The 276,655-nt window shown below is 47.0% G+C and overlaps 25 protein-coding genes, 1 long non-coding RNA gene and 1 pseudogene across 33 annotated transcripts; 13 read left to right on the forward strand and 14 right to left on the reverse strand.

Moving 5' to 3' along the window:
* Positions 1 to 13,326: 13,326 nt before the first annotated feature.
* Positions 13,327 to 14,432, reverse strand: LOC112891517. 2 transcript variants are annotated; one of them, XM_025958400.1, is made up of 3 exons: positions 13,990 to 14,432; positions 13,598 to 13,841; positions 13,327 to 13,496 (listed from the first exon to the last, which is right to left on the reverse strand). In XM_025958400.1, the coding sequence occupies exons 1-3, from the start codon at positions 14,401 to 14,403 to the stop codon at positions 13,480 to 13,482; spliced, it is 675 nt and encodes a 224-aa protein (XP_025814185.1). In that variant the 5' UTR covers positions 14,404 to 14,432; the 3' UTR covers positions 13,327 to 13,479. The 2 variants fall into 2 exon arrangements, with proteins under 2 accessions (XP_025814185.1, XP_025814184.1); XM_025958399.1 differs by having other exon boundaries at positions 13,327 to 13,841.
* Positions 14,361 to 18,196, reverse strand: LOC112891516 (aldehyde dehydrogenase family 2 member C4-like). The gene is made up of 8 exons (XM_025958397.1): positions 17,976 to 18,196; positions 16,658 to 16,800; positions 15,967 to 16,440; positions 15,693 to 15,866; positions 15,454 to 15,591; positions 15,187 to 15,324; positions 15,007 to 15,068; positions 14,361 to 14,930 (listed from the first exon to the last, which is right to left on the reverse strand). The coding sequence occupies exons 1-8, from the start codon at positions 18,082 to 18,084 to the stop codon at positions 14,657 to 14,659; spliced, it is 1,512 nt and encodes a 503-aa protein (XP_025814182.1). The 5' UTR covers positions 18,085 to 18,196; the 3' UTR covers positions 14,361 to 14,656.
* A 14,519-nt stretch (positions 18,197 to 32,715) lies between these two features.
* LOC112894826 (aldehyde dehydrogenase family 2 member C4-like) lies at positions 32,716 to 38,401 on the reverse strand. 2 transcript variants are annotated; one of them, XM_025962645.1, is made up of 7 exons: positions 38,155 to 38,401; positions 34,613 to 34,755; positions 33,853 to 34,500; positions 33,606 to 33,743; positions 33,388 to 33,525; positions 33,239 to 33,300; positions 32,716 to 33,160 (listed from the first exon to the last, which is right to left on the reverse strand). In XM_025962645.1, exons 1-7 carry the CDS (start codon positions 38,261 to 38,263, stop codon positions 32,887 to 32,889), a joined length of 1,512 nt encoding a protein of 503 aa, XP_025818430.1. In that variant the 5' UTR covers positions 38,264 to 38,401; the 3' UTR covers positions 32,716 to 32,886. The 2 variants fall into 2 exon arrangements, with proteins under 2 accessions (XP_025818430.1, XP_025818431.1); XM_025962646.1 differs by lacking the exon at positions 38,155 to 38,401 and adding an exon at positions 37,781 to 38,036 and having other exon boundaries at positions 32,866 to 33,160.
* Positions 38,402 to 41,980: 3,579 nt separating this feature from the next.
* LOC112893563 (serine/threonine-protein kinase AFC3) lies at positions 41,981 to 46,743 on the reverse strand. Its single transcript, XM_025960964.1, has 12 exons — positions 46,492 to 46,743; positions 46,314 to 46,404; positions 45,854 to 45,880; positions 45,609 to 45,762; positions 45,484 to 45,532; positions 45,100 to 45,214; positions 44,891 to 44,982; positions 44,645 to 44,792; positions 44,159 to 44,223; positions 43,985 to 44,082; positions 43,242 to 43,347; positions 41,981 to 42,563 (listed from the first exon to the last, which is right to left on the reverse strand). The coding sequence occupies exons 1-12, from the start codon at positions 46,567 to 46,569 to the stop codon at positions 42,426 to 42,428; spliced, it is 1,161 nt and encodes a 386-aa protein (XP_025816749.1). The 5' UTR covers positions 46,570 to 46,743; the 3' UTR covers positions 41,981 to 42,425.
* A 24,934-nt stretch (positions 46,744 to 71,677) lies between these two features.
* LOC112894164 (putative pentatricopeptide repeat-containing protein At5g09950) lies at positions 71,678 to 75,030 on the forward strand. The gene has a single exon (XM_025961786.1). It carries the CDS (start codon positions 71,779 to 71,781, stop codon positions 74,965 to 74,967), a length of 3,189 nt encoding a protein of 1,062 aa, XP_025817571.1. The 5' UTR covers positions 71,678 to 71,778; the 3' UTR covers positions 74,968 to 75,030.
* A 1,124-nt stretch (positions 75,031 to 76,154) lies between these two features.
* LOC112895223 (light-harvesting complex-like protein OHP2, chloroplastic) lies at positions 76,155 to 77,332 on the reverse strand. The gene is made up of 2 exons (XM_025963156.1): positions 76,734 to 77,332; positions 76,155 to 76,371 (listed from the first exon to the last, which is right to left on the reverse strand). The coding sequence occupies exons 1-2, from the start codon at positions 77,195 to 77,197 to the stop codon at positions 76,257 to 76,259; spliced, it is 579 nt and encodes a 192-aa protein (XP_025818941.1). The 5' UTR covers positions 77,198 to 77,332; the 3' UTR covers positions 76,155 to 76,256.
* Positions 77,333 to 77,918: 586 nt separating this feature from the next.
* On the reverse strand, positions 77,919 to 80,438 carry LOC112895222. Its single transcript, XM_025963155.1, has 3 exons — positions 80,302 to 80,438; positions 79,403 to 80,032; positions 77,919 to 78,419 (listed from the first exon to the last, which is right to left on the reverse strand). The coding sequence occupies exons 2-3, from the start codon at positions 79,948 to 79,950 to the stop codon at positions 78,350 to 78,352; spliced, it is 618 nt and encodes a 205-aa protein (XP_025818940.1). The 5' UTR covers positions 79,951 to 80,032; positions 80,302 to 80,438; the 3' UTR covers positions 77,919 to 78,349.
* Positions 80,439 to 82,146: 1,708 nt separating this feature from the next.
* LOC112895839 lies at positions 82,147 to 84,527 on the forward strand. Its single transcript, XM_025963838.1, has 3 exons — positions 82,147 to 82,489; positions 83,342 to 83,422; positions 83,888 to 84,527. The coding sequence occupies exons 1-3, from the start codon at positions 82,328 to 82,330 to the stop codon at positions 84,251 to 84,253; spliced, it is 609 nt and encodes a 202-aa protein (XP_025819623.1). The 5' UTR covers positions 82,147 to 82,327; the 3' UTR covers positions 84,254 to 84,527.
* Positions 84,528 to 85,733: 1,206 nt separating this feature from the next.
* On the forward strand, positions 85,734 to 87,344 carry LOC112892513 (pentatricopeptide repeat-containing protein At3g29230-like). Its single transcript, XM_025959657.1, has one exon. It carries the CDS (start codon positions 85,734 to 85,736, stop codon positions 87,342 to 87,344), a length of 1,611 nt encoding a protein of 536 aa, XP_025815442.1.
* A 1,947-nt stretch (positions 87,345 to 89,291) lies between these two features.
* LOC112894645 (single myb histone 1) lies at positions 89,292 to 94,001 on the reverse strand. The gene is made up of 6 exons (XM_025962415.1): positions 93,491 to 94,001; positions 92,732 to 92,961; positions 90,724 to 90,808; positions 90,406 to 90,489; positions 89,916 to 90,245; positions 89,292 to 89,829 (listed from the first exon to the last, which is right to left on the reverse strand). Exons 1-6 carry the CDS (start codon positions 93,638 to 93,640, stop codon positions 89,812 to 89,814), a joined length of 897 nt encoding a protein of 298 aa, XP_025818200.1. The 5' UTR covers positions 93,641 to 94,001; the 3' UTR covers positions 89,292 to 89,811.
* Positions 94,002 to 95,274: 1,273 nt separating this feature from the next.
* Positions 95,275 to 96,498, reverse strand: LOC112893408 (annotated as a pseudogene).
* A 1,410-nt stretch (positions 96,499 to 97,908) lies between these two features.
* Positions 97,909 to 99,954, reverse strand: LOC112893406. Its single transcript, XM_025960716.1, has 2 exons — positions 99,743 to 99,954; positions 97,909 to 98,267 (listed from the first exon to the last, which is right to left on the reverse strand). The coding sequence occupies exons 1-2, from the start codon at positions 99,863 to 99,865 to the stop codon at positions 98,157 to 98,159; spliced, it is 234 nt and encodes a 77-aa protein (XP_025816501.1). The 5' UTR covers positions 99,866 to 99,954; the 3' UTR covers positions 97,909 to 98,156.
* A 92-nt stretch (positions 99,955 to 100,046) lies between these two features.
* Positions 100,047 to 103,088, forward strand: LOC112893405 (30S ribosomal protein S1, chloroplastic-like). 3 transcript variants are annotated; one of them, XM_025960714.1, is made up of 8 exons: positions 100,047 to 100,721; positions 100,872 to 100,950; positions 101,049 to 101,120; positions 101,233 to 101,313; positions 101,799 to 101,896; positions 102,050 to 102,175; positions 102,326 to 102,374; positions 102,480 to 103,088. In XM_025960714.1, exons 1-8 carry the CDS (start codon positions 100,105 to 100,107, stop codon positions 102,681 to 102,683), a joined length of 1,326 nt encoding a protein of 441 aa, XP_025816499.1. In that variant the 5' UTR covers positions 100,047 to 100,104; the 3' UTR covers positions 102,684 to 103,088. The 3 variants fall into 3 exon arrangements, with proteins under 3 accessions (XP_025816499.1, XP_025816498.1, XP_025816500.1); XM_025960713.1 differs by having other exon boundaries at positions 100,048 to 100,725; positions 100,876 to 100,950; XM_025960715.1 differs by having other exon boundaries at positions 100,335 to 100,725.
* An 11,794-nt stretch (positions 103,089 to 114,882) lies between these two features.
* LOC112893788 (cytokinin riboside 5'-monophosphate phosphoribohydrolase LOG) lies at positions 114,883 to 119,003 on the forward strand. Its single transcript, XM_025961281.1, has 7 exons — positions 114,883 to 115,317; positions 115,874 to 115,971; positions 116,555 to 116,585; positions 117,203 to 117,302; positions 117,395 to 117,465; positions 118,283 to 118,426; positions 118,527 to 119,003. The coding sequence occupies exons 1-7, from the start codon at positions 115,120 to 115,122 to the stop codon at positions 118,629 to 118,631; spliced, it is 747 nt and encodes a 248-aa protein (XP_025817066.1). The 5' UTR covers positions 114,883 to 115,119; the 3' UTR covers positions 118,632 to 119,003.
* A 1,601-nt stretch (positions 119,004 to 120,604) lies between these two features.
* Positions 120,605 to 124,436, reverse strand: LOC112895685 (protein arginine methyltransferase NDUFAF7, mitochondrial). Its single transcript, XM_025963671.1, has 10 exons — positions 124,085 to 124,436; positions 123,929 to 123,990; positions 123,697 to 123,840; positions 123,235 to 123,345; positions 122,962 to 123,157; positions 122,252 to 122,310; positions 122,095 to 122,147; positions 121,803 to 122,025; positions 121,243 to 121,351; positions 120,605 to 121,148 (listed from the first exon to the last, which is right to left on the reverse strand). Exons 1-10 carry the CDS (start codon positions 124,371 to 124,373, stop codon positions 120,886 to 120,888), a joined length of 1,509 nt encoding a protein of 502 aa, XP_025819456.1. The 5' UTR covers positions 124,374 to 124,436; the 3' UTR covers positions 120,605 to 120,885.
* A 23,894-nt stretch (positions 124,437 to 148,330) lies between these two features.
* LOC112891593 lies at positions 148,331 to 148,864 on the forward strand. The gene is made up of 2 exons (XR_003228580.1): positions 148,331 to 148,603; positions 148,698 to 148,864. It is a non-coding gene; the product is annotated as an uncharacterized LOC112891593 (long non-coding RNA).
* Positions 148,865 to 154,918: 6,054 nt separating this feature from the next.
* On the reverse strand, positions 154,919 to 156,582 carry LOC112891592. 3 transcript variants are annotated; one of them, XM_025958489.1, is made up of 2 exons: positions 155,830 to 156,582; positions 154,919 to 155,146 (listed from the first exon to the last, which is right to left on the reverse strand). In XM_025958489.1, the coding sequence occupies exon 1, from the start codon at positions 156,492 to 156,494 to the stop codon at positions 155,838 to 155,840; it is 657 nt and encodes a 218-aa protein (XP_025814274.1). In that variant the 5' UTR covers positions 156,495 to 156,582; the 3' UTR covers positions 154,919 to 155,146; positions 155,830 to 155,837. The 3 variants fall into 3 exon arrangements, 2 of the variants coding, with proteins under 2 accessions (XP_025814274.1, XP_025814273.1); XM_025958488.1 differs by having other exon boundaries at positions 154,919 to 155,707; XR_003228579.1 differs by having other exon boundaries at positions 154,945 to 155,146; positions 155,395 to 156,579.
* Positions 156,583 to 158,663: 2,081 nt separating this feature from the next.
* On the reverse strand, positions 158,664 to 164,018 carry LOC112894736 (coatomer subunit zeta-2). Its single transcript, XM_025962538.1, has 7 exons — positions 163,816 to 164,018; positions 163,498 to 163,541; positions 162,128 to 162,287; positions 159,987 to 160,134; positions 159,827 to 159,904; positions 159,036 to 159,120; positions 158,664 to 158,955 (listed from the first exon to the last, which is right to left on the reverse strand). Exons 2-7 carry the CDS (start codon positions 163,513 to 163,515, stop codon positions 158,896 to 158,898), a joined length of 549 nt encoding a protein of 182 aa, XP_025818323.1. The 5' UTR covers positions 163,516 to 163,541; positions 163,816 to 164,018; the 3' UTR covers positions 158,664 to 158,895.
* A 3,815-nt stretch (positions 164,019 to 167,833) lies between these two features.
* LOC112895573 (YJU2 splicing factor homolog) lies at positions 167,834 to 172,508 on the reverse strand. The gene is made up of 8 exons (XM_025963536.1): positions 171,971 to 172,508; positions 170,464 to 170,613; positions 170,234 to 170,368; positions 170,071 to 170,136; positions 169,847 to 169,912; positions 169,603 to 169,695; positions 168,823 to 168,904; positions 167,834 to 168,303 (listed from the first exon to the last, which is right to left on the reverse strand). Exons 1-8 carry the CDS (start codon positions 172,166 to 172,168, stop codon positions 168,107 to 168,109), a joined length of 987 nt encoding a protein of 328 aa, XP_025819321.1. The 5' UTR covers positions 172,169 to 172,508; the 3' UTR covers positions 167,834 to 168,106.
* A 3,865-nt stretch (positions 172,509 to 176,373) lies between these two features.
* LOC112892284 lies at positions 176,374 to 177,214 on the reverse strand. Its single transcript, XM_025959441.1, has one exon. The coding sequence runs from the start codon at positions 176,923 to 176,925 to the stop codon at positions 176,389 to 176,391; it is 537 nt and encodes a 178-aa protein (XP_025815226.1). The 5' UTR covers positions 176,926 to 177,214; the 3' UTR covers positions 176,374 to 176,388.
* Positions 177,215 to 180,576: 3,362 nt separating this feature from the next.
* Positions 180,577 to 186,047, forward strand: LOC112892282 (probable serine/threonine-protein kinase PIX7). Of its 2 annotated transcripts, none has more exons than XM_025959438.1 (6): positions 180,577 to 180,996; positions 182,978 to 183,312; positions 183,410 to 183,545; positions 184,203 to 184,339; positions 184,418 to 184,541; positions 185,139 to 186,047. In XM_025959438.1, the coding sequence occupies exons 1-6, from the start codon at positions 180,792 to 180,794 to the stop codon at positions 185,645 to 185,647; spliced, it is 1,446 nt and encodes a 481-aa protein (XP_025815223.1). In that variant the 5' UTR covers positions 180,577 to 180,791; the 3' UTR covers positions 185,648 to 186,047. The 2 variants fall into 2 exon arrangements, with proteins under 2 accessions (XP_025815223.1, XP_025815224.1); XM_025959439.1 differs by having other exon boundaries at positions 180,577 to 180,993.
* Positions 186,048 to 189,280: 3,233 nt separating this feature from the next.
* On the forward strand, positions 189,281 to 190,512 carry LOC112892283 (hypersensitive-induced response protein 1-like). The gene is made up of 2 exons (XM_025959440.1): positions 189,281 to 189,759; positions 189,846 to 190,512. Exons 1-2 carry the CDS (start codon positions 189,411 to 189,413, stop codon positions 190,382 to 190,384), a joined length of 888 nt encoding a protein of 295 aa, XP_025815225.1. The 5' UTR covers positions 189,281 to 189,410; the 3' UTR covers positions 190,385 to 190,512.
* Positions 190,513 to 223,544: 33,032 nt separating this feature from the next.
* On the forward strand, positions 223,545 to 225,846 carry LOC112893733 (mitochondrial outer membrane protein porin 3). The gene is made up of 6 exons (XM_025961199.1): positions 223,545 to 223,696; positions 223,810 to 223,877; positions 224,468 to 224,578; positions 224,721 to 224,810; positions 224,920 to 225,128; positions 225,246 to 225,846. The coding sequence occupies exons 1-6, from the start codon at positions 223,654 to 223,656 to the stop codon at positions 225,550 to 225,552; spliced, it is 828 nt and encodes a 275-aa protein (XP_025816984.1). The 5' UTR covers positions 223,545 to 223,653; the 3' UTR covers positions 225,553 to 225,846.
* A 476-nt stretch (positions 225,847 to 226,322) lies between these two features.
* LOC112894899 (caldesmon-like) lies at positions 226,323 to 227,577 on the forward strand. Its single transcript, XM_025962744.1, has 2 exons — positions 226,323 to 226,522; positions 226,626 to 227,577. Exons 1-2 carry the CDS (start codon positions 226,420 to 226,422, stop codon positions 227,309 to 227,311), a joined length of 789 nt encoding a protein of 262 aa, XP_025818529.1. The 5' UTR covers positions 226,323 to 226,419; the 3' UTR covers positions 227,312 to 227,577.
* A 1,862-nt stretch (positions 227,578 to 229,439) lies between these two features.
* Positions 229,440 to 230,314, forward strand: LOC112894900 (16.6 kDa heat shock protein-like). Its single transcript, XM_025962745.1, has 2 exons — positions 229,440 to 229,684; positions 229,770 to 230,314. The coding sequence occupies exons 1-2, from the start codon at positions 229,540 to 229,542 to the stop codon at positions 230,135 to 230,137; spliced, it is 513 nt and encodes a 170-aa protein (XP_025818530.1). The 5' UTR covers positions 229,440 to 229,539; the 3' UTR covers positions 230,138 to 230,314.
* Positions 230,315 to 252,571: 22,257 nt separating this feature from the next.
* Positions 252,572 to 256,140, forward strand: LOC112895915 (protein QUIRKY). The gene has a single exon (XM_025963918.1). It carries the CDS (start codon positions 252,730 to 252,732, stop codon positions 255,991 to 255,993), a length of 3,264 nt encoding a protein of 1,087 aa, XP_025819703.1. The 5' UTR covers positions 252,572 to 252,729; the 3' UTR covers positions 255,994 to 256,140.
* Positions 256,141 to 264,038: 7,898 nt separating this feature from the next.
* On the forward strand, positions 264,039 to 268,243 carry LOC112895260 (probable V-type proton ATPase subunit d). The gene is made up of 10 exons (XM_025963206.1): positions 264,039 to 264,444; positions 265,435 to 265,555; positions 265,670 to 265,777; positions 265,868 to 265,970; positions 266,071 to 266,151; positions 266,266 to 266,351; positions 266,446 to 266,505; positions 266,593 to 266,641; positions 267,551 to 267,685; positions 267,818 to 268,243. The coding sequence occupies exons 1-10, from the start codon at positions 264,264 to 264,266 to the stop codon at positions 267,947 to 267,949; spliced, it is 1,056 nt and encodes a 351-aa protein (XP_025818991.1). The 5' UTR covers positions 264,039 to 264,263; the 3' UTR covers positions 267,950 to 268,243.
* The last annotated feature ends 8,412 nt before the right edge of the window (positions 268,244 to 276,655 follow it).

Below are 276,655 nucleotides of genomic sequence, written 5' to 3' on the forward strand. Positions count from 1 at the left end.
AGTTATTTTCTGACAAAAAAACGTATGGAGTGCTTATTATAATGGCCCACAAAACAAGCAAATTTATGTGATGGACAAATAGATTGTCGGCCCTGAAAGTTTTTCCGTACACTGTACTTGGCGGATGTATCTTCTGTTCGTACTGGTTACAATGGCCTTCGTTACACCATACTTGCCTGATATAAGTTCCGTTTACTATGACAGAAATTTACATTTCCATTCACCTTATTAGCATACTGCTTGAGAACCGGTGACCTGGTGCTCAATTTACTGCTCCCTTCATTTTAAAATGTAGAATTTTTTATCATTTTAAATTTATAATTTTTACTGTGCATCAAGATATATATATTATATCTAGGTGCATAGCAAACACTATAAATTTAAAAAAATTAAAATAATATATATTTTTGAACGGAGGGAATACACATATGTGATTGATTTTAAGCGCGGCCATGACTTGAGCTCAGAGCGAAACGCTAGAAACACTAGCTGGGCCGGAAGGCCTGCCCAGGCTTTGCTACACGGGCTTGTAGCCCAGGCCCGTAACGCAAAATGAATGGCGTAGTATAGGTTTGATTTGATGGTGATAATTAAAAGAAAAGACATCTGTATGTTCGTTCCAGGGGCGTTGCTAGGCGTATTCATGTGTATCGCGTCGCGCGTGGTCGGTCAGCATGGTTCTGCAGCTCTCTGGCTCCGTTCCACGCTGATGACAAAGGCAATCTCGAGCCACGCATCTCGTGTGTCATGCGTGCGAAAAGATGCAGAGCAAGTCACAGCTTGATAGCTTGAGGCCGGCGTAAACGACGTTAGATTTTCAAAAGGTCAGGGCGTGTTTGATTTTGGAGGGCTAAACTTTAGCTTTATCATATCAAAGAGAATTTTATTATTTAGAAATATTAAACAAATTATAATTATAAAACTAATTGCAGAATCTAAAGGCTAATTCGCAAGACGAATCTAATGAGATATATTAATTCATAATTAGCGGATAGTTACTATAGCATCACTGTTGCAAAATTATAGATTAATTAGGCTCATTAGATTCGTCTCGCGAATTAACACCCGCATGTTTAAAAAATTTTATAAATATATTTTATTTAATACTCTAAATACTCCCTCCATTTAGTTATGATCGCAATATTTTCACATGGCACAATGACCAAGGGCAGCAAGCATGCTTATGAGTTCATTAATCACATTAACCATCCTTTCCTCGTTTCTGCAATCGTTTTTCGGCCGGACTCCTCGTGTCCCACGAGTTTTCTGTCGCGGCCCACGTCGAAAACCAACATATCTTTTTCTCTCCTCCGCGCGTGATTCTCTCTTCCGCGCCTAATCCTTTTTCTGCGCGCCTCTTTTTTCTTTTCGGCGGGCGCCAATTCCTTTCCTCCGCTGCTTTTTTTTTTGGCATCGCTTGATGAAAACGGCGCGCTCTAATGCCCGGGCTTCCATTTTCAATCCAAAATTCAAAACTGAGCGATGCATCTATATAAATCGCCATGTATGTGAGGGAGTCCGCAACTTTTCTCCTCCCCGCTGCTACCCTCGACCAACTTCAGTAACAATGATGCCCAATGGGTTAGACCTCAATGCTGAGCCTCCCATAGACCGGGAAGAAATTGGCGAGTGGGAAGGGCCTGCACATGAACTCGATTATAACTTGGTGTGGACTGATGAAGGTATTGGTGTTTGTTTGTAGTGCCGTTCATGGTTCGAATGATGTCTGATGATTTTTTGTCCTAGGTGCCTCGCAACAAGAGCAGTCGGCTGCTGATGGAGAAGCAGCTGGACAACGAAGAGCCGACGTAGCTGCTGGTGATGGGTCTGCTGGACAACGACGATCTGACGAAGCTGCTGCTGATGGAGTACCTACTGGACATGATGGGGCTACTGGCGATGGAATAGCTGCAGCGGATAACTTAATTCCAGTGGCGACTCACTGATTCATTAAGATAAGATCGGTTTCATGTTTTGAGCTTCACTTCATTTCCTCTTTATGCTGATGGAGAAGCTGCTGGACAAGGACGATCTGACGGAGCTGCTACTGATGGAACAGCTGCGGCGGGTAAGTACCTGCTGGACATGTAGGAGCTGCTGGACGTTTCATGTTTTTAGCTTGAAAATGTTTCCTCTTTACGCATGAATATGTCTTGCCGACTCACTATTTTTTGATTTTGGTACAGTAGCTAAGATGTTCATGCTATCATGGTTTTTATTTTGTGCAGGTTCCAATGATAAAAAGAGGAGGTACTACTCTGATGAATTAAAAATCGCCATTTATCTAGAATTGTTGGCGAAGACAGATCCTCCTGTCTTGCATCATGGAGTGTCTAGGCAAGTTGCAGAGAAGTTTGGTGTGCCTCGCTGTGTTGTGCAGAGAATATGGCGCTCTGGACACGACTATGGTGGGATAGCAGGTGTTAAAAACAAGCTTGTTAGAAATTGTGGTCGCAAAAGAATAGAAATAGATATGGAATCGATCAAAGACGTGCCTTTGAGCCAGCGCACAATGTTCCAGGATCTTGCCAATGCTCTAGGCGTTAAGAAAACCTCGCTTTATAACCGTTACAAGGAAGGATATTTCCGTAGGCACACTGACGACCTCAAATTTAGCTTGACCGATGAGAACAAGAAGGCTCGTGTTAGGTACACGTACTGCCTGTCCATGCTTCAAGCACTGTACCTAGATAACGATCGTTCCTAGCTTCAAGCCACTGTACAACATCGTGTACATAGATGAGAAATGGTTCTATAGGACTCGATGAAACCAAAAGTATTATCTTGCGAACGATGAGGAAATGCCACATAGGGAAGTTAAGAGCAAAAACTTTATAGAGAAGGTGATGTTCCTTGCTATGGTCACTCGACCAAGATTCGATGAAAATGGAAATTGCATATTTGATGGTAAATTCAGCATATTAGTTAAATCGACTTTGCTAAATTTACTTGGTTTGTGTAGGTACTTTGATCACAAAGGCAATGACATCAGTTAAGAAAGAACATAGCCGTGACTTCCTCATAAACAAGGTGTTGGCTGCGATAAAGGCAAGGTGGCCAGCGGAGGAAAGACATATGCTCATATTCATTCAGCAAGATAATGCTCGGACTCATATTGCCGTTGATGACCCAGCTTTTGTAGCCGCTGCCCAAACTGATGGATGGGACATTAGGCTAACATGCCAGCCACCAAATTCACCAGATCTTAATCGGTTTTTTTTCAGCTATCCAAGCATTGTTTGAGAGAGGAACACCAAACAATATTGATCAAATTGTGGCCAAGGTAGAGAAGGCATTCCGTGAGTACCCGGTGGATCGGGCCAATCGGATTTTTTTAACACAACAAGGATGCATGATGGAGATTATGAAGCATAATGGAGGTCAGCACTACGACATTTCCCCACATGAAGAAGAAATATTTGGAGATGCAAGGTGCTCTGCCCATTAGCTTGAAGTGTCCTATAGACCTTTATAATCAAGCTGTTCAGTTCGTCCATTAGGTTATCATGTGTTTCATGTCTATCTATGTACTGGATGATCGTACTGTCTATCTGCAACTAAAATAGATTTGCTCATTTCTCTTTTGCATGGGACTATAGCACGTCCAAAAACATTCAGTACTTATTGTCCATCACTTCCTACCAGAAGCTAAGTAAAAATCAACAGAACAATGCTTAGTTTTTTTCTCCATACATCAAAGGGTAAGCAATCTTAAAATAGATATAATTCAACATAACAGTGCTACATGTTCCAAGATCGAATTCGTCACTCTTCATCAGCAACCTCGGGTGCTCCAAACCCATGACCATAGCCATGACTGATCCAATGAAGATCAAAGATCAGTCGCTGCATCCTTGACATCCTCGTCGTCCTCTCTGTACAAGCAAGGAACCAGCAGAGGAATCATCAAATTTGCCACGTACCGTGCCTCCTTGTCTGCTTGAAACTGTGTTCACTTCAGTCTTGGCGAGAAGCATTAGGGCATGAGCGACGTCGACCTCGCTCTCGGCTACGGCAACCGTTTCGACGTCCGCGGCGCTGAGGGAATCAGGAACCTGAGTCTCGCCGGCGAAGGTGTCGAGCACGACATGAACTTCGTCGGACTCGTAGATGACCTCTTCAGCACCATGGTGCTCTCTGTCCTCCAAGTTTTCCATGCGCGAGGCGCTGCCGGTGGGTGCGGCGAGCCGAGGAGAGGCGCTGGCGACGGGATAACATGACCCGAGGAGAGGTGAAGGCGGCGTTGGAGATGGGACGGCGCGAGGCACTGGCGAGCAGGCTGCAGCGGCGGTGGCGCATGGATGTGACGAGTCGCTAGTGGATGTGAACTCGTGAATGGATCAGGAGGGATGTGGACAGCCGATTTTAATCTCCAGGAGGCAAAGCCGTTGCCTCTCCATCGTCCCGAGGCGCGCCGGAGTTACTGCGATGATGAAGCTGAACAGACTGCTTCGCGGAAACCCGAGGCGGAGACTAAATACAGCGATTACTGAGGGTCTGTTCGTTTCCTTCTATCTAAACTTTAGACCCATCACATCAAAGAGAATCTTGCTATTTAGAAGTACTAAATAAAATCTGTTTATAAAACTTTTTGCACAGCTAGATGCTAATTCGCGAGACAAATTTAATGAGCCTAATTAATCCATAATTTGCCACAGTGATGCTACAGTAATTGTTCGCTAATCATTGACTAATATACCTCATTAGATTCGTCTCGCGAATTAGCACTAGGGTTCTGCAATTAGTTTTGTAATTAGACTTTATTTAATACTTCTAAATGATAAGATTCTCTTTGATGTGACCCCTCTAAAATTTAGGTACCCGGAAACGAACACCCCCTGAATTTCTCAATTTTGGAAATACAGCGATCATAACTGAATGGAGGGAGATTCTCGTTGGACGTGTTAGGATTAAAGTTTAGCTCTATAGAACCAAACGTACCGTCAGCCCTGCCAAGCCAGACGGACATGTTGACTTTCTGATTCTTCATGCAATTCAGACATTTTTTTTCTACCTCATTCAAGTCCTCGAACAAAGCACACTAACAGAAGTGTTCACCCTTGAACCTTGGTTTGCTCGTTCTGCCAGGCTGACAGAGTGACAGTACCCTCCGAAGGTTAGAGATAGTGGAAGAGATATGTCCTTCGACAGTTAGGTCAAGCACCAGCTCATACATCTAAATAAGCTCACATATCAATCTCACTTTAGGGATGTGTTAAGACTATCTCTTGAATCAGAGATAGCTCTTCTCTCTCTCTTCCATATGGACAGAAAACTGATGTGGCATAGCCTTGAGCTAGCTGACTCACCTCTTTTGGAGGGTGCCTCAGCAATTCCTTCTACATTGCTGCATTGGATTGCACTTCCTGACAAACTAACTAAAAGAACAGTCGTCGGTAGTCCATATCTTACTATCACTAATTGGAGGCTCCTTTTGAAGCCTCCATATGAAGCTACCTAGGATTTTATAGATGGCACTCAAAAAATAGAGAAATTTAGAAATTCTCACATCAGAAACATCTGGCCACCAATCCGACAACTCTAATCATAATAGTCATTGGATCTGTTATATTTTCTAATAAATTACCCACTTCTACTATTATGAAAAAATAGATTAAACATGTATCTAAATTACCCACTTCTGTCGTTATAAAAAAATTAAACTAACTTCCTAATCTTCATATAAATTAACCACCTAAACCATTATAAAAATAATATAAATAATCCTGTAAATTTATATATAAATTATCCAATTATATCATTATTAAAAGTTAAAGTAACCTCTAAATCTAAATCTAATTTATATAATTATAATAAAATATTAAAGTGCACCAATATAATTCTAAATTACTATTTCTATCATTATTAATATATTATTTATGTTAATATTTATATAAAAATACTAGCCATGATATGTGTCACCATGCAGAAGAGATAAGAATACCAATTCACAAACAAATGATTCAATTAAATATATCAAACACACGTGGAGGTGTGATGAAAAATAAAATCTATTGCAACTAGATAATGATAAATATGTATTTTAGAATGTGTGTTAGAATATTTAATGGATGAAAGAAGGTGTGAAATAGATAATTATAATTATTAGTTATAAGCTTTATTTTTATATTAATTTTAATTAGCTCAGGAGCGGGTTGATAGGGTATAATCTTAGTCCAGCAACAACTTTATTATGTTGTATCGAGAGAAGACACATGGCGACTGTGAAGGCGCGCGCACATCCTGCTGCTCACCGGCCGCCTTCTGCTTCTACGGGGTCATGCGGCTGGCTGTTCGTGGCCCAGGGCACGCAGGCACCAGGCCAGCAGCACGGTCCATGGTCCGAGACGTGCTCTGCTGGAGAGCTGATGCGGTGGTGGTAGTGGTAGCAGAAGGCAGTAGAGGCAGTGCTAGGCTCGCGGGGGAAGGCCCAAATGCATCTGACATGGACCGGACTAAGGCAACCCAGTCTCTTCGTCCTGAAACGGGCCTGAATTGGTAGGCTTAGCCCAACCGATCTGTTTGGGATTGGACCGAAAGGGAGCCTAAAGAGACCAAAACACAACTGTAGTGCCGCCCTAGGCAATTCACGATTCACCCCCTCTTCTTATTTCTCCTGTTTACCTTCCATGTCCTCCCCCCCCCCTTTTCTCTCTCTCTCTCTCTCTCTCCAGCCTTTCCTAGCGGCACCGCACGTTGCCAGGTCTTTGTCAGGCCCTTCTCCGGCGACTTGCATCCATCCACCAGGCACGCCCTTCCCTTCTTCTGTGCGAAACCGAGCACTCCAAACCCTAACATGAGCTATCTGTATTCGGATCTGACCCAATCAATAAAGCACACAAATCCACTAACTTCGATTTCTTGCAAAAAATTATCGGTTGTACATGCACATCCGTGCTCTAGATCGGGTCCGTCCCTGCTCAACGTAGATAAAAAACACAAATTTCAGATCTATGGGAGTCTCTCGTACGAGCTAATCTGCACGCTGCTCTCAGTTTTTCTGCTTTCAGATAATACGGTGTGCAGTTTTGTTTAAAGAAAACTATTAAGGCAACAAGCCGTGGATTTGTACATTATGGTTTTGTGTTGAAACAAATAAGTAGTGCAAACATCAGTTCAGAGGACAAACACATCCTGGATAATGTTTCAATCTCTATTATCGTGCCTCACTTCAAATAATTCAGTGAAAGAAAAAACTTCAGATGTGGTATGATTGGAATGAACTTATAATAGGGGATGCTTTAGATAACTGTATTGATTCTTGTGCATGTTTTCCTTGCAGAAGGGGATCAGTGTACACAGATGGCAAAGAGAAAGACATGCTCAAAGAAGCAACTAAATGGACCACGTGTCAAAAAAAAAGAAATCAAGGCTCCAGTTGAGCGACTTACCATCGGTATGAATTGTCAGATATCAATCAAGTAACGTGACTGCTTTACTTCTGCTCCACACAATTCATCATGTGATGCACTCTCCTCATAACATCTGTTGCGCCATGTTGCACTATGGAGCATATTTTCTTGTTGCAATTGAACCATTGCTAGTTATAACACCGTTGCCTTCTGTTCTACAGGATATTTTGCACTATATTATATCACAACTGCCAATAAAGGAGGACAAGCATATTATCAAAGCATTGGAAAGATGTTTGGTGTTCCCGTAGGAACTTGAAGTTTTCTTTTAAATCATTGTTTTACAACAAAAAATGTAGGATTCCTTATTCGTCGATAAAAGAGCAAGTTTTTATTGACAGGGTCAATACGGTCTTAAACCAACACTCTGGTGGAGGGGTTGAGAAATTGGAGTTTGAATTTTCAAGTTTGCACAATGAACATGCAGAGTACATAGATGGGTGGCTCAAGTTTGCTATTGCATCTAAGACAAAACAACTTATTCTTGATTTCACATTTGTTCATCCTCCAATGGAACCATATAGCTTCCCTTTCCAGCTTTTTGATGCCACTACTGGTTCTCAGTTGCAATCTATGAAACTTGGTTCTGTTTCTCTAAAGAAGCCCTCAAACATCAAGGTTCTTCTAAACCTTACAAAACTTGAGCTAGTAGATGTGAACATTACTAGTGAAGAATTTGAGACTACGTTGTTTAACTGCAATGTCTTAGAGTTTCTTGGAATTTCTCGTTGTCTAATGCTAACAAGCCTGTGGACACGTCATCCTCTAAATCACCTTAATCATTTGCATGTCAGTCACTGTCCCTTGCTTCAAGAGCTAGAGTTAAGTTCCGGCCTGATAACACTTGAATGTGAAGGTCCGTTGATGCCATTAGCATCTCATAGTACTTTAAGAAACGTATGCATAAAGTCGCCAGATGTTTGCTCTGCTCTTGCATATATCTTCACTGCGTTTCCCAGTACTCTTCCTCGTCTTGAGATGCTGACCATACGATGCCAAGAAATTGAGGTTTGTTCTATTTCTTATTTTCATTTTATTTTGATTTTTGTTAATTTTACTGCTTTCTGTGTATGTTGAGAGCTGATATGCTGGACAAGCCTCTCAGATTTACCTACCTAAGGCACATGAGACTGGAATTAAATTTTGTCTCCCTGGAAACAAGGACAACTGATGTTCTTGACCTTGCTTGCCTCCTTGAGGCCGCTCCTTACATGGAAAAGCTGGAACTTCATGTAAGTTGGTGATTTTTTTAAGTCTTGAACCCTGGGTGCCTCCTTATTTACTGTTTATCTGTTGAGTTTCGTGTTACTGATATGCTGCTTAGAGAGTAGTATGTTGTTAGATGTCTAACCAACTATTTATCAAAGAAGAAAAATAATAGATATTATGCACTTGAGTTCTTTAGGTCTTCTGATTTACCCTGAACTCCTCATCCACCTGACTTTCACCCTGACCTGAAGTGCTGTGGTGCTAGCATGATGCCGACTGTATCACAGCATCAGCAAAATCCAGGTTGCTATAACTACTGCCCTCAAGTTTGCATTTGCTTGATTTGACAGTTTTGTTCCGTTGAGTGTTCCGGAGTAGATTGTCCTGGGGTCAAATTAGAGCTGAGTAGTTTACTCATGTGTAATATATTGATTTTCCTATATGAATTTATCAGTGTTTGGCCAGTGTGTGTTAGTCTCGTGTAGGTAACTCATATTTATGAGTTTTACAGATGTGGATGGACCGTACTCTGGAACGGTATCGCAAGCGCCATGGTGAGCTAAGGAGCCTTCCTTCACAGCTTCACTCCCATCTGAAGGTTGTTAATATGACTGGGTTTTACGGTCAGAAAGATAAAGTGGATTTGGCGCTCCATATTCTGGGAAATGCTAGTGTGCTGGAGACGATGAAGATAAATCCAAAGCCTATGGTAGCTGCTACGAATGTTCTTCTCACATCGGAAGACGGATTTTGTTTTGTAGATGGCTACAGAGCTGCCAAGAAATATCTTTTCAGAGCAGACCATCGTGGTGTTGTTGATGTGGTAAAAGTTCGTCGTAGGGATGTTGAAAATGTTTGGCCATATAAGCTAGTTGACCCATATTGGATTGCGTTGGAAGCTGAGCAGGACAGATAAGCTTGGTTGTGATGGAGCTGGAACTAACTAGGTTGTATAAGGGGCTAACCGGCTAAGGGCTGGGTTTCAGCTGTATTCAATTCATCCATTACCTGCCTGTAATACCGCTGCTGTTTGGATGACAAGAGAATATGATAAAGTTCCTTAATCACTTTTCTTTTGGTCACTGGAGTTTTAACAATTAGCATGCTAGCAGGTCAACATCGACTGGTATGCATGTGGAAGCTGACGAGGAACCATTCTATTAGAACAAGTGGCATAAACCTAGTACCGTTCACTCACGGAAATTTCCCGCATGCTGACTAGTGATAACCCGTAGCCGAGATGAAAATGGAGAGATCAAAATGCCGATAACCTGAGGAAGGATATCTCCCTTCCCTCTTGTTTACTGAACTGGAATAAGATTGTTCATAGCAGGTTCAGATACAAGCCTATGGCCCACATGACAGTTTAATTAAACTCAACTTTACAAGACAACATGACGTCGAAAACGCCTCTTCACGCGTAAGCCTTCCAACTGATGTTGGCGGACACATCTTCAGTCATGGCTGGGCATGACATTGACCCCCTTGAGACAGCTTGTCCCCAAGCAATGGTATTTGGAAAACGCCTGTTCAAGGAATTTTAGTCCACTTGATCAATACTTGAGGCACTCCTGTATTGCCCTTCTTCACCAAACGTCTTTTAATTTCAAGGATCACCTCACCAACTTGTGAATGTCTGAAACTCTGAATAGGCAGGTGAATGATCAGGTGTGAATGTTAGTATGTTACACACGAAAAACATTGTGGATCCTGCTGTCAGGTGGAAGAGCCAACTTGTAGGCTGCTGATGCGCTCCAGAACTGCATATGGTCCAAAATACTTGTATGCCAACTTGAGGTAAGGTTTATTGACCACTGAAGTCTGTACAGACGGCCGAGGCTTCAACAAAACTCGTTCAATCACCTGAAAGAGTCTGCCCAAAGGTCACTAATCTAGTAATGTAGGCGCCATAATGTACCTTGTCCAGCTAACTTCGATTGTTACCTACGGGTGCAGTGCTCATGGAACTATTGGCAACTAAAAGTTTTTTTTTTAAGAAAAAACTGATACAAGAGTTATGCTTATTCAGTGGCCTGAGTGGAACATCTTTTCCAGTCACTCAGAAAAAGATATACCTACCATAAAAAAGAAAAAGATATACCTAGGTATGAAACAATTAATCAGACAATCTCAGTACTATTATTTCCTTCTGATTTAAGCTTTATATTACCCGACAATCAACCACAGCCTAGATCTGTATTATCACAGTATGTCAAATATAGCAACAAATCCAATTTTCAGTTAACCCCTACATGTCTGCACATCAATAAGCAGAAGCTTAACAAATTAGGAGTGGTCGACTTAGATCCTCAAATAGCAACTGAGATTAGAACAAAATAAAAGAGGTAATTGCTGGGAGCAGAAGCAGACGGGGGCTCCCCCCTGAAAATAGTAAATAGATAACAAATGCTAGTAGTCACCATAGGTTGGAGTAAGAGCGCCGAGCAATCTCACGTTCGCTCCAGAACTCCCCAAACAGCCACACTGGGGCGCCGCCGGAGCCACCCAGCCCTGCCTCCTCCTTGGGCAGGAGGTTGAACCTGAGCACGCGGATGAGCCGGCATCATGGGGCAGACAGAGGCCGTCCTCTACGGGGGCAACCACCAGGAAGAAGGCGGCGAGAAGGCAGAGGACAAGTTGGAGCCCGGCAATTAGTTAAAATGCATCAACAGTAGTTGTTAAACAGCTCTATCAACTAGATCTTCTTTCTTTCCTTTTCCAGTAGATTATTCAGCTAACAAGTTCACTAACTGACATAAAATTGCTAATTACAATGCATGATCCAACAGGCAAATGTTATTGAGTTATCGCATTACCATTCATTCCAGAAACTATTTAAAACAAAATAAATGATATGGCTTCTAATCTAATTACTACTCAGAAATGACATCATAACTATTGTGACTAATCTAAGCAAATTTCCTAGCTAGAGCTGCTTGTTGTGCAGCCCTTTTTAGAAGCAATCTTATAAGTATCTACCTTCAGTTACTACTTGATATAGTAATCATTTCAATTAACACTGAGTTACTCAATTTGACCCAGAACAAACCAGGAGACATATACAAAATGTGAATCACCTTGATTTGCAAGTTTATGAATTTTGTATCCAGTTTACCTTAACACTATATCTAATTATCTTGCAGGCATCCAAGAGAAAAGAATGGCTGTTTAGTGTAAGTGATAGCTACCAATTCTACTTTGACAATGTTTTATTCTTGACTCTTGAGTGAAGTCCCTTATTTTTATTGCCCTTTCTTTCTCTTGAATATAAATAGTCAGTCAAACATGTATTCCCGTAGATCATGTAGAGCTTGGCAGAGGAAAAAGTGGCAACTCAGTCATGGTGATTATCAAAAAGTTATCTTCTACAGAAATAACTTAAATTACAAGGGTTTGGGTTAAGCTGCCAATTTGAATGTATCCTTAAAAATTACAGCAAGGTTTTCTTTTTATTGCTCATAGGTGTCATGTGTAGTCAAATCTGTGAGCAATTGACATCCACTGTGGGCACGCAGCAAATTCTTTGTATAACATAGGCTCTAATTCTAGTTATGCAATGCAAGTAATTGGTTTTTGGATGATAATGCTATGTGCTTTCATGCATTACAGAATCTCATACAATAGAAAGTGACCAGCTATGCTTGTAGGTTTGCAGAGAAAAGATTGGACTTCAGTTCATTTCTGACTGAAGTGTAATTGAAATGGTCTTGAGGGATTCACATAATGCCGCCTGATGACTTCGGACATCGGGATTCCAAGGATATATGGTTCCAAAAATTTCAAATAGAATCATTGACTCGTTATTCTATTTTTTTTCCAAATGCCATTTACATTGTGAGCCTCTTTCTTCTTCATTGATAGTATAGAAAGTGTGCTATGGTTAATTTTGACACATAGGCTCTACAACTTGGTATTGTTTATTCCAAAAGGAAGTCCTCAATGTCTGCCCCTCTAAATAATTTCTGTGACCTATATATTGGAGCTTGATGCTGATGGTGTTGTTGGTATCTCTAATTCTTCACTGATAAATCAGAGTTCTGGTAGGTACTATGGTTTGCATACAGAGAACGAAGAAAATTATATCTTTTATGCATTTTGTACCACTTGTCGTATGTTTCCACTAGCCTTTCGTGCACAACCCCTCTAAACTCACAAGCCTTCTCTGTATCTTTCAGATTTGCAAAGGTATCTCATCTGCACTCTCTGGCATAAAGGTAAATCATATAATTTTATATCCTATATTTTGTGATGTCGCTATCGACATTTGTATGTTCATTGTGCTACATATTCACGCAATCATGGATCAGATTACTTAGCTTCAACTGTAGTCCATATGCAGCATTTAGTGATCTAGATATCCTTCGCTCTGCACCATTTAAAAGCATCACTCTGTTCAGCACCATCATGTTACTAACAATTTCTTTAGACAGCCAATATTCAATACTAATATGTCATGTACTTGATGTTAATAGAAAAACTACTTGATTATTGACCTGAAAAAAAGGTAAAGACTACCTACTGCTATGATCATAACTAGTGCTTATTTTGGATTATCATCAAGTCACGAAAACTCCATAGACAATGCACGGCCACAACAATAGTCACAGAGGGAAATCTAAGGGGTAAACAAACAATAGTAGGCAGGAGGTACTATTTCATTTCATTTCTCAGCAAACCATGGTAACTTGTCTGGGTCACCAGATATGCCTATTTCCATTTCTTGCATGCAAGACAAACAATAGAATGAAACACTGCTAGTTAGACTGAACAACTAGGGGGATTTCGTCATTTCCATTTCTATGGGTGCCGGGATGGGAAATCAGGCGAGTCTGATTCAACAGTCAACAACAGCGAAAAACTACCTGAATGTGTAATCTGAAGGAACAAGGAAAACAGGAACAAGCTGTCAGAAACGAGATGACAATGAGAGGATACATGTCAGACGCCAAAACTAGGAAGACGAATCACGCAATTACCAGAATATCCTGACCCAATGCGGGTGTTGTCGTACAGAGCAGCTTGGAGCTGATCTCTCGATTCGGTGAGGGCCTTAAGGTACTCGATCTGCGCTGCCTCTTTGTTCTTGAGCGCGCGCAGGTTGAGCTCCCAGAAACACATCTGCGAGTACCCGTCAGCTTCTCCTGAGCGCAGTTTAGCCCAGCGGCTCAGCTTCCTCTCGGTAAGATCGGCGTCGAGGTGGTCAGGGATCTCCACATTGGTCTGCACAGCAACCGACGATTCAGCAAACAATGCAAACGACGATTCAGCAAACAATGCAATCGAGTTCAGCAAGGAATGACGCCGAGGATTTCAACAACGCATCTGAACCAATCTCCCTCCACCCAACCAACCGAGGCAGCATACTCACCGGGTACAGGATATGCTGAAAGGGGTTCAATTCCGATTCGCTTGCACATCGATCTTGACGGACGGGTTGAGACCCTTGTTCCCTGTCTACTCCTAGTAACCGTGAAGCCTGCAGAACGCCCCTGACCGTGAGAGGAGGCACGTAGGCATCCGATGGCAAGTGGATGCAGGACGTGGCGAGTGGAGCCACACCGGTATTGCGTGGCAGGGGAAGTGCCTGCGCACACTGCGACAGTGGCACCGCCAGGGACAGGAGGCGGCAGGGGAGCGTTGTGCAGTCAGTCACTCGCGGAAGGAAACGGATTGGAACAACATTTTTACTCTGGATGGTCGGATGAGATGACGGGATTGATCGACCGAGAGAACGCAAAGTTCGAGGCGCGTGATGTGTGGCATCACCCGAATTGTGAAACATTAGAAAGTCTAGGTGGTAAACATATTGACTACTACATGTATCACAGGACGAAAAATACTACCAGTTCATGTTCTGCAGCTGCTGTATAGAAGGATGGACGGGGAGCAGAGCAATTCTCCAACACAAGTCACAAACCAGAGACGAGAACGCAAGCAGCAGCTCCGCCGCGAGCACACATGTACACTGCACAAAGACGGAGACCGAGGAATCGATCGGTCCCGGCCGGCTGGCCGGCCGGTGGCACCCCGACCGATCAGTACCACGGCGAGTCCGGGAGCGCGGTGATGACGCTCTTGACCTGCAGGTACTTGTCCATGGCGGCGAGCCCCTGGTCCCGGCCGAAGCCGCTCATCTTGTATCCGCCGAAGGGCGCGTCCGGGTCGAAGGCGAAGTAGCAGTTCACCCACACGGTGCCCGCGCGCACCGACCGCGACACCCGGTTCGCGACGTCCAGGCTCTTGGTCACGATCCCGGCGGCGAGCCCGTACCTGGTGCAGTTTGCCTTCTCGATCACCTCGTCGACCGTCCTGGAAGAAGAAACCCATCCACATGGTCACTATGTGTCGGTCAGAAACTCAAAATGCGATTCAGAATGCGACGTACTTGAACTTCATGAGGGCCATGACGGGGCCGAAGATCTCTTCCTGCGCGATCTTCATGTCCTCCTGATCAGTCCATCCAAATGAGCATGTGTTAGTGACATCTGACATGGTGAGTGACATTCTTCCTAACTGCAGGGGATGGTAATGTAATTTCGATCTGTTGTGCTGCCTTGGAACTTACCGTGACATCGACAAAGATAGTGGGCTCAATGTAGTACCCCTTGTCGGCGGCGGGCTTGCCGCCGGTGAGCAGAGTCGCGCCCTCGCTCTTGCCGTGCTCAATGTACTTCAGGACCTTCTCGAATTGTTCCTTGTCAACCTAGCACAACAAACAATGCCATTCAGATGCTTCTGCCAATCAACCTGAACAATTTGGCATCCATTGCTCCAAGCGATTCAGGAGAAACCATGAAGAAACAGAGTATGCTATGTTATGCTATGATCATACCTGGGGACCCATGTTGCTGGTGGCATCGAACGGATCTCCGACCTTCCAGCTCTGCGCGGCCTCCACGGCCTTCTTGACGAACTCGTCGTAGATCCCTTCCTGCACGTAGACGCGCGATCCGGCCACGCAGATCTCCCCCTGGATTGCAAGTTCAGGCGTTACTCTGAATCAGAATCAATTCTGTTCTGCACATCATCACTTGTAGTTGTAGTGCAATGTTGCCTGCAATGCAATAATACCTTGTTGAAGAAGATGGCGAGCCTCGACAGGTTGACGGCCATGTCGACGTCGGCGTCGTCGAAGATGATGAGCGGCGACTTGCCGCCGAGCTCCAGCGAGACCGACTTGAGGTTGCTCCTCGCGGCCGACTGCATGATGAGGCGGCCGACCTCCGTGGAGCCGGTGAACGCCACCTGATGAACCATTTGCATTGGATGGTAAACCTTGGTCAGCAACCAGCAGAGAGCGCACGCAGCAACAGCCCAACAGCAGTGATCGGTATGCGATGCTCACGGTATCGACGTCCATGTGGGAGGTGATCGCGGCGCCGGCGGTGTGCCCGAAGCCCGGGACGACGTTGATGACCCCGTCCGGGACGCCGGCGAGCTTGGCGAGGTGCGCGTAGTAGAGCGCGGAGAGCGGCGTCTGCTCGGCGGGCTTGACGACGACGGTGCACCCCGCGGCGAGCGCCGGGCTGACCTTGAGGAAGAACATCATGGTGGGGAAGTTCCAGGGGATGATGACGCCGGCGACGCCGACGGGCTCCCTGAGCGTGTAGCCCTGGTACTTGCCCGAGACGCGCAGCACGTCGCCGTGGATCTTGTCGGCAGCGCCCGCGTAGTAGCGCAGCATCTGCGTGGCGGAGGGGACGTCGATGACCTTGCCCAGCAGCAGCAGCTTGCCGGCGTCGGCGCCGTCCAGCGCCGCCAGCTCCTCCGTGTGCTCGTCCACCAGGTCCGCGAACCTGCTCAGGATGCGGCCCCGCTCCTGCCCGGTGCACACCAATTTTGGTCAGGTAGTGAGCTACAGCGAATTGTAAAATGATGCCTTTTCTTTCGTTTGGCTTTTGAATTAAATACATTTGCATTTTTTTTCTTCCAAATTCCGTGTGTTCATTTCAGAAATTAAACGGCAGGTTCAAATCAAATCGTTAGATGACGTTTGAGGTTTGAGCAGGGTGAGGTGGCTGGTTCTGTTTACTTACATATCCTGACATGCGGGGCCACTTGCCGTGCTCGAAGGCGTCGCGGGCGGCCTTGACGGCGAGGTCGACGTCGGCCTTGTCGGCCTCGGCGACGTGGGCCAGCACGTCGCCGGTCCGCGGGTCCCGGGTCTCGAACGTCTTGCCTGCGAATATGGAGGGAATGCGTTCAGAGACAAGGCACGCATCCTTTTCTTCTCCAGGAAAAAAACTGTTATAAGTAGCGTGTGAAGCATGCAGCAACAAGTCCAGATATGCCGGCGGCGAAAGTCGCTTCGGCGGCGCCGGCAGCGGAAGATCAGATTAGGCGCTGCTTGCTAGCTGTGACGTGAGGCAACGGGCAACCACGGCCCCGTCCATCTCTAGTTAGCACGCGGTGTGGTACAGGAAGGCGGCTGCAAACAGCCGGCCCGCAGCTGCTCACCCTCGTGAATCCCGACGCATCGAGATACAATAGAATTTCGACGATACGCCTAAATAACTTTACATTATTTTGCAGGACAGATGCGTGCGCTACGCTATACTGGAACTGGAAGATGTATATAGATACGCATGGTAGACGTTCTTCTGCTGGAACGATGTACGCCGAGCATCGCGTACTCTCTTCCTTCTAAATTATAAATTGTTTGATAAAATATATATATCTAAATTTGCTAAAATAGGCTATTATTTAAGAGCGAGTAAAATATCTGCAAGTTTTACCGTGACGACCGAGCAAGTTTAACCCAGACTCCGGGCTCGCCGCGTCTCCACCGGCGGCCGTTGCATCGGTCTCCTTCGTCCGGGTCTCCGGGCAGCGGCGGCGAAGACGATGAGAGCGCCACCGGGTCGCACGCATCGCCCGGAACAAATTGACTGACGACCTCGCCCCTGAACAAACGTCGCTGTCCCGTTCTCGGGCGACGCCTGCCATGTGCTGATGTAACTGGACACGCCTACTTTTTTATATCTAGCGCCACCGCGGCATCAGAAGTAACCAGCAGCTAGCTAGCGTCCGTTGACCAAGCCAACAGCGACGATCGCTTCTTTAGTGGTAGCTGTAGCGCTACCACACGATCGATAAAGAGATCCAACAACTAGTAGTACCCAAGTTTATTTCCAGCTGCATGCATGTATTCTTCAACAAAATGGAGCCGCCGAGTTCTATCTGCTAGTACGGTCAAAGCAAACGAAAGCAAAGATACGACGCACGATGAGAACAATGGAAAATTCTGAGCGGCGGATCATCCAGATCGCCGCCGGGTCTGGGAAAGGAAGGCACGGCGACGAGCATGGGCACCGTACGTGATGTATATATATATATACATATATATAGACGTACCGGAGACGGCGTCGACGAACTCGCCGTTGATGAAGAGCTTGGTGAACTTGATCTCCGGCACCACCACGCCCGCCGCCGCGCCGTTGCCGTTGCAGCCGTCGCCCGCCATTGATGACGCTGCCTGCGTGGTCGACCTCTGCTGCTTGTGTGATCTGCTGCCTGTCACCCTATGCAGGCCTCTCCGTCGTCTGTGAGGGAGAAGAGATCGAAGAGTCGTCGCCCTGGAGCCTGGAGGCGGCCCTGCTGCTGGCCTCCCTCCCTATATATAGGGGGACAAGGATGAGGCCGCTCGTTGGGTAACACTCGCTGGAGGCTCGGACTTTGGACAAATCGCTGTCGCCTCGCAGCTGCTTTCTTCTCCACGGATATTTTAATTCCAAATGAAATAGTAATCATGTATATTACATGCACCACCACGGAATATATTATATATCTAAATATATACATACATATAATACTACTCCAACAAAATTACAGAGCGAGACTGTGTTTTATTGTCCTCAACCGGAGGACTTATATGCGTTGCGTATTAATCTTTACTGTAAAAGAACACTTAGTGTCCACGTCTCGTCCCCGTGGCTCTGTCTCCGTATAGTTCTCCCAACATTGCATCCTAACTGCCCGATCCTTCCGTACATCTACACTGCCCACCCTCTCCTCCTCGACCCGCCTTATCTCTCGAGTCCAACTCTGAGCTGTTTCTCTTCTCTCTGCCTGTGGGATCCACCCATCGTCTCCTACCTCCGTGAGGCGTTGTAGATGCCGACGAGCGTGTCGTATGGGGAGGCCAGCACCTGCGCCTGGCCGACGAGACGAAGCAAGAAGCCGCGCCCGTTGCGGCGGCGGCGACCGAGGTGGCCGTGACGGAGGCTGAGAAGAAGGCGGAGGAGAAGCCCGCGCCGACGGCCGAGGAGAAGGCCGCAGTCCTCCGGCAAGGGAGGAGGAGGGGGAGCGGCTGCTACTGCTGCCCGAGCCCAAGCAGCATCGCGCGTGCGTCGCGGCGCTCGACAGCGTCCCTCGGTGGCAGCGGACGCAGAAGGAGCAAGCCTGACCCGGGCGGCGACGCGGCCACCGCGCCGTCCTTCTAGTTCCAGCATGCACGGAGGGTGTTTGTGGCGCCGGAGACCACACCCAAGTTCGAGCTGCTGGGACCAGGGGATGGCGGCGCGGAGGTCGAGGGACCAGACCTCGCGGGTTCTGCGGCGGAGCAGCTCGAGGCCTCCGCCGTGGCGCCGACGAAGCCCTGATCACCGTGAACCGCAAGCCCTCGATCCCTTCGTTTGCGCTCAGATGCATCTCCTCACACCCCTCCTCTCTGCAACTGCAGATGCATTGGTATGCAGCTAGCTAGTGCTAGGTAGCTTGCAAATGGCGTGAAGGTGCAGTGCCGTGCAGCATGTGGTGTGGCTGTCAGAGGCGTGCGGGCGGGGGTGTGGGCGGCGGCGCAGGAGGGTGGGGGAGGATCCGTCGATGCGGGAGTTTAACGCTGGACAGAGGAAGAAGAGATGGAGGTGGAAGAAGATGGGTGGGTCCCACCAGTAATAGAAATACACGGACAAAGAGCACGGCATATTGATCCAATACCGGGGGTACGATGGTATCGTCGCACAGCCCTTCCACACTGGTCAGCTGATTTGGCGTGCCACGTTTGTAAAATTGATAATTTATTAGCTTTGCGTGCTAAGAGTGTTAAAAATATAGGAGTCAAAATAAGGATAGCAAATGAGCAGGTGCCAGTCGTAAGGATGGCAAATAGTTAAATAACCTCTAACCCCACGCCTCCCACCTCGCGTCTATAGACGGTTCCTTCTTCTGAATCCCGCCGTCATCCCCTGCGCTCCACCACGCTCTGCCCTCCACCTCGCGCCATCCTCCCACTCGCTCCGCCCTCCACCTCGCGACTCAATCCCCCACGCCGCAACCGCCGCCGCCACCCTCCCCAACGCGTCACCACCAGCCCTCCCCACGCGATGCCGTCCCCACCGCGGCCTTCCTCGGGTCGACGTCGAGCGTCGCCCTGTGCACCCGGATCCGTCGACCTCCAGTCATGCAGGTCGATGGGCCCGCGCTGCCGCTCTCTGCGCACGGATCTCCGACCTCTCTCCGCCCCAGCCGGCCGCCGCGCCGCACACCCGGATCTGGAGACCCCCATTCGCGCGGGTCGATGGGCCGCCGCGCAACCACTCTTCGATCTCTCTCCGCCCCAGCTGGCCGCTCGCGGAACCGACGCCCTCCGGTCACGTGGAACCGACGGTGGCGGGAAGAAACTGCGCCATGCTCGGTTAGTGCTGCCCCCCCCCCTCCCATATTGTCGTCGTCGCCACATAGCTGCCGTATGTCCTTGTGCCCCGCTGGCCACCAGGCCTCCTCCCCGCGTATGCTAGCCCTTGTTCAGCCATTGGCTCCGCGTGCGCTTTCGAGCGTCCTGAGCCCAAAGCTCCAAACCCCCCAACCTTGCAGCTAATCCCTCTGCCTGCCTCGATGTTGCCGCTGCCGCCTACCTTGATGGATTCCGTCTCCATTGATGGATCTCAAGGTGAGATGACCTGCGCTAACACGCTCGTATGAATGGTTTTCAATTGGTTCTCATATTGACGGTGATGGTGATGGAGATTTATTCCATCAGATGGTAAAGTTGTATTCACAAATCACAAAGAGCGCGGGGAGGGCATGCTGATAGCGGTGCTGACAGACTCTGCGAGCTGCTCTCGTTCTGCACGGAGGATGCCAGCCAGTACTTTGCTCAATATGTTGCTGAGCAGGTAACCAAAAGCTCTTACAACCTGATCGGGCAATGACCTGAATTGCTTACTTTATCTGATCATGATTGCGCATATTCAATGCTTACAAGCACTTGAGAAGATAACACGGAGGCAGCCTATCCATTGTTTGCAAGCAGACATGATCACCACTATGCTGGCATATATTGATTTCGTCTCTACAAGCATTCAGATTATATACTTTAAGAAGTCATTTTTTGTGCTGAGAAATTAGTACAGCTAAAGAAATATGCTTTATTCTATGGTTTAGAGGGTTGCGATGTTACCAGTGGCAAATGCATGCAATAAGATCCCTACAGGTTGTACCCAGTTTGTGGTGGCTTCATTATACATGAATAGGTGATATACTGCAGTGGCAAAAATTATATGTTGTGTAATATACTGCAATCTTCATTATACATGAAAAGGTATTGCTTCTCTTTCAGTTTCTTTCCATTTTTCACTAGCTAGAAAATTTAATTTATCATATTAGCGGTTCTCATCTCTCATAATGATCTGCTCGCTAGCTGTTAATTCTTTATTTCACGATTGTAGAGGTAATGGTACAACACTCAATCACTGATGTTTCAATTTACTTTCTTAGCATGCAAACTATTTTCTGGATTTGTTTTCAATCGGGTGGATCAAGCATCAAGCTTCCGGAATCTTTTTCTATCCATCCAATTTCTATCCATCCAAGTGATATCCAGTTTCTCCAATAAACTGTGTTCCCTTCACAAGGTGGGATTGGATTTTCCTATGATCCTCTTCCTTGTTTTCTATGCTTTTGTTGCAAGGTGGAGTTGCTAGGAGCTTCTAAGGTCATATATTTCCTTTATATTGCTTACCTTTTTGTCATATGTAAATATTTACATTTCTTTCATTTGTCCCCATTATTGTTACCAGTTCAATGGAGGCGATCCAGCAGATCACAATTGTTTGCTTCTTGGTAAATTGAATTTTATTTTACTTTATCTCTAATTTTTTATCCAATATCACAATCTTATTTAGAATATGTTTGGCTAATCTGTTTTGAGAGAAAAATAATTAGTGTTCAAAATAAGGTCATCAAATTTAGATAAATACATCTGCATAATATTTAACTCTGGTTAATGGCTTGGACTATTTTCATTTTATAGACCAAGTTAATTGTTTGAATAATAGGTTTTTGGTTGTGTGAGCTCATGACAATGATTGCCAAGTGTACTACCCATGTAGAGGGCATGGAGGCGAAGCTGATGATTTAGTCACGATTGCTCTATAGTCGACAAGTGAACCACCATAAATAGTTCTGGAAGGAAACGACTGCACCTTATGAAGGAAACAGTTGGCTTTCTCTGCTTCAGTTCCACCAGCAATGTCTGCATTGTGTTAGATGGATTGGCACCAGGGAGTGTTGCTAGCTAGAGCCTGCTTGTTGCGGGGGACATCATCGAGGGAGCATGATGCCCTCCTCTATTACTTCGATGGGTTCAGTGCAGGATGTGTCTCCTTCTCGGATCCGCTGATTGCTAAGGATGAAAGGTTCAAGCTCTTCGTGAAGATAGGATGGATGTCCAGATAGCATATCCCGAGCGCAACAATAGGCATATTTACCAGTAGAAGTTGGTTTACAATGCTCTGTAATTTTTTCTTCAAAGACACCCATCTGCATATTGAACCCATCCTTGCTATTGGCTTCAGTTTTTGTTTTCCTTTATTTTCAAACATTGCATCCTGTATCCTCATTCTCATTGCTAAATTTAATCTAGGTGATTCTGAAGTTAAGGTTAATTTTTATATGATTTTTGTTAATTGGCACAGCAATTTTATATTCAAATTAAATCGGTGCGCAGCAGGGTAAACACCCTATTCCAATTAGCATGTCCTTTGCTCCGCGAGCCTTCAATGGAACAATATAAAAACTATGCAAACACTAATTGATTATTGTGACGCCCCGAAAATTCGCCAAGGAAAGCACACGCTAAAAACGTTTTCAGGACGTTTTCATCGAAGCCCTAATTCCCCGAATCCCCGAACCGACACCGAATCCGGCCGCGGTCCCGCCCCTCGTCCTCCTCGCGCAGCGTGCAAGCGTCGTGCGCGCGTGGCCGACCAGCCGCGGTCACCGCCGCGAATCTCGCCGGCGCGAGCACGCCCGCCGCCCGCTCTCTCTTTCTCTATTTCCTTTTTCTCCTTTCCTCTTTTCCTTTTTCATTTTTCCTTTCCTTTTTCCTTCTTCCTATTTCTTTTTTTCCCTTCTCTTCCTCTCCCTCCTTACTTTTTCCCTTCCCTCCCTTTTCTTTTTCTTCTTCCTTTCCCTTTCCTTTCTTTTTCCCCCTCCTCCCTCTTCTCCTCCCTCCTTTCCCTGCTCCCGAGAACCACCCGGCCTCCGGCTTCCGAGCCACGCCGCCCCCCCTCCCTCGTGCACGCGCGCGCCTGCTCCTGGCCGACCCCACCTGCGTCGCGCACACGCGCGCGCCCGAGCGCCGCCCGCACCCTCACCCCTGGCCGCGCGCCGGCCCTGCCCACGCCGCGCGCGAGCCCTGCCCCGGCCGTGCCGCGACGCACGCGCACGCGCAACGCGTGGCCGTGCGCCGCGCCGTGCCGCCCGCCGCTCGCACCCCCACCCCTGGCCGCGCCTTGCCGCGCCGTGCGCGCACGCGCGCGCCCTCCCCTGCGCGTGGCCGCGCCGCCCGCCGCTGGCGCTCCGCCCTCGCCGCTCGTGCCGTCGTCCCTGTGCCGCACAGCGCCCGGCCCCCCTCCTCCCCCACGTGATCGACGTCGCCCTCGGCGCCCGCGCCTTTGCCGCACGCCACTCCACGACGGCCGCAAGCAGCCGGAGCGCCATTAATGGCGCCCCGCACTGCCCACCAGCCGCCACCACTCGGTCCCCCTCCTTCCCACCGCCTTACTCCCCTATAAATCGGCCCCTCGCGCAGCTCATCTCCCCCACAGCCTCCATCACCGCTCCTAGCTCCCTCTCCGAGCCCCTAGCGCCGCCCCGCCTTACTCCTAAGGCCACCGCCGCCCGCCCTCGTCGACCCACCTCCACACGCCACCCCGACCCAAGGTAAGGCCGGGAACCAATTCCCCTTGCCCCCCTCTCCCCCATCCCCCTGCCCCGGGCCGCCCTTGGGCCCTGGCCAGCCGAAGTGGCCGCCGCCGCCGCCCCTTCCCCCTTCCTCTGCTTCGGTCGGGGGGGGGGGGGGAGAAGGAAGAACAGGGCAAATATGCCCGATAACCCCCTGCCTTGTTCTCATTTCCAAATGAGGACCCCCCCCTATTTACTCCCTTTTGCAAAAGAAACCCTGCTCTTTCTATTATTTCAAACCGAACCTATCCATTACATAAACCTAAATATACCCAACACCCTTTAGCATGCCCTGAGTATTTCTAGGGTTCGCAAATAGGTCCTTACTCCCTCCGGATAATTACGAATAAGCCCCTGGACCCCTGTTTAACCCATGAACCCCCTTTACCTCATCATTTTATGCGCCAAACGATCTCCGATCGACCCGAAACTTTACCACACCCTTTCTAGTATAGTTCTAACCATGCCATTAAGAAACCACCCAAAAATATTACCCCTATCTCCATAACTAAATTATTTCCGATTCAAGCTCAATGATAAAAGCTTTTGGTTCTTTCGCTTGATTGTGTGCCTGTTTGTTTGCGTTATAGGACACGGAGTGAACGAGGAAGGTCCCGAGTGTGATCAAGCAAACGAGGACCAGTTCTGCGACCCGAACCCGAGGGACAGTGCTTCGATCAGGACCTCCCGCAAGGATTTGAGGATGGCAAGTTCAATTCCGCCCCTTTGATGCATGTTTCTGTCCTAGTTTTTATCAACACAACCCATTGGCCTGTTTTACAAAATTGCATGTATTTTGTTTGCTGAAAACATGGTAGGATAGCCACCCCTTGATTTGTTATAACCATTCCTTGACCACCTGGTTTTATAAAGAAAATGTGTGCGTGTGTGGGAGGGACAAATTTGGAATTTTGAAAGATGGGTGTAGACGGAATGGATGGCATTTCTGTGTGATTTGCCGATTGGAGTGCTCGTGCCTGTGTGGCAGGGCAAGGAAGGGAGATATCCATCTTATCACAACTAAGGACCGAGTTGATGTGTCATCTCACCTAACTTCACTATCGTGCGAACCACTTGACCGTTGTATGGGAAACGGCTTAGCATAAATCCCACTAGTTAGTCTGATAGCCATCAGGAGAGCTGAGAGCAACGGGTGATCAAGGAGAAGGGATAAGCTCGGTGTGACTTATGCCCCGGTTAACCCTCGGAGATAGGTCGAATGACCCCTTGATGGATCCCGTGGTGGCTAGTCAGGTCTAGCTAAGGTGGGTAATGGCTTTGTTGGGATCTGCACCGACACCAAGGTGATCGTGCTGCGGTACCCCACCTGTGGGTAAAGTTGCACACCTCTGCAGAGTTATAAATCTATTCGAATAGCCGTGCCCACGGTATTGGGCAAGTTATGGTGTGGTCACATAACTAGTGTTTCTCTCTGGGTGTGGTTGGACTGGTGTGGGTTGTTTGGAAAGTGTTCGGCAGTTGTGCCGTGTGCTACGGCGGACGGGGAGTCCGGTAGCAGCTTAAAACTTGGATCCTGTGTGGATCAACATCATGTGCTCCTTGGTACTAGAAAACTTGTTTTGAAATTATTTTTAAACGAACCTTTGCATACAACCGAGTTTTCCGCAAATGAACCATAACCTTATCCTTGGATTGTCCTGTGCATTGATTTCTATTATACCCCCTCCATGGGTGTGGTTGGACTTGCTGAGTATGTTTGTACTCACCCCATTCTTACTTCTTACAGCAGAGGATCCAGACTACCTCCCCGAAGACGTCGAGTAGGGTTTCGTCCTGCACCCAGTCTTGCCTGTGGTTAAGGCCACCACTGGAGTTCCGCATGGCGCAAGACTCTGATGACCCCCTTTTCGTAGCTAGTGTAGTAGCGTGGGTTTTAGTCATAATCCTCGCGATAGTGGCGCTTCACTGCCCATTACCGCGTAGAATTGTACGGTGATGTACCATCTGATGTAATAAAAGTGTTATCAACCTCCTGGGACTGATAAAGCATCACTTTTAAGTCTTCCCTGATGAGGGGGACGCTTCAATTATTTATATTCATTAGTTGTTGCTCTCAAAGTTAAACATCTACTCCATCAATAACTTTGCTTGTTGGCCCGTTTGGGGTAAACTTCGTGTAGGGTTCTTATTAACTTGATAATACAATTGACATCAGCACTTGTGGGATTACTAAAAGCAAAGCATCAAATTGAATTTACTAAGAAAACAAACTAATGAATGGGCAAAGTCCATGTCCTTTCATGTGTTTCCTTAAAGTATGTAAATTGTTGCACAGTAATGGTTGAGTATAAAGTTTAATTTGCTTGCATATTGGTTCTGACGCACCATCGGTGTCTTGTCCATGTCTTCTAGTCACTTTCCTTTTTTTCCTAATGGATTGCTACATTCATGGGGTTCATGTAGGTTACATTGGTAGATTTACTTGCTTATAAATTTCGAGGGCGAAAGAATTTCCTGCTCCTATGTACCTGAACATTGAGTTCATGTACTGCGGAGGATTAGCCAACACATGGGTCTGACAGTCTGAGCAGTCGTGGTTTAGGGGAGGGAGGCGATTCAAGAGGTCCATGCTGCAGCTACACAAAGATAAGAAATTCTTTTACTGCTCTGTGTAGTGGATTTATGTTGCTGCATGTTAAGTGATTTTGTTGATCTTGTAGAGTAAATTTTGAAAATATATTTTAGAATTTGTGGCATGGTTTGGCTATAAATGTTTTATCTCAGTTTCCTATGAGAAGCGCTTTGCCAACGGTGTTTTCCTTAGGCAGGTTGTTTTGATTTTGTAATCTTTTTCTTTTAGTTTTGCCTGTGGCTCGCTGTGTCAAAATGACTTGTGACTTGTAGAATAGCTGCTTGGGAATTATGGTAATATATATGTCAGGATTGAAGGCTTGCACATACCGTACTAAGGATTTAATTCGCAAGATGTACCTCGCAAATTGTTCATGCTTCCAGCTTCTATTAGTTTGCTACTTTGTTTATCCAGATGATAGATATTTGTGATATGTGTAGATAAGATTTAATTGATGTTTGTTTTCATATGTCTATATATCAACATTGCAACCATTGTCGAATTACATGGTATGGCTTGAACTGAGCAATTTAGGAAGGGGGTATCACGGCAGTCTGTTGCATCCAGGATCTCCATATTCTTGTGAGCATACTTCAAAAGTTACCAACTGTTATGAAATCGATGAACTTTTTTATTGCGACAACTTATCTACTTCTTCATTTTTCTTTGTGCAGAATTTTGGAAAGTAGAACTAAGCAAGTGGGAGTCGCAGCAATAAAATAAGCTCGATCAATAGGTAAACTAGATAACATTTTGCCGTAGCTCTCAAATATGATTGAGAAATGAGCTCACAACTATATGTATTTCATACAGTTGCTGCTCTTAATCTATGTTTCGAAAAATGAGCTCACAACTTAAGGGTAAAGATTTTTCTAAAACTATTATGCAAAACTTCTCTTATAAATGTTAATAAGCCTGATCATATTCTAGCCATTCGTAGCAACGTACGGTATGAATATAAAATTTAACGTGCTGGTCAACTCTCCATCTGTCGCATCAGACAGCTCTGCTCAACTTGCATATGCTTCCTCGCAGACGCGCGCACACGCACGCTGCGTGTCCGAGATATTTACCGGGAGCTCCCCAGCTGACACGGCGCGAACAGGGGCGGCTTGGGAGGCAGCCACATTCTCATGCGTGTCTGTTTCCCTCTCACTCTCGCTCTCGCTCCTGCTTCCTGCGCCTTCGCATTCAGAGGAGTACTACCAGTTTGCTGCTGTCGCTAACAGGAAACAGATTCCGTGAACAGTCAGAAACCGTCACCGAAAATGACGAGAACGCCAAACTGCCAAAGGTTCCAACATGACAAGCAGTGGATTTCCTGACGGTTTAATTTATTTGCTTCCCGCGGGAAATACGGTCACTCGCAAACTTTCTGTCTTCTGCTAGTGTGTGCACTGGAAAATTTTGGAGATGTGGTCTTCTAGACTCAAGGATTTCCTAGAGACACCAGGTTACACGTACGCGAATGGTACTCGTTCGGAAACTAAAATATTTTCTTTCTTTAAGCTTGGACCACTATTGGATACATCTTAATGCAGGGTGACGCTTAGATATATTTTTTTAAATATGGTACGGAGCAGATGCTTACATATATACGCACGCACACTCCTCTAGATACTGCACGTAAGCAACCCTATTATTATCAGCGTTTAAACCGGTAGATTCTTGAGATTTATGAAGTCACCACTAGCGCGTCGCTATCAATGGCCACGTCGTCTACTACTGAAAGAATAGTGCCAGTTAAATTCTGAAATAATCCAAAAAAATATGAGCACCCGTGTTGAAGACTCGAACCCAAATGTACAGGTTAAAAAAACCTAACTAATTGAGCTACGCTCAGTTCGCGACGCTTAGACAAGCATGAAGAACATTTCTGTACTGTCTCGTATACATTATACTGTTAAAAAATGACCACGAATTAAAGCTGCTGGCTGGGTTGATTGTTCTTCATTGTGAAGACAAAAATGCCTTTAACAGAGGGGATGGTCATGTGTTGGGAAGTTGCGCAAGCTGTCATGTTCCAGACGGCCTCAAGGCTTAACCATAGCTTAGCATACGGAGAGTATCTAGATACTCCGTACGTCATTCATGCCACAACCGTAATTTAATCCGTTTGTTAGCGCAAGATCATGAAGCTGGCAAGCTGCTAGCTAGTGTGAGTTCGTCCAGCCAGGGGCTAACAAGAAGTCGCTAGCGGCTTTATTTCCTCCGGTGCGCGAGAGCCCGGGGCAGGCTGCCGACTTGCCGTGTCTTGATCGCTGGCCGCCGGGCCGGCACCGCGGGCTGATGAACCCCAGGTAGCTAGATCACATTAAGGAGGATGGTTTCAGATCGGTTTAAAGTAGCACAGCAGGAATACAAAGACTGCCTCCTCGCTGCACTAGTTCGTGGTCGTGAATGCGAGTCAGTCTCTTCCATTCACGACAGGAAAGTCATTAGAAAACCGGCAGAGAAAACAGTGATGGATGGACGATGGTAATTCTTAGTTTTCGGGCCATTTTCGTGGCCCGGCTGATAAAAGGACCAATAAGTTTCAGACCAAAATATGTGTGTGCTCAAGCTCAAGCCGCAATCGTACTCATCTTTTCTATTACCCAACACAATTTAGAGTGTACGCTGTCAGACGTTATTACAAGTAAACAGCGGTCTTTACGCCAAACAACGGGATTTTTAATGTCTAGGGTAATTTTGTATATCTAATCTATATCTATTTCTAAAGCACGTAACGTTTCCATCTAAATTTTTAGTTTGATCCGCCTTGGGTCGTTGACAGGTGGGTTTTAGTCTATCCCGTGTGCGAGTCGGACCAGCTCTTCATCCATGACTTGATACTCATTGACAGGTGGTCCTTAGTCCATCCCCACAAACTAATGCACGGGCAACTATACGTATTTAATAGTTATACCAACTTTGTCCGTAGCAACGTACGGACATATTTGCCTAGTATATTCGAATATCAAAAGGTAGGTTGGTACTTTGGTCTGAACAGTTCTATATATGCTTCAAAATGCAGCACATGGAACTCTGGATCAGGTAGAGAAGGCGAAGCAAGCTATGGCCAAGTTTGAATTGGTCAGTCAGGCAAGTACAAAAAATGAATAATCTGAACTGAAGCCGCCTGCTACGACCTGTGTTAGGACCGGACCCGTGGTGACGACAAAAGTCCCTCCTGTGCGCCACCTTCGTCTCACTAGCTGATCTAAGGAAATAATTACTTCGTCTCACTAGCTGATCTAATGAATAAACTATTTGATGTAGTCAAAAAGTAATTTTGCCTATGCAAGTTCGTTTTACAATATGAATATCACCAGTCATTCTGACTATGGCATTGTTTGAAAATAGAATAATTCCCTCCAATCCATGTGTATTGGGAGAGATCACAGGAAAATTAGTTCATTTTCCACTCCAATTTGCTTGTATTTGGAGGGAATGGTTTTATTTATACAACCAAGCCCTAAATAAATCACAAATATTCTTCAAGGGGTCCATCCTTTTTAAAAAAATAAATAAATAAAAACTAGGTTATAATTAACTTGAGGCCGGTCACGTTCATCACCACTTATTGGCTGGCAATTGGTTGCTAAACTAGCTGGTCAACGAGAAATGCAGCCAGTAGTCGGGCGCACAGCATAAGCAAATATGAACTGCTGAAAGAAAGCCGTCGGTTGAATGACGTGCTCAATGCATAGACAGGTCGTAGATCGTTGGCTCTGCTTGGGTGTTACTTGGCCATGTTGATCTCGGCATGTCGGTTGTCTCGTTCTACAAAAGCTTCGTGTGTTGTCTCGCCTCCCTCCCTCCCTCTTTCTTCTCCTTGAGAGCAATTGCTGGCCGAATTGAAACACACAACTTGTTCCTGCAACTTTCACCAATGACTTGTGCTGATCACATTTGCAGGACCAAAGTATCACATTGATGCATCACCCTGTTGTTTTCCACTTCCCTTTGGACGTTTTCGAATGCGCAGGAGAGCTGCGACTTACCTCTGGACTTGCAGATCGGAGTGCATTGTTGCATTCATACAGGTAGACTCAAAACAGGCCCCTCCAAAAAAAAACATCTAGGTCACAAATGAAAACATGCACTATACCAAATCTAGAATAATAATGACATGGGAAAAGTTTGTGGAGCCAGAAAACTGGATTAGACATTATTACATTATATTGCCAACCACAGTTTAAGCCAGCTAAAGTTCAGAAGTCAGAGTCCATGTGTGTAAAAATGCCAACCCCTGTTGCTTTGGTACCCGCCTCCAAAGTCACATTCTAACGTGCTTAAGATGCTTCACCAGTCGTCGCAAGTTGGCAACAGCATTTGTCACACCCTCCTACAGTTCTACTGACCTCTCACCCAAAAAAAGGAAAAAAGAAAAAGAAAATAGAAAAAGAAGAGAAGTATGCAGGCTTTAATTTACCATAGGCCATCTTCAGTGTTGCTTATTGGATGGCAATTGGTGCGTTCAATTAGCAGGTCAGCGAGAAACACATAGAACCCATTAGTCGACTACAGAACCCGATCAGATACGAACTGATTGAAGCTAGCCGTCGGTTGAACGCGTCTGCCCGGCGCATAGCATAAACAAACAGGTAGGCCGGCTGGTGTTATTTGGTTGCGTGATCTGACCATTATAGTTGTCTGTTGTCTCCTTCTGAGAAAGCTCTGTCTGTCTCTGCTTCATAGAGTCCAGAGAAAGAGAGATCAGATACCACTTGCTTGGCGGAATGGGAACATGTAGCTTGGTCCCGAAGTTTTGTGTATGACACATCACCCTATTGATTTCTGCTTTCTTTTCGACTACAGAGTGCATTTCTTGTCGCACAAGTTAAGTTAGTAACTCAAAAAAGTAGTCCCTCCAGAGAAAATCTAGTACCTTTTGCGTCAAAAAATTGAAAACACATTCTGCGGTACTCTCGGTCTGAAGAAAAAGCATAAACTTAGAGACAACCTAGAGATTTCATTATGCCCAACAAGCTCAAGCCAGCTGAAGTTCAGAAGTCCACACTGCAAGTCTAAAGTGCAAACCATTTTTCCTATGTACTCTCATAGATCACAACAAAATGTTCTTAAGATACTTCACCAATCGCTGCAAGTTGGCCACAGCATCCCCCAGACCCCCTCCTATTGTCCTCTCACAAAAAAAACAAATAAATAAATAAAATCTCCATCACGGACCGATCATGGCATCATCGAATAAGACGGTCATAATTTTCGTCCTGTCCACCGGTCAAACGAACTGTAGCCTGCTTTTTGGCGCAAAATTTCTACCGAATTCGATTAAATATTGGTCGTTGCAGCCAAGACTGCCTGATTTAAATTAATAAACCCAAGTAGCACCTGTCTGATAAACAGTATTAGAATATTCCAAATTCTTGGATAAGCTCACAAGCAATTATTTTTATCTGATCAAAGCTAGTTGCGCCCTTAAGTAATGCAGATCAGACACTGCATTATGGAGACCATGATTCATGAGATCGAGCTGGGTTGTTTTATTGCTTCGGTTTCGTCCACTCCGGCGCGTAATCAGAGGTTGACTTCGGTGCCATTGGGGCCAGGGAGGCTGATACGATCCTAGCCACGACAATGTGTCAGCAATTGTACGCTGTTGGTCAGTAGAAAGAGCAGTCTATGATATGATAGGTGTATGGTCGAATCTCTGCAACAGGGATCAATGAGAGTTACAGAGACTTTGTTGATTTTCCTCTTGTTATTCTAACTTCCAAGTCTTGGCCAATGACGAAATATGACAAAGGATGTGCCGATATTTTGTAGTTTTAAGCTATCCAAGACTCCTTGCTGTTAAGCATCACATCAGAAAGAATCATCTCCGATGGGACATTCCGATTAAAGATGGCGATTTGCAATATCTATTTAATAGTTGTTGCGTAATGGTGACCTCCATTGTTTCAAGTAAAATGTCCGTGAAAAGACGCTCATTCCGTGTTCATTTTAAGTGACGCCTATGCGTCTTTATCATGTCGTAAATGATCCACAAAACTAAGCAACATAATCCGGTAGTGCGATCAGCAAAAATGAATCCACACAAAGTCAATGGTTGTCAATCATACTGTAACATGTTCTTGAACAGAGGAAACAACAGCTGACGTAGCCAAAACATGTGTTTTCATTGTTCTTGAACATGTCCATGCAGCATTGCTAAATCAAATCAAAGCAGGTGTAGAGAAAAATGTCCCATGGAAACACATGGAACGTGTATTACGATTAACCCAAGAAAAGGTTCCAATGGAAGTCAATGGTTGTCACTTGTCAGTAAAATACTGAAAAATGTCCTTGAACAGATTAGACACCGGCCAATGCAACTGAAAGTCTGAAACATGTCTTTATTGTTCTGAAACAAGTCCATGCTACATTGTACATCATCAATCCATGCGGATGCAGAGCTACAAACAACCCATTCTTTTATCTGTATAAGGCACTTTTCTTCTTTTTTTCCCCCATGTGCTGTTCAATTGTCTTAGGATGAGATCAGAGCCAGGGTGTGTTATATAGGGGTGTGACCACAGTCTTCGTCTGCAGATACTTCTCAAGACCGTCCATGCCCATGTCCTTGCCGAACCCGCTCATTTTGTACCCACCGAATGGCGCATCAGGGTCGAAGGCAAAGTAGCAGTTGATCCAGATGGCGCCTGCACGAATCGATCGAGACACCGTGTTTGCGATGTCAATGTTCTTTGTCACGATGCCAGCGGCCAGGCCATACCGGGTGTTGTTTGCTTTCTGAATGACCTCCTCAACAGTCCTGCAATGTTACAGTTCAGTTGTTTCAGACATTCAGTTTCAGCTGTCAGACTGAAAAATGTTCAGGGAAGAGGCCTACTTGAATTTCATGAGCGCCATCACCGGTCCAAAGATTTCATCTTGCGCGATCGACATGTCATCCTGAATTAGCATTTTTTAAGAAAAATCAGTATTTTTTTTTGTTGATGGTCAGGAAAACAAAATCTGTTGTTCATGTTGAGCCTTGACCTTGACGTCCGTGAAGATGGTGGGCTCAATGTAGTACCCCTTGTCGCCGCAGGGCTTCCCTCCGGTGACCAGCGTGGCGCCTTCGCGCTTTCCGATATCAATGTACTTGAGAACTTTCTCGTACTGGTCCTTGTCAACCTGCATCGCAATCTCACAGTTGGTCGTTGCATCCAGTGTTGTGTATTCTTGTCTGAACACTGAATCTCTGATGTTCATACCTGTGGACCTTGGTTGACACGCGGGTTGAACGGGTCCCCGACCACCGATTTCTTGGCGAGCTCGGCCGCCTTCTTCACGAACGCGTCGTAGATCCCTTCCTGGACATAGATGCGCGTGCCGGCGACACAGATCTCGCCCTGCGACATTGCAGGGTATGTCGTTGCAGAGAGGTGATGAGAAACTACTCTGCTCGAACTGGATGACCCGAAGAACGTAACTGATCACAACATAAGCATAGCAGCATACCTTGTTGGTGTATGTGGCGAAGTTGACCAGGTTCACGGCCATGTCGAGGTCGGCGTCATCGAAGACGACGATCGGGGACTTGCCGCCCAGCTCGAGTGAGACGGACTTGAGATTGCTCTCGGCGGCCGCCTTCATGACGAGCCGCCCGACCTCCGTGGACCCGGTGAAGCTCAGCTTGTCGACGTCCATGTGCGCGGCGAGGGCGGCGCCGGCCGTGGGGCCGAACCCCGGCACGACGTTGAGCACGCCGTCGGGGACGCCAGCCTCCCTGGCGAGGTGCGCGTAGAAGAGCGCGGAGAGCGGCGTCTGCTCGGCGGGCTTGACGACAACGGTGCACCCCGCGGCGAGCGCCGGGCTGACCTTGAAGAAGAACATGGTGCTGGGGTAGTTCCAGGGCACGATGTGGCCGACGACGCCGACGGGCTCCTTGAGCGTGTAGCCGTGCATCCGCTGCGCCATCTTGAGCGTCTCGCCGTGGATCTTGTCGGCGGCGCCGGCGTAGTAGCGCAGCAGGTGCGCGGCGCCGGGGATGTCCCGGACCTTGCCGACGAGGAAGAGCTTGCCGGCGTCCACCGTGTCCAGCATCGCCAGCTCCTCGATGTGCTGGTCGATCAGGTCCGCGAACTTGTGCAGGATCCGGCCCCGCTCCTGCCAATCAATCAAGCGGCACACGCATGGCGCGAAACAAAGACGCACACGTCATTCGATTTGAATTGAAAAGCTGCACCCCAGTTGGGTTGGGCCCAGTTGGGATTCTTACATAGCCCGTCATCCTGGGCCAGGGGCCATTGTCGAAGGCCTCCCGGGCGGCCTTGACGGCGAGGTCGACGTCGGCCTTGTCGCCCTCGGCGATGTTGGCGATGACCTCGCCGGTGCGCGGGTCCCGGGTCTCGAACGTCCTACCTGCGGGAAAGAGTTCACAGTGATCAGTCATATTTTCTTTTCTATTCGCGCAAATTTTCATGTACTTCAGAGTTCAGATGCTTCTGCTTTCACAGATTGGAATGAAAATGCCTGGGAGCCAGACTATCTGAACTTTGGCACCCGGCAGGCATCTGACTATAATAGACACGGCGTATTGCTGTTTCAGTTTTAATCTCTTAATCTGGACAGGGACAACGTTCTCTATCAGTAGTGTTCATGTTCTACGCACTGCTGCTAATATGACACCCTCGCATTTGAATCCCTGATGACATCGTGTGCATTGGATATACTTGAGTGGTGCCGTTCTATTTGTTTGTCGATAGCCGACGGAGATTTTTCAAAAATAATTAATATGCTATCACCTAGCTAAAACCGCTCTATTGTATGTGCCTTATTATTAGATATAGTAGAAGATATCATATAGAATAAATAAATAAATAAGATAGAACAGGCAGATTACTGCAGTACAAAACAAATAAATAAATAAATAAGATAGAGTAGATTATGCATGTGCATTGCGCACATAGACATGCCTGGCGGCCCGGCCTGGTCGTGCCACTAGGATCGAGAACGCTCGCTCTACGTTGCGTCCCCCCCACGAGCACACGGAAAACAAATCAAGCAATGCTTTGCCAGCAAATTTTTTTTTAGGAAAGCTTTGCGCAATTTTGTGACGACCGAAAGCTAAAACGTACACAACACATGGTGAATTGGTGATCGAATAGAGCTTTCCTCGCACTGTAAGATCTACGTCGTCCATGGCGAAACGCTAGCGAGGCAGCATGCATGTCCGAGGGGACCGATGACGAGAGCATGTCCGGGTATCTGACCGAGAGACCCCGAAACCGACGGGCGGCGGACGCGAGCTCGACGCTGCCGGCCGCGCCGCGACACATCGACGTCAGCGGGCAGCGACAACACACCGAGCGGCTGTAGCAGCGCGCGCCTATCCACACGACGATCCAGCCGCAGGCGGCGTCCTGCCTGCCTACGGCGCCCGGCGAGGCCACGACGGCCGCCGAGCTAGCGCGAGCGGAAGCCGCGCGCCAGCCGTCGCAGCGCCATCCACGCCCTGCTGTTCCGGAGCGAGAGCGAAGCTTCTTGTACGACCTGCAAGGGCTCCGGCCGTGTGCGTGGCCGGCGGCGACGGCCGCCAGCAGCCACCACGGACTAGCCCGCCGATTCGACGGTGTGAACAATATTTTCCAAGCGGCATCACCACAAGAGCCATCATCCGGGCCGGGAGGTCCGGTTTGATTTGGAATTTTTGAGGCCGCCGAACCATGCGTTTAGCTAGCAAACGAGCAGTGCGCCAAAGGCCAGCGCCAGAAAATTGCCGGTGTGATTGCTCCTCCTCCGTCGGCGTGCACGTACGCGCCGCTCAGCGGTTGGGCGACTTGTCTCCATCCATCTCATCAAATGGAGACTGCTGCATACTATAGACTGCTGCCTAGCAGTAGTAGACTAGCCAGAAGCTATATGTATAGTAGATAGTACATACGTCATGGCTTAGCTGGTCTACATGATTATTTCTTCATGAATTGGTAAAACTTTTTCCCGGGCTTAATTGTGCTGCTAATTTTCACCAAGGACCATCTATCTATTCACAAAGTGACATACGAGGTGGTTTTCTGTAATTCTTCCGTGTATAAATTACTTATCAGAAGTGGTTGTAGTTGTCAATCTACATCCGAGCTGTAATCCGTCGTTTAATTAGTGCTCATCAGCTTTGTTTCGTTTTGTGGCTGTCGCGACGCCCGTGATGGCGAGATCGGCACCATCTATCCTATCAATCTCGCACTTGCAGGTGGTCCGTTCATTTTAGACCTTCTTGCAAGCCTTGCCGTGGTGCACGTGGCCCCTGCAATAGCAGAGGAAGCATGTAGAAGCAATGCACGGCCCCTGTTCTTGCTACAAGATTGACGAACTTCGTATTCCCTAAAATTCAGTGCCCACGACGAGGGCTGGAAGGTCAGTGATGTGTACTCCTAGCTAGCTAGCAATAGCAGGGACAGAGCGAGCATCAAATGGTGGCCATGTGCCCATGTACCAAATAAACTGGAATAGCAGGTGTCGGCAAGTCCCAGTCATCCGGGTGCCCTGGCTTTCAGTACTGCTAGCTATCATCTATTGGAAAAAGGACGCGTCGCGGCAGTGTGTGGTCGGCGAATTTGCACGAATCCGGAAAGCTAGGGCCTCTCGGCTTCAGTTGCACCAACCATCTGCAACGGGACAAGCCAGGCCTAGCTCATGAAGGATGGATGGTCACTGTCAACTGAAGCGTGCATGGCCGAAACAGTTCGTCGATCCAAGGCTGAATCAGAGACACAAGATGATATTCGTGTCGCTTGCTTGTTACAAAAGAATTTGCTTTTTTTTCAGAGAATTTTACGTGCATACGGTGCAAATTAAAATTCTGTCGATCGATCGGTGCTCTGAAAATAGAGGCCTTTTTTCCTTCGTCGAGACGCAGCTTGTGGTTTGGACAAGCTACCACTAAACGAGAGTACGTCCTCCGTATATCCTTAAAATGCTAGCACTTGGTCATGAGATCGAGTAGTACACCCGTAGTATCCTTAATTACTATTTGCGTTGCGGCATTGACCATCCAAGTACGGTGCCAAGAGTGGTACTGCTACGTACAACCATTCGTCCAGTCGAGTACAGCTCCACATCAAGTGCACGGTGGTTAAGCCTAATGATCAGTTGTATTTAATTATTACAAAGTGCAGACTGGCAGGCAAAGCAATTTCTATCCGAATAAACACTGTTTTTTATTTTTTGTTGCCGTGCGGCTAGCCACCTCACTTCTGCCGTCGCCTCTCGCTTCCCACGATCACACAAGATCAAAGCAAAAGAAAAAACATTGCTTTTTCTGCGACGACTTAAAGCTACAGGCGCCATGCCGGCTATAGCTCCTACTTGGTTACTGCGAGTCTGTGACGGACGGCCTGTCTTCGTCAAGAGTCAAGACATGCACGGTGTCATCCGGCCGAGATCTCACCTGCGAGAAATCCAAGGCCGAAGCTAGCGAGGCAGATTGTCTCGTAGTACCTCCTCGAGGTGGCCACCCGCTGCGCCACTCGCAGTCGCCCACCCGTCCGCCGGTGGATCGAAGACGAATTGTTTGTGCCCAGAAATAAAAAAAAGGAAATACTTTCGAAAATATTTGAACTTTTCAAGAGATTTGTGCTCGATTTGGGGGAAGACCGTAAGAATAGCACTAGCGTGCCATTAGAGACGAACGGCTTAGTTTGGACGAATTTGGAATTGGATTGGAGCACGGTGGTTTTCCCAGTTTTGATTCTGTATAGGTGACCAGTCAGGAAGAGCTAGCGGAGAGCTCGAGTGCGGGAAGTGGGAGGGCGATGGGCGTACCGGAGACGGCGTCGGCGAAGTGGCCGTTGATGAAGAGCTTGGTGAACCTGACCTCCACCTTGGGAACCTCGAACCCCTTGCCGCCGCCGCTCCCGTTCGCAGCCGCCATGGCGCCGCCCTCCCGACGAAGGGCCGGAGTCCGCTGAGAGATGTGTCTTGTGGGCGCGTGGCGTGGGCGCGGGAGAGGAAGCGGATAGATGGAGCAGAGGTGGAGACGATGGATATGCACACGGCGCCTGGCGCCTTGGAGGCAGCAGGCTTTTTAAAGTGGACGGCAGGAGAAGCCAGGACGACGAGCCAAAGCCCAAAGGGCGGCACCGGACGGCGGCAGATTCGGCTACGCTAGCTGCTTCCTTTCTCCTTTTTTTCCTTTTTTCTTCTTTTTTTTTTTGCTTTGCTTATACCTCTTCTAGCTAGCTCGTGTCCAAAGTCGTTCCCGACTTACGGCGGGCCCGTGTGTGTGGAACTTCACTTAAACAAACCAACCTTTTGCAAATAGCAGTTAATAACAAATAAAACTTAGAAAGGGACCTGAGGTTTTAGCAGTCCCGTAGACGTGCTCCCTCCGTTTGAATTACAAATCTGAAAAGGAATAAACTTTATAAATTTTAACCGTCCACTAATCAAATTATGTGTATACTTAGTATATAAAACTTATTTAATCGGGTTCTTATATCGTAGGTTTTTACGGTACTGATTTTGTAGGTATCGGTGATGGTTTATTAGGCACACTGCTTCTAGATACTTTCCCAAAGTGTAGTATACCTCAGATAAATAGTGGGAGTATTACTATTTGTTTTATTTGTTTTATGATCAGTAAAAATCTGAGATGCTATTAAGGCTCTCGTAAAGAGGAGGTTAGGCTACAAACCCTTTCACAGGTGTGGCCTTTATTATCTACACATCTAGTAGCAAAACACATGTAAAGTTCAAGTTGACCTCAGCTCGTGTTACCGTCATGATGGACTACTACCCTAAATTCTTCTACTCTTAAGTCAGGTCTCCCATGGCCAGTCAGTATGTAACGTTATCGCAGCTCTACAACGGCGACCTCAATATTTTAATTTCTAAAGGCCATGCGTGTGAGAGATACAGTAATCCCTTTCTTTTCATCTGCAGGGTGGCTTTTTATCCGTCTCATCGTCATTAAGATTTCATAGAATGAATAGGTGCGCATGGGTCTCAAAGTCAAGAGGATCTGTTGAATTAGAGCAAATATTATGGTAGGCTGCAAGCAGCCTGAATGCTGAGGTGGAGAAGAGAGAGGAGAAACGGGCTGTAAGTTTACAGCCGGCTTTGACGCAAGAACCAAAAAAAATTTGTGAGAGAGACAAATGGACCATGTATTAATGGTAAAAAGCTAACCATTGTACAGTGGGCTGAGAGACTAAGAGATAGACTATAAAGATCCTTACAACCAGTAGTCAGTTGTATTATTAATTTGCTCCTAAACGGACGCAGTCTCGCTCTCTGTCACTGTTGTACCCTCACAAGTTACAAGTGGCGCACACGGAGCGTACCATGACATAAACTATCGGGAGAACGACACGGGAGATGGAGCCACGAATCCGGAGTAGATAAGACGTCAAGCTTTCATTTGGGGTATTTATATGCATATAATATAAATATATCTTCGCTGCATGATATCATATTCTTTAAATGCCGCTACACCATACCCATTTGTATTTAGAAATGGAAACGAACCCAAACAACGGTTCCAAGCTTTTACACGACGACTGTCAAACTCTCAAATCTCACCTTACAAGCTCGATTATCGGTTTGCCACGATAATATGAAAATATCTTTTCTACGCGTGCGTGTAGCTAACCTCAGTTTGTATGATATAGGACATACCTGATCTAACAACCTAACAAAAAGCACGTACGTGAAGTTTGCTATCATACTAGACCGTCTTGGATGGTATATACATTGAATATACGACCATTCGAGTATACAAATATACTTATTATCATATAGAAGTATCAATGTATAACATGATAAAAATAGGGATGCTTTTGAAACTTTTTATATAATTTCTTTTAAAGTATCTTAGTCCTGTACACCAAAGTGATAAATGAATATCTTCACCGCATGATATCATATCGTTGAAATGCTACTCCAATCGCTAGAGAGTTCCATTCCAAAACTGAAATTGATAATCCCGCAACAAGGGGGTTCCGGGCTTCCACACGATCGAATGTCAGGCTCTGAGACCTCGCCTAACAACAAGCTCGGCTTGGCACACGTGCTGTGTATGAGAGTCTCGATGCTGACGGCTACTTCTCAAATCAGCCTGCCGGCGCCCGGCAGCAACCCACCGACGTCGCCAGCTACCGATAGCACACATGGAGCAGCACGCGTCCATGCACATCCAGTACCCGCTCGACCAGCTAGGTAGCGAGTGGCAGGCACACGAACGGCCGAACCAAGCACCCCGGAGAGCGCGTGTGCATGGCGCCCGGCGAGGCCACGACGGCCACCAGACATGGAAGCTCCCACAGCCCACAGGCGTCCTCGCCGCGCCGGCCGCCGGACGGTGCGTGGCGCGTCGGCGTCGCCAGCAGCAACAGCGGCACGGCCAATGCAACCCGTCGGAAAAAGAAACCGAGGATGGCGACGGTTCATGGACGGCGCGTGTGGTTATTGGCCGGGCACCGGCAGCATCAGCTGGTGTCGCCGGGGCGCGTGGCGTGGCATGCCAAGGCGTCGACGACGTGCCCCTCTCCTGGCCAGGGAACTGATGAACAAGAGCAAGGCTGCAGGGCAATGCCCGGGCCTCGGCGACCGATGGAAGCGTGACGGCCCGACTGACGGAGGCGCGGGCACGGCCGGACGCGTCCGGATCTGGATCTGACAGCCCGGATCCGGAAGGAGGTGTGGGTAGAACAAGAGGACGATGAGGCGTGAGGCGGAGGAAGGACCCGGGCTTTTGGAAGAGTACTAGATTAAATTCCAATCGTTGTCGCGAGGATCCGGGGTGTGAAACGGATTCGCAGCGACATCCCAACTAACGTATGCGTATGACGGCAAGCATCGAAGCTTCTTCGTGATGCCAGCCGTGTCCGTCCGTGCCGCCGGTCGCCGGACGGCGCGTGTGCTGGGTCGCGACTCGCGAGCGGAGGGGGAGGCACGACGAGGACAGCGGCGGCGACGCCGGCCGTGGCAGCACGCGTGGCCCCGTAACCGGCGGAAAAGGGAGAGCACGGGAGCCGTCGCTGGCCGGGGTGGACCGGGCGCAACCAAGCTACACGACGCCGGCACTCGGCAGGGCCACCAACATCGCGGGGTAGGGACCGTAGCGTAGGGGCTGTGTTGCCTCTTTCCTGATGTGTCCAACTCACGACCGGAGAAGATAGAACACGAGCAAAGAAACAAGGCCAGGGTCTGATCACGACTCACGAGTACGACAGATGGACGGGTCCGAGAAGACCGTACAGTCAGTGTTGTGACCAGGTTTTGATGTGGTGTGGTGAAGAAATGCTTGAAAAGTAGAAGCTTCGGCCAACAATCAGACCTGACCTTTGGTCCCGGGCAAGGCATCATATACGTAGTAAAAACCCTCCCTGGCTGTGACCTTAACGGCCAAACCAACTTTTTATGGCACCAAAATGCAAGCACGTTCTTCAGCAAAACCTCACCTGCTATCTCCTTCGGGAATCACATGGCGCAGGCACGCTGCTCGGCACGCCAGAAATTCAGGCAATCCAGCTCTTCAGCAGCTCAACGGCTACAGTAAGTTTCAGGAACAAGACGCGACATTCCATGTCATGATAACTTTCTCCACGCCTCGGCCTCACACCACGCAGTTGGGATGCAACAAATCATAGACTCATGACATCCATTCTGCAGAACATTCAGGTCACAGGTATATCATACTTGTTTTCAAATGTGTGTGCACAGGCTCCACCGCGGGAGCACAGCTGCACGGGCACCGAAGGCGCAGCACAGAACCGATACCCTTTATACTCGTTTTTCCAACACTGTGGTGCCATTACAGCATGAGGATATTGGGACGCACCTGTTAACAACGTGCAAGCGCCATCTGGCACGCTAAAGCTCCCTAGGAAAAAATGCTAGTGTACATTACATTGGCCGACTGAAACATCAGCTTTTTCACCAAGAAAAAGGCTTATCGACAGGCTTACATCAATTTCATGGTACAGAGGAGCAAGATGCCTTCAGCTTTGTAACGGATGGCTTTGCCTGCTTTCTCCTGACCACCTTCTTGGCGTACAATGTTACATGGGGCGGAGTCAAGCCTCTTCAAAAAGTCATGTTGGGTTTCTGAAGAATGGATGGTCCAGAGCTTCTTGGGCACTGAGACGCTCCGACGGCTCGAATCGTAATAGACCGTATAGCAAGTCCACCAGTGCTGCCCTCGAATGGTCAGCACTCCTCGATACCAAGTCCTGAAGTTGCGGTCCATAAGTTCAGGATTCGAGAGTTTAATCCCCCCCCCCCCTCTTCATATTTTCATAGCTTTTTACTCATGTTGAGTTACATTTGACATTCTCTTAGTCCAGATGAAATATCAATAGCAGCTATACTAGTTTTCACCTATTATTCAGTATGAAAGAATATCAAGCAACTCACTGAACGAGACAGCAAAACTGCACACTTTGTCTCCTAGTTGAATTCCAATAAACCAAACTGATTTTTATGTTTGACATGGTAGCAGATTGTCCTCGTCAAGCCTGTTTTATGATGTGTTATTAAGTAAATTTGGTGTCTTCCAAAAGAGAAGGTCCATATCTGCTAACGCTTTCTGAAGGACGGTATTTTTGTCCATGTGCAGTTACATATTGACTCAATTTTGTGCCTTGCAAAAGAAAGTTCGTAGATGCCATTCTTACATATTTTTATTATATGTCCAAAAAACTACTAGCAGGAATAGCAAACAGTATATCTAATAACTATAAGTGCAAACCCTAACTTCTAACCTTAACCAAACCCACAGTTACCCTTGAAATCTAGGAAAAAAGATAACCAGACCAATGACAAGAACGTATTAAAGTTTCTAAATAAAAAGTTATGATTAGTTGATAGATAAGCATAGCCAAAACAGCAAACTTGAGGGAAACGGGAACCTTTAGTCGATCCAGCTTTCTCACAGCTCTGATGCTTTCTCTTGAAACAGCACCTTCAGGCCAATTTAAACGTGACACTCTCCTAAAATACTTCTGGGCAGATGAACTGCACATTCCAGGTGACATATGTAAGCACAATAAATGAATATTTAAAAAACAAAAGAAAAAAACAAATAGATTGCAAGCTAACACCATAAAAATATCATATAGCTGCATCCTCTGTATACAAGAGTTTCCATGAAGTTCCAGCATCGACAAATTCAGCATAACATGCAGGCAAGACACATAACAGAGATACATGCACATGCAGAAGTACCTTAATGAAATTCAAGGAGCAACAAATAAAAGAGGGGTGCAAGCTAGTATTACTAGTGTCCATAAAAGCAGCTATTAGCTTCGAAAATCAAGTAGAAAAAACAAAATAGAATAAATCATGTAAATTAAGTACAGCTGATACTCTGCTATTGAAGAAATACTATGAATTGTAACATATTAGAAACAAGTAAACTTGGTTTGACTCTACAGTAAGAATCAAATGCGCCACTTTCTCAAAAGGTTCAAATAAATGAAGGTAAAATATAGAAGAAAACGGGGTAAAATATGAAGTGTAACAGATTAGAAACAAATAATATAGAAGAAAGCATGGTAAAACCTAAAATCTCACCCCTGCAAAAAAAAACGTATCCATTCAATTCAAAAGCTGAAAATGACTTTAAGATCAACAAATTAAGATTGCAAGGCACCTTGCATTCCGTATCATATGCTCCGGTATAGGTCCCAGAACCCTCTCCATCATTGCTAGGTGTTCCAGATTCTCGTGTGTTTGAAACAATGCTTCCCCCTAAAAGACTTGCTAATGTTAGGAAAATATCCATCAACAAATGCTAGAAAAATACAAGTGTGAGAAGTGATCTAACGGAGCATAGCTCAACAAGAATACAGCCAACACTCCAAATATCACATGGAAAACTCCAGCCTAGGCCTGCAATAGAAATATTCAACATCAGAATTAATGATTGGCATAACTGGAGAAGAACAACTGGCAACTATTATGATAGCTAGCATAACAACTATGGAGCATGATAACAAGTCTTATTCTTATTTTGCACATAAGCAGAGACCTCAGTCCAATCAATTTCGTTGATCAGTGACACTCAACCATCAACTCAAACTAAATATGCTCAGAAAACATTGAAAAGGAAAAAAAACAACTTTTCTTTTCAAACTGCTGTCAGTTGCGCCATTAAACATAAACAAGAGTATGAACTAGGATGCAGACTTTGGTAAGATTTTGAAATCTGTTTTACCATTTGGAGAAGAGCAAAGAATATTCACTTTTGAGTGATAGTTCATACCTCAAACATGATAAAATAGAATCAAACCTTTAAGAATAACCAAATTACCTAAGATTATTTCAGGTGCCCTGTAATGCCTCGTGGATACAATCGAGTTATGTTCCTGATTATCAAAGGCGGTACTACCAAAATCTATCAGCTTTATGGCACTGGACTTTGGCAAGCACTTGAAATGCATCTCATCTTGCGAACTCTTCTGTACAACCCCAAGCAATCATTCAAGAAAACTGCTAATACAGTATGCCTATTAATGAAATAGCAGATGATCACTAAAAAATGGGTGAGATTAAGTACCTTTGAACTTGGAACCTTTATATACTCGGAAGACACAAGAAGTATGTTTTCTGGCTTCAGATCAGTGTGGATAAGCCGCAACTCATGCATATCTGTTTCAAAAATAAAGAAAGATGGTCAATACTGCCCCTTTGGAGCAATAAAATAATGAAGCTGCAGCTGCCAAATTAGCTAATAATTGACGCAAAATCAAGCAATAACTAACACACATGCTACAGATTCCAACAGTTGCCGTCCAAACTCCCGCACAAGTTCCACAGGGAAAGGTTGGTATCTATTTCGCTTTAGAAAATCGTACAAGCTTGGTCCAAGCTTCTCAAAAACCTGACAAAACCATTGATATCCATTGAATAAACAGTATTTTTAATTTGTAACGATATCAGGGAACCTTCATGAGCAAAGAACAAAAAGATTTTGCAGTCAAGCAAATCTTGCTACAGGTGAATAATCACAATTTGTATAGATGAGTCTCTCATCCCAACAAGGGGTATTGGGTGGGCCAATAACACAAATAATATCAACAAACAATATATGGACAGAAATTGCTAACTAATTTTAAAAACTAGTATAATTGACAAAAAGCTAGTACTTACAATGCATATATGATTACGATAGTCAAACCATCTCTGAATTTGGACACAGCTGGCAATTGAAGAGGAACAGTCAAGTCAGAAATCGGAATAGGGTTATACTTTAATACGTTTTCTGAGACACTCACAGTGATCTGTACTTCTCATTTTCTGCGAGGCGATTAAGCACATCTATCTCAATCATTGCAGCATCACGGTACTTGCGGATGCTCCGAACAACTTTTATGGCAACATATTCACGTGTTTCACGGTCCCAGCATTCCAAAACACGCCCAAAAGTACCTACGAAAATCCAACTCGCAGCGCTCTTCATTAGAATAATAGCGAAGATACCCAGCAGAAGTGGAGACGACAGATTGCAGAAAACCCGAACCTTCTCCCATTTTGCTCAAAATTTTATCTGCATATGCATAAAGCAGAATATCAATAAATATAGCCAAACTCTACATAGTACCAACTAATTCCAGGTCCAGAAATATACTGAGAACTAAGCAAACTGCTACATGCATAAAATTTACTACTAAATTCACAAAAACTTAAAAGATCAGAATTAGAACCCTGCTTCGTTCAACTCCTTCACTTAATGTAAGTAAAAATTTAATATATGCAGTCTAACAGCGAAAAAAAGTTCATGCAATGCGACAACAGAAAGCCAAAAAGTAGACTACCAGTTTCCATGCAGAATCAGAGGCCAATCGAAAAGCACATAAAACCAAAATAACAAATCGATGTCACCACCAATCACATATTATTACACACAAACAAACGTTATCCGCGCACAAGGGCTAAAGTCTAAAGGATCTCAAATAGAAAGCTACGAGTCGGGTGCTCACATCGGCGGGTCAAGTTCTCGCCGAGATCGAAGACGTAGTGGCCGTCGCGGTCGTCCTCTCTCCACGGCGGCGACGCGCCGCCCCTTAGTACCTGCGTCCACAGCGTGGCCTAATCCGCATCAGCACACCCCCCAAACCCCGAAAATCCGTGAGCACACACGAGCAAAGCGGGCCCTACCACTTCCCGCTCAGGCGGCGGCGCGGCGGGGTCGTCATACGCTTGGCGCGTTCGCTTCCGAGACCGCGATGACTCCATGACAAGCTGCGAATCGATGGGGATGAGAGGGAGGGGGCAAGGGGGCAGAGAGAAACCCTAGATGGGGAGAGGCGAGGTCGGGGCGCGCTAATGGCCGCGAGGAGGTGCAGGTGGGGGGCGGCGAGGAGGCGTGGCGGGCTGGGGCCCAGATGGAAGTGAGCGGCGGCCGTGGACGGGCCTGGGCTCGAGCGTTCTATTTTGAGGGCCGTCGGGCTCGGGCCATTTTTTGTTTCTACTGTGTCAGAGAGCACCGGGCCCTTGCAGTGTTGGTGCTCTGTGGGCGAAGTTATCGAATTGCCCTTTGCTTCTACTAGATGCCTATACCATGCCATCTTAGGGTAACAGCTGGCATCATGTTCCATCTTGATACACACAAACTTGTAATTACAAAGATAATTGAGATTGATAATAGAAGGGTCCAGTCGTCCGGAAGACATTTTCTCTCTACATCTTCTCACATTGATCGTTTAAGAACGGAAATGTTTCTTAACCTCAACAGAGGCTGCCATTTGTTTGGACGATTGTTTATGTTCTACTAAAACATGTGATTTTTCTCATTAAACTCAATTAGTTTTCTGTCATAACAAAAAATTATAAAATTGGAAATCTTATCTACACAATCCCATTTACTAGTTTTTTCTGGCCACGGCAAGTGGTCATTATTTCCCTCGTTCGGTAAAACTGAAGCGATATGTTTTGAGTGCAGCGTTGGATAGTGGCAAGGGAGAAGCAGGGATAATACTCATTCCAGAATGGAAATTTTGATATATTTTTTCGTATGGGGGAAAACTGTAGTCAGTGATCATCCATTTTAAATGGTTGTCCAGTCAAAATATTATATTTGTAGGACCCCTTTATTATCTGTTGCGTTATTTGAGTAGTATTATGATATGTGTCACTATAGAAATTTGACTCCAATTCAGCTCCATAGATAATGATTTTTTTTTAAAAAAAAGAATATGTCAAATTTTCTAGGTATCTTACCCCTTGGTACCTAAAGTAGATAATCTGATAATAATCATGTGTTATTTAACCCAAGCACCAACGTACAACAAAAAGGCAATATTCATGACAGAAAAAATAGTAGCTGACAGTAAAACAAAAAAGTATGAATGCAGATGAGTAGATGACACAAAGAAAAAGGTGTAATGAAATCTTAGAACATCAAAAATCACAAAGAAAAAGTTCATCATTTTAATGCCGTTCAAGTAGACTTAAGTAATGGAGTTTGGTATAAAAATCATACGAATTGCAATACATTAAATGAATAACTTAGACACCACGAAAGTCAAAGCAAAATAGTAGGAAAAGACGAGATATGAATTGAAAGACCATGCGGCGCGCAAACATCACAAAATAGTGCAGACCCGAAGATGTAGAAGTATCAAAAAGTTCACTTTGATCATGATGACATTGTTTGCCTATCAGAATGGAATTTATATCGTTATTATTATTCCTTATTGACATAAACACTACTTAATACTGAACTTTTCACAGTACATGATTCCACGGGGTGGCGGTGGGTGGCCGGGGCCAGATCGAGCGCGCGCACGTCAAACTTGGCGGGAGCCGGCCGGGAGGCGATGACTTTGCGTGGTTTAATTTCCACGTATATACTTCAGTTGGATGATGGCCCGCCCACGACGCGGTACGCCGTGTAGATGCAAATGGTCTATGGCAGCACGAGCGCACTACTACTACTACTACTATGTAATATGCTACGGTGCATGCATGCGCATCTTCTGCATATAATCAAGACTGCACACATCTTTCCTCTGGTGGCCATCAAGTTCAGATTGTACCGTACGACTGATTAGATTGCGCCTCGAGATATACCCTCTTTATTATTTTTTTTGGAGGGAAGGGAGCTAATTGGCTCGTACAGGCAAACGTTTGAGCGTGGGATAAGGTGATGAATTCTCAATCCCTTGAAGGCATCGCTATATTGGGTAATAGAAGTCTTTACTGGTATTGCAACAACCTTTTTCTCGCATTAACAAGGAAACTAATTTTAAACACTTCTGTTGGGCGTGCCCTGGTAACATCAGATGTTGCTATTGTCAAACATTTCACTAGTGATCAGTTACTATATTTATATTTAGTTAATGATGTCATCAATCACCCAAGGGGCCAAATCCAAGGGGCCAACTTCAAACGACATCATGCCTTTAGGCTTATATATATATATATATATATATATATATATATATATATATATATATATATATATATGTATATATATATATATATGTATATATATATATGTAAACAATCCTATCAATGAGAATCACTTGAGAACTCTTATAACTCTTAGTCATTTTTCATCTCTCTTCTACTTTTACTCTTCAACATGTTATTAGACATGTTGTTCTCTACTGAGCGCAAGGCAGAATCAGAGGCCGGAAGGCCTCTCCCTTAAAGATGGCAACGGGTACAAAATATCCGCGTGCCCGCGGATAGCAAACCTGATGGGCACGGATACGGGTTTGCATTTATGCCCGCGGGCGCGGGTACAACCTTAAACCCGACGGATATCTGCTAACGAGTTTGAAAAAATAATATCCGCATCCGCAAACCTGCCAAACCCGATTTAGCGGCTGACATGTGGGTCCTAAACCGACTTCATTTAAGGTTTCACGGTTCACCTCATCTCCTCATGCTCATTCCTTTCCTTCTCCAGCTGAGTCCTGCACCTAGCCGCCTCACGCCCTCACCCAGTCACCCAAGCGCCCGCAGCCCGCTCTTCCTCGTGTGCGCCGCCGCCGCCCCTCTCCTCCTCCTCCGGCCTGTGCGCCGCCTAAGCGCCGCCGCCGCCGCGCCTCTCCTCTTCACCGCCGGCACCCCTCTCCTCGTCAACGCCGCAGCACTCGAAGGTGCCAGTGTCGCCTATCTTCCCATCACCTGCACCGCCGCCTGCTACCCTGCCTCCACCTCCGCCTCCACCGTCAAACCCTAAGTGGGCTGTCGAGTTCATCGGCGAGGTCAGTCTTTCAGATTCATTATCTTGTCCGCATAGTTGGTCGGTTTATGAGTTGATCTGTGGCTCCATGTGCTAGATTTCTTGATCTGAATTGTATGTGTTAATTGAATTTTGTGGTTGCCGCGGCGATTTTGTTTTCTTTTTCTTTTTTTTTGCTGCATTCTTGAGCGGCAGCTCTCCTTATCTGCGATGTACGTCACTGGGTAGTGATAGGATCTCGTAGTAGTATCAGCATTAGTACAAGGTCCTTATCTAGTAATCCGTCAGGTACTTCAGCTTTAGCTGGGTGTGTTTGTGATTTTGTTGCTAGCATGGAATAGCTAGCTAGGTTGCTCGGTGTAGGGTGTTGTTGAAGTGTGCTTGTTTCGATATACTCGCTTATTTGTCTGGTCTTCTGTCTTGGATGATGGTCTCTGAAAAAGTAGAACTGTAAGTAGTTTAGCTGAGCTTATTTAGTACTTGGCTATATATGCAGACTTGCTATGAAATGTATGAGGTGTTTATGTTTAATACATGGCACCTGATTTAGTGTATTGTGTAAGTGAGATCACATTAATCCTCCTGATCTGCTCCCATTTTCTTTGTTCTGCTCCCACTTTTTCTTTACAGGTGTATATGTATATGTATTTTATACATTAATCCTCGTAGCCACTAAAATAATAACAATATTGACTATAATAATTTGTATATGTATTTTATATAGCATTCCATAAGATGGATAGGCTTTAAAATTTGCAGATCAAGACATTTACATACCAAGGAGCAAGTATATAAATCTTTGTTGGCCTAGCCTAGTTCCTTTTTATTAAATGAAGCTAGCATGCTGCCAAAATAATATATTAACACAGAATGGATAAGAAATCATGAACTCACCATGTAGATGCACAGTATGCTTGATTTGCATGAGAATGTTACTGCTATGCTAGATATGCTTGGTCTTTTAGCTAGATATGCTTGGTCTTTTAGCTGCAGTGCATTGAATCACTAATGTACTGATCTGAACATGTTAATTGTTCTACAGTTGCAATGGCTAGTAGCTCCCAAGTTCTAGATTCCCAATCATCAGGTGCTTTAGTGGCTGCGGCTGACACAACAGAAGATAATGTTATGCATATTTCGGATAGGAAGGAAGAAGCTCCTGCTGCTCCTGGTAAAAGGAGGAAACTTTATTCTAAAGTATGGAATGACTTCGTCCAAATGTGTGTTGATGGAAAATGGAAGGCCAAATGCAATTATTGTGGCAAGAAACTTTCAGCCGTCTCAAGGAATGGTACAACCCATCTGAAAACCCATTTGAAATCTTGTCCTTTAAATAATAAGAAGCTAGGAGATAAAATTCAAAGTAATTTGCAGTTTGGAACCACTGAAAAAGGGGCAATGACTGTAGAAAACTATATGTTTGATCAAAAAGTAGTTAGGAAAGCTCTTTATTCCATGATCATATTGCATGAGTACCCACTGTCCATTGTTGACCACTATGGTTTTCGTAAATTTGTTAGTGCCCTGCAACCTTTGTTTAAAATGGGTACTAGAAACTATTAGAAGGGATACAATGCATTTCTATGAGGGTGAGAAAAGAAAAGCTAGGATATTCTTGCAAAGGACCATTTGCCGTGTTGCTATTACAACTGACCTTTGGACAACTGATAATAAAAAAAGAGGCTATATGGCTGTGACTGGACATTTTATTGATGACTCGTGAACGCTTAAAAGCTACATTTTGAGGTGATTATCTTTTTTTTCATGAATTGTTGCTTGCTTTTCAGATTTCAAATTTTTATAAATTATGAACTTTACAATTGAACTATTGCTTTGCTATGTGTAGGTTTATGTATGTGCCATGCCCCCATACCGATGAAGTTATTTGTGATGCATTGCACAAGTGCCTCCAGAGCTGGGATACTGATTGGAGGGTATCAACTGTGACTCTTGACAATTGCAGCACCAATGATAGTATGATTGGCTTAATGGAGACAAGGCTTGGTGCAGCTAATAGGCTTTTGACAGGTAAATGGCTGCATATGCGGTGATGCGCACACATTCTCAACCTCATCGTCAAAGATGGTATGGACGTCATTGGAAGTGCCGTTTCAAACATCCGAGACAGTATTGCTTATTGGGTTGCTACACCAAAGAGGTATGAAAAGTTTGAGAAAACAGCTTTAGATGAAAATGTTGAATTGGTCAACAAGTTGCAACTAGATTGCAAAACTAGATGGAACTCAACCTATATCATGCTTAGAATTGCTATACACTATAGGAAGATTTTTGAACGCTTGGATGAGCTTGATAGGAACTATGTTTGTCCACCACCAAATGATTGGATATTTGCTAGTGCAGTTTGTGAGAAATTAGGATTATTCTGTGACCTCACTGATTTATTTTCTGAGACTAAATATGTGACAGCCAACCTTTTTTCCCTAAAGTATGTGAGATTAAACTTAAGATCAAATCTTGGGAGAATGATGAGTATGAAACAATTAGGGAAATGTCTGCTGCCATGATAGAAAAGTATGACAAGTATTGGACTGATACACAGGGTCTTATGGCTGTTGCTATCATTCTTGATCCACGTCTTAAGATGACAATATTACATGCTTGCTATATTGCCCTTTTTGGTGAAGAACATGCTGAAATTTATGTGACAGAGGCCCATGAATTGCTATTTGATTTGATAAAACAATACCATGTTAAAGAACAAGACTTTGTTAGTACATCATCTAGTGGTGCTAGTTCTTCAGTTGATGCAGCTGATGTGTTGTCTATTTTTAAAATCCTTGCTGCAAATAAGAAGACTACTAGCTTTATTAGAAGTAAGAATGAGCTAGATTGCTATTTGGATGAAGAAACTATTCCTCATGATGATAATGAATATTTTGATATCCTTGGTTGGTGGAAGTTGGAGGGAACTCGGTACCCCACTGTGAGGCAAATTGCTCGTGATATCTTAGCTATTCCAATCACAACAGTAACTTCTGAATCAGCTTTTAGCACCAGTGGAAGGGTTTTGAGTGAGCATCGCAGTTGTCTTACTCCTAAAATGTTGGAAGCTTTGATGTGTGGCCAAAGTTGGCTTCGTCATACTCTCAAAGGTACTATTGTACTGTACTAGAATATATTTTGATATAAGACCTATAAACTGTAGCTACTAATGTATATGAAGATGATGGAAGGGTCAATAGCTTCTGGTCGTGTCTTGAAGACATTCAAGAAGAAATGAAGGCAGATTCTTGCATCACTACTGCCGATTCCGACTAATCAATTATAATATTTGCTTGGCTCAATTTGACTTTTTATGTAATAATAGTTTTGAACACTGACTCTTGTATGGTTGTACGATTTTATTTATGTTAATGTGTGATGTATCATGTATTCATGTATAAGACTAGTTCATTTGTTTGCTCAGATTTATTTGTTTGCTTAAATAAATGGTGTTTATCTGCTGATGAAATGTAATGTGTGCTTGACTTCCTAAAGCTTACGGGTACACGGGCGTGCCCGCGGGTATGCGGATATCCGTGGATAGCAGTTACGGGCGTCGTTTCGTGCCCGTGGCGGGTTGCGGACTCGGGTGCGGGCACGGATTTTAGCACGCGGATACGGATTTACAAAGTACCCGTTGCCATCTATACTCTTCCTCTGTGGGTAAGCATGGACCCTTCTGACCTTCGTTACTTTGCCATGGATGATGGCTTCCTCGTTCTCCCACTTCCCCTTTTTATACGGGTCAGGGCTGGCCTATGGGGCACAAAGGCCTGTAGGCTGGATCCGCCGGTACGAGCCAAGGCGGAGCCGCGCCACCGCCAGCAGGCCGGCTCGCCCACCTGCAGGCCAAGCCGGCCGCCCGCAGGCCGGCGCGCAGGCTGAGCCGGATAACAAGAGACGGCTGCACAGCCCCAACCCCATTGCAATCTTACAATAAGGCCCTGATAATACTATCTATTTACAAATTTAAACTATCAAGTTTTGCATGTTTATTGTTGAGGCCCTAGATTGTTCTATTTTAGTTCTCAGACTATTCTGGATTTGCATGAATGTTGTAAATAGCTATCTAGACCATAAGGTTTGGAAGTTAGCGCCAATATAATATGGGTGCTATGATTACCGCAGTAATTGTACATTATGTGATCCGCAGATCTCACATTGGTTATGCAAATATTATTCTAGAACAATCTTTTTCATGTGCTATTTATTTGTTTGTATCTTTATAAATATGACACTTGATTTATATTCTACATTATGTAGTAATACGCAAAATCAAAACTAAGGTATATAAATTTGAATTTTTGGAAAAACACAAGGTGATGAAGACCTAGGCATCGGTTGCAATGAATTGTTTAAGAATTTATTTGCCCTGTGACCATGCTTTTAGACAGCAACTTACTTGCCCATTACTGAGAGATCTACATCTTATGATGATTACCTACAAAGTGTATATCTAAAATATTCTATATAATAAATTTGTATATAATATGACTACCAAGTCATTAATTCCGGCAGGAATACAAATAAAAAGTTACACTATTCAATTCTATATACCTTAAATTATATTGCAAGAATCATCTTAACTTCATTATTTTGCATAAATTTACACACCACATATTATTTAATTTACCGCAGTAAATTAATCCCATACATGATCTCTCATGTAAGAATATGACTCATTTATTCAATAAAATTTCACTAAACTTGCAGCAGATGGTAGCAACTATCTGACTTGGGCTATGGATGTAAAAATCATGCTATCAACAAAACATTTTATTAATGCAATTAATAAACCTAATCCAGAAGCTCCTGTTTCAGAAGCAGCAAGTTTACGACCATGCATTTTCTAAGGCACCATCTTCATTCTGATTTTAAGAATAAATATACGATGGAAGAAGACCCTAGAAATTTTTGAATTTCACTCAAAAAGCGCTATAATCAGCAGCTGGCTATTATTCTGCCACAAGCAAGATGTGAGTGGTTTATGCTCCGCCTTATGGATCTAGTGCAAAATATAATTCTGCAGTACATAAGATTTGTTCCAAGCTTCAATTCTACAATCAACCTATGGATGATGCAAAAAATATTAAAAGACTTTGTCTACCTTTTTTCCTAAAAATAGGCTATTGCAACAGCAATACCGCCGCTACAACTATGATAAAAATTTTGACTTGAAATACGATTTACTCCAAGTAGAAAATATGATGAACTCTTAACAAAGAATCATCAATTGTGCTCCGTGGGTATATCACCTTTGCCTGAAGTTCACTACAATAGTCAAAACACTCAAAAGAAATTTGGTAGCAAGAAATTTAAACATAATTTTAAGAGAAAATGGAACAATATCAGGCAGAATTACAAGGCAAGCAAAGGTCATAATAAAGGAAAATCACTCAAAAAGACAGCTCTCAAGTTTGTCAAAGGTGTGGTTGTCACTACCACAACACCAGGAGGTGCCACATTCCCAGGCATTTGGTTAAATTATACTATAAATCTATTGGTAAGTAAGTTCAAGGGGACAAGTTTGAATATCACTTCACTACTCGACCTACTAATGCCAGTTGCTCCAAAGATGTTCCTACGGAACACAATGAAGGTGTTCTTACGGAACACGACAATTATAAGATCCCACCGCAGTTGGACAGCTTATCCAACACTGACGATATGCTCGTGAAATTCCAATCCAACGACATATTTGGAGACACCAGCTGGTCTCTATTACCCCAAAACTTGATTACCTAGCCATATTCATATAATATTATGTTGTAATTGTTGTCGCAAGTATCATAAGACATATGAAACTAGATCAATAAAGTATGTATATATATAATCTATGAGTTAAATCTTTCATCTTATTATGATTTACTCACTATAGATTATACTGCGGGAACAATCCTAATGAAGAAAGAAACTTTTAGTGGACAATTGCACCATTAATGCAATACTTAGGGAAATTAAATATTTCCAAAATCTCACTAAGAGTAAAGGAAATGTCACAATCATCATTTGCCGCGATATTATGATTGTGGGTTCAGATTGAGCCACATTAATTCTCCCTATGGGTACTCAACTAATAATCTTGGATGCACTCTTGTATCCCGATTCAACTTGTACCCTGTTGAGTTATAAAGATATCCGTCGTAATGGTTTCCATGTTGAAACTACATAACGACAACAAGGATAAATATCTATTCATCACTAAAAACGACGGATACATCAAGCAAGTGCTCAAGAAAATTCCTTCAATATCATCAGGGTTGTATTATACATACATCAAACCCGTACAACATTGTTGCATATAAGATAATTTTTCAAAATTTTTATGTCTTTAAGACTTGGCATGATCGCCTAGGTCATCCTAGAATTGGGATGATGCGAAAAATTATCATCAATTCACTTGGTCATCGTATACATACTTCAAAATTTTCTAATCCTTCATAATTTTATATGCACCGCATGTGCCACGGGGAAATTAATCTTAAGACCCTCTTATCTTAAGATAAAGGCTGAACCACTATCATTTCTTGAACGCATTCAAGGCGATTGTCGGTACATACAGACAGGGGTACCTCCTGCTAGGGTGTCCAGGCCCTTGGCGTCTCGCAATTCGTAATCTCCCCTTTTGCCTTCTGGGGGACGTAGGGAGCAAAGCCCAAATTCTCAGGAAGGTCCCGATGCATGGATCTATAAGGTTCGGGACTACCTGAAAGATAATTTCCTTCCTGAAGACCAAGCATCTGCTGAGCGTATTATCTGGATGGCTAAGCGGTACACAGTGGTAGAAGGGGATCTCTACCGCCGTGGCATCAACGGAGTCCTCATGCGGTGCATCACCCAGGAAGAGGGCCGCGACTTGCTGGCGGAGATCCATGGAGGTGAGTGCGGAAGTCATTCTTCATCCCGCACGCTGGTTGGTAAAGCCTTTCGGCATGGCTTTTACTGGCTGACAACGCTTCAGGATGCAGCTGAGTTGGTAAGGACCTGCAAAGCGTGTCAATTCCATGCAAAGCAGATACACACTCCAGCTCAGGCACTGCAGATGATTCCTCCCTCTTGGCCTTTTGCCGTATGGGGGTTGGATATCTTGGGACCTTTCCCTAGGGCCGTCGGCGGGTACTGGTACCTCTATGTCGCTATTGACAAGTTCACCAAGTGGACGGAGGCAACCCCAGTGGTTAATATCACCAAGGCGTCAGCAACTGCTTTCCTCAGATCAATTGTGTGCCGGTTCGGGGTCCCAAACCGGGTCATTACTGACAATGGGACTCAGTTCACGAGTCAATACTTCCAGAAGTACTGTGAGGACATGGGCATCCAGCTCTGTTTCGCCTCAGTGGCGCACCCTAGGAACAACGGCCAGGTTGAGCGGGCCAACGCTGAAATCCTTAGAGGGCTCAAGATCCGGACCTACTGTGATCTTGAGAAGCACGGCGCAAGGTGGATTGATGAGCTTCCGAGCGTGTTATGGGGGAACCGGACCACACCCAGCCGGGCAACAGGGGAAACCCCTTTCTTCTTGGTCTACGGGGCCGAAGCGTGCCTTCCCCCGAAGATCACCATGGGCTCTCTACGAGTCCGGTCTTTTGATGAGAATTTGCAGGAACAGCAGCGTCGCCAAGACGTGGACCTCGTCGATGAACGGAGATGGCGAGCAGCAGTCCGAAACGCACGGTACAACCAAGCGCTCCGGCGCTACCACCAACGGTTCGTGTGTAGTAGAGGGCTCCGGGTCGGGGATCTAGTCCTAAGGCGAATCCTGAACCGAGAGGGCATGCACAAGCTCTCCCCCAGTTGGGAGGGGCCCTTTAAGGTAACAAAGGTGTGCCGACCCGGGTCTGTTCGTCTGGCTGCGGAGGATGGTATGCAACTACCCAATCCATGGAACATTGAGCACCTCCGTAAGTTCTATCCCTAGGACCTAGATGAGAGGAAATTTTTCCTTTGTAATTGGTAGTATCACAAGTGCGGACCAGTGCGGTGGAGGTCCGTCCTCGTAAATCCGGCCCCTGGCGTACATCGCACAATCCTTCTATACCAATTCATTAAGGAAAAATTTACTTCTCAGTATGTCCTTGAAGTCCATGCGATTCTATCTTTCTTTGCTCCTTGTTACGCTAACCCCCCACGTGTTTTTCGCGTCTGTGTCGTGCCCAAGGCCCTTCTTAAGTTGCTACGCTACGTCTCTGCCCGGGGCCTCTGTTTCACAGGAGCAAAGGAACCGGCTCCTGGGAACTGGCTTCAGGGAGACGTACTCGCCCTTTGCTGGGGTCCAGGGTTGTGTAGTCGCTTAGCCTGGTTCCATACCCTAAGCCTACATGCCCTGCCCTCCTAGGGTGAGTACCGTTATACCTCAAACCATGGACCCGGGGGCCGGGACCCCTTTTAATCCCTGAACATAGGTCCTAGTGCTCCGACTCGCTACGCAACTTAGGAGGTTTTCGCTGGCCAGATCGGGAACCCGTGGGGACGTCTACTAAGCGTCGATCCTAAGTCATGTGCAGGACCTTGGTTCTATGGCAGCTAGCCCCGACCTATCGCGACTACCTCCCAGGGGGCCACGGGACCTCGGTGTGCTCAGGAACACTTTACAGATCGACAATCAAGAAAACAGCTAAGTTTTTCATCGCAGAAAAATAGACGCACGAAATACTTAAATGCATAACTGATAATATACACAACATTACGAAGTTATTTTTACAATAACAAAAGTTATGTTACAAAAATTGATAACAAAGCAGATGGCTCTATTGTCCTAGCTGGCTGGAGGTGTCCCCGCTCTCTGCAGGTTCGGGACGACGCCGGAGGCGGGCCGCGACTATGTCCACCGCCTCCTGGACCCCTTCTCGTGCGGCGGCTGCGGTCGCCCGGAGGGGTCCGACCAGGACGGGAGTCAGCTGGATGGTGGGGTCATGGCTCCGGAAGCTGGTGAGGATGTACTCAGCCATTCCCCGAGCAACTACTCGCCCCTCTGCCTCCAGGAGGTCCTGTATGCCGGCCTCCACGTCCTGTAGCCGCCTGGCGGTGGAGTCCAGCAGCTAGAGTGCGGTGCCAAATGGCGAAGGAGCCTCCGGCACCCAGATGGGGTTGGCTCCCAGTGCTTCCAGCAGAGGATTCACCGCACCAACCCATCTTGTTAGCCGGTCGATGCCGGCGCTCCGCTCCGCCAGGAGCCCCTCCACCTTAGCCTCCCTCTTCTGGAGGGCTGCCTCGCGCTCCTGGAGCCTCTAGGTCCCAGCTGCCAGCTCCTCCTCCACGGCCTCTTTCCGCTTCTGGAGCTCCTGGAGCCGGGCCACCTCCTCTGCCTCGCGGGCGGCCTGCCCTTCTTCTCTCTTTGCTACCGCCGCTGCCAAATCTGCGAGGGCGGACTTTTCCGCCTCGACAATTGCCGAAGCCCTCCTGACTTCAACCGCCAGCTCTCGGGCGGTCCGCTCCCTGTCCGCTGCCGCCTGCATCCTCTCCTCCACGGTGATCAGCCCCTTAAGGGCTTCCGCTTCCCGCCGCGTGGCCTCTTTCTCCCGTTGGAGCGCCGCCGCCTCCCGGACGCGAGCTTGCTCCAGCTCCTCCTGTAGAAGCTCGCGCCCCAGCACGAGCTTGGCACGCTCCTCGGCGTAGCGGGCGGTGACGGAGTTGATGCGGTCGCCCAGGCGGACCTCCCAGTCGGAGAGTCGGTGGCGCTCTGCCTCCAGCTTCTCCCACTCCCGGCGCATGCCAGCCTCCAGCTCCTGCTGAGCTTGGTGGCATTTGGCTATGAGCCGGGGGAGAGGGATCTCCGCCGTGCTTGGGAGGAGGCGCCTTCCCAGCACCACCTCTGTTTCCTCCTCCTCCGTCGGTGGGGCGGCGCTGTTGGCAACTTCAGCGGCCCCCGGCGCCGCCGCCTCTGCCCCCTCCGGTGCCGCCGCCCCCGCGGCCTCCGGAGCCGTGATCTCCGCCACCCTTGCTGCCCCTGGCGCTGCAGCCTCTGCCATGGCAGCAGCCCCCTCAGCTGCTGGCTCAGCTAGGGAGGGCTCGGCTTCGGCGTCCGGAGTTGCTGTCGCTGCCTCCGCCGCTGCAGCAGGTTTGGCGGCCTCCTTCTGGGGGGCAGCTTCGGGTCGTGGCGGAGTGGAAGCCTCCGGCTCCGGACCCATGGGTCCGGAGGCTTCTGGAGCTGCTTCGGGCGGGGGTCCTGCTGGGGTCGGCGCAGAGGGTCCCGGCGCTGGCTGGGGGCCGGGTCCCCCAGTTGGAGCATCTGAAGATTGGGGCCTGCCGCACCACCAATATAGTTGAGGACCAGAAATCAAGAGGGATAACGAAAAATCCTGACAAGACTACTTACGGGAAGTCGCACCATTCCCACCTGCCCCGGGCAGCCGGGGGGACCTTCTTCCCTGACGAGGACCCCTCGGACCTCTGGTGTTGGTCTCCGACTGCTGGTGCTTCCGGTGGCAGGGGTGGGGCTTGCGACCTCTGCTCTCTCGGCGACGGCGGCGGTGTCGCCGGCCGCCGTGTTGGCGGTGGTGGTGGAGGAGTCTGCTGCCTCGGAGGAGGCTGTCGCGTCTCCTCCGGTCTCCTCTCTAGTTGCTGCTGTCGAGGCGGGGGTGATGGAGCTCTGCCCTGCTCCTCTGCCCCCGCCGTCTTCTGGCGTTTGGGCGCCGGCTCCCCGACCAGGGAACCGTCGCCGCGCTGGAGCCTCCGGGATTTGCTCCCTTTGGCTTGGCTGCTCTGTGCAGGTGCTACCCCCTGAGTTTCGTCGCTCCTTTGGGCCGAGGCAGCACTCGCACTGTCCTTGTGCCGGTGCTCCGGCACCGGCACCTTCTCCTTCCCTTTCCTGCCGGGGGCCGGACCTCCGGGTCCCGGTTCCCCGACACCTTCGCTGGTACGTTGCTGGCGATCCGGTGAGGCGCCAGGGATCTGGAGCCCGCGGTTGGGGTCCCCTCCCAGTTGCCAGACCGCCAGGCCGCCCTCGTCCAGAGTCGGCATCGATGCCAGGACTGATGACCGCAATGCTTGGTCCTCGCACAGGGCCTTGACCCTGCTCGGGAGGACCAGGGACTCCGGGATGAACACCTCGCCGGTCATCGCCCGCACTGCCGCCTCTAGCTCCGTCCTAGTGAAGTCGCCGCCTGGCCCGCGCGCGATCTTGCAGCAGTAATTTAGCCCCGTGTACACGTAGGCCATCCGGGACCGCTGCTGCAGGGGGCGATTCGCCGCTTCAGGAAGTCCCCCAGCACCATCATGGAAGTCAGGCCGCTCCTTGCCAGCTTCTTGATCCGGTACAGCACCGGGTCGAGCTCCGCTGGTATTGTTGGCCTGGCCTTCCACGTGCTCCGGTCACTTTGGGGACCTTCCGTTGGCAGCTCCAGACGGTCGTGGGGGTCGACTGCCACGATGACCTAGCCTTCACGCCAGTCCTCCCACTTGGAGCTGGAAAAGGCGGCGATGTAGGAGCCCACCATCCCGTGCCGGAGCTGGAAGTAATAAGCGCCGATCTCGCCACGCTTAGACTTCCCGGTCCCGACCAGGGTGTAGAAGTGTTTGAAGATGGTGGTACAGGGGCGCACCCCCACGAACATCTCCATAAAATGGGCGAAGACCGCCACGAGGAGGATGGAGTGGGGGGTGAGATGGTGAAGTTGGAGGCCGAACTCCTCTAGGAGCAGGAGGAAGAAGGAGGAGATCGGAAGAACCAACCCGCACATAATGTACGAGTTGAAAAGGATGAACTCCCCCGTGGCAAGGTCGCAGAGGGGAATTTTGCCGGCCCTGACCTTCCCGGCTTGCGCCGGCGAGGTCCATCCCAGAAGGCTGCGCACCGAGTCCAACTGGACCTAGCTCTGGAAGCGGCGTGGGAAAGGAAGCGAAGACATGGTGATGGTGGTGAGTTCGCTGGGGATGGATTGCAAGGGGCTGGGAAGAGAAAGAAGCCGAGTGCAAGGAAGATGATCGTGAGAAGGGATGCAGAGACGAAGGGGCGCTGCGGCGTCTGTTGGTGGCAAGAGCGAAAAGGTAGCCGTTCCCTTTGGCGCCTACCTTTTATGCAAAAAGCTGTTCCCTCCCTGCGCTCCGCGGCGACCGGGAAGAAGTCAAACGGTTGCCTGCACTTGCCTCCCCTCCTCTCACACCCTATGACCGGTGGGCCCGGGCCCGCTAGTCAGCGGCGTGGGTGCTGGAGAATTGAGGGAGAGGCGGAATCCGAACCGCCCGAGCCACGCGACGGGCTCGAATAAGACAAGAATATGAACCGCCTGACGCGCGCGGCGTGGGCGGGGGACGGGCCCATTGGGTTCCCACTCTGGCGGAAAAAGACTTACATGCCCTTTCCCGGCGGGAACAAGCTGTCCACCCGACTCGGTGCTGGGATCTGGCCCCACCTGCGGGTTCGTCCCTCTCCCGAGGTGGGCCCGGGGGCCTCTGTCGGTACATACAGACAGGGGTACCTCCTGCTAGGGTGTCCAGGCCCTTGGCGTCTCGCAATTCGTAGTCTCCCCTTTTGCCTTCTGGGGACGTGGCATACGGCCCGGGTCTGACAGCTGGGACCGTGGTCTCCGGACCCTCCCCGTGCTATTCCGGAACCGGGGCCCCCACGTCCCCAGGAAGGCTGGAGAGATCTCGGGTAGCCCCTGACCAGGGAGATCCGGGGCCGCTATGTGTGATGGCCGGACTGTCACAGGCCAGACCGCTCCGACCGGCCCCGGGGGACCAGACACCCCTCCCCTCGGGAAGGGGTCCGACGCCGCCGCGTGCCGTCCTACGGTGGGAGCGGGGCCGGCCCTGCCACGTGCCTGCGGCTAGAGGCCCTTCGCGGGTCTCCAGCCCACCTACCAGCATTTAATGCGGTAGCTGGGCCGGGCGCGCCCAAGTCAAAAAAGGCGGCCTGCCACTGACACACGGGGCAGGTAGGCTGACACCGCGGTAAGCCGCCTGTTTCCAAGGCGGCGCGTCGTAACACCGTGCACAGTACGCGGACTGTGTACAGTCCCGTCACGGTGCTGCGTATGTGATGATGGCCTGTAATAGGCAAGCCAAGGCGTGCACTGCAACAGTGCGCACGCAACGGGTCAGCGCTGTTTCACCGCCTGACTGAAGGTTACATCCTAATAGTGACAGCACGGCTTCGCTGTTGGGCAACACTGACACCGGACACTGTGCAAGATAAGGCTGTGCACGGCCATATCCTGGCCATGGATACGCACATCAACTTCCCGATAGAGAAGACTACGGAGAGGAGCTGGAGATGAAGATCTCCACATCTCTCATTGAGCAGGCTCCTGATGGCCGGGCCCACCTGTCGGGGCTCCGCACAGTGTAAGCACTCCCCTTGGACTATAAAAGGGAGAGTGCACTCGTTAGAGGACTCATCCAGGGTCAGATACACAAGCACAAGTCCAGGCTAAGTTCCAGGCAGGCTTACGCAATCAATACTACACCAAAGTGGACGTAGGGTATTACGCTCCGGCGGCCCGAACCACTCTAAATCTTTGTGTCCTTCCTGCGCTCATTGGTCCACCGATCGAGCGCTCCTAAGTCTCCTCCAAACCCATCCTTAACTAGGATTAGGCGGGTGCTTTCCGCCACCCGGCTGGAGAATTCCTCCGACAACGATATTTGTGGTTCTATTCATCCATTAACTGGGCTATTTAGGTACTTCATGGTACTTATTGATGCACCAACAAGATGGTCCCATGTATATTTATTATACATAAGAAACCATGCTTTCGCAAGGTTCATTGCTCAAATTATCAAATTAAGAGCATATTATCCGAAAAAATCCAATAAAATCCATCAGGATGGATAATGCCGCCGAGTTTTCCTCGAAAGCCTTCAATGATTATTGTATGGCTCTAGGCATTAATGTGGAACATTCTATACCTTATGTACATACATAAAATGGATTAGCCGAATCTCTATCAAGAGAGTAAAATTAATTGCAAGACCATTACTACAGAATTGCAAATTATCAACATCTTGTTGGGGTCACACGGTCTTACACGATGTAGACTTGATTCAAATAAGATCTACTGCATATCATACGGCTTTTCTGTTGCATTTAGTACATGGGAATCAACCAAGTATTTCCTATTTGCAAAAATTCGGTTGCGCTGTATACGTACCGATTTCACCACCGCAACATACATCAATGGGCCCCATAAAATATTGGGGATATATGTGGGGGTATAATCACCGTCAATCATAAAATACCTCGGACCTCTTATAGGGACTTATTCACTACCTGTTACGCTGATTGCATCTTCGATGAGGATAATTTCCTGGCATTAAGGGGAGACAATATGTACCATAACAAATGCCAGGAAATAAATTGGAATGTCTCAGGCATTCAGTCCTATGATCTACGTACTATAAAATTTGAACATGAAGTTCAAAAGTTTATCAATTTGCAAAATATTGCAAATAACCTGCCAGAAGCATTTACTGACTATAAAGGTGTCACAATATCACACAATCCTGTTGTTAATATGCCAAAAAAATAGAGATTCCTACTCAAAATATCCAAAAAAAATAAGAGGGGGCGAAGTATGGTAACAAAGGATAAACTTCAAAACAGCATCCGCGGAAACAAAGGAAGGCTACTTCCAAAATGGTAAATGCAAATCAACATCAAATTGATAGACACCAATTGGATATTGAAAATCCAAACAATATGGATGTTCACCAGATATACCATATACCTAGCACAAATGTGTCCACAAATATAAGTGCTAGGACATCGGGAAACCTTGACTCGAATATTTTGGAAAATATAGAAGAGTCACAAAGGGTAAATGAAATTTCCACCAATTATATTGATTCTGGAGAATTATTCAATAGAAAGACTACAATTATCCATATTAATTTCTGCTCTAAGATTGCAATTGGCCTTCAACCTGATGTCCATAGTAGAGTACATCAAGCACCCTAGCTGCATCAAATGAAAGGAAGCAATCGAGACAGAATAGCACTCACTTATAAAAATGAGAGGTATTCCCATCGGTTATACCTACTCCTTGTAATATTTTTCACATGGGATCAAAATGGGTTTTCATCCTTAAAAGAAATGAAAACAATAAGGTGGTGAGATATAAAGCAAGGCTTGTAACACAAGGGTTCACGCAAAGATCCGGCATCAATTTCGATGAAATATATTCTCCAGTTATGAGTGGTATAACATTCCTGTACTTAATATTATTGGCAGCTCAGAAAGGTCTATTCATACATCTCATGGATGTAGTGACAGCATTTCTTTATAGGTCACTAGATTCGGATATTTATATGAAAGTTCCTGAAGGGCTTGATATTCCGAACAAGAATAATTCTTGCAACATGTACTGTGTAAAGCTTCAAAAGTTATTATGCAGCTTGAAGTAGTCTGGAAGAATGTGGTACAACTGACTAACGGAATTCCTTCTGCAGAAAGGTTTTTTCACTAATGATGATTGGCCATATGTGTTCATCAAGAAATTCTTAAGTGGATTTTCTATCATATCTATGGCAGAACCAACCTGAATTACACCGGCTCAAGTACGCGAGTCCTTTCTTGAGGACTACCTCGTGCTTCAAACGGTATAATCCGTTGGCCTGTCGGGTAACGTCCCGATAAACCACCGAACGCAGGATCCAACAAGGTACCTCACACGATGGTGAGTCCAGAGATATAAATGCCATTACATTTTACACCACAAGCAAATATATTACAAAAATATACAAAGCGTCATTAACTCCCACTGAGAGGAGATTATTACAAAACAGGTTTAAGTCTTAAGATAAAACAGCGGAGTTTGAAAAGCGTAAACATTGTACATGTCGTTATTACAGATACATTCTAGCCCTGGCATGATATCACTCGGCGGAATCGGTGTTGGCCGGGGACGGATCCCACTCCACGGACCAACCATCAGGCAATGGGTAGGGCCATGGTGTAATGAAAGCTGGCTCATCAGGGAGATTACCTGGATTAAATCAACAAAAGCAAGGCTGAGTATACTAATACTCAGCAAGACTTACCCGGAATTGGGTATACCTTAGCCCATATCTAGACTCGTGAAGGCTTTTAGCTTTAGGTAGAGTTTTTAGCTGAAAAGCAATAAAGAGTAGATTCTTATTTTCAACTTTTAGCTTTCAGGTTCTAGTGGATTAACCATTCTAGGTAAGCATCTATAACTAGTCAAACATGGTAGAATCTTTAATCAAACATCATCTTTGATAAGCACAAAGTTGTTCTTGTTACTCTATGTGGCAAAGGGGGTAAGCAGTCTCAATCATCGTGAGAGGCGGACGATTCCTGAATCGAGATTCAAACCTTGCAAGGGTAAACCTAACACACACGCTTGGAACACCAAAGGGTCGTTCCGAAGCAACCGTTTGCCTTTCATTCCGACTCGTGGATCAGATCCACCACAAGCGACTGCAGGACATACGCACTTCCAAAGTGCAGAACGTATGTCTGTAGCGCGACTACAAAACCCGTACTCCTGGTTGCCCAGTAACACGTATACCTACACGTCGAACAAAGTAACCAAAAGAAGCAAATACATGTGGTGGGGGGTATGTCCACTCCTCGGGCCGATTGGTTACTAGGCTTACCGCTTACCATATTTCACGGCATGTGGCTAGTACTTTCAAACGCTTAACCACCGCTACCACACACTGCGGCCTTATCCAGTTCAACAACACAGACGGGGTATCACCTCAACCATGATACCGAATAAAACTCCCGTCCGTCATCCTTATAGTGATAACATGAAAGTAAACATCACAATTCCTATATCGCGCGAGTGACAGGAAATCACTCGACTACTACCGGTCCTATTAGCATAGCAGCTACTCGGACTCAAATACTATTATTCAATACATTGGTTCCTAGGATTTCATGCATCTAGGGTTTCAAACAATTCCTATAAACTTAATGCATAGAATACATAAATAAATATAGAGTGCAGTGTAATAAAAATAGTAGGTTATGTCCGGGGCTTGCCTTCGCTAGTGGGGTTGGGGTTAGTCAAATTAATATCCTCCGAATCTTGGTTCGGGGCTTCAGAAAAATCCGCGACGAGATTCCCGGGGTCTTCAGAATAACCTCCTTCTTGTTCCGGAATCAGCTGATAATCCCCGTCAGCGAGAGTGGTCGAGTCTACATGATATGCAAGATGAAGTTTAATGGGTGCATACATTTTCATTTTAATTCACGATAAAGTTGCAATCCAATTAAAGGAATATTACATTTCGACAAACAACTTAACTACCCTGTACTGGGCAGTCATTTATCGGGTATTATATGTTTTATCTAAACCCATTAAACAACAGGGTTAGCTACATTAATTATCTAACTAGTGGCATGGAGCAACAGGTGGGGTGGTTCCTAATAGTTATATTTAAAAGCTTTATTCATTGACTATACTAATTATTTACATGATCTTTATATTACTATAATATTATGGACTAATTTAAATTGTGTCCAATTTGTTTGACACCTAATCCTTGGTTGGAAATCTATAACAGATTATATTATTAAAGAATAGTTCCCTAAAATATTTCCATGATTTTTTGAACATTTAAATATATAATTATCAATTATACAAAATAAACTACACCTTATTTCTGATTAAACTTGCACATTAAGAAAATAATAATTAATTACTAGGATAATTATTTTTCTTAAATTCTACATGTTAAAAGAAAACTAACACAACTGATTTTACCATTTTATCATTTTTCTATGCATTACTATGCATTTCTTAAGCCCATAAGTAACTAAACTTAATATTTAAATTAGATCATCAAGCATTTAGAAACTGAAGTTCATTCCTTAAGTAAAGTTGTAGATCTTTAACTAAGGATTCCAACAAAATTTAATTTGCATTTTTATGATTTTTCCCTGAATAGATATAGAATTTCTAAGTTGACAGCTTTATTTACACAAGGAGGTCCTTTGAAACTATTCATCTGAGTCTATGGTTGTGCACATAACCCCCTGAACTTTTGATTCTTCTAACCCGAGGTCCTTGGCTGTGAACCAGAGCAGAGCAAGGCAGGGGCGGCCGTGTTCCGGCGACGGTGGTCACCGGCGGCGAGGTCCAAGGGCAGGGAAAGGCTCAGGGACTCACAGTGGTCTTGTTGCGCTACTTGTCGAGGACTGGGATGGCCGGAGAGAGAGGTCTCGACGAGGACCCGAGGCGGCGGCAGAGAGGTCTCCGTCGACGGCAGTGCTCCGGCGATGAACGTCGGCAGCAAACCTGCGCACGAGCTTCAGTGAGACACAGGGAACGTGTAGGTACCATCAATTGGAAGAAAACACATCGGGTCACAGGTAATCGACGAGGACAGTGGCGGCGGCGGCGGAGGTGAATACCGGCGATCGTCGGGAGGGAGATGTGCTGGACTAGAGGGTCAATGGATGGGTCGGGAAGCTTCACAGGGGTGATGTAGTGCTGGCTAGGGTATCGTGGTGGCGTGGAAAGGCTCGGAGCGAGCTGCCCACGGTGAGGCCGAAGGTGGCGGCGGCGGCACTTCGTCGGAGACGAAGTTCCAGTTGCAATTGGATGGCAACGAGTGGTCGAGGAGCACCAGTGAGCTACGGGGAAGCTTGCACAAGGGTGGATTGGGACGGAGGAGGCCTGGTGCTTGCTGTCCACGGTGATGCTGTGCGCGGCCGGAGCAAAAGGAGATGGCGGCGGTGGAATGTGGGTCGAGCGCTCGGAATTGTGCACTGGAACTGGAGGAATAGAGCGTAGGCATCACAGGAAAGCTGATGCGCGCGAGAGACAAGAAGTTAAGGCTCTATGGTGAGCACTCCACGACGACAAGGAGGTGGCGGCCGGAGGAAGCTCGGGGTCGTCGTGGCGCGCGCGCGAGAGGCCACCAGGGAAGAGGAAAAAGGTCGGGATCGAGAGGAGATGACGCGTGGGCATGTGTAGCAGCTGGAGGTGGAGCTCGGGGTCCTGTGCCGGCGGTCAGCAGCGGAGGCAGAGCGGAGCAGAGGGAGGGAAGCGGCGGTGCCAGAGGAAGACGAAGCAGGCAGGAGTCAGAAGGACTTGTTCATGATTTCCAAAGAGTTTAGGGACTTCTCTGTAAACTAAAATTTCCCACTGCTACAAAGGTCAAATGAAAAAGTGCTCAACATGAAAGTTGTAGAGTTTTTCAAACTCTACAACATTGCTGTAGGGCTTGGGTTCAGAAAATCAAGGTTTACAACTATTTGGATTACATTTTGAAACAAGATGGAATTTAAGTTAAATTTATCTTTGCCCACCTAAATTTGATCAAATTTTGGGCATATTTATAAATTTTCTGACCTGTCATGATTACTTGTATTTTTTACATATTAACCCTTAAGTAAATTTGAATGTGACTTTTATATTCCAACCATTTCATATGTAACCTTTATATTTGCTTTAATTACACATAAGCCCTTAGTTTCATACAAAGTCTATTTCTTTTAGGTTTTAACCTAATATTTGTACTTTTCTTTTCTATAGTCATTTGAATTTAACATTTAAGAGCATTTTACACACACTTGCACATATGAACTTATAAAATCTATAATTTACAAATACACCCCTAGTTCTCTATACAAACCTTAATATACATACAACACACTAGTAACTAGTGTCTATATTCTAATTACAGGAATGTTACAATATCCATGTATATGGATGATCTCAATATCGTTGGAAATACATGAGATATAGATGAAACCCGCAACCATCTAAAGATGGAATTTGAAATGAAAGATTTGGGTAAAACCAAATTTTGTTTAGGCTTTCAGCTTGAACATCTCCCATCAGGGATATTAGTACATCAGTCTTCGTACATCCAGAAAATTCTTCAGAAATTAAATCTGGATAAATCATATCCATCAAAGATAAGTATAGTTGTTCGATCTCTTGATATGAATAAGGATCAATTCAGACCAAAGGGTGAAGACGAAGAATCATTGGGACCTCAAGTTCCATATCTAAGTGCAATTGGAGCGCTAATGTATGTCAAAAATTGCACCAGGCCTAAGTGGGTTTTGGTGTTTAGATGATAAAACACATGTACGTTTAATCTCGTTATCTAGCATATGTCTAGGTGTTAAAGTTGAACAAGCAAAACATATGATGAAGTACCACCCCTCAAAAGGAAATGAAAAGGCGGTGGTTGAAATTTACTTGAAGAGTAGACTTTTGTTTTATTTTTTTGAGTATAGGAACTCTGTACTATCAAAAATGACTTCGATCTGTAGGTTTTGACTTAGAACTAGTGCTCAAGAGAATCCATGCAGATACTTGTGAGCCACAAAAATCACTTTAAAATGGTATTTTGAGAGTGTCTCTGCCAAAATTGGAGTCTCCGGGTGTCTGTCCGGAATGTCCGGGAAGAGTGTACAGAGTATCCGGACATATACCCGGAGTATCGGAGTACTCTTTCACCAACACACCAACAGCTAGTTTTGCCTAGTTTTTGTGAGTGAGGGGTATAAATACAACCCATACCCCTTCAGCCAACTCTCTCTTGCCTATTTTTCGAGCTGAACAGCCTCACTAGCCTTTCAAGAGCTCTCTCACTCTCTCTTCCTTTCTTGAGAGATTTCGTTGAGGGATTCCAGCAAGAGTGTTGCAAGAGAAGAAATCCGTGCTACTGAGCTGCCATTCCATCCTTTTGAGCACTTAGTCTTCGTCAAGCCGGTGGATTCAAGTTTATTACTCTTGGAGCTTTGAGCTCCTAAACGACTAGTCGTGCTCACGAATGCTCAGCTGAAGTTGTGAGCATCACGGGATGTTTGTAATCATCTTTCGTCTTGGAGGAATTTATAGTAACTGACCTTGGGCTTGAGTGTTGGTATGTTCTTGGGTGAGGAGAATAGGAGTTCTTAGCACCGTTTTTTGAACTCTTTCTCAACGAAGACGTAGCTTCTTTGGGAGTGAGATTCGGGAAACAAATCTCTATCTCTCCGTATGCTCTTTACTTAAGCTTTTGTCTATTTGGTTGTGAGACTAACTTTTTAGTTTTTCAGGTTGATCTACTTATTTACTAGCTTCTAGCTTGAACCAGCTTGTGACAAACGTTTAGAAGGAATCTCTGGTACTTGCAAATTTTCTCGATTTAAATTTTCTGCACCTGCACTTTAGTGTTTGTCTTTGAACTTTCATACCCGAACATTCCGGATATAATATCCGGAAACTCCGAACCCCAAGTCCAGAGTATCCGGACATATATTCGGAGTATCCGGATATTTGGGTTACTGATTGTTTGAAAAGTGTACTAAAATTGTAGATTAGTCTATTCACCTTCACCTGTTGGATCCAAATATATTCTGGCAACCATATCTTCAAATTTAATTGGTTTGTTGAGCTTGTTATGGACGGATTCATGGATCATGGATGGAGTTAGGTGGAAGGAAGGTGAAGGAAACGTGGGCAGGCTGTGGATATACTTTTCTGCTCTTTTGCAGCCACCGACAGTGGCACCCAGTAGGGGGTGCTGGGGTACTGGCTGCCTCCTTCATAGGAACAAGGGGAGCTAAAGGAGGAGGAGAAATAAGGTGGGAGAAGAGGAAGAAGAAGAAGGCTTCAGCCTCCCCTTAAATGGCTATGAGTCACCTCTGGTCACCGAGGAAGGGGGAGATGGAAGCTTTAGAATTCTTGTATCCGGTGACGTGCTCGTGGAGGTCAAGACCGTTTAATATCTGCTTTTTAATTTGTTCATTGTATGTAAAGTCGATATATGCGTTTGTAGCAATAGTGTGTCTTGTATTTGGAAGAACGGTTGAGGATCTCTCATATTCATCATACGAAATCTAACTATTTACTTCAGTTAGCCACATTAATCCACATCTTCAATTTAGTTTATTAATAATGTTTGCTTCAGAGATAGATGGTTGGATAATTTGGTTCTAGCCATTGTAATTAATAATTAGTTCTGGTAGATTTATATGGTTAAAATAATTGGTTTCTAATTACCCATAGTTTTTCTTCAAGCTTAAGGAAAAGAAAAGAATGGCAGCATGCAGCTGCCATGGAGACGAGCCGGATCCAATAATATAATTTAATTATTTTATATGAAAAATAAGTAGGAATGTTGAGTCTTATTTTACTATGTATATTCTATAAACATAAGTAGATATTTTCTAAATATATATATATATGCCGCATGTGCACTTTGCTGGTTCCGAATGATAAAAAATAGGTTCAATCAGAAAGGGGAGGATAACCACAGCCTGTGCATGCTTTTACATATTTCATCCAATACGCCTTCCGACTCATCATGCACTTCTCTTTCGTTTCCTGACACCCATGCACCGCAAGCTCCCGCCATTACCTCACCTCACACACCTCTCCGCCTCCTCCTCAGCCGCCGCCGCCGCCACCGCCACCGCCACCGCCGCTTCGTCGCCACCACCTAGCCGCCTCCCTCCTCCCGTCCCACTCCGAGACCTCCTCGCCCACCGGCTCCCGCATCCTCGTCCGCCCTTGCCTCCGGCCCCGCACCCTCACGCCGACATCCTCCTGCTGCTCCGCCGCCGCGGCGACGCCATCTCCCCGGAGCGCCTCCACGTCGAGCTCTTCAAGCGGGGGCTCGACGATGACCTCTTCCTCGCCAACCACCTCGTCAACTCCTACGCCAAGGGCGCGCGCCTGGCCCCGGCGCGCCGGGTGTTCGACGAAATGCCCGAGCGTAACGCCGTCTCCTGGACCTGCCTCGTCTCCGGGTACGTGCTGCAGGGTCTTGCCGAAGAGGCCTTCCGGATGTTCCGTTCCATGCTGCGGGAGGTGGAGCCCGGGTGCAGGCCCACGTCCTTCACCTTTGGGACAGTGCTCCGGGCGTGCCAGGACGGGGGACCTGACCTGCTGGGCTTCGCAACACAGGTCCATGGATTGGTGTCGAAGACAGAGTATGCGTCCAACACCACTGTGTGCAATGCCCTGATCTCGATGTATGGTAGCTGTGCTGTTGGTCCGCCGATCCTAGCGCAGCGGGTCTTTGCTGGCACGCTAGTCAGGGACTTGATCACGTGGAATGCCTTGATGTCTGTATATGCTAAGAAAGGGGATGTGATTTCAACATTCACGCTGTTCATGGATATGCAGCGAGATGATTCCAGTATTCAGCTGCGGCCAACGGAGCATACCTTTGGCAGTTTAATCACTGCGACATCTCTGTCGTCATGCAGCTCTGGTGTGCTTGACCAAGTATTCGTGAGGGTACTCAAATCTGGTTGTTCTAGTGACCTCTACGTGGGTAGTGCTCTGGTTAGTGCATTTGCAAGACATGGCTTGCTTGATGACGCTAAGGATATTTTCCTCAGTTTGAAAGAGAGAAATGCAGTTACTTTGAATGGTTTAATGGTAGGTTTGGTGAAGCAACACTGTGGTGAAGAATCAGTAGCTATTTTCATGGGCACGAGGGATTCAGTTGCTGTTAATGCAGATACATATGTTGTGCTACTCAGTGCCATAGCTGAATATTCTGTATCAGAGGAAGGGTTGAGGAAAGGTAGGGAAGTCCATGGGCATATGCTTAGAACTGGAATTACTGATATGAAAATCGCTGTTAGTAATGGTTTGGTTAATATGTATGCCAAATGTGGTGCCATAGATGATGCCTCAAAAGTGTTTCAGCTAATGGAAACGAGTGATAGGATTTCATGGAACACCATCATCTCAGCTCTTGATCAGAACGATAATTGTGAAGAAGCAATAATGCATTACTGTCTGATGAGACGAGGTCGCATAGGCCCATCAAACTTTGCAGCCATTAGTGGCTTGAGTTCCTGTGCAAGTTTGAGACTTTTAGCTGCAGGCCAGCAAGTGCATTGTGATGCTGTTAAGTGGGGCCTAGATTTAGATACTTCTGTTTCAAATGCACTGGTTAAAATGTATGGAGAATGTGGAGCTATGTCAGAGTGCTGGAAGATTTTCAACTCTATGACTGAACAAGATGAAGTTTCTTGGAACTCCATGTTGGGGGTAAAGGCAAGTTCACAAGCACCTGTTTCTGAAACTGTGGAAGTTTTCTCCAATATGATGAGGGGTGGTTTGATCCCAAATAAAGTAACATTTGTAAACTTACTGGCTGCTTTGTCTCCGTTGTCTGTTCTTGAAATGGGGAAGCAGGTTCATGCTTTAGTGCTGAAGCATGGAGTTACAGAAGATAATGCCGTAGATAATGCACTCATATCATGCTATGCGAAATCAGGAGAGATGGATTCCTGTGAGCATCTGTTCTCTAAGATGTCTAGCAGAAGGGATGCCGTCTCATGGAATTCTATGATTTCAGGGTACATTTACAATGGCCATCTACATGAGGCTATGGACTGTGTTTGGCTTATGGTACACACTGGTCAAATGATGGATTGCTGCACTTTCTCCATTATACTAAATGCATGTGCCTCTGTGGCGGCATTGGAGCGTGGAATGGAGATGCATGCTTTTGGCATTAAGTCACACTTGGAATCAGATGTTGTGGTTGAGAGTGGTCTTGTGGATATGTACTCCAAGTGTGGAAGGGTGGATTATGCCTCAAAGGTTTTCAATTCCATGACTCTGAGAAATGAGTTCTCATGGAACTCTATGATTTCTGGTTATGCAAGACATGGTCTTGGAAGGAAAGCCCTTGAGATATTTGAGGAAATGCAGCGCAGCAGAGAAATTCCAGACCATGTCACCTTTGTTAGCGTACTATCTGCATGTAGTCATGCTGGATTAGTGGAAAGAGGTTTAGAATACTTTGAAATGATGAGGAATCTTGGTATACTGCCTCAGATTGAACATTATTCTTGTGTTATAGACCTTCTCGGCCGAGCTGGTAAGCTTGACAAGATAAAAGAGTACATACAAAGAATGCCAATGAAACCAAATGCTCTCATATGGAGGACTGTTTTAGTTGCTTGTCGACAGTCAAAAGATGGGGCTAAGATTGATTTGGGGAGAGAAGCTTCAAGGAAGCTTTTGGAAATAGAGCCTCAAAATCCTGTAAACTATGTTCTTGCATCCAACTTTCATGCAGCTACAGGAATGTGGGAAGATACAGCCAAAGCCCGAGCTGCAATGAGGCAAGCAGCAGTGAAAAAAGAGGCTGGTCGCAGTTGGGTAACGCTAAACGATGGAGTCCATACTTTCGTTGCTGGAGATAGATCACATCCAAACACCAAAGAAATATATGAAAAGCTGAATTTTTTGATACAAAATATAAGGAATGCTGGTTATGTTCCCCTGACAGAGTATGCCTTGTATGATCTCGAAGAAGAAAACAAAGAGGAGTTGTTGAGCTATCATAGTGAAAAGCTAGCTGTTGCCTTTGTTCTAACTCGCTCCTCCTCAGGTGGTCCAATAAGAATAATGAAGAACCTTCGGGTTTGCGGAGATTGTCACACAGCCTTTAGATACATTTCTCAGATCGTTGGCCGGCAAATCATTTTAAGGGATTCTATCCGATTTCATCATTTTGATGATGGGAAGTGTTCTTGTGGGGATTACTGGTAACCGATTTGCAAGGCTGGTTCCTGTACCAGTTTTTAATTTCTCATCAGGTCATAGTACCACACTGCCAGGTACAGATTTCTTAACTTTCTCAGATTTGGGTCAAATATTTCTGTTCGAATATACAGGTACAGTTAGCATTAAACAAGAGAGAGTAAAGTTAGTGTTTCTCTTCAGATGCATGAATTTACCATTTCATACCAAACTCTTGGGAAATATTATTCCATTTCCCCTATCCTAAGGAATTTGTTAAGCAATCGCAGCATCAGTCAAATGCTCAAAGCTTACCATTCTAACTTCTAACATGAAAGTTGAATTCATTGACGCACTTTGCTGTGATGTGTAGACTAATATGGAACTTTAGAGGTATTTAGTAATGATGAGCTGGAAGCCTAGAACTTGTGCTTATTTACAAGTGTTATCTTTTCATGACAGTCCATGGATTGCACACACTGCATTAGGTAAAATAATATTTGCGATGCACCCATAATCTTCCGAATAGCTACTTTTCCCCATGAACAAGTGCAGTATGTTTAATATTATTCCCAAGCCACCACTTTGCATGCCTGATATGTGTTCAGGACATTATGATGTGTGTTAGAAATAATCTCATGTGAATTATTGTCATCAGTAATTAGCTATATTTCAGCAAGCAGTTAAAGAAGATTATGAGCTGATCACATGGAGGAAAATCCTGCATTGATTAGGAGCCCATCACTTCCACACTTTAGTCCTTTATCAGCTATATATAGTGGAAGAAAAACCTGAAAAGCTGCAAGCATTATAGCTGCAAAAGTCTACTGTCTTCTAGTGTTCTTAGGTGAGTCCCTGATGCTCACCTCGCAGGGGACGAGGCTGATAATGTGCATATGTTACTGTACTATCCTGGTTCATCTAGCTTATTAACATATATAGTGGACTTATGTGAGTTTGAACTCAAGCTACATGAGCTGTTAGCCTGTTACCAGCTGAAAACATATACTTTGATTGGAATTTGGCACCTTGTAAATCGTACATTAGCATTAGAGAAGTTTTACCCTTTTGCATGCATCGTAACCCAGTTAATCCTAATTGAACCACCATGTTGCCTTTCTCCATGAGTAAATCCAGGTTTCTAAGCAAAGAAGAAATCTGGAAATTGGCTTTATGTTCATCCAAATCCACAGGACAGCACAAATGAAACCAAGTTATAGTTAAACAACGTGCAATATTGAACTTTCTATATGCCATATCAAGTAAGGTACATTACATTTAAAAGACTTATACAGAACGACAACACCAAACATCCACCTTTAATCCAAGTCCACAATTCCAAAATTCGAGAGAAGGATCTTCATTTGCTGGACAAAATCCGAGCCTGTCGCATACTCTGTTAGCATCCCTACTGCAAACCCAAACATAGCCCATCTGCAGGATTTGTAACAAGCTTAATTAGTGCATGAGATAAGCTAACCTATTCAAAAACATGGTGAATCTGAAAATGATGGTTTGTAGTAACTTCTCTAGGTCTTATTCCTAATTGACTTTGAAATATGTCATTCCTCAATGAGAATAAGCGATCTAGAGTTCGATGTTTGTCTGATTCATTGATTGTTAAGGAGCATGCTGTTTGTTACACGCTTAGGCCAGATCATTTCCATTTCGCTCATAAATTTGCAGTTCCTTCAAAAGAATCAAAGCTAATAAGGAAAATAGCACTGATCATGCTTTGATAGTTCAAATAACCTTCTGGCTCATAATTTTATGCGTCTTGCAGGGGGCAAACTTACCTCCCATTGGAAATCTCATTCTTCGGCAAGAACCCAAAGAAGGGCCCCTGGTCGGCCTCCTCCAGCTTCTTCTGCTTGAAATATTCCTGCAGGTCCTTGGCCACCTTCCTCTGGTACTCCAGCGTGACAGCCCCAGCCACCGGCTTCTGCACAGCTGCCGCCGGTGCTGCGGCCTCAACCGGCTTCTGCTCAGGAGGTGGCCGTGGCTGCTCCGACGACGTAGGAGCAGCCGGCTTCACGGGCGTCGGGGGCTGCGACAGGGTTGGAGGTGTGGACAGAGCCGGCGTCTTGGGCGGCATCGGCGGCGGTGGCGAGAGCGGAGGCGCCGCAGGTCTCCGGATGGGCCCCTCCGCCTTGGAGCTTCTGATCACCGCGAACGATGCCCGGTATGCGCGGTGCGAGGGCGCCACCGAGACGCCCCCCACCTTCACCTTGATGGAAGGGATGGACGGAGCCAAAGACATTGCTGCGTCGCTTGAGCTCTGCAAGAGCCGGCCGGCTGGTTCTTTTGTTTCTTGGGAGAGGGAAGGAGAAGAGGGAAGGAACGCGTGGAGAAGCTCGGGACACACACCCACGCTCTCGCTGTGGATAAGAGTGTGTGGTGCCAAGTTTCCGTCTGCGAACAGAGGGCCCGAGACCTTAATCGGGCGTGCTGTCTCCTAACAGTTTGTGAGGTTTGCAGGGACTCAACATGGGCGCAGCGCATTCAGACATTCTGCTGAACTGCCGCAATTGTCCCTGTCACTCGGGCCGTTTGTAGCTGGTGGTTTATAGTACGTACTACATCACAGAAGATGTGCTGCAGAAATTAAATCACAAGCCCATAGCCCACCAGCACAAGTTTTTGGATGAATGCTTATCCATGAATGAAAGAGTTCGTTCTTGCTATCGTGAAAACACAAACTGTCTATGAATTCTTGTTGATTACTTATTAGATTCTGTAGATACATTTTCAAGTATGACGTAATAATCAAAGGCATACGATTCAAAATTGATCCATTGCAGTACTAATTTAGCAACAGATATAGTGCACTTTCTCCCCTAAGATGTTGGAGAATAGATCTTATTGAACTGTCGAAAAGCAATATCTCATCACCACAACTGTTAGGGGCAGGAAAACAAACCCAAGTCAAAACACAGGACGACTTAAGAGTTAAAACAACACAAATGGCCCCCTCTAATGGATTCACTGCAACAAAGACATGAACTTTACCAACTTCAACGAAAATGTCAACAAGGCCTCACTCAACACGTCAGGAGCAAAACAAAATCAGGAACAGGGGGTAGCAACAGGACAGCGTCATATGGTACAACGGGCATAAAAACATAATGGAATGCCAGGAAAATAAAATATGAAGAAAAAGGAAACAATAGAGTCAAATCTTGATATTGTACAGGTGGGCATCAAAACTGTAAACCTGCTGCACAGGCTAGCTAAGCATAGAACCAAAAAATAATTTAGCATGATAACGAGTCGTCCCTGTTTGTTTTGTTTCGACTATGATCGATCATTCCGGTTGCTGAGAAGTCACGAGTGCAGCACACACCCTGCCCAGCAGCACTTCGGCTTCCCATGAACAAATGTTTCTGTCAAGCTTGTTCTGAAGACATGAAATCTACTGAATCACACACTCGCATTTCCTAAAACCTTCATTTTCAGCATCATCATCTGACAACCCTTCATCACTGCCAAATCGCAAACCCCAGTAATCAGACTATATTACAGTACAACAGAGTGCTAGTAGAACACAGGAACACAGAAGACATGTATGCATTCGCTGCACCCATGTTAAGATAAAGGCTCAAGCTTAAAACTAACAAGGTTTGTGGCCTTATAGTTTGGAAAAAGCAGAAGCAACCAAACACTTTCAACATACGAATAAAGAATCAGTGCTAATAAGCAAGGAGGGAGCTGTCTTATGATTAATGAGTGCAGATCAAACAAAGATGCAGTTATTTCTTAACACGTAACAGTAACAAGTATTAAACCCCATTCTTTCAAAAAAAAACAAGTATTAAACCCCACCGGACAGACACATATATACTTACATCATTTGACGGTGAAACTGCTTCTTCAACAAGCTAAAACTGGAGTAAGCTGCATGCTTTATAACATGTTTGCAATATAGAACAACTGACAAATATGTGTTCTACATAATAAAGACACTGCCATCTACATATTTATAGCTAGTTCTAAAAATTAAACTTAACTGATATAAGTATATGTGTTGTCTGCCATGGGCACATATATTTAACTTCAATTTCACTACGTAGAAATGTCTTTGCCTTTTAAAGAATATGTAGATGTCATTACTGGATATTTGACTCTATAACCAAGAATCTACTGAGTTCTAGGTTAATAGTAGAGACCACTCCTTAAAACGAGAATGATATGGTGCTTTTTTCACTGCAAACTTTGACGATGTATTTTACCAAGCACAAGCAGGATGGTTTCTAGATGGCACAAAAATACAGAACATATGAATGATATGGTGGTTTTTTAGCTCTTCTATTGAGGTTTGGATTCAACATTACTAGAAGACAGATTTGTTTTCATTTAAATGTATGATAATTGACAATGGACCATTCCGACATTAATAAACATGAAGACGATACATATTCTGGGAGGCACAGTAATGTATAAGGAAAATTGAACTTTTGGACCATACCTCGTTTCAAACTCCCTTATCTCAAAGAGATCCTTTCCACATGTATCTGTCCACTGAACCTTCCTCCGCTCCATGCTAGCTCTCAAGGTCTGCACCTCTTCCAGTGACTCACGCGGTTCTTCACCCTCACTCACAACTATAATATGCTCCAAAGAATCCCTTTTGGAGTTGCTCTTAAGACAGCCTCGTCTCTCATTCCCAATGATGGAATCACTAGTGCATTTCTTGTTCGCTGAGCAAGATGCTTCTTCCTGTGTGCTATCCAATGCATTGCTCGATACCACTTTTGGAGGCGACGCCACCTCGAGGCCATTGGCAGTGCAACCGAAGCAGACAAAGGGAGCACATTTCCCAGGCGCCTGATCCTTGCCGGAGGCCAGATGGTACACCTGATCACCTCCCCGGTCGACTAGCCGGTACTGGTTCCACGGCGAGACCTTGACGGGCTTCTCTTCCGCTTTCCTTCCAAGCAGCAAGAGGGCGAGGCCATGGCTGTACCCTGAAGCTGAAGACGAGAAGAACCCTCCTCCTTCCACGGCCAGTAGCATCTCCACTGCTCATCCAGGCACCATGAACTAAGATCTTGTGCCCAGCCAGACAAATTACCTCCCCATTGGCTCGCTAAGAATCCTGCAATGGAAACTCGCATCATATTCACTATTCCAAATTCTTACAAAAAATAGTGCGCAGCAAACAAATGCGCAACCGCATTTGACGGATCCAGGGGCGGGTAGTATAGGACGCCCACTAATTTTGCCAAAAATCGAAGCTAGTGGGCATGATACAAGTATATACTAGTAATTGGGTCAGATACTCAGATCCGAATGCACACAGCTTGGGCTGCTCGATTCCGCAGCCTGAAGGGAAGAGAATGGTAGGGAAGGGAAAGAGCAGCGTACCTAGTGGACGATCGTCGCCGGTGAAGCCACTCGCCCAGCGCCGCTGCCGCCGGTGAGGAAACGGCACGTAAGCAACCACGGATCGGATCGAGAGCGAGAGCGGGAGCAAGACGAGAGAGAGAGAGAGAGAGAGAGAGAGAGAGAGAGACGGAGAGGCTAGTTCGGTTGCTCCCCGATGTTTTAATTAAGGGGGCAAATTGCATATCAGCCAAGTACTTTGACCATTTGACGGTTTGACCTTAAACTAAAACTCACCATCAGAGAACCCCCAACACATCGTTTGGATGTACATATTGAAGCATAAAATTCGAAATAGGTATGGGAGGAACTAAATATCATTTATTTGGATGATTCAAAAATTAATATTGCAAATTTGCTCCTTATTGAGCATAATGCCGTAGATATTTTCGTAATATCAAGCCCTCTCCCTCTGTATTATCTCAAATCACCCTCCTCCCCTCCCCATATCTCTCTACTCCACGCTCCCTCTTTCTCCCTGCCCCTCCCCTACAGAACAGGGCAGACCCTCCGCCGGTCTGGGCCGGCGGCAGTGGCGCCCACCAGCTCTCCACCGGGTCCAGCCGCCTCTCGCTCTCCCTCCCTCTTGCATCATCGCACACATCTTGTAGGGGCGCCGCCACTCCTCCCCTGCAGAACAGGGGCAGGCTCTCCGCAAGCCCGAGCGGCGCCCCACATCCTTCTGCTAGGTCCAGCCGCCTCTCCCTCTCGCCGCGTGCATCTTGCTGGGGCGCCGCCACTTCTCCCTGCAGAATAGGGGTGGGCTCTCTGCAAGCCCGAGCGGCGCCCACCAGCCCTCCGCCGGGACCGCCCTCGAGACCGTTGTTGCCTCTCCCTCTTCCCCTCTCTCGCGCCGGAGAAGCGGCGAACCTCTGTAGGAAGCACGTCTGCTGAGATGGAGGCCACAGCAGCGCAGAGACAGTGACATTGGACTGAAGTTTGCGCTGGTCGAAGTCGACCGTGGGATGCAACTGCTCCTGGAGGAAGGCGAGTTGCTGCATTGGGTCGCTATCATTGGTGGAGCAGTGCAAGAGTTTGACAAACGTGCTGCCGCCTCCAAAGTTGCCGTTGTAGGCGTGGTTGGCTACGTGAGTGGTGGTGGCATTCAATGGCTTGCTGTCAATTCTAATTTTATTTGCATGCATATCCAAACACAAATTGGATTTGCCACTTTGTTGGATTCTGTGTAGCAATTTCATCTATATCCAAACAATGAATTTGTTATTGTGATCCATTTTCAAAGCTAGTTTGATTTGGTATCATATCGGACTCAATCTAATACCAAACCCTCCAATATCGACATCCAAACGGAGCCTAACTCTCCTTTTGTTCATCCCTCTTGCCACTAGCTCTAACTTTTACTAAATACTCTATTCATTCTAAATTATAGACTGTATTTGCTTTTATCAATACATAGCATTTCTTATGCATTAGATGTATGATAAGAACTACATATTTATAAAAAAAATACCATTTGCAAGTCGAAACGGAGTAATTAGCGTATAATAAAATCTATGTGTAAAAAAATAGATAAAAAGTAATACAAATGAGAAATGACAAAATTACCCATATTAATATTTGTATAATGTCACTATTCTTCCTTCATCTTCATGATTTTTGCCTTTTCTTTTTGATAATGATGGTTTTTGCTTTGGCCAGTATACCAGCAGTACTATTTTAAGGCCGGTCTTGGACAGAGAGACCCAAAAATAAACCTTTATTTTTTTTAATCCTGGCGTGGCCCTGCCCGGCCCGTTTCTCCTGCTGATCTGGTCGGCGTGCTGTGCTTTGCGTCATCGCGTGAACAAAAAAACACGAGACCGAGACGGGATTTGATTTGATTTGAAGGCGCACCGAATCGAACCCAACCCAAACCACGAGTAGATACTAGAGAGGCCAGAGGGGGAAAAGGGGAAACAAATTGGAAGCGCAAGCAATCCGCGCAAACCCTCTTCCCCAGCTCCCCTCCTCGATTCGCCCGGCTCCATCCCCGGCGGCGGCGGCGGCGATGGCCCGGAAGAGGAAGACGGATGCCGCGCCGCGGCTGGACGAGGCCGACCGCACGCTCTACTCCACCTTCTGCGGCGCCGCCAACTCCCTCTCCCAGCTCTACACCCAGGCCATGGCCCAGCAGAAGCTCTCCTTCCAGGCCGGCGAGCGCCACGCCTACGTGCGTACACCCTCCCCGCGTCCTGTGCCCCATCTTTCTCTGCTAAGTTCTACCGTGCGCCCTGCCTGCTTCCTGTCTGTCGGTCTGTCGGTTGGGGGGATAGGGAAATTCGATTGCTTTTCCGTCTGCTGGGATTGACGGAGGAGGCGACCCAAGTCTTGAATTCGAAACTTATATATGCTAAGATCTGAGAAAACTTCCTATCCAATTGTCCCCAAGGGACACTCTTTCTCCAATCTTTTGATTGGAGGAGCGAAGAGTTAAGATTTTAGCCATCCATCAGTATACGTGTAGGATTCTGCAGGCCCAGGCTTAGAAGAAGAAATGCTGGTTGGGACAGTCTCAAATCTCAGTTCGGTGTTTATTGTGTAGTGCCACACTGTCGGCCTGTTGTGTCATTGTAGGTAAACCATTAGGTAATTCACAGCAATTCAATAAGTAATTGTGCAGTGTAGGACTCTGTAGGTGCTCGTGCACCTATTTAGTATGCCTGCAATGGATGTAACCATGTTGCAACAGTATAGTATCCACTGAGAACTTGAAACAGTTTAGTAAGAAGATTTATTCCATTAGTCTTTGGAGAAACAATTATGAGGCATGACTACAAGTCTACAGTTATACAGAAACGTACAGGATTTGCTACCTCAATTAATTCCTGCCTGTGGGCATTTGTCTTTCTTAGAGAATGATAAATTTCTTGTCGGGGAGGAATCTTAATTTTAGTTCGTGATGACCTTACCATTTATAATTTAAAACTTGGTCTTGTGGTCACGTGGTGTCTTACCTGCCAAGTACAAGACCTTCCAGTTCTTATGCTATTCTTCTTTGCTAAATTCAAGCTTAATGATGCAGGAAAAGCTCTACCAGTGGATCTTGAGGAAGCATGAGGAAGAGTCAAGGCTCACTGTAGCTGATATAATTTCTCATATTCAGGTCCAGCCTTGAAACCTCGTAGACCATGGTGCCGCCTTCTTTCCTGAGAACATGCTTTGACTATGACTTGCATTACTTTTTTGTGGAGAAGAAAAACTTGATTTAGTTTATATAATCATATCTTTCCTGTGCATCTGCATAGGTAGCTATTTAGTTCCATATTTGTTTCCTTCTCTGTTTGTGTTCGATAAATCTATATGGATCTCCTTCATGAGGACCAGGTTTTCCAAACATACAAGATACACCTCATACTGTACAGGAGTTATGTTCAACAATGGATTGTGAGAATTGCTTGAGTGGGATCTTAAGTTGTGTTTGGTAAATGCTATGAAGTATGACTTTAGGAAGAACTACAGATGGATATCTTGTTACTATCATACCTGTTCCATTGGGTAGTAAGATTTATTGCGCGCATTAAATTTGTGAAGCAGGCGTAGTGTTGACATACTCTTGTTTCTTTTGCAGCATGAGATGGACTACGGAGGTACTGATGCACATGTCTCACCAAGAGTGCATCAGCATCCTCAGATTGCAAATCCATTCACAAATTCAGTTGTTACATCTGGAACTGGTTTATATGGGCAAACGGCAGCTGGGTTAGCTCCTAGACCCAGCCTCAGTGACCAATCAAAGAATATGATATTCTCTAATGCACTATCAAGCCCGGTGCGCAGGAGTCTCCAGAACCATTTGGCTCAAGGTGCTGGCAATGGAGGCCGGAACACAGAACCAAACTCAGCAGGGGCAAATAGGGAGACCAACTCTGCAAGCTCCAATGACACTTCTATGGACATGGTTTCAGATAGCGCTGGGAATGAACTCTACCAGTGATTTGTGGTGAGATGTGTCCGCAATCAGGCAGCATTGCATACCAGTAACCACTGTTGTCTGTGTTTTTTTTTCTGCCTTCACTTCTTTGATATTTTCCCCAAAGCTCACCTTCTATGTGGCGATGTACCTGCACATCAAGTTTCTTTAAGTTATTATTGGTAACTTTGTTGCTTTATTCCTCCCACACTGTTTCCGTGAGTTTGAGACTATGAATGTAAATGAAAATCACATTGTGATATGTTCTTAAAGAGGAAGACGACTAAACTTCCTGAAACTCGGATTAAACTTCTTTGCTAACTGCAATGAAACATTTCGAGGACTTGATGAGACCTCAATTTAACTTGAGGCTTATTCTGTGCAAACTTCTAAAACTTTGAGAGGTTTGCTGTGTGAAATCTCTGAAACTCGGGTTTTCCTGAATGACACGTGTGTGAAGCTTGAGCTGAGTCGATGAGAGATGTCTGTTACTATCGGGTTCGTGTTCTTTATTCATACACCTTTGGTCCACGTGTAAAGTCCGGTCTTGTTTTTTTATAAAAATGTTGCTGTAATCCCATTTTAAACGTTGTGCTTCGATTTGTATCTCTTGATGGCTCCGCTCATCCCACATGAGATGTACTCCCTTTGATCACAAAAATTAAGGCTTTAGACATTGTATAATATTCAAAACACACTTTGAGTCTTTAACTAGGGGTATGTATTTGCATAATACAATAAAATTATAGTGCCATGTGATATTTTTTTTCAAAATAAATCTGTTGGTGCGAACTTCAAATGTTCAAACTCACACTACTACAATGCGGTGTTCTTACCTGCGCAACGTCTCAATCAGGTGACTGGAAGTTTCAATTGTTTCATCACGAAAGATATATTGTTCTTCATTGTTGCCAAAAAAAATGTTCTATGATGTTACTGAATTGTTCTTCAATGTTGTAGATGAATGGAGCATGACACATAATGCTGCAACTTCCACGTTAATATTGCAGATGTTGTTTTCTTGATGTTTCAAATGTTGATCTTTTTTATGTGGCAACCCATCATCATATTGTAAAAGTTGTAAACTTCTGTTTGATGAAGACGATGGATGATGACGGATGAGGTTGAAATGTTTGATTTTTTATGTTTCCAAGAGGAAGAGGATGCTGGATGATGAGATAGAAAATGCTACAAATATATTTAATGCTTCTGACTGACTGCTTATTCTCCACCTTCACATTGTTCGCCCTTTGATGGTGGCCTTGTCATTGGCTGACACCATGCTCCAATTCCTCTGACGCCGGCGTAACCCCGGATTTGCCTGAGCGCAGCGCCTTCCCCGCCACGTGCGAGGTCGCCGTCTGGAAAGGGCAAAACGTAGAGACCACAATTATCTTGACAGTATACTCCTAGGTTGCCGTTGTTCGCGCTCATCCTGCGGGAGAGCATTTAGGAGACACGGCAACCGATCTGCCTAGGAAGTCGCGCGCCTCCGGCGCCGGAAATGGCGTCGCGGACGCTTGTTAAGGCAGTACAAGATCTGCCGCAACGTTCTCGCCTGGCCTTGAGGACAATCGAGGTTACGGAGGCGGGCAGAGCTGGACAGGCCGAGAGGGCCCTCGACCTGTTCGAGGCAATGCCCGTGAAGAATCAGGTGGCCTGGAACGCGGCCCTGGCCGCGCTCGTCGACGCAGGCCGCACCAACTGGGCGCTCTCCTTCTTCCGGGAGATGCCCAGGAGGAACGCCACCTCGTACACCACCATGATCGGGGGCCTCTCCCGCGCCGGTGGAGCTGCCGCTGCCGGGGCTCGGGTTCTCTTCGAGGAGCTCCCGCTTGATCAGCAAAACGTCTTCACCTGGACGGCCATGATGTCGTGCCACGAACGGAACGGCGAGCCTGGTAAGGCGGTGGAGCTCTTCGTGGCTCTCTACGGCGAGTTCTTTGCGCGCGGGATGCTGCCCAACGCGCACACATTCAGCTCACTGCTCAAGGCCTGTGTGGGTGTCCGGTCGCTGGCCATGGCGCTGCAGCTCCATGCTGTCATCGTCAAGCTGATGGGCGAGGGGAGTAGACATTGTTTCGTGTGGAATGCCTTGATTGATGCGCACGCGAAGCTGGGCGCAATGTCGGATGCCGAGAAGGTGTTCTATGGGATGCAATACAGGGACATCTGCTCTTGGAACATCATGATGGATGGATATTCCCGGCATAAGCTCGTCGACAAGGCTCTTGATCTCTTCAGGATGACAAGGAAAAAGGATGCCTTCACATGGAACATCATAATATCCTGCTTGGGGGAGAACCGCCTTGGAGAAGGTGCGCTCCTCCTCTTCATCGATCTGGTCAGATTGGATGGCCACTGCGGTGGCAATGCCAAGCTGAACGCGTCAACATACACGACAGTTCTGCACGTTTGCTCAGTGCTGGTGCTGCTTGCGTTTGGTAGGCAAGTCCATGCACGCACCATCAAGGACGGGATTGGTCAGAGCAACGTCTCCGTCAGCAATTCTCTGCTCAGCATGTACAGAAGCTGTGGCGCCATGCTTGATCTGGAGCAGGTGTTTGAAGAAATGACGGTCAGGGACATCATATCATATAACTCTGTGATACAGGGGCTTGGCCAGAACGGTCTTGGGAGGCAAGCGCTGGCGATTGCGGAGCGTGCACTGGAACTCAAGATGTACAACAGCAACACCTTCATCGCCATCCTGACATCCTGCAGCCACTCAGGTCTAGTCACTGAGGGGCTGGGATACTTTGACGGCATGGCCGAGAAACATGGGGTGGAACCAACGCTTGACCACTACATCAGTGTCATCGATCTCCTCGGCCGTGCAGGAAGGCTTCAAGAGGCGTACGACCTGCTCCGGAAGATGCCGTTCGCACCAAATGCGGTGGCGTGGCGTACTCTTCTGCATTCTTGTCTAGCCCACAAGAACAGCATCATGGGGAGCACTGCGGTACAGGAGCTGAGAGCGCTGCAGCCCGGAGGCGGCAGGGGGAACTATGAGAGGCTGGTGCAGGGCTGTGGAGGCAGCAGCATGGCTGGTGAAACACTGATCGCAAACGAGAAGAGTGCTGATCACACGCCAGGGTGTACCTGGCTCACCTGAATTTCTGAACATCCAAGGTCCTTTCAGTTGATGCCTGAACAAAGCTGCATCAGTATTCAGTAACTTCAGCTATGGCCCACCAATACTCAACAAGGCTTGCAAAGGACCTCACACGTGCTTGCCGGGGGGGGGGGGGGGGGGGGGGGGGGGGGGGGGGCGGCTACCTCGTGTGGACCTGGGCAGCGGTGGCTCCTCGCAGGCAGCGTAGGCCTCAACCGCGCCGCCGCCTGGGCTCACCCTCTACTGCCGGAGCTGGGGGGCGCTAGCCAGGTCCCCGCCGCCGTCTCCTCTCGTCCCCAACTCGATTGCTAGCTCTTGGAGGAGGTGGTTGTTCCGGCGGCGGCCTCTTGCCGACGGTGCCCCCTGGCCGGAGCCGGGGGAGCGTCGACGCCGTGGCGTCCAGCCGCTTCACGTGGCGGCCGCGCCGGACACGGCCCTTTCCCAGCGCCGGTTCGGCCGCGCCGCCGCTCCCTCCCGGCGCTACCATGCCGGGGCGGCCGCGCGACCGCTACGCATGGTGCCGGCGTGACGGCGGGATTGGGAGGCGGTAATGGCATCAACAACCCGTTGGTGGAGAGTCGGCCTCGGAGGCTGGCCGCGGCAGGTGCTCCTGGTGGGCGCTGGCGTGCGGAGGTGGCTTCACAGAGCGCAGGGAGAAATCCCAGTCCGGCCTCACGCCGGCCGGCAATGACTACGTTTCTTCTTCCGCCGATGTTTTTCTCGGAGGCATTGCCGATACGCTATCTATACAAATTTTGATGGATCTCCGGGTGAAAAATCCAATTCTGGTTTGCTGGATGAGGCGGCGACGGCGCTTTGATGTCGGTTTTTCCTTGAGCGTCGTCGTAGAGGTCCTTCGATCGGACTTAGTTACCTCGGTAGCATCGGACGTTCAAACATCAAGTTTCTAAGAAGTCGAGTGATGTGATTTGTTTGGTGTTGCATAAAGATTTTGCAAGGATGAAACATGGATGAAGAGAAGGATTGAAGCTTAGTCTTCTTAATTTTTTAAGTTTTTTTTCTTATTTTTGATCCTCGTTTAACATCTAGAGTCCAAGAACTCCTGTGACGCTTGGCTGCAGACATTTATACGCGAATGTTCAAGGCTAGAATTTTTCTTTATCTAAAAAAGAGATACACCACAAGAAGGCTGGAAACAGTAATACTAGTATTCTGGCATGGTGAGTGAATGCAGAACGAGCTTGAATTCTATGTACGAGTTCAGGACACGCCAGAGATGAAGGAATTAGAGCTATGGTGACAGAGCTCACGGATGCATGATGCTGTCAAGTTAACTCTTTTAATGTGCCAAAAATTTCTCTATGTAACATCGAATTACACTTACCAAATCGGCAGTGCAGCGGCTAATGGTAATCAGTTCTGTATTAGACGTCTAGATTTATTTTCTTTACTTTTGAGACCATATATTTACATAAAACGGGATGCCTGAAGGAATGGACACGGGCGAAACTATATAGAATAAATTAACCTTGGAAATCATTCTTCAGATATGTGAGTTTTTTTAAAAAATATTGATGGTGCGTAGCATATGAAGAATTAATCTTGAAAGTTTTTCTTGCTAATGTTTTTAAAAATTTCTTTCCAAATGTCCTCTCTGTTTTTATTCATTTTGTTTCTTTAATACAAAACCTTTGACCAACACTTCTATGACACAAACACGATGTTAGATTCAAATTCAATTTTTTTTTTGTGGTTATAGTTCTGTACTACACAAATAAAAAACGGAGTAACAATTGTTCAATGCCTTGTATGCCCCTATAATTTCTGTTGTGCAGTGCAATTACATTGTAAAAGTGCTTTTCAAAGCAAATAATAAATATGATTATGCAAATTTTAAAGCTGATGGGAAAACACATTGATAATCAAAATTCTGAAAGTTCGATTGCACACGGGTAATAAAAGGTATATCCCTAAGCACAATTAAGCTGAACCAGAGTACCATGGCAGGAGTAAAGATATGTACCAAGGATATACCTACAGGAATTAGATACGAAGCAGCGGCCAATAATCCACTGCAACTGTGAATCAGCTATAAAAGCCTATAATGTTAGATGCTGTCATCAAATAATCTTATCTAGAAACATCTTATCACAGCAACTTGCATTAACTAAGCGGCTTTCTGACATTTTCTTTCCACTACAGTTGTTCTATTTGACGACATCACTTCATCAACTACAAAAGGGAAAAGGCTAGAGTTTAATTACAAAGCAACACAATGGGGGAAAAACAAAACAAAAAATGAAGACTACTTTCCCGATCATTCTTGTCATCATATTTGTCCATTGGCCGCACAGCAGTCAGGACCAGCAGCGAGATGTTGAAAACCCCTCCCGTTGAAGCATCATGATCTACAAGGCTATACAAGAAACCCATCTATCCGGAAAATCTTTGCAGCAGAACACCGATGTTCTGCTGACCAAAACAATATGTTGGCATGGGTAAAGGATCAGCAAGCTCGAAGCATCTGCATGCATCAAAATGTTATCAGTTGTTGTACTGCTAAAAGCACTCATCACATGGATATCATGACAAAGGATGGATTCGCAGTACCATGGAAGCAGCATTTCTGTCCCTCATAGACAAAGTGACAGCTTCAAGAAAAGCTTTGGCAGTTTCAGCATCATTTTCTGCAGCCTCCGCAATCCTTGCTGCTTCCTCAGCTTCTGCTATTGCTACTTCTGCCTCAGCAACTGCCTTGGCAGCAAAGGCAGCTGCCTCTTCCTTAGTCATGCCTTTCATCTTCTCCAGTTCAGCATCCACTTGAGGCTTAGTTAGCTGTTTAGCATTATTCTCTCCATTCATCTCTTCAGCAGCGTACACCTTGGTGCTTATTCCGCCCAAGGAAGGTGAACTTGGTGCAATTCTGTACTTTTGGTTGACCTACAATCATGATTAAAATAGTATCCAGCTTGAAGTCTGGCCACTTTTTATTCCTAAAAAACATCTCCCCATTTGTGTGTGTGTGAGAGAGAGAGGGAGGGAGGGAGGGAGGGAGGGAGAGGGAGAGGGAGGGAGAGAGGGAGGGAGGAGGGAGAGAGACCTTCATCAATTTTCCAGAATTAACCAATGCCTTCAATTTCGTAGACAGCAGCCGTTGAAAATCAGCGGGTGGCCAGTATTGCTCCTAATTATATAGACAATTTAGGTTGAAATCATGCGGAAAAGAAAAGATAGAAAAGGATTATCTCAGTTTGCAAAAGATCAGCAGGGATGCTCCATATTCTTAAAATGGATGAGACAAACATTTCCAATACAGACTGTAGTCAGGAAAAAAAAGAAATAGCAAGCAGCTGATGTACAGTTAAACAAAACACAATGTAAAACAAGCGACAATTTAAAAAAAATGTTCTCCACTAACCTCAATATATGCAGCAATGGCTGCCTTATTGGACCCAGAAGGCTCCTTAAGCTTCTTTATAGCTTCTAATATGAGGTCATCAAGCCTAAATCACATACATAAAAGTTCACATTAGATGACCAAGCATCAAGAAAGCAGCGTGCTGAATAAATTGAGTTGGACAATAAACAGTTGAAGTAAAATGAAATAAGCAATGTGGATGCCAACTGCTGAATAGATATGTTCTCTCAGTTAAATAAAAAAAAGCGATATACAATTATGTACTAATAAACATGTTAAACCAAACTATCAACATTCATGGAAAGACATGTAGAAGTCTAAAACTCTGTAAGGAATTGAACATTGGGAGGAGCACAACATCTGCAGAACTCTGGGGATGTAGTGTGCAAACTTTATATTCCAATTGACAACAAACAGTTTCCTTTTTTGTTGACTAACAGAAAGGTTGTGCTCCTGAGTCCAGAGGTATGGCATACACCATAGCGACAAATTATGATACTACCAGAACATATCAATAGAGCAGATCATAGAGAGGCAAAAATATTAAAGAGGTTATGCAGCACCAGTACCACATGAGCATACATCTGATAATGTCATAATCAACTGACATGAATTGCAGACTACACATAGCAAAGAAGATACATATGTTGCTTATTTGATCTTTGTTAACATGGTGTTTAAACATAGAAAGCCCGTACAAGATATCGGTCAGGTCAACATTTATTAATCTGTTTTCTGTATGGATTTAATGGCTGTGTGCCCATAACCCACCATTGTCGTGCTGACCACAAGGGTTTAACGTGTGCATGCGCAAAGTTTCCTTTTTCTATCATGATGACCATATACTTTATATCTTCTCAAGCTAGGTCCTTCATATATAATTTTATAATTGTGATGACCACATAATTGTATGATTCAATAGCAAGGTCACTTTAGGTCAATAACCATTTATCTTTCTTTTCCTAGAAAAATGTAACTGAACCAGTGAGGCAGTGACAAGAAGGTTAAACTGAGTATCAAAGGAAATGTATGAATGCTTATAGATACGATAGAATAGGCATGCATTTGATTTTCTGCAAGATAACTTTTTATATGATTCTTTTATGTTTGCCCTTTAAGGGCAGCCCCAACGGGACGTCTAGGATGGTTTCTATAGCATTAATTAGTGCTCCATGTAAGCAAAATGATGATGTGGCAGTAGAGTTAAAGGAGAGAGAAGGAAACCGTTTCTCATGAAAGAAACCAGGTCAGCTCAAGAACCTAGGAAGGGAGATGGTGGATGGAAGGGGAAAGGAGAGAGAGCAGGAGATTATCCATGGGGAATAATGTCCCCTGGTGACATGGCAAGTATGGAAACTACCTAGGTTGAGATTGCCATAACGACCTTTTTAGTTGCAAAATTAGTGTAAATAATCATGAACCCCAGTCCAAAATACAATGGCAAACAAATCCCAAGACTAATTGTCACAATGACAGTTCAGTACCCTCCTACGGTATAAAATGAATTTCCATGATGCTCAACTTCTGAAGCCGCAGCCAAATCACGGAGGACTCGCGGTGGCATAATTGCAGCTAAATCATGAAGGGACAGAACTCGGATAGGTCATTGATGGCAAGGCACAAGCTACAAAATCATGGAGCAGCGAGGCTCCAGAGACCATTGCCGGTGAGGTGTAAAGCGGTGACTGAACGACGGATGTGACATGCTCGTGGTGGCCAGTTTACAGTCCGCCCAAACCAAACAAAAAACAAACATAATCACATCACATCATTATCTGATTACAGAGTAAAGTGACTCAACCAAACAGCACCTTATGTCTAACCAGGCCTGAATGACTATAGAAGCCGAAACCAATCAATTAATATTAACATTTCTATCTAGTAGCACCCCCACATATCCTCATAAAACATATTCACCAAAATGAAACCAGGTGATCTGAAAACGTAGATTACTTGTAAAGAGAATAAGAAGCCGTTTTGGTAAAATATATGCATCAAGTCTACTAACCTAGCAACTGATTTTTCCGGACTTTCCTCGAGTGCCAAGGGCTCCACAGACATTGCTAATGGTTCAGCATCGATGACCACATCTTGAACATTGTCCAAACCATTCACATCAACATCCATTGGCTCAGCAGTAAGCTTAGGCACCACACGCCTGCCTTTCTTCAACGCCATTCTCGCCTTCTCCCTAGACCCATAACCTCCAGCGGTGACACTCAAGTTGCGCCACTTGTCCTGCACAACCAGGCATACCAAAGGATGGTCAGTACATGTCAATACACAGAAACAATCAAGACAAAAATTGAAGACTCAATACAGGTGGTGTAGGGAAAAACAGGTTATAAAAAGAATCCTAGTCTATGCGAACAAGATCTCTACACGGAAATGGACTCCCAAACAATCATCAATACTTAACACGGTGAACTAGATCTCTACATGGAATGAAACAAAGGGGTGTGATGGTAGCTTTTGGGGCATCATAACGGCAAGAAGTTCCCATCATCGTAGCCCCAGATCACTCTCGCCTGTCCGCCCAAAATAGTAACAAGGTTGTGCCATGAACAAATCTTTCCAGGCAATCGCCTAGCACAACCACCTGAAATCCCGATCTAGAACCAGGCTAGACGGGCCGTCCAGAGCCACAATTTAGTTTATCCCAGAAGAGCCCCGAGATTTCTTTCGTATTCCCCCCGGCCGATCGCCAGAGAACCCACCGCCGCAAATTCATGAAACCGCCCACCCTCCCCGGCGATCCGAGCGTCACCTTGAGGTCAACATTGGAGCGGAGGCGCAGGAGCACGCTGAAGTCCGGGTCCCTGAGGATGGTGCGCCACTTGCCGGGCCCATGCTTGGCGACGCCGGCCTTGAGCGCGGCCTCCTCCTCCGGCGTCCAGCGCTGCTTCGGCGCCCCCATCGCGGCACGGGGGAGAAGAAACCGAAATCAACAGACTCCCACACCGACCCCCGCCCGGGGATCCAACCACCTCAGGCGTGCGTTATTTGATCGAGAGGAGGCAGGCAGGCAGTTCGATTTCTATCCGGCCCGGAATTCCGAGCGGAATTCCGGGGTAGGGATCCGGCGCGGGCGTGTCAGGGGGACCGATTGGAGTGAGAGGGGAATTCGAGGAGGAGCGGCGGGGGGGCCGAGGGTTCTAGGGCAACGCGGCGGCATGAGAGGAGGAGGAAGCCATTAGGCTTTGGTGGAGGAGCAAGTTATGAAGGGAAGGGGATTAATTGGCTTCGGCGTAGCGTTGGAAGGAAGCCCCTTCTCTGTCCTCAGCTCCCTCGCTCTCTCTCTCTCCCCAGATGTAAAATCGAGGAGGAGGAGGTGGGCCGGGCCCACTGGCAGTGTGGGCTCCCCTTGGTTTCTGCAGGAGTGTGGGACCTGTTTTTTCTTTTTCATCTTGCGGCATTTTTTTAAAAAAAAAGGAAAACCTTCTGGCGTTTCCATAAATTCTATTTTCCTATTTTGGTGGGTCGGGGTCAGGATAAGTTTTGGGTCCATTGACGAAAATGCGATGTGATTAGTGAGATCTGCCATACTCCCATGTGTGGACAACTCAAGGTCGTGTTGGTTATTTCTTGTTTGGCCAATTTCGACATCCCTAACATTATCACATTACGTGTTGAATTCTTGTAGCGGAATGAATGCTCCGCGGGCAACCCTACATATTTGATTGTAATTTAAGTTCAATCCGTATTTAAACCAATAATACGTTTATTAATCCTTTTTGCATTGAAGTGATTTCAATCCGTGAATCTTTGTTCTACTTAAGTTACATCCAAATGCACACACAATGCTTGTTGCTGAAACCTTGGCAAAAAAGAAAAGTCTGGCCATCGAACTGCACCATATTAGTGTTCGTAAGATACGTGAAATGATTTTGTTCAGCACATGTTTCTTGCCACCATCTGGTTGTGGATGGAAATATAGGATCATACGTCCTGGCAGCAATTAAATCCACTGAAAAGGGAGCAACTACTTCGTGTATGCCCCATGTCATTTGCTTGCCGCGGTGGCCGATTTTGATCGTCGTCGGCCCACAGCTACCGCCATTTATTGATCTCCACTAGGGACACACCACACCCTCCATATCCTGCCACTGAATCGTAGCCAACCTTTGCTGCCACACTACGCGCCAGTAAAACGTTCCAGCTCCTTATCCCTTGCAGAAAATTTTGAAAAGAAAATAAAAAGAAGAGGAATCTTTCATCTTATCCTCCATGCGTCTCTCATTGTGGCTCACCTTGCCGCCTTCCACTGAGAGACGACACAAGTGCCCATTTTTGCAGGTCATGTTGGAGCTCTATTTCTTTTTGTTTTTCTTTATTGCGTCATTGCAGTTGAAAGTCCACGTACACCACCGTTGAAACATTCTAAGCATTCCCTTTGGTTAAATGCCTAAATTAGAGGGGGGGTTCAAGTTTTTTCCTTTGAATTTTCAGCTGAGAGGGCTTTCTTTTTCATTCGAGCATTTGAAATTTATTCAGACCACCGAAATCGTCATTAAACAAGTAGAGCGGCGGTTCAACAAGGAGAAAGAGTCATAAAGATGGGAACATTATTAGCATTGCTACAAGAACAAATTGCAACGCAAACACAAGTGCTTCGTTATTCATGGCATACAAGTAGAGTAACTCCCCAATCCAATCCCAGCCTCCCAGGGAGAGAGCCACATCACTCATCAATCATCGGCCCTGGGGATGTGTTGGGGGGGGGGGGGGGGGGGTGCCTGCCAGCCGGAAGGCCTTGAAGGTCACCTTTCGCACCAGCGACGCCCCTCCCCACTCCTCCTCCAGCTCCTTCACCACGCGCTCCCCCAACAGGTCCACGCCCCGCTGCTTCGCCGTCGCCACCGCCGACCACGAACGCAGCATGCCTATCAGGCCCTCGAACGGCATCTCGTGCTCCATGTCAAGGCTCGCCGGCTCACCTTCCCTACCGTGGCCGATGTCGTCCAAGGGGAACGGCAGGTCCCGGTATCCTTCAGTGCAATACCTACATATTACCACGCGCAAACACAGCATGGACGATGGGTCATGCATCTGATCGAGATTTTTCTTTTCTGGCCCTCTTGCAAGGCATGTAGTGGTCAGTGTTCAGAGTGTTGTACCGAGCTCGGGGGTCCCAGTAAGGCAGGGTGGTGTTGAAGAAGCGCGCCATCATAGCGCGCCATCATGTCCTCCACGGGGCTGATGCGGTAGTTGTAGCCCCAGACCGCGATGACCCCGCTGGGCCTCCGCAGGACAACGCCGTAGAACGCCGGGAGGTCGAACCAGTGCACGGCCTCAGCCACCGTGATGAGGTCAACACTGCCCTCACCGCCGACGTTGCGACGAGATCCTCCCCGGGCATGGCATCGGGGGTGTGGAGGTACCGAACCTTTGGGTGTGGTACAGCACGTAGTAGCTGTTCTGCTCTCACATCCGTGGCCAGCACGCCGTCCTAGTGCTCAGCGACCTGCACGACACATGATCCATATGTCACTATATGTATGAACATGCTATCTGGAGAGCAGGGTCGAAGGGAGTTGAGATGCTTACACCGATGGCTGCCTGGCCATTTCCAGTGCCGACATCCCAGGCAAGGCGATGGTGAGCAGTGAGGGCCGCAAGCTTGGTGAAAAGATCCTTCGGGTAGGCTGGCCGCGCTGCAGCATACACAGCAGCCTGCTTGGTGAACAGCCCAGCCATCCGGTCAGGTCCCCGGTGGAACAGACCACTGTCCAACCTCCGTTCTTCTGTGCTCTGGATGCTGCTTATGCAGATCTTTTAGATCTGAAAAAAAGGTAGCAGAGCTGGTGAAGGAAGTGACGTGAACAAGATAGCAACCACAACACGGTGTCCCATTAACTACACAACCGTCTAGGAATGATAGACCATGTTGTGTGTTGAAAACTTGAAATGACGACATTGCTGACTTCATTCTGCTTGTCATACTCAGTTTCCTGCTTCTTAAGTCTAATAACAGCCTGTGCAGTATGAACTAATTTCATACCTCCAAGTGCTATTGTTGAATATTATGCCTTGCGATTATGAAAAAGTAATCACTAATCAAACACTATCCAAATCAGATAAGGCAGGAAAGAAGAGTTCTATTCAAAAAGGGTGAAAAGTCAGAATAGAGACTTACAGTTAGGCAAGGACATTTAGTGGAATTTAGCTGACTGGCAAGTTGTTTACATGGGAGGGCGTACCTGTGCCTTGAGCATAATGCCTCTACCATCCTCCAAAAGGATCTGCCAATGCCTCTGATGCTGCAGGCATGTTCTCTTGACGCCTACAGAAACCAAGCTTCATCACAATCCAATGAGATTACAGATCATTCCTGCACCATCTTTTCACCCATGTGTAGCGATTGGTAAGAGATTACAGTAAGTTCAAAGGATGATACAGCACAGCACATGGTGTGAGCTTACAGTGGCCCTAAATTTGCATTAGTCGCCAAAAAAGCTAGATACTGTGAGGTTCGCCAAAAAGCCATGAATGACCACTAGGCCACTAGCATCCTCCAGAATGGCCTGCCAATGCCCCAGGCATGTTCTCACCATGCCTTCAGAAACTAAGTTCCCTCACCAGTGCAGTAGCAAACTAGCAATCATGGCTGACCATTTCCTCACCACCCTATTGGAGATAATATCATTCCGATGATCATTTCCTTATGATTTTGTCACCCATGTGTTGCAGTTGGTAAGATAACACTTGGTCCCCAGGATGACACCAGAATGTGAATAGTGTGAACTTATAATGCCCTTGAATTTGCAGCTGCAACCGAAAAAAACTGGGCATCAAGACAGGTTTAAATAATTGTGACAAATAATAGCAGGATACGGTTTCCTCTATAACCTATAAACAGGACACATACGAAAATGTGAAACTCAGCAAAAAAAAAGTGCTTATGAAGATATAGTCTCACCAGTCAAATTGAATACCAATTGCGCAAAAGCTCATGATATATGTAATCATCTAAATACTGCTCTGGTCACCAATGTTAGAATAATATTCACTAGGAAATTACCGAAACGTTCAAAATCAATGCAATGTACAGAGTAACAAGCGCCCAGAGTCTTGCTATAGCAAATGGTAACATATAAATAGTAGATAGTCGCAACATCTGAGAACAAATTGTAATGAAAAATAGTAGATAGTCGCAACATATAAATAGTAGATAGTCGCAACATCTGAGAACAAATTGTAATGAAAAATGTATTTATTTGATCTTTGTCCATCTCAAGAAGATGGCACTGACATGGCCATGCAGAATTGTAGCACAACTCAAATTCAGGGTTCATACTGTCCGAGAAAAATTCAGGGTTCATCAAAATTCCAACAATACAATAGTATAGCTTTAAATGCTGCAGCTTAAACCACATGCAGCAATCAAAAACACCTGGGCAGATGTAACCATTACATGAGCCCAACTCATTGAACTAATCTGATGCCTCTTTAATAGCTCCTGGTTCTTTTCTGCTTTCCAGTGCTGATATCCTCTTATTTAGGGCTTCATAATGCTTTTCAGAAGTTTCCTTAATTTCCTCCACCTGGAAGTAAAGACACCAACCCTTAGCCACTAGTCAAACACGATCCAAATTTAAAATAGTCCAGTCCAAAATGTTATGTTGAACTACTAGCCTCAGGAGCCAAAACAGACAAAAACTCCCATCATGAGATTGCGATAGGGGCGATAGGGGGGAATTAAACTGGTCACACTTAAGGCAGAACCAGAGGTCCAAGGCATGTTAAATGCTTGGCTGAGTAATTTTTTACATGTACTCTGCTTTTCTGTTTTGGACCTAGTGTTCATGTAATCCACCTGTACGTATATTCCCCTTTTATACAAAAAAGGGTAGGGGCCTCCCCTGCCGTTCGCCTAAAAAATCCTAACAGAATTTAACTCCACAAAATCAAGAATATATAGTTACTTTACTATTTATATACAGATGCATATGCCAAAGTTAAGAGTTAAAGTAAGTTGAGGTGCAACTGCTGTTTCTGAAACTGAAACATAGGAGCCCAGTTACATAATCATCTACTTTTGATAATTAATAGCACGCCACAAATAAAGTTAGAAAAACAAGCAATGCAATTCACCAGTGCATATAACACATAAGAAGCTTGATCAACCTTAATAGCTAGTGCAATGGGCAGATGTAAGATAGTAAGATACGCGGTGTATAGTCAGCATGATATTATGTTTATGCTATCATGATATCACCAGCATGATGAGTGCCAAATTCCTTTCACCAATGTGCCCCTGAAGATTCATAGCTTGACCACAAACATGTGACCCAACAGCAAGGTATAATTTGAAATGACATGCACAATTCCTTGATGAGATTTGACTAAGGAAGCGGCAAGTATCAGCACCATACATACATGTGTATAATGCATGGAGTAGCTACATCTTTTTTGTGACTGTGTCGGAGCACATTTTTCATTAAGAGGAAACAGGAGTCGTTACCAGTACAACTGAGCCAAGGAACAGGGGTCCAAAGCTCAACACACACCACGAAAAAGGAAGAATATACTACATCGCAAACAATTGGCAACCCTGCGCTCGGCCAAGGGAAGTAGTGAAAGGTCAGAATATGATTCATGTTATATAAATTGATCTCTAATTCAGACAGTATCTTAATGTGTCGTGGAAAACTCTGGATAAAGTTCTGGCTTCTGGAATAAACACGTACAAGGATCAATTATAACCTACAGGCTACATTTCCCATGAGTCTTGACCAGGCCGTGGTCTGAATTTAGTCTGCCTCAATCCCAGGAACAAGCCGATGTGGCCTTTCCATCAAGAGCAACACGAAAAAAATGGTGAAAGGCTTGACCACCTATTTGGTCGAACCAGATCACGGTATGTGGGCATCGAGAAGGAAACCAGAGGCGCCTAATTTTGCGAGAAGGGTCAAGTGCGCAAAGAAATGGGGATGAACGGGCGATTAACCAGATTAGCCCCCGAGAATCAGTGCGGAGACAAAGTGGCTCGATGGGTTCTTGGGGGTGGAGGACTCACCTGCCGGGCGATTGTGGCGCGGGCGAGGAGATGGTCTTTGTAGAGGAGGAAGAAACCCGCCCCCGACGCCGCCGCGGCGCCAGCCGCGAACGACGACAGCCGCACCCGCCAGAGGTACCCCATCCCTCTCTTTCCGCCGCCGCTTTGCTCGCCGGAGACGAAGACGACAGGCAGGGAGGTCACAGCCCACGATTCGCAATCTGCATTCTCAATGAATGGGCTGGGTATAAAGAGGATATTCAGTGGGCCTCCAAACATTCGGCCTAGCCCAAACTGTTTTCAGTTTTTGAGATAAACTACACCGAAAAAAATTACAAGCGGATAAAGTAACTCGCCTCCACGCGACGCTCGCCACTGCCGAGATGCCGACGCCGTCGCCGGCGCCGGCGCCGCCGTGTCGCGGCCTCCTCCCGCCCCTCTCTAAGCCGCAGCCCATGCTAGCCGTTGCCGCCAAATCCTTAGCCTCGAGGCAGGCCAAGGTCAAGGCCCGAGCGCGAGCTCAGCCGGTTGCGCTCGCCAGGTCCACGAGCATCGACGACGCGCTCTCCGCCGGCTTCGTCCGCCTCCTAAATGCCAACCCCGGGCAGGACTCGGATGCCACCGGCGCAACATCCGGGCTGTACGACCCCAAGCCGGGGGATTTCGCGGTCGGGGTCGTGGTCTCCGGCACCGAGGCGCGCCTCGACGTCGCGGTCGGCGCCGACCACCTCGCCACGCTGCTCGCCAAAGAGCTCCTCCCGCTCGACCGCGATGGCGGTGACTTTGCGGCACGAGAGGCCTCGCCTCGGCCAGGGAGCGTGGGGGTCCTGGCGAGCCCCGCCGTGGACGAGGAGGCGACCAGGAAGCATAATCGCGGGAGCAGGGCACTGGTGGCGCCCGGCACGGTGGTATTCGCGGAGGTGCTCGGCCGGACGCTCAGTGGGCGGCCGCTGCTGTCGGCGCGACGGCTCTTCCGGCGCCTCGCGTGGCACCGCGCCAGGCAGGTTTAGTCCTCCTCGCGTTTCCTTATGCTCTCCCATCTGACATTGCCGAGGCCTGAGGGCTGACGCCGAGCAGATAGCTCTCTATTCATGATACTGCGAGCGATTCCAGGCGTTATGCATCAATCGTGTGTGTTTAATTTTGTCAGACAGATTATGCAACTCGATGAGCCAATTGAGGTTAAAATTTACGAGTGGAACACCGGGGGTCTACTGACAAGAATCGAGGCAAGGGATCTTTCCCCCTTTATCTGTTGTTGATGCATCTGATCATTAAGTTGTATTATTTCTGCTCAAGGCTAAGATTTAGGCCAACTTAATTTCAGGGGCTGAGAGCATTCCTTCCTAAAGTTGAGCTTATGGACAGGATAGGTACATTTACAGACTTGAAAAACAAAGTAAGGACCATTTGGAATTGGTACTGTTAATGCCTAAATCATCGTTCAGTTAGTGAGGCATATGGCGTTTTATGAAATTAAGCTACATGGCTTGTTACTTCTTGGCATACAGGTTGGCTGCAGCATTCGTGTGTGCATTGCAAGGCTCGATGAAGAAACTAATGACCTGATAATTAGTGAGAAGAAAGCATGGGTTAGTACACTGACTCGTCTCCATAAATTACAACTATGGTTAAGTAAAAAATCAGATTACATGTGTTTGTAAGTTGTGATGATCAAGTACCAAAAATACCAATTGAAATTTAGCACAATCAGATTTTGGTGAGACGCACTGAATTGTGTACATGGAGAGTGTGTCATTTATTTCTGGGGCTTTATCTGTTGAGGCTGTGTACTGAATGCCATCACACTTACTCTAATCATCAATCATAAGTCAGCTTCTTGACATTGCATGTTTGCACTACAAAATCAATGGCCGAAGCTAATACCCCTTCTTTCCCTCGGTGATATTGGTTACTTCTGTTATAAGGTGATTGCATGACACTGGACATAGCAAATTAACTTATGTTTTACTCCTTTCTCAAAAGAAGTCCCCATTTATCTGCAAGCTATTAACACTGCCAAGTGCCAATGGTATCATGACAATTAATGTACTGATACACTGAATTTCTGAATCAGGAAATGACTTATCTTAGAGAAGGAACTCTCCTACAAGGAAGTGTTCGCAAAATTTTTCCATATGGTGCACAGGTTAGGATTGCTGGCACAAACAGAAGGTACGAGATGGAACTCACAAGACTAAATGCGCTTTATGCTTTTACTTGGTTCTTTCTTTTTTGAATTTGCGTTCAAGCATAAGCTAAAAAAGTGTGTGTTTCCCTTATAAGCTAAAGGGTGCAGCTAACATATACGCATTTAATTATTTGCAGTGGATTATTGCACATATCAAACATTACTAGAGGTCGTGTTTTGTCAGTAAACGACATCCTAAAGATAGATGATGAGATAAAAGTTCTCGTGATCAAGTCAAATGTCCCAGACAAAATCGCACTGAGGTAAACCTGACCTCACACTGGCATTGTCTCTATTTAGTTGTGAACTAACTGTTGTATTGGTTTCAATTTTACTGAATACTTTTTTTGTGATAAGATTTGGTCACCATATGTGTTAGAGTACTGAAACTTATTTTGCTGCTTAATCAACAGCATAGCGGACCTCGAGAGCGCACCTGGTTTATTTCTTTCAGACAGAGAGGTGAGATACTGAGTTGCACTCTAGTCTAGTTATACATTCAATCTCTTTGATGAATCTCCCTCCTGTGTATGCTTTCTTATTATCATTCGTCTTGTGCCGATACAGAAAGTGTTCTCAGAAGCTGAGGAAATGGCGAAGAGATACAGGGAGCAACTTCCAGTTATATCTCAGAACACCATGTTAGATGATAGCCTTCCAGGAGAAACGCGACCATTTGATGACGAAGCTAAACTGTACGCGAACTGGAAATGGTTCAAATTTCTGCATCATAACAAACCTGGTGACAACAGCAGCAGGGATCTGCCATAGTTTTCAGGAAATCATGGGTCATGTCCAAAAGTATGGCACCTAAGGTTGCAAAACAAATATCTGGTAAAGCGTTGATCATGCAAAAGCTGAACCATAACTAGAGAACCTGGTGAAGTCAAATACGACCACTGATGCTAACGCTCTGCCTCCGTAACCCAGCATCAATCTTGGAGAAGTATACTGAACAGCAACAGACAATGTCATCCGGCAGCCAGAGGGGGAGAAATGACCGAAAAAAGGAGGGTTCCTGCTCTCACTACGGGTGTGAAATGTTCGTCTTTCAAATTGCGTTCACTCCTAGCCCCCCCGGAGTGACATGTTGTACTATAACTTTACCTGTTTGTATAAAACGCTTCGTTGCATTCATATTATGTCAAAACGAGTCAGAGCTCTCTTTGCCAAGCACACGGATCTGTCCATGAAATGGATTCTGGAATTTTGGCAAAACATGTTGGGTAGTATCATCGATAATCTGCAGGGGCGGAGCCATGAATCAAATTTGGGGGGCGAGCCGAGCCATATCAAATCAATAAATAATAAATTCATCTATAACGGTGTCTAGAATATTAGCGTCAGTAAAAATTATGGCGGACATATTTTTCCACACTGAACAACGATAAGGACTCGAGCTCCAAAAAACTAACACGAGAAGCAGGTCTACGCACTCATATAGAATGCGCTGCCGCGTGACACAGTTCCAAACAAATCTAATAATAATTGTGGTTGTAGAATATATAGAATGATAGAATACTTATTTATATTGTAATATAGCATGGATAATTATATTTCATCGATGTCAACAAATGGCCATAGCGTTTTTACAGTTTTAGCATAATGTATAGCTTATCTATAGAAAAGATAACTTGTGTGTCTGATTAATAGTATAGTAGAACATGATATAAAAATCTTAGTTCTAATAAAGTTCTAATTATTAAAAAAGATACTTAAATAATTAATAATTAGTCTAAATCAGTAACCTCTTATTTATCTGGATCATTAGGGGGCCATGCCCCCCCCCCCCCCCCCCAACTGATGATCTCTGGAAGTGGTGCGTGCGCGCGGCGCACAATGGAGCTACGTGATTATAAACGGTCCAAAATAGAGCACTGCATATGTTCTGTGAAGTACTCCCTTCATCCTCAAAATGCAACTCTCGTTTCCTGATAAGCCAAATATTTTATTAAATTTATACAAAATAGTATTAATATATTTATATTACAAAATAAGTATCATTAGATTAATCATGTAATATATTTTCATGCTAAATCTATTTCGAGATATAAATTGTTGGTGTTTCGATCACCGGTTATTAAATTTAGCGTCGCGCTCCTCCGTGGCTCGATGGCTAACAAACGAAGATGAGGATTTAGACTGGTTTGGGTTTGGGCAACAGCCCTACGTCCAGTGTGCGGTGGTGTTCTTCGCGTTCCTCACATTAGAATGCAGGGTGCTTACAATAGGGTGCTTGCAAGCGGTGTATCCGTATGTCTCGTTTTGAGAGAGAGAGAGACAGATAAGAAGGCCAAGCTCCATCTTATATTCTTGGCGGGCTGGGCTACATTGCATGAGAAAAACGGTTCCTCGCCTCCCGGGAACAGTGTCCTAGGGCAAGGTTGGCTGCCCTACACGTGTCCTATCTGGAGCCTTCCGATCGATCGTGCTCCCCAAACCAAATGATGTTCGCCCGGATCACGGCGCCGCCTAACATATCCTCGAGCCTACGCTCCACCCCGAGGCAGAGGATGGCGCTGTTGTACTTGCGGCAGGATCCCATCCTGATGTGGCGGGGGTGGGCCTCGCGTTTAGTCGGCACGCCAAGCCTCCCTCGCGGGGCTTGGGGAGTCGGGCACCTTGTTCTCCTCTTGCCACTCGGTCCAAGGTGGGGCCCGCTAGCACGGCGCACCCCCCTACCCTACGCCTGACGGCGGAGGGTGATTCGGTATGGGGTGTCTAATCGGTCCTGTGGAGGGAGCGCGGCCGACATGAGCGCCGGTCGCGGCGCCATGATGGCTCGACTGATCGGGGACGTCCCTCCACAAGGCCGGGCGTCCCTACCCTGACTATCAGGCGAGGGGCGCGCATGCACGTCTTGTCGGGGTTAGTGCAGCTAGTTAATGCCGCCACGCGCCTTCCCCAAGTCGCCTTGGGGTTGACCCCGCCTTCCGGGGTTGGCTCGGGCCTCCCAGTCCCTCTCGCGACATCATGGGTTGGGAAGGCGCCGCATGCCCCGAGCCCAGACTGCTGCTGGGCCGCCGGGGCTTCCTCAGGCTTTCTCGGCTAGCGGACCGGTCATGACTGCGCGTCTGCCTGATTGGGCCAGGCTATCCAGTCGAGGCGGGTTAATCCCGTGGGTAGGCCTCCAAGGACCGTACTTTGGGGTACCCGTGGTATTTAACCCCATCATAAATATTTATAATTTTTTTTATAAATTTAATCAAACTTGAAAATATTTGACTCATCGGGAAGCGAGGGTTGCAATCTTTTATGGACGGATGGAGCAGCGTCAAGGTGGATCTAAATTTTGATGATACTTGGAACGCATTGCATTATGTGAATGTGTACGGTGGCATCTGGCATCTTCGCGCATCCGAATTCAGAAGAGGTGTGAAGACTGATGAGCACAAGCTGTTACAGCAGCAACCAGCTCGCGGTGAACTTGTGCTGCGGTCCCAGTACAACCCGTACAGTGCTGCGGTATCACCGAGTTGCAGTTGGAGGAGTTGAAGACGGACTCAAGAGAGTACAGAGTACTGATCGCTGTGCCGTGCGAGGACAGCCACCAATTTTTCAGGATTGGTCGAAGCATGGACTGAGTGAAGTCTGACGTTGTGGTGCAGTGCGTAGCGTATCTTTTGTGAGATTACAGTTTCTTCTTTTAGAGTACAGTGAATTGGTGACTATTTTGAATCTTCCTGTTCCGTGGGGGAACGGAATGTCTCCAGGTGCGTTGGCGCTACTCGCTGCCCCCTTCGCTGCGCGAGGAAGCTCCGAAGCTACCTTTGCTGCCTTGAGCCTACCAGGCCTGAGCGAGTGGACTGCCACTGCACTGCGCCCTGCTTCAGCTTCTGCCTTCTGCTTGCGCCCAGAGCGGCAAGAGCAGTCAACTCGAAGGCGGGAAATCAATCATGGCGAGGCAGACTGCGACTGCGTTCGGTCAAGTCGCCAGCATTTAATCCCCTGCACGCGCTCGGGAGCTCGGCTACGGCTATCCACCTGGGACTGGGAGCTGGGCTACGCCTACGCTACGCCGCCCGGGTCATCGGCGATTGGCTCGCCGGCCCGTACGTCCGCCAGCCGTCCGGTCCGCCGCCGCCCTCGGCCTCCAACAAGTACGGAGATGGAGTAGCAGTAGCCCACTAGCCTAGCCGCGCAAGCACAACAGCTTTCCACGGCATCGCATCGCAACTCGCAAACCTGTACCACGGCATCAGAAGGAAACGTTGGAAAATGCAGAGGCCTCCGCCAATTCAAAGCAGCATTTTTCTTTTCATTCGCCCGAGCTTATCGAATTTTACGTATGACGATGACGGGACCGGAGTTTCCTATGGCGCGTTTGGTTCGTTGCTGAGGTGAGCTTGCTCGTATCTACGAGCCAGGCTAAGCTGGAAGAGACTCAAGACATGCAATATATTGATGTTTGATTGACTGAACCAACGTATATAAGATGAACATTGCAGCTGTTAGGTTGGTTGTACTAGTATATTTTGTATTAATTTGAATTAAAAAATAAATACTAATATCATATCTATTTTATTTGAATCCACGGTATATTACTTATTATTATCTTATTAAGCCTTAATCTACTTTAGAATCACTAATATTCATTAAAATATGCTAATTATTAGCTAGTACCGTCGTTAATATACTAATAGACTGCATCCCGTGAGCCTAGCTCGCTGGCCGCTTTTGCATGCCGCCAGCCAGGCTCACGCCTTCACCCTGCCAACCAAAATGTTCAGCTGTTGCATCCCCGGAGCCTGGACATGCAGGAAAGCAAACGCGCCCTTGTTGTCTCTCATGAACACGAAGGTGCGTTCATTTTTTAGTTTCGCCTTATATCATAAAAGTACGTGTTTTCAATGTTGCAAAGCTGATCGGTGACCAAGCAACCCCTAGGTCTTTGAAGCTAGACTAGACTGCTTGCCACAATCTTTCTTTCTTTCCTGTGCTCATACTAGATTTTAGGTGGCGCCATCAAGCACAATTCACAATTGTTCTGGACTTGTAACATTATTAAACATGTTCTACGCCTCTCGGACCGGTCAAATTCCAACGTTCTCTTCTTAAATCAGACCTTACCAGTAGTACTTGAATGCCCTGCTCTTGGTATTGGTCTCCTGGTTCCAACGAGCACGACGGCCTATTCCTGCGCGAGGCTACTCTACCTTGGAGGCTGGAGCTGGACCACGCAGGGCCATCTACCTTCCTCTCGGCTCCAACCAGTAGTACAAGAGTGCACGCACGGAGCAGGTAGCTAGGCCTGGCGCCGCAAAGCCAGTGAAGCGACCCGCGCGTCGCGTCGGACCGTCGGAGTACAAGAGGAAATGGATCGCCCGTATCCGAAATTCAGACGCCCCGGCCGGTTCACGAAAAATGGAGCAGCAATACTCTACTCCATACAGGACTCGAGCTCTCGTCTCATCCCTGAGGTCACGGTTTTCACTTCCCTGTCAGTCACCGAGATTCGCTTCCTACGAGCACTGTTGCTGAGAGGATTCGGATCGAGCATTCAAGCAGAAGCAGGCCTTTCCAGCCAGGTCAACAAGATCTGCAACTTGCAACAGGCAAGCAGAGCCTAGCTAGCGGCACTGTTACTGCACGACACGAGAACGCTGCTTCCGGCGGTTCCCAAAGGAAATCTAATGATTACCACTACCGCCACTGCAGCTTTGGCCGGGATCTTGCGCTTGTCCCGCGTGCTGCCGCTCCCGGGAACACCATGCGCCAATATGGCGGCAGCTCCTCGCCGCGACAGGATCAGGCACCACCGTACACTGCACTACCGGTGCTGGAGCAGTGCTACGCCCTCGACCCATTCGCTGTAGTGGGCACTCGATGGAGCGTCAGCGCCCGTTCTTTCGGGGGAGCACGGCTAGGCAAGGAGGCAAGAGCTCAAGGAGCTTGCCGCAGCTAGCCTACGGCGTGCTGCTATACCAGCTTGCCTGCAGTCAAATCGGCCGCGGCAAGTGGAAGGAACCCGTCTTTACTGGAGTACTACTACCTACCACTGCGCAGGTACGGTGGTCGACGGCTTTCCGGATCGGACGCGATCTTTCAGCATGGCTGCTCGCCTGATCTGCTCGATCTGGCAGGGTTTGTGCGACAGGGCATGGCAGTACGAGGCCAACAGCCCAGCCCTCACACGGTCACACCTCCTTCCTCTTTGCGGTGAATGTGAATCTCCGATCTGCAGGGATGCTGGAGAAACTACATACATTTCCAAGGAATACTGGAGGAAGATTCATAGTGAAGTCCGAATGGGATCATGCGTACATTTTTAAAACTGAAAAAGGCGAAGGCGGTGATTCCGCATGATCTTCTTTTTTTTTCTTTACAATCTAGGCTAACGTTTAATCTCATACGTCCGTGTGTGTTTTTAGGCTCGTGACAGGAATTGCATCCCAGCTCATCTGGCTCGCACGTGTCAGTGGCACCGAAGATATGGCACGGCAATACAACTTCGTGCTTGCCAGTTGCCAAACACTGAAGAAGGCACCGGCACCGGCACCGGCACCGGCACCGGCGGCGCACTCCGTGCAGCTTCTGGCGGGTCCGTCGGGCGGACAGTTGGGCGAAGGAAATGGAGGTGAGTGGCGTCGATCGCGACGCGACGCCTACGGCCGGTCCGACCGGCCGACGCGGCGCGCCAAACCGAGCGAACGCTCGTCTCGGCGCAGAGAGATCGCGCGCGATCCCACCGCTGCTTCCGCCTCCTGCGCGTCGCCTCTCGGGCCGGCCGGTGCCGCGGCGTCGGCGTCGGCGTCGCCTGTCACGGTCCCGATCAGTTCGAATTGAGAGGAGAATTAAAAAGCGCGCGAGGCGCGGCGGCGTTGGGCTCACGTCCCGGGGTCCCGCCGGCGGACACGTGCCCCCCGGAGCATGACGTCGCGGCGACCGGCCAACGGGGCAGGACGTGTGTGAAACGAACCGTGGGGGCGCGGGGGCCGGGGGAGTTGACGCGCCGCCGCCGCCTGTCCAAACCCCTCCCGGCCCTCCCCGACGGCGTCCGGTCGGGTCACGGACCACGGTGACGCCAGCCACGGCCCCCGCCTCTGTAGTCTGTAGTCTGTACCCTCCTCTCTGCCCTCCGGACCGATCGGACAAGTATCCAACGCGCTCTGCCTGTTGCTTTCACCGCCGAATGTGACCCTGATGATCCGGTAATTAAACTGCTAATGGCAAGCGAGGCACCTGTAACAAAAAATTTGTTACTGCTCCTTACTACTGGCAAGCATGCCACGTCATTGCCCCCGTCACAACCAACACCACACACCCCCCGGGGACGGTGGCCGCGTAGAGCGGGGAGGCCGCGAGTTGGCCGCCTTCCAGTAGTCTACGGCTAGGCTTAGTTTAACCTCTTCCTCTCTTTTTTTAAATCGTAAACGTGACTGATCACGTATTTAACTTAAAAAAAACAATACTATCATTACAAATTAAGCAGAGTCTATTAAGATGGATAAACACCACTAAACAAATGGTGGACGACCTCAACATCAAACGAGAATACTAAGAACATCAGAGTAGCAGGCTCACCCGAACCCACCAACCTAGCTACTGAATTTGTTAAAGTATACTGCAGCTTTAAGGTGCAAAGGCTTATAATGCAATAAAGATGGTAAAATATCCACTCGACCAACCAACCACGACGGCAAAGCAACCGCCCGAGAGCATTTGAGAGAGGCGAAGACAGATCCGGCCCGAGAAAATCCGAATCCGGCGAGGAGGGAGGAGGGAGGGAAGAAAGAGGAAAGAGGGGAGACTGCGAACAGATCTGATTTCTGCTCGGCCGCGTGCCGCCACCGCCGCCGCCCGGACGGTCGCCGGCGGTGGCGGCCACCGGAGGCAGCCCGGGGTGCCTGCGCCCCGAGTCGTCTGGAGAGCGGCGGGGGCGGGGGGTGTCCCACGTCGCTCTCGCTCCCGCTGTGTCCGTAAGGAGCGCCGAGAAGGACGTCGTGCCCGGGCGACTCAAGCAGCAGCGGCAGGCAGCTGTCGAGATCCGAGAAGGGGGTTTTCTTTTTCCTAGTCCTACGTGGCATGCGGATCGTGCGTGTCGACACTGTATCCACCTCGACAGCGACACGCGAAGGCAGGCGCAGCTCCGTCCGGCAACACGTTCCGGTCTCCGGCTCCGGCATGTGCGCGACGGCGGAGGGAGGAGGAGGAGTATACTCTAGATTTCTAGTGGCCGGTCGAGGAAGATCCATCCTGGCGCCAGGGTCGCCAAGTAGCAAGCAGCTCCGGGAGCCAGTGGCTGGGTACTCCATCCACCAAGGCACCCAACTTGCCAAGCAGCGCAGGTTGCCTACTTGCCTATGAGCATGCCATTATATGAGTTTTGTTTTTTCTTTTTGGTTTTGCAGAAAATATTATATACGGATCAAATTGCCGTCCAAATCATTTGCACATTTCAAAAGGCGATGCGCCTTTTTAATCTCCTCGCGCCGATTCGTTCCCTCCCGGGCCGGGTCGTCGAAGAAATACGAGCTCGTGCGGCTTGGACTTTGGAGCTGCGGCCACGCGTAGGAGCCGTCGTCATGGTAGAAATGAGATCACAGGGATAGTTAACTGGCAAGCTCAGCTCAGCGCCAACTAAGCTTAGCTGCCGTATCTTGTCTTGTTTTTCCACACCGATCCGATTCTCGGTTTTTCCTGGAGGATTTGCTAGCTTCTTTCTTGTTTCTGACTTGGCGAATGGTTCTTCTGCGTGTTCTCTTTCCGCCTGTTTTGTACACGCAAAAGCAAGTAATCTGAAAAATATATATATAGGGTGTGTTCGTTTTCGGGTACCTAAAGTTTAGAGGGGTCACATCAAAGAGAATCTTATCATTTAGAAGTATTAAATAAAGTTTAATTACAAAACTAATTGCAGAACCCTAGTGCTAATTCGCGAGACGAATCTAATGAGATATATTAGTCCATGATTAGCGAATAATTACTGTAGCATCACTGTGGCAAATTATGGATTAATTAGGCTCATTAAATTTGTCTCGCGAATTAGCACACAGCTGTGCAAAAAATTTTATAAACAGATTTTATTTAATACTTCTAAATAGCAAAATTCTCTTTGATGTGATGGGTCTAAAGTTTAGAGGGTGGGAAACAAACAGACCCATAATCTCAAAAGATCCAGAAGACAATTCCCAAGATCCAGGGATGACTAAATTTCATTTGAAACATCTCCGACCAAAATCTGGCTAGGAAAGCTCTTTGTAGTACAGAACTAGCATTTAATCTCAGATGAACTCCACCTCCCTCAGCCCGTTAGACATGGGTGCAGCAACGACAACTGTTAACTCTTGAACTAGCAAGTTCCACCCATCAGCATTAACCAATAGCTAACTAAACAACGAGTTCATCAACCGGAGGGCCGAGGATTAGTTTAGTTGCACGGACCGGTTCCAAGCAAGATTTGCTCTTGTCCACACGTCGCCCCTCAATTAGCCAGCCACGGAATCATCCTCCGACCGGCACTGCGCCGATCTTTTGACCGGCGACGGGGGAAGAGGAGAAGCATGTAGCCGATCCGCCCCGTATCTCCCCCGCGGATTTAGTCGGTGGAGTTGGAAGCCTCCGAACAACGAACAAAGGCAGCGTCGCCGCTGTTGGGGCAGCCAAGGAATCTTTGCCTCAAATGGGCAAGCAAACGATTCGGCGGGACTAAACTACAACGAGTCGAAAAGGGCCCCTCCCCTCCCCCGGTTGCTAGCGCAACATGGCTCTCTGTCTAGTGTGCGCATGCTTGGGGCGCGAGGCCTGGTCAACCGCCTCATGGTCATGGACACGCAGTTGGCACGGCAGGGTTGTTGCGTCGCCATGGTCGGTCAGGGAATGAGTGCCTGAACCCTCCAGAATCCCAACTCCAGCATCCGTTCTAGCTTGGCCTCACTGAGCTCGATCTGACCGGTCCTAACCGTAACGGGTGGGGACGCCGTCGTGTGCGTGCCCCCAACTTGCTCGCCCAATTAGACAATGATAACGTACTACGAGAAAGATTCACAGGTGGGTGTTCTAATAGATTTCTAATGGAACAACGACGGCCAGTCGCCTTTCGTGTTGCTGATCCCCTCAACCAACAGGCGGGCGGTAGCTCGTGAGCATCGATCTAATGGCACGGACCTTGCGCCACCGGCGACGATCTCGCCGCGAGGCCGCCGCCGATAAACCTGAGCGCCACTAAAAAAGGCTGGATCGGAGGAGTATCTAATGGCATGTTGGATAGATTAGACTTTCTCCGGTGACGACGGATCGGAGGCCGGAGCAGCGGCAGAATATTTGCGCGGGCGATCCTCGAGGAGGCTTAACAATTTGGCAAGTAAACCGGAGGAATTCGTCAGGGACGACGACGACCTGGCGGAGCAAGCGCGTGGCGCGCGACACGTCGGCCGCTTGTTTTCTTTTAGTCGCAACGAGCCCGCGCTGTCTGGTGACAACTGAGCTGGGCTTGCTAGTAAACAGGATAGCATACGCAAGTTGCCTTATCAAAACTCTTTTCAGTCCGGAGTCCACCGCTGAGAGCAGCGCGGAACAGGGTCTTTCTAGAAACTTTCAAGGGTTTCAAATTGCTGGGTGCGGAGAAAATCGCGAGGTTCCAAGCGAAATCTAGGGCATCTTCTGCCTCGGGATTTCAAAAGGGATTCGTATTTTGGATGCAACACCTCATGTTTAATTTCCAATTGGAGAGCCCGTCACAAAGGAATTCCAAAACAACTTTTGAATGCCGTTTCTATGCTCCGAATGTGTTTCGCGGAATGATTTCCATCTTCCAGAAAGGACAGAGTAAAGAGAAACGATGCCGTTTTAAAAGGCTTAAATTGCTAGCCTTTGTCCCGCCGAGTCCTTTAATTTGTAGAGAATTTGGTGGATCGAAGGTGCTGAGCAAATGAGAGAGTACCTGAATGGATGATCCTCGAGGAAACTTAACAAATTGCCACCCGGCGGATTATAATTTTCACAACCGGTCTAAGAGAGATTTGTTAGGGGCCGTGGAAGGAGCTAGTCTAATTAGCTAGTGTACATAAGGCTGCCTGGCGACAGCTCGACTGAATAGCTAGCTTAAAATGTGACCAAACAAAATCCAGCGTGTCATGGGAAAAATGAAAATCAGCTGCGCGTTCCAACAAGATGTCTATCGCAAAAAAAAAAAAAAGTTTTAAAAGAGCTGCGAATGCCTCTCGAAAGTTTTAGAAAAGGGCAACGTAAATGGCGGCACGATTTGACCATGCGCGACTCGACGCAAACAACAGGAGGAAGGAGAGAGAGAGGGAGGGAGCGAGGGGTACCGAATGAGAGAGAGAGAGAAAAGCCGGGTGAATCCTATTTTTTTTTTGAAAGGGGGTGAACCCTATTAGGGAGAGAGATCGAGAGATAATCTCCTACGGGTGGCGTCGAAGCGTCGTCGTCGTGACGAGTGAATGCTGTGCGCAGCAGGCACGGCAAGCGCGCCATTAAATGGCGCCAGCAAACAGCCGGCCGGCAGCGCGGGCGTGGCCGCGCGCGCGAGAAGATGGGAGCGGAGCAGCCAAGCGCGGCCGCACCGGCCGGCCCACGACATGCTCCGCGCCTCCCAGTCCCACACGCAGGTGGGGTGGACTCGCCACTGTGGCACGCGCGCGATACACATGGATGGCATGCTCGCTCTTTGGGGAGGACCCAACACCCAATAGCCCTCCAATACTCTGGCTCAAGAAAAAATGAACTTGCAAGTGCAAGATTGACCAGAAGCGCATCTGTCTCCGGAACAACCCTGTCATTCCTACATCCTCCGCCATCTTGATCCCCTCCAGAACCGCTGACCTCTAGTCTTTTTTCATCATTTGGAAAGGTGTGTGCGCGCTCCCCTGTGTGCATGTAAAGTGTATGTTTAAAAAAAATAATTTATTTAAAATGCGGTGGCAATAGGTAAAATCTATAAGGCTAATCACGGTAGGGGTTACATATCGCTGTTTTCAAGAATGACACATCAGTTTGGGGGATGAACGAAACACTATACCCTAATAATGAGTTTTATTTCACGGTTTCCAAAGCTAACCAGTGTAATTAAATGCTAGTTGATCTAGTGTGACATGTATATTTGTAACTAGTGTAATTAAGTGTAATTAAATGCGCACGGGATCTCCCATGAAACAATGGCGGTCACAGTGGTCGTTTCACGCCATTTCCAATATCTTGGAAACGAGTTAGCAGAGTGTCGTGAGGATGAAACGGGTTCCTTCTCTTTCCTCGTTAAATCAGTGCCACATCATCAAAAATACTGATGTGTCATGATAATTAATGCAATAAAACTTACTATGAAACCCTCATTGTGATTAGGCTAAAGGATTCAAAATTCCCTGTTCCTACATTCTATATAACTTGACTGACAAAAAAATTACGTTTTACCCACATGTAAACAAAAGACCGGATGGTCAAGGCAAAGGTATCTAAAGAGAGAAACTTGACAGCGAGTCCATGACAAAGAGTTACATTTTTACACATGGGTAAATAGGTACCACATGCACAACACAAGAACCCAGAATATTTGTGCTTTGATATTTTTCACGTGTAACAACTTTTCCATACCCCATTACTGAGACGCAATAATTCCTTTCAACCAATATAGCACGCGTCGGAATTTAGAATGCACTATCACCTCGTCCAACAAAACTCCAAACTTGACCAAGACCAAAAAAAGATTTCACTTTACACGCAGGTAAAAGAAGGCATGAATACAGGATCCCCTCAAAGGAAAAGGGGTAAATCAATAAAAAAGAGAGAAAAAAACACCGCTGGTGGTAGCAGCAGAAAGTAGAAACCACGTCCTCTCTCAGAAAAGGAGAAAGTAAAAAAACAAGAAAGGCCCCTAGCACCACAGGTGGGCCCAAGCAGCCCCCAGCAATGTTGGACCCACCAACCCAGGCCAGGCCCCCTCCCGTTCAACTTCCCAGGCTTCACTATAAATTGACGCGTTCCCCCACGCCATCCGGCTCAGCTCAGGCAACGGCAGCAGCAGCAGCAGCAACAAAGCCTTCCCAGTCCCAGTCGTCGGAGCACTCGCGATTTCCCGTGTCCACCTCCAACCCAGCTGCCTACTCTCCTTCCCTCCCGCTACGCCCACGCGCCCACCTACCCAAAACAACCGCGCGGCCCTCCGCCCTCGACTCCCTCGGTGCCACCTCTTTGGAGTTCGGACATCGATCGGCAGCTACAGGCTCCCACCTCCAGCACGGCGGCGGCGGCGATGGCAATGGACGCGGTTGTAGCCGAGAAGAGCGGCGGCGGCGCCGGAGCTGCCGTGGCTGCCGCAGCCGCAGCCGCGCAGGCGGGGAACGGCGGCGAGACGAGGTCCCGGTTCCAGCGAATCTGCGTGTACTGCGGCAGCGCCAAGGGCCGCAAGCCCAGTTACCAGGACGCCGCCGTCGAGCTCGGCAAGGAGCTGGTACGTGGCCGCGCCTCCTCACCCCCCGAAAAATCCCGCCTTTACGCGCCGGAACCCCAGCAAAAATCCAATCTTTGCGGGGGAATCGCCCCCCGCTCTGGTCCCCCAGACCCAGATCAATCTCGCGCCGCCTCTCTTGCTCCTCTCGCTCCACACGATTGCGCCTTTGCGGTGGCGTGTGCCGCCGCCTGCTGCTGCGCCGAGAGCTGCTGCCGTGGCGCACGCCGCGTCCTAGTGTCATCATGTATCCGCGCGCGCGCGGCTCACCGGCTGGGACGCGGCAAACCTTGCTCGGCTGCTCGCCATCGGGGAGCCGAAAGGCGCCGCGATCCTTTGCCGTTTCGGGCGGTGGTCTCGTAGTTGAATGGTCGCCGCGGACCATGGTGGATGGCTGCCGCGCGCGGTGACCTCACTTGCCTCCCCAAATGAACAATCTTTGCCTCTTTCCCTGGCGCATCGAAATCACAATTTTATCAGCAGTAAACATCGCCGTTTGTTTTTCTGCATTTGTCGAGGTAATTGTTGATGATGAGTGGATGGATTTTTCCTTGTGCAGGTGGAGAGGGGCATAGACCTGGTCTACGGGGGCGGATCCATCGGCCTCATGGGGCTGGTCTCTCATGCAGTTCATGATGGAGGGCGCCATGTGATTGGGTGAGCATCCTAACCTCCCTCTCTCTGTGGACAAGTTGTGCTGTGTGCATGCCAGGCGCCTCTCCTCCTTGATGAGTGCTCCTGCTGTGGGTGCACGCTTCCTGCGCCTTCGTGTATCAAAATGGCAGCTTTTGATCGCCACAGCCATGGCGCTGCCCCCTGGGTATGCCGTTGAGACGTTTGAGTCTCTTGCTGCATCATTTCAGCAGGAGCCAGTTTGAATGCAACTGGGTTGGGCTTCATCACTCACAGGAGTGGAAGCACCTTTTGGCCTGGCCTCCGAAAGGCTACTCGGTTGCACGCTCCAAATGTCCATCGAGTTGCAACTTGCAAGGGGGGCAGAGGCAGTGCTCTCCTCTCCTCTCTTCTTTGCCTTAATAATTGTGCAGCGTTTATTTGCTCCAGTCCACAGTCTGCTTCTCTCTAGACTGTCTCTAGCTGTGCCGTGCCTAGCATGAGCTAGCTCCTGGCTTGCCAGTCTTCCTGCAATGGGAAAGGCCATGGCCTGGTGCTTCGACCTGCTTGACTGCTTCATGCTGGAAACTGATGTGCCTTTCTGTTTCCCCTCTTTTCTTGATTGCAGGGTCATCCCAAGATCCTTGATGCCCAGAGAGGTGAGCTTCTTATTGTACATCCAGGAGACTTGCATTTGACTGCTGCTGCGTACTGCTGCTGTTTTGGAATGCATGTTTGGCTCCTTTCGTGATGCCTGTGGTCACACTGCGTGCATCTGAGTGAACAATAGTAGACAACAAGTACCAATAAATAACAAGGGACCTTTTGTGTAGGGGGACATGATGCATTTATGTCCATCACATGAATCTAATGCTCCTGACCTAAAACATTGCACGCTGCACTTCAATAGATATTCAGGCTTTAAGATTTTACTGCACTACTGCACTTGCTTGCTCTGAAGTTTTTTTTTACTGGATTTACATGTAGTACCTGCTTGTGTTCTTATTTCTTGCACTGCACCTGTACTTTCTTATGTTGAAAGTAGAGTTGGTCCCTGTGTGAAGCCTCTTGGTCGGCGTCCTTGACGAGGGCATTATGTGGAACTAGTCTTATGTTTTCTAATAAGGATGAGCTCACGTATAAACATTATTGCCATGCATTGACATACCTGAAACATACATTCATATCTGTCCAGGGATTAGCGCCACATTTCTAATTTCAGCGGAATATTTAAAAGAGTGCCAGATGCTTAGATTCCAGGTTTCTTCTTTTGCAGGTAACTGGTGAACCTGTTGGGGAAGTAAGGGCAGTCTCCGGTATGCACGAGAGGAAAGCTGAGATGGCTCGATTTGCTGACGCTTTCATAGCATTACCTGGTATAGTTGTTTAGTCAAATCACAACATTTTTCTTGTGAACTGATGGTCCTGGGTTGCCAAACTTGACACACTCCCTTGCGTTACATTGCAGGCGGCTACGGGACTCTGGAGGAGTTGCTTGAGGTCATCACCTGGGCGCAACTAGGAATCCATAAGAAGCCGGTAACAACTGATTCTGATACCTTGTTGCATCCAAACCAAAACTTACTCATGGGCACTCAATAATTTAGGGTCATGTGCAGAGCCTCCAAGTTTCATGATTCTTTTTGTCCTATCAAATTCCGTATCCCACTATTTTATCACAAAGTCATTTGATTAGAGATACTGTGATCTTTTGTGAACATCTCAGCCTTGATCATGGCTTCGTGGCGCATGGTGCACCCATGTGGACGGCTGGGGTTTTTGGATGTCCAGAGACAAACCGTTGAATTATTAGTTTAGTTTAGTTAGCCTAACATCCGCAGATGTTAATTAGAACTTAGTTGGGAGAGCATGCGATCTGCGCTCTCTGTTGTTTATACGCTTTGTCCACTCAATTCCTTATGAATATTTCGGCACAGCTAATTGGGTGATTCCGGCTGATCTTGTACCAGTCAAACTTGGCATTTGAAAAGGAATGTGTAGTTGGCAACTTCTCTAAACAATTGCTCAGCGCTAGTGAGCCACAAATGATAGATAGATGAAAAGATTTGAACAATCAATCCAATTGTTATCGGCTCTGATTTGTCAGCCGTTACTATTATTGGAGCCTGCTGGGCCCCACCAAATTGATGAAATGGTGCAGTATTGTATCAACTGGGATTATTGGCCCTACATGATCTTTCCTGTCAGGAATAGGCTACCACCAGTTTAAAGCTTCATGCCCTCAAAAAAAAAAAGTTTAAAGCTTCATAGCCTTCTGATTTTTTCCCCGTAGCCATAACTAATAACCATTCACCTCTGGGAATTTTGTATTTAACTGACTGTAAATATTCACCAGGTTGGCCTTCTGAACGTGGACGGGTTCTACGATCCGCTGCTATCCTTCATCGACATGGCTGTGAACGAAGGGTTCATAAAGGAGGACGCACGGCGCATCATCATCTCGGCTCCTACCGCGAAGGAGCTTGTTCTCAAGCTTGAGGTGAAACTCCAGATTCCAGTTCCGATCCATTGCTCCCGAAGCAGGGGATGCCTATTTTTGACCGACCGTTTCTCACACCTTCCGCACGTGTGATTCGCAGGAGTATGTTCCCGAGTACGAGGTCGGTTTGGTGTGGGAGGATCAGATGCCGGCGGCGGCGCACGGCTTCGCCCCGGAGCTGGAGCCCGGGATCGCCTCCTCCTGATCCGGACGCCGGCGCGCCCACACCTAACCAGATTCTGACCGGCAGCCGGCCCCCCAAGCAAGTAGTAGCATCTCTAACAAAGAAGAACGCGACGTTCTAGCTCTAGCTCTCTCTCTCTCTCTCGCCGCCTGCAATTGTTCTCTTTTGGGACGGATAGCGGTGTTGATCCTTAGCATCTTATTAGTAGCTGCGCTGCAGCGCCTGCTCTCGCTGTCATGGCTGCTCCCCCTTTTGCTCCTAGAAGTAGGAAGGAACGCATGTAAATTCCTCCCGGTATGTCGCTATTCCGATTGCTCGCACGTGTGACGGATGGATGGAAACATGGATCAATGGATGTATTTTGTCCGGAACCCGTGCAAATGATTCGTTCATGCTCATTCCTAATCTGCAATGTCTCTGGGCCTTCTCTGGTGCCTGTGCGTGAGTGGACTTGCTCATGTGATCTTTCTTTCCTCCGGGTCCCTCCCGGTGGTGGGCGCTGCGGTTCCGGCGTCGCTGTCGGGGGCGGGCGACGGATGGGATCGGAATCTGTCCGTCGGCCGGCCGGCCGGGGGGTGCCGGCGTGTCGGCAGCGGGGGGCAGGAGGACACCGGTGGGGTCGCGCGGCGGCGACCCGCGGTGGCGCCTGTCGCGCGCTTTCGGTTGGTGCCCTCCGACCGCCGCCTCCGTTTTTCCTCCCGAGGAGAGAGGCGGGCTTGACATTGGCGCCCAGGTTGTTCCCCGACACGCGGGGAAGGAAGGATGAGAGCGGAGAGCAGAGCAGCGACGCCATTGGGAAAGGAATGCCACGGCTCCCGGATCGACGTGGGCCCCGCGGCCGGGACGGCCGTGGCAAATCAGCGGAGTTAGTTAGGGGCGGGTACTTTAGGCGGGTGATGGCCGGATCAGATCCCCATGAGATGATCTCAGAACACAGGAAGCGTACGGCTCCCTGGTCCCTACGCCACAGTTGACCGGTGCCTTAATGACACTCACAAGGTAAAATAAAAATACAGTAGAAGTTATTAGGAAGCTAAAACGATCTGTAATTCAGAACGCATGGAGTATTATTTTGTCCATGTACAGTGGTGTCGTTAGCGTTGCTCGTCGGATGAACTACTGTACATATGTAGTCATGGTGGGGCCTGAGCGGTAACATCATCAATTATCATTAGTCTTAGTCCGGTGATTGCGAATGAAACGAAAGGAAAGGATGGAGCAGTTTCCTTTCACGCACGGGGTGGTGACGCGGACGTCGTTTAGGCGAGGGAAGGATGCTTCACCCGAGTCATGACGTTCCGCATAGAATAGCATTCCGGCGGCGACGGTTCGGTTGGTGCTCTTTACGCCCGTGGACGGTTTCAGGCCCCTTTTCGCCTCGGGCTCTCGTCCGATTTGTCAAACGATTGCCGTGCGGTCTCTCCGTCTTGCCGACGGCAAGGGCTCCGTGCAGACGGACTCCGACAGCTGCGTGTACGACTACCGGCCAGCGATCCGTTCCGTCGGTAATAGACGGCCAATAGTCTAATGCAGCGGCCGATCAGAGTCTACGTGTAATTTTTTATTTTATTTTACTTACGGTGGCTCGGTTTCACGATGTCAAAGAGTATGCGGAGTTGGTACAACCGGATAAAACTAAATTGACCGGAAATTTGCAGGCTTTGAAGTGGATTTAGTGTGCGGTTTTGACCGGACAGCTTGAACTGGTAGCACGGTAGATAGAAAACTAGACGTGCATTGACGCATGCCGGGTGCTTTTTGCTCGTACGCAAGCGAAGCAGCCGCGTTGCACGGGGTAAAATGGTCAATGCTAATCTATGGCCCGGCGGGAAAAGGGCAACAGCAAAGTTCCGAAACAGAAGCCACCGAGCCAACTGAACAGGCTGACCCTGGAGGCCAGCAATGCCCAGCACGCTGCCTCCTCAAGGGTGCGCAGCCTGGAATGATCGCAGGCGCTGACAAACAGTGCACAACATTTTGACAAGAGGAAAACATTATAATGGCAAGAGGTCATCAGGTCAGCACAATTATGAATTGGCTCAATCGAGTAGGTACAGTACAACACATCTTTACTGCAGAAAAGAAAAAAAAAGGAAGAACAAAGCAGCATACATCATGATGACGTGATGTCTCGTGTGGTTGGAGGAAGTTGAGCTAAATTGTCCTTTGTCTGGACTGATCTTCAAAATCCCTCGGCAGGGCAATGGGAATTACAGCACAGTCCAGTTATTTGTCGCTAGTGGATACACTAAACAAGGAAAGCTATGCCTGTTTTTCACTCAAATGGAACGGGCGTGCCCTGCTTCTTGTTGACAATGGCCATGGCCAGGTACCTAGTGCCCATTCCGATAGGCGCCTGGTCCTCGGGGCCTTCCCAGAATGGGGCTTCCCCATCTCCAACTAGACGCCAGTACCCCGTTCGCAATGATTCGGCCTGCTCCTCAGTGCAATTTTGCAGGAGAGCTTCTACCCTGAAGTTGATACCAAGAGAACCCAGGAACTGGGATTGAGTCATCGGCCCATGGACTGAGACATCATCTGCAGAAATTGTGAAAAAAAAAAATCCCGTGTAAGAAAATTTAGTCTGAACATGAACAGTATAAGTAGAAAAGTTAACAACCATAGAGCGCACCTGAAGCTTCCAGAGCAGAGTGCCTGATTGAAGCAAAGTCGACATAGGCACTAAGGTCAGCAGAGCCAGGGTCATCCAATATGTGGACAAACTTGTGTTTACGGATTGCCTGCATTTATTTTAGTTAGTGACCAAACCATTATTCCAGTACATTATGTTATTGCTATCACTCAAAGATATGACAAAATAAAAGCTCAATAAGAATAACTATTTGTGTATCAAATAATGCAGAAGTTCAGGGCCTGAATTTATGTATTTCCCCTTCCAGTCTCAAACACACAGCCTAATAGCATCACTATTGTGGAAGTATGTCTCAACACAAACATTCAAGCATCATTTTCCATGTATCCAATCCAAATATTCAGAAACATCAATAACAACAGCATGTTTGACTGCAATATACCAAAACACCGCTTTTTGTGACTGTAGAGAATATTGTGTTTATAAAATCAACATAGACTAGCTACTAGGGTTCAAGAGTTTATGTTACAGTTGTACTAAACAGTCAACAACACATTGAGTTTAAGTCAGGTATAGTGAAATGGTATTAAAATCCACACCTGGAGACTATCAGATACTATTCCGTCTTTGCCATAGTCAATAATGAGAGCACCTCCGCCATCTGAACTAATTCTGTCTGCAATTTGTTCAGTAAGCTCCATTGCCTTGGGGCAGACTTCAATATGCTCAACCTTCTCAAGCTCCTCAGAGCTAGCCCATCCACAGCGCTTGGAGAGGTAAAGTAAAGAAGCTGTAGGATGGGGAGACAGAACAAAGCGAAACCTGCTGCAAAGTTAGCATTACACAATTCCTTAAGATTAAGAACACATAAACACATTTGGTAAAACTCACGAAGAGTCTTCTGCAAGATCCACCATCTTTTCGGACCAGCCACGTGATGCTTTCTGCCAAAAAAAAAAGATTATTCAGTCCAGGGACTACAAAATACTCGGTCAGTGAGTGGATAAGAGCCATAAGAACTCAATTATAACTAACTACAGAAACAAACCTGAAATTGATGGATTGGTAAGGCATCATAGAATTCATGTGCAATAATTATGGTTGGCGCTGCATATATGACAGTTACAGATAAGGGAAATATAAGAAAACCCCATCAAGAAGTGTAAAAGAAATAAACTGGAAGAAAGCCAAATACATGACGGTGAGCAGTTGCAAAGGAAAAAGTGTCTGATACAGTGATACTTGAAACAAAACAGCAGGTTAAATATTATGCATATTCCATGCATAAAGTAACTAAACTAGTAGATCAGCAACGGTGAGATATATGCTTTGAGATCAAGTTATGTGCTGTACCAACACTTGGGCTCGAGCATCAACTCTACCTTAGCTACAAGAGGGGGGTTAAGTCCTATTCCCTCTGAAACTCAAATATTTTACAGTAAGTTGATGCCAATAGCTGTGTTATCGTTGCTATTCCACGGAGAAGTAAAATGCAGTTTCATAAACCCATACTGTTGCTCCATGACATATATGAAGGCACACTCTGTACCACAATAAAATTATAAAACTGTACAATTTTTCCTAATGTCAGGTGGTAAATTGCCTCATAGCTTTCACAAAAATACCTTTAGATGAATGGCATTATAAAAGTTGATGATAAAAATGTTTATGATAATATCAACATTCTACTATAGAGATCAATAATTTTTAAAAAGCTATTAATTAAACAGCCAGTTCTAAATGAAAAGAACCTCGTACATCCTGAAGGAACCTGTTCGAGGGAGGCATGCCAACAAACAGGGGCTCCACAAAGCTTGCTAACTGTTCTTTTGCCATCATCAACAGGTTCATCTTCACATTTCAAAGTATTATACTGAATTTTTTGCAATGCAGGGCTGCACTCAACCAAGTTAATGTTGAGTGCCTTGGTGAAATTAACAAACTTTGCTGAACCCTGTTGAAATGGAGACATCCACTTAGAACAGGACAATAGAAATTCAATAGCTGATAGAAGCAAGATAGAAAACATACACGAAGTAAATCAGCCAAGAGGGTTCCTCGTCCTGGGCCAAGCTCAATCAGATTCACCTTCTCTGGCCGTCCCATTTGCTCCCAGAGGCATATTGCCCATACGCCAATCATCTGAGGCAATGAACGCCATTAGGTTCTCTCATAAACTTTGTAGCACAAAAACAATAATTCAGCAGTTTTAGAACATCCACTGTAGAAGTATACCATACTTATACTATCAATGTCTGATAAGTAATACTGTGTGCAACACAGAAATGGAATAGCAGCACAATTAGTTTTTAGGAATCTCATCAGCGCCTTCTTGACTTCAAGAAATAGCATGCCATTTATGGTTGCCAATGTTTTTACTTGAAACACATAATTCATTACTGCATTGTGATTAAGTAGTTATACAGCATACTGATGCTCTTCATATTAGTGTTGTCAAAGCAATCAATTAATGAGCACCACTGCACCAGTTACCTCTCCAAACATCTGGCTGACCTCTGGCGAGGTAATGAAGTCTCCCCGCTCCCCAAACACATCGCGGTTGATATAGAATCCAGATTGCGGGTTCGTCAGCACCTCCTCCATGTATTCAGCTACGCTGATCGGACCACTTCGAAACTAACACCATCACAGTCACATCAAAATGGGCGATTCACATTTCCGCATCGCGAGCAACAGAGACTAACAGAGAAACAAATCGAGGCACCTTTATGATGCTCTTGAGGTGCTTGACGAGCTCGGAGTCCGACGACGGCTCGTGCGAGTGCTCTGCCACATTGACAAAGCAGCTACCATTAGGAACCCTAAACCCACACACTTGGGCGCGTGGCACGGGACTGAAAGAAACAGAGGCGGAGCGGACCTGGTGGGTTGTAGAGGCCGGAGCGGTCGACAGCGATGCTGAGCGGGGCACCGCCATCACCATTGGAGATCTCGGGTGGTTCTTCTTCATCCGCCGCCTCATCGCGGCCGGCGGCTGAGGACGAAGAAGGCGGTGAGGACGAGAAGGTGGTCGGGGCAGACGAGAAGCGGGCCAGGAGGGAGGAGGCGATTGGGGGAGGGACGCGCCGGTGAGTGGCGCCGCCGCAGCCACCGCCCGAGACCTGAGGGGCGAGGCGGCGGAGGAGGGCGGCGGCGGGGCCCCGAAGCATCTCGACGCCGACGCGGGAGGAGACAGAGAGGCAGGTGGTGTGCGAGCGGATTGGGCCGGCGCGGTAGGCGAGGGAGACAGAAAAAAAAAAGCAGGTTGCGGTTTCGCTCGGCCTAGTGAACGGTCCAGTTGGCCTGGCCCAGAAAGAATTGCTTATGGATGTCTAAATATTCACACCTTATTAATCAAAGCTTGAAGTTTCAGTATTCGATTGACTGTTTCCTTCATCATAACATACTTTAAACATATTGATTAGAAAATGAAGGCAAATATAACAAGCCTTCACCGAATATGAATCAGGTGGGCCGAAGAGTAATCGAACAACAAGACTGCGATCATTCAATTTGGATCGAGGCATCTATTCAGGAAATGTAGAATTTAATTCAGACTCGTACTAAACACAACAGTTTAAAAAAAGTAATTCAAATAGTACATTCATATAGTCATAAGAAAATCAAGAATGCAGGTGTGTGCCGCGCTCGTTAGTTTTCTCCAATATCTCATTTTCTTGAGTAGACATGATTGGTAATTGGCACTGGGCACGCGTGGAATTCACTCTCGGAGAGCAAGCAACAAACAGCTCGTCGCGATTGATTTACCTTTGTATATGCACCACCATCCTATTTATGGTCACGGCTCTGTCCGGAATATGGAGCAAACGACCATACAACTTACAACGATCCGTTGAAGCTGCAGACTTTTGGGCTCACGCCAGTGTTGTGTTTGCTTCATGCTTTCGTTGCTTGCGCTCACAATTTCTTCCATGGGAATTGGAATAGCATCCTGGTTGTTATGAGCCACGATGCTTACTAACCAATCAATTTTATGAGGGGAAATTAAATTAGGAAGGAGAACTAGTTTTGCAATAACTTTGTCTACCTCTTGATTGATTGTTTATGTGCACGGTCAGGTTAATGCGCCATGTATGTATACGTTTTTTATGTTGGAATCTCAACGAATAATTGTATATTTGCCACTCCTTCGACCCACCAGCTTGAATTTGACATTGTAAGAGCAAATTGCCTTACAAAATTGGCAGAAAAAGGACTATGAGTCTATGACCCAAATGCTTGTCATCAGTCTGTTCTCCTCTTAAGAATCTTTACATTGGAGGAAAAATGAAATACAAAACACCAAATCACAAATTTACCAAAAAGAGTAGACTATATCCCAAGCTATAATTCTGCCCTCCTGTTATGAGGATGAGTTAGGGTAGAATAGAAACATGCGGTGAGGGAGGAGGGAGGTGCCGGTGAGTGGCATCGCTGCAACCACCACCCGAGCTGGAACCTGGAAGGGACGAGATGGCCGAGAAGGGAGTTGGTGGGACCCGAGCGGTTTATGTGGAAGCTGAAGGGGGAGGCACAGAAGGATGTGTGTGTTTTGCTTAGGCCAGTTGATGGTTCCGCAGTTGGCCTGGTGCAGTAAGAATTTGCGTATCGACATTCTACATTTTCAGCTATAAAAAGTTTGGAAATTGTAAACAAAATTGTATGGAACAATTAAATATCTGTTCATCAATAAAAAATAATGTTGAATATCAAGTAGGAAAACAAGAACGATAAAATAATGTACAACATCGAATCTTTTATGACTGCTTTGTACCTTATATTGGAGTGCAACAAACGCTGAAGTGTCCGCTGAGGAAAAAGTTGATCATTCCATTATGTTTGTATGGATACAAGTCTACAATCTAATTTAAACTTATACAAGTTATAGAACTTCTCAAATGTAGACATACATTTATCTATTCATAAACAAAATAAGAAAGTGGGTACGATCTCGCTCTTAGCCAGTTGAAGTTTTTAGTTTTCTCTAATATATAATCTCAGCTAATTTTGGTCCTTCTTATAAGTAGCTAATTTGGTTGGCGTTTTGATGGCATTGAGAAGTCATTGCAATAGAAAGGAAAGCATGCAACGGTGATTGTCGATGGATTTGTGTTCAAATGTGGACCGCAATGTCCTATTTATAGTCACCGTTCTCAGGTATGGAGCTAACAACCATGCATATCTGCAATGTTCAGATGAAGCTACCGGCTTCTTCTGGCTCAGGACACACTTGTTTTGGTCATACTTTCGTGGTTTCTTTCACAGTTTTGTCACGACAGAGTTATTTTTTTCATGCTTTCATTGCTTCTCTCACAGTTTTATCACTGGGCTTGGAAGATCAACCTGACTGTTGTGAGGTAGTCGCTACTATGCTTACTAGTCAATCAACTTTATTAGAAAAGGTACCTGATTTGTGTCATAAGTTCTTAACAACTGTTTTTACACTTGTATATGTGTAGAATCAGGTTAACTGGCCCATGTACATATGAGTCTAGGGTCTTGGTGATAACTCCATTTGAAACTTAAACGGAGAATTTCATATATATTTGTCACTCGCTTTAATTAAACACAAATTGCAAATTTCGGACTAAACACTGGCTAGGTCTCTAATGTTTGGCATCACTCAGTCCTCCTGTTGAGAATCGTTATCTTGGTGGCAAAAAGTAACTGATAATAATGAAATGGAAAATCATTGTGACGTCCAAGGACAAAACTGCCCATATCCATGTCTATCCTTCCTAACTTCTTAGTCTGAATAATACCATCCCCTCTTCATCGAACTCGATCGCCATCAAGCACACACCCAAGATCCCCAACTCACCCCCTTCCCTCTCAAATCCACAAAATCAGTCATAGTGGGGCGTGATTTGTGGTAGGAAGTCACACTGATGGTGTCCATGCGAGCCTAGTGATGGAAGGTGCCAGAGGTGGATTGCTTGGTTGTAGCTGCTCTAGGCTTGGATTGACTCATTGTGTCTGTACAGACCATCAGCTTTTTTTTTATAGAAGTCCGTTAGTATTCAACATTATAGCTTGATGTTGGGTTGCTAATTTGTGATGAGGACACAAGGTACTTGCACCTGCCTTTTTGATATATGTATTGGAAGGACTAATTGCTATGAAGATTTGGACTCTACTAAAACACATAATATATGACATGGTGTATTGTGTTGTCGATGTATAACCATTATTTGGTTGATGTTCCAAATGAGCTAAGTTAAAACTTTCGCATAAGCAAATCCTGGCCAAACAGTGGTCAAATTCTGTTGTTATCGATAGTTTGCTTAATTCACATTATTAGATGTAGCAAACAAAAGAATCCAATTGTGCAAATATTGGTTCAATCCTGATGGAAATGCTTCAATTAACATGAAGTTTAGGTTAGTGGGCAAGGTTGTACCTTACCGTACGGCAATTAACTTGACTACCTCTCTTTCACTCGGTCATGAAGAAGAGAGATGTGCACACGGAGTGGCACTTTCTGGTCAGTAAAAGGCTGCTGCTTACCAGGATATGTTCTTTCCTTCCACCTACGAGAAAATATGGACACTATTAAATAAAATGAGAGAACATGAGAACACGACTGGCAACCTGGGCACTATTAGATTGGAAAATTTCCTATTTGGTACCACTAAAATTATTAATTCCTTTCTTGACCCTCTAAAAATTATCGTTCCCTGTATGACCACGATTTCAACTTTCATCCCCAATTTGACAAGGGATGAAAATGGTACGGATACTTTCCGACCGCTCGTCCGACCGAGAGGGTCGGATATCAATTCAGATAGTTTTTTGGATATCCAATACAGTTTTGGATATCGGATATTTAAAACGGATATCAAATTCGCCGGATACCGGATATCCGGTATTTTTCTCGTATATATCCGAATATTATCCGAATGTGTATGCGACAAAAGAACAGCCCAGGCAGCCCATGGCCCGACAGGCCCGACTGCGCCCCCCCATCGGCCCACTTGCACGGTCGCACGCACACCCCTCCGCGACCTTTCCCCTTCTTCAGTTCTTCCTTCTTCGCGACTCTTCACCCCTTCTCGCGAGACGCCGCAGGCCGCCGGCCGCCGGCCGGAGCGCGAGTTGGCGAGCTGAGGGGAAGCTGCGCGTGGCCGCGAGAGATCCCATGGCAAGCTTCTATGCGACGAGTGCTGTCCTGGTGGGTCGATTTGGGGGAAGAAGCAGCTAGTACGGGGGACCTCGGATGAGGATGGAGGAGGAGGAGTGGGCCCCATGTAAATAGAAAATGATTTTCTAAAGAGTGACAGCGACTGATGGAGTAGTTGCCATTTTTACTGTCTACAAGAAGCTGAGGTGGCAGTGTTATAGAGAGCAACTGTCGCTAACTGTTACAGGTGCGGCAGCTGCCGTGGGGCTCCCATCTTTCAAACGATAAAACGGTTTTTTCCATTGTATTTAATGGTGGATGAATAGAAAAATAAACGGAGTATTAAATTAGGGATGAAAGTTGAAATCGTGATCATAGAGAACGGAAATTTTCAGAGGATCAAGAAAAAAATCAGTAATTTTAGTGGTATCAATAGAGAATTTTCCGTAGATAAAATGAGATCCAGGAGAACACGATCACGATCAGTGACAACCACTAGTAATATCAGTTGATGGCGGCAAGGAATCAATTTTGTTTCCCAGTCTTACTTATGAACACCATGGTAAGTGGAAGGATTTTGTTACGGTCCTCTAAAGTGACTATGGACCGTTCATTCAGTTACATTTGCAGATTTATTCTCGTAGTAATATGATAAATATATATTTACATAATTTTTTATTTCAGAAAACAGAAAAAATAGGCAAAATATCTTCCGGTTAGATTTACCTACCTTCCGTGATGCCATTAGATGTAACATCACACGCCATGACAATTAAACTAGCGTACATGATCTGCATTCGTACTTAGTTGTAACATTACGTGGCATGGTGCATATCACGTGGATTTTTTTGTAACGTGAGGCATTTGATTTTCTTCCATGACATGTCTAAATTTGTTGAAATGAAAATTATGGGTGTCAGATGTGAAAGAGTACATTGGGTAGATGGAATACGCGATGACTTTCATGAGCTTTGATCATGTAGATATAGGATCGATTGGTGACAAACAGAATTAGTTTAACAGGCTATGCAGGAGAGCATTCAGTCCGCTGCCGCTAGTTTCACAGATCCTAAAAAGAAGGAAAGTAGGCGCCACTCTCATGAGGAACGGCCCGAGATGGCCGGAATTTTTTAATTTCCTGATTATTTAACTATTTTATCTATTCTAAAAGTCAATGGTCGTGATACCTTCTAGGGAGTAATTGGAGTACCGTAGTAAACCCCTAAATGGGATTCGTATTTGTTCCTTTCTGTAATTTTCAATGAGCAAAAATCAATCCAGCATGATTTCTCAGAAGAATTTCTAACAAAGTTTCTAAGGAACTTGAAGAAGAAAAAACATATAGTTGCACCGTGAAGGACGAAATGGAGTATTGAGAAAATGTGTGAGATGGCTGGCAGCTATTTTTCATTAGTCTTGCTTGCTGCGGTCTACACCTTCAAAAGAAAGCAGTTAAATTAAGCGCACGAGCCTGCAGTGTTCGCTGGCGGGGTGTGGTATGGTGGATCACAGAAGAGATCCACACGCATGATCTAGATCGAATGGAGCAAAATCTGGTAAAACCATTGAACAAATCCTTATAACTGATCACCTAAGATCCCAAGACTTCATTATACAATATTTGCCACAACTTACTCAGGTGAAATTTAAATTTTTAGCCAGCTAGTTTATTTTTTGGAGAAACACGACATGATGCTACCTCCAAATTTTGCTATATATGGGCACGTTTCTTTTGACAAGTTTGTTAACACTTTCAAAAAGGAACCTCTCCCAGGATAGTTATGATATTGTGAAAGCAAAATATGAAATTCCGGGCCAAGGAAGCTAAAAGTTACTTAATTCATCCTTTCCTTTGCTCATTTCATATGGACAACAGAGAATGGCCAACGGCGGTAACAGAATATTAGAGGACAACAAATACTTACATGCCTCACAAGTCCATTTCATCTCTTAAACATAAAAATTTGGTTGCATCGTTAACATATCTGTCCTAGATAAATCAGAATGTAAAGCCGATTTAATGATTAATCCATGTTTCGCAAAAGCACCGCGCATACAGATCATAACAACCCTTATGGAACCCAGAAAAAAAAACAACCATTATCTAGCTGCTTTGGATTTGCGTGCCATGTTGACCACATGCTCAAAACGCTGTTCGTCACAGGGAACCCTTAGCACCCCTTGTTGGCTGTAACCAAACTGTTCCTCGGCCATCTCCAGCAACGCAGCCATGCATGGCTCCTGGAGATCCTTGATACGCACCAACACCCTCGTCTCCGCGCCACCTTCGTCGTCGCGAACCAGCACTATGGGGAGGTACCCTTTCGGGATCCTCTGGTCATCACGAATAATAACACCGGGCACACAACTTGGCAAGGCCTTGGCACTCAGCTTTGTTGTCCAAGGGGCCATTTGTTTCTTTGGTATGTGTGTTGTGACTTGTGGATTTGCTTGGTGGATAGGCTCTTTTTTTTTGTTTTTGTTTTTGTTTTTGTGGGGGATGATAGGCTATGAACTTATGACTTGATGATGCTCAAACTTGCTGATGCACAAGAGATGCAATGCACTGGCGGTTTATATAGCGAGGGATCGGAGGTTCAAAGCCAAATTGGACGTTTTCCAGATCAGTTGACAGACGTGACTTGTGTGATAGGCCATGGTGATAGTGACCTGTGCAAACTGACGTCTTGGTCTGTATGTTGTCTACATCTACATCATTAATCAAATCTAGTAATAACAGGCTCCTATATTATAGTGAAAACTCCGTGTTTAGACTAGTAAATGAACTATAGCAATTGCTAGTAAGTTTGTCAAGGGACTAGTCGTCCCGTCCAATTGGCCTGGTCTAGCTAGAATGATATAGCATTGGATTATCTATAATAACAATATCAAATTTTATGAAAAAAATTAAGTGTCTGCTTCATCAAGAAAAACTGTTAAATGCATCGAGTACGAAATAAAAAAAAGAAGACATAAATGGATACTGATCGATTTTTATTGTTTAATTCAGCTTTCATTCTATACTAAATTACATAAAGAAACTCTTAAGCATACATTGAAAACAATAGACCATATTCTATGTTTGGATGGAGGGAGACAAGTTTATAATCTAATTTAGACTTGCAAACTAGAAAGCACTTCTTAACAAAAGATGCCACTGATATAAACAATGAAAATTGGTGGAATCTCAGCCATGCGTGTCCACTTGTTCGTTTCCTCGTCTATTCCTAAACAAAATAAGAAAGCGGGTAGGTTAGTTCTTGCCCTTGTGTGACCTGTGTTAGTTTCCTGCAATAGTTCATTTTAGCTAATTTGGTTGGTGTTTTGATGGCAGTGGGCAAACACTGCAATAGAATGGCCTGGAGAGGTTGCAGCTATTTATAGTCTCCCCCGTCAGAAATGGAGCTAAACCATATGCATCTGAACATTAGGAATGGAGCTGACAACTATTATGATGTATCTTCACAATGTTCAGGTGGAGTTGCCGAGTTTGGGCACACATAGAGTTGTTTCCATTCGTGTATTCGTTGCTTCTTGCACATTTTTTTTTCACTGGAATTGGAAACACGTACCGTACCATCCTGGCTGTTGAGAGGTGGTAGCAGCAAGCTAGCCAATGAACTTTATTAGAAATGATTGGAATTCAAGCACATGGCGAGAGGTAAGGGGTAGAGACCAATGCACCATGTGAGTCTGTCCTGAACGGTTGCCTAGGCTAGTTACGATATCATAGAATCAAAATATAATTTCCTGGCCATAAAGCTAAGAGTTATTCTTTTTGTACAACCTTTGCTTGCTCATTTCATATATATGCATAGCAAAGAATGGCCAATGGCAAGAACAAAGCATTAGAGGACAAACACTTATGTTACATGTCTCATATATATGTCAATTTCATCTCTTAAACATAAAATTTGTGGTAGAATTTAATTAGAATATGATGTACAGATAACACCATTTATCTAGCTACTTTGGATTTGCGTGCCATGTTAACCACATGCTCAAAACGCTGTGCGTCGCAGGGGACCCTCAGCACCCCTTGTTGGCTGTACCCAAACTGTTGCTCGGCCACCTCCAGCAACACGGCCATGCATGGCTCCTGGAGATCCTTGATACGCACCAAAACCCTCGTCTCCGTGCCGCCTTCGTCGTCGCGAACCAGCAGTATGGGGAGGTACCCTTTGGGGATCCTCTTGTCATCACGAGCAACAACACTGGATACACAGCTCCGTGAAACCGTGACACTCGCCTTCTTTGTCCAGGGAGCCATTGCTTATGTACTGTGCTGTAGATTTCCTACTAAGTGGATATAGGTTATGATGACTGTTTCTTTTTGCTGGGGATATAGGCTATGAACTTATGATTTGATGCTCAAACCTGATGATGCACAAGAGATGCCATGCAGATGTTTATATAGTGGTGGAGGTTCAAAGCCAAACGAGACTTTTTCATCAGTAGACAGAAGTGACTTGTGTGATAGGCCAAGGTGATAGTGACCCTGACCCGTGCAATGCATCCTGACAAGTCTCGGTCTGTATATTGTCTGCATCAGTATCATTAATCAAATCTAGTAATTATAGGCTCCTATATTATAGTGAAAACTACGCATTTAGACTTAAAGTACATGTGCTACAACAATTACCAGTAGTCAGTCTGTCAAGGGACCAGTCGTCTGACCATGCACGCGTACGGTGTGTTCTGCTCGGACCAGTTGACGGTCCAATTGGCCTGGTCCAGAAAGAGTTTGCACATCAGTGGTATAAACAATTTTAAAAAAACTGTAGCTTGGATTATCTGTAGTAACAACAACAAATTTTTATATATGAAACAATTAAGTGTCTGCTTCATGAAGAAAAAACTGTTGAATGCATTGAGTAGGAGAAGAAGTCATAATATGCATAGGTGATCGTTCTTTATTGTTTTATTTATCTTTCATTATATATTAAATTATACAAAGAAACTCTGAAGTATACAAGTATACATTGAAAAAATAGACCATCATTCTCTGTTTTGGATTGAGACAAGTTTATAGTTTAATTAAACTTGCACTAGATTAGCACTTCTCAACAAAGATACCAATAATATAAAGAAAAAAAATCTATTAATCTATTCACCCTTTGTCCACCCATGCGTGTCCAACTTGTTGAGTTGCTCATCTATTCCTAATAAACAAAATAATAAAGCGGGAAGGATCTCACCCTCGCGTGTCGAACCTGTTAGTTTCCTGCAATAATATCTCATTTTAGGTAATTTGGTTGCTGTTTTGATGGCAATAATGGCCTGTCATACAAACGTTCTCAATAGCACGGATAGGATGCAGTTATTTATAGTCGCCGCCGTCTGAAATGGAGTTAACAACCATGTACGATCTATGTTCACAATGTACAGGCAGAGCTGCCGACTTTGGGCTCGCAGCGCAGTTGTTTTGAATTCTTCATGGATTCGTTGCTTCTTTCACAAATTGTCACTGGAATTGGAACATCATCCTGGCTGTTGTTGGTAGTAGATAGCTACGATGCTTACTAGCCAATGAACTTTATTAGAAATGATTGGAGCTCAGCGCATGGCGAAAGGTAATTAAGGGGAAGATACTTATCTATACTCCATGTGAGTCTGTCCTGAACAGTTGGCTAGAAGAAGGGAGTTCGTTATTGGACCTCTCTGCTCAAATTCTAGTTGCTTCTGGCTTTTCGTAGTTAGCGTATGAAGATGCTCTCGCAGGCTGATCAATGGAAAATAAATGGTTGGCTTACTGGATGGATGACAAGGTAGGAATGAAAAACGAATAAGTAATAAAATGTTTCTTAAGCTTTTAACAAATTTATTTAATCTTGTATACGTGTACGAGCAGGTTAATTGGCCCATGTATACATGGGCTTCGGTGAGAACTTCAATTGAAACTTTAAGGGAAATTTTCATATTCGTCCTCCTGTTACTAAGAATAGTTATGCTGGATCTGAAAGAGTAACTGATAAAATTAAAAAGAAAACTCATATATTTACCATAACTGAATTAGAAAAAAATAATTTCTTAAGCTCTAGCGGAAATTTTATTGTTATACATGGTCATATTTTTGTCAAACAGCTTCAAAATGGAGTCTCTCCCAGGCCAGTTACAATATATCATAGAAGTAAATATAACTTCCTGGCCAAGAAGCTAAAGAGTTATTCTTTTTGTCAACCTTTACTTGCAAATTTCAAATGCACAACAGGGAACGGCCAATGGCAAGAACAAAACATTGGAGGACAACACTTACGTTACATGTCTCATGTATGTCCATTTCATTTCTTAAAGGTAAAATTTTGTAATAGAGTTTAATGATACTGCTGTACAGATAAGCCATCTATCTAGCTACTTTGGATTTGCGTGCCATGTTAACCACATGGTCAAAACGCTGTGCGTCACAAGGAACCCTCAGCACCCCCCTGTTGGCCGTACCCAAACTGTTCCTCTGCCATCTCCGGCAACGCAGCCATGCATGGCTCCTGGAGATCCTTGATACGCACCAACACCCTAGTCTCCGCACCACCTTCGTCGTCGCGAACCAGCACTATGGGCAGGTACCCTTTCGGGATCCTCTTGTCATCACGAACAACACCGGCACACAACTTGGCAAGGCCTTGGCACTCACCTTCGTTGTCCAAGGGGCCATTGTTTCTTTAGTATGTGTGTCTTGGGATTTGCTTGGTGGATAGGCTATGTTTCTTTTTTTTTTGCGGAGGATAATAGGCTGTGAACTTATGACTTGATGATGCACAGGAGATGCAATGCAGGGGTTCATACAGTGGTGGAGGTTCAAAGCTAAGTGGGACTTTTTCCAGATCAGTAGACAGACGTGACTTGTGTGATAGGCCATGGCGATGGTGACCTGGGCAAATTGACGAGTCTCGGTTGTACATTGTCTTCTTCAACATCATTAATTAAATATTGGTTCCATCTTGATGGAGGTGCTTTAATTAACAGAAAGTTTACGTTAACTGGCAAAGTTGTACCTTAACGCACGGCAATTAACTCGACCATCTATCTCTTCCACTCAAATGGAGAAGAGACAAATGTACACAGGACCTAGCACTTCAATTTTATTAAGTAGAAGGCTGCTGCTACAGGATGGTCACTAGACGTTAAGTTTTGGATTGTTCTATGGACGAATTTGTCAGGAAGTCAATTTTCTTTTGATTCCATCCACTTAAAAGAGAGAACATGCATGAGAGAGAACATGCATGAGAACATAATAATCAGTGGCGCCATTATTATTATTAATAATCATCATCGTCGTCGTCATCATCATCATTGTTTTTGCACTGCCCATTTGCTCAAGCATGCTGGGAAACTGTCAATTTATTCGTTATGCCATCCTGGTCACCAACGTTGCCTTTGAGCAATTAAAACAGCAGGTTACAGCCCTTTTCTTCATGGAAGTCATCAACCTTTTCTCATGGAGTATCTGGACAAAAGGAACAACTTCATTTTCAATGGAATTCAGCCGTCCACCGAGAATATGAAGGCATCTTTCATTCATGAGTTTGCCATGGTTATCCATATGGCAAAACAGAAGTACTTCTCTGACACCAAGATATGGCTGGAGAGTGTATCTTAGCTCTTTTTTCCTTTTGTTCTTCTATGTAACATAAGCGTTGCGAACTTGTTTTCAATATATAACCAGTAGGAGAGCTCCCCCTCTTGTTTCATAAAAAAGAATAATAATATATGTTGATGCACTATATTAGATCATTACAAATGGCCCATCACTGTCGGTTTGAATCGAACCGGCGGTGATAGTCTATCACCGCCGGATCGGTTCGTATTACGAACCGATGGTAATAGGTATCACAGGCATCACCGCTGTTTTGTATTACAGCTCGACAGTGATGCCTGTGATACCCATTATTACACTCACCCTCCTATCTCCCTCTCATTTCTCTGCCCCCGTAACCCTCCCATCTGTTCCCCTCCCCTCCCACACCGTTCCTCTCCCCCACCCCTCTCCTCTCTCCCCGGCACCTCTCCTCTCCCCCGCCGCCCAGCAGCTCCCCTCTGTCCCTCCCTTGGTTAGGGCAGGTTAGGGCGCCGTGCGCATCTACCTCTGCGAGGTGTGACGGCCCTCCCCTCTCCTCCTCTCATTTCCCCTGCCGCCCCTCCCCTTGCCTCCCGTCGCTTTCCCCGCCGCCTCTCCCCTGCCACAGCGGCGCACGGGGACGCATCCGCGGTGGCATATGGGCCCCTCCCTTCCACCCTCTCTCTTGCTTGCTCGCTCGGCCGGCGGATGTGCCGCTCCCCTCGTCCGCTCGCCTCCCCCTCAGCGCCGTGGCGCAGAGCCGCTCATCCCCCATCCACTCACCCCCCCTCCGGTGCAGAGCTGCGGCGCAGAGCCGCTCACCCCCCTCCGGCGTAGAGCCATGACGCAGATCTGCGCGCCACTCTCCGGTGTGGAGCCGCGGCACAGATCAGCGCTCGGGGCAAGGCGGCGGCGCGAGCGCGGAGCAGCACATGGGATAGGGTGGCGGCGCAGAGCGCGGGGTGGCAGCGTGGAGAAGCGGGAAGCGGTGCGAAGCGGCAGCAGACGGCGGCCTGTTTTTTTTTAAAAAAATAGGTATCACCGCCGGTTCGGTCTTGAACCGGCGGTGATGGTCCAACCCATCAGCGTTGACTTAAGTCAACTTAAATTTAATGGGGATCCAAACCGGTGGTGATGAAGCTTAGGAACCAGCGGTGATAGGGCTGTGTGCAGTAGTGATGGTAGTAGGGAAATCAATTTCGTTTTCCCTCTTTAGCAATGAACACAACCACAACAACTGAGTTTTGTATTTATTTTTTATAGTTTTAAATGACAAAATTTATTCAGAATGACTTTACAGAAGAACTTCTGATAAAACTCTAAGGTGCTTCTTCAAAAAATCATATATATGCACCGAGAAGGGAAGAAAAAAAGGAAATACAAAATCTTGGGATAACGTGGGCTTGCAGGTATTTTTCATTAATCCAGCTTGCTGCACCTTCAGAATTGAAAAAATACAGTTGGCTCTATCGTAGGAGTTGGCAATGTTTGCTGGCTAAGGTGTAGTATGGTGGATCACATAAGAGATCCACATGATCTAGATCCAATGGTGCAAAATCTGATAAATCTTTGAAGAAATCCCTATTTCATTTCACTGAGATTCCAAGATGTTTCATTATATATACAAATACATATTTGCCCTAACTGAATCAGAACGAAGAAACTTATTTATTAAGCTCTAGAAGAAATTCCTTGGGCAACTTAGATTCCGGTGGCAAAAGTTCAAGGATTAATTCCAAATTAGCTTCAAAGTGTGCAATCGACATGTTGTACTGAGATTTTAGAGCTAACAGATGTGCTATTGCAGAAAGAGATGAGTGTGTTGTGTTCTCATGGACTGACTGATCAGCACTCTCAACCATCCTATAAAAAGCTCGGGCATACGCTGCTGGCTCCTCATCAATTGGCGGTGGGTGCTCACCAGCTAGTTCAACTAACGTTTCATCCATACGGTTAGTTTCTCCAAATCCCTCACCATGTCCACCTTCAATTGAACTATCAATAAGTCCCTCACCATGTGCTGTCCATGTTCTATAGTCATCGTTAAAACCAAATCTACACAAGTGTATCTCTACTATCAGCCTTTTATTCCTAACATAGTTCCGACATTTAGTGCAAGGACACTTAACTAGATTAGGCATAGAGAAGGCATGATGCAAGAATCTGTTAGTATTTTCAATCCAGTCATTAGAGGGAGCTTGCGTCCGAGACCAACTAGTGTACATCCACTCACGATCTTGCATTATTTTATTCTGATTTAAAAAGATAATATATTTAGAATCATAATAATTTGACCCAAGTATCAACCTATTACAAACAGTATTCAAAGAAATATTCAATTTCCACGATATGCATTCAATGATAGAGCACAACATACAACAATTTCTGAAGAAAATGAATAGGGATTACCTCAGCAGATTGAAGGAAGCTGATGGCTATAGTGTTGGTGTGGTAGAGGGATCGCTGCAGCAGCAAGTCCTCCTCCGCTCTAGCGTCAGCGTCGCGCACTCCTCTCATCCAGCGTCGGCGTCACGCGCTCCTCCGGTCCGGTGTCGGCGTCACGGCTGCTCCGGTGCATCCGGTGGCGCGAGGAACGACGGCGCAGGCAGCTGCAGGTAGTCGCTGGCGGTGGCCTTGGGCGCGGGGTGGGAGCGACGAAGGGGAGCGCAGGCGCGGGTGCTCCGAGGAGAGGCGCAGGAGCGGGGGTGAGGAAGATGAGCACCGCCGGCGGCGGCCGCAGACATGAGTAGGTCAGGCGCGGTGGCCGTGAGCGCGAGGACCCCAGCGTCGTTGAAGGCGGCGGCCGCGAGCGAGATGAGATGCAGAAGGGGGCGGCAGCGGTTTTTTTTATAAAGCGGATGCCTGGTTTGGGAAGTGCGGGGGTGGCTAGAGTTTGGAAAGTGCGGGGGTGGCTAGAGTTTGGATAGTGCACTGGGGAGGTTGAGGCTTTTACCGTCCTTATGGGCCAGCCCACATATTGCTACAGTAGGACTTTTTTTTAGGGAATCGATAGTGGGACCTTGGCCTGCTGGGTGAACACGCGTATGAATGAAGAGGAGCGCAAACCAAAATAACATGGTGCCAAGAATAAAATTCTGGCGCGTAAAAAGATTTGGGGTGCCTAAAACTTTTTTCATGACGGGAACATCTAATTTTCATGATGGTTTGCACAACTACATCACGAAAACAGTAAATTTTCGTGGTGGTGTATGTCGCACCTTCACGAAAATACGATTTCATGACGGGTTTTGAATCACCTAAACGAAAATAATTAATTTTGCGATGGTTTGGTCATGCCTCTCACGAAAATAGGGCACCGTCATGAAATTTCAATTTTCTGGTAGCGTGTTGTTATACATGGTCATATTTCTTTAACAGTTTCAAAATGGAGTCTCTCCCAGGCTAGTTACAATATATCATAGAAGCCAAATATAATGAGGAGGTCTTTTTATGGTGCACTATTAATCTATATTAGTGTTTGCTAGGGACTAGTATATAAACAACATCTGATGGTTTAGACTACTGAAAAGTTCAACAGTAGTATAGGTAGTACATGTGAGTAGTGTAGATAGTACTAGAGTACTACATATGAAAAGAAAAGAACGATGCTCGGGAGGAGCCGAGGGTGGGCTGCAACACGCGAAAGAAACTTGCTCTCAATTATAACTAGATATTAATTACTAAATTACCCTTATTATGAAGGGCTAGGTCTTCTCTATGCTATATACCGCTAAGTGATAGCATTGTGCACCCCAACAAGCCTCAATATAGTTTCCTGGCCAAGAAGCTAAAGAGTTATTCTTTTTGTCAACCTTTACTTGCTCATTTCATATGCACGACAGATCAGAATGGCCAATGGCAAGAATACAAAACATCCGAGGACAACACTTACGTTACATGTCTCATATATGTCCATTTCATCTCGTAAACATAAAATTTGTGGTAGAGTTTAATAATAAGAATTGTGTACAGATACCGCCATTTATCTAGCTACTTTGGATTTGCGTGCCATGTTAACCACATGGTCAAAACGCTGTGCGTCACAGGGGACCCTCAGCACCCCCTGTTGGCCGTACCCAAACTGTTCCTCGGCCATCTCCAGCAACGCAGCCATGCATGGCTCCTGGAGATCCTTGATACGCACCAACACCCTCGTCTCCGCGCCACCTTCGTCGTCGCGAACCAGCACTATGGGGAGGTAGCCTTTCGGGATCCTCTGGTCATCACGAATAATAACACCGGGCACACAACTTGGCAAGGCCTTGGAACTCACCTTCGTTGTCCAAGGGGCCATTTGTTTCTTTGGTATGTGTATTTTGGGATTTGCTTGGTGGATAGGCTATGTGTTTTTTTTTGGCGAATAACAGGCTATGAACTTATGACTTGATGATGCTCAAACTTGATGATGCAGAAGAGATGCAATGCAGGGGTTCATATAGTGGTGGAGGTTCAAAGCTAAGTGGGACTTTTTCCAGATCAGTAGACAGACGTGACTTGTGTGATAGGCCATGGTGATGGTGACCTGTGGAAACTAACGAGTCTCGGCTGTATATTGTCTTCGTCAACATCATTAATTAAGTTTAGTAATGAAAGGCTCCTATATTATAGTAAAAACTAGGGTTTTGTGCCGTGAGGGTTATTTGCGTTTAGACTTGTACATGGGCTAGCAATTGCTAGTCAAGCCTGTCAAGGGACTCAGATTGTCTGACCATGATGGTGTTCTATTTTTTTCACAGAGATATGCTCAATGATCATGTAGCCTTGAATCGAACCAGTACAGTGCACAAACATAAAAATTCTGTTAATTAATAGCTTCATGAGAAAAGGTACTAATTCACACATTGTATTTTAACATTTGGATGTTCGATACATGCTCTTTAGAGAATCTTTCAGACCTTGGTGTGTTTTTTCCCATTTACCGCGTATAATCAAAGGAGGGACTGTGCATAATTATCTCCGGTGAGCTGTGAGCATACTCGCTAGAGAAGCTCAATCTTGAAAAAAAAAAGGAGCATACAAGAATGATTCTCGCTAAGAGTTGTGTCAAAGCGTCTCCATAATTACAAGATTATCATTTTACAGATCAGTTATTAGGATCTAATTTTCCACGTGTTCTACTTACGAAATAATTGTCGAGCGTAGGATCGATCATACAATTTATTTGTGGTATAACATAAGGCAGGTCTATATGTGGTCCAAGATTAGCATGTCGCAGGTTTGAGTATGGACAAAGGTTTCAATCGGGATCAACAGAGACCAATTGAGATTATTTAAGTTGAACATTCCAAAACACAGAGACAACCTGCTGGTCTGATACGTCTGCGTGCTTTCTTTTGGATTGCATTTGTAGAGCTGGGAACTCTCCAGCAATCTTTACCCTGCTTTTTTCCCCTTTACAATAAAAAAAACAGCCAAGCCTTTGGTCTACAAACATTCCCACACACCCTTGGCGTTCTGCCGTGTTGGTCGCTTTGATGAACGTGTACGACGGAAAAAAGGACATACGTACGGTACGCACGTTCTTTGGCATGTTGATGAGTACGTATCGGTCCAGGGCGGATCTAGAAAAACTATACATTGGTGTCATCATGCAATAACTTTGCTACATCCACAGGGTTATCACTCGGCAAAACAGTGCTTGCAAAAGGTATTTGTTCATGGTCATTAGTGTCATGGGACACCAATGGTTGCACTGTGGATCCGCCATGTATGGATCAGTAAAGCGACGCTGCGTAGCAGCTCCAATCACAAATCATTCGTATTGGTGCATTGTACAAACATACCTGGATAGACACAATCCTCCTTGTTTTCTCCCCAACTTAACCCGAGAATTTCAATGCAGGATTTTGCTTTACAGTTTAGTTTTCAAGAGTGACACATCATCTAAAAAATTTAGGTTGATGAATGAAACTGCGGCGGAACCGACCAATGTACACTATTACAAAAATAATTTATAGCAACGCCTTGTTTTTCCAGAGGCGGGTCAAATGGAGTGAGGTTACTGTACCATCCGACCCGCTTCTAGAAAAATACTTTAGGGGCGGATGATGCTACCACCCATCCCTAGAAATGGTGGGTATTTGTAGGGGCGAGTGATAGCATGACCCGCCCCTACAAATGGTTTCATGCAAAAGAATTTACAACTTTTTCATATGATTTCGGATGAAGTTGAACTTTGTATCAAAATTATAGAGGTTGACGTGATCTAAAGTTTTATAATTGATAACATTTTTATTTAAGATCATTTAATAGTCTAAAATATTATTATGAGCTCTCATGTGGCTTTGACTATATAGTATATCATATAACTCAAGTCATACTTTGAGTTTTCCATAATCTTAATCTTTTTATACAGTGAAATATACTTGATATATTTTTTATCTATAGTTCAAAATAATCGTAGTGTAGAAGTTTCACCTTTTTTGATTTGTTTTACTATATGTAAAGATTTAAATGAATTTTTGGAATAAAATAGAAAAATATTTTTAGGGGCGCGGTGGCGTCACCGCCTCTAAAAATGAATTTCTAGGGGCGGATGATGGCATCACCCACCCCTGGAAATTAATTTCAGAGTTAATATAAAAGAATAACGTATACCTGGTTTACGCAAGTATGCATATTTTATCAAAAAAATTGTACCTCTCAGGTGGTGGTGGTGGCTGGTTGGAGAGGATATATTTTTTTCTTTTTTATTTTGCTGTTTCTGATTTTTTTCTGATTTTTTTCCATATTCTGGATATTGATTTGTAGGGGCGGATCATACCCTAACCCGCCCCTACAAATAGCTATTTTTAGCTAGGAGAAACAGGGACGGCTAAGTTGGCCCAGATCCTGATCCTGAAGGACCTTGCCCCCCATCCAGCCGAGTGCCTGTGCGCCGGATGTTTCGCGAAATCGTTCCCTAAAGAATTGGATCCCACTTGGCAGGAAGGTATTTGGGTCTACCTCCGTACTGAGGATGAAATGTGTCAAGTCATATGGTTAGTGTTGTGCTCTATGGTTTGATATATTTATTATTTTTTAAAATATTATTTTGATGGGTTTTGATCATTACCGATGTGTTTTCATTTTCAAAATTACCGTAATACCGATGCTATTTTTATTTCTGATAATATCGTATTGTTTTCATCTCCGATGAAAAAAATATAAAAGTGAAAGTGAAGGAGCCAAGATCTACGAGATACGTTACCATTAGTGGAGGAGGGTCAGGGCGTCAAGTCATTCAGGCACCATGTCGAGAGTAGGGCAGAGCTAGCCAAATTTTTTTGATAAGGAAACTTTATTTAATTTAAGATTTTTACATCGAGTTGATACAAAATTCTCAAACATTCCTGACCTCTACATTACGAGGATACACATAGCCTCTAAAGAAAGCGAAAAAAAATAAACCGAGACCCTAATGACTGTCAATCCGTAGAAATGACCACCACCCATGTGCCTGGGTGAAAAATTCTTTGGCCACCTGAGCCAATTGTTGCGATGCCACTGCAATAAAGTCCTATAAAGCTGGTTTTTATAGTATAATTCATGAATGGAGCCAATAAATAACTGAGAAAATAACCTGCAAAGGAGAAAGGTTAAATTTTCTTTAAAAACAAAATCATTCCTGCAAAACCATAACAACAACAAGTAGTACCCGCTCCTGGCATGACTAGTGATTTCATTTCTTTGCTTATACCCCATAGCCAGTTACCAAACATACGTAATATACTACGAGGCTGTAGAAGAACTGAAGCCACATGTGTGATAGACCATACTGCACGTGCAAAAGATAATAAAAAAAGATGCTGAATCGTCTCGTCCCTAGAGCAAAAGCAACATTTCTTATCACCTTTCCAGTTGTGCTTAATTAGATTTTATTTTGTCAACACCATACCCCTCCGTAAATACCAAAGAAAAATCTTGACTTTTAGGGGAGCTTTTAATTTCCATAGATGTTGATTCAAGTTGGGGACATCACCATGAATCATGGCTAAATAATAAGATTTCACAGAAAACTGCCCAGAAGGGTGGAGATTCCAGTAAAATTCATCTTGTTCTTGGCTCAGCACTATGTTAGCAATACACGAAACTAAATCATTCCATGCTGCTAACTTATTGCCAATAAGATCTCTGCGCCATGATATATTGATAAATAGGGTGCTAAAATTTTTTGCCATTGTGATTTGTTTATGGCGAGCAATGTTATACAAACAAGAATACTGCTTACGCAGCATTGCATTGACCAGCCATTGTCTTCACAGAATCTAATTTGTGATCCATCTTTAACTATAAATGTCCCAAAATGAAAGAAATCTCATTTCACCTTCATCAGACTAGCCCAAAAATGAGAGTCCCCACTTTTAGATTGAACTTGCGATAAAGGTTTACTGTTTATTTATTTATTGCGCAATATCTGCTGCCATGTCTCATCTGTTGTGAGCAGTCTAAACAGCCATTTACTGAGCAAAGCGGTGTTTTTTTATATCAAGATCATGAATTCCTAATCCCCCTTAATTTTTAGGTTGGCACAAAATACTCCATTTAGTAAGACGGTACTTTTGTTTTATGATTGTCACTTTGCCAAAAAAATCTTTTCCAAAAATAATCTAATTTTTTAAGAACACCTCTCAGCATTGCAAAAATGGACATCATATACATGAGTAAGCTACTGAGAACTGTGTTAATCAGTGTCAGCCGCACACCTGTAGATAAATGTTTGCCTTTCCAACTACTCAGACATCTTTCAAAATACTCTTCAACTTGTTTCTAGTCGGCATTTGATAATTTTCTAAAATAAATAGGAATCCCTAAATACTTGAGAGGAAACTCACACTGGCTACATCCAAAGAGCTCTGTATAGCGAGTGGTTGATCTTTTGCCTCACCGAAACAGAATATTTCACTCTTATGAAAATTAATCTTAAGACCCGAGAGTTGCTTAAATGCACAAAGTAATAACTTCATGTTAGACACTTTCTCTAGATCATTTTCCATAAAAAGTATTGTGTCATCTGCATATTGTAGACTAGATAAACCACCATCGACCAAATGTGGTACCACTCCATTTATCTGACCATCATCCCTCGATCTTTTTATGAGGATCGCTAACATATCAGCAACAACGTCAAAAAGTAATGGAGATAAAGGATCCCCTTGTCGAAGGCCTTTTTTCGTTTGGAAATAAGACCCGACATCATCATTTACATTAATTGCAACACTTCCGCCCGAAATGATGGATTCAACACAAGATATTCACTTAGGTGCAAATCCTTTCACTCGTAGTGTCTGCATTAGGAATGGCCATATTATTTTATCATAAGCTTTCTCAAAATCTATCTTCAATATAACCCCGCTTTGCTTCTTCCTATGTAATTCATGCATAGTTTCATGTAAGATGACGACATGCTCTATGATGTTACGTCCTCGCATGAAGGTTATCTGAGTTGGACTTATTAAATGATCCGGTATGGAGTTCATTCTTATGGTGGCCACTTTAGTAAAGATTTTGAAGCTGACATTTGGCAAGCAAATGTTGAATGCGATTTGCTTCTTGGACTTTTGGAAGTAAGATTATGACACCAAAATTCAGGCTAAAGAGTGGTAATACTCCAGCATGAAGATCGTGGAACATTTGCATCAGATCCCCTTTGACGACTTCCCAAAATTTTGATAAACTCAGCAGGGAAGCCATCCGGCCCAGGCGCCTTGTTGTGTTCCATGTCAAAAACTACGTTTCGAACTTCCTCTTCTGTAAAAGGGGCAATCAGGAAATCATTTTCCAGAGTTGTGACCTGAGAAATATCATCCCTTATTGTCTTATCTCGAGTGAAGGAATTTTCCTCAGGTGGTTATGTATGCTTTGAGATTTTCTTGACCCTCAATTTTGTCTTTATCATGATCAAGGGAAAAAATTCTTTTTTCTTATGTTTGCCACATGCCATGCTGTTATATTGCAGCAATGAAATTCTTTCACCTCTATTACAAATTACAAGTCATATTATAGGAGGTGATTGATTGTGTTATGCAAGAGATGTCTAGCTAGTGTTTTATACCGATGAATGAACACTAGCCATATTTAGTATACTGACGCAACCCTAAACCCTAAATCCAATTTCTCTCCCATACCGACGAATGGACATACTCACGATTTGCTCCTATAGGTTGTTAGTTTTGAAACTTTATGTACACTTGCATCAGTATAGCTATTGTTCTATTGTTGTGTCTTCCAAAAATTAGGTTAGAAAATATAATTATGACCATAAAAAGGTAAAAACAAAAGGTTAATAAAAGAGTCAACCAAATCTTAACAATAATGTAATACTAATACTATATTGTGTATATTGATATTTTTCACTTCTGTTTAGGGTCCCGTTTCTTGAAATTTTTTGGGTGGCCCCGTCATCCGCAATCTACTATCCACAATCTATCCAAGAAAGATAAAGTAAAAATAATTTAAAATAAACTAGTCCATCAACCCATGCTCCACCATGGGCTAATAACTTATGTACCATTGGTTCGAATCCTATTTCCTCCTGTAGGCAAAATTTAGGAGAGAAGAACCCTTAGATTGATGGAGTCTGCCATCAGACAGAATAACACTACTTAGTGATTAGGAGCGGAGCACTCTCTTGGTGGCGTCTATAACGAAAAAGACCTTTCCGAACAAGGATCGTCTAGTTCTTGGTCGGTTCTTAGTTTTTGAGCAAGCTCCTCCACTCCAGGTAGGATGCTTATAGATGAAGAAAATAGAGGTCTAAGTGTCAAAATCTATAAATAAATATAGCACATAGCTTTGTTTCCCTGATGATAGCATGATTTATCAAATAACTAAAATTTAAAAGTTCAATTTATTTGTCATTGTATCAGCTTGATTAAAATCCACTGCCTACTACCCTTCTCCCCGCATTCGACGCGCAAAGATGGACGTGTGTTGCGCAGCGCGCATCCGGCAGCGGCGCAGTGATTCCTTTGGCTAGCGCTCCACGTCCGGCAGCGGAGCAATTGGTCACTACCCGGTGGAGCGATGCCCGCCATCGGTCCGTGGTGTCAGCGGCGGACCTCGGTCTGGAGAGGAGAGAGGGTCCGCAGTGTCAGCAGCGGAGCTCGGTTAGGAGAGGTGGAGAGCCACACCCGCCCGACCCCGCAAGCGGCAGCAGCACCTAACCACCGGGCGGGCGGCACCCCATGCGGCTAAGAGGCAGGCCACCGCGCAGCTGGGCCCGCTTGACAGTGGGCGGTGTCAAACCTGGGCATACGGGACTGCACACATGGTCTACAGCTCACAGGAGAAGAGGTGGGATATGGCCTACGCCCTACACTGGTTGTAACTACTCGTAGCCTAATAGAACTACTCATATAGTAGTAAAACTAGTCGGATACAATAGAAAACTATCCGAAAAGTACTCGGGTAGGACTCTGGAGCTCGTATCCGACTAGAATTTCTATGTAACCCTGTCCCCCCACACCATATAAGGGCGGACAGAGACCCTCCTCAAGGGGAGAGCGTGAGGGACAACTCGTGCCTCATGCAGGAGATCATTCGATCACCACCTAAGGAAATACAAACCACACAAGACGTAGGTTATTATGCTCCCGACGGCTCGAACCCATTTAAACTTTCTGTTCCTTGCACCTTTGAATTCTCGATCTCGGCGACACCCTACCTACAAACTCACCATCTCGAGAGTATCTTTTTCGATGGGCGTGACAGTAAAGCACCGACAGGCGGCCTCGGCCTCTGGGTGCTGCCGGCAAGGAGCAGGGGCGGAGCTAGGGGTGGTCCGGGTGGGTCGTGGATCACCCTAAGAATCCAGCCCAAGGCACGTTACCCCCCGTTTAGCAAATTCAGATCGATCGATTCCAAAAAAGAAGACATCGCCCTTGGTGTGCGTCGCCTCCTTTCGCTGTGGCACTATTCCGCATTCAGTTTTTCGCTCGAGGCAACCGTGCGGCACTGACTGAGATCAGAGCACGGAATGTCAGAGCCACAGCCCCAGCCGTTAGCAAGAACAGCGACAGCAGCTAGCGTCGGCAGGTACATTGGTACTAGGCAGCTAGGCCTTGCTTGTGGCCAGCACAACACCACAGCATGGACTGCCGGAGGCCTGTGAACCATGATGCCATTGCACACGCTTGCACATGTGTGGTTGCGTCGACTACATTAAGCAAATTGCAAAAATATTTATTTTAGAATATTGGTTTCTATAAGTTTTTTATTTATATATTGTTATTAAAAAATTATATTAAGTTGGACCACCTGAGACTGAAATCCTAGCGACGCCACGCAAGGAGGCGAGGGGGCGAGGCGCACCAGGCCGTGCAGGCGTGTCGCCTGATCCGTCCAGACCCCCGTCATAACAAATCCCCAGGCGGGGACGCGTGGCGTTCTTCGTACGCGCGTGCGCTGTTCGCGAGGACGGCCCCCGTCGGAGCAGTTGGTGAAGACGGCCAGTCCTATCGGCGCGTGCTCCCGGGATTCGATGTCGAGATAAGTTCCCCCTCCTGGCACCATCTGCATATCTTTCCCCACTTTCTTCTCCTCTCGCCCCGGATACGAACCCTACCTTTTGATTCCCCATCTCCCTTCCTCCTCCTGTTTTCCCGTCGCAAACCTCACACTCCTCTTTGTGCTGCTTTGAATCTGCCGTGCCAGGACCTGATCCATCAGTTCTTGCTCTTCCGGTGCAAGTGTAGAGGCGGCCATGGATTCGGTGACCTAGGCCTAGGAACGCCCATTGCAGGAAGGTGGCCCAACTGATTTTGATTTGGATCCTTCCTTTGCTTGATCTCATGCCGTGGATATTGAGTGCGCATCTAATTCTCCTATATGTACCTGCAGTGAGCTTTCTTGAATTACATCAGCAGGGTCTCAGGGCGAGTTTTACCCTTCTCTAGGCCTTTTCGATTGTTTATGTTCACTGCATGTTGTGCCTTGCATCAGTAGAAAGACATAGTGATCACATCTTGTGCTTTTTCTTATGCCTGCAGCAGCCTTCTTTGTTCTGATGGAATACAAGTGCATGCTTAGAGTTTCTACATTCCCAACTAATGCACATACGTGAAAATATATTAAGTCAAATTACAAAAAACTATGAAGTCTACATGATTTGTCTTATACAGAACAAAGAATTAGTAGTGACTCTATACTAATGCCAATATCATTCCATCAGCTAATTACTGTGTTCATTTTTCATAATCCTCAACTATCTACGAGTAATATAAAATAGTAAAAAAGCCATGGTAATTTTGGTAGGCGTCGAGATAATCGTACATGCCAAAATTAATGGAATCGGTACAAGCAAGAATAGGTAAGGCCTTAGTTGTGCAGCATCCATACATGAGCGAAATGAAAAGTGACTGGACTAAATCATAAACAAAATGACTAGACTAATGTTGCATGCTCATAGTCAAAAGTTGAATGGCACGGTACATCTGTACCTAAGATCACTTCACTTCAATAATTTTCTAGGGAACTAGTAATGTTAGTTGTGTATAGTGTGATTTCTATGCGACGCAAGTATGGACGGAGTGACACTGCTATTTATTGTTGGGTTAGAGTGTTCTACACATAGTACTGGAGGAATATCCTACCACGCAGTAGTGATATGTAGTTGAACTAGCTAGAATTTGGAGCTCATTGGTCAATCTAAAAGTTGAATATGGATTTCTAATCGGCCAAGAATCAAAAGATAGATTCAACCCTCATTGAACTGGATGGATGGAGAGAAAAACCTGTTGATAGCTCATATGTTTAGGAGCAATAAATTAAGGTTGTGATTAATGACGACATCATGAGTTGATTTAGATCAAAAGAATGAGCATTGTGAGTTATTACCAAAAAGAAAATAGTGTGAAACTAAAAAATAGTGTGAAATTGAAAAGTTCAAATTGGCAATCAAAATGATAAATAGAAGATATTAAAGATTTGAGGCACAAAGTGGTTGTACATGGCAAGATGGTTACATGTAACCAAGACTCGACTGTGATGAACCACACAGGTGAAGGATTAATGTAAAGGGCTTTGCTCCGAAGGATCAAAGCCTTAGTCAAGGGTGAGGACCATGAAGGGCACAAACCATAATTCGTTGAAAAAGGGCCATATGAGGCTATATGTGATCTGCATTAACTAAATGAAGAATACAAGATGATATAGAGTAGAATAATGTACCTTATGTGTGGTGATGCTCACTAATGACACATTTTCAAATCCGTTCAATGGTGTTTTTGCTTGATCATTATACTAACCTTTCGGATTCACTTTTACACTAACTGCCAATTGTCATCTGAAATAGCACCATATTTGCATCTGTATTGTTTTGGAATATATTGCAAAATGATTGCAAATATGAAATAAACGGAGGGTTTTGTTACCAGCTTAATATTGGCAAAGATTTCAGTCATTGCAAGAGCCCACGTATGAAAGATGGGAATCTTGGAAGCCACAAAGGACCCAGGTGGACCTAGACCCATCCCCCGTAGGTAGAAGACCGTTCCTGTAGATGGCCAAACAGGTCGTGCCTCATGTGTAGATGGCCAAATGGGTCATGCCTAATAGGTTGCATGAGATACAACATAAAAAATACTATATGAATATGGCCCGACATGATGGACATAGTGTCAAGTGCTAGCATGGTACGGCGTAGTATCGTGCGTGGCCGAAACTCTGGCACGCAGTGCCAGCACGTACACGACTAATGAGCTAGCATGGTTCGGCCCGTTAGGCCGGTAAACCACTCATATAAATATTCTCCTTAAACCCTAATCCATGTCACTCCTGCCTCCAACCAGCCGCCGCCCTTCTCCTCCCCTCGGTCTTTCTCCTTCTCTCGCACGCGAGTCTGACCTCCGAGCAGCGACCGACGCCCTTGCCTCCCCGAACCCCGGCCACCGATGGCTCCCCAATCGCCTGAGCTCCGACAGCCTCCCCCGCACGAAACCGTCTCCGCCATCGGCTCGCTCGGCCTCCTGCATCCATGCCGCCGCTGGCAGCTTCCCCCTCACCTGAGCTCCGACGACCTCCCCTGCGCCTACCCGTTGCTGTTGCCACCTCGTCCGTCCTCTACACATCCATGTCGCCGCTGCCACCACCTCGCCCAGCCTCCACGTATTGCTGGCGTCAGGCTCGGGCCAGCACGGAAACGCCGGGCTGCCGTGGCCACCGTGCCGGCACGGCACGACAGTACCGTGCCTAGGGCGGCATGCCAGCATGGCACAGCACGACTAGCTAGCCGTGCCTCGCCGTGCCATGCCGGCGTCGGGCCGTGCCGCCCATCTAGCCCAGATTGTGTGCCCATGCCCACAGATCAAAACCCACGGTGAACCTAGGTTCCTGAGTCCAACGAACTTGGAGTTGTAGTATAAATACCTCGTGATCATCTACGGAAAGGAGGTTTGCATCAGGCTGCATTCTCTCCATTCCATCACTTCCATTAGATAATGACACTTCCATTAGATAATAAATAGGAATTTCACCATATCACTGTGAAGATCCGTAACGCCCGCATTTTTATCTTATTTAAATTGCATTACCAATCACTCGTTTAAAAATCTTTTAAACCTTTTCTGCCGCTCGAGCTTCCGAAGCCCACCCCCCGATTTTCCACCGTCCCGACATCGCGCAGTCCTCTTTTTCCACGGAGCCGCCCGTCCCTTTTCCTTTTCCACCGGTCCCGCCGTCCCGTCGCATCACCATCGTATCGCGATCGGCCGCGTGCGCCTGCTCGGCCGCGATTGTTGGTGCCCCGCGCGTGTCCACTCTTTTCTTTTCTCATATTTTGTTCAAATCTATTTTATTTCTCTCTTCTAACTCTTTTTTTCCCAGAATTTTTTTTCTCTCCTCCTTTCTCCTTTTCTCCCGGCGCTGGCTTCCTCTTTCTTTTTCTCCCCTGTGCTGCCGCTGCCTGCTCGAGCTGTAGCCCGCTCCTTGCGCGCACGCACGGGCCAGCGCACAACCCGCCGCTGCCCCCGTTGCTGGCTGTGCACGCGCGCTCGCATCACGCCGCCCGCGTCACGCCACGGCCGCCACGGCCGCTGCTGCTCGCTGTGCCGCTGTGTGCTTGCTGCCCGTGCACGCCAAGCCGGCGTGCGAACCGCTGCTACGCCGGCCTGTCTACGTCCCGTCCCCTCATCCTCACAGCTTGCATCTTGTCCCCGAGCATCACAGCAGCCATTAATGGTGAGGTTCCTGTACTGCCCTGACCCTACCATGCCGGCCATATCCCCTTTCCCTCTCGGCCTATAAATCAGCCCCCGAGCCGCCCCTCACTCCGCCCACACCGCCCCAGCACCTCCCCTCCTCTACCTCGCGCTACAGCTCGCCGCCGTCGCTCACCATTGCCGGCCACCACCCATCTCCGTGGACAGCCCTCCATAGACCGTCTCCGCACGAGGTGAGGGCCGGAATCGGACCCCCTCGGCCTCCTCTCCGTTTTCCCCTCGTCCCCGGGCGTTGCCATTCACCAGGGGGTCGACGCCCATGGACTGGCTGCCCCCCTCCCATCCTACCGTTCCCCTCCCCCTCCTGTTCTGTCTCGAGGACGAAGAAAGGCAGACTTGTGCATAACCCCCTCCACTTTTCCTCCTTATGCAGTCCGCAGCCCTCCACCTCCCTCTCTCAAATATTTAACCAGAACTCTTTCTATCTCTTTAGTTCATTACAAATAGGTCCTCGCCCTTTTAAACTACTCCCTAAATGACCTTTAACTCATCAGTTCATGCGATATTTTGTTCTGAATCGATTTCAAACTCCACCACGCATCAAATATTTTCTCCAAGTCTCAGGATCCACATCCGACAAATATAATAGTCTTCTCTATTTTTTTTAATCGAAGCTCTCTATTTCCCTCTCTTATTTAAGCTCGTCGGCGAACTTTGTTTTTATTGTGTGATTATTTGTGTGTCGTAGCCGACGGTGTGACCGAGGAGGAGCTTCCAGAAGGTTTTGAGGACGGCAAGTCCAATCCCATCTTTTGATGCATATTTATCCTAGTTTTATAAACACAACCTATTGGCCTGTTTTATAAAATGCATTGTTGCAAGATATGGTTGGATAGCCACCCCTTGATTGCTATGACTATTCCTTGATGATCTAGGTTAATGTCTATATAGGGTTTGCTCTGCTGGACGTTAACTACTGCTAGATATGCTTAGGATCTTTTATTCCCTTTATTATATTTTAATCATGACCACAACACGTTTTATCGAAAATAAAGGTGTGAGTGTTTTAAAAGATAAAATGGGATTTCGGGAAAATAAAAGAAGGATATAACCTGATGAGATGGACGGTGTTTCCTGTGTGAAATGCCACTGGTGAGCTTGTACCTTTGTGGTTGAGCATGGTTGGGAGATGTCCGTCTTGTCAATGTAAGGATGAACTGAGGTGTCATCTTGCCTAACCCACTTATCGTACAACTACTTGACCGTTGTGTGGGCAACGGCTTAGCATAAATCCCACTAGTTGTTCTGCTAGCCAAAAAGAGAGCTGGTGAGCAATGGAAGATCATGGAGAAGGAATACGATCTGTGTGAGTTATGTCCCGGTTATGACTTTGTTGATAGGTCATTAACCCCATGGTTGCTTCCGTATTGGCTAGTTAGATTCAGCTAAGGTGGGTAATGGCTTTGTTAGGATCCGCAGCGACACTAAGGTGTCCGTAGTGCGGTACCCTACTTGTGGGTAAAGTGTATAACCTCTGCACAGTGTAAAATCTATTCGAATAGCCGTGTTCACGGTATTGAACGAGTTACGGCATGGTCACTTCAATAGACATTTTGGGATGGTTGGTTTTGTGGCATGAGTTGTTTTGAAAGTGTCCGGCGGTTGTGCCGTGAGCTACTGTGGATGTGGAGTCCGGTAGCATTAAAACTTGGATCATTTGTGTAGGATCAACCCCACTTATTATTCGATTACTACAGAAATATTTTGAGAAAACTCTTTTATTAAATGAACCCTTGCATGTGTAAAACCTTACTTTATCGCAAACAAACTCTAGCCTTATCCTTGATATATCATGTGCATGATTTTTATCTAGCCTTATCCTTGATATATCATGTGCATGATTTTTATTATCCCCCTCCGTGGGTGTGGTTGGACTTGTTGAGTACGTATGTACTCACTCTTGCCTAGTTTTTACAGAGGAGGATCCGAACTTCGTTCCTGAAGACGTCGAGTAGGTCGCCGTCCTGCACCCAACCTTGCCCGTGGTTCGGGGTCTCCACAGGAAGCTTACCATGGCGCAAGACTTTGATGTTATCTTAGATTTCGTTGGCACTTTAGTTTGGCTTGTAGTTCTTATATTATCCCTCTTGATAGTGGCACTTCAGTGCCCGCTACCTCGACGATTTGTACGGTAAAGAACTATCTGATGTAATAAATGTGTTATCAGCCTCTTGGAACTGATATTTATATCATATTTAGTCACCTCTGATGAGGGGACGCTTCAAGATCATTGTCCATGACCTTGGCGACATAGATGGTGTGGTGCTGCTGTGATCCAGTGATCTTCTCAAGAGAAGTTTGTGAGAAGATCCGGATGATATGCTTGTGAGAGGCATTGTGCTAATCTTACCAGAGGGATGAAGAGCAACTTTAGTAGAATTAAGGTGTGGAGTATTTTTTTTATCCAAACCAGCTCAAGATAAAGTGCTGCCTTGAGTGATTGGAAAATTAAGCCCACCTTAATAACATAGATAAGGGGTGACCGGCAGGTCATCGAGAGCAAAAAAAATTGGCATCTCCATTGTTGTTTGTTTATTTGAGCTTATCTACTTTGTGCAATTTATATTTAAGCAATCTAACTTGCCATAATAATTATAATTTATCACATGCCACTCTAGAATTGCAGATTTTGACATATCCACATCCACCATAGAGTGTGTGCATATGTTTGTAACATTGTTTCAGGGTTAGATGTAGTCGGCCGACCGTTTTAATTCCACATTTTTATAGTTTTATGATTTAAGTCTTACAAGAAGTTTTAGAACCGAATATTGGACCTAATACCCCTCTAGTTGGCCTCTTCGAATCTACACCCATAAGTGTGGACACTTATTGAAATGGGGATAGGCACAAAGGTACATTATTGTTAGTACTACAAGAATTAGCCTCATATATATTGCTCATAAAGTAAAAGTGGCCAGGGTTAATTGGCTCGCAAGCAGAAGCGAAGCCAGAATAGTAGTTCATCGGTCCTCTGTACATAATGCTATCGTACTATTTAGAGAAAACAATTGCCATTCATAAAGAGGAATTCGACTAGAGTTTGCTGAAGCCGCTGGAATCATCTCGCCCCTGCTCCCAAGTTGTACATGTCAATAATGAATACGTAATTAAATCAGTCTCTTATCAGGTGCTTCTTTTGGTATTTGAATATTGTTCAAAGCGTAGTGCAGCACTTTACATTCTGTAATAATCCCAATGAGATATCAGTACTCCGTACATCCAATTATCGAGTTCTAGAGTATACTAGCAAATATGCTCGTAGGTTGCCACAGACGAATATATACCCGTATATTATTATTATTATTATATGGTCGTACCTCTAGCCAGCCTTGATGCTATTATGTCGCCAAAGTGTGATCGAGCTCACGTCCTGACTGAAAATCCAGCGGCGCCATGTAGCATCATAGCCGCGCTATGCGCGTGGTGTGATCGGAAACGGATCGTAAAGGATATGGGCACAACAACGTTACCGTAGGGTAGGCATATAGGTTGTGGCTGATTTTTTTCTGCCATAGAATTTTTTCAACATAGATTTTATTGTGTTTTCACGTTCTCAGTATATTTGTTGAGTATGTTTAGATTACAATACAGTATTACTTTTTGTTCTTACCGTATACGCTTCAGCTCCACCTGTTGGTGATACATATTGGATCAAATTAAAATTTTGACCGAAGCATTGCGTGCTTTGGAAACAGCTAAAGATAAAAGCCGCGGAATTGGAAACATGTAAAGATAAAAGATAGACTTGATACCGATCGAGTCAATCGTTTGACTCGAGCATGTTGATGAGAGTAGATGCTCCAGCTTCCACGATAGATCCCACGAGCGCCCCACCCTGCGACGCCCCGGTGGCCTGTCCTCCCGTGCCACCACCAGCGTCGCCCATCCCGCGGCTGGACGGTCTGGGGCCGTGGAGGCAGCCGATGTGGAGGTCCACGTTGCACAGCCCGCAGCGGTAGACCCAGACGTAGCAGGGCTTGCCGCACGCCGCGCACGTCCCCATCCCGGACACGGCGGCGAGGCCGTGCTCCGGGTGCAGCTCGCTGCGCACAGTCCGCGGCAGCCGCGAGCACCGCGGGTGCATGGCGAACCCGCACGGCGCGCACCGGTAGAGGAAGGCGCCGTCGGGGACGTCCTCGCGGCAGACGTGGCACATCTGCGGCGAATCGCCGTCGCTGCCGTCGGCGGCGCGGGAGAGGGTGAGGTCGTGCCACGGGTGCACGAAGAAGGAGGTCAGGACCTCGGGGTACGTAGCGCACTTCTGGTGCAGGTTGAAGCCGCAGCGAAGCCGGTGGCAGCTGTAGCCGCTGCCGGCGATCGTCTCCCCGCACAGGTCGCAGCTGTGTGTCGAGTGGTAGTGGTCCCTGAGCTTGAGCTCGTGGTCGGGATGGGAGAAGTGGGTGATCGGCCCTGCCATGGCGTGGCGCTGCTTGCTTGCTTGCTAGCGATGCTGCATGGGACGATGGAGCAGCTAAGAGCATTTTAATAGGAGTTCTAAATTAGGAATACAGGGCTTAAAAGAAAAAAAATAGTCTCCAACAGGAGTTCTATTTTAAAAAACTGGCAAATCAATTTAGGACTCAATTGGTTGGGTCCTATCTCCCTTTTGCCACGAAATCTAACTGACAGAGACTTCTTTCCCCAATGCCTCCGCTCCAATCTTTCCCCAATTAGTTCTAAATGACATGATTTGAGACCCCGCTGTTGGAGTCTAAGGTTTTTTTACCCTAAACACATCAAATATGTCCCTAATATAAATTATAGGACTCAAATAGAACTTATCGGAGATGCTCTAAGCTAGATATTTTATAGCTGCTTTGATTTTTTCGTGATGTGTGGTGGATGTTAGCGATGCTGCTTGGGACGATGGAGCAGCTAAGCTAGATATTTTATAGCTGCTTTGATTTTTTTCTGTGATGTGTGGTGGATGTTACATACATATATAGCATGAGGAGCCTCTGCCGGTTTTGGATGAATTTCAATACCCACTGATCACCGGGGAACAAAACCGAGTGCTGTGTAATGCTAGTTCGCCACGGCTCTGCAATTTTAATTAATGTAGAATCGATCAAAAGAGGCATGTTTCTCTATGGACTTAGTAGTGATTAGAAAACGATATTACATGTTCATTATGAATTTGTTGACCACTAATAATAGCAAGAAGAATGCGTCGAGATTGATGTCACACGGCAAGGAAACCACGGCTGCACGCGGATTGTATTGATGATTAGATCCTCTCGTGTTCGGCTTCGGCTTCGGACTGACCAGGCGCATGACAGTAACGGCGGCGACCATGCATCAAATGGAGTCTAAAACTTGGTTGATGTAGCGCGCCTGTTTTGGTCGGCGTCTCTCCCTCCGGCTGCGAGTAAGAAACTGAACTTCTTTTGAGTGGAATATCATCGCAGCTCCTACTTTCATCCCAAATTATAGGTCGTTTTAATTTTTCTATACATATATTCACCTAGAAAAACTAAAACGACTAATAATTTGGGATAGAAAGAGTACATTTTACTAACCAATATTGAGGTGAAGCTCTGATTGTGTATGAAGGCAGATAAAAAGGCAGTTGAACCTTCAAGGTCAATTACCGGCTAAAAGCAGAGCACACAACGGTCGAAAGTAAAAATATAGCGCTGTCCCTTGCTGGAAATATTTTTTATTATCCGCTGAAGTGATCTTTAGTTAATTTTTTTCTGATGAATAGCTTTTGACCTCTAACAAATAGTTCTCAGTTGAATGTCTTTTTATCTCTATTAAATACATGTAAAAGATGCATTCTATCCTTTTTCGGTCAATGTCGTTCGCTAAGGGAGTATCTAGTTTGAGGATTACCAGTATGAATATATCGTTATGATTTTTTTATGGGATGGCCCATCCCTAATGCTTATAGTAATCATGTGCTTGAGGGGGATGAGTAGTGATAGATCAACCCATTCCATTTCTCAAAACAAGCAAAAATCTTAAGGACCAAAACAATGGTGGACCGTTTCATTCCTCAAACCAAACACCATGTAACTTGCAAGTGGATTAAACCAAACACCATGTAACTTGCAAGTGGATCAACCGTTGCACTATAAACCGCAATACATGTTGGAACTAACCTTTTTTTAGAAAAAAAAACAAGTGGGCTTTCAGAGAGGGAATGTCCAGTGTTGTGTATTTCATTGACTTGTGGCAAATTTTGCCTTGATTGAACCAAGTGGTCCAACCCTTAGAGATGTCGTCATTGCATTTCTGTAAAGCAATCATAGGATTCTCACAAATACTAGAGAACTTGCCGATGTAGAATTAGCTTGCGTTTTGCAAATAGCATCACTACGTTTTCAGAGAGATGACTTTGAGTTCTAAATCATTCCCTGATACCAGATACGCACCTCGAAACGACCTCAAGCTAACTAGGCGGAAGATAACCGTGAACTGACTTAACGTTGGACTAAATCTTAAAGAATACTCAGAACCGACTAAAGTGAGAATATATTTGGTCTGAGTACTTGGAAGAGCAAAACCATACTTTTCAATGGCAAGAGGGTCCATTCCCCGATCTGCAGGGAAAATCAGAGACAACCTTGAACCTTTTCCATGGTTTGACATTTGAAACGAACATTTTTTTTTGTCTGAAAAGTATATTACACTCAATTACACAACTCTTTATTTATGTTTTCTTCAAAATAGGTACAGAATCACTGGTTCGAAGTTACAAGCAACGCATGACACAACTCGCGGTACCAAAGCTGGAACATTCGACTAGGTTATGTCACTGTAGCACTTTAGAATGTGTCATAATAATTCGTAAAAGAATTCTGGCTGTAGGTTGTTCATTTCAGCAGAGATCTTGCAAGGTGCTCCCTAGCTGTGGCTAAGGCCTGAGATATCGTCTGCGCAGAACAGGTCACAGGGATCATGAGATGTATGCAACCTGTGAAATGAAATGCGATAGAATGGAATGAGTAATTACCTGCTCAGAAAATGGGACAGAACCGTCAACAGCATTGGTTGCGACCTTCCCAGCAATGGTATTCGCATCTGTTTCCAGGATGATGCTGCAAAAGTACATAAGACATAATTGTTTCAGTACATGCCCAATAGACAATAGTCTGTGGCTGGGTAACTACTGATGGCAACTTCTACTCCATGGAGCAATCTGTGACACATAACTGAAAGTAACCATGCTATCTTCCTAAAATCTACTGATTAGCTGTTGTATTGTGTTTGCCATAAAAAAATAAAGCAAACACCGTCATCAAGGCAACCATTTTGCTTCCATCAGTAGCGCACTTTTGTGGAAATAAATCACTAGCACTAGCACCTATATTTCTTTCATCCCTATATGCACAATGGCATAAATTTGCCAATGGTACAGTTTTGTGCGGTCACCCTGAGTATCTTAACTGAGATGCAAAATTTGTGGTACATGCCATTCGACTTACAATAGGAATATTTAAGCTAAAGACTCAGCAGATGATGTGGATGAACACAGATACATGCATTGGAATAAGCAGTTCAACTAGCTTAAATCATTTCTTCTCCATGTTAAGTAATAATTATTTATAATAACAGATACCATAAAACAGGCAGTATTGAGACCATGCCAATGTGGCCACACGGATGGTCAAAAAAGTAATGCAAACATAATAGCCATGGCAAAATCATAGAACCATCTAACATAATGCAGCATCATATTTGAAACAGCACAATGTCAAAACATAACTGATAACCAAAACTTAGCACAAGTAGCAAGATTATTACCCGCCATCTATAATTTCATCAATGCAGAGAAGTATCAAGTCCAAGTTCTCAAGTGCAGTCCGCTTCTCAACATCACCCCTAAAGCATATTAAGTGGACTTCAAAACAACTGCATACAAAAACAACTGCTCGTACAGTAATAATAACTGAAAATAGGCTACCTGAGTAGAAGACCAACAGAATCCGAAAAACCATTTAGTACACTTGCTAAGATGAGTTCATTCTCATCATCTCCAGCGGTGATGAAAAAGTGAAGGTCATGTACGAACTTGTAGACGACAATATAACCATCAAACAATGTTATCTCAGCTGCAAAGAATCAAATATATGCATCAGCGGAGAATTTACTTGTGGACAGCAGGCACTCTCTGGTGCCCAATGTTAGCGAGATGTATAGGCAGGCCCTATGGGCTGTTGGTTAGCCGGCCTTGTTGGCCTTTAGGGCTGGGCGCCGCACCCTAGTGGTGCGCCCTTCCCCAGTATCTCCTCTGATTTGGTTAGGGTAGGCAAGGATCACCCTGATAGGATATTTCCATATACCTAGGTCATCCTTGCCTATATGTATCTTACCTGTGCTTTGCACCCTAATCAATATAGTATTATCCCGAGCCATTATTGTTTACATGGTATCACGAGTCCGGGTAATCCACCCGATTCATCTTCCGCTGCCCTAGCAATGGCTGGCTCCATCCCTGCCGCCGACGCCACCCTCGACGCTGAGCGCGAGGCACACGCGCAGAAGGCCAAGAAGACGCATGACGCCGCCCTTCTTGAGGCTGAGGCCGCCGAGAAGGAGGCCACCAAGGCCAGCACCGCACACGACGCCGCCTCTCAGAGCGCCCGTGTCGCCCTGGCGCGCGCCGCCACCGTTCCTGACCAGGACGGCCACAGCGCCCCCTCCGTCACGCCATCCCACATCTCAGACCCCAACCGTGGTGCCCGCGATGATCTTCAGCAGGCCATGGTTCTGCACGAAGCGACAATGGCCCCTCTGAACGCTGGCACCGACACCTCCGCAGGCAACGGCGGCGGGTCAGGCGGACCTGCACGCGCGCCCAGCGGCTCCGGCGCTCCCTCAACGCCCTGGCCGACATTCCACAACCCGTGGGCTGGGTCCATTCAAATGTGGCCCGGCCCACCATTCCCTAGGCCACAGCCTGGCCTGCCTCAGCCACAGCAAGCACTGTTGGCCCAGCACGCGCAGGCTCAGGCGCTGCAGCAGGCCCAGCGCGCGCAGCTTGCGCAGGTCCAGGCTGCCTACATGGCCCAAGCACAACAGGCGCTGGTGCACGGCACCGGCCGTGGCCCCTCAGGCGGGCGTGTGGGCCCCACCCGGGTTCTACAACCCTATCGCCGGACTTCCCACCTGGGATCAGCAGTCTCTTCCTCCACCTTCAGCACCATGACGCTGAACCCTCCACAGAACAACGAGTGGTACTTCGATACAGGTGCCTCCTCTCACATGACTTCTGATTCCAGCACCCTGTTGCATACGACGAGATGTATAGGCAGGCCCTATGGGCTGTTGGTTAGCCAGCCTTGTTGGCCTTTAGGGCTGGGCGCCGCACCCTAGTGGTGCGCCCTTCCCTGGGATCTCCTCTGATTTGGTTAGGGTAGGCAAGGATCACCCTGATAGGATATTTCCACATACCTAGGTCATCCTTGCCTATATGTATCTTACCTGTGCTTTGCACCCTAATCAATATAGTATTATCCCAAGCCACTATTGTTTACACCCAAGTATATCAGAGGAGAGCCTAAATTCAGTTTAACCATCAACCTAGCGTATAAAGTCTGAATACCTGGAAAGGTACATGGATAATAAGGCTGCCTTAATGCAACTGATGACACGATTACCAACAATATAATAGCATGCATTTATGCAGCGTACACTGCTTAGATATTGCTCAAATTCTGTTACCCTAAAATGTCAATTGGATAGCCCAAACCAGTGAAGTGATTGAACAATTGTTAACAAAATCAAATAACTGATTTCAGACAAGAAAATTTGGAAGTGGTTAAAGGTACACCTGTAGTTAATTGAGAATAAAAGAACATCAACATAGTGTGAAACAGAGTACATGAAATTAAGTGAATAGAACTTAGGACTGGCCAGTCATATGCATGATTACGATTAAATTGAGAAAGATAAATAGTTGAATATGCCGACATATTGGAAAATTTTGGGGTCAAAATATACACCAAGTTGTTGAGTAAAAAAATAGCATAGCTAAACTCTTAAATCTTGCTGCCATGATAGTGATGTTTGGTTCTGCATGGAACAACTAAGAATGAAAAATACCTTCTGCCCGTGCATTTGTCTTCAGAGTTTTAGTGAAAACAGATTTTTCATAGGCCAACTTTGATGCATTAGTTGTCCAATCATCTGCGAAATACTTCACAGCAACACGCTTCCCTTCAGAATCCAGAAGCAAAATATTCTTTACAGAAGGGCAAGACTCCTGTGTAATAGACAAATCATTGCATTACTTCCTGATAGGATTAAGCCATCCAGGACAACTGACAGCCTAAGTTTCATGATAAACGAAGTTGGTCATTAGAAAAGAAACATGGTAAACTATGTCAATAATTTTATGAAAGTGGAATAAATAAAGGATGTTTTGGATAACTACGGAAATCATGCAACATCATCACTCATCTACAAGATGGAAACACATTTGGCAAGTGCACCGGCATCAAGAACTCAAGATTATACTTCTGTTATGGACTTATGGCCCTGGGTCACCCATTGGGCCTGAACTACTGGGAGGGAGGAAGAGGTGGCCAGCGGCCATGGTGAGGGCGCAGGAGGAAGAAGAGGGGTGCAGAGCATGAGAAAGAGAAATTTTGAGAGCTAGCGCGTGGGGCCCAGTGGGCCCAGCTTGGCCCTCTGGGTCTGTAACATTTTCTTACAAAACTAACAAAGTAAGCAATGATTTTACCCCCAGAATAGAGCAACAATCCTAACAAATAAATGACTTGGATGCATTTTTAAATTATAAATATTATGACAAATGGACCAAGATGGATTACCCCACCCTACCATAAATTATAGTGCAGAGCAGAACACTTAATATAGAAACATCATATACTATACTAACATATATCATCTTTGATTTCCTTACTCAATGGTATACTGTTTCAGAGTAAGCAATATTGTAATAAACTATTATTATGTCATAACGTTGTTATGAACTTTGCAATACAGGTTGGCACTACTAAAAAAGATCCTCAAACGAAAAAATCATTAGAAGGTACAGACAGCCAATTCGCACTATTTAGGTAAATCATGATTACATGCACAATCAAATGACATAACTGGATTAATACAGCAGCACAAGTTTCAAGGCCCCTTGGCAAAGGTGCGCATCCTGTGCTAGACAAGTTTACCATCCCTGAAGGTTATACAAGAAAATGTAACGATCCAGTCTAGGAGTTCCCAAAGAAATTTCTTCACAACTGATCAATCAGATCTAGAATAGACATCAGCTTGAACTCCACATAGCTCATCGTCTGTGCATAAAAATATAATTCTATAGCAACAGCAGAAACAACAGGCATGTACATTGCCTGCAAATGCATTCTCAGGTAAAGTAGTAAGCACAAACAAAAGGAAATGGTAATGGCAGTAAACAGCAACAACAGAAAGCAGAAGAGGAATCTGCCTCGCACCTTGGAGAAATCCGCCATGGTGTATCGTCCTCCCCAATTCCACCCTTCACACAAAAACATGAGAGTAAAGATCACCAGCTAAGGCTCACGAGCCGCAGCGAACCACACAGTAAGCAGATCCGCAACAAAATGAACTTATATAGGGACCCAGCATAGGACATGGGTGTACACATGTACACCCGATAATTCTTACAAACGAGATCGAAGTTAGTAGGTAATATATCGTAACTGGATTCAGATCCGAATACAAATAGTTTTTGTTAGGGTTTGGGGTGCTCCGTCTCGCACAGCAGAAGGAAAGAGAAGGGGCGGGCATACCTGGAGGATGCGCTCGTCGCCGGCAAAGGGCTGGGCGAAGACAGGACAAATGGCGCCGCCGCTCGCCCAGTCGTCGCCGCCAGGGAAGGAAGAGCAACGGAGGAGAGAGTCCGAGAGATGGGAAATGTTTAAGAAACAGAGGAGATGAGCCCGAGGCCCTGAGCGGCTGAGCCCTGAGCGGGAGGGCTGTCAATGAGCCGAGCTCGAGCGAGCCTGCCACCTAAATCTGGAGGATCCCGAGCCGAGATCGATTGAGCCCAAGATGTTTTTACAGATATCACGGAACATCTCACGATACCATACAACACGCATGGCCTAGTCTCAGCAGAAGTTTTATAGGCATGTTACATCATATCAACAAATTTACTAATATAGCAGAATTATTATAAGGAGAGAAGGAGGAGTTTTATAAAATATAAGAGAAATTTTATTCCAGTGACACTTATCCGGTTCGGTTACTAATTTTACGGTCTTCGTAACAGTACAATAAAACTATACACTAAGATTTAGTTGCATTTAATTCGATAAATAAATGGAAAGAGAAGCATATCTGGACATTTAGTTTTATTGCCTTTGTTTTCTTTTCTGAAAGTTCTATTTTCAAAATTGAATTATTCTCTTTTGATAGTTCTATTTCTAAAATTGAATTGTTCTTCAACAATTCCATTTAAGTTGCCATCTTATAAATAGTATGGATGGCCATTCGATTTCCGTACAGAGTAGTTCTTTTGAGAAAATATTAGTGGATTTATATGATAACATCGAAAATGAGAAGTCGTGATTAATAAGATGATAAGTAAGGTTCTTCTTCTTGATCATTTTACTAAAATGAAACAGAACTGTCAAAAGAGAATAGCGGGAGTATTATTTTGTACGTATTTTAGCTTGTACAACACAGTAGCTCGCTAGCTAATGCAAAGTTCCTCCAGCTATATTATTTTAACTTTCGATGTTTAGAAATTTAATTAATAGAGATAGCAGGGTGCATGCATATGCCACACAAAACTGAAATACTTGAGCTTTACCAAGTGCCTCTATCTTTTATCGTTGGAGCTCCCAAGCTCCATGTTAGGTCCAAGCTTGCTTGATTCCAAGTGTGGCTTAGCTTGAATTGAGTTTTTAGCAAGTTAAATATAAACAGCTCATGAGTCTTGAGCTTTTCTAGTAACTACTTAGGGATAGGGGTAAACCACGAATGCTCAGTAGATCAGCATGTGTAAATCAACATATCATCAGACTATGGTATCGGGATGAGCACTAGGATGAGCACGCATGCTAATATAATGGGCAACCTCCTTGTCGTTAAAGTCAAGGTCACGTCAGCCAGCATCATGAAGGATGGTAGGGAGATTTTTTAAGGAAGGGGGATGGGTGGCATGTATGAAAATGCTAAGAAGTGTTAGAGATCAAAATTTTATTTTAAAGAATTTTGAACGAGAAGTTGTCATGTGAAATTTAATTATATCGTGATGATATTTAAAGGATAAAGTTAATAAATGCTTTGTAGTATCACCCGTAGCAACGCACAAGCATATTTGCTATGATTATAACAAATTATTCTAGCTAAAAAGAATCTTATTCTACCTAAGTATTAGAAACCTGCAACACTTCAAATCATCTAGTGGAGCAAAATATCACGTTGATAGATATTTTATGTGCTAGCTATATAACAACTAACATAAGCTATAAATAAAATACTAGACGATCATACACAAAACATGCGAAATCTTTATTATTTAATTTTAAGGAACTATTGTCTAAAGAGGTATGATAGAAGACAGAACGCTTGGATCTCAGAGTAACAGTAGAGAGAGAAGAAAAATAAATCCAAAAAAACTACAGCATCCTTAGGGCGGATCAAAGTATAGGACATGTGTGCACATATGTACACCCGATAATTGTTGCAAAAAAACATCAAAGTTGTGGCATATGCATGTATTTGGACCGGATCCAAACACAAATAGCGTAAGTTAGGGTTAGCGGTGCTCGATTTCGCACAGCGGGGAGAAAAGGGCGTAGTTGGTAATACTTGTCACCAGCAAAGGGGCCGACTAAGATCTGGGGAGGAGCAGCGTCGCTCGCTAAGCCGTCGACATCAGGAAAGGAGATCACAAGAGAGAAGGTGGGCACCGGCAGGTGAACGGAAGAAAGAAGTACGCCTGCTCTGCTAGAGGTTTGGAAAGTGAAAACCAATATTTACGAGGGGAAACTATTTCTATAAAAAAAATACTCTTTTCAGAAAATATATATGAATGAGACAGGGACATAACAAACTTTTTTTATATACTTTTGACGCTATGTTGGCAAGTATATTTATTTTTGAAAAATTTCAAATTATCTTATTTTTTTTTCAAATTACCCTGCAACTATATCAATTAGTCCAATTTACCTTTTAACAAAATTTGTGTATTTCATCTATCTGTGCATGATTGGAGTAAGTTTCAATTTTGTAGGGAGACTAGTAAACATCATAAAAATTATCTTTTAAAACATATATTATAAATTTTGGATCACCACTTTTACATATTACATGTTCTAAAGATTAATTTACTATTAGATATATTAGTCATCAAAATAATGAAACATAATTTTAAACATATGTTATTATATCTTATATCACCGTGCAATTTTAACTTAAACCCCCATTAGCGCTTGGAAAGTAAAAAAGATAAATCCTACTAAAGGATAAATTAAACTGATTGATATAATTGTGGGAGTAAATTGAGCTAAAAGAAGTGTAGAGGTCACCTGAACTTTGGCCACACTTAAGGGGATTAATTGAACTTTTCTAATTTTATATATTCTTTTGACGTCACTCTATAGTTTCATGGAGTTGGTTAAGTGTTTAACTTTAAAACTCAAGTGCCACCAATCGCCCTTATTTGAGTGTTGTAATATTTTTTAAAACTTTATTCAACAACGAATCAATCCTATATCAACATTTCTAATAGACCAATTCAACATTTTACGTGAAATCAAATTATAGCATCATCATGCGGTTATTATTCACCCTAAATTCCCTCCACTTAATATATGTTTCCACCTTTACTTTCACTTGATAATTCAATACACAAGTTTGACTCAATATTTCATATACACTAATTCAACATATTATGTGATTCGATTTGACTCCAATGTCACTAAAGATGATAGCTAGCGTGTTAAATGTGTTGCCCAGGCGTCCGGCGAACCTACCTCGTCTTAGCGAATAGTAACGCCATGTCGTCTAGACGCTGCCTAGGCATTCGGGTGTACCAAACTCACGCATGACGCCTTTTAAAACACTGATGCTAGGTGGTTGGCATGCTCTCCAACCTATTCTAAATCATACATCCACTATATTAGGAAGGAATCTCGAACACTGAAAGTTACATGAGATTAATAAAACTCACAAAATATGCACAGAGTTTCCCCCTTGTGCCATTGTGCTCATAAAATGGGGGAAAAACTAGAATTCATTTTATCATGCTGCTCATAGCGCATTTTGCGGAGGGCTTTGATTTGACCTCCCAGTTGTACCATGAGGAACCACAAATCTTGAGATTCAACCACAACATGCTTCCTGTCCCTGGGCACGTCATCTAGCCTCAAAATAATAGCCCCGTTAAATTCTGGAAGGAGAATACCATCAGTGTCGAGTCGATAAAATTTGCTCTTTGGGTGGCATCTCAAATAATTGATATCCTTTCGGTAGTATTTTCCCAAAAAAAAAAGGTATTCTTTCGGTAAGATAACTATTTTTTACAATTTACGAATGCTTACCTACAAAGCTGACCAACTTCTTGGAGTAATTGCTAAAATTTACCAGGTTTTTGAAGAAAACATTGCACAAATCTAGGATGGGAAACCACACAATCACTTTCTGCATTTTGACGTTTCATTCAATTTTCACAAGCAAAGGCAAATGAATATTTTCAGAAACAAAGGTAAGCAAGCAAGTTTGCAGATCATTGTTTAATTCACAAACGGTAAATGGGTAACGATGGCCAAACAGCTGCAACAGGAAACAGGTTAAGGATTGGCTATGAACCCCTGAGTTAATTTTGAACTTTTTTGCAACCATCAATTTTACAAATACTGTAATGTTTCAGATATCCAAAAACAACACAACCCTATCTGGAGTTCTGGACACAGTCCAGATTTGTAGCAGCCAATACTCGCAGTTGAGCTGTTGACTGCCAGAGATTTGTGAGGCTTACATAAGCTATACAATGATAGCATAATGCTTTTGTGAACTACATGTCAATTATCGTGACAACCAGTACTATCATGGCTTCAAGAGAGGTTGTCCTCACTCACTATCACCGCTATCGTAGTTCTGGCAGAGGGACTGGAGAACATTGGTTTGTATTGCAGGTTCACTCTTTTGTTCTGCTACTGGTGCTTTGCCGTTGTCTTGGACAGCCGAGGATTCAGTCTTCTGTCTCTTAGGATGTGCACTGATAGACTTTGGTTTCACTATAAGTTTGGGCATCCAGCTCTTGCTCCCTACAATGCATGCCCAACGGTAAGTTTACACATCAAAATATCTCACTTAGCTATATATAGAGGATGTGAGTGCAAGAATATGTCATTTGCTTTTAAAAATCAAAATATGCCTACTTTTATAACAAGGTAAAGGAAAAAAATGCAGGTAAATTCGACATGGAATATAAAACAAGCAGGTTTTATAGACAATTTGGAATGATGATTGTCAGTCATGGCCAAAACAAGTTGCCCAAGTGCATAATACGACACTACAGGTTAGGGCACGTAAAATGGTAAGACACGTTACAGTTCCCCAGAAAAACCTTTAGAATCATGTACCAAAAGCTCTCATGTTAATTGTAATTAGTCAGTAGAATGATCTAATGAGGTGTCAGAGTGATTAATGGAAATATCCCAGTTTTAATTCTGCATTCAATAGGAAGACCAAACAAGAATACTGAAATCTGGGACTGTATGTGCTTCATGTAGACTGATGTAACTATACAGAAAATATTAATCATAAATCTGCTTATTGCTTACCTTCTTTATTGGCACCCTCCGATCCATTAGATTTGCTTAAAACATCTGTTGGCTTTGTCACTGATTCAGAAGATCCGTTGATCTGCAAAAAATTTACAACATTAGCCAACCAAGCAAACAAATTCAAGATATTTCTATCAAAACAATATATAAAAACTAACATTTATGGCAAGACATAGAAGTGACCAGAACACTCTTGACAACTGAAGTGCGCAATATTTTTCAAAGAAGAATGCTACACTGATAGGCTACTCCAAAACACCATTAGTTTACTTGTATGCCAATGTTCGCTACGATTTGCATATCGGCATTGCTCGCAAACAAAACTTTACTCTTATCACTGTCTCTATCTTCAAAGGATCCTCCCTTTTATAGCTCCAGCAGTTACCTTCACCTAAAGCAAATTCTAGAAACCTTATACAGGACAATGTTTCAGTTTTTAAGCCAGTATTTCACTTCCGCCTTTCCACTGCCATGCCTTTCTTGGTCGGTGACCAAAAGTGGCGACAAGATGGAAATCTTTAACATGATAATCTGCTAGTATGTTTTAAAAAAGTATGTGAAAAACTGCAAGGGTAACACATCATTGATTATAATAGAACGTATATAGCCATATAGGGAATGATAAAACGACAATTTTTTAGGTTAAAAGTATTAAGTATAAATTAATGTACATAATATAGATTTTCACGAAATGAAATTACTCTAATTGATAAGTAGGGATATAGAACCACAAGAAAATAGCAATGAAAACAAAAAAAGGGGAAAAAGAATAAATACCTTTGTTGTTATGCTCGATTGGCCTGGGACCAAATTGTCATCGTCATCATCATCATCATCATCTTCTATCCGCTTTACATAAAATCCAGAGTTCTACATTAAGCAATAGGATCACAAGTCAAAAAGCGATGTCATCATTGAAAACACTTCAAAAAATACTGTACTTTCGAAAGGTAACATCCTCCATGAATAAGTTGTATGTGAAGGCATTAATGGGCGATGTGATATAGAGATAGAGGATTACTCGAAAAGTGATTGACTTGATAAGTTCTTCATCTTCTTCATCAAGCTCTGCAATTGCTTTTTCCTCCTATCATTTCACAATGAATACCAATGTTAAGAGAGAGAATTATAAAGAAAAATGACATTGTGGCCATACCAAGTTATTCTAAATAACCAAAAGATGGAATGTTCTATTTCAAACATTCTTAAAACATGATAAAGCAAACAATGTTTCTAAGGTCTTACCTTCTCATGAGCTGAACGCTTCAAAATTTCAAGCATCTGGTCAACAGAGACGCCAGCATGTCTAGACTGTAGACAGCATAAGAAAACAATATCAGCACAATCAGCAAATCCCATGAAATAAGCTCTCCTAAACACCAGATAGTGGCCTAGAACTAGATCCAACCTTCATGGAGCGCATCTCTTCTAATGCAGCAAGTATGTCCATATCCTGCTTTGAGTCCATTGCTCTATTCTCCAGAGCTTTCATTGCATCACCCATCTCTTCAGCATCTCGCTTCCTCTTTTCTTTGTCTTCTGCCTGAACAAAAGAATATACATCATGGTGATCAAATTGAAGATCATAATGCTTGAAACATAGAAGTTGACCTTATAATATGCCACGAAATCACTTACCTCATCCTGTTCACGCCAAGGTTCAAAATTTCGACTAGCCCCTGATTCCACTGTGTAGTCAGAATTCTGAGGGTCTGTTTTGAAAGTGATCTCAGCAGAACACTTAGTGCACTTGAAGTAAAACCTAAATATTTGTATTCCCAAGTATGTCTGCACCCAAAATAGAGGAATAGCATTAGCATGAGTTAGCATATAACCAGTAACCCAAATACACACTAGTTGATATGAACATGAAATTCTGCAGTTCCAAGACAACGGATAACCAAATAAAGATTATGCCGGGCCATATAATGATGACCATAAATTGGTCATTAATTCAAAAGCACAAATATGACAATGTAAAGGCTATTATGTTTAGCCAAATGAAATGAAGCATGCGCTAAACACAAAGAAGAACTGCTGTCTATATGGAACAAGGCAGGTTTAATTCCATGATAGTAGAATCTCCCTCTCTATGGAGTCATAGCATGTAAAACAGTAAACCTATCAACATTACACAACCTAGAAGGGCAGGCAGTGCACTTTTAAAGATAAGGTCTAACATGAAAATTATGATATAAACCGGCATGCATAAACTTTTCGAACTACAGGAGACCTAAATCTTGAAGATAGGACTCGGAACTTGGAGATCAATGGGAGCTTGAAATGGATGCCAGCTTTTGATATTTCAGATTTCATGTAAGCATGTACACTGTGGGTGTCTGTGAATAGTACAAGCAGAAGGATTTTTACTCTAGGACTAGAGAATATATGTTCTAACTTTTCTTGCAATTTCCTAGAGCACTTATACAACTAGGATCACTCATTCTAGGCTACATCTTTATAGTACTGCCCTACTGCTACCAATTCTACCCCTTTTCTTTCTGCCGTAGTTAGTTCAGAGATAGAAGATATGGTGTTTCAATAGCTCGTAGCACTAAATTTTGTGAAGTCAGGAAGTGTATTACTGGCACTCAGAATGCCTCGTTTGCTCTACTTGCTTGTACTGCTGAAGCAAGCAACAACATCTAGAGAGTAACATGCATCAAATCACTCTAATAGTGCTAGTCCATAACCCATGTATGTAGAGTACTCAATACCCTGTTGACGTGACTGAATCATCCATGGTACCAAAACCAAATTTTTGTCATCAATTTCATAATTATGCCTAGTTTTTAGGCAGCCATTTCGTTTTCACAACTAGATCATATATGTGGCAAGATAATATTAACAAACATAAAGTGGATCAACAGCTACCACAATGGCTTCGTTCAGGAAAAATAATGTGGGTGGGCGGAAAAACATTTGCTTAGCAGACAGCATGAAACTATGAGCAACAGAGACCTATCACCCAAACGTGACAAATATTAGCATTGCTGCCTGGACCTAGTCGTGACAAATAGCAGGGATCCAACAATCAGCACCTAACGAGAGCACCAACAAGATATCAGAGCGATTCCAATTAGCGACTGTGCCTGAAACTAGGTAACAGGGAAAGAAAACAGCTAGGTCTGGGTGAGTCGCCTACCTCTCCGACGACATCCTCCTTTCTGGAGTTGAACTTGGTGCCCTTGTAGATGTATGTCCCGCAGGTGGCGCATTGGATGCTCATGGGGAGCATCATGCGCACCTTGATCTGCTGGTTCTTGGGCTGCCGCCGCCGCGGGATCTTCGACGGGTCGAAGTCCGGCGGGTAGTACTTGTTCAGCACTTTACGCTCACCCATCTTGCCGGAACCCTGACTCCCCTAGGTCGGCCGCGCCGGAGACGGGAGGGGAGGGGTGAGAGCTGCGCGTGCGCGTGCTGGTGTGGGAAGACGACCACCGGGGATCGCGTTGGGTCGTTACGACGGCGTGGCGCCTAGGGTTAGGGTCGGCGGGCAGCGGCTGGCCGGCTGATGCCTGCTTGCGTTGGTGGCGGCTGGGGCGCGGCCGCGCGGGGCTAGGCGGCGGCCGGCGGGGGGCGCGAGCAGCGGGGACGAGGACGATGCGACGCGCGCGGCGCCTCCAGGGGGCTGGGGCGCGCTGGCCGCTGGGCGGCTGGGTCGGGGGGGGATGCGAGGGGGACGGGGGCGCCCGGCTGGCCGGGTCGGGTGGGGCTAAAGTTTTTTTTTTTTACACTCCTTGCCTTGGTGTGTTTCCTGGCGTCTAAATTAAATTTTAGAGGGGTCACATCAAAGAGAATCTTATCATTTAGAAGTATTAAATAAAGTCTAATTACAAAACTAATTGCAGAATCCCAGTGCTAATTCGCGAGACGAATCTAATGAGGTATATTAGTCCATGATTAGCGGATGATTACTGTAGCATCACTGTGGCAGATTATGGATTAATTAGGCTCATTAAATTTGTCTCGCGAATTAGCACCCAGCTGTGCAAAAAGTTTTATAAACAGATTTTATTTAATACTTCTAAATAGCAAGATTCTCTTTGATGTGATGGGTCTAAAGTTTAGAGGGTAGGAAACGATCAGAGCCTTAGCAGGTTTAGTACAGCTGTAGTATTGCACGTACTCACACCGCAACACGCACGCACGCACACTCACACGGCCACACCCACATCCGAGACCTACGGTACACCAGCGAAAGGATCGAGTCCTTGATGCCGACGGCGAAACCAAACTGGCTCCATAGATGACGAGCACGTCAGAAATTCCATTGTGATTATTCCACGCGCTAGGAGCTTCAGCGTATTATTTGGGAACAAAGTTCCGGTGAGCACCAGCATTTTCAACCCGTGGTTCGAGCGCCAGTGGGCGAGTTGCACACCTGCACACGGCGAGCCGTTGCCATTCTAGCTAACGCTCGGTCTCGGCGGGGTAAACATGATAGCAGTTTGGTCTCAAACCGGTTCCAGTATTATAAAAACACCGGTTCTGTGGTTTGGTTTCTCATTTGGTATAGCTGGTTTCAGTAAGAAACTAGGGAATAGCCGGAACTGTGTGCTGGACTATTAGTGTGATAAGTTCTGTCTATAGCAATCAAAATAAATTGGATTGGTTTGAAACCGTCTGTATTTGATTCGATCTATTTGAGTTTATGTACATTTTTTTTAAACGGAAGTTTGTGTACAACTCAACCATAGATGAAATTGTAGGTATGTGTTTTCTGCAGGCAACCGCTTACCAATATTGGTGTAGGTACCGTTGTAGCCAATTGTCGAGTGGGCATCTTATTGGCGCAAGTGAAACTGCCATTACGTGCTATTGTTAGGATAGTCGCTTGCTATGATCGCATCCATTGCTGAGTGCTGACGCTGTCGTACCACTACACTTTTATAGTTGGGATCGATAGGCTGGTAGAAGCGAGATTGGTGCAAGTGAGACCGACGCAAGTGAGGCTGCCGCAAGCAAGTGAACATCTACCGTCACCAACTATTTTAAGACTTCTTGTCATGTTCATCGCTGCTGGCCGTGTTCACTGATGGCGAGTATCCTTCAAAACCAATGCTGATCTTTGTTGCCTGAGCAACAACCACAACGGTGACGAGTCAAATAAGTGGTTATAAAATGTGATTGGTTTGATTTGGTTACACGCTGTATTGTATTCAGATTAGTGTGATTTGGGTTCTAGCATCTGGACTAATGTGATTAATTGAAATGGTTTTGGGTGGATTTAGCCTGGTTCTTAATCCATTTGCAGTTTTAGGTGGGGCGTGTGCGGAGGAGTGAGTCCAGTCTATATATGTTTTCGGCCTGCTGCGTTCCACAACGGTGATTTTAGCCCATTTGTGTTTCCGGACAGCTAGAACGGTGGTGCGTGTGGTGGGGTTATTGAGCTGGACTTTTGGTTTATATGGACTTTAGCCCAGTAAACTTTGATGGTCTATGCGCCTCTACGCAAATGATTTTTCTTTTTTTTCCCAAACATAGAGCCCACGTTGACACACCTATCTTTTCATTCTCTTCTCTTTTCTTTTCTTTTCTTCTCCTCTTTTCTTTTCCTTTTTGAAATATTTTTTTCTTTTTTATTTTTCTTTCTCTTTTTCATTCTTCTGTTTTTTAGCCTTTTCTTTTTTTTCTCCGTGACTAACTTGTTTGCCGTGTGTGTATATATATGGAGTGTCTATTCTGCGCATATGCGCACAGCTCATTCACAGTGCGCACAACCAGTGACGCACTTGGCAGCTTGTCTCCCACCAAACGGGACGTCAGTTGCAAACAGAATTCTCCAACCGTCGTTCTCTATATACTTCTCTATATCCTTCATTTACAGAATTCTCTACAAGATTCTCTCCTCTATATCTCATTTCTCTCCAACAACGTTCTCTAAATCTCGTTCTCTATACATTAAACCCTATATTAGAAACGTATTTTGTTCTAAATTTTTGTACGTACATATTTATCATACCTCAAATGCTATGGACATATTTTATTTTTATTTAATTCAGTGTTTAAAACGTAAAGAAAAAATAGAGAAGAGGAGAGAGAATCTCTATATATAGATGAAACCTGTAGCGTTCTCTATTTTAGAGGACCATTTAGAGAACGCTGCTGGAGCAATAGAGAACGGAATCTTCTCTATATATAGAATACAGAACGGTTTAGAAGGCACCGTTGTAAACAGCCTACGGCTCCAGCTCAGTTACGTTCCCATCCGACGCATCTGACAGCACCGAATCTTTTCATGATTCAAACTTCAAAATGCAATGTCTCTCAAACCGCAAGTCCGATTTCCGAACCATTTGAAGCTTGTTGTTGGAAAAAAGAAGCTGAACAAAATGAGATCCATGAGGACTATCTTTTGATAATCTTTTTTCAACAATGTATTAAATCTTGTTGTTGCAATTATATGCAAAGTAAGTTGCAACAATCACGATACGCAATTACAATCAGTTTAATACGACTTGAAATCATAGGTGCAACGGGGATTACTACTCAGTTACAACTTAGTTTAGTATGTAGTTGCTACCCTAAATTATTACTACATAGAAGCTAGTTTTGGTGCAGGAAAATAATTGCAACTCATAGTAGATAGCAATTGCAATCCATAACTTGTTCGCGGTGTTTAATTATTTTTTCACCTGTAAAAATACGTTGTTTGTAACGTGACATGTTTGTTCTCCGTATAGGACAATTTGTTCGCATGTGGATATATTTTGTTCATATTTAGACTATTTCCTTCGCAATGTTAAATATTTGTTCGCTTTTGTAACTAAATTATTCAACGTCATGAATTTATTTGTCCCTGAATATGGACTCATGTATTTTAGTCCATTATTTTGTACTACAGAACTACTCAAAAGAATAAAAAATCCTCAACCTTCTGCTGATTATTATCAGTCTAGTGGGAGAAAAAATATACAATAACATATAAAATTACCTATTGTTAGCACCTACTAATTTGGAGACTTAAGACTTGTTATGGATGAAAAATTGTTGTTGTCATATTTTAGACACGTACATGTATTGGTTGACGTTGATCAATGGTATATGATACAACACTATACGGCATGTAAGGTCCCTATTTTTTTATCCCTGTATTTTAGATTATAGTTAACGTTAGGCTTTAACTTTGGCCTAAATTAAGTTTCTCTAACTCTTTAACTTCTCAAAATTGGAGCAATTTGACTTGCGACCAATGCAAGCTAAAACAAAAAAAAGTACATAGAATGAGCTAATATACTCTGAACTCACTATATCCTTTTTTTTCCCGATACTTTATTCGCTACTATAAGTGACACATTAGAGATGCTACGCGGAACTGACCTAAATATGGTCGGTGTGCACGAACAGCATCCCACGTAGAGCAAGTAATACCGACGGCATCGTAGAAAATCTATGGATGTATGATGTACCTGTTGAAGTACAACTGAATTGCCTATCTTGCATCAGCTTAACTTTTTGGTTGAATTGGTTGGTGCATGCAACTCAATATGGTATTTTAATATGGTATTAAAGCTAGAAATCTCGAGCCTAACTTCCGGTGAGCGCGATTAAATAAAATAATTACCTCCGAGTCCTAATTTCTATATTTGAGAGAGCAGGAGTGTTGAAGTATAAATAAATTGTGCACCGCCGGTGTTCGGCATCCACGGTCCTCGTCAGCTTCCTGCTCCAGCTCTCGCAGCACCTCGCGGCCATCGGCGGCCCGGCAGCGGTTGTGCAGGGACTCGAGCGCGACCCTGGCGCGACGGGCGCTAAGCGAGCGCGCCTCCTCCAGCGCCGCGTCCGCGTCCATCTCGCGCCTGCGGGCATGCGCCCGGGCCTCCAGCGCCGCCATGGCCTCCCCGAAGCCCTCCCGCGCGGCGGCACCGTCGTCGCCCGAGGCGCCGCGCCGGACTCGACCGCGTAGTCCGAGTTCCTGGGGTCCGTTTTGGAGGCGATCTCGGCGGAGCAGCGGGGGCACCTGATGTAGAACCAGAAGACCTGGATGCCGCCCAGGTAGCGCTCGCCGGCGGCGTCCTCCTTGCGGGCGTTGAACTTGGTGCCCCGGCCGAGGTACTCGCCGCAGGATGCGCAGGGGAGGGTCATGTGCAGCATCATGCGCGCCTTGGTCTGCCTGTTCTTGGGCCGCCGCCGCCGCGCGCCAGCGACGGAGTGGATCGCGCTAGGCAGCGGCGCGGCGCGGGCGATTGGTCGGTGGAACAGGGGAGATTATTTTGATCGGGAGCGCTAGGCCCTAGCCGCTTCTAACTGTAGGGTGTAGGCGTACATATGGAGTACATGGAGCGCTACAAGTCTGTATACGTACGTATAGAAACCGAACGTTAATCAAATCACCTACCGTAAAGCCTACTGATCATCCGCATCGTATACACGGAACGTATTGGGATTTCTTTTGGGTAGAGCGACATTAATTAAACCAAACTACATAGTTTGTAAATTTTAGCTAGCAATTAGGAAAATTATATAGGTATATAGAAATCCTATCAATAGATTTCTTTTTCCCAAATCTTTAAATATCTTATGTAGAGTTTAAAATATTTGAAAGTGAAAAAAAACATTTATAACTGAAGAAAAACTGAATTCTAACTTGCTCCGTGTTTCTGTCACTGTGAGGCACCTCGTGCAGGAGGACTTTTGCACACATTTGATGGCATATAAGATTGTCGAATACTAATGGCTGCTCATGTAGATTTCTTAGCTTAGATATTTAACATTTCCTTCTTTTTTTCTAGCTGTGGGTCCCACATTTTATATCTGTCGACGCTGCTGTCAGGGCCATGTTCACAATATTCTTTCATAATTTTATGAGTCACAGATTCTCCGCGATAAAAGGCCACCGCACTACATTATTCGATACCGAACTTTGAACTTCGTTACCCGTCATTGACAATCTCCAAAAGAATGATAAGAGCAACTCTAAGTTGCCATCTTAAATTGGTGAAATAAAAAAAACCACACTTCAGCAGATATTCTACAAAGTCTCCATTTTAAGGAGGACTCCAAATCTCTTCTTCACCCTCCGTTCCTGGAGTGTTTTTAGGAGCCCCTATCCACTGACAAATAGATCCCATCTTTTATATAAAAAAGAGGGTGAGATTTAGAGGTTACTACTGGAGATGAGGTTAAAAAACTAGCCCTTAAGAATAGAGAAAGCTCTCGCTCAAGAAGTAGAGGGTCTGATTTGAGGATCATTGTTGGAGATGCTCTAAGAAAACGAGATCATTTTTCGACCATTCTAACGCTCTGCAGCCAGCAATTATTTAGTCACAAACCACGGTACAAAAAGCTTACGCATCCATATTTTCCCCCCTCCAAAGTTAGGGTATGTTTGGATTACGGTGATTAACTTTAGTCTCGTCACGTCGGATATTTGAATACTAATTAAGTGTATTAAATATAGGCTAATTATAAAACCAATTGCATAAATGAAGGCTAATTCACCTGAAGAATCAATTAAGACTGATAAATTCATTATTAGCACGGCACAACACGATCAAATCATGGACTAATTAGGTTTAATGGATTCGTCTCGCGAATTAGCCTTCATCTGTGCAATTAGTTTTGTAATTAATCTATATTTAATACTTCTAATTAGTATCAAAATATCTGATATGATAGAAACTAAAGTTTAGTCGGGATGATCCAAATAAACCCTTAGCCCCCAGCTCGACATTCTAAAGGGAGTTTACATTAAGAAGAATTCCAATGCTATATGTGTCATCTTTTATCTATGATTATCATATTTCAACCATTATGATTGTGGATCCTTTAGATAGAATTTGCATCAGAATATTTTATTATAAAAAGGTATCATCTGTTATACAATCATTAGTTACTTGTCATTTCCAGCAGTCTCCCTTTCCTCAGTAAACTGATAATATTAGGAAGAAAATATACTCCACCAGCTCTCCAAAATCTCTCCCTCTCCTCAATAATTATAATTATTGGGTTATCCCAACTTTTCTCAAATAAAGGGAGAATTTTAGCTCTTCTAAAATATTAGTTGTATTAGGATAAGATTATTGAGGAACTGCAAAAGCATCTCTCGTGTGGTATTGAGATATCCTATAAATATCTTATTAGGAGATGTTTATGAGTAACTACTGAAGATACTATTAGAAAGAGGGATCAATAAGTGATCTAGATATCACAACACTCCAGCAAAATCCCGAGAGGCTGAACTCGAATACCTCAAAAATTGTATATCACATAATTTTTGCCTTTGCCGGTGGAAGTTTACATATTTTTTTTTGGCTTAAAGAAAGAGAATGCATACGAGTGTGGTTCTTGCTTACTTTTACACATTCTACCTCTCAATTACACATGCCATGATCAATCCTTTCTTCTTCCGCATTGTTATATACTTATATGCAATTTCATTGACCACAAGGATGGACACTGGAGTCACAAAATTAGGTAGCAGCTAACCACCCGTGCCTAACTCAAACCCTAGACCCTATCCAAACCCCGACACAAGAAGCAGCAAAGCCTCCGCTTTGACTGCTCCAAGGTCCAAGTGCTCCTTTTCAGACAAGGACCAGTAGCCGCACAGTATCTCCTTTTCCTGCGCGCCTCCCTTTTGTTACGGCTACCTGCACGTACCCAGCCGCTGGGGCCCCACACGGGAGGGCACGCGGGCTCCCTAACGGGGCCCAAGTTCATGGCCCCACTTGTCGGTGGGGACGACGCGATTGCGGCGCCGTCGTTTGGGACCTCGTGAGAAGCTCACTCCGTCCGTAGACAAAATTTATCCTAAACTAATAAATTGAGGATTCAAAATTTATCCCAAAATAAAATAAATGTAGTTCTTATTTTCCAATACAACTCTATCTCTATTTTTATCTCTCCTTCTCTATCCCTTCTCGTTTCATATGCACTCTCTACTTTTTTATCTTTTATCAATTCACATGCCTAACTTCTAAAACTATATTTATTTTAAGACAGAGGGAGTATAATTTTTTTAGAGTAGGGGAGACAAGGACGCACAAGCACAGTGGCGCGAGCGTGAACGGGCAGCGTGGGTACTTGTCTGACGGCCGCACGGGGGACAGGGTTCCCGCGCGGGCGCGGTCGGGTCCATCGGATATGAGTTGAACGGTGATCTAAGGATTCTTGCAGCTTTAAAGTGCAAATATTGACACCTTCATGTTTGGAACATGTCAACATACTACTTCCAACTTCGCCTTCTTATATAAATGCCTCCATTTTAGCATAAGTTGCTAAAAAAAATTCACATCTTAACAAATGACAAGAAAAGAAAGGCCGCTTATTCCAAAAAAAAAAATGAGGTCTCTCTCTCTCGACGCATTCTAATTCTAAATTCTACGGCTTACGAAACCTACAATTCCATCCTTAATTCTCGATCCTTATACGCCTAAATGCCTTCTTCATTCATACATCAGCAACCATCGTGGAAGAGGCCCATATTGGCTGAAAAAGATAAGCACAACCCTAAATATCCATCTTATGAAATCAGATCCTCTCTGTGCCTTCCTCAAACTAGTTGTTTGCAAAAACGGCGCAGTCATTTTGCAGGGAAAAAAATGGAGACTCCAGAGGGGGGCCGTTCTGCAAAAGCGGCCGCTCTCCGGACGGGACGGCGCCCGATAGGAAGAAGCTATGCGTCCTTCCCGCAGTCGGTCCTTCTCTACTCCCGTGGCCGTCCCGTTCCGTCCTTGCCAAATTCCCACGCCCCCTGCCCGGCCTGCCCGAATCCTCCCCACTTTACCTTGCCTGGCCTGCACCCCCCCCCCTTCCCCCTTTCACACTCGCTTCCATTCCATTTCCATCCCCGCTACGCGCTGCGCCCCGCTCCGCGCCGCGCAATGCCCGCCCACGCGCTCGCCGGGGGCCGCGCGCTGCGGCTTCCCATCCCGCCGCGCTGACGAGGGGGCCTCTCGGTTGGGTGGACGCCGCTGCGGGTGTTTGTTTGGGTTCGGGGAAGGGGAGTGGCTGGTGAGGCGATGGGGGAGCGGCAGGAGGGGAAGCGGCGCGGGGTGGAGGACGGGAAGTGGAAGGGGACGGGGAAGGCTAAGCCCAAGGCTAAGGCGGTGGTGGCGGAGGACGCGGCGCCGGCGACCGGGTGCTGGATCCGCTTCCCGCGCCTCCGCGGCTGCATGTCGTCGCGCGCCAAGGTCGACTCCTCCACCAGTGGCGGCGGCGGCGGCGGTAAGAAAATGCTCGTTTCCCGACCAGCTTCCTCGTGCTCGCTCGGGTGCTTAGCTCTCCTGCTTAGCGCTGCTCCCGCTTGCGGAAGGCACCGCGGCAGGCCGGCATGTTTGACTGCCTGCCTGTGTGCGCGGTGGTGGCCACGGAATTCCGCACGAGCGCTTCAGAGTATCCAGAAAGATGGTGGAAGCATGGCTTGTCTTTGCCAATTTCCTTCTGGGTTGGGCTGATGTTGACGGGACAGTGGGCGGATTGCATGATTGGAATTGGATGTGTGTTGGTGTGCACTAACGTCTCTGGTGGGTGGTACAACTTAACCGTCCGTGACGCTGGGAGCTGGACAGAGTGGTTGGTGTCGGGTGGGGTTGCCCGGATGATGTATCGTTCCGTTTTACTTTTGCTCCTTGGTAGATAAGCTAACGTGATGTGTGCTGCCTGCTGTGTGCTCTCTTGTCTATGAGCTGTAATGCTGCCATTGATGGGCATGGGTCGATAGGCGTGAGGTGGCTCCTGTTGGAGTAGGCCTTGTGTATGATTGGGTAAAACGCAGGGTGGTGGTTTGGTTGCTGCAAACTGGGTGGATGCTGGCGGAAGGAATGCTCAAATTGATTTGTTTCAATTTGACATCGGTTGAGATGGTTTGGACATGTACAACGGAGGCCTCCTGAGGCGCCGGTGCGTAGTGGAGTTTTAAAGCGGGGTGATAATGTAAGGAGAGGTAGAGGTAGACCTAGACTAACTTGGACGAGACGGTCAAGAGAGACCTTAAAGAGTGGAATATCGCTAAGGAATTAGCTATGGATAGGAGCGCTTGGAGACCAGCAATTAACGTACCTGAACCGTGACCTTTGTTACTTTTTGTTTAACCCCTAACTTTTCCTTTGGCTTGTACCCTTTTTGTGTTTCTTATTCTTGTTTTCTGTGGGTTTCATCTCTAGCCTACCCCAACTTGGGACAAAAGGCTAAGTTGTTGTTGTTGTTTGTTTGTAGATATGTGCAATTGGTTGTGCTTGTGGGAACACGTTTGGCCATAAATGTAATAAAGTAGATAGGACCCCTTTTCTGACAGAACTGAACGATTTCCATTACATGTTGAACACATTAGGAATGAGGACAAACGAATACCTTTGACTGGAGTGACAAGTGAAACTCTCAAGTGCACTGGTTGGTTCGTTAGGCCATAACCTTAGTAGTTAGTAGTACTGAGAGACATCAAATAGTTTATGTTAGACTAACTTAAAATGTCAGATGTAACAACATTAAATTATTCTTCAGCAAGCGGGAATATTCAAATTGGGTTGAATTTGACATTTATCCTTTTTTGGTTTGTTTGTTCGTAGTTGTGTGCAATTGGTTGTGCTTGCGGGCACGTGTTTGGCCGTAAATGTAATCAAATAGAAGGACCCCTTTTCTGACAGGACTGAACGATTTCCGTTACAGTTGATCAAATTTGGAATGGGGACAAACAAATACCTTCAACTGGAGTGACAAGTGAAACTCACAAGGGTCGTTAGGACATAACCTTAATAGTTAGTACTGAGACACATCAAATTGTTTATGTTAGACTAACTTAAAATATCAGATATAACATCATTAAATTATTCTTCAGCAAGCGTTATTGGTAGCTACGCATATGGAATCAATCAAGTCCAAGCTGAGGATAGAAAACTTAAAACATGCCATGGTGTACAGTGCAAAACTTAAATGCAGAATCTTACTCTTGAATCACACATGAGGTTAACTCATTCCAGATTTGCTTGTTTGTTGGTTAAAAAATGTGATGTTCATTTTGTTACTATTTACTATTTGAGGTCAATTTAGACTTTGTGCCTGCTGATTTGCATTCAAATCCTCAGGATTATGAGATTTAGTTTGAACTAAATTCTAAAAATTTCCAGACCAACCGTTCTCTTACTCATCATTCATTTTTGAATTATGTCAAGGGCTTATTACCTAATGAGCACTTTATCTACATGTGCAGAAAGCAAACTAGCTACTGACGGCTGCCAAGACCAATCAATCCCACCAGCCTCTGGTTCCACCACAACCAGTAACACCGGAAGTCTCTCACCTTCTTCCATAGTTGGAGAGGAGCTTAAACTAGCTTTCCAACTGCGTAGATTTACTTTTAATGAACTGAAGTGTGCCACGAGAAACTTCCGACCTGAGAGTCTTCTTGGTGAGGGAGGTTTTGGCTGTGTCTTTAAAGGATGGATTGAGGAGAATGGAACTGCTCCTGTTAAGCCAGGCACTGGATTAACTGTTGCTGTCAAGACACTCAACCATGATGGGCTGCAGGGGCATAAAGAGTGGGTGGTATGTTTTGTCTTTCCTTGGTATACAGTGTTGATGAAAATATTGTTCAATTATCTGCTAATGCATGACTAAGCAAAGTATCATTGTCTATTCGCAGGCAGAAGTTGATTTTCTTGGAAACCTTCAGCATCCACACCTAGTGAAATTGGTCGGTTACTGCATTGAAGATGACCAGAGGCTGCTTGTATATGAATTTATGCCCCGTGGAAGTTTGGAGAATCATCTTTTTAGAAGTAAGTATCTTTTAATCTGACCTTTATCAGTTTTATGTAACATATTTGCTACTGTTATCTATTTGTCCTTTCTATTGGTTAAGCCATGCTAGGATTTCTGTTCTTGTGGCGATAGCTACACTGCAATACTTTAACTCACATGGCACAAGCACTTTTGTTTTGCTTAACACATGTGGCATGAGCATTTTGGTTTTGGTTAAAACAAGTGGCACGGGCCCTTTAAGTGACCAGTAACGAACTTTTCACACTATTTCTGAGTTATTTTGTTGACCAACAGATTATATGTAATAGTGTCTGGATCTGGTAGGTTGATATATAAAAATTTACGAGGAAGTGACTGAGGTGTTATGTTGCTTGTCACCTTATGCTTTGTTTTTACACTTTGACCATCAATGAGGGCTGTACGTGGTCTTACATGTTTCCCATTTTCCATTATCTTTCGTAGAAGTATTATTATTTTTCTTAATTGCATGACTTAAGTGCACTTGGTTGGGTTTGGCTTTCTAATAGTTCCCTTGTATGGATGAATTTGATTTGCTGCCATTGCTAAGAAGGTCTGTTTATGTGCCAAATTTGAGCAGAGTTGTTCTGTTTTGTCATAATTCAATCTTGAACCACCCATTTAATAACATCTTTATGTAATTTTGTATTGAATAGAGTCATTGCCTCTCCCATGGGCCATTAGAATGAAAATTGCTCTTGGTGCTGCCAAAGGCCTTGCTTTTCTTCATGAAGAAGCCGAAAGACCAGTAATATATCGGGATTTCAAAACATCCAATATTCTTTTAGATGCGGTAAGCAATTGTATTTAAATGTTGGCTATATTCGTTCATACAATTGCATTAGCCTATTTATTAAACATATTCTTTCAGGACTATAATGCGAAACTCTCTGATTTTGGACTTGCTAAAGATGGTCCTGAGGGTGATAAGACTCATGTGTCAACTAGAGTCATGGGAACATATGGATATGCTGCGCCTGAATATGTAATGACAGGTGAGTTGACCGATTGCGATATTGCTTAATCTATCTTCAAAGTTGCAGTAAATTTTCCATGCGATGTTAGCTTTCTCTATATATTTTGTTGAAATAATGTGCTAAACTGCTGTGAACTTCAATGCATTCTACTCCGTAGGTCTGAATTGTGTGTGTGACACACAACACAGACATGGACACGTGTGCGTACGCACACAAAGCTTCAGTAAACCTAAACACTCATGCACATGTGCTTGCGTGTGTGCGTGTGTGCAAGGTAGACTAAAGGTGCGTATGGCACATACAGGCAAGCATGGTAGACTGAAGTTGTTTATGCACACAAGTCAAGCATGTGTGCATGTGTGAGTGGTAGGCTGCAGTTGTTGTGTGTTTGTTTGTGTCTGTATGTATTATAAGCTTGAATGCATTATAGTACACTATAATAAAGGTGTGTGTGACACTGGAAATTTGTGTGTGACACACAAACACATATGTTAGCGCTAGACGGAAGTTATTTATTTGTCCTTTCAGATGCTATGTAGGCTACATTCTATTGTTTTAGGTGCCTATAATTTTTCTTTGTATTTCCTACTGCTTATAAGTTTGTTTCTCATCCAGGTCACCTGACATCGAAAAGCGACGTATATAGCTTTGGTGTGGTGCTACTAGAGATGATGACCGGTAGAAGGTCAATGGACAAGAACAGGCCAAATGGGGAACACAACCTGGTTGAATGGGCTCGCCCCTATCTTGGAGAACGGCGCCGATTCTATAAGCTTGTAGATCCCCGTTTGGATGGGAACTTCTCGATAAAAGGAGCTCAGAAGACAGCTCAGCTGGCTCACGCCTGCCTCAGCCGTGATCCCAAGGCTAGGCCTCTGATGAGCCAAGTGGTAGAGGTCCTGAAGCCTCTCCAGAACCTCAAGGACATGGCCAGCTCTTCCTACTTCTTCCAGTCCATGCAACATGAGCGGCGCACAGCCCTTGCCAGCCCACATGGCAGTCAAAGCATGAAGGCGCAGAGCACCTTTGCACGGAACGGGCAGCAGCCGCTGAGGAGCCTCTCATATGGTCCTCATGCTTCCCCGTATCGCCAGTCCCCAAGGCCTGATGGCAAGCGGCAGTGAGACTCATGGTGATCATCTGCCTACAGTGATCAATTTCAGACCTGCGTTCCATCCTGAATCGGTGGATCGATAGGACCTGCCATGCATTACGTCCGTGGCATCTTAGCTCCCTATGCCGTGGACGATAAAGCAACAAGGATGATTGAAAATTTCGCAGATATCATCTGCGGTGTGAAAATTATTTCTTGTTATTGCTTAGATGTTAGCTGTCCTATGTTTACAACTCTTGATTCCTTGACTCGAAAGGTGGGATCAAACAGGGTTTTGGTCGTCTTTCAAACAATGCTCTTAAGGCAGCAGTAGGAATTGTTCCATCCAGAGAAACCATCAATAGGTAAGTCTGTTATATCCGTGTATGACTCTGATCTGTTATTCAAACTGTCGGTGGCTTTGTACTTAATTGTCATGTGGAGAAAAAGGCAAAAAAGGGGCAATGGGTGAAAGACCGTCGGCGTCGTCGGTCGTCGCCATGATAGTTCCATAATGCATGCTCGATGGCAGCAGCTCATCAGCTCATGCTCAGTTAAGGCACATGCATGTGCCATTGATGGGGTGACAGAGCTCGCTTTCAGGTGGCGGTACACATTTGCCGGATCGTAATCATGCATGGTTATGGCTGCCATCACTTCTGGCGTTTACGGTTCGTTCGGTCGATGCTGGTGATGTTATGCGGTGCGACAGGTCGTGTTTGTTACACTCGGTCAGGGGCTGGCAGTGCCGGCAACTTACAGTAGTAAGCAACCGAGTGTGGCTAGTGTCTTGGTGACACATGCGCGGTCGGCAAAGAGAGGCAGGCTACCCAAGAGAGAGAGGCTACCCATATCACGACGCTGGGTCACCGTGGCTTGACATAGGTGTTGATGGATCGTAGCTCTAGAGCGCTCTAGTGATATCTTCACAATCCAACTTGATTTTTACATATTTTTAATTTAAAATTGAATAAAATTGGAGCTGGCCTATATAGGATCTTACCCTTAGTTTAAGATCTTTTACTACCTCGCACTTGGCTGCCCAAGAAACTCATCCCCTCCACCCGAGCTTCCTAGGGGCAAACTGACAAAAGCCTCTACCACGCACGCGATGCGACAGGTCGTGTTTATTACACTCCGTGAGGGGCTGGCAGTGCCAGCAACTTAGCAATCAACTGAGAGTGGCAAGTGCCTTGGTGACACATGGCAAGTGTCTTGGATTTATGCCATTGTTTTATGTATTTCCCTGCATATATTCAATTTGTTGCTAAATTAGTATCTTCTTTTTTTGGATATGTTCAATATTCGGAGGCTCTATAGGGTATGATTGTGTGCATGTATTCATAGAGGTGAGTGTGCGTGCGTATCTATGAGTGTCCGCCTCTGTACCATGTTTTGCAAAAAGAAAAATAAAAAGAAAACTGTGCACCTAAAACTCATTTTGACTACCTTAGCAGCCCACATGAACCCTTTGAAAAACTGGAAGGCCCTAGCCTCCTCATTACAGTAGAAGATATTGGGGGTATTTATGCCATACTTTTTTTTTTGAAATACCATTTATGCCATACTTAAAGTCTATAATTTGTCTCCATAGCTTACCATCGTCAGCTTGGTATCTTTTCAACCAGGAGCTTAGGAGGCAAATGTTAAAATCTCTTATGTTAGGAATTATACAGGCAAATCTTTTAGCCGTGATAAAGGTAAGGGCTTTGTTACGGTACTCCAAGGTACTCCAAAGTAACTGTGAATCGTTGATCTGATATCATATTACCTCCTAGGAGGTAATAGTTTTAATATTTATTTTAAAATAGAAAATAGAGAATTAGTTGTAACTCCTATGGGATTAGTTGAGATCTAATTTTTCTATTTTTCCCTCATCTCCTGGCCGATCATCTCCCTAGCTCAAATCACATCACACAACCAGATTGCATGTTTGCTTTTTTCCCCCTCTATCATCATGTGACATATGCCAACCATATCTCATGATATGGATTTGTTAAGGAAAAAAGTGACATGGCACATGATCTAATAGTATGATCTTATAATAGGTGTGAGATGGGTGAGTTGTAACTTTTTTATCTTAACGTGACACGGGCAAGTTGTAACATTTTTTTTCGTAAGATGACATATATAAGTTGTAATATTTATTTTGTAATGTGACATATGTGAGTTGTATTATTTTTTTTCAGAACATGATATAGGTGACTTGTAATATTTATTTCGTAACGTGATATAGGCGTTCGTAATGTGACATAGATAAGTTGTAACATTTTTTTACCTAAGACAAGTGTGTATTAGAATGTGTTATTTTTCATAACGTGACATAATGACACATGACAAATCCAATTTATGAATGTGATTCATATGATGTTGTTTAGATAACTAGAGAAAAATTGAGCTATTAGATCTAACAGTCCTAATATGGTGTAACGCGATAAATATGTCGCAAGATTTGGAAAAATATAAAGATATATGTAACCCTTACATTGTGTACCGTGACAAGTTTGAAAAAAAATAGATATATGCAATACTGATGTGATATAATTCACTAGCATGATCTAACATTGCACGTGCGAACTTGAGAAAAATATTTTCAAACAAAGAACGTGAAGTTTCCAACTCCCCTAAAATATTGTATGGCTGCATGTCTGCATATGCTCGCCTGTCGTGTGTTTTTTTTCCAAACAATTCACACGTTCTCATATTTTCTCATGCACGATCCTGCCAATAACCATGCATTTTTGCAGTGGTAAGAAACTAATCCTAACAAAATGGGAGAGAAAGAGAGGGGTTGTTATGCACGTATACATGCAAACATGCATGTTCCTCTGTGAGCATGCGGTGAAGCCCGGTTGTTTCTTTTTTCCTTTGTAGTTAATTATTTTATCTTTCCTAATATTTAAGGGTCCAGATTTATTTGAAGTCTCACCTCCTAGCAGGTAATTGGAGTACCGTAGCAAGACCTTAAAGGCAAAGACGTTACTCAGCGGTACTGTTATTAGAACCGGGTTGTGAGTCAGGTAGATAGCGTCAGTGGACGAGGACGACGACAGCGCATTGGAGCCCGTGCGTGGCGATAATGGACGTGTGTAAAGGTACATATTCGGACAACGAGGAAATTCTCATCATAAGCCACTAGAGGTCGATTAAGGACACCATTGTCATATTCCGAGGTGTCACCAACTCACCATCAGCGTCAGCGAACGAACGAAACGCGGTCACGGGACGGCGAATTCGCCGGTCAGCCACTATTTACATGCATTCTCTATGAGCTGAATGGCTTGATGCCTGCCTGTTTCAACTCTGACGGCACTGCCGGTTCTCATCATCCGGGCGGCGACCGAGGCGCTGCTGGCGGCTCGGCAGGGGAGACGACTTTGAAACTGCCTGCCACGGCACCATCCTGTGTGCTGCATCTTAGTTCCAACCCAAACGGCCAAACCTTTTGATTATTAGTCGGATAAGTCTGAAGACAATCAAGCAAATCATATCACTTGCGTTTGTTAATATAAACTGAACTTCAGTTCGGAAAAAAAAACTGTACTAGAATTCAGACAGGAGGCACTGTCTATAGGTGCCACCTCAGCGTTGCGGCCTACACCGGGCAGTTGCGTGATCTAGTATATGTCCATTGATTTCCTGAATTTTTAGTGCACTTGGTTGCTTCTTGTCTCTCCTCCACTCATCAGTGGATAGTGAGATTGCACAAGTCTTCTTCCCCTTCGCTGAGCTCCATCAGGAGCCAATCCATCCATCGTTCGCTCGTCCGATCGAGCTAGCATCAATCAACTCAGATGGGCGCGGGGTCGTCGTCGATCCAGTCGTCGGTGGACTTGCCGCAGCTGCTGTGCTTCGTGTGCGTGGAGCAGTCGACGGTGGCCATGGAGGAGACGTGCGGGCGCTACGACACGGTGCTGGAGCCGGGCTGCCACTTCATGCCCTGGTGCGTCGGCCGGAGGGTCGCCGGCTACCTCTCCCTCCGCGTGCAGCAGCTCGACGTCCGCTGCGAGACCAAGAGCAAGGACAACGTCTTCGTCACCGTCGTGGCGTCCGTGCAGTACCGCGCCCTGGCCGACAGGGCCTACGACGCCTTCTACCGCCTCAGCAACACCCGCGAGCAGATCCAGTCCTACGTCTTTGACGGTAACTAACTGTTCAATTGATCGAGCACGGATTCCTCTTTCGATTCTGACTCATGGATGATGTGCCGAGCAATCAAATGATTTCAGTGATCCGCGCGAGCGTGCCGAACATGAACCTGGACCAGGTGTTCGAGCAGAAGAACGAGGTGGCGCGGGCGGTGGAGGAGGAGCTCGCCAAGGCGATGGCCATGTACGGGTACGAGATCGTGCAGACGCTGATCGTGGACATCGAGCCCGACGAGGTGGTGAAGCGCGCCATGAACGACATCAACGCGGCGGCGCGGCTGCGCGTGGCGGCGGCGGAGCGCGCCGAGGCCGAGAAGATCCAGCAGGTGAAGCGCGCCGAGGGGGAGGCCGAGTCCAAGTACCTGGCGGGCGTCGGCGTCGCGCGCCAGCGCCAGGCCATCGTCGAGGGCCTCCGCCGCTTCGTGCCCGACGAGAAGTCCGTCATGGACATGGTCCTCGCCACGCAGTACTTCGACACCATCAGGGACATCGGCGCCACGTCGCGCGCCGCCACCGTCTTCATCCCGCACGGCCCCGGCGCGGTGCACGACCTCGCCACGCAGGTCCGCGACGGCGTGCTCCAGGCCGCCGCGCACGCACCCGCCGCCGGAGCCAGGTGACCGTCCACCGCAGCCCTTGGTTCGTGTACATACGTACGTGCATCGTACATGCCTGTATTGGACATGTGTGTATTCTTTGAGGTATGGATATGTATCATTGTAGAATTCGATGTTCGTTCATACGAAAAGTGTACACAATTGCAACCTTACGTGAATTTAAAGCACACAAAACTTTCCAGTAGTTTGAACACAGCAAATTAGTGTAGAGAGAGAAGAAGCACGTTCTTAGAAATTGCGAGTCGTACAGTTTCCAGACCTAACAAAACCCTTGCCGGAGATCCACATATGGGCGAGGCAACCGCCGACAATCCTATATATCTTCCTCCGGAAGGTAGGAAGCTATATACAATCCACTTTGAGATTTGTGCCCATGTATGTATTCAGCATCTATAAAAACGAATAGGACCGGAGCCGGACATCCAGCCTGGCCGCAAAAGGACAGAGCGTATCTAACGGATTACTCATGCCTCTTTCTAAATTGATTTCTAAATTGATATTTTGGTGACCGAGGTGCTCCAACAGATTACCAATCCAATTTCCATTACCTAAATTTTTTTAATCGGGGATTCATCCTTGTACCCTATCCTTGGTGATTGGATTTTGATAGTCTGCTGCAGCAATTATTAAAAAAATTCAAAGTTAATTATTGGTAACGGAGAGTGTGTGTGATTTGGATACGAGAGTATCTCCAGCAGATTATCCATCTCTCGTATCCTATATATTTTCTCTCTCCATCACCAATTAGCGATTAAATTGGTAATACGCTAGAGCACCTCCCATTATCAAAAAATAGTTTTTTATATTAGGGAAAGATATAAGTAATTTGTTGAAGATGCTCTGAGATATGAATAATCTGTTGAAAATGCTCTAACACAGCGAACCGGAGGTCTGATGGATTCCCTTTTGGATTTGAAACTTTGCTTTCAATTTTATTTCAAACGGTAAATAAGTTTTAGATTTCGTTTGGACCATTGTGTTATCTAGAATTTATGCAACAAAGCAAGATCCAATAAATATATTTCGACTTCTCAAGTACTTGTTTCTAAAAAATCAACCTTCAAAATACTTCGGCATTTAAAAGTGTATTTTTAACATTTTGGATATACCGCTTCAACACTTACATATAAAATGTTGAAATAGTTTATTAGAATTATTGAGCTAAGTTTTAGTAAATATTGATTCTAGTGGCTCGAAATGTTGACTTTATCAGTTAATTATGTTGAAGATGCTAGGTCATAATGTCAGATCCGGGACTACGGGACTGTGTACATAACGTAGTTCATACAGGAAAGGAGGACATGTCCTATACCTTGTCTGCGTTGTACTCTACTCGCATGCGAAGTTGGACTAGCCAATACAGAAAGAAGCTACTCGAGTTGTATTCGAATATGATTCCTAGGCTAGTGTCGGACTAGGATTCATGTAACCCTATCCTCCCGGATATATAAGGGCGGGCAGGGACCCCCTCAAAACACATCAACACCCAAGGCAATACAAACCACCAAACAGGTCGTAGGGTATTACGCACATCGCGGCCCGAACCTGTCTAAACCTTGTGTTGCTTGCACCTTCGAGTTCCTGATCTCGGCGTCACCCTACCTAAAACTTACCACCTCGGGTATACCCCTCGGTGGGTAGGCGGTAAAACACCGACAACTGGCGTGCCAGGTAGGGGTGCGCATCGAAGATCCACAGGTGAACTCGATGGCATCATTCAAGTTCACCAGTGCCGTGCCCCCCAGGGCACGACATTTGTTTTCGGCTCGTGGGTCTATGTTGCAGACGGCGCGGGCGATTTCCGTTGATTCACCATCGGCATCATGAAGCCGAAAACTCTCGCAGCAAGTTTTCATAGCGAGCTCGACGAGTTCGTTGACAATCTCGAGGACTTGTCGGCCCATGGCTCCGCCAGGAAGATCGCGGAGGAGTCCGTTTTCAACGCGACTCCACCTCGTGATGCAATGACCACGCTCGGATCGGACTCGCTCCAATCTGAGGACTTGCGTAGCCGATCACGACTCGGTGTATGCAATTCGGCCACTGAATTTCAGGAGGCCAACAATTCTGAGTCCCTCTCCGCATTGGAACAGGACTTAGACCTTTTACTCCAAATCGGAAAACCCGAAGCCACCGCACGTTGGGGGGCTGTGGGTTGCCTTGGTGACAATGGTCTGATGATCACCTCCACTCCAGAAGGTCGTTTCGTGCATTGGAAGGGCATGAAACTCTCTGATCTACTCGAAGACGAAGACCGACTCGTGGCACACCTCGAGCCCTTGCCTTTTTAGGAGGGCAAGCCATTAGCCACCATGGCAGAAGAATCGACCGAGCTAGTTGAAGCGAGCTCCGACGAGCTCATATCACGCCAAGTCTTGATGGGGGAAGAGGGCGAGGACGACGACATCTCACCCAACGAAGCACTTGATATCATATCCGAAGACGAGGCCACAGCCAACACCGGCGACGAAAACGACACCGAGCGTGAGGCACGAAGGGCCAGGAACAGAGCCCGCGTAGCCCGATGAAGGAGGGTCAACGAGCGCATGCGATCTATGCATCGTGAGTTAGATGCCGAATTCGCCGCCGTGAGCGAGCGGGGTTTTAGAACCCCTGTGGCTAACATCGCCAGGGTAACTGCCATACTCGAATGCAGCAACGATCCAAACCTGTGCCAAGCACTTCGCTATGCGCAGAGGGCATGGATTCAGCTCGATCAACAAAACCCGGCGTCCGCCATGGGAGAAGAACACGTGGGCGAAAACCGCAGCCAACCTAACAGTCGAACGGTAGGCGGCCGTCCTCGACCTCAGCGAAGCAATAACAACGACAACGCTCGCGCGAGTCAGGCCTACTAGCGGGAGGCAGCAGCCACCTCCAGGAGGCAACCTGCGACAGCCCAATCATCGGAATCCTCCAGAAGACCTGCGCCAGAGAATCAATGAAGGACGTGATGCACAATCCGTAATTGATTCTAGACGCAGAGAGCGTGAAGTAACTGATCCAGAGGGTACTGACTGCAGTGATCGCTTTCTAGCGTTCACAGCGCGGTTCAGCAGTTACAAGTACCCTGAGGGCTTCAAGCCTATTCGGATCACCAAGTACGACGGCAAACAAGCTCCTCAGCAATGGCTACGATGTTACTCCACCACCATAGAAGTCGCAGGAGGCTCCAACATCACCAAGGTCATCTACTTCCTGATGGCTTTGGACCCTGCGCCGCTCACATGGCTGGAGAGCCTTAGCAACAACTCGATCGACTCCTGGGAGCGGCTCAAGAATGTCTTCATCAACAACTTCCAGGGGGCGATCACCCACGCAGGTACTCGTCATGACCTTGCTCAGTGTAAACAGGAACGCAACAAGCTCCTATGATCATACACACGCCGTTTCTTCAACGTGCGAGCCACCATTGCGAACATCTCGGAAGAGGACATCATCAACTGCTTCTACAATGACCTCACCAACCCAGGCATCTATAGAGACTTTGGGCGGAACAGACCAAAAACTGTTGCAGGACTTCATGACATGATGCACGATTGGTCCGAGCAAGAGGAAAAGATGCGTGAGCGGTTCTCGAGGCACAATGACAACAACCTGAGGCGCACAAATGACAATCGTACCGACAAGAGCCAGTGGGACTACTCGGGTTCATCTCGAAAGCGCAAGCCAGATGACCTCGTCGTGGCTGTGGATCATCCTTCGTGAGGCAGGAAGACAACAACGCAGGAGGAGTTCGAAAAACTCTTGCAGAAGAAATGCCCATGGCATCCATGTTCCAATTATGCAGCAATTGATTGCTACCACCTCGGGAGGACATTCAGCAATCTCAGTAGCAACAAGAAGAACAAGCCAGCTGATAAAGAGCCCGAAGAGTATGACCAAGGGGACAAATCGCACAACACGAAGTTCCAAGATGCCTCGAAAACCATCAATATCATCTTCTGATGTGATGGAGAGTTCAATTCCAGGAGGGAACAGAAACTGCTACTCTGAGAAATCATGTCCGTCGAGTCAGCGGTACCACGACCACTCCGGTGGTTGGAGGTCCCCATCTTGTTCTCACGAGATGATCAATGGACCAACTTTTCGGAGCTTGGCAAATTCCCCTTGGTCCTGGACCCGGTGGTGGTAGAGGTCAAGCTGTGACGCCCTGAAAATCCACCAAATTAAATCACGCGCTAGAATGCTTTGTTTAAAAGCCGTTCGTCGTCAAAACCCTAGCCCTAAACCTTTCTGACCGACACCGCCTGCCGCCAACGCTCCGCCCCGCCGCGCGTGCCGTTGCTTCCTTGCTCCTGTGCCGGCACAGCCCCACGTACGGCACCTCGGCGTCCTCGCTGCACGCCTTGTCGCGACGTAAGCAAACGGCCGAGCGCCATTAATGGCGCTCCGCGCCGCTCGCCGGCCTCCATCTACCTCCGGCCTCCCCACCGCCTCAACCCGCCTATAAATTGGCCCCCGCCCCGCTTCTCGTTCCCCCACAGCCTCCACCGCAACCACCCGCCGCCTCCCGAGCTTCTTGCGCCGCCACGCCGAGCCTCCGCGCCCGCCGCCGCCGGCCTCCGTCGCCCCGCCTCCACACGCCGTTCCGGCCCGAGGTGAGGCCGGGGACCGGTTCCCCTCGCTCCCCCCCTCCCTTTTCCCCCACCCCCAGGCCGTCACCGAGCCCCGGACCGCCGGATTGGGCCGCCGCCGGCACCCCCACCCCCTCCTCTGTTCTGTGCGGGGGAGAGGAGGAAGAAAGGGGCTTTTTGCCCAGAGCCCACTCCCTTTCCCTGTTTTCCCCAAAGAAACCCCCCATTTACTCCCTTTTGCAAAAGAAACCCCGCTCTTTTCGTTATTTCAAACCAAACCCCCCCGATACATAAATCTAGATATACTTGACACCTTTTAGCATGCCCAGGGTATTTCTAAGATTCACAAATAAGTCCTCACTCTTTCCGGATAGTTACGAATAAGCCCCTGGACCCTTGTTTAGCCCCTGAAACCCCCTTCGCCTCGTTATTTTGTGCGCCAAACGACTTCCGAGCGACCCGAAACTTTACCACACCCTTTCTAGTATAGTTCTAGCCATGCCATTACGAAACCACCCAAGAATATTAACCCTATCTCCGTAACTAAATTATTTCCGATACAAGCTCAACGATAAAAGCTTTTAGTTCTTTCGATTGATTGTGTGCTTGTTTGGTTGCGCCGTAGGACCCGAAGTGAACGAGGAAGGTCCCGACTGTGACCAAGAGAACGAGGACCAGTTCTGCGACCCCGAACCCGAGGGACAGTGCTTCGATCAGGACCTCCCGCAAGGGTTTGATGATGGCAAGTTCAATTCCGCCCTTTGATGCATGTTTCTGTCCTAGTTTTTATAAACACAACCCAGTGGCCTGTTTTATAAAATTGCATGGTTTTGCGTGCTGTAAACATGGTAGGATAGCCACCCTTGTTGTGATAACCATACCTTGACCACCTAATTTTATAAAGAAAAGGCGTGTGTGTGGGAAGGGATAAAATGTGGTTTCGAAAGACGAGTCAGACGGGATGGATGGCATTTCTGTGTGAATTGCCGTTGGTGTGCTCGTACCTGTGTGGTAGGGCAAGGAAGGGAGATATCCATCCTATCACCCCTAAGGATCGAGTTGATGTGTCATCTCACCTAGCTTCCTGTCGTGCAAACCACTTGACCGTTGTATGGGCAACGGTTTAGCATAAACTCCACTAGTTAGCCTGATAGCCATCAGGAGAGCTGAGAGCAACGGGTGATCAAGGAGAAGGGATAAGCTCTGTGTGACTTATGCCCCAGTTAAACCTCGGAAATAGGTCGAATGACCCCTTGATGGATCCCGTGGTGGTTAGTCAGGTCTAGCTAAGGTGGGTAATGGCTTTGTTGGGATCTGCATCGACACTAAGGTGATCGTGCTGCGGTACCCCACCTGTGGGTAAAGTTGCACACCTCTGCAGAGTTAAAATCTATTCGAATAGCCGTGCCCACGGTATTGGGCAAGTTATGGTGTGGTCACATAACTAGTGTTTCTCTCCGGGAATGGTTGGGTTGGTGTGAGATGTTTGGAAAGTGTCCGGCAGTTGTGCCGTGTGCTACGGCGGACGGGAAGTCCGGTAGCAAATTAAAACTTGCATCCTGTGTGGATCGACATCGTGTGCTCCTTGGTACTAGAAAACTTGTTTTGGAAATGTTTTTAAACAAACCTTTGCATACAACCCAGTTTTCCGCAAATGAACCATAACCTTATCCTTGAATTGTCCCGTGCATTGATTTCTGTTATACCCCCTCCATGGGTGCGATTGGACTTGCTGAGTACGTGTGTACTCACCCCATTCTTAATTTTACAGTGGAAGACCCAGACTACGTCCCCGAAGACATCGAGTAGGGTTTCGTCCTGCACCCAGTCTTGCCTGTGGTTAAGGCTACCGTTGGAGTTCCGCATGGCGCAAGACTCTGATGATCCTCTTTTCGTAGCTAGTGTAGTAGTGTGGGTTTTAGTTGTAATCCTCACGATAGTGGCGCTTCACTGCCCATTACCGCGTAGAGTTGTACGGTGATGTACCATCTGATGTAATAAAAGTGTTATCAGCCTCCTGGGACTGATAAAGCAATACTTTTAAGTCTCCCCTGATGGGGGGGACGCTTCAGGTGGTATCGGAGCCGTAGGCTGGCCGTAGGACGTGACCTTAGAAGCGAGACCCATTTTCAGGCCCCAGGACTTGTTCTGACTTAACCCCTTTCCTGCACAAACACTCACCACTGGTTTTTGCCTTGTTCCAGATGGCTGAGGAAGGATGGACCCAGGGCAATTGCCAAGCTGCACCTGGCTTTCCCAGCCTTTTGATCAACGCCCTGGAAAGCCTTGGCGTTACGGAACGCCCAAGGTACTACAGCAGAGAGTACGAACACCATGGTACCCTCCGCTGCAGGGTGATCCTGGTCATCGCCAGGAGCAACCGCTACCCCGACATCCAGCCATGGCGAATGACTGCCACAGGGTTTAGGCACCAAGACACCTACCCCTTGACCGTTAGAAAAGCACTCCGTTATTTATGCCGGATTTTTGAAGGGCACCTCGCCGCCACACCAGTAAGGTTCTTCCCGCCGGCCATGAGAACCCCAGTTTGGGAAGCACACATGAGAAGCCTGGAACGTCGTCGCCAGGAAGAAGGCCCTCTGTACCAAGTGGCTACTTATCTAGCCGCCTTGGATCAACTCTTCGACGAGCAAGCCAACCTTCTGAGGGAGCAGACCCATCGGGCCGAGCAAGCAGAGCTCGCAGTAAGACTGCAGCAGATCCGAGCAGCCCAAGCCGAGGCAAGAGCCGCAGCCGCGGTCAGCAGCGAAGCGGTCGCCCAAGAGAGCCTCAGGCAGGCCCGAGACCGGCGTATGCAAGAATGGACCCGAAGTGGAACACCAGTCCCGGCAATTGGGGAAGACCATGTTTTACTCGGGACGCCCGTCATAGGATGGGGACCACTCTTTGGAAACTCGCCAGCCCCATCCGAGAACCCTGAAGGTTCTGCTACCGCCGTGGAAAGAGATGGTGTTGCACAACCTTTGGCAAATGGGAATCCGGAGGACGGCGAGTAAGGATTACTCACACTCCCCGCCCCAGAGGAAGGCATGCCCCGCGAGTAAAATAACCGACGCCACCCTAGCGATGTGTCCCCAGCCGCTTTTGTTTAAGTGTCGCCCTTAGGCCTGACCCCGGACGAGTAGTACGAGACCCAGTCTTACCCCCAAGCTGTACCCCCTTGCAGTAATGAAGTTGTTTGTGCTTGTTGTTTGTGATGTTGTGTGCTGGTTTGTTGTGTGCTGCTTATTTATATGACTACTGGCAGGAGATAGATTCTGCCTTATATACGAATTAAACAACTCAAACATCACATAATCGTAACCCCACTCTACCCAATCAACAGATGGCTCCCCGAAGCGTCGCAAGGGCCTCCCGTAGCCGGAACCCCGCAGCCACTGGTGCCGAAGCACAGCCTGTTGGACAAAATCTTCCTCACGGAGAACAGGAGGTAAGCCAGAACCGAGGAGAAAATCAAGGAGGAGAGCAACTACCACCACCCCCACCCCTCGGAGACCTGGCACAGATAATCCACAACCAGACCCTCATACTGGAAACACTGGCCAACGCCCTCGTTAACCGGCAACCACGAGGGCAGAACATGAATGACAAGCTGACAGCTTTTCTGAGGACCAAGCCGCCCACCTTTGCCGGATCCTGCAACCCTTTGGATGCAGACGACTGGTTACGGGTAATTCAGAGGAAACTCGAACCGTTTGAATGCTAGGACCAAGACAAAGTCCTTATGGCAGCCCACCAACTCACCGGGACAGCATTATCCTGGTGGGAAAATTATTGTGCCGCGGCCGAGGATGCCTCTACCATCACTTGGGAGGAATTCGTGAAGGAGTTTCGCCGTTATCACATCCCTTCGGCCACCATGAAGCGTAAGGCAGATGAATTCTGTGCACTGCAGCAGGGAAGCATGACGGTGGAAGAGTACACCCACCGGTTCATTGAGTTGGCCCGATATGCACCGGAGGAAGTGAACGACGATGACAAGAAGCAAGACATGTTCAAGAAGGGGCTAAACCCAGAACTCCGGACCTTGCTTACCCCTCAGATCTACCCCGACTTCAATACCCTGATGAACAAGGCTATCCTTACGGAAAGGGCCAAAGCCGAAGAGAGGAAGGACAACAAACGCAAATTTCTGGAAAGTAAGGCCCGCCAAAAGGACCGTTTCCAAAAGCCGAAGAACTTCAGCTACACTGCACCGAGATCTCAGGCCCCAATGCAGTATAGGACTCAGTCCCAAGTGACAGGACTACGGGCCCCAGACACACAGCCTAGGAGCCAGAGTACCATGAAGGCCTCGCAGAGTAATGCCAGCCTAGTCGCATCCGACAACACCAATGTTAGGGCCTGTTTCAACTGCCGTGAGACAGGGCATTTCATTGCCAATTGCCCTTACGCCAAGAATAAGCCGGCTACGTCAGCCTTCTCCAACACGGTGAATGGACCCAGACCAGCCCTGACCAGCGCCAACCGAGTGCCCATCCGCAACAATGACAACAGTCAGCAGACGAAGCAGTCCCAGCAGTCATTTGGACGAGCCCGCGTCAATCACATCGACGCGCATGAAGCTCAAGGAGCTCAGGGCGTAGTACTCGGTGAGTACCTAGTCAACTCCGCTTTGGCAACAGTATTATTTGATTCTGGAGCATCGCACTCATTCATATCCTCAAATTTTGTGGAACAACACCGAATACCTACAGTGCTACTGAAAACGCCCCTATTAACCCGGACGCCTGGAGGCGACATCAAATGTCAACTAGGTTGTCTACGGGTAAGGATCAAATTAAGTGGGGTAGAATTTCTAGCGGACTTGGTAGTACTTAAGTCTAAGGGGATAGACGTGATCCTTGGAATGGACTGGTTAAGCCGACACAATGGCCTCATAGGTTGTGCTGACAAAGTGGTACACTTAACAAACCCCGAGGGAGTACGAGTAACCTGCCATACCCAGGAAAGTGGGTCTAGCCCAATGGTGTTTAGCATGGAAGCCAAGTCCCTAGAAGAAGTCCCGGTAGTAAATGAATACCCAGATGTCTTCCCTGAAGAACTTCCCAGTATGCCACCGGACAGGGATATAGAGTTTGTCATTGACCTCATCCCTGGAACCTCCCCCATAGCCAAGAGATCCTATAGGATGGCAGCCTCTGAGTTGACAGAATTAAAGAAGCAACTAGAAGAACTGCAACGGATTGGCTTCATCAGACCAAGCTCGTCGCCTTGGGGAGCCCCAGTTCTGTTTGTCAAGAAGAAAGATGGGAGTATGAGGTTGTGTGTAGATTACCGAGCACTGAACGAGGTTACCATTAAGAATAAGTACCCCCTCCCCAGGATTGATGACCTTTTCGATCAGCTAAAAGGAGCCAAGTATTTTTCCAAGATCGATCTAAGGTCAGGATATTTTCAGCTCAAGATTAGGGAAAGTGACATCCCTAAGATAGCTTTTGTCACCCGCTACGGGCAGTTTGAGTTCACCGTAATGTCCTTCGGACTAACCAATGCCCCTGCCTATTTTATGAATCTCATGAACAAAGTATTTATGGACGAGCTGGATAAATTTGTCGTAGTCTTTATCAACGACATACTTATCTACTCCAAGAGTATTCAGGAACATGAGCAACATCTGCGGGTAGTATTGGAAAAACTGAGGACACATAGACTATATGCCAAGTTTAGCAAGTGTGAATTCTGGCTGGAGAGAGTAGCTTTCCTTGGTCACATTCTGACCGCGGAAGGCGTAGCAGTGGACCCAGAGAAGGTCGAAGCAGTTTCCAACTGGCAGCGACCGACTAATGTTAGTGAAATCAGAAGTTTTCTTGGATTAGCTGGGTACTATCGAAGATTTATTGAGGGATTCTCTAAGATAGCCCGACCCATGACGGAACTTCTTAAGAAGGAGAAGAAGTTCGCCTGGACAGAATCTTGTGAAAGAAGTTTTCAAAAATTGAAGCAAAGGTTGACAACCGCCCCAGTGCTGACCCTACCGGACATTCATCGGGACTTTGTCATTTATTGTGACGCATCCCGACAAGGATTAGGGTGTGTGCTGATGCAAGACGGGAAGGTCGTTGCATATGCTTCCTGCCAACTCAGGACTCATGAGCAGAATTATCCGACCCATGATTTGAAATTGGCAGCCGTAGTGCATGCCCTTAAGATTTGGAGACACTACTTGATTGGAAATAAGTGTGAGATTTACACCGACCACAAGAGTCTGAAGTATATCTTTACCCAGCCGGATTTAAACTTAAGGCAAAGAAGATGGTTGGAGTTGGTCAAGGACTACAATTTGGAAATTCATTATCACCCCGGGAAAGCAAACGTAGTAGCTGATGCCTTGAGTCGGAAATCCTATGGGCCCAAAGATGATCATCTGCGTGAGGAGATGGCACGATTAAATGTGCACATTATCCTGCGAGGTTCCAGCCATGTGCTAAATGTCCAATCGACACTAGAGAATAGAATTAGAGAGGCCCAAAGCTCGGATCAGGAGTTAATGAAGATCTGCAAACAAACCGGAGAAAAGAAAGCACCAGGCTTCAGAGTAGACGATAAGGGAACGTTATGGTACGAGGATAGGATTTGTGTACCCCAGAATGGAGACTTCCGGCAGATAATCATGGATGAAGCCCATAATTCAGCCTACTCCATCCACCCAGGATCCACCAAAATGTATATGGACATAAGGCAAAAATATTGGTGGAATGGAATGAAAGTGGATATTGCACGATTCGTGGCACATTGTGATACGTGTCAAAGGATCAAGGCCGAACATCAAAAGCCAGCAGGGTTATTGCAACCCTTACCCATTCCAGTTTGGAAATGGGATGAGATAGGGATGGACTTTGTAGTGGGTCTACCTAGAACGCAGAAGGGACACGATTCCATATGGGTAATAGTAGACCGACTCACTAAATCGGCTCATTTCATACCCGTACGAACCACTTATGGTGGAGAAAAGCTGGCAAAGATTTATGTGGAGAACATAGTAAAGTTACATGGAGTGCCTAGCAGAATTGTCTCAGATAGAGGAACCCAATTCACCTCTAGGTTTTGGAAAAGCCTGCATAAAGCCATGGGCACTAAGTTAGATTTCAGCTCCGCATACCACCCACAGACGGATGGTCAAACCGAAAGGGTAAACCAGGTCATGGAAGATATGCTGAGAGCATGCGTCCTGACCTATGGGAATGATTGGGAGCAAAGCCTACCTTACGCAGAATTCTCATACAACAATAACTACCAAGGCAGCTTGGGCATGTCGCCGTTCGAAGCCCTCTATGGAAGAAAGTGCAAAACTCTCCTGATGTGGTCAGAAGTTGGAGAACGTGCACTAGTAGGACCCGCGCTCATAAAAGAAGCGGAAGAAAAAGTAGCAGAGATCCGCGAGAAATTGAAAGCAGCTCAGTCGCGACAAAAGAGCTACGCAGACAAGAAGAGGCGGGAAATAAGTTTCAACTTAGGAGATTTTGTTTACCTCAAGGTCTCACCTATTCGCGGGACCCGAAGGTTTCAGGTACAAGGAAAATTGGCCCCTCGATACATTGGACCATATCGGGTTCTGAAGAGAGTCGGAGCTGTGGCATACCAACTGGAGCTACCAGAAGAAATGTCAGATATACACCCAGTGTTTCATGTCTCGCAATTAAGAAGGTGTTTAAGAGTACCCGAGGGAGAACACGTGCCGGTGGAAATAATAGACCTGCAACCGGACCTGCGATACCAGGAAATACCGGTCAAAATTTTGGACACTGTCACTAGGAGGACAAGAAACTCTGAAGTACGGATATGCATGGTTCAATGGAGCAGACATGGGGTAGAAGAAGCGACATGGGAACGCGAAGAGGCTTTAAAGAAGGAATTTCCCCATCTGTTTAGGAGCCAACCGAATCTCGAGGACGAGATTCATTTAAGTGGGGTAGGTTTGTGACGCCCTGAAAATCCACCAAATTAAATCACGCGCTAGAATGCTTTGTTTAAAAGCCGTTCGTCGTCAAAACCCTAGCCCTAACCCTTTTTGACCGACACCGAACTTGACCGCTGTACCATCCCGCACCGCTCGGCGGCCGACGACCACGCGCGACCGCTTTTCCGCGATCAGCGCCGGCGCAATTCCTTTCGTCTCGCGCAGCGCGCGGATGACGAACGCGCGTGGCCGATGCGACCCCCCCTTTTTTTTCATTTCTTTTCTCTCTTGCTCTCTCCTTTTCCCTTTCTTTTTCTCTCCCATTTCTTCTCTCTTCTTTCTTCCCTTTTTCCTCCCTTTCTTTTCTCTCTGTTTCTCTTTTCCTCCTCTCTTCTCCTCCCTTCTCTTCTCCCCTCCTCTGCTCCTGAGCGCCGCTCAGCCCGCGCCGCCCCCTCCTGCTTGGCTCCCGAGCCACGGCCCCCTCCTTCCCTCACGCACGCGCGCGCCTGCCCCCGGCCAACCGCACCCGCGCCGCGCACGCGCGCACGCCCGAGCACTCCCGCGCGCTCACCCCGGCCGCGCGCCAGTCCCTGGCCGCGCCGCGCGCGAGCCCCTGCCGCGCCACGCACGAGCCCCTGCCCGGCCGCGACGCACGCGCACGCGCAATGCGTGGCCATGCGCCGCGCCGTGCCGACCGTCGCTCGCACTCCGCCCCCGGCCCGCACCTCGCCGCGCCGCACGCGCACGCGCACGAGCGTTTCCCCGTGCGTGCTGCGCCGCCCGCCGCCAACGCTCCGCCCCGCCGCGCGCGCCGTTGCTTCCTTGCTCCTGTACCGGCACAGCCCCACGTACGGCACCTCGGCGCCCTCGCCGCACGCCGCGTCGCGACGTAAGCAAACGGCCGAGTGCCATTAATGGCGCTTCGCGCCGCTCGCCGGCCTCCATCTACCTCCGGCCTCCCCACCGCCTCAACCCGCCTATAAATTGGCCCCCGCCCCGCTTCTCGTTCCCCCACAGCCTCCACCGCAACCACCCGCCGCCTCCCGAGCTTCTTGCGCCGCCACGCCGAGCCCCCGCGCCCGCCGCCGCCGGCCTCCGTCGCCCCGCCTCCACACGCCGTTCCGGCCCGAGGTGAGGCCGGGGACCGGTTCCCCTCGCTCCCCCCTCCCTTTTCCCCCACCCCCAGGCCGTCACCGAGCCCCGAACCGCCGGATTGGGACGCCGCCGGCACCCCCCACCCCCTCCTCTGTTCTGTGCGGGGGAGAGGAGGAAGAAAGGGGCTTTTTGCTCAGAGCCCCCTCCCCTTCCCTGTTTTCCCCAAAGAAACCCCCCCATTTACTCCCTTTTGCAAAAGAAACCTCGCTCTTTTCGTTATTTCAAACCAAACCCCCCCGATACATAAATCTAGATATACTTGACACCTTTTAGCATGCCTAGGGTATTTCTAAGATTCACAAATAAGTCCTCACTCTTTCCGGATAGTTACGAATAAGCCCCTAGAACCCTATTTAGCCCCTGAAACCCCCTTCGCCTCGTTATTTTGTGCGCCAAACGACCTCCGAGTCCACCGGCAGGTCGAACTTGCTCGCCGCCGCGGCATCCTCCGTCGAGAAGGCGAACGTCGGCTCGCGCCCCGAAACTTTACCACACCCTTTCTAGTATAGTTCTAGCCATGCCATTATGAAACCACCCAAGAATATTAACCCTATCTCCGTAACTAAATTATTTCCGATACAAGCTCAACGATAAAAGCTTTTAGTTCTTTCGATTGATTGTGTGCTTGTTTGGTTGCGCCGTAGGACCCGAAGTGAACGAGGAAGGTCCCGACTGTGACCAAGCGAATGAGGACCAGTTCTGCGACCCCGAACCCGAGGGACAGTGCTTCGATCAGGACCTCCAGCAAGGGTTTGATGATGGCAAGTTCAATTCCGCCCTTTGATGCATGTTTCTGTCCTAGTTTTTATAAACACAACCCAGTGGCCTGTTTTATAAAATTGCATGGTTTTGCGTGCTGTAAACATGGTAGGATAGCCACCCTTGTTGTGATAACCATACCTTGACCACCTAATTTTATAAAGAAAAGGCGTGTGTGTGGGAAGGGATAAAATGTGGTTTCGAAAGACGAGTCAGACGGGATGGATGGCATTTCTGTGTGAATTGCCGTTGGTGTGCTCGTACCTGTGTGGTAGGGCAAGGAAGGGAGATATCCATCCTATCACCCCTAAGGATCGAGTTGATGTGTCATCTCACCTAGCTTCCTGTCGTGCAAACCACTTGACCGTTGTATGGGCAACGGTTTAGCATAAACTCCACTAGTTAGCCTGATAGCCATCAGGAGAGCTGAGAGCAACGGGTGATCAAGGAGAAGGGATAAGCTCTGTGTGACTTATGCCCCAGTTAAACCTCGGAAATAGGTCGAATGACCCCTTGATGGATCCCGTGGTGGTTAGTCAGGTCTAGCTAAGGTGGGTAATGGCTTTGTTGGGATCTGCATCGACACTAAGGTGATCGTGCTGCGGTACCCCACCTGTGGGTAAAGTTGCACACCTCTGCAGAGTTAAAATCTATTCGAATAGCCGTGCCACGGTATTGGGCAAGTTATGGTGTGGTCACATAACTAGTGTTTCTCTCCGGGAATGGTTGGGTTGGTGTGAGATGTTTGGAAAGTGTCCGGCAGTTGTGCCGTGTGCTACGGCGGACGGGAAGTCCGGTAGCAAATTAAAACTTGCATCCTGTGTGGATCGACATCATGTGCTCCTTGGTACTAGAAAACTTGTTTTGGAAATGTTTTTAAACAAACCTTTGCATACAACCCAGTTTTCCGCAAATGAACCATAACCTTATCCTTGAATTGTCCCGTGCATTGATTTCTGTTATACCCCCTCCATGGGTGCGATTGGACTTGCTGAGTACGTGTGTACTCACCCCATTCTTACTTTTACAGTGGAAGACCCAGACTACGTCCCCGAAGACATCGAGTAGGGTTTCGTCCTGCACCCAGTCTTGCCTGTGGTTAAGGCCACCGTTGGAGTTCCGCATGGCGCAAGACTCTGATGATCCTCTTTTCGTAGCTAGTGTAGTAGTGTGGGTTTTAGTTGTAATCCTCACGATAGTGGCGCTTCACTGCCCATTACCGCGTAGAGTTGTACGGTGATGTACCATCTGATGTAATAAAAGTGTTATCAGCCTCCTGGGACTGATAAAGCAATACTTTTAAGTCTCCCCTGATGGGGGGGACGCTTCACAAGCTCACCAGAGTACTCATCAACGGCGGAAGCGGTCTCAACCTCATCTTCGCCAAGACGTTGAGAAAGATGGGCTTGGACTTAATGGACATGCTCGACCCAAGCAAGTCTCCCTTCTACGTCATTGTCCCAGGCAACACAGCGCATCCACTTGGCACGGTGGTCCTTCCAGTCACCTTCGGTACGAGGGAGAACTATCGTACCGAGTTCATCAAATTCGAAGTTGCCAACTTCGAATCTTCATATCATGCCATACTGGGCAGGCCGACACTAGCCAAATTCATGGCAGTTCCACATTATATTTATTTACTTCTCAAGATGCCAGGATGAAGTGGGGTACTCACTCTCCGAGGCGACTTGAAGAAGTCGTATGATTGCAACCAGGAAGCCATCTAGTACGCTTCGACTATGCGTGTGCCAGATGCTTCAGGAGAAGTACTCGCAGCCGCGCAACAACTCTCCCAAGCCGGGCTGGAAATCCCAATGAGGAAGGCAAGCAAGTCGAGCATCCAGTCGACCGGCGATGTGGCCCTCAAGATGATCCAGCTCCAGGAGGTCGAATGGCATGATAATCGAGGGCCTCAAGAAAAGACTCTATGATGAAAACAACAAGAAAGGTGGAAAGTAGATTCACAAGTTGCCACATACCGTCTGGGGCTCAGGACTCAGCCGTCCAAAGCCACAGGACAAACACCGTTCTTTCTTGTCTACGGCTCCGAGGCAGTCTTACCGGCTGACATCATGTGGAAATCCCCAAGGGTTGAAATATACAATGAAGGCGAGGCGGATGAAGCAAGTAAGCTAGAGCTTGACTCTGTCGAAGAGGCTCGCTGCACTGCTCTTATTCAGTCAGCACGATACCTAAAGGGGATCCGATGATATCATGACCGCAATGTCAAAGAACGGTCATTTAGTATAGGCGACTTGGTCCTACGCCGCATCCAAGACGAGTCAGAATTACACAAGGTCAATTCGAGGTGGGAAGGAGCATTCATCGTCAAGCAGATTACAAGACTGGGGTCTTATCAACTTCAATACCCCAAGGACCAAGACGTCCCAAACTCCTAGAACGTACAGAACCTACGCAAGTTTTACCCATAAGAAGACACGTCGTAATAGCTGTTCTTCGAGCGCCAAGGCGTTTTCTTTCCGATTCAATTTGGAGGCCACTTGCCACAGAATCAGGAATGTAAATTTTCTGTTAAAATTCGGAGGATATGGCCACGTTCAAGTTTATCTAAATCGACTTCTTGCCATGAGCATAGCTGTCGTTGCGATGATGATCGCGTTTTTCCAAACAGGTTAGATACGCTCGATCGGATTCAATCTAACTTGTTTGATGGGCTCACTTGAGGAGCTATATCGACTACTCCCAGGGGTCATTGCACTCGGGGTAGTATCGACTACTTGCTACAAGCATGATAGTCGCTACTATGACGATCGCGTTTTTTCGAAACAAGTTAGATCCGCTCGATCGGTTTCTATCTAACTTGTTGGACGAGCTCACTTGAGGAGCTTTATCGACTACTCCCAGGGTCGTTGCACCCGGGGTAATATCTACTACTTGGCCTATGAACATGGATGGCAATCCAGAAATCATACGACAATGATAGTATGGACAACATTGACACATATATTACAAGGAGAAGAGTACTTTTACAGCTCAATCCTGTTCTATACTCTCTATTATTTTTTCAGCTACAGACCTGGCCTCTAGCACGTACTCGCTGAACTGCTCTTCAGAGCAGTCCGCAGCCACACCCTGTGCGAGTACTTCTAGTCGAGCCTTGGGCCAAAATGACTTCACAAGACCTAAGGCGTGGCTAACATATTGTTGTCGGTCAAAACCCACCGGCGAGTAGCGACAGGCAACACGAGGAGCCGGGAGGCTTCCGGGACTGCTGGTGGGCCCCGGTCCCTCGGTCAACGGCCCAGAAGTCCGGCACACGCCCTGGCTTGTTGAAGTGCTAGGCGTGCCACCTGACCTATACTTGATCAGGAAGGTGTAGAAACAGTTCGTCAGCTATTTTCCTGCGTACACAGCCAAATTAAACATTAGTCTGAGCCGTGATCGGCTCTTACAACAACTCCCAAGACCAGCCGAAGAAGCCGATAGAGTCGTTGTACTGGATTGGTCCTTCGAGTACTTCTCAGAATCAGCTAAAAGAAGCTGATTGCAATATTTAACAGATCGGATCTACCGATATATAAAAACGCCTTGCATAAATCCGATAAAGAAAGATAAAAGCATGCTCTGTAATTACCAAGTTAATCCAATCCACGATGGTAAAGATTTTCACCGTACAACCGGAACATCCTACGCGTGATTAAGCCTAACTAACATGAAAGATAATGATACGCTAACCCAAAAAGAGGCCTAAAAACCGACTAACAAGTCAATTCCCCGAACGATCCCTCGTTAGATCAACGTAAGGCACCAAACGTGCAGCCGGAACATTCAACCCGTTTGAAGGGCCTAATCATACGGATATCAAACCAATTCCTTGTGGAACAAAGAATTACCATAACGAATTAGATCTACTAAGTGAAAACAGAGCAAGGTGCTGCCCCTGCGCCTGGGATCACGCACAAGGACAGCTAAATGATTATGAACAGCAAGCAACATAGATCTATTATACGAAACCGATGCAGCATCATAATCATTCGAGATAACTAGTGTTACTCGCCATCAAAAACGCTTCAGTACGAGTAACACAAAGGTAAACAGATAAGCGCAATGCTGCCCCGACCATGCGGAACATGGAAGGAGTAGCATGTCAATTACCTGGAGAAAAACCCTTGGAAAAGGGGTGGCGATGCGCTGAGAGTTTGTTGTGAATGTTTTCGATTGATTTTATTGAATCTCACGATGTATATTTATAGTCCGGAGACTTGATCTTTTCTAACTAACCCTAGCTGATTACAACACAATCTTTAACTTACTGTATTTAAACTATCCTTATTAGATACACGGCCATCCTGACCCTTGACGTGTTCGTACAGAAGCCGATTCCCAGACCATTACGATGATTTCCTTCAGCCCATGTTGCTCTCGGCCCATCTCTTAGCCCAGTCAAATTATGGCGATAACACATGCCCCTGGTTTCGGCAATGATAATTCCGAAACCATCGCCTCTTCGACTTCTCAGACTGGTGCGCACACGCCACTCCCAATGCTACTGGGCACGGCCCTTCGACTTCCAAGGCCTGTTCATGCGCGCTGCCTTCCAATCCCCTTGGACGCGACCCTTCGACTTCTCCCTCGGGAATCGCGATAATGCCGCTTCCCCTTCCATCTCTGCCTTTATAAACCGGCATCCGCGGATTTATTTCCATTCATCTTCTTCTTCTATACATTAGCCGCACCAACACATTCCGCGTCCCCTGACAATGTATTCCTCTTCCTCTGTTTCATCCAATTCCCCTTCGTCTTCTTCCATAATCTCCATCACTTCTCCTAACTCCGAAACCTCCAGGGAAGTGACGCCGGAGTTCGATCTGATAGCGTCATACGAAGCTGTCGCTCCTCCGCATTGGGACGCAGAGGAGTGGGACTTCAACACTTGGTCAGAGGATGACGAACCCCTGACCGATGATGAGGACCTCCAGATTCTCCTTCATGGGGATCTAGACGCAAGCGATGATGAAGATTTCTGGGATGATGATGTCTCCTCTTTCTCAAAAGAAGATGCCGAGGGCACCTCTACCGACGACGACTCATCAGTAGGAGGGTTCCTGCGCGGTGGATTGTGGACTTCAGAAGCCGACGGGGACACCAGCGACGACACCAGCGACGATGGCTGCAACAGCAGCAGCACCGGCGGTGGTGATGGCAGCAGCGACGATGACACCAGCGCGCCTCCTCCGTACAAGCGCCGCAAGACCTTAGGGACTTACTGGTGGTAGTTCCAGGATCTTCCGCCATTGCGCGCAGAGCCGTTAGATCGGCTTCTTTTGTAATCACCTTTGTAAATAAATCCTTTTATTTCGGCAAGCCAATATCTGACATCTAATCTTAAAGTCCGATGGCATCGCATCGGCCCTTTCCCTTGAATTATCCGATCCAATCTCAAGCTTTTCTTTTATCCCGGGTTGAAGAATCCCAAGAACTCGAGTACCTTTCAAATGATCTTGCCAATAATAAAAATACTCTACAGTCGACTTCTTTGCTTGTTGTTGGATCCCATTTCCCAACTGGGTCAAATAATATGAGTACCAGGAAAACCCCGCGAAGAAGTCGAACCTATTCTCTTAAGATCAAAGGATTCCTGCAACCATCCTCTCTTCTTTTATCAAAATCCAGGATTTGCAGGGCCCAATTAATGCTTCTAAAGTCGATGGCTCAACATCGGCTGTTCAATCTCTTAGCTCTGTGCATGGACCGGCACTGCCTTTTCCTTACAAATCTAGCTTGCTCGTCCCATTCCGCCTTATAGCCTGATGTATTGCATCGGCTTCCAAAGTACCGGATAGATATTGTCCTGCAGCTTAATATACTATGGGGTACCCAGCCAGATCAACTCGATATACCGCAATGCACTCGATTATATCTCATAGCCCAATGTACCACATTGGCTTCCCTCATCAATACCCTAATTGGGTTAATCCACAGCCGGATGCCTTACATCGGCTTCATTACTCATCTTCCCACATGCTCGGGAAATATTTCTTGAGATGCTGACCATTGACCGCCATCGGGAATTTCAGCCCATCCAATTCTTCGAGCATGTATGCATTCCCTGGCAGAGCTTGATCAACTCTATAAGGCCCGTGCCAATTCGGAGACCATTTACCATATGCCGCATCCTTGGTCCCCAATGGTAGCACCGCTTCCCACACTAAATCCCCAACTTGAAATTCCTTCGGTTTAACCTTCTTGTTGTACGCGCGGGCTACCTTGGCCTTATTTTCTTTGATCTTTTCCAGCGACCAAAGCCTGAGTTCTGTAATGTCTTCCATATTGTTTCTCATTAGTGCTGCATATTCTTCAGTAGTTAACTCATTCTGAAACTCTATCCATCTTGAACCGGCCGTAATTTCCCATGGCAATACGGCCTCCTGCCCATATACTAAATGATATGGTGAAGTTTTTGTTGCACCATGGCATGAAACGCGATAAGCCCATAACGCTTCCGATAATACTTAATGCCAACGCTGTGGATATTCATCAATCTTCCTTTTGATCAGTTTGATCAAGCTCTGATTGGACATTTCGGCTTGTCCATTTGCTTGGGCATAGTATGGAGACGACCTGATCAATTTAATCCCCATGTTGGCAGCGAACTTTTTGAATCCATCAGATATAAACACCGACCCTCCATCTGTTGTAATGGTCTGAGGAATCCCAAACCTATGAATAACATGTTCTTTGACGAAATTGATGACGTCTCTCGACGTTACTGACTTCATAGGAACAGCCTCTACCCATTTGGTAAAATAATCTGTGATGGCCAAAATAAACTGATGGCTCTTACTTGATGGAGGATTAATCTTACCGATCATGTCCATGCCCCAGCCCCTGAATGGCCAAGGTTTGATGATAGGGTTCATTACTGATGGTACTATTTGTATTTTTCCAAACCTCTGACAGGCCTGGCATCCTTTATAATACTTGAAGCAATCTTCCAGCATATTAGGCCAATAATATCCCGAGCGCCTGACCAACCATTTCATCTTGTGGGCTGATTGATGAGTACCACACGTTCCTTCATGGACTTCATGTAGAAGCCGATTGGATTCAATCCGCCCTAAGCACTTGAGCAGTAATCCTTCCAGAGTCCTGTAGAACAAGTCGTCCCCTATCAGGACGTACTTCATGGCTCTGTAGCGTATCTTCTTAGGTGCCCCCCAAGCCAGATCCTTCAAGTAATTGAAGATATCGGCTCTCCAATCCCCCTGATCCAGCAGGTTTATTGGAAAATCAGCTCCATCCGCCGTGTCCTTGTAACCGGAAGCCATCTGGGCAAGATCCTTGGCCTCATAATTTTGCACCCTTGGTATCCAGTAGAAGTTTATATATCTGAACTGGGCCATTAGCTCCTGGCATTGTCTCCACAAGGGAAACAACAACTCGCTCTCACATCGGTATGCCTCCGTGAGCTGAGAGATGACCAGCTTTGAATCCCTAAAAACTTCTACTGCTTCTACTCCAGCTTCGAGAAGTAGCTCCATACCTTTGTGCACTGCTTCATACTCGGCTAGATTATTGGTACACGATGTTGGCAATCTGATTGAAAAGGAATATGTTGCCCTCCGAGGCGAGATGAGCAAGATACCTATGCCGGAACCATCTCCACAGACCGACCCATCAAAAAACATTGCCCATGAGCGGATGGAAAGCGCCGATATGTCTGAGCTGGTCCTTTCTGCAACGAGGTCAGCCAACGCCTGCCCTTTGACTGCCTTTGCAGGCTGGTAATGGATATCGAATTCTGACAGGGCAAACATCCACTTACCAAGTCGGCCTTTCAATACTGGGGCAGACAGCATATGCTTGATGACATCTGATTTGCAGATGACAATTGTCTCGGCAGAAAGCAGGATATGACGGAGCTTTATGCAGGTAAAGAATAGACAAAGGCATAATTTCTCAATTTCGGGGTACCTTGTCTCTGCATCTAGCATCCTTCTGCTGAGATAAAAAATAACTCTCTCCTTGCCATCCTGCACTTGTACGATGACTGAAGCAATGGAAGTGTCACCTACTGACAGATAAACATAGAATGGCTTACCCTGCTCGGGTGGGATTAACACAGGTGGTTTGGATAAATATTCTTTGATATCTTCAAACGCCTGTTGTTACTCTACCCCCCAGCGGAACTCATCATTGGCTTTAATTTTCACTAACTCCATGAATGGCTCAATTCTCCCTGAGAGATTGGAAATAAATCTCCTGACGAAATTGATCTTACCAATGAGTTGTTGGAGTTCCTTTTTTGTAGCAGATGGCACCATTGCCTTCACAGCTTCTTGACTTTTTAGGCCGATCTCAATTCCCCGTTCGTGAACCAGAAAACCCAGGAACTGACCGGCTGATACACCAAAGGCACACTTCTTTGGGTTCATTTTAAGCCCGAACTTCCTAGTTCATTCCAAAACTCGCTGCAGATCTCCTAAATGCCCCTCAGCCGATGCAGACTTTACCACCACGTCATCAATATAAATCTCCACCAGCTTACCGATCATGTCGTGAAACATATAGTTCATGGCCCGTTGATATGTAGCACCAGCATTTTTGAGCCCGAAAGTCATGACCACGTACTCGAATAATCCCACTGCACCTGGTACTCTGAATGCAGTCTTATGAATATCCTCTGGGGCCATAAAGATCTGGTTATAGCCATCGTTACCATCCATAAAACTCAACATCTTATGACCAGCAGCTGCATTAATCAGTGTTTCCGCAACCTGCATCGGGTACTCATCTTTTGGTGTAGCTCTGTTAAGATCTCTGAAATCTACACAGACCCTCCACCGGCCATCCTTCTTCTGTACAGGCACAACACTAGAAATTCATTCAGCATACCTGCATATCCTGATGAAGCCTGCTTCTATCATATTTTCGACTTCTTTCTCGACTTCTTCTAAGACTTCGGCCTTCATTTGCCGTGCTCGTTGCTGGAACGGCTGAAATCCTGGTTTAAGAGGGAGCCGATGCTCGACGATACTCCTGTCCAACCCGGGCATCTCTGTGTAATGCCAGGCAAAACAATCCGCATATTCTTTCAACAACACTATCATCGGCTTTCGCAACTCTGGATTTAACTTCTTGCTGATAAATGTTGGTCGTGGCTTATCCCCAGGACCAATATCGACTTCTTCCAGCTCGTCAGCAGATATAAACCTGTATCCTAGTTTCCCTTCATCCATCAAGTCAACACTGCAAATAAACAATGAATGTGATGAAAAAGGATTTGGCCGATCGCAAGGATCGGCCGACTTGTTCTTTTCATCAACTTGTGCTACTTTACAATCAACACTTGGCCGGCTGCTTGAGCGGGCCTCTTTGTGAACTGTATAATAATGTGAAAACAACTCGAGTTCTATCTTTTGGGGCCGATCGCAGGGATCGGCTTCTCGTGTTTCTTTGGTGCAAACTGACTTTGGCACCTCATCTAATCTGTAAGGCTAGTGGATAAGACCAGCCTCACCCTGTTTTTTATAGCCTCTACACGGTCGCAGCCCTTCAAGCTAATCCCTGAGATCGGCTCCTGGTCCTCTGCATCCCAGACACTCATGGCAGCATGTGAAACTTCGGCAGAGTCGTCCGCGTGGACTACTTCTACTTCATCTCCATCCCATCGAATCAGACATTGGTGCATTGTTGAAGGGATACAGCAATTGGCATGAATCCAATCTCTCCCAAGCAGAACGGTGTACGAGCCTTTGCTATTGACCACAAAAAATGACGTAGGAATAGTTTTACCTCCCACCGTCAGATCCACGCTGAGGACTCCTTGTGCTTCTGATGTTTGTCCGTTGAAGTCACTTAGCGTGATGTTGGTTTTGATTAAGTCCCCAATAGAATGCCCCAACTTGCGCAGTACCGAGTACGGCATTATATTGACCGCTGCTCCTGTATCGACTAGCATCCTGCTGACAACAGGTTGACCGTTTATGTACCCTTTGAGATATAAAGCCTTCAGGTGCCTGTAATTCTTCTCCCGGGGCTTCTCGAATATGACTGATCGTGGCCCCAGGTCAAGCTGAGCCACGGGCACCTCTTCGTGTCTTGGTGCATGAAATTCTGCATGAAGAACAAATACCATATGTGCATCAGCCGATGTCTTTACATCAGCTTTCGACTTCTTTGGGCGCCACACCTTCTTAGAAGAGTCCTCTGCTTTCCAAGGGTTATGGACTTTTTCTGCCAAATCCGGCCGCGCCTTCCTTAGTGTTTCCAAGTATTGGGCCTCGGCTTCTTCCAAACTGCGCAGCCGCTGTACCCTCCGTTTTTGAGACCGGTTGAGCCCATCAGGACACCAGCATGGTCGGTGATACTTGTCCTCTTCAACTTCTGAATTGCCCCCTGCGCGTGACGTCTCGACTTGTTAATGACGAGGCTGCTCTGGTCCTAAACGCTGAAAAACTGAAGTATTCCTTGCATCATGCCTCCGAGACTTGCATTTTGGACAATCTTCAAGGGTGGTAGTCGTTTCATACCAGAATCCCAACAGTATCTGAAGAATGGGCAATGCCAATCATCTCGCGTATCTTCCCGCTTCCTGAGGCGTTTCCCTGTGCGCCGCTCATATTCTTCTTCTTCAGTCTCCCAGTGGAGACGCTGCTGATATTGATACTGGTATTTTCTCAGAAGGTGAGAGGAAACTGGTCGTTGATTCCTGACATGCCTGACCTGTTCCTCGGTGATATAGCTCCTTTCTTCTTTTTGGGGCCGATCGCGGGAATCGGCCTCTTGCCTCCTTGGATGCTGACGTGATGCATGTCCTGTCATGTTACTTCCAAGCGTAAAGTCCAGCTGCTGACGCGTTGATCGGTCGTATCCTTCCACCATATTTACGTTTGGAAACGGTTGAGTATCAACCTTCATGGCGTATTGCCCCAAGATTAATCGGCCTTGCTCTATAGCTGATTGTATTTGGCGTCGGAGTTCCTTGCAGTCGCCAGTGCCATGAGTGAAAGAATTATGCCACTTGCAGTATGATCTCCCCTGGAGTTCCTGAGCTGTTGGGATCTTAACACCTTCAGGGAATTTCAGCTGCTTTTCCTTCAAGAGCAAGTCGAATATCTGTTCGACTTTGCTGACATCGAAATCAAATCCTTTCACAGGACCTTGTTGTTTCACCCACTTGCAAGGTACGGGCTTTGCCCCCCGTGCCCACTTCACAACTGCAATCTCTTTATCATCCTCAGAGTCTTCGGAGTCTTCAACATCAACCATTGCTACTTGACGCTTGAACTTGTCTTGATATAATTCTGGGTGACGTTGCTCGTATGCCGTCATCTTCTGTACCAGATGAGCCAAAGAGTTGAATTCCAACTGGAAAACTAGGTCTTTAACTGGTTTTACCAATCCCAAAATTGCCAATTCAACCGCCTCTTTCTCTGAAATTTGAATCGAGTAGCATCGATTCTTGACTTCTCTGAAATGATGGATGTACTCCGCCACTGTTTCTCCTCGCTTCTAGCGGACCTGTGCCAAATCAGCAATTCCAGCTTCTGCAGCTTTTGAATAATATTGCATATGGAACTGTTCTTCTAGTTGCTTCCAAGTGTGGATAGAATCAGGACCCAATGACGTGTACCATCCGAAAGCCGGTCCTGTGAGAAACTGCGAGAAAAACCTTACCCGCAATGGATCTGATACAGAAATCATCCCAAGCTGCACTAGATATCGGCTCACATGCTCTATGGAGCTGGACCCTTCTACTCCGTTGAACTTGGTGAACTCAGGTAGCCGATACTTGGGCGGCAGGGGAATTAAGTCGTAATCACTTGGATACGGCTTGGTGTAGCCGATCGCTCACCTTCTTGGGAGAATGCCAAATTGGTCTCTCAGAATGGCAGTAATTTGATCCACCATGTTTTAACTCCTGGGGCCGAGTGCGTACCTTCATGACTCGGCCTCGTCGCATAAGTAGCTAGCCATGCCTGTTTGTCGGCATCGACTATAGATGTTCCTCCAGTTACCCTTTGCGTAAGATGCGCCGGGCTACCACCATCTGGTATATACGCACAAACATATCCGTGCGGCACCTCCTTGGGGGGTTCACTGAAGAATTGGTGATCGGCAGGGTCACCTCCCGCCTTATATGCGACATATGCTGGAGAATTCTGTTGCTCTGGGGCGGCAAATGCATAAGACACTGGTGGTCTGGAATGAGAAGGCAACTCCCCTCTGTGACTCCCTAAAGCAGGTCCTGTTGGAGAGTACTGGTGTTTCATGATTTCCTGCTCCACGCGTAGCGCAACGTGCTCAAGAGTGTTCACCAAACTCTTAGAATGTCGATGTAACGAGTGGGCCACCATGTAGTTGACCTCCTGGCGGAGAGCTCTCGTACGTTCCTCCGATGGAGTAGATAGATCCACTTCATCTAGTGCCCCTTCAGATGAGAATCCTTTCCATCTGATGCCGTGGTGTCAAGTTCTTTCAAACGAGCCGATGAGATCGGCTTCAAAAGCAGCTTTTATTTCATTATACCTTTGCTTGTGCTCATCAGACAACTCATCGAAGGTAATCGGGTTCTTGTCCGGCATCTTGACAACGGAAGTCGATGAAGCCGAGAGAGATGATGCAGCCGATTGTAGTCGATGTAGTCGAAGATGGTAGTCGATGTAGTCGATGAAGTAGTCGATGCTGATGACGTCAATGAGGTCCCACCGGGCATGCCAAAATGTGTTATCGGTTAAAACCCACCGGCGAGTAGCGACAGGCAACACGAGGAGCCGGGAGGCTTCCGGGACTGCTGGTGGGCCCCGGTCCCTCGGTCAACGGCCTAGAAGTCCGGCACACGCCCTGGCTTGGTGAAGTGCTAGGCGTGCCACCTGACCTATACCTGATCAGAAAGGTGTAGAAACCGTTCGTCAGCTATTTTCCTGCGTACACAGCCAAATTAAACATTAGTCCGAGCTGTGATCGGCTCTTACAACGACTCCCAAGACCAGCCGAAGAAGCCGATAGAGTCGTTGTACTGGATTGGTCCTTCGAGTACTTCTCAGAATCGGCTAAAAGAAGCCGATTGCAATATTTAACAGATCGGATCTACCGATATATAAAAACACCTTGCATAAATCCGATAAAGAAAGATAAAAGCATGCTCTGTAATTACCAAGTTAATCCAATCCATGACGGTAAAGATTTTTACCGTACAACCGGAACATCCTACGCGTGATTAAGCCTAACTAACATGAAAGATAACGATACGCTAACCCAAAAAGAGGCCTAAAAACCGACTAACAAGTCGATTCCCGGAACGATCCCTCGTTAGATCAACGTAAGGCACCAAACGTGCAGCCGGAACATTCAACCCGTTTGAAGGGCCTAATTATACGGATATCAAACCAATTCCTTGTGGAACAAAGAATTACCATAACAAATTAGATCTACTAAGCGAAAACAGAGCAAAGTGCTGCCCCTGCGCCTGGGATCACGCACAAGGACAGCTAAACGATTATGAACAGCAAGCAACATAGATCTATTATACAAAACCGATGCAGCATCATAATCGTTCGAGATAACTAGTGTTACTCGCCATCAAAAACGCTTCAGTACGAGTAACACAAAGGTAAACAGATAAGCACAATGCTGCCCCGACCATGCGGAACATGGCAGGAGCAGCATGTCAATTACCTGGAGAAAAACCCTTGGAAAAGGGGTGGCGATGCGCCGAGAGTTTGCTGTGAATGTTTTCGATTGATTTTATTGAATCTCACGATGCATATTTATAGTCCGAAGACTTGATCTTTTCTAACTAACCCTAGCTGATTACGACACAATCTCTAACTTACTGTATTTAAACTATCCTTATTAGATACACGGCCATCCTAGCCCTTGACGTGCTCGTACAGAAGCCGATTCGCAGACCATTACGATGATTTCCTTCAGCCCATGTTGCTCTTGGCCCATCTCTTAGCCCAATCAAATTATGGCGATAACACATATGTGGTTGGGGCCTCGGCGATGAAGCTCAGGACTTTCTGCGGAGCTCCGCGGAGTCGGTCCAGCAAGGATCGCCCGTATGCTGCGCCGTCATCCTGCGGATCCACCACTTCAACCAGCTGTAGGGCGGCCACCCTTAGGTCCTCCAGCTCTTTTTGGCACTGCTCTTTCTCTTCGCCTAGCGTCTTGATCTGCTGAAGGCACCCGATGAACTGCTATTCAGTGTCAGCGATCACCTTCTGCAGCTTCTCGATGTCATCTGTACAATGATACAATATATTCTTCACGTCAGTAAGTAACTCTTCTTTATAAATTAAGAGTTTCTTAACCTCTACGGTGACGACAATGTTTCAAAACACAAGATCAAATGCTAGAGAAAAATACTCGATCATGGAAGGGACTTGCCTTGATGCGCTTTTTTCTGTTCCTTGAGTTGTTCTTGGAGCTCGGAGTTGGACTTCTCAAGATTATGGATGTCATTCTTGAGTAGCCATGTTTCCCGTGTCCGCTCCTGTTTCAGCTTGTCGAGCTCCTTGCGAAGATAGATGTTCTTTTGGAGTTCTTCCTAGATGTGTCTATCTTTCGCTTGGAGCTCCTATAGGCCACTCTCGACTGCTTTTAGCTTCTCAGATTTTTCTTGAGAGCGTTTGGCCACATCCTATACAAGGGGGAAGACTGAGAAGACGAAACAAGTTGACAAAACATAATGGCAGAAGAGCAGTCATGCCTTACCAGGGTAAATTTGTACATCTCCTTGGAGATCTTCTGGAAATATCGCATGTTGTCGATCGTGAGGAGAGGATCATCCAACAGATCTTTGGTGATGATGTTCTTGTACCCTCTCCCGGACACCAGCAGAGCTCCAGGGCTGCCAGAAGTATCCGCAGCTTCTTCAATTGATGGTTGCGGGGCACCTACAAGTCGCAAGAAGCATTCAAGACACGAAGCCTGCGATCTAAGCGGTTACCCGCAGGGGGTTAGACACTTACCTATGCCATCCGCAGGAGTGGCATTGGTGGCCTCGACTTGTTCATCACCACCAGCGCTCGCTTCGAGTTGCTGGGGCTCGGGAGGTGGTGGGTCGGGCAGCATCGCGTCCTCCTTGGGGGCTGGCGGCTCGGAGGCTAGAGTAGCCAATATAGGCTCTGGCTCGTCCAACCCCAAAGCAGACGAAGTCCTAACAAAGCAGAGTCAGATATAACATCAAATAAGTTGAAAGAACAAACGATACATTATGACGAAGGAGCTGCACTTACAGTTTGGATTTCTTTATGCCGGACTTCTTCAGTTTCAGTGCCCGTGGTTTTACAACCACGGTACTCATTGTCGGTGTTTAACCGGCTGCCCAGCGAGGGATATACCCAAGATGGTAAGTTTTGGGTTAAGTAACGCCGAGATCAGGAACTCGAAGGTGCAAGGAACACAAAGCTTAGACAGGTTCGGGCCGCAAGATGCGTAACACCCTACGTCCTGTATGGTGGTTTGTATTGCCTTTGGTATAGAATGACCTAATGATCTCCTATTTTGAGGGGGGTCCCTGACCTCCCTTATATATCCGAGAGGCCAGAGTTACAAAGATGCTAACCAACCCCCATCGAGGAATCATACCAGAACATATCTCGAGTAGATCCTCTCCGTGTTGGTTAACTCTATCTCCTATTTAAATGGGATAAATAAGAGATAAACAAAATGAATAAGAGATAAGACGGGCTTAATCTCTTAGACTACGTAACATGCCCAGCCCGGTGGCCCCGGGTCTGACACTCATTGCCGGTGGCGGGGTCACACCAGCCGAGGGCGCTGGATGCCCCGGCGAGGTACCCGCCACGGCAATGGTTATGACTCCTGCAGATGTAGTCGACGGGTCCGTCCCAGCAGTTTCTGCAGAGTCTCCTGCTGGAACATCATCCCTAGCAAACGCGGTCCCGACCATCTTTCGGCACTTGGGGTCGGGAGAAGAAGAAGAAGGACTACAACACAGACAAAGTTAGCATCCAACAAACACAAGACTTGATAATTCTACAAGACGACGGCCCCATACCTGGTGGGTTCGACTACGTTGGCTTTACGCTTGCGCACCACCTGATGACCCCGAGGGACTGATGGCAAAGCTTCCACCAACTCCACGGATGATCCGGGGGAGTTGTTCTTGTTCGCCTTCCCTTCGGTTGCCCTCTCCGCCGGGGGGATCTCGCTTTCAGTTGTCTCGCCGCTGGGCTGATCGTCAGACGATTGAGCCTTTTTTGCTTCAGCTGAGGCACTGGGAAGAAGGTGGTGTGGTTGGGGGATGTTGGCTTGTGGCGGATAACTCCGGTACAATGCCATGTGTCCCTACAGAGGATTTTAAATCAGTAGAAGTTCCAGAACAACGAAAATTTTGCCAAGAAGTCAAAACCTTACCGGCTCTAGAGGATTTTGCGCTGAGAACAGCTCCGGGACGTAGGGCACCGTGTTGATATCCAGCAGCACCCGCTTGACTCGGATGAGCGCAGCATCGTCGATTAATTCCTCTGCGCACATCCGAGATGGGTCTTCAGTACCCATGTACTCGAAGCCTAGCGTATGGCGCTGCTGGATTGGCTGGGTTCGGCGTCTGAAGAATGAAAATATTACTGACGCGCCGGTCACTCCTATTTTCTTATGGGCTGCTATTTGAGCAAGCAGCTCATCGACTTGGTCCATGTCCTCCTTGGCGAGCTCGGTGTTCCACTCCGGCCGCAGAATAGGGGGCTTACCCGACCTTTTAGGGAGTTGGGGGACATGGTTTACAATGCAGAACCAATGGTTTTTACATCCAGAGATGTTGGAGGGGAATTTGTAGGAAAGATATCTATCACCAGCCTGTTGCCTAAGCTGGACGCCGACGCCCCCCACAATGGATGGATTTTTGGAGGTGGGTTGTGGTTTTACCCAGAAAAGATAGCGGAAAAGATCCCAATGGGTTCAATTACGAGGAAAGCTTCACAAAAATGGATGAAAATAGCAATGTGGCAGATAGAGTTCGGGTTGAGATGATGGAGCTCAAGCCCGTAGAAGTAAAGAAGGCCACGGAAGAAGGAATAGGTGGGGAGTGCCAAACCCCTTTCAGAGAAATGGTAGAATGAGACGATTTGGTCTAGATTCTCCATGGGAAGAGTTTGGCGAAATGAAGGGCGCTAGTTAACGAGATTTTTCTCCTGAAGCAAACCCTCAGAAACAAGACGCAGAAGGTCATTATTGGAGCACTTACTATAAGTCCACTCCCCAGAAGGCAGCTCCGATTCCTTCCCCTTCCCATCTTTCTCGTTGGATCTCTTGGGCGCCATTCTAGATCTATTTGCCACGAGCTGCTTTACTCGCGTGCGCTCAGGGGCTGCAGTGAAGGGGCGGTGAGCTTTGGCTACATTGGGGCTTGTTCAAGGGGGTGAAGGCGGAGCACGGATTTGATTGGGGATTCAGAAATTTCTCGGCGGATTGAAGATTGGAAGCATAGGTTTTTACCTTAAGTTACCGCGGGGTTAAATAACCAGCGGCCAAAGTTGAAGAGTCGTCACAGGGAATATTCGGAAAATAAGGGGTCATTTGGTGGATTTTTAGATAAATTATTCGATTAACCATTTTTTCAGGGTTAATTGTCCCGAAAAAGGGGTCTTTCGAATTCCAAATCTAACTTCCATCATCTGTACCATCACACCAATTATTTCCCAAGGAAACATTTTTTTCACTGCATACCATGACCATTGGATCCTTTTTTTTTCTAAATCTGAGAGATTTGGATTCAAGACTCGGAGGCTGTGGGATACGTGGCATCAACTACTTATTTTTCGAATATATTCGAAGAGTAAGAAAGGAAGATTCAAGAGTAATGTGACTCTCAGCCTGATTCTTCGATTCAACCTAAGGCTCTAGGGTTACTCCATATGGAGTGCGATTTTTCATCGCACATCATACCAAAGAAGTAATTCGGGGCATGAGCACCTCATGGCTTCGATGCAGACAAGCTTCGATGCAGATAAGGAAGTACTCGAAGAAGAACTTCAAGACGGATCTTTAAAAGAAGCCGAAGACTACTTCGGAAGTACTCGAGGAGCCTGCATTACTCAGCTATAAAGAGCTCGGGGGCTTGTCAGACCCGGGACTACGGGACTGTGTACATAACGTAGTTCATATAGGAATAGGGGATAGGACATGTCCTATACCTTATCTGTGTTGTACCCTTATCTGTGTTGTACTCTGCTCGCATGCAAAGTAGGACTAGCCGATACAGAAAGAAGCTACTCGAGTTGTACTCGAGTACGATTTCTAGGCTAGTGTCGGACTAGGATTAATGTAACCCTGTCCTTCCGGATATATAAGGGCGGGCAGGGACCCCCTCAAAACACATCAACACCCAAGGCAATACAAACCACCAAACAGGACGTAGGGTATTACGCACATCGCGGTCCGAACCTGTCTAAAACTTGTGTTGCTTGAACCTTCGATTTCCTAATCTCGGCTTCACCCTACGTAAAACTTACCACCTCAGGTATACCACTCGGTGGGCAGACGGTAAAACACCGACACATAAATATTTATAGAAAAATAATGAATCATGGACACGTATAAGAAACAAAATAAAAGGAAGCTTACCTGCTAGTCTGTTACCGGCCTGTCCTCCTGCGCGCTGTCTGCTTGTAATTGGGCCGCGGTGGGCTGTGCGATTCCAGCTTTCCCATCAGGACCGCGACTCCGCCCGCCGCGACTGGACCTGGAGGTGGGTCCCGGAGGCAGCCTGGCCCAGCTGCCCGCCTCCGCCGTTTGCTCCCCACGGGAAACCAGAAGAAGATCTGTAGCGCCGTCTCCGTTTTAACTGGTCGCCGCCTCCGCCGCTGCCACCTCTCCCCCTCTCCCACCTCCGCCCTCTCCTTATCGCCGCCGCCCCCGCCGCCGCCATGGCACCAGGCCTCTACGCCGACATCGGCAAGAAGTCCAGAGGTCCCGCACGCCTCCTCCTCCCCTTCCTCTGCCCTCGATTCTGTTCCTGGTCGTGTTCTTCGTCGCCCGAGGACCGCCTGATCCTGACGCGTGTGGTTTCCCTTTGCCCGCAGATCTGCTGTACAAGGACTACAACACGCACCAGAAATTCTCCGTCACCACCTGCTCCCCCCACGGCGTCGTGAGTGCTCCTGCTCCCTCCTTCCCTCCCTCCGAAATCCTAATCAACCACCCCCTCTTCTCGCGTCTCCCCGCAACGATACCGCGATTTCGTGAGGTAGCGCTTGGTGGAGTGAATCGCTGCCCGATTCCATTCGGGACTGCCCAAATTGTTTGGAACGTCCACGCCCATTTCCAATTGGGCGATCGAGTGGGTCGCTCTTGTTGGTTCTGCGCAAAGAGTCGTCCCCCCACTGATCACTGTTTACTGTTGTGTACAATGTGGGCCGGATCTCATGCTTGGAGTCTCTATGTTTCTAGATTAGATTAGACGGCGAATGTGCAGGATCTGGAGTCGCATAATTACTGTGTTTCTGCGGTTGCCAAGTCATCATTTTCCTTCTCCCTCCCCAATGTTTTTCTGTAACTGCATAATGCATCTTTCTCTCCACCATGCAAGTATGCAACAAACCTTTAGTAAATGCGTGTGAGTTAGGGACTGTTTACCAAGTAGATGCACGTAGCGCTAGAATACAGTGTTGGGTCAGTGCATCTTCATATAGCACTTGTATTTTTTTTGCTCTGTGGTGATGATCTTGATTTTACATACAGGCAATAACAGCCGCAGGAACAAGGAAAAATGAGTCCATATTTGGTGAGCTTCAGACCCAGATTAAGAACAAGAAGTTGACAGTTGATGTCAAAGCAAACTCAGAGTCAGATGTACGCTGCAGTGCTATGCTTCTCCCTTTTTTTACACGAATCATGTTTCTATTTTGATGTTATGTATTGAACTGTGTTTAATGCCCTCATAATCTGCAATCGTTTGCAATATTTTCTGAGAGTTGGATTTTGTATCTTCCAGCTTTTGACAACAATCACTGTGGATGAGTTTGGAACTTCAGGGCTCAAATCGATTCTCAGCTTGGTTGTTCCAGACCAGAGATCAGGGAAGGTATGTTTCTAGAATCCTAAGGACCAAATCAATTGTCATTGTCTAAAGTGATTTTATCCAACATGGTGGCCAGTAATTAAAATGCTTCTCTTTTTGTCTGCCTTATCAGCTTGAGCTCCAGTACTTGCATGAATTTGCTGGTGTGAATGCAAGCATTGGGCTTAATCCCAACCCTATGGTTAACTTTTCTGGTGTCTTTGGAAGCAAAGCACTCTCAGTTGGCGTTGATGTTTCATTTGATACGGCAACTAGCAATTTCACCAAGTACAATGCGGCCCTGAGCCTTACCAATCCAGATCTTATTGCTTCCCTCCATTTGTGAGTATCTTTTCTCTTGTGAGCTACCATATGCTGATAGAATCACTGTAATTTGAACATTAGTTTTACCATGTCTTCAATTTTACTGTGGTGAATAATCATGAAACTCTTCATCAGGAATAACCATGGTGATACCATGGTTGCATCCTACTACCACTTGGTAAAGCATCACTCAGGCACCGCTGTTGGGGCTGAGCTGTCACACAGCTTCTCTAGAAACGAGAGTACGCTGATCTTTGGTTCTCAGCACTCGTTGGATCCCCACACCACCGTAAAGGCACGCTTCAACAACTATGGCATGGCCAGTGCCCTTGTCCAGCATGAATGGCGCCCCAAATCATTTGTCACCATCTCTGGTGAGGTCGACACCAAGGCAATTGAGAAGAGCACAAAGGTCGGTTTGTCCTTGGTGCTCAAGCACTGAGACACCGGACGTTTTGGGCTTCAGGATTATCCTTTTCAGTTTCAGTGGATTGGAATAACATGGGAAAACATGGCCCGAAGAAGTCATCTTTGTGGCATCATTTTGATCTTGAATTGTATTTGTTTGTTTTTCCTCCATGATCTGTTCCATAGGCAAATATTAGGATTGACCTTATGATTTAATTCTCAGCACCTTCTGTTAATAATCTCTGGTGATTGTGCAGATTGTAAAGCTTGTCAAACGTGTTGGTGATTGTTTGTTCAGAAAAATGTGATGGTGATTACTTGGCATTCATTTATGTGTTCATCTGTTGATCCCCTGATGCCATTCATGTGCTTGGATGTCTGCGGAAAATAAGTAGATGAAAAATTCTGTGCAGCCTGGCTCCGTTCCCCGTTCTCGAGAACAATCTAGTACTAAGCTAGCTTAACACGCCCCGTCTGAAGCTGAGCATCTGACGTGCGGCGCATGATAACGTTGCAGTGAAGCAGGTAGCCGAGGTGGCGTGCCGCTCGCCGAAAGGCAGCCGCAGGGCATGTACATGTCGATCCCTGGAGGTTCCCGAGCCGAGCCGAGATCCCTATCCCATCCTTCGCCCCCAAAACATTTGCTGCATACCCCTGCCTCAAAGGAAGCAAAATCTTTTCGTGGTGCCCTCAAGAAAAGGCTTGGAATGTGCGAGCGGCTACGCCACCATTGCTCACGGTCACAGGGTTCCTACGGCATATATATATGTATATCGTTCATCGATCTCCTCACGGCCACGGACCTGGGAACCTACTAGCCACCAAGCTCAACGCCATCAACGCCCCTGCGTGCACGAGAACACGCGCGGCGACGAGGTCAGTCTCATCGACACCACCGGCAATGGCGGCGGGCAGGCAAGCACCGGCGGCGGCGGAGAACGTGGACCCCGTCTACGAGTGGCTCGACGACGGCGACAGCTACCTCCTCCGCCTAAACCTCCCAGGTGAGGTGCAGACGTGCCTGTATTTTCTCGGCAGCTGACCTTGCACACGTTCAGAAGGAGTGCTAATTAACTCTGCACATTTTCGTGTTGGATCGAACCGAAGAGTTCAAGAAGGAGGACTTCCGGGTGCATGTGGACGGCGAGGGCCGGCTCACCATCATCGGCCAGCGCAGGCCCGCGCCCGGCGCCGGTGGCGAGGCCAAGGCGATGCGGCTCCACAAGGCGTTCCAGCTGCCCAACACGGTCAACCTCGACGCCGTCTCCGGCCGATTCGATGGCACCGTGCTCACGGTCAGAGTGCCCAAGCTGCAGCAAGGGCAAGGCGGGGAGGAGCAAGTCGCCGACGGTGGTAAGCCTCCAGCTGATCAGGAGGACAAGGCGGGGAGGGCGAGCTTGACGGGGAGAGGCAAAGAGGAAGACGACAAGGCCAAGCCCGTGGCGCCGCCACCCCCGTCGCAGCAGCAGCAGCAGCAGCAGCAACCGAGGGAGGAGAAGGTGGCGAGGGGCGGAGACCATCGAGACGATCAGGACGAGAAGGCGAGGGCCGAGCACGGGGAGAAGGTCGCCCGCGAGGCCGCGCGCAGGGTCGAGGCGGCGCGGGCGAGGGTGGCGGAGGCCAAGGCGAAGGCGGAGCAGGAGAGGCAGCGCGAGCACTGGAAAGAGCGCGCGGTGGAGGAGGGGCTCAAGCTGGCGGACGCGGTCAGCAAGAACAAGGAGGTGATCGCCGCGGCCGTCGCCGCCTTCACGCTCGTCGTCTTCGTCTCCCACAAGCTCTTCTCCAGGAGTTGATCGATCAAGCCATCCGTCCATGAATGGATGATCGAACGACGAGAAATCACTCTCAAGGCTTCAAGCCTTATTCGTGCACGTTCACACGATTGATCACGCCATGGATGTATATATATACAGAGATGAAAAATGTGTGCGTAGCATGGTCGTACATACATACGTGTAAACGTGACAAGGCGACATGTTGCATGTGCTGCTGATCGGCCAACTAATGTGCGAGTTTTCACTGAAAACTGTTCCAACGGGCACTCGGTTTGTCCATCTTATCTTTGTTTTCCTTTCCGTTCAACACAAGGGTGAGGCCACATTGACTTTCCTGAGTGCATATGCACCATGGTGAAAAACAAATTCCTAGTAATTGACTCAATATTTACCATGCAAGTTACATCAATTTTATTCTACGTGCACCAGAGTCAATTCAATCCTAGCTTCGCCCCTGGTTCAACATCTTGTGCCACCAAATGATAAAAAAAAATATAATAAAAAGTGAAGGTTCAGAATGTCATACTAGTGACATACCGACATGCCTAAGGGCTATATCATTGGAGACACATTAAAGTGACGGATGTTAAGTATCGGCTCTCGGCCTATCGTCTGTCACTTGTACTTGTCAAAAGTGTAGGTGTCCATTTTCAGCTGTTATCTTGATTTGTTTTCATGTAGCAAAACGTTTTGCTTGCCCCTCGCTCCAATACACCCGTGTTGCCTTTGACTCGGCATGCCAAACTTTGGCATTGAACGCAAAGAGCAACCAAATTTCGTGTGAATGCTAAATTTTGGTAACATCAGTGCGCGTAATAGGCACATATATTAGACTAACATTATATTACAAGATTCAAAACAGTTTCCAAGAGTTATTTGTGGGTGGCCGACGTGGGGTTTGAACTTTGTATTGTTTCCTCCTACTAATGGCGGACGGTGCTTTATTAGGATTGGTCCATTTCCCATGAGTGAAACGGAATCGCTGATGAAGATTTACCCGACCAGGCAAATCTGACGACTGCATAAAAAAAATGCAAGGGCCCCGTCGGCACATGTTAACTAATTAACCCTCAGCAAATTTTGCAGATCTAGTAGTGTAAGTTTCTCGTTCAACCATTGATCGAGCATCAGTAGCTCATCTACCATATATATTTACCAGACGATATGTAAGTATAGTACACACACACACCACTGCACATATCCTGCATGTGTCATTTCATAATGTGGTTGGTTATATAGGATCATCCAATCAGACATAATATAAAAGAAACAAAATCCACTTTACTTGCCCTAGTTACAACTTACAATGAAGTCCTAATAATCCCAGAAACTTTATAAACATCTATTTAGCCCCTTCACTTTTTCAAGACCAGTGCACTAGCTTGTACCTTTCGACTGAAGTCCAAAGCGGCTTTGCTGATGTGGCAGCGGTTTGAAGATATGGTGATGGTTTTTATCCAATGTGGCATGCAAAGTTCACAACCATGCCATCACCGCTGCCACGCTGTGGGTTAAGCACACCGGCCTTTACGTTTCATCCATTTTTCCCCAACTCCGTGCATGCTGCCGCCATATGGCAGGCTAACCTTCTCCCCACTTCATTGTTCTAGAGCAAAAGGTGCAAAGTCCACCGGTTTATAAAAATTTAAAAAGTGAGGTTAACCATACGGTTTTAAAGTTTAAGGGTTTATCCAGACTTTAATCATACTTACTCAGAGTACAGATTTACAATACTGCCTTCTTAGAGTTCGAGATTAATTAGACAATTACAATGTAGTGCCACTAGGTAAAAAAAAGATGGGTAAAAAACGAATATATAATAATAGAAGAAAGGGATATGCGATATAAGGAATCGGCCCTGCTTGCTTGAATGCTTGTCCACAACATCTGCCTTGGTAACTCGTTACTCATCCTTGTGTTTTTCTTGAGACGAGGGTTTGAGTAGTAGCGTGCCGCACGGGTGCCGAAAGCAAGGCACCGGCCGCAATAAAGATCCCTAGCCTTTACCCAGACGTCCACGACAAACTACTCCTAATTTTCCGCTGCAACCTTCAAGAAAAGCTTGGAATAACCAGCAAAACAGAGACACCAACCCGTAGCGCTACATATTTGAGCTGACCTAACGATTGTGTTGGGCCGTGGACTCGTCACCATCCATCCATCCATCGACCGATCACCGGCTGCAGGCTGCAGCAGCATCAGATCAAGCGCGACGCGCAACCACTTCTCTTGTCGATCAATCGATCATGGCCAGCAGCTGCAAGACGCAGCAGCGAGCGGCGAAGGGCGGCGCGGCGGCACCGGCACCGGATGCCTGCGTCGCCGACATCGACCCCAAGCTCGAGTGCCTCGACGGCGCCACCACCTACATCATCCGCCTCACCCTCCCAGGTAAATTTACGCGTACGCTTGTGATGGATGGTCCAGCAGATCGAGACACGCGGCGATGTCTCACCAGACATGTACGCACACGCAGGGTTCAAGAAGGAGGACTTCAAGGTGCAGGTGGACTCCGGCGGCCGGCTGACGGTCCGCGGCGAGCGCCCCGCCGGGTACGTGCGGTTCCACAAGGCGTTCCAGCTGCCGCAGACGGCCTACCCCGACGGGGTGGCCGGCCGCTTCGACGGCACCGTGCTGTCGCTCACCGTGCCCAAGCAGCCGGCCAGCGGCAGGGACATGGTAGTGGCGAGGCTGGCCGAGGTGAAGGAGTGCGCGGCGGGGGAGGGGACGACGACGTGGGCGGAGGCACTCGGCGGCAAGGGGCAGATGGTCGCCGCGGCCGTCGCGGGGTTCGCGCTCGGCGCGTTCCTCGCGCACCGGCTCCTGTCGGTCACGAATACCTAAGACGCGCCACGTAATAAGCGTGTGTACACATGTACAGAGATCTATGAAATGGATTCATGGAAAACGAAATTGTGTTAAATATCGATTCCTTGTAAAAAAGAAGTCATTCGAAATCCATTGCCTAAAAAATATTGAAATGACATTCATTTCACCATATATTTTGCTCACGCCCCGTCACTTTTGAGAGTCAATCCTTTTGAGATCTTTCTGTCATCCAGTTATCTCTGGACCGGGACGGATACACTCTTGGACTTCCTTTTGTCCATTTATCTATGTGGTATATAGTTTTTTCTTTTGCTATAACAGGAATGGTTCAAATATTTTTTCAATAAAGAAAGGTCCACATAGTTATGTCAGAGCTTACATACCTGCCCATGCGCACGTATAAGCCCACATCACCACGTCAGCAAATGGAGACAGGTGGCGCCTCATCGAAGGGTCGCAGGTTGCTACCCGACGAACAAACATCTTAAGCACGTGAAAGGTGACACGAAGGTCCTATTTGGCATAACATAGCTTCAGTGACGATCCAGATACCCAGGGTCCCAGCGGGCCCGCTTTCCATTGGTGACGGGTCCAGGGACCTGGGTCCCAGCGGGTCCACTTTCCATTGGTATTCTGGTTAGCCCAAGACCGCGCATGTAATGAACGACCGTCCTCGTGGGCCGTGACTTCATGCCCAGTCGGGGAAAAACATGGCTTGCATCCTCGACTGAGGAGACACTCGGGGACTTAGGTCCGTACCATAGCTCGACATCCCCCACCAGGCTCTATCTTACACGCGTCACTATCTCCGACCCTGCGCACTGGCGGGCCCCGGAAGCAGGTGCGGCGGATAAGAATGCACGCTGAAGTCAACTTGCCGTACGGGGCCAACCACTCCCTCCACGGGGTTACAGTCCCCCTTGATGCCACAGCAGGAGGATACTATTCCACCTACCCGTCCTCACGAAGGGACGGAGCGCAATGTCATCACGATATGGTGAACACGCCTCCATTACGATGGGGTGACATGGCGTAGTGCTGGGATGGAGCGTAACTGCCATGATGTACTTATCAGCACGCGCCCACCCCCCGACCGACAAAGCACGATGCACGGGGACAGAACAAGACCGCCACTCCGCAACATAGGACTTGGGCGGTGGCCGCCCAAGGACTCCAACTGATGGAGTTGGCGGTCCCGACTGAAAGACTTGACGACCCTAACCAACGGGATAAGGAAACCATCTCTCTCTTTCTTTCTTTCTCTTGATATACCAGACCCCCCTTAACTATAAAAGGGAGGGTCAGCCACCTAGGAAAGGGGACCAAAATCCAAGAGATTCATCCTCCACTCGAAAGCTTGTAACTCCCCAAACTCTCACGAGCACCCGGGCTCAAGCAATATATCTGACCGACCCCAACTGGACGTGGGGCAAGATTGCCTGAACTAGTATAAATCTAGAGTCGTTGTGTGCTAGGCCATCTATAATCACAACGCGCGACATACACTTCGAGTAGATTTAGCTGTCGGTCATTTCCGGAACCGGCAGTTTGGCGCCGTCCGTGGGGAGGATGTCGTGCGTTCACCATCCCGGATATCGGATGGCCTTCGTCTTCGATACCTTCAGCTCTGCGAGCCTAGGCGATACAATTTGCTTCGGCTCATTGGAGTTTCTGACCCCGCGCTAGGCTGTGGGCACCTCCCATTTTCACGCCCTTTCAAGCCTTCCGTAGCTTGGACTTCATTGCCGATCGTTTCAGCACGCTTCGCCTCCACGAGGAGGCCACTCCACTAACATCGCTCGAGGGAGACACTCCCTCGACCGAGCTGCTAGCTGACCTTGACACTGAGGCGTTCGCGCGTCGCATCAAGCTCATGATCGGTGCCAACCCCTCAGTGAGTGACGTGGGCTTGCTCCTATTCTCGCTGCGCAACGTCTTCCACCAGCTCTCCGGAGGGACCCCGCTGTCCCCACCGCGATCACCGCCCGGTCAGTTCCTGTTTGCCTCACAAACGCCGCGAGCGTCTACGCTAGGGAGCTCCGGAGAACCATACCACTACCCCCGCCCGTGACCGAGTTCGTCGCCATGACGGGGTCTGGTCCTGCCTCATTCCATGACCTCTTCTCTGACAACGACCTCCTGAGCGAAGGGTCCAGCGTTGGCGACTTGTCGCCCCTTGGTTGTCCTGCGCTGCAGGAATGCGCCATGGTGGATGTGTAGGGGCGACTGCCGGTCCCAGTGGAGACCGAGGATAGACACACCTCGCGAGACCTGCGCATGCAGGCCTTGGCTAACGCCCAGGCGCACGATGAGGACTTACGCCAGCGGCGGCAGCACCAGCCACCACCCGAGTCGGTGCACCCCCGGCGCAACTCCGAGCCGAATGCTCGTAACATTGTGGGTGGCGTGCGGGCACGTGCCTGTCAAGTCCAACATGCCATCATCGCAGACGCCAACGGCCCCCCGCAGTTTGCGGGCCGAGCAGAACATCACCTCCACAGCGATGCTCTTGTGCAACCTGTTCGAGCTGGCGGACACTCATCAGCAGGAGCTCCACCGCAACATCCGGACATTGATGGAGCGTGCCGCCGTGCAGCAGGCGGAAACTGCGTCACGTCGTAGGCACGCAGCCTGCTTCCCAGTCGGGGAGGGGGGTAGGCTCGCAGCAGCCAAACCCATCAATCCACTAGCAACAAGCGCGTCACCCCTAGGCGGGCCGCGATGCCGCGGCTACGCCTCACCGTGACCCGGCGCCCGCCTCGCAATGCCCCGCTAGTGCGTGGCCAGCTCGGGCCCAACTACGACGCGTGCAGTGTCATCCACTGGTGGCAACTGGCCCGCTGTGGCGCCAATGTCGACTGGGCCGCCACGGACGCGGCTGATGCCCATCAACTCGAGGGGGAGTACGAGGAGGCGCCCCCAAGCGTGGTGGCTGACCGTGCCTGTCTAAACCTTATGTTCTTATGCACCTTCAAGTTCCTGATCTCGACGACACCCTACCTACAAACTCACCACCTCGGGGGTATCCCTCGGTGGGCGTGGTGGTAAAACACCGACAGCTGGCGCGCTAGGTAAGGGTGTTCATCGAGCATCCACTGGAGAACTCAATGGCATCTCTCAGCTTCACCAGCAACGTGCTCGACGAGGGCACAACCTTCATCTTCGGCTCCTGGATCTGCGTCGCCAACGGTTAGGGTGGCTTCAACAGCCACCTAATTGACTCCAGGAAGCCGGAGGCCTCTGCAGCAACTCAACGCAACAACCTCGATTCCTTCATTGATGATCTCTATGAGTTGCTACTCCCCGATCTGCCTAGGCAGATCGAAAACACATCCACTTTCAACGTGACTCCAAGTCATGCTGCACCAGGACTCGGATCGGATTCAAACCGATCTGAAGAAGCTTCGTGATTCAAGTCCCTCCCCGACTCGGAGGAGGACTTAGATCGCCTCTTCAAGATTCGAGACGATGGAGCCATCGCACGTCAGGGGCCTCCCATTCTTGATTGCGATTCAGATTCAAATAAAGAGTACCCGTCAACTACAATTCTAGACCAAGGAGGACTCGAGGAGGGAGAGCCACCACTTGTCGGGAGGCCCCAATTCTCATTATCCACTCACAACCCGATGACTACTCCGAGTTGTTTCCACGTAGTCATCCGGGTTTAACTATAACTTCCATGCGGCAAGGACGTTTCTGGTACTGGAAGGGTCCAGAGCCCTCTGAGGTACTTGAATCGGACTCCCACCTTGTGGCACAACCCACCCTTCAGCGAATCGACCCCAGGGAGCCAGAAATTTTCAACTACCCCACTCAACATCAACACGCTGCCATGACAACCCCCAGTACTCGACTCGCGCCGCAGTAACGACTGCCTCGACAAATCAGCAACGCCAACGACAACTTTGACAACTCATCTCGACTAGAAACTAGTCGGGACCGAGCCATAAACTACTCGGCGATTAGCTCTGCTCGGTCAACAACTAGTCTGAATCAACTCCGACTAGCCGGCTCCATCAACAAATTGCTCACGAATGAAGATCGGGTCAAGACGGTTCAACCTAGTACCCTCTCTGTATTAGAGGATTTTGATCATCCTCCACCACTTAGAGGAGGAGAAGCCACCGCTCGTCAGGGGCTATGGTTTCCGACAACACTCGGATCCATCTACTCATGTGACCTAGGGTCTGGTAAGAGGATTAGATTGGTCGGGCAGGTTTGGGCAGCTGAAGGGCAAGAAACCCTCCAGGTCCCTCAAATCAAGTCCACCACGATTTATTGCCACATCCAGGGAACTCCCCTGAAGTGTCCCCCACCAGGGAAGACTAAAAAGTGTTGCTTTATCAGTCCCAGGAGGCTGATAACACTTTCATTACATCAGATGGTACATCACCGTACAGCTCTACGCGGTAATGGGCAGTGAAGCGCCACTATCGCGAGGATTACAACTAAAATCCACACTACTACACTGGCTACGAAAAGAGGATCATCAAAGTCTTGCGCCATGCGGAACTCCAACGGTGGCCTTAACCACAGGCAAGGCTGGGTGCAGGACGAAACCCTACTCGATGTCTTCGGGGGCGTAGTCTGGGTCTTCCACTGTAAAAGTAGAATGGGGTGAGTACAAACGTACTCAGCAAGTCCAACCACACCCACAGAGGGGGTATAACAGAAATTAATGCACAGGACAATCTAAGGATAAGGTTATGGTTCATTTGCGGAAACTCGGTTGTATGCAAAGGTTTGTTTTAAAACATTTTCAAAACAAGTTTTCTAGTACCACGGGGCACACGATGTCGATCCACACAGGATCCCAGTTTTAAATTGCTACCGGACTCCCCGTCCGCCGTAGCACACGGCACTACTGCCGGACACTTTCCAAACAACTCACACCAATCCAACCATTCTCAGAGAGAAACACTAGTTATGTGACCACACCATAACTTGCCCAATACCGTGGGCACGGCTATTCGAATAGATTTTAACTCTGCAGAGGTGTGCAACTTTACCCACAGGTGGGGTACCACAGCACGAACACCTTAGTGCCGGTGCAGACCCCATCAAAGCCCTTACCCACCTTAGCTAGACCTGACTAGCCACCACGGGATCTATCAAGGGGTCATTCGACCTATCACCGAGGTTTAACCGGGGCATAAGACACACAGAGCTTATCCCGTCTCCTTGATCACCCGTCTCTCCCAGCTCTCCTGATGGTTATCAGACTAACTAGTGGGGTTAGGCTAAGCCGTTGCCCATACAACGGTCAAGTGGTTTGCACGACAGGAAGCTAGGTGAGACGACACATCAACTCGGTCCTTAGGGGTGACAAGATGGATATCTCCCTTCCTCGCTCAACCACACAGGTACGAGCACACCAACGGCAAATCACACAGAATTGCCATCCATCCCGTCTAACTCGTCTTTCAAAGCACATTTTATCCCTTCCCACACACACACACACTTTCTTCACAACACCAGGTGGTCAAGGTATGGGTATCACAACCAAGGGTGGCTACCCTACCATGTTTTTAGTAAGCAAATCCATGCAATTTTATAAAGCAGGCCACTGGGTTGTGTTTATAAAACTAGGACAGAAACATGCATCAAAGGGTGGAGTTGAACTTGCCATCATCAAACCCTTGCAGGAGGTCCTGATCGAAGCACTGTCCCTTGGGCTCGGGGTCGCAGAACTGATCCTCGTTCACTTGGTCACAGTCGGGACCTTCCTCGTTCACTCCGTGTCCTACGACGCAAACAAACAGACACACAATCAAGCGAAAGGACTAAAAGCTTTCATCGTTGAGCTTGAATCGGAAATATTTTAGTTACGGAGTTAGGGGTAATATTCTTGGGTGGTTTCTTAATGGCATGGCTAGAACTATACTAGAAAAGGTGTGGTAAAGTTTCAGGTCGATCGGAGATCGTTTCGCACATAAAATGACGGGTTAAATAGAAGTTCAGGGGTTAAACAGGGTTCAGGGACTTATTCGTAAACAGTTAGGCTATAGAAGGGACTTGATTATAATTTCCAGAACTACTTTGGGGTATGTTAGAAAGGTGTAGGGGTTTGTTTGATATTAGGTTTACACGGCTGGGGTCATTTTCCTAATTAACTAAGAGCAGAAGGGTCTATAGCTAAAAGTGGCACGGGGGGGGTGTTCTTTTGGAAATACAGGGAAGGGGGGGCTTTTGGGCAAAAAGCCCCCTCTTCCTCCTCCCCTCCCCTGTGACCGAAACAGAGGAGAGGCAGGGGGGGCGGCGGCGGGCGGCGCCGGCCGGCCAGGGCCCAAGAGTGGCCCGGGGCAGGGGGAAAAGGGGCAGGGGATGAGCAAGGGGAACTGATCCTCGGCCTCACCTTGGGCCGAGGTGGCGCGTGGAGGCGTGCCCACGGCGGGCGGCGGGCGGCGGTGGTGCCACGGGCGGTGGCAGTGCTGCGAGCTAGGAGAGGAGGCGCGCGGTGGAGAGGGCGGTGGTGGTGGTCGGGGCTGCGCGGGGGTCCTATTTATAGGCCAGGGGAAGGGCGGTGGAGGGGGTCTCGGCCGGCGGCTGCGCGGGCGCCATTAATGGCGTTTTGGCCGCTCGCGGCCGTCGTGACGCGGTGGCGAGGGCGCTGGGCACCGCACGTGGGGTTAGGTGCTGTGCGGCCACAGTGGCGAGCACGCGTGCGGGGTGCGGCAGGGGAGGAAGCGGCGGGCAGTGCGGCTGGCGACGGGCGGCGCGGCCGTGGCGCGGGGGTGGGCACGCGCGTGCGCGCGCGGCGCGGCGCGGCGCACGGCCACGCGGGGCACGCGGGGGCGAGCGCGTGCGCGCGGCACGGCCGGGGCAGCGCAGGCGCACGGCCTGGGCGGCGCTCGGGCACACGGCAGGGGAAGGAAAGAGAGAAGGGAGGAAGGGGGAAGAAGGAAAGAAAAAGGAAAGAGAAGGAAAGAAAAAGGAAAGAGAAGGAAAGGAAAGAAGGAAGGAGAAAGAGAGATTGGGGAAAAAAGAAAAGAAGAAAAGAAATGGGAGAGAGGAAAAAGGGAAAAGGAGAGGGAGAGAGAGAGGGGGGCGCGTCGGCGCCGATCGCGGCGGCGACCGCGGCCGGTCGGCCACGCGCGCGCGGCATTCGCGCGCTGCGCGGGGAGAAAGGAATCGCGCCGGCACTAATCGCGGCGGGTGGCCGCGCGTGGGCGGCAGGCCACCGAGCGGCGCGGGATGGGACGGCGAAGAGGGTACGGCCATCGGAAAAGGGGCTGGGTCAACAGCTGGAGCCGAGCGTCTGGTCGGTGAAGGGTCCGGGAGGTGATTAGGGTGCCAACGCTTTGAACAAAACATCTTAGCGTGCAATTTAATTTGGTAAATTTTTAGGGCGTCACATCCCCTTTCAAGAGGGCAGACCCCTCCCCCCATCTGACGACGAAGACGAGGGCCAAGTGGTGCAGCATGCCAAATGCTCCAATCGAGAAGTACTCATGATTCACGCCGACGAGGATTGTGAAGGCCTAGAGCGGGTCCAGCTAGACGACTACGATGACTACCTCCTTGATCCACTCGACGACGACGTGGATGAAACAATGGATAGGGAATCCTCATCCAACATCAAGGTGGAAGATGCTGATAAGATCAAGAAGGAACACCGCAGACTCATCAATGCGAAGCGCGCCCAACGCAGGCACCGCGCCGTCAAGACAAACCAGCAGGGAAGCCGTAACTTTCATGACTTCTCCACGGTGACCTTCGAGCCATCATCAATGCTGGCCGGGACGCTAGCAATCTCATCGTTGCCAGGCAGCTGGAGCGCAAAGAAGTGGAAGCCCATAGCACCACCCGCGACCAACACCCTCTCGAGTACTTGGAGACTACTTGGAAGTGCAAAGCCAAAAGCCGGGGAACAATCCACCTACAGAAAAAAGACTCCTAGTTCAAAGAAACGACTCGAGGAAGTCCTCCACGGGTAATACCTGTACCACCCGAAGAGCAAGCATTCTACTTTTGAATGTCAAGCCCATCGAAGGGCCCTTGGAGCTCCACCAAGTCCACGAAGAAAGGTGACGGGACTACCCGAGTAATGATTTACTCATAAATTTCGTACCTGATTCAAGGAGGTTTTCTGAGGGTCTTTTTGGTGTTTCGTTTGTTCAATCCATTGTTTTGGGACCTTATCTCGAAACAAGCGGTTATGTCCAGGATAAGCTGTATAACTCTGATAATCTTTTAATTGTTTATTTTCCTTTCCGTGATACTATTACTGATTATTCACTGAAGAAGACACTATATATATGGAACTTGATCCTGGCATACATATAGTTATGCATTCTGTTTTGCCCTTAAAACCAGGTGTGACAGAGGTACCATGTGAGGAAGATCCAGGGAAGAACCCTCAAAGTCGGCGATATGGTGCTACAGAGGGCACAGTCAACCAAGGACAAGCACAAGCTCACTCCACCCTGGGAAGGACCATACACGATTGCGGAGGTGGTCCGGCCAAGAACCTACAGACTGAAGGACAACAATGGCAACATCCTCATCAACACTTGGAACATTGAGTACTTACATCATTACTTCCCCTAAATTCAGTCCTTTCACATGTTTTCATTCAAACGCCGACTCCTACAGCGCCCTGGCCTAAGCACTCTTGGCCCGGTCGCTCGGGGGCCCCACGGGGGTACTCCACCATGCCCACCGCTACCCATCTTTCCTTTTGCAAATCACATACAAAAAGGCAACTTTTCTCACCCAAGCGAAAGGGCGACCCGTTTTCCCATTGCAACCTAAGTGATTTTTGTTGGGCCACCTGACCTATCGAACTCTCGTCACAACCTACGGCGAACTAGCAGCTGACGCCACTCGGGCCACCCCAGGCAAGAGTCACTCCAGGGAACAAAGGGATACGGGTCGGACGTGCTTCCAAAACATAATTAAAACGAAAACGCTTACAAACACTTAAAGCTGTTCGTTTCGAGGGACCATTAAGTTCCCCGTGTAAGTTTAAGCCTTTCAAAAGTAAGAGCTTACTACAAATGCTTCTACTGCGGCACCTCGTCCACGTTGGCCGATGATGTGGATAGGAGGAGCTGCGCTGCAGGGTCGATCGAAGGATTTCCTTGACCAGGAGCTGGCACGGTCGGGGCGGCACTTGACTCGGCTTCTGTTGACTAGCCACTATCTCTGCCCAGAGTCGCTCCCCTCTCCGCGCGATGGGCCTCCTTCACCCACTCGGCGGTGGTCGCCTCCGCAATCGCAGTCGCGACCGGCACCAAGCTATGTCCGAGTTCGCGGAGCCAGTTGGCGGACCACCCGATGGTGTAGCCCCTCCCGACTGCCTCAAAATCCAAGGTCGGGTAGTGTGACGCCACTGATGTCAACACTCCTGAGGCACCGTGGAAGACTCCGTCGGTAATAAGCCCTGCCACCTCACCCAGAATCTTTGAAAGATTGGCGGCAAGCGCGCTCGACCCCGGGTGGGGCTCAAGGACCACCATGACCACCGACCACGCCACGCCCCGAAGCTAACCAAGTTCCTCTTCGAGGACCTTGCTCCTCCCCAAGGAATCCGCCAGTGCTTGCGCATTCCGCACCACCACCTCTTTGATGGTCGCCAGCTCGGACTCAGCGGCACAGCAGGCTTCTCTGTCCGCTTCAACATATCCCGCAGGAGCCTGTTCCTCCCTCTAGTTCTGGACACGAACAAAGGGGAAGTTAGAGGCCACAGAATGCAAAACAAGAATCGACGGGATAGAGGTAAAGAGCTACTTACCGGCCATGGCATTCTCAGAGATCTTGAGCCCCTCCTCCTTCTAGGTTAGCATCGCCTCCAGCTGGGTGATTCACTGCCGCTTGGACTGAGCCTGCCCCTCAGCAAGAGCTCGGGGCGCCCGCTCCACTCCCAGCGCCAGTTGCTCTGTGTTTAGAGCTGACCGAGCCATGGCAAGCTCCTGCTCAAAAACAGTCGTGCAGTCGCGCTCGAAAAGTTCTGACACCCGGGCGGCTTCCAGTTCCCGGGCCAACTCCCTGATCCGTCGCTGCGCCACAGCCTCCTGCCTCAGTCGGGCGTGCTCCTCCTGGAGGAACCGGGACTTGTTCAGCGAGATCCCCTCTAGGCTCTTCAAAGCAAGAAAGTCAAAAACATCAAAACAGATCACCCCTCATTGGTGAAACAGACGCAAAGGGAAACCACGAGGACTTACCCAAGAAAAGTTTGGCAGGTCAACGGACACGCTCTGCCAAGCGAGCCTGATTTTCTTGAGGATCTCCACAAGCCCCGCCTCTGTGGCTGTGAGGTCGTTGCCGGCCGATACTCCGCTCTGCTCAAGACAACCCCAAAGCTCCTTCTCCTGCCGATCGTGCAAGATGAACTGAGCCTCGCCTGGCTTGCTGGGGTGGGGCCAGACCCACTCATCGACTAACCAGTTCGCAGATGCGGACGGCTTGGAGGCCAAGATCATCGCTCACTCTTGGTTCCCCTCCGGCTCCAGAGGATCGCCCACCTGGTCGAGGTGTTCGTCCCCCCGAGTGGCCCAGCCTCGGTCTCCATTTCCTCAAGCACCAGAGTGGCTCCCTCATCCTCCTCCAGCCCGAGCCGCACGGGTGAACCGAGCGCCCCTTCGCCTGGGTACATGGGGGCCACGATTTCCTCCTCCCTTCCCGCACTCGACGGAGGAAGAATCACCACAGTCACCCCCGCACCAGACTGTGCAGGGATCGCCGTCATCATCGATGGCCCGCTCGTGGGAGCCATTTCCCGGGACCCTCCGCAGCACTAGTTCAACGCCAGGCTGAAGGCTGGTCGACATCAAGGCATTGCGAGGAAAAGTAGAATAAATAAAAGTATCTGGAAACAGGGTCGAAACCATAAGATGAATCCCTCACCCCGAAGCTCGGCCGATGGGTGGGAGACCGAAGCCCCTGAAGCTCCTTGTGCCTGTCTAGGAGCCACGAGCCAGGCCCTGTTGCTCCAACCACAGCAGGAACCGATCCTGCCGGTTCCCGACCGGTCTGTGGGGCACCTCGGCTGGCACCCCCAGTCGAGGAGCCTTGCGCGGCCCCCTCCTTGCCTCTGGACAAGGCGGCCGTGCCTGCTACCTCCAGGCGCGATGCTGATCGGGCATGCACCCCCCATCTCGTCCTCGCGCCGCTTTGCATTCACCACCGGTGGAGGTGAACCCTGCAGTCCCTCCGAGTGATGTTCCACACGAGCCCGCTTCGCCTCCTCCGCCAGCATTGCGTCCTCATCGATGGCGCATTTCCTCGCCTCCGGGTGTTGGAGCATGTCCCGGAGCCCTGGGCGGTCCCCGTTGCCGCGGTGCCATGGGGTGCTACCACAAACACGGAGTCATCCTCATACTCTGACTCCACCTCCTCCGATTCTTCCTCGCTGACGGAGTCGGTTGAGGGCTCCAACTGGAGCTCCACCTGAATGGCGTCGTGATCCTTCCCCATCTCGACCCGACGTGCGATCTCCATCTCCCTCTTCAATCTCCTCTCGGCCTTTTCGGCTTTCTTCTTTTTTCTGGCTCGGGAAGCCTCCGCTTGGGTGGCCTGCTTGGCTGCACCCTCCGCCCCCTCCGGGAGGTGGGGGCGGGACTGGGATGACCGAGCCCCTGAAAAATGAGGCAATGTCAAAACACAAACGGAGGCCCGAAGGCCGATGAGAAGAATAAGAGAAGAAAAACCAAATTCAGCGGATGCTCCTTGTCGGAGGTCGATAGACTGCCGACGACTGGCTGATTCCCCCCTTGACGACCATCTCGAGCCACGACCACACCTTGTCATCGGACACCGCCTCCAGCGACACCCAGTCGGGATTTGAGCGGACGGAGTATTCCAACATCTTGGTCACCCTCTTGGCCAGAGGGGTGACCTGGCGGGAGAAAAAATGGTGCCAAAAAGCGGCACCCCATCAAGGCCCTCCGCGATGCAATCCTTCAGCTTCGCCTCGATAAATCCCACGCGCTCCTTCTTTAGAGTAGGGGGGCCATGTCCAGCTCTCCTTCCTCACGAGGTGCGCCCCCGTGAATGATAGGAATGAGTTCCCAGCCAGCTTCCTCATGTAGAACCACTCTTCATGCCACCCCCGGTTCAAGTCCGCGGGGGTGTACGCCGGGTAGTCTCCCGATCGATGAGCCCTCTTTTGTAGGCCGAAGCCCTAGACCAGTGCGAGCTTCAGGTCCCTCTTTGCCGATAGGGCTCAACTGTAGAAAGAAGATCCGGAGTAGATTTACGTGTGGATCTATTCCAAGGAAACCCTCACAGAGCGTGATGAAGCCCACGATGTGCGGCACCCCATTCGGATTGAGGTGTTGCAACTCCACCTCCCACTCGTTCAGCAGCCTAAGCAAGAACGGGGGCGCCGGGTACCTAAGACCGTGCTCGTGGAACACGAGGAAGCTCACGATCTCTCCAGCTTCGGGCCGCAGCTCCTCATGCTCTGCCGGAGGAGCCCTCCAGTGTGTCACCGCCTTTGGTGGCAGAAACCCCTTCGTCGCAAAATCTTCAAGCTGCACTTCCTCCACGGTCGACAGCCTCCAATTCAGCATCGTGCCAACGGGAGGGGAAGGCGGAACGACTTTCCTTCTCTCTCCCTCCCTCTTTCTCTCTTTCTCTCCCTTTTTCTCCTCAGGCACGACGGGGGTGGAGAAGTAGGACGGCAGCAGCGATAAGAGAACAAAGGAGGGGGAGGCAGGCACCGGCTGCAGAAACAAGGCAAGGGCGAGACGGAGGAAGATGACGAATTATGTCCCTTCCATTTTAAAGAGGCGCCTCACGGAAGCCCAACCGCCAGGATGCGGTATCGAAAATGAGGGCCCACCACGACCGCTCCGGGGGCACGAAAAATAGGGTGACATTCCGGCTTAATGGGTAAGCCTCAACGGGTCGCATCCTCCTTCAATACTCATGTTTAAATTTCTTGATTTTCGGAAAGGCATCAAAACCAAAAAAGGAGCAAAAAGTGTGCTGACGGATCCCAACTCGGGAACCCCACCGACCGAGGTTCGAAGGCCGGTCCGCGGAGGACTCGAGGCCACCTCGCGTCAAACAAAGCCAGGGGAGAAAATGCAGATGAGCCCCAGCGGCCCTTGCCTGACCTGCTTAGGCAGCAATTCGGGTCATCTCAACCTTCTTGTCTGATCCAGACCTCGAGCCATGTCCACAAAATCTCCATCGAGGAGAGGCCAGCGGGCCACCTGAGTCGGTCGGACGATTCGAGCATCTGCCGGGAGGCGAGTTGTGGAGCAGTGGAATGCCACCTGCGGGCTATGCCAACCCCGTCATGAATGACGGATCTGGATTCCACTCGGACGCCCGAAATTTTGCCCGGGCACACCCATTAGGAGCCCGTCGAGCCTATCACTTGAGCCATCGAGGCAAGTGACGTCGGCTCAACCCCTCTAGTCACGGAGGCCGTGGACGGAGTCACCTCCAAACGTGTATGCACACGACGCCGCTGACCCAATCGCATTCCTTTATGGCAAAGCCGCGGCAAGTCGGGGTACTGCGTTCTCACTCAGAGGGGATGACAAAATTCCAGGCCCCGACCGGACTCGCGGTCGGGCGCGGCAGACACAATGCACTCCAGAATAAACATACTTTATTCTTAGCAAATAAATATTATAAAGTACAGTCGATCTATGGCTGTTATAAAGTATAAAAACCTGTTACCACCACAAGGGGGGTAACGCTGGAAGCCTTGAGGAGGACTACTATATGTGCGAGAAAATTGGGAGGAGCATCTTCCTCGCAAGCCTTCTTCTTGCACCCCTTCCTCAAGGAAAACTTGGCACGAGATTACGGCGAGCAATCCATCTGCCGCCGACGCCAACCAAACTCCCTCACTAGCGAGGAGCTCTTCCCCATTTCCAGACACCTAGGAAGGACAAGCCTCCTCATAAAGCAAACTGGGGGTAAGGAACAAGGGGAAGCCGAGCCCGCTTGGGGCCTAGGCAGCCCTCGCGGGTGCTCAACAGCAGGCAGGAACGAGGAGTTCCTCCCTATTTCAGGCCCTGGCCGGTGGAAACACTAACACATCCACCGCCCGAGGCCAGCGCTTCCCCCCATAGTCGCCCAAGGCGCCTGGAGAAACAACATCGACCATTGGCCAGAAATGGAAACCTGCCTGCACACCCGTTCCCCTTGATCATCCGAGCAAAACACTCGGAGGACCGAGTTTGGGAGGCACCCGAGCGTACGGCGTTGCCCGCATGCTATCCCCTACCGCTCGCAAGCATTCTTCTAGCACCAGATGCTGAAAGGAGCCACCGGCTCCATCAGGTGGATGCACACGGGCTGAGAGCAGCTCCATTATACAAGACTAGGCCCACCCACGACTCAGTTCTAGATAAGTTCGAATGACAAAGGCCTGAAGGCCCCCATTTATAGCCGCACGGGCACTTCCGTGTCCCGCGAGCCATCTTCTTCGCATGGCGCACGGCTCCGCCTCAAAAGGATGGAAACCCTCATAGGGGAAATACGGGGATACCCCTCTGCGGCGGGCCGACGTGATCGAAAAGGCATGCCTTGATATTCCACATCAGTAATGGGTGGCTGGTGCCGCTGTGGTGCATTCATACGCGGGCAGATCGGAGCGACCCCAATGGACATGTAAGCACGAGAGGGAGTATGTCGAACGTTGTGCCTCCCTACAGCCAAAGCAACGCAATACGGCTTCTCACTTTGGGCTAAAACACAGCGCGACGAAAGAAGCGCCTTCACGATTAAACAAATCGCAAAGCCGCATGGGGGCCTCTGATGGGTCTAGGGACCCGGGTCCCCAGCTGGCCCACTTTCCACGGGCATTCTGGATAGCCCAAGACCGCGCCTAGAACGAACAACTGTCATCATGGGCCGTGACTTCATCCAGACTACCTAGGCTTGTGATCCCGACCGACCGCCCGGTCAGGAAAAAACATGGCTTGCGTCCCCGACTGAGGAGACGCTCAGGGACTAAGGTTCGTACCATGGCTCCGACTAAGATCCCCAACCAGGCTCCGCCTTACACGTGTCACTATCCCCGACCGGTGAGGCCGAGGCCAGCCGGACCCCGCGCACTGGCGGGCCCTAGGAGCAGGTGCGGCAGATAAGGATGCACACTTAAGTCAACTTGCCATACCGGACCAACCACTCCCTCCACGGAGGTTACAGTCCCCCTTGCTGCCATAGCAGGAGGACACTATTCCACCTGCCCGTCCTCACGAAGGGACGAGGCGCAATGTCATCACGATACGGCGAACACGCCTCCATTACGACGGAGTGACAGGGCGTAGCACCGAGGATGGAGCGTAACTGGCATGACGTAATTATCGACGCCCCCCCCCCCCGACCGACAAAGCACGACGCACAGGGATAGAATAAGACGACCACTCCGCGATATAGGACTTGGACGGTAGCCGCCCAAGGATTCCGACTGATGTAGTTGGCGGTCCCGACTAACAGAGCTGACGACCCCGACCAACGGGATAAGGAAACCCTCTCTCTCTCTCTCTCTCTCTCTCTCTCTCTCTCTCTCTCTCGGTATACCAGTCCCCCCTTGGACTATAAAAGGGAGGGTCAACCGCCTAGGAAGAGAACTGAAATCCAAGAGATTCATCCTCCGCTTGAAAATTTGTAACTCCCCAAACTCTCATGAGCACCCAAGGCTTAAGCAATACATCCGACCGACCCCCGACTGGATGTAGGGCAAGATTTCCTGGACCAGTATAAATCTTGAGTCATTGTGTGCTAGGCAATCTCCAATCACAACAGGCGAGATACACTTCGAGTACATTTAGCTGCCGGCCATTTCCGGAACTGACATTCAGCTTCTCCTAAAACAGCTCCTGAAGCAGCTTCTTTGGTGAAGCTGAAACTGTTTCAAAATTGTTTGGCGAAACGTGGGCCTACAGGAGAAGCTAGGCGAATCTACGATTTCTGGCTCCTCCTTCCTAGTGTAAGCCGGAAACATCTTCACTAGGTGCTTCGTGGATGAAGCTGCTAGCAAAATACCCGTTTAGCATAGATCCAAGTGAAGCTACCCGTAAAGCCATCCAAGAAGCTGTGGCAACTTGGGCCGAACTCATATTAGCCCCAATGGAAACTCTATGGTCTATGGGCGAGAGAGCCAAGTGACTGTGACACAGCAGAATCGATTCCGCCCTCCTTTCCACCAGCAGCCGTTGCAATCAAACAGTGGATATGAGCATCAAGATATGCCTCCCAGCTATGCACAGGCACAGCAACCATATATACCGATGCCTATGCACAGGGGTGTGCTGTGGCGTCGATCACGTCGCCTTGCCAAGGCTGCTCCATCCGTAGAATAAGGATCCGTTTGGCAGAGCTTCAGCCGGCTCTGGTTCCTTCTAGGCAGAGCTTCGGCTGGCTCCGGTTCCTCCTAACATGGTACCATATGTTAGTTAGATGGTGGCGGCGTGTAGCGATGACGACATGTACAACCAAGGGGTCAATGACGAAGCATGTGATGACAATAATCCACCGAAGATGTTAAATAAGTATGGCACACTCTGGAAGATAAAAGGTAACGATGGCCAAACAACCAAAAATATCAATTTCAGGTAGGCAAGCCGGGGAAGATATAAGCGGTTAAGTAGAGAATCATCATGGCGCCATTTTCACGTACTGTGGCTCGAGGAAGTATGACCAGCATACAATAACATAACAGGTGTGATTGTGTGAATGTTGAAAGATATCATATATGATCTATCAAACGGTGAAACAAAAGGAGACTTCAGCCGACTGATATGACACACAACTATGGGGCAGGCTGCACTGCTGCAGAGTTTGCAGGACTGGGTGGGCTGCCGGGTGCAGCCGACCACGGAACAGAGCACACGTATGGAATGGAAGGCTCTTCTACCACGATGCACGGGGGCTATTTAACTGTCGGCCTGTGCTTGGGAACGCGAGAAGAAAAATGGCGGGCGGGAGGACGAGGTCGCCGACGAACGCAGCGGCGGCACCACCATCACCACCCAACCGCATCAGCGCACATTCAAAAGGCAAAATAGCCAAATTCATCCCTGAACTATCGCTTCCGGCTCAAATTCGTCCTTGAACTTTCAAAAGGTCCAATTTAGTCCCTGAACTATCTATATTGATTCGGTTTCGTCCCTGTGCTGAGCTGGCGTTGACACCGTCTACTGCCTCCTTAACTTTCCGTTACAGCAAACGCTGAAATGTCCATTTTACCCCTGTTTTTTTCTCAGTACATCGGCCCTCCCTCTCCCAGGCAGCCCTCTCGCTCCCTCGCAGTCTGGCCGCCGCTATTTCCAGTCTCCCGCACCCCCGCCCCTGCCCGCCCGCCGCCCGCAGACCCCCCCCCCCCCCCCCCCGCGCGCCGCCGGCCGCCGGCCGCCGCCCCGCGGCCCCGCCCCCGCGCCCGCAGACCCCCGCCGCCCCGCGCGCCCGCAGACCCCCGCGCCCGCAGACCCCCGCCGCCCCGCGCCCCCGCCCCCGCGCCCGCAGACCCCGCCCCGCGCGCCCCCGCCCCCGCGCCCGCAGACCCCCGCCGCCCCGCGCGCCCGCCGACCCCCGCCGCCCCGCGCCCCCGCCCCCGCGCCCGCAGACCCCGCCCCGCGCGCCCGCAGACCCCCGCCGCCCCGCGCCCCCGCCCCCGCGCCCGCAGACCCCCGCCGCCCCGCGCGCCCGCAGACCCCCGCCGCCCCGCGCCCGCAGACCCCGCCCCGCGCGCCCGCAGACCCCCGCCGCCCCGCGCGCCCGCAGACCCCCGCGCCCGCAGACCCCCGCCCCCGCGCCCGCAGACCCCCGCCGCCCCGCGCCCCCGCCCCCGCGCCCGCAGACCCCCGCCCCCGCCCGCGCGCCCGCAGACCCCCGCCCCCGCGCGCCGCCGGCCGCCAACCGCCGCCCGCGGCCCTGCGCCCCCGCCCCCGCCCGCCGCGGATGCGTCAAGACTCAAGACCAAGGTAGTATGTGCTCCTGAGACCTGAGTTGTTTGCTCGTTCCTTCATAGTTAGCATAAGACCTTTGCGTTTTTTCTTAATTGGAGTACTGGGTATGGGGTTATATGGTTCCAATGAACCCGGATTAGATTTGGAAAGGTTGATTAATCAATCATACCCTGCAACATTGGAAATAGTACTGTATTTTGGCTTCCTTATTGCTTATGCTGTCAAATTGCCGATTATACCTCTACATACGTGGTTACCAGATACCCATGGGGAGGCAGCCTGCTGTATTCGTTCAGTTTTGTTTCCAAATATGCAGTGCTCGAGTACGAGACGCTGAATTATGTGGTTGTTCACTAGAATTCGGTTGGTGCCCTTATGTTTCAGGACTGGAAATGTCCCGAGAAGGATGTTGATGATCTTCCATTGATTGATCTGGAAGCGATCCTAGCCGCCACGGCGCCACCGACAACTTTGCGGTCTGCGGAGGAGAACAAGCTTGGAGAAGGTGGATTTGGCCCGGTTTATTTGGTAAAAATAAAAAAAATTACAGTGGACTATCTACCTTGGCAAACTACCATTGGAATCGTAATTCATACATTATTCCTTAATGTACACGCGCATTATTAATGACAGGGAAAGTTTGATGATGGGCAAAAGGTAGCAGTGAAGACTGAAGAGGATGTCCCAGAGATCAGTCATCATTCTGCTCGTGGGATCTAAATTTGATTTCTGTTTTTGGTGGAATTTGACGACGAACTAGATCTGTAGGGTGGAATTAACATGGGAGATGATGAGGTATTGACTGTTCGATTTCATTTCAATGGGGATTTTGTTCTTGACGGGTCACAGATGCAATATTGCAATGGGGATTTGGGAGTATCACACATAGATAAGGACAAATTATCAATTCCAGAGCTGAATGGTCATTTGTTAGATCACACCACCTTTCATAGATCTGTTAGGATGTACTGGTTACCAGTTGGTGCAAAGCTAAATAGTGGAATGAGGCTGCTTGTAGATGATAAGTCCTGCATGGATTTGCTTGATGAGATAGGATCTGCAGGTGTTGTGGACATATACACTGAACGAAATGAGTTGGACATGAGTGCCAATGAAGGCACAGAGACACAATATGGAGATGAGGACGTCTTTGCCTTATTCAGAGATGAGAACATTATGGATTTGAATGAACAAGAAGGTAACCAAAGCCGAAAAGGAAATGATGGAAAGGGTGACCAACATGCTGAAAATGAGAAAGAAGAATTAGGAAGCGAGATTGATGCCACAGGATTTACAACTGATGAAGATGATGAAGTAAGGGAGATAAGAAATAAATACAAAGAGTTTATGTCGGCTGCGAGGAAGGGAGGAGACATTGGATTGGATGCTCCAATTTATTTGGATGTCCCTGGTGGTAGTGATGTAAACAATATTGGTGAAGCCAGTGAAGGTGGTGATGGCATTGCATACTTTGATTCAGATCATGATGCATCATATGATGAGGATAGTGATGGTGTTTCTAGGAGAAGGAACTGCAGGTTTCCAATATTTGATAGTCATGCTGAGACTCCACATTTTGCAGTCGACATGTGCTTTAGAGGAAGGGATCAATTGAAAGATGCAATAGAAAGGTATGCATTGAAGATGAAGGTAAATATCAGATATCCCAAGAATGATAAGCAGAGGGTAAGGGCTGTATGCAGGTGGAAGGGATGTCCCTGGGTTCTCCATGCTTCATACAACTCAAGGACAGATTGGTTTCAGATTGTGACATATAATCCAAATCATGCATGCTGCCCAGAACTTAAAAATAAAAGGTTATCTACAAAAAGAATATGTGACAACTATGAGAGTACTATCAAAGCTAATCCAGCATGGAAAGCTAGAGCAATGAAAGAGACCGTGCAAGAAGACATGGGTGTTGATGTGTCAATCACAATGATTAAGAGGGCGAAGGCAAGGGTTGTCAAGAAGATGATGGATTGTCAGACTGGCGAGTACTCAAAGTTGTTTGACTATGCATTGGAACTGAAGCGAAGTAATCCTGGAACCAGTGTGCATATTGCTTTAGATCCTGAAGAAACTGACCATGTATTTCAGAGAATGTACATCTGTTTGGATGCATGTCGAAGGGGATTCTTGGATGGATGTAGGAGAGTTATTGGGCTTGATGGTTGCTTTCTTAAGGGGCCTATGAAAGGTGAGTTGCTGTCAGCTGTTGGAAGGGATGCCAATAATCAGATTTACCCAATAGCTTGGGCTGTTGTCGAATATGAGAACAAAAATTCATGGGCTTGGTTTCTTGGGCATCTTCAGAAAGATATCCGTATCCCTTATGGTGCTGAAGGATGGGTTTTTATAACAGACAAACAAAAGGTAATTGGGACCACAACCTATGACATGTATGCCACTGAGATATTTAGAATTGGATAATAACATTTATGACATGTTATTGCAGGGTCTTCTAAGTGTAGTGAATGAGATATTTCCATTAGCAGAGCATAGGATGTGTGCACGACACATTTATGCCAACTGGAGGAAAAAATATAGGCTACAAGAGTACCAAAAGAGGTTCTGGAAGATTGCAAAGGCTTCAAGTGAGATGTTGTTTAATCATTACAAGAACAAACTCGCCAACAAAACTCCTAGAGGATGGAAAGATTTGCAGAATACAGACCCCATACATTGGTGCCGAGCTTGGTTCAAGGTGGGATCCAATTGTGAATCTGTTGATAACAACATGAGTGAATCATTTAATAGTTGGATTATAGAAGCAAGGTTCAAGCCTATCTTGACTATGTTGGAGGACATAAGGATCCTTGTGACCAGAAGAATCCAAGAGAATCGGAGCAACAGTGAGAGGTGGTTAATGGAAATATGCCCTAACATTATCAGGAAGGTCTGTAAGATCAGGCATAGGACCCAGTACTGTCATGTCTTGTGGAACGGTGAAGCTGGTTTTGAAGTGAGAGATAAAAAATGGAGGTTCACAGTTGATCTCAACAACAAAATATGCTCATGCAGATATTGGCAAGTTTCTGGGATTCCATGTGCACATGCTTGTGCTGCCCTGTTCAAGATGTCTGAAGAACCTAATAAATATGTGCACAACTGTTTCTCTCTTGAGGCATACAAGAGGACATATCAGCATGTCCTGCAACCTGTAGAGCATGAGTCGGCATGGCCTGTGTCCGCAAATCCTAAACCTTTGCCTCCTAGAGTCAAAAAGATGCCAGGCCGGCCAAAGAAAAATAGAAGAAAAGATCCTTCAGAGCCAAAGAAATCAAGCACTAAATCATCAAGAGTTGGTACTAAAATCAGATGTGGCCGATGCAAAAGGGATGGCCACAACTCCAGGACATGCCCTAGGATGATGGTGTTTATCCTTTCGAGTTATTATCATGTCATTTGTTTGCTGCTTCCAGATGCACTAACTTTTGGTGCTTAACTGCAGGGAAGGTCAGTGCCACAACCAAATCCTTCACAACAGCATGCTACCAATGCAACGAGTCAAGCAATGGTACCTGCATCAGACGAGCAGCGTAAAGGAAAGCGTCCAGTACCACCTTCAATCCACACAAATTCATCTGCCAATTCATCATATATTCAGGTTAGCAAATTTCAAAGCAGTGATTATGGAAGACAAAATTTTAGTAAACTAATTCCTTTCCATATCTTCTTTTCTCAGTCTAGCAATAAGAAACAAAAGGTGTCTAAGTCAAACTCTAGAGCCATTGCTGAAGCATCTGCAAAGGCAGCTGCTGGTGGGACTGCATCTATTACAATCGAGACAAGTGCTGGCATGGTTGCTGGGACATATGCAAAGGCAACCATCAATGTTTCAGGAGCAACCGGCACAGCCAAAATTCGATCCACTTCAACTGGTCATGGAAACAGCTTAGGAAAACGCAACGTTAACAGGGAAGAGCATCATGTAGTTTGAGTGCCAGTGCATGGCACATGTATCATTTGGCATGTTCTGTCACTTTTAAACTGGCATGTTCTGTAACTTTTGATGAACAAGTACTTTATTTATTTCAACAAGACATGGTTACAATTGTTGCAACATCATTTCATACTTGCATTTTACATTACAAAATGAGCCATAGGCCTCCAGCGATTACAATACAACGTTTCAACGTTTCAGCGATTACAATACAACGTTTCAGTGTACTGAGAAAAAAACAGGGGTAAAATGGACATTTCAGCGTTTGCTGTAACGGAACGTTAAGGAGGCAGTAGACGGTGTCAACGCCAGCTCAGCACAGGGACGAAACCGAATCAATATAGATAGTTCAGGGACTAAATTGGACCTTTTGAAAGTTCAAGGACGAATTTGAGCCGGACGCGATAGTTCAGGGATGAATTTGGCTATTTTGCCCATTCAAAAAGAAGGCGAAGAGCAGATCAGATTCTGCCCCGGCCCTTCAAAGCTGAGAGCTTCCACGTCAAGAAAGACACCAACTTCTCCACCTCTCCTTCCCTTCCAACGCGCCTCTCTCTCTCACTCCAGCACAGATTCTCCCCTCTCCAAAGCTCACTACCTCCCCCCCCCCCCCCCCAAAAAAAAAGCAAAAGCAGGCACTTGATCGGCCCACCACCCCACGCCGATCGATCATAAGGAACCCAATTCCCTTCGCCGTCGCCTTCTGGCTTCCCCTTTTTTTCCTCTCTCTCTCGCCCCGGCGCCTGAGCGCTCCACCATCCCCTGCTTCCCCTGCTCCGCCCATGGCGGCCGGTGGTGGTGGCGGCGCCGGCCCGCCTCCCACAGGGCCGCCGCCGATGCAGCGGAAGCTGGCCGTCGAGGTGGTCGACGCGCGCGACCTCGTGCCCAAGGACGGGCTCGGCACGTCCAGCGCCTTCGCGGTCGTGGACTTCGACGGCCAGCGGAAGCGCACGCGCACCGCGCCGCGGGACCTCAACCCGCAGTGGCACGAGCGCCTCGAGTTCGAAGTGCACGACCCGGCCAACATGCACGCCGAGGCGCTCGACGTTTCGCTCTACCACGACCGCCGCTTCAACCCCTCCGGCGGCGGCGGCGGCAAGAACCACTTCCTCGGCCGCGTCCGCATCTACGGCTCCCAGTTCTCGCGCCGCGGCGAGGAGGGCATCGTCTACTTCCCGCTCGAGAAGCGCAGCCTGCTCAGCTGGATCCGCGGTGAGGTCGGGCTCAAGATTTACTACTACGACGAACCGGCGGACGGGCCGCCGCCGCCACCACCGGAGGACAAGCCGCCGGAGCAGGCCGACAACGCGCCGCCGATGGAGGTCCCTCCGGAAGCGCCCAAGGAGCTCCAGGAGATGCCCGCGCCGACCGAGGCCGCCGTCGAGGTGCAGCAGCCGGCGGCGCAGCCTCCAATCATTACAGTGGAGGAAGCGCCCATGCACCCACCGATGATGATGATGCCGCCGATGCACGGGACACACGGGCCGCACGGCCCTATGATGCCGCCAATGCACGGCCCCCATCGCCCCATGATGCCGCCGCCGATGTACGGGCCGCACGGGCCAATGACGCCGCCGCCACCGGAACCGCAGCCGCAGCCGGAGCCAGAGCCCGCGCCGGAGCCGGAGGCCGGCGACCAGTACCCTCCCGAGGTGCGCAAGACGCGGATGGCGTCGAGCACGGAGCGCGTCCGCGTCATGCGCCACCCGAGCGGCGGCCTGGCCCCGGATTACTACGCTTCATCGCCCCGCGTCATCTCCGGGCGGTTCGTCTCCACCGGCGAGTCCGTGGAGCCCGTACAGTCGTCGTCGTACGACCTGGTGGAGCCGATGCGCTACCTGTTCGTGCGCGTCGTGCGGGTGCGCGGCATCCGCGCCTGCGAGGGCCCCTACGTCAAGGTCCAGGCCGGCCCGTACTCGCTCCGGTCGCGGCCCGGCCGCGACGTCTCCGGCACCGGCAACCCCGAGTGGAACCAGGTGTTCGCCATCAGCCACGCCAAGCCGGAGCCCACGCTGGAGATCTCCGTGTGGGACGGAGGGGCGCCCTCCCCCGCCGAAGCCTTCCTCGGCGGCGTGTGCTTCGACCTCTCCGACGTGCCGGTCCGCGACCAGCCCGACGGCCCGCTGGCTCCGCAGTGGTACCGGCTCGAGGGCGGCGAGCCGGGCATGGTGACGGGGGACATCATGGTGGCGGTGTGGATCGGCACGCAGGCGGACGACGCGTTCCCGGAGGCGTGGAACACCGACGCGCCGTACGCCGCGTACACGCGCTCCAAGGTGTACCAGTCGCCCAAGCTCTGGTACCTGCGCGCGTCGGTCATCGAGGCGCAGGACCTGCGCGTGCCGGCGCCCCCGCCGGGGCTCCCGTTCGACGTGCGCGTCAAGATACAGCTCGGCTTCCAGTCGGCACGGACGCGGCGGTCGGTGGCGAGCAGCAGCGGCTCCGCGTTCGCGTGGTCCGAGGACCTCATGTTCGTCGCGTCCGAGCCGCTGGACGACAACCTCATCGTGCTTGTCGAGGATCGGTCCATGATCAAGGAACCCTCGCTGCTCGGCCACGCCACCATTCCGGTGGCCTCCGTCGAGCAGCGCCTCGACGAGCGGCAGATCGTCGCGTCGAGATGGTTCAACCTGGAAGGCGGGACGTCCGGCATCGGCATGCCTTCCAGCAATGCCGGCGGCCCGCCGGCGTTCTACTCCGGGCGGCTGCACCTCCGGCTCTGCCTGGAAGGCGGGTACCACGTGCTCGACGAGGCGGCGCACGTGTGCAGCGACTACCGGCCGACGGCGAAGCAGCTGTGGAAGCCGCCGGTGGGCGTGCTGGAGCTGGGCATCATCGGCGCGTGCAGCCTGCTGCCGATGAAGACCAAGGGCGGCGCCAAGGGGTCCACGGACGCGTACTGCGTGGCCAAGTACGGCAAGAAATGGGTGCGCACGCGCACGGTGACGGACAGCCTGAACCCGCGGTGGAACGAGCAGTACACGTGGCAGGTGTACGACCCGTGCACGGTGCTGACGGTGGCGGTGTTCGACAACTGGCGCATGTTCGCCGGCGCCGGCGACGAGCGGCAGGACTACCGCATCGGCAAGGTGCGCGTGCGCGTGTCGACGCTGGAGAGCAACCGGGCGTACACGGCGTCGTACCCGCTGCTGGTGCTGCTGCGGTCGGGGTTGAAGAAGATGGGCGAGGTGCAGCTGGCCGTGCGGTTCTCGTCGCCGGCGCAGCTGCCGGACACGTGGACGACGTACACGTCGCCGCTGCTGCCGCGCGTGCACTACCTGCGGCCGATCGGCGTGGCGCAGCAGGAGGCGCTCCGCGGCGCGGCGGTGCGCACGGTGGCAACGTGGCTGGCGCGGTCGGAGCCGCCGCTGGGGCCGGAGGTGGTGCGGTACATGCTGGACGCGGACGCGCACACGTGGAGCGTGCGGCGCGCCAAGGCGAACTGGTTCCGCATCATGGGGGTGCTGGCCTGGGCCGTCGGGCTGGCGCGGTGGCTGGACGGTGTGAAGCGGTGGCGCAACCCGTCGACGACGGTGCTCGTGCACGCGCTGTACCTGGTCCTGGTGTGGTACCCGGAGCTGGTGGTGCCGACGGCGTCGCTGTACGTGTTCATGATCGGCGTGTGGTACTACCGGTTCCGGCCGCGGGGCCCCGCCGGGATGGACGCGCGGCTGTCGCAGGCGGACACGGTGGACGGCGACGAGCTGGAGGAGGAGTTCGACCCGGTGCCGCCGCCGGACGTGCTGCGGCTGCGGTACGAGCGGCTGCGCGCGCTGGCGGGGCGCGTGCAGCGGGTGATGGGCGACGTGGCGGCGCAGGGGGAGCGGCTGCAGGCGCTGGTGAGCTGGCGGGACCCGCGCGCGAGCCGGATCTTCGTGGGCGTGTGCCTCGCCGTGGCCGTGGCGCTGTACGCCATGCCGCCCAAGATGGTGGCCGTGGCAGGCGGGTTCTACTACCTGCGCCACCCCATGTTCCGGGACCCCATGCCGCCGCCGGCCGTCAACTTCTTCCGCCGCCTGCCGAGCCTCTCCGACAGGCTGCTCTGACCTCTGAGAGCGGCGCGGGCGTGTTCTTCTTTTTTTTCTTCCCCACCACCCTGATTAATATTCCCCATTTTGCTGTAATAACGATCGTGCAACTGATGTATCGGATCAGAGAGAGATAGAATCAAACAACATTGAGATTGATGTATTCATAAGCATACATAGATAGTACAGTAACATTGAGATAGTAGTGTAGTTGCCATGGCAATTTGATGCATTTGTTTAGCTCTGCTTTGAGCATCATCAGTTGCCCATCTCATTTCTGCTTTAGCTTTTCTCTTTCTGAAAGGAAAGAACAATATGACTGGGTCCTGTTCTGCAAGACTGAGCATCTCCAAGAGTATCTAAAAAATTTAGTCCTAAAAACAAGTTGTAGCACCTTGCTAAAAATCATTAGGAGCAAAAAATTATTAGGTCCAGGTGGAGAGGGGATGGGACCAAAGGCCGCGGCTGAACGGCGATTGGAGCGCATGCTGGGTGCCGAAGGGAGCGCAGAAGACGGTAGCGTGTGGGGAGGCAATGGGAGCCCGGCGACGAGTGCGATTTGACCGGGGACATCTATGGGGGCGTTTGGTTGGCTGCACCAGCCCTCAGCCAGACCCTCCATATGCGACAACAGACGCTTGTTTGGTTGGCGTATCTGTTGGGCCAGACTCTGCGCGTGCAGAAGACCCCCGCGGCTAGGCTCCTCACAAACGCAGAAATCGGTCGTTTCTGCTGGAGGCTCTCGCCGTGTTGGTATTAACCATCTAATAATGTTATTAATGCATTATTAGTACATATTAAGTGATATTATTAACACATTACAATTAATATTAAGGAGTAATGAGATAAACTAAGAGCTATAAGATAATAGTTGTATGTAATAAATGTTATGATGATAATTTTTTGTATACTTTTATCTCATGCCGCGAACCGCATCTCACCGCACGCGCCGCCTCCGAAGAGCACTCACCGCATGCCGCCGCGCCGCCGATCACCCCCCGCCTCACAGCGCGGTGTCCGAGCGCTCGCGGAGGAAGGGGGGATGCGGTGGAGGCGCCCAGGAGGGAGGCCAACGGGTGTCGAGCTTGGGTTGGGAGGCCGACAGGGAAGAGGAAGGACGCAGAAGCGGTCGGGAAGGTAGAGAACGGAGGCGACTGGGCAAAGGACAAAGGAGGCTGCTGGGCAGGCAGAGAGCGGCCACAGATGGGCAGAGGCAGTGGAGACGGCTGGGACGAGGGATGCTTCGAGTGTATTTGTTACTAAGTGTTAATTGATCCAATGAAACGATTTTGTTTGGTCAAGCTAGGAATTGATGCAATGGGATGTAGTTTGGTTAATCTATGAATGGATGCAACGATCCAATTTTCTTTGGTTATAACTGGAAGTGATACTGCCGTATTATACAACTTTGCAATGTCGAACACAGATAATTTGTTTGGTCATAACTCATAATACTTGTTCGCTTTTTCTCAATGTAGGTTGCTCCGATGGGCAGTCCAATGGGTAGTTTTCTGGACCCTGTTAGCTAGCACAACCTAGAAAGCGACTCGGAGGAAAGTCAATCTGAAAGTACACAAGTTGAGGAAGATCTGGCACTTTTAGAAGTTATAACGTCCGTGGCACGTAAGAGTAAGAATCTCAATCAGAAAAGACAGAGGACAAGCGCTACTGCAAGTCCAGCCTCGTCGACTCCTGGAAGCGATGAAAGCCATGCCGATGATGAAGGGGAAGGGTTTTCTCACTGCAAAGTCCCATTACGTGGAAACATCGGAAAATATGTGGGCTAAGAAGAAAGAGTTTGAAACCTTCAAAGAGAACAGAAAGCAAGAGCGCCATGATCAGATAATTGCACTGGAGAAGGAAAAAGCTTGAACTAAGGAAGAAAGATCTTGAGTGAAGAAAATGGATTCAAGATAATACAGTGATGAGTACGGACATTAGTGGTATGAATCCGCAACAACAAAAATACTTTTTGAGCTTGCAGGATGAGATCTTCGCCCGACGATTTGGTGCAGGCTCTGGTTGAGTTATTTCTTATGTTCATGTATGAACTATGTGTCGACGTTAGAACTATGCTGTTGTCATATGAACTAATTGTATGAACTATGTGTGGAATATGTTGTTAGTTGCTTGACTATATTAAAGTTGATCAATGGGCTCTCTTTGGGCATGCGAATTGATGAGACAGACGGATCTTTTGTTCATTGTCTACAAATATAGAGGGATATTAGTCTATGCTCGAGGACAGGGTAAAAAAGAGGCCTGTGGATTAATTTGTCTGGACACCAGAAAAAGGATTCAGGAGTGGCCGCAAATCCACATGTCACTGATGAATGATGAGCCTACATGGATGAAATTTACCAGATACAAAATTTCTTCATGCCATGCATGGAATTGTCCTGTATGATATCATGAATTTAGCTGATCTGATTGATGCATGGATGCATGAAGAAGTTTAGCGCCATTTATTTTTCCGTGACATCAGATTATTCTTTTCATTATTTGAGCAGGATAGGACATAAAGGGTTCTGAAAGCAAAAGTAATTTTACAAAACTCCGCAAGACAAAAGGTGCAATCCTCAGAAATTAGTAAGAGAACCGGATACAGTCAGGCACTAAGTTTTGTCAACAAACGAAAATAGCAACTACTTGTTTGTCCGTTTCTCATGTGTACTCCATCTTGAATTGCAGCAGACTTCGTGGGAAGGAGTAATCAAGAAAGCATAAAAAACAATACATTCTCTCAGTATGGTTTCAAGGATGGCTATTAAGCTGTCCAACATTCAGAGCCAATAAGGAATACAGCAAAATGGTCTTTTTGCCCAGACAATTTCTAGTCGACGCAACTTTTAATTCATCCTAATCTCAAAAGAAAGAAGGTTACCCCGATATGTCAATGTCTTAAGGAGCAAAATAAAGGATTTTGGTGTCTTTCTCATCAAGTGATTGCGTTTCAACCACTTAGATTAGAAGTATGGGATCGTCACTTTATCATCAACAGCCTTAGTCCATACGTGGTTGACTAGACACATAGTGCTATATCCATAGGGCAGGGAGATACCATTCTCTTCTAGAAAGGTGATTGGAACCTCATTCCGTTTGCACAAAGTTTCCCCATTCTATAACATAGCTTTTCTTAAGGAAAAAGAAGTTCTTCATAACTTAACTGCACAAAGGATTATTCATATCGAAGAGATTTTGACGTGGCATATCATAGTTCACACTTGTATAGGACATGCTTAGGAGTAAAGCACAAACCGAATCTCAATCAGTTTCAACACATAGATCACTTGTGAGTCCTTTTTTTAAAAAAAAGAAAAGTGATAACCAAGTTAAAAATATACAGGGACTCATGCCCAATAGAACACTTCACCCATGCTAAACTTAATAATTAAGTGTTTCATGATCATAAAGCAAAAATGATAGCACACACTATGTGCTACTCCCGTATGCAGTTCTGGTTCCCCAGTTATTGGAGAAATGATGCGGATGTTCAACAAAAAAAAAGAAAAATAAAACAAAACTCATCAATGATGCGATGTGATGCAATGCTAATACTGGAATGGATTCTGAAAGTTGAGTTTCAGGCCCTGGTTTGTTGATTTGGTCTATGGTCTCAGCAGCTGAACGTTTCTCAGCACGGGCATGTATGATGTATCCATGCCAGATGGCTCAGACTTGCAGAGGAAAATCTGCGCAGTGCAGTGGCATCAGTTCAATTGAGAAGAGTTCTTTGTACATATTTGTGTTCTTCTTTGATCAACATGAGACTATAAGAGCAACCCATGGATGGACAAATCTTCCGCAGCGTAGCATTTGACAGGCATGGCATGCAGGCAAAAATTAACAGCCAGTCAGATATGCATGCCAGCTTTGTTTTGGATTAACACTGTTGTTTTGCAGAGACGCTCATAATAAGAACACGGACCCGATCAATTAGGGAGTGCCGATGGTACGGTGGCTGTGTTTAATTCGGTCACCTCCATGACCCGCGACTCCAAGTCATTCCAGCAGGGAGGTTGCTGCAGCAGCAGCGCGAAGGCTGAGGTAGGAAGCATTTTGTTCTGGTCTCCGACAGGGAATTCATCAGTTGAGATGCACAAAAGTTTCAAAATGTTAAATATTAGTTTCAAAATTTTTACAAAATTTTTGGCTAACAGATTCACATCAGTGGCAAACAGAGTCATTAGGCCAACTCAAACTGCCTTTTTGCCTGGAAGATATATAATGGAAGGAATAGTGATCCTGCATAAGTCACTACATGAGATTAAAAGGAAACATCAGAGTTGGATCCTTTTAAAACTAGGTTTTGAAAAAACTTATGACAAAGTTAATTGGAAGTTCCTGCAACAAACTCTAAGGATGAAGGGTTTTTCAGCTCAGTGGTGTAAGTGGATTGATTGCATCGTTAGGGGAGGTAGTGTGGGAGTTAAGATTAATGATGACATAGGGAGCTTTTTCCATAGAAAAAGGATTAAGACAAGGGGATCCCCTGTCACCAGTATTGTTCAACATAGTAGCTGACATGTTATCAGTGCTAGTGTCAAGAGCAAGAGATACTGGTCAATTAAAAGGGGTAGTACCACACTTGATTGATGAGGACTGTCAATTCTTCAGTATGCTTAGAAAATAATTTAGAGCAGGCTAAGAATTTGAAACTGGTATTGTGTGCTTTTGAAGAACTTTCTGGTCTTAAGATCATTTTTTATAAAAGTGAACTTTTTTGCTTGGGAGAAGCTAAGAATTGTGCATCAGAGTATATACAACTGTTTGGGTGCAAAGAGGGAACCTTCCCTTTCAAATATCTTGGAATCCCAATGAGCCATCAAAGGATCACCAGCAAGGATTGGAACCAGATTGAAGAGAGATTTCAAAAGAAATTAAGTAGTTGGAAAGGGAAATTGTTATCAGTAGGAGGGAGACTAGTGCTCATTAACTCTATACTCTCTAGCTTACCAATGTATATGCTCTCCTTTTTCAGAATACCTAAAGGTATTCTTAAAAAACTAGATTATTACAGATCTAGGTTCTTTTGTCAGTGTGACGAGCATAAGAAGAAATATAGATTGGCCAAATGGAGTGTGTTGTGTACCCCAAAATGCTTAGGAGGCATGGGGATAACTAATCTAGATGCCCAGAATATTTGCCTCTTAAGTAAATGGCTAGTTAGCCTCATAAATGAGGATGGAACCTGGCAACAGTTTCTTAAAAGGAAATATTTAAAGAATAAACCTTTATCACATGTGATTAAACAACATGGAGATTCTCAATTTTGGGCTGGCCTAATGGATGTTAAAAGAGTATTTATTGGCTAGAGGGAAGTTTGCTGTCAAAAATGGAGAGCATGTAAGATTTTGGGAAGACTGGTGGGTAGGGCATAAACCTCTCATGAATCAGTTTCCTGATTTGTACAGTATTGCCAGGAGAAGGAAATAGCATCAATTCTGAATAGCACCTCTCTGAACATTTCTTTTAGAGGAGCCTTAGTGGGAGATAAGCTAAGATAGTGGACTAATCTAGTTGCTTTAGTAGTCCATGTGAACTTAGTGGAAGCAGATGACCAATTCGTTTGGAAGGCAAACCAGAGTTCTTCTTTCTCAGTTAAATCAATGTACATGTGCTTAATGCAAGAAAATAGTGTACCTGACAAGTGTGCTGCTTGGAAGTTAAGAGTACCACTGAAAATTAAAAAAAAATTGTGGTACTTGAAAAAAGGTGTGATCCTCACGAAGGATAGCTTGATCAAAAGAAAGTGAAAGGGGGACAGAAAATGCTGTTTTTGCAATGCTGATGAAAACATCCAACATTTTTTTTTGTTAACTGCCATGTAGCAAAGTTTATTTGGCAAGCTATTTTCTTTACTTTTGGCATTGACCCACCTTGCAGTATTGCAAATATGTTGGGATCATGGCTTAAAGGGTTTTCTGTAAAGCTTAGAAAACTTTTGCTAATTGGAGCTTCAGCTATGTGTTGGGCTATTTGATTGAGTTGAAATGATGTTGTGTTCCATTGCTCGTGTCCTGATTCTTACTTGCAGGTAATCTTCAGAGGAACCTACTAGGCAAGGCTTTGGTCGCAGCTATCTGAAGAGGAAGCGATGAAGTTCGTCAAAAACAACTGTCAACGACTGGAGGGGGTGGTCATGGAGCTCTTTACTAGATGGGGCTGGAACTTCAGAAAAAAGATTGAACTGTGACTTTGTTCTATTTGCACCTGGTTCAGACCAACTAGCTTTTCTGTTGGATTTTATTTTCTAGTGCTGCTATGCAGCCTGCGTGCTGTGGTCTTACTTGTTAGCTGTAGTCATCCGCATGTGGATGATCAGGGCCGGAATTTTCCTCAGTCTAAAAAGATCAGTTGAGATGCAAATACGGCTCAGGATACTGATACAATACGAAATGCGAATCAACGAGAGATGTCAAGTGTTCAATTTGGAACAACATACACTACATAACTCGAGCAAATTGCTAGTCTTATAACACGTATAAATAAATGAAGCCAAACCTGCCGTTGACATAATGCAATCCATCAACGCAGAAGTAATCATCAGCTGAAGAGCGAATGGGGACACGACAACAGAAAAAGAATAATTGCTTGGTACAAGATAAAACAAAATCATGCTTATGCTCTGTTCTGGCACAAACGAACAATTCGCCCCTTCGAAGCACAGGAATAATTCAAATAACATTGTAACAAGAATAACTGGAATTTGTCACCCATGCAAAATGAAGATAGGTTCTTACCTGTATCAAATAAACTTGTATAGGTATAGTAAGGATAGATTACATCGTCTGCGGTGCTTTCAGAAAAGGACTGTTGAACTCCATTGACTCAGGTTGGATCGTGAAGACACCAGCATGCATCCACACAAATATGACATTGGTATCCTCATCATACCCTAGTATATTTGGTACTCTCTCCATCCCCGGTCCAAGGAAAAGGAGCTTGTCTAATTCAACAGTTTTCATCAGCACCCATTGCGCTACTCCGTGAGAATCTGCCTTCCTCTCTCATACCTTCATTGCCCCAATTTGATGAAACAGCGAGCCCAAACCCATTGCCTTCTGTACGCAAGATCTGAGAGCACATATTGGCACTGGGCAGCTTGTCAATCACAGTTAGACTCTCTGCCTATCCAAATCAAATTCAAAGATGTTGCCTCCATCTAGGGGCTAGTGAAGTGCATTCCCAATCAGTATGCTCGGACCCAGCCCTTACATCCAACCCACATGTATTGAGACAGAATCGCCCCAAATACAAGATTCCGATTGGTAGAGGTGCACGTGTGCAATTCCCTGGTCCATTTCGACTAAGGGTCTGGTAGGGCTTCAACGCCTGAAGCTCTGCCAACGAGGTGATTTTAGAACGGGTCCATAAAGCTGGAAACGGTTTCCACTGTGGAGGTGAAGCTATAAATCGTGGCTCCACCGATTTTATGAATGGCTTACACCTCAGTGGAGATAAAGCTGGAATTGAAGAAGACATTTTGCTAAACTTTTCTAAAACTGCTTCAGCTCCAACAAAGAAGGCGCTACATTAGATAAACCAGATCCGGAGCTGTTTTTGAAGGAATCACAGCCGTACCAAGTGGGTATCGCTGCAAGTGGCAGGACTCTTCAGCACAGCCCCTGCGTGGATAGCCGTGGTGATTGGCGTATAAAACCGTGTCTACCAGTTAAGCTAATTTGCTGACTTAAGTCTTACGTGGAGCTTCCAGGTCGATATAAGATACATTGGTGATAGAGTTCTGGTAATTTACTATCGAAATCGTAAAGTTAGTTATTGTTTATGGAGAGAGAAGAGTTTTAATATGAGATACGAGTAATCTGCTGGAGATGTTAATCTATATGCATGTCATGGAATAAATTGATGAGATGGTATACATCGAACTTGATGACTACCACTTTACTGTGGTTATACATGATTTTTTTTCTATATAATCGTTGGATGAGCTCCGAAGAAAATTCCAGTTTTTGTATTTAATTCCCAACTCTTCATAAAAGCTTTTGAGCACTTCGTAAAAACTTTGTGAGACTGGAGACGGAGAGCAGAGACGGCCGACGTGCCACGCCCGGATCTCACAAGCTGCTGCGCGGCAACGAGTCCCTTCTAATAGCAACTCTTCCACCACATCCGCGCCGCGACCGCGACCCCACCTCCCGGATCTCATCTGCGACGACCTCCCTCCCCTCCCGATCCCGCCTCCGCCCGCGGCGCGCCACCCCCACCGCCACCGCCACCCGCACCCCCACCCCTACCGAGGTCTCCCGTCTCCGGCGGCGGCGAAGATGTACGGGTGGGAGATGCTGTCGTTCAACATCCACGACGGGTTCCTGGAGGCCATCGTGCGGGGGAACCGCTCGGGCCTCCTCACCGCCGCCGACTACAACAACCTCTGCCAGTGCGAGACCCTCGACGACATCAAGATGCACCTCACCGCCACCGAGTACGGGCCCTACCTCCAGAACGGTGAGATCCTCCTCCGGCCTCCTTTCGCCTCCGGTTCGGGTGGGGAGCTGCCGGTGCCATGTGCTCCTTCTCGATCCGAATCCACGCTGGTAATGCTAGGGCGCCGCGATTCGTGATCTGGCCCGTGCGAATTGCGATCCCGGTTGGGGATTCCGGGTGGCCCTACTAGCAGGGCCCGTTCTTGAGCTAGAACCCCGCGCATTGCTGTGCCCTTCTATTCTTCATTTGCGGATCTCGGAAGGGAAGCTCGTCAGTCCAGATCGCTTGCTAGTTATCTGAATTTTTGACTACTCGCATAAGCACACCAGGTCCTGTAAGTTTGTGGATTCTGGTTATGTATTATGCCATATCCAAGCCCTCACAATTCCGTATTGATATGTTTTATTCATGTGAGCATCTGAAGTTCACAAAAAGTCCTGTAGGTTAGCTTAGACCTGCTGTGATGCCTGTAAATCACTATTTAACCTGCATAAAAGAATCCTTTTAGTTGAATTAGGTACATAGGGGATTTATTATCTACAATCCACTTGTTTTTGTGGGCCAACTGCATTGGCAATAGATTGCTATACTCTTCATCCATTGACACATTCTGACATTCAGTGGATATCATTTTATAGATTTTCCAAATTGCATTTACATTCCTTTCTGTTAACTTATTCTACTGGGCTTCATTTTCACATATAGAGGATGCGGTATGTCGACTATGTAGTTGCTAAGGGACCTTTTAATGTGTCTGTCTCTGTCAAATTGAAGGTTAACATATAGATTCTCTTATATCTGCCATGGTTATGCCATGCCTAATTTTCGTTGCTGTACTAGCCTAAGGTATGGTGTACTTAGTCCAATTCTTTCGACAACAATGGTAGGATTCCTGCCTAATCAACAAAGTTTTTGTTGACTCAACTTCACGTTGGCAATTTTGTTCATAATAATATTTGCAGCATATATGCTTGTTCAGTGCATTTTTCTAACTATACTGGGAACTTGCAGAGCCTTCTCCCTTGCACACAACAACAATTGTGGAAAAGTGCACTCTTAAACTGGTTGATGAGTACAAGCACATGCTGTGCCAGGCCACTGAACCACTATCTACATTCTTGCAGTATATAACGTAAGTGGCCAAGTATTGTTTGGGTGCTTCCTTTATATAATTTTCCCCTACACTTGTTCACTTTTCCTGCTCTAGTGCAGTAGTTTGATTCTGACAGGATAATGCGTTTCACAGGTACGGGCATATGATTGATAATGTTGTCCTTATTGTAACCGGGACATTGCATGAGAGAGATGTTAATGAACTGTTGGAGAAATGCCACCCATTGGGCATGTTTGACAGGTATTATTGTTGTTTCTGTCCCTTTTTTCATCGATAGAGATGTGGCAAAACTCAGAATGCTAATAGTTTTGTCTTCTTGCTGATCAATAGCATTGCTTCACTTGCTGTTGCTCAAAATATGCGTGAGCTTTATAGATTGGTTCTGGTCGATACACCCTTGGCCCCATACTTCTCGGAGTGCATTACATCTGAGGTAAAAACTACAGCTAATCATTTGCACGCCAACAAATATAAATGCATCTTTGTTCCTTTTTTTTTCATAACATCTAAGGATGTCTCGGTATATTTTCTAGGATCTGGATGACATGAATATTGAGATTATGAGGAACACTCTGTACAAAGCATATCTTGAGGATTTTTACAAATTTTGCCAGGTATAGTACTCAAATATGGTGGATTTGATGATGTTTTTTCAACATTCTTAATACTTTGTATTCCTCTTGATTTATTTCTTTTTTATTTTGAAATTATTATTATTTTTTGTATAGAAACTGGGTGGTGCTACAGCTGAGATCATGTGTGATCTCCTTTCATTTGAAGCCGACAGAAGAGCGGTTAACATTACAATAAACAGGTACAGTGCTGAATTGCATTTCCAACTTTGCATCTTTCAGTTTACATGCACGGTTGCCTTAATACAGTCCTGATTTCTATGTTTTTTGTTTCAGTATTGGGACTGAGTTGACAAGAGATGACCGCAGGAAGCTGTACTCCAACTTTGGTCTATTGTAGGTTTTCTTTGAAAGCAACACAAGCTGCATCTTTTTCAGTATGTGCACGTTTTTCACGTGAGTGTGATATTTTGATGCCCCTAGGTATCCATATGGTCACGAGGAACTGGCTGTCTGTGAAGATGTTGACCAGGTTTATCTCTATCATGCTTCAAATTCAATGCAATCCTTTTTTTACTGTTTAAAGCACATCCTGCTATAGTCTGAACTATTTTAATCCATAAGCAATTTATTTTGTGTTCTTAGTGGTTAAGCCCTACAGTGATTTTGTTAAAAGAGTTCTGTTGGAGTGAAAAGACCAGCGATATTGAACCACTCTGAAGCTTATTGAAACAGAATGTTTTAGACTAAGAGTTCATCCTGAAAATGGAAAACAATGGTGTTCCATGGAATTTTCATGTCAAACTTGCTTTCTGACTACTTAGATCTACAACAAATTAATGACGCTAATATAATACTTTTCTTGTTGGATTTTCTCTATATGCTTAGCTGAAAATATGCAACAACATTGTGCAGAATCTATTCAGATGTACCATATGTGTGTGATCATCGAATGCCAGACTACTATGTCTTTCCTTTTGCATTACCATTCATCAGTTTAACAAAACACATATTAATATATTTATTAATTAACCATCATTTGCTTGCTTTTTAGGATTTTCTTTTTCTTTTTGGCATCATGTTATGAATATCATCCTAGTTTTGATTGTAATTTTACTACTGTGGACTTCTCCACTTGAAAGTTAAAATGTATTTCTAGGGCCTATTTGGATAGGAGGAATTGGGATCCAAATGCTTTAGGGGATATAGTGTATAACATATATACATTGCTTTATGGCAAGTTACACACCTTTGCACCTGCCTCTTGATTTCACGCTCATCTTAGGAGGATAAAAAAAAAAATCTCAGGTGCAGCATGTAGGTCTTTTCTCTCTGAAAACCTGTTGTCTTTGAAGTTGGAATACTTCTGCAGTACACATGCTATGGGGTTGCTCTGTTAATTTGATTGCCATAACACTTTGTTTGCTTGTTAATCATGCAGGTTCGTGGTGCAATGGAGAAGTACCCACCATACCAGTCTATTTTTTCCAGGATTTCATATGGAGAAAGCCAGATGTTGGATAAGGCCTTTTATGAGGAGGAAGTACGGAGGCTATGCTTGTCCTTTGAGCAGCAGGTATATTTTCTGATTCGGATATGTTATAAGAGTTGCTTCATGCTGTTATTACAAACTTGCTCCTGGAATTTTGGAGCTATTCTCTGTTCATTCATGGTGCTATATTTTTACAAATCTATTCTTGCCTTGCAGTTCCACTATGCTGTTTTCTTCGCTTACATCAGGCTACGCGAGCAGGAGATAAGGAACCTGATGTGGATCTCTGAATGTGTCGCTCAAAACCAGAAGTCCCGGGTCCACGATAGTGTCGTGTTCATCTTCTGAGCACCCCCACGGCACAATATATGTTGTACAAAATGCCCGCTTTGATGATGGCACAATCAATTGCACCCATTATAAACCTGGGACTTATTATTATGCCCATTCCCTCTCGTTCGATGCGGCAGAAAGAGGCCAGACCTGGAGTCAATGTATTATTTGTTTTGTAGTAAAAAATAAAGGCGTGGTTATCTGGTACACCGAATAAAATCTTGTCTATTCGTTAGAATAAGTGAAATCTTGTGTATTTTGGGACAGAGTTACACTGGCAATGTGCAGTTTGCTTTCAATCTTCTGTCATTCGTTTCTGTAAACTTTTATACTTCATATGCCTGGATGCTATTTTTATGGTTCTATGCAGCTGCACTCGGGTCACGTTGCTGGATGGATTAGTGCCGAGTTCTCGTCTGACCTCTAAACTAATGCATGACTTTATTAGTATATTTGTTTATTAGTATAAGCTTTATTAGTGTACACCATTCTTGTTGGTTTGAAAATGATAACGGTATAAGCTTTATTAGTATATTTGTTTTTGAAAAGTAGTTGATTTTGAATGTATAACTAAATATTTTGTACATGAAACTTATTGCATATGAGATAATAAACGTGCACACATAGCATGTTTGGAAAATTTTAAATATAACAGTTATCAGTTATCATGTGTATTACAAATCGTATAGTAATGATTGCATCGCAACAATGCAAACAACAACTTCATATTAGTTATATATATGTTAAATCGACCAACTTTTTTGTCCTTACACAAGCAAATGTATCAACACAACTTATATCATTTTTATTTTTCCAAACCAATAAAGAATCATATTTAAGTTGGTGAAATAAAAAAATCCAGAGACCTTAATAGCCATTTCATTTGGCTATAAGCTGACGTGGCAATAATTTCTCAGTCGCTCATCCATCTGATTAACACATCAGGCGGTGAACCTAATATTCCTCGTGTGCAGGAGGTGATGGAGCGCGAGCACTACACGACCTTGTCGGCTGAGGCGGTGGCAGGGGAGGAAGACGATGGACAAGTGATGCCGGGGAGGGTGGAGCTGGAAGTGATCCAGGACTACAGCACCACAGCCAACCCCAGGCACAACCCACACCCATGATCGGCGCAGTATCGCCGCCGCATGGGGAGCAATCGATCACAGCCGCTGTAGCTTTGTGGCAGCAGGAGCAGGACGAAGCAGCAGGATCAATGGAGTAGTGGCAGTGCTTGTAGCGGGCGCCTGCCTGCGTGCGTGCGTGCTCAGCAATCACTTCGTTTTCTTTTCTTCTTCTCTTTGCTCCTCTTTTCGCCTCAGATCCATCGATGTCTATCTCCACGTCTCCTCACTCCATACAAGGGCAAGTAGACTTCCTTTTTGCTTTGCTGTTGTGTCGGCACGGTGACTCATCAGTCATCACTGTGATCCTAGCTGGTTAACATGTGACTCAGTCCTTGTTTAATTTGGCCTCTCATTCCTCTGTGCTTTTATTTGTTCTAGCTGCGAGTGTCAGGCGTATATTGTTTAGTTCTTTCTCTATACCCCCTATGACGATTGATAAATTTTATGTACGATTATGATCGATTGATAGGACACCAGTCAAATGGTTCAGTCGAGGCGAATATTTGTTCAGATATGTTCGATTCTAAATATGCAAGGGTGGTCAAAGTTTTGATAAGTAGGCTACATGCAACCTAAAGCTTGCAAGTTATTTTGGGATGAAGTACTTGCCGATGCACATTTAACAAGTTATAGCCGCACAATGTTGCCGGAGCATGTTAATTTGTGTCACATATCTTATATATAAATTATTCTACGCTCTCTATTTTAAATTATAGATCATTTCAATTTCTCCATAATTCAAACTTCTCAACTTTGATCATGTTTATAGAAGAAATGTATCAATATCTACAATACTACATAAATACGCCAAAAAGACATATTTCATGGTGGATGGATTTAATAAAGCTAATTTGATGTGGTAGATGTTGCCATGTTTGTGTACTTTTCTTTAAACTTGATCAAAATTAGAGAACATTATCTTATAATAAACTAAGATGGTTTGCATTTTAAAATGGAGAGAGTATTTTAGTATTATAAAATACGATTCGATCTACAAAGGTTGACCCAATAGAGAAGGAAAAGATCCAATTTACCTTTGCCCAACTATTGTCGGAGTGTGAATTTCTTCTCTCAACCGCAATATCAAATATTGATCCTCCTTCGACTATCGAGGACCAATCACTAATTTTTTTCCTCCGGATGACCACTAAACTCCATTAATTTCACGATTTTTTTTGTCCTCGCCGTCTAAATGCATTTTTCTAGTTAGAAAATAGAAAAAAAGAGGAATGCTCGTGCTTAGGCTAACCTCTGCGTAATTTTAATGTTTGGATGGCACAGAAGATTACAGTGACTTCCCAGTTCCAACGGAAGCGAGAGATCTCCGCAATCGGCTGCTGGTGGGCCGAACAGTAAAAAGAGGAAGAGTTTATAATTGTTCTACCTCCTCTTCCCGGCCCAGCAGAACCCGCAATCACATATTCCCGTGGGCCGCCCAGCCCATTCAGACCACGGAAAGCGACGAATTGGACGGCTGTAGCCGGCGCGCGGCCCGATCCCGGCTGCTGGAAATCTGCGTGCGCGGTGCTGGCACGAGGGTTTTTATCGCTGCGGTCGCAGGGTTTTCCTTCGCCAGCTGCGGTGACAGGCAGGCGGACGCATCTCTTCCTCTCCCGCCGTCCCGCGAGCTCGAGGCGGATCGCTCCGATCAAGGTTCAGAAATATCTTAAATTTCAGCCTAAATTTTTCTAACACCTTGCATCCGTACCATTATAATTTTTCAAATTCTACAATCTACCATTATAATTCACCTATTCTAAAATTTATCATTATAATTCTTTATCTACCTGATCCTTAGCATTTTCTACGTCTTTTGCATGCCTAGACCCACTGTCAGTCCACTGTACACGCATGCATCTTCCGTATGGACCAAAACACCTATGCTGCTTCTCTCTTTCTCCACTCGCTGACATATAGGCCCCACAAGTCAGCTTCTTCTTCAACCTCCAGCTCATGTGCAGCTCCAGCGGGCATCGCCGCGTTCGTCCCCCTCTCCGGCCCAGAGCTCGTGGCGCGCGGGTCGCGGCGGCGGGGCCGGGCAGACCCGCGGCCTGCGCGCCCGGGGGAGGCCGCGTTGAGCGGAAGCGCGGCGCCGGGCCGCGCGAGGGCGGCCCGCGATGAGCGCGCCTCGACGATGGCCCGACCGGCGCGGCGGCACCCCGTTCCCGGCGGCGTGGTGAGCAATCGAGCGGGGTAAAGGGCTGTACGGGTCGAGGAGCTCACTAGGGATCCGTTTTAGGGTTGAAAGGCGACGAGGGATGGCCGGAGGTGCTCGTCGGCGTTGGGGGCAGCTCCATCTCCTGATCTCCGACGAGGTGCAGATGGGGGCGAGGTAGGGCGGGCAGGAACACGCCGACGGGCGTGGGCACGCGCGCCGGCTGGACCGTCGAATGCGGTCGCCTGCGCCCACTGGTCGCTCGCAAAAGGGCTGTAGGAATAGCTCAGCTCCCACTGATTTTTGGTTGCATCTTTCTGGCAGAGGAATAAAGAGTTTCGGATCATGTTCTTGCTTTCGGCAATATAGGTTTGATGCATGTGACGAGGACTGCTACTTCTGTGAGCCTACCGGCGAGATGCAGATGGGGGCGGGGCGGGGCGGGCAGGGGCATGCCGACGGGCGTGGGCAAGCGCACTGGTTGGACCGTCCGCCGGCGCCGGCGCCGGCGCGACGACGTTGAGCCGCCACGCGAGGAGCTGTGACGGCGTTTTGGTGGAGGATGGCTGGAGGTTGAAGAAGAATCTGACTTGTGGGGCCTACATATCAGCGAGTGAAGATAGAGACGTAGCGGGGTGTTTTGGTCCATACGGAAGATAGGTATGCGTACACTGGCCTGACAGTGGGCCTAGGCACTTAGAAGTCGCAGAAAATGGCAAGGATCAGGGAGACGAAGAATTATGGTGTTAAATTTCAGAATAGATAAATTGTAATGGTAGATCTTAGAACTTATAAAATTATAATAGTATGGATCTAATTAACCCTAAAATCTAAAGCCCAGACTTAACAAATAGCCCAACAACCGATCAAGCCCAAGAGCTGGTCACCTCTCCCTCAACCAGGTCCCATCTTTTTATATTTTAGCCCTTTTATGAAAAAATTTTATGTTTGGACCCCTAGCAGACTTATTTCCATATTTGGATCCTAGGGTCGGCGCCAAGGTCACACGTCTTGGCGCCATGCGCCAAGATGCCATATGCCCTGCCTAGCTGGCGCCGAGCTGGCAGCCAATATACCACGACCACCTTCCCCTGTCCGAGCCTTCCCTTATTCTTACCCCATCTCGATTTTTCTCTCTCCCCACCCGTCCAACCTCATCAATCGACGTATTTGACTTTAAAAATTTTGATTTGATCCATAGATCTTCGAGACAAGGTATCCTCTCTCCCCTCCTCAATATTTACGTATTGATTTGGTCTATATTATGTGTATTATTCGGTATAATTGTTTAGAGTTTAGGATTTAGTTATTAATATGTGTAATATGCAACCTTAGATGCCTAGCGTGGTAAATCTAGTAAACCAAAAGTGATGATGGGAACAAACTTCACGCGTTTGCCGCTGCTTAGTGGTGTTCCTGTGCCGATGTGCTTCTGTGGTAATCCTTACAAGATAGTCAAGTCTGATGAAGAGGAATCATATTATCAGAGGTATTGGATGTGTGAAAATTATACGATCGACCCTACTCCTCATCAGATCCGCATTGGATTGCTGGTAAGAATATTTATATTTTATATAATATTTTTGTTGTCATATAGAATTATGTATGCTTTATGAGTAATAACGGTGTGTAACAATTCAATGTTTTGCAGATCCCTCCCCGCTTTGTGACTTTGAGTAGTGGATCGACACTGAGATCAAAGAGGAGGATAATAGGATGCAGAGCGGAAGGATTTGTTGGAGAAGAGACGGCAAGAGGAGGCAACAGAAAAAGAGCGAAAAGAAGAGCTGGAAAGGAGGCATGCTGCTCAGCACGAGGAGGAGAAGGAACACAAACTGGAGCGTGTTCGCCGTGCGAAGACAGCAATGGAGGAGAATCCAAATGCATTGAGGAAGGGAAAGTGGTTTTGTTGCATTCAGTAGTATGCAAGATCTGCTAGTTGTATGGTTTATTCATGTAATGAACTTATCATGTGTTCTCATATACCTAATTTTTTATTATGTTGTCATTTATTGCATCTTTCATGTATCGTTCTGTTCTCATATACTTGACTTTCCAAGCAATGATCATTTATTTCATCTTCCATGAGCTCAAGTGTCGTTCTTTCATTGATGTTGTTCATAATATTTATTTCAATTTATGTAGAGGTAATAAAATAAGGTAACATAATGGAATCAAGACCAACAAAGTAGTGTATTACATAATTGAACACGCATAATATATGAAGTGGCATGTGAGAACCGGTATGAAATAAGGGTAAAGAGGTCCTGGACTAAACCTAACATGCTTTAGATAATTAAACGAAACAACAAACACATGGATATAGCGTGTGAATAAGATAGGTTACTCCTAGTACTGTCCCCACATAGCAAATTGTGTTGCCCCTTTTCCATAATATCCTTCCATTGCAGACAGCGGCGGCGGCGGCGGTGCCGGCAGAAGCCCCTTGTTCCTATGATAAGCGCAGTTGCAATATAGATCAGTGCACGACACCTTCTATGAACCGGCATCATTGCTGTTGTCGTCCTCTTTGTTGTCCTTGTCACCGCTGCTCACTTCCCTTTCTAGATCAAAGATACGATCCTGCAAGTAGTAGATGTACTCCGGATGCGGATGAAGTGGAGGAGGATCGACCCATCTAACGAACCTGTAGTTCTCTGGAGCATCTGAAGACTGTAACAAATATCTCATGTAAGTTGTAAAAAAAAGAGAAATATATGTAACAAATGAATAGTAGTAACAGTTACCCAAGCTCGTGGGCAATTGAAGAAACGACAACCTCCATCCGTCCCCTCGACACACATATGCACTAAGTAGTCCTCACCGTGCATGCATTTTGGTCAATCTTTTTTGCGGTCATCGTATCCTCTGAGAGCTTCTGTTTGGTGAATTCATCTTTGCTCTCAACTGGAAACTAAACTCATACACTGCTTCCGAATAGGATTCAGGACCAACAGACCCCTCCCACACAATGGGAGGTCCCTTCCTTCCTCTCTTCCCTCTCCTAGTGCCAAAATCCTTTCCACTAGATGACCCTTCCCCCCTTCCCTCTCCTAATGCCGAAACCCTTTCCACTAGATGACCCTCCAGACATTCTTACTCCAGTGTCTCTTATTTTCGAAGTTAGAAGCAATGCATCCAGCAATGCTTACATGTAGATGGATGCAAGTTTATTACCCGATCTATGGCGTCATGAATGCACCTGAAAAGCCTATGGACCTATAACTGAAAAGCCTATATCAAAGGACACTGAAGAGCCTATATGAAAACACACTGAAAAACCTACATGAAAACACACTGAAGAGCCTATTCGAATTCAAACTGCAAAGGCTATATCCTTTTTCCAACTGGACAACACATGTTGTCATAAATATACTAGTACGTTCATAATTGCCATAAAATCATGTAATGCGCTTTTGTACTACGATGAATGAGGCACTATTAGAAGCCCATCCTGTATTGGAAGACGGAGGCATAGGGGAAATATCAATATTATCTGGAATATTTCCTACATTTAAAGAGCAATTATAGGTGGCATTAGGACAGAGGAATGGAATCAAAGGCGAATAACAAAAGAAAAGGTGGTGTTACTACGTCACTTACTTGGATGGTTCTGGGTCAAATGAATCTCTTGAGGGGCCGTACCAACATCATCAATCCGACAATGTGCACTAGCATTAGGACTAATGCCAAACTCATTCGGGCCGGATTGAGCATCAAGGACCGCAATCCCATCTTCCTAATCCACCTCAAGGTTAGGTAACGGAGGGTCAGCGGGTGGCGGATTCTCCTATTCTTGCGACAGCCCACGAGGGGGTGAATGCACATTAGGGGCTGAATGGACATGAGGGGTGGGAGCATTTGACAACTTTCGCAAAACCAAATCCAAACATTAATACTCATTCTTTATGACAGTCTTCACATGCTTCTCTCATTCAACCTCACATGCAATTGGGACTAGCCGTCTGAAAATCCGACCCTTTGAATCGAGATGGCATCCTCATTTGAATTGCATTGAAGCTTGTCACGAGCCCTATCAAACAACTCACTAAACAACAGCTGATCATCGAATATCAGAGAGATCCTATGCATTCCATCAAAAGTGATATTTCCAAACACATCTTTCTTGATACTGCCTCCATAATACAAGGTCACTAGATTGTCCATCTAGTTCGTATCTACAATACGAAAGTTATGATAGGTATAATATACAAAAATAACTAATAACATTTTCTAACTATCTAAATTAGCTAAATAACTAAATTACCTAACTAAATATCTAAAATTACCAAAAATACCTAACTTTTCTAACTATCTAAATTAGCTAAATAACTAAATACCTAAAATTACCTAAAAATACCTAACTAAAGTACCTAACTAAATACCTAAATTTATCTAACTAAATTACCTAACTAAATACCTACATCTATTGTCTAACTAAATTTTCTAACTATGGTTTCTAACTATCTACAAGAAATTACTAACTACATTACCTAACTAAACTACTAAAACTAATTAAATAAGTTATCTAAAATTAAATAGACTACTAAAATTACCTAAATTACTAACTACAATACCTAACTAAATTAAAAAAACTAATTAAAATAAAAAACCTTACGGGAGGCTCGTCGGCCGGACAGAGGAGGCCATGCGCCGGCTCGCAGCCGCGCCGGTGCTCGCGCAGCGCTGGGTGGAGGAGGCCGCTCGGGGCCGCCCTCGCCGCCGGTCCTCGCGCGGGGGTCGGCCGGAACGGGCGGCCGGCGGCCTGCAAGACCCCGCGCGGAGGCATGCGGAGGAGGCTGCACGCCTGGCGGCCGGAGGAGGCCGCGCAAGGGGCGGCTGGAGGAGGGCGCCGGCGGAGGGGCCGCCGACAAGGGAGAGCAAGAGAGCGCAGGGAGAGAGAGAGAAAGAGGGCATGAGGAGAGAGAGGGAGAGGACGCGGCGTATAGGATTAGAGCTCGGCGCCGTGATCTGTGGCGCCGAACTCTACATGGCACCGAGCTCTCAGCCCAATCAGTGCCAAGTTAGCGAGTTATTGATGGTATCTCGGCGCCGAGATGCGTTACCTCGGCGCCGTGGCGCCGACCCAATGGTCCAAATTCGGAAATAGGAAATATGTTCTCCAAAGTCCGGCAGACAGGTCCCCCGTCTCCCACTCTCGGTCTCTCCCGATTCCCCTACCGCCCGTCCGCCCCCGCGAGGCCACGACTTTCTCGTGCCCCAGCTTTCCCGAGGGCGCCGCCACCCCCGCCTCCCGCCGGCTGCCGCCCGCGGCCCCTGGCCCCTTGCTGCCTGCTAGGCGAGCCGCCAGCGCACCGCACGCGCCTCCCGCCGGCGCCGTGCTCGGGCCTGCGCTGCCGCCCCGAGCCCCCGGCCGTCCGGACCGCCGTCCGGCGCCCGCGAGCAGCAGCTAGCTGCCCAGCTCGATTGCCCAATTGA

Source organism: Panicum hallii, chromosome 5 (genome assembly GCF_002211085.1).
Source record: "Panicum hallii strain FIL2 chromosome 5, PHallii_v3.1, whole genome shotgun sequence".
In the NCBI taxonomy this organism is placed as follows: domain Eukaryota; kingdom Viridiplantae; phylum Streptophyta; class Magnoliopsida; order Poales; family Poaceae; genus Panicum; species Panicum hallii.

What these genes read in the sequence shown, in the direction of transcription:
- LOC112891517 (XM_025958399.1), bottom strand. Translation starts at nt 14,403, where the DNA reads ATGTTTCACAATTCGGGTGATGCCACACATCACGCGCCTCGAACTTTG. An exon ending in TTCAGCATATCCTGTACCCG is followed by an intron (nt 13,842 to 13,989) that starts GTGAGTATGCTG and finishes GTTGCTGTGCAG; the next exon opens with ACCAATGTGGAGATCCCTGA.
- LOC112891516 (XM_025958397.1), bottom strand. Translation starts at nt 18,084, where the DNA reads ATGGCGGGCGACGGCTGCAACGGCAACGGCGCGGCGGCGGGCGTGGTG. An exon ending in CCAGCAACATGGGTCCCCAG is followed by an intron (nt 15,325 to 15,453) that starts GTATGATCATAG and finishes TTGTTGTGCTAG; the next exon opens with GTTGACAAGGAACAATTCGA. An exon ending in CTATCTTTGTCGATGTCACG is followed by an intron (nt 15,069 to 15,186) that starts GTAAGTTCCAAG and finishes TGGACTGATCAG; the next exon opens with GAGGACATGAAGATCGCGCA.
- LOC112894826 (XM_025962645.1), bottom strand. Translation starts at nt 38,263, where the DNA reads ATGGCGGCTGCGAACGGGAGCGGCGGCGGCAAGGGGTTCGAGGTTCCC. An exon ending in CTTCGCCGACGCCGTCTCCG is followed by an intron (nt 34,756 to 38,154) that starts GTACGCCCATCG and finishes TCTTTCCCGCAG; the next exon opens with GTAGGACGTTCGAGACCCGG. An exon ending in ATGGCGCTCATGAAATTCAA is followed by an intron (nt 33,161 to 33,238) that starts GTAGGCCTCTTC and finishes GTAACATTGCAG; the next exon opens with GACTGTTGAGGAGGTCATTC.
- LOC112893563 (XM_025960964.1), bottom strand. Translation starts at nt 46,569, where the DNA reads ATGGAGTCATCGCGGTCTCGGAAGCGAACGCGCCAAGCGTATGACGAC. An exon ending in AATGAGAAGTACAGATCACT is followed by an intron (nt 45,533 to 45,608) that starts GTGAGTGTCTCA and finishes TTCAATTGCCAG; the next exon opens with CTGTGTCCAAATTCAGAGAT. An exon ending in TAAAGGTTCCAAGTTCAAAG is followed by an intron (nt 44,793 to 44,890) that starts GTACTTAATCTC and finishes GGGGTTGTACAG; the next exon opens with AAGAGTTCGCAAGATGAGAT.
- LOC112894164 (XM_025961786.1), top strand. Translation starts at nt 71,779, where the DNA reads ATGCACCGCAAGCTCCCGCCATTACCTCACCTCACACACCTCTCCGCC.
- LOC112895223 (XM_025963156.1), bottom strand. Translation starts at nt 77,197, where the DNA reads ATGTCTTTGGCTCCGTCCATCCCTTCCATCAAGGTGAAGGTGGGGGGC. An exon ending in AATGAGATTTCCAATGGGAG is followed by an intron (nt 76,372 to 76,733) that starts GTAAGTTTGCCC and finishes CAAATCCTGCAG; the next exon opens with ATGGGCTATGTTTGGGTTTG.
- LOC112895222 (XM_025963155.1), bottom strand. Translation starts at nt 79,950, where the DNA reads ATGCTACTGGCCGTGGAAGGAGGAGGGTTCTTCTCGTCTTCAGCTTCA. An exon ending in ATAAGGGAGTTTGAAACGAG is followed by an intron (nt 78,420 to 79,402) that starts GTATGGTCCAAA and finishes GCGATTTGGCAG; the next exon opens with TGATGAAGGGTTGTCAGATG.
- LOC112895839 (XM_025963838.1), top strand. Translation starts at nt 82,328, where the DNA reads ATGGCCCGGAAGAGGAAGACGGATGCCGCGCCGCGGCTGGACGAGGCC. An exon ending in CCGGCGAGCGCCACGCCTAC is followed by an intron (nt 82,490 to 83,341) that starts GTGCGTACACCC and finishes TTAATGATGCAG; the next exon opens with GAAAAGCTCTACCAGTGGAT. An exon ending in ATATAATTTCTCATATTCAG is followed by an intron (nt 83,423 to 83,887) that starts GTCCAGCCTTGA and finishes TTTCTTTTGCAG; the next exon opens with CATGAGATGGACTACGGAGG.
- LOC112892513 (XM_025959657.1), top strand. Translation starts at nt 85,734, where the DNA reads ATGGCGTCGCGGACGCTTGTTAAGGCAGTACAAGATCTGCCGCAACGT.
- LOC112894645 (XM_025962415.1), bottom strand. Translation starts at nt 93,640, where the DNA reads ATGGGGGCGCCGAAGCAGCGCTGGACGCCGGAGGAGGAGGCCGCGCTC. An exon ending in GCTCCAATGTTGACCTCAAG is followed by an intron (nt 92,962 to 93,490) that starts GTGACGCTCGGA and finishes CTGGTTGTGCAG; the next exon opens with GACAAGTGGCGCAACTTGAG. An exon ending in CCGGAAAAATCAGTTGCTAG is followed by an intron (nt 90,809 to 92,731) that starts GTTAGTAGACTT and finishes TATGTGATTTAG; the next exon opens with GCTTGATGACCTCATATTAG.
- LOC112893406 (XM_025960716.1), bottom strand. Translation starts at nt 99,865, where the DNA reads ATGGGGTACCTCTGGCGGGTGCGGCTGTCGTCGTTCGCGGCTGGCGCC. An exon ending in GCGCCACAATCGCCCGGCAG is followed by an intron (nt 98,268 to 99,742) that starts GTGAGTCCTCCA and finishes CTTTACTTCCAG; the next exon opens with GTGGAGGAAATTAAGGAAAC.
- LOC112893405 (XM_025960714.1), top strand. Translation starts at nt 100,105, where the DNA reads ATGCCGACGCCGTCGCCGGCGCCGGCGCCGCCGTGTCGCGGCCTCCTC. An exon ending in TTAGTGAGAAGAAAGCATGG is followed by an intron (nt 101,314 to 101,798) that starts GTTAGTACACTG and finishes TTTCTGAATCAG; the next exon opens with GAAATGACTTATCTTAGAGA. An exon ending in TATTTCTTTCAGACAGAGAG is followed by an intron (nt 102,375 to 102,479) that starts GTGAGATACTGA and finishes GTGCCGATACAG; the next exon opens with AAAGTGTTCTCAGAAGCTGA.
- LOC112893788 (XM_025961281.1), top strand. Translation starts at nt 115,120, where the DNA reads ATGGCAATGGACGCGGTTGTAGCCGAGAAGAGCGGCGGCGGCGCCGGA. An exon ending in TCGAGCTCGGCAAGGAGCTG is followed by an intron (nt 115,318 to 115,873) that starts GTACGTGGCCGC and finishes TTCCTTGTGCAG; the next exon opens with GTGGAGAGGGGCATAGACCT. An exon ending in CGCTTTCATAGCATTACCTG is followed by an intron (nt 117,303 to 117,394) that starts GTATAGTTGTTT and finishes GTTACATTGCAG; the next exon opens with GCGGCTACGGGACTCTGGAG.
- LOC112895685 (XM_025963671.1), bottom strand. Translation starts at nt 124,373, where the DNA reads ATGCTTCGGGGCCCCGCCGCCGCCCTCCTCCGCCGCCTCGCCCCTCAG. An exon ending in CGAACAGGTTCCTTCAGGAT is followed by an intron (nt 122,311 to 122,961) that starts GTACGAGGTTCT and finishes TCATATATGCAG; the next exon opens with CGCCAACCATAATTATTGCA. An exon ending in TACCAATCCATCAATTTCAG is followed by an intron (nt 122,148 to 122,251) that starts GTTTGTTTCTGT and finishes TTTTTTTGGCAG; the next exon opens with AAAGCATCACGTGGCTGGTC.
- LOC112891592 (XM_025958489.1), bottom strand. Translation starts at nt 156,494, where the DNA reads ATGGCAGGGCCGATCACCCACTTCTCCCATCCCGACCACGAGCTCAAG.
- LOC112894736 (XM_025962538.1), bottom strand. An exon ending in GACAAATGCACGGGCAGAAG is followed by an intron (nt 160,135 to 162,127) that starts GTATTTTTCATT and finishes GATTCTTTGCAG; the next exon opens with CTGAGATAACATTGTTTGAT. An exon ending in CTGTCCCATTTTCTGAGCAG is followed by an intron (nt 158,956 to 159,035) that starts GTAATTACTCAT and finishes TGTTCTGCGCAG; the next exon opens with ACGATATCTCAGGCCTTAGC.
- LOC112895573 (XM_025963536.1), bottom strand. Translation starts at nt 172,168, where the DNA reads ATGGGTGAGCGTAAAGTGCTGAACAAGTACTACCCGCCGGACTTCGAC. An exon ending in AGGAGGATGTCGTCGGAGAG is followed by an intron (nt 170,614 to 171,970) that starts GTAGGCGACTCA and finishes TTTTGGGTGCAG; the next exon opens with ACATACTTGGGAATACAAAT. An exon ending in TCAAGTCAATCACTTTTCGA is followed by an intron (nt 169,696 to 169,846) that starts GTAATCCTCTAT and finishes TGCTTAATGTAG; the next exon opens with AACTCTGGATTTTATGTAAA.
- LOC112892284 (XM_025959441.1), bottom strand. Translation starts at nt 176,925, where the DNA reads ATGATGCTGCACATGACCCTCCCCTGCGCATCCTGCGGCGAGTACCTC.
- LOC112892282 (XM_025959438.1), top strand. Translation starts at nt 180,792, where the DNA reads ATGGGGGAGCGGCAGGAGGGGAAGCGGCGCGGGGTGGAGGACGGGAAG. An exon ending in CAGTGGCGGCGGCGGCGGCG is followed by an intron (nt 180,997 to 182,977) that starts GTAAGAAAATGC and finishes CTACATGTGCAG; the next exon opens with AAAGCAAACTAGCTACTGAC. An exon ending in GGAGAATCATCTTTTTAGAA is followed by an intron (nt 183,546 to 184,202) that starts GTAAGTATCTTT and finishes TGTATTGAATAG; the next exon opens with AGTCATTGCCTCTCCCATGG.
- LOC112892283 (XM_025959440.1), top strand. Translation starts at nt 189,411, where the DNA reads ATGGGCGCGGGGTCGTCGTCGATCCAGTCGTCGGTGGACTTGCCGCAG. An exon ending in CCAGTCCTACGTCTTTGACG is followed by an intron (nt 189,760 to 189,845) that starts GTAACTAACTGT and finishes AAATGATTTCAG; the next exon opens with TGATCCGCGCGAGCGTGCCG.
- LOC112893733 (XM_025961199.1), top strand. Translation starts at nt 223,654, where the DNA reads ATGGCACCAGGCCTCTACGCCGACATCGGCAAGAAGTCCAGAG. An exon ending in CATCGGCAAGAAGTCCAGAG is followed by an intron (nt 223,697 to 223,809) that starts GTCCCGCACGCC and finishes CTTTGCCCGCAG; the next exon opens with ATCTGCTGTACAAGGACTAC. An exon ending in AAGCAAACTCAGAGTCAGAT is followed by an intron (nt 224,579 to 224,720) that starts GTACGCTGCAGT and finishes TGTATCTTCCAG; the next exon opens with CTTTTGACAACAATCACTGT.
- LOC112894899 (XM_025962744.1), top strand. Translation starts at nt 226,420, where the DNA reads ATGGCGGCGGGCAGGCAAGCACCGGCGGCGGCGGAGAACGTGGACCCC. An exon ending in CCTCCGCCTAAACCTCCCAG is followed by an intron (nt 226,523 to 226,625) that starts GTGAGGTGCAGA and finishes ATCGAACCGAAG; the next exon opens with AGTTCAAGAAGGAGGACTTC.
- LOC112894900 (XM_025962745.1), top strand. Translation starts at nt 229,540, where the DNA reads ATGGCCAGCAGCTGCAAGACGCAGCAGCGAGCGGCGAAGGGCGGCGCG. An exon ending in CATCCGCCTCACCCTCCCAG is followed by an intron (nt 229,685 to 229,769) that starts GTAAATTTACGC and finishes ACGCACACGCAG; the next exon opens with GGTTCAAGAAGGAGGACTTC.
- LOC112895915 (XM_025963918.1), top strand. Translation starts at nt 252,730, where the DNA reads ATGGCGGCCGGTGGTGGTGGCGGCGCCGGCCCGCCTCCCACAGGGCCG.
- LOC112895260 (XM_025963206.1), top strand. Translation starts at nt 264,264, where the DNA reads ATGTACGGGTGGGAGATGCTGTCGTTCAACATCCACGACGGGTTCCTG. An exon ending in CGGGCCCTACCTCCAGAACG is followed by an intron (nt 264,445 to 265,434) that starts GTGAGATCCTCC and finishes GGGAACTTGCAG; the next exon opens with AGCCTTCTCCCTTGCACACA. An exon ending in ATTTTTACAAATTTTGCCAG is followed by an intron (nt 266,152 to 266,265) that starts GTATAGTACTCA and finishes TTTTTTGTATAG; the next exon opens with AAACTGGGTGGTGCTACAGC.